This window comes from Mustela lutreola, chromosome 7 (genome assembly GCF_030435805.1).
Source record: "Mustela lutreola isolate mMusLut2 chromosome 7, mMusLut2.pri, whole genome shotgun sequence".
Lineage (NCBI taxonomy): Eukaryota > Metazoa > Chordata > Mammalia > Carnivora > Mustelidae > Mustela > Mustela lutreola.
In genome coordinates, this window is record NC_081296.1 from 64,973,747 (window position 1) to 65,262,104 (window position 288,358).

The 288,358-nt window shown below is 42.4% G+C and overlaps 2 protein-coding genes and 1 long non-coding RNA gene across 5 annotated transcripts; 2 read left to right on the forward strand and 1 right to left on the reverse strand.

Moving 5' to 3' along the window:
• Positions 1 to 374: 374 nt before the first annotated feature.
• FAM98B (family with sequence similarity 98 member B) lies at positions 375 to 36,826 on the forward strand. Its single transcript, XM_059181128.1, has 8 exons — positions 375 to 519; positions 7,582 to 7,727; positions 8,828 to 8,962; positions 15,741 to 15,919; positions 19,233 to 19,313; positions 19,882 to 19,998; positions 32,918 to 33,085; positions 35,676 to 36,826. Exons 1-8 carry the CDS (start codon positions 449 to 451, stop codon positions 36,084 to 36,086), a joined length of 1,308 nt encoding a protein of 435 aa, XP_059037111.1. The 5' UTR covers positions 375 to 448; the 3' UTR covers positions 36,087 to 36,826.
• A 2,509-nt stretch (positions 36,827 to 39,335) lies between these two features.
• On the reverse strand, positions 39,336 to 121,732 carry RASGRP1 (RAS guanyl releasing protein 1). Of its 3 annotated transcripts, none has more exons than XM_059181127.1 (17): positions 121,574 to 121,732; positions 116,604 to 116,788; positions 73,841 to 73,946; positions 68,331 to 68,393; positions 67,216 to 67,347; positions 65,103 to 65,256; positions 61,681 to 61,854; positions 60,485 to 60,601; positions 58,234 to 58,509; positions 56,625 to 56,705; positions 55,198 to 55,302; positions 54,326 to 54,435; positions 53,322 to 53,466; positions 52,545 to 52,581; positions 51,482 to 51,634; positions 49,706 to 50,091; positions 39,336 to 41,839 (listed from the first exon to the last, which is right to left on the reverse strand). In XM_059181127.1, exons 2-17 carry the CDS (start codon positions 116,677 to 116,679, stop codon positions 41,705 to 41,707), a joined length of 2,250 nt encoding a protein of 749 aa, XP_059037110.1. In that variant the 5' UTR covers positions 116,680 to 116,788; positions 121,574 to 121,732; the 3' UTR covers positions 39,336 to 41,704. The 3 variants fall into 3 exon arrangements, with proteins under 3 accessions (XP_059037110.1, XP_059037107.1, XP_059037109.1); XM_059181124.1 differs by lacking the exon at positions 121,574 to 121,732 and adding an exon at positions 121,302 to 121,565; XM_059181126.1 differs by lacking the exon at positions 121,574 to 121,732 and adding an exon at positions 118,518 to 118,542.
• A 119,035-nt stretch (positions 121,733 to 240,767) lies between these two features.
• Positions 240,768 to 244,823, forward strand: LOC131835308 (uncharacterized). The gene is made up of 2 exons (XR_009355124.1): positions 240,768 to 240,808; positions 244,655 to 244,823. It is a non-coding gene; the product is annotated as an uncharacterized LOC131835308 (long non-coding RNA).
• Positions 244,824 to 288,358: the final 43,535 nt, after the last annotated feature.

A 288,358-nucleotide genomic window follows, 5' to 3' on the forward strand; every position in this document is an offset into this window, starting at 1 on the left:
TTTCCTTTATTCTTTTTAAGTTGGAGCATTGCTGTGCACACTGATTTAAAAATAAGTGTCTCTGTATGGCCTTCTGTACCAATTTTAGCCCAAGATAACGAACGATTCCATTTTGGGACTTTCGTTATTCAAAGAGAGATCCGGAGCCTGATGGGTTGAGAACAACTTGGGTAGAATCACGGTGTTTGCTAGGATTGCGTTCAACACACACAAGAGACCCAGCACAAAGAAACCTTTTTATGACTAGAATTTCCTGTTATCTTAAACCCGTCTCACTGTCCTCTCAAGCGGCTTTCCTCACCGCCCGCGGAACGGCCGGAACGGCTACGCCCCCAGTCGGAGGCGCTCCTCGCCAGTCCCGACTGAGACTCCACCCGGAACCTTGGCGCCGTGACGCAGGTTTCCGGCGGGCTTCTTAGAGCGCCGAACGGCTTTGGGCCGAAGGACCATGAGAGGGCCGGAGTTGGGTCCCGAACCTACGATGGAGGGGGACGTTCTGGATACCCTGGAGGCGCTGGGGTGAGTATTCCCGGGGACGCCCCTTCCCCTGAAAACGTAAGCTCTCCCTCCGCCTGGCTGCTGTGGTCTCCTGCCCGTGGGCCTCCGCTGGGCTCCGGCATCTCGGTGGAGGCCTCCTTCCCCGCCGCGCTCCCGCCGGCGCCGACGGAGTTAAGAGGGAGGCGGGAGGGAAATCCGTTTGGGGGGTGGAGCAGGGCTGGAGAGCTGGGGCGCGTGGCCCCCTCTTCCAAACTCCTGGCCTCGAAATTCCGTAGCCGCAAGCTGCGGCGTTGGCGTGGAGCAGCAGGGCAGGCACCAGCCGGTCTGAGGAGCGTGTCCCTGCCCCACGGGTGCTATTTATGTTGACGTAGTTGTCCCGCCTGGGGCTGTGGGGTGCTAAACCCCGACTGTGGCTGGGGGCTGTTGTCTCCGGCCAGGTACAACCTGTGGCTTAATTAGGGCTGGGGAGCGAACCTCTTGCTTCCTTGACTGGAGCAAGTGTCCAAGTTGATTGTGGGTCCATTCATTCAACCGTTTCATCCGTTCGTTAATTGCATATTACTGTGGCATTAATAGGCATTAATTAATGCATATTTATGTGCTAGGCAGAGGAAAGAGACAGTTTGCAGATTACCAGTAGCTCCCATAGTTGTTGAGGGCTACAAAGAGTCTACCGGAATTTGCAATTCAGAATGCTAAGTGCCGTGAGAACTCCTGGAATGATGTTAAATACTTCGAAGCACTGGGATCAGTGCATGCAAAGTAGTCTCCCTTTCTCTGTTGTCATCCCAAACTATCTTGTGCTGTGTGTTTATTTAGCCTCTCTGGTACTGCCACCCTCCCCCCCCCATCCCCCACACTCCAGGAAATCAGGTGCCTTTATCTGTCTTGTTCCAGCAACCTCCTCGAGTGTGGTCTGGGAGAATAAAGAGCGGTTGAATAAATGGGTAAATGAAGAGAAGTTCAAAGAAGAGAGTGCATAGAGACAGATAGTTTAGGATCAAAAAATACACCTTACTTAAAGAGTTTGGAGCCATCTGCACAATAGTTTGCCTTGCCAAATGCTGGAATTTCTTGAGTGGGGAAGGCTGTGCCTTTGCACTTTACGGTTCTGTAGTGAAGTTTGAAAACCCCACCCCACCCCCCCTTTATTTTTTTCTCCACTTGCCTCTTCTATCAGTTGCTTCTTGTAGACCCCAGGATTATCTACTTTGTGATGTAACAAAGCCTTGCATTTAGTAGATAGGTCCAGGATAAATGTTTGTCAACTGAAAGAACTGAACCAGTGATCACTTAAGGGGCATTTTTATTCTGTAAAATCTCTTGGAAATTTTCACCTGACTTGCTTAAGGAGGTAAGCAAAACAAGTTAAAATACTTACTAGAAGTGAGTAGACCCCAAATAGTTTCAGATTCCAGGGCCTCCAGATAAAAATAGTATGATTCTGTAAGTAGTTTATGACAAAGAGAAAGTCAGTGCTTTTTTTCTCTTATTTCATTCGATTTATTTATTTATTTATTTTAGAGGGGGCTGGGTGGAGAAGCAGAGGGAGAGGGAGACAGAATACCCTGACAATACCCTGAGCACAGATCCTCATGAGGGGCTCAATCTCATGACCCCTAGATCAGGACCTGAGTCAAAACCAAGAGTCAGATGCTTAACCACCTATGCCACCCAAGTTCCCTGAATTTGTTTCTTTTGTAGGCATTTTGAAAAATGAACTTTGCTATAATCTTGACTTTTACCAAGGAAAATTAGTTTCAGATTATTCTATATGGAAATTAAAACAGTTTGCATACTTTAGAATTGATTTTTCCTGGAATAGCTGAGGACAAAATTTTGAAGTTGATTTTTCTTACAATGATAATGAAATGTGGAAAGTGGTATTTACTTACAATATGTGTTGTATTTGAACACTATTGTAAAATACCCATTTAGTTTGTGAATAATGCATTTTCTGTTGTGACTGGACATTTAGCCTGTTAGTGAAAGTTCTTTAGTTTATAAGGTAAAATTGGAAATTAAAGGGAGGAGTTAAAAGGGAAAATGTATGTGAAAGAAGAGTTCAGTGATACACGTGAAAACTGGGTGGAGATAACTTTATTTCCTCATCTGAGAGGAGGAGGCTAAAGCACATGATTTCCGAAGTCTTTTTTTAGTTCTGACCATCTATGATTTTGAGGAGGGGATCTCAGCCCTGGTTGTGCATCAGAATCATGTATGGAGCTTGTGAAATAAAAGGTTCCAGTCTGTTCTGTACGATATTGACTGGATCACGATCTTAAGGGGTACAGTACGGCATGCATATTTTAAAAAATCTTCACATCTTAGTTTCGAATCAGCATTATGGAAGGAAGTTTATTTCAGTTACTTATTGAACACAACTGTATGTTGAAAACTTCAGAATAGAATTGATCTCTGTCCCCGTGGAGCTTACAGTCCAGTGGAAAAACGGATGTGATCACACAAATACTATAAACCTTAATAAGCTCTTTAAAGGAAAAGAGCAGGGTGACATGACATGACAGGAGGCGGACAGGAGTAAACTAGGTGAGATTCATAGGAAAAGAGGACAAGGGTGTTCTTAAATTGGGAACAAAAGATGAAAGCTCTTGAAGTGGAAAGGAACTTGCTGTATTAGAATAACTGGAAGGAGGCCCATGCACCTGGAGAGCAGAGAGCAATGGCCAACATAGTGGAAGATCTGATTGAAAAGTTAGGGGAGGATGAAGGCACGAAGCAATTTTTAGGCTGTGTTGTGGATTTTGTTCTTTGTTTTAACAGCAGTGGGGTGTGTTTGAAGGATTTTAAATAAAAAAGGGAGAGATCAGATATCTCGTTTTAAAAGTTACTTCAATAAGGTAGAGGTGGAGAATTTAGTAGTCAGGGCAAGACTACTACAGCGGAGGTGGATATGGAAAAAAGTGCGCACTGTAGAACTTAGTGATTGATTGGATATAAGAGCTGAAGGGGGGGCGCCTGGGTGGCTCAGTGGGTTAAGCCGCTGCCTTCGGCTCAGGTCATATCTCGGGGTCCTGGGATCGAGTCCCATGTCTGGCTCTCTGCTCAGCAGGGAGCCTGCTTCTCTCTCTCTCTGCCTGCCTCTCTGTCTACTTGTGATCTCTCTGTCAAATAAATAAATAAATAAATCTTAAAAAAAAAAAAGGAGCTGAAGGGGATGACGGTATCAGGGATTCATTTCTTCAGTAAGTATTGAGACCCAAAATGAAGTGATACACCTTGGAATCTAATTTGGAAAGGGAAGAAAATGAAGATAGCAGGGAGGTAGGAAATACAGAGAATATGGAGTGACCAGTGGAATGGAGGTAGAAATGAGATCCAAGGAGAGATGAAGGTGAGTGGTCAAAAGAGCAAGCTAAAAGAATAGTAGGTTGTGGTCAGGGAGTGACCGGTTTGATTTAGTGATTTCGGGGGTGGAGTAGTTTTTCCAGTGATGGCAAGGTCTAAGGGGTGCCTCATTGACATCTCATGGCAAAGGTCTGAAAAGATGAATTCCAGGAATTGAGAGCTCAGGATATTGCATAGGGTATGCATACAGGCAAATAGCAGAAATGGGATTGGAGAGAAAAACAGCACAAGGAGTTTTGGGGAGTGTCCAAGCGATTAATAGGTGAAAACCACAAAAGGGAGAATGGCAAGTCTGACTGGCCTGCGCCAAAAGAGAGAAGGAGGTATTTATAAGATGGTGTGGGACCAATAATATGGATATTGTTTTGGGAAGCAAGGAGGGCAAAAACCCTACCATCTGTCTTTTAAGAACTTTCAGAAAGTAAAATCACCAAAGCTAGAGGTGGTAGGGATAATCTTTCTGACTATCAATCTTGAACAGTTGTTTGCAGATGAAACGCAGTGGAAGAGTTTGGGTCAGTAAGTGGAGAGCTGGATCAGAGACAAGCTAGTAGTGCATACAAATGACAGAGGGAAGGAAAGGGTCTCCTATTTTATATGTTGGCTGATGGAAATGGAAAAGAGAAAGTAAATTAGTCATCGCCTGTGTCTTTGTGGGGGTTTGCCAGTGGCCCTAATGGATTGAAGATTGGATCACCAGAGTTCGAAGCAACTCTGTTTCCCAAATAGGTGGCTCTGGGGGAGTCTAGGCCTAGGGGAGGTGTCCCCAGTGTTTGGAATAAGAGTAGCACTTTCCTACTTAAATAAAAATACCTTGAATGAACTAAGAACATAATCCCTATCTTATTAGATATGGCAGTTAAGTGAGGTGATATACATAAAGCACACAACACTGGCCTAGTGTAAAATCAGTTTTTGGTGTTAGTTACCATATAATTGTGATTATTATTAGATGTTTGGTTTTGTTAAATGCATTTTTTCTTCTTTTTATTTTTACCTGATTTGGTGAGCTTGAGGCCTTAAGATTTGTAGGGGTTTTTCCCCTTCTAAATTCAGTATTTTTTGTTGATTTGAAAAATTTTATTGAATTTTATAATCGGCATTTAAGTTAAAAATAACCTCACCAATGATAAGAATTCATTAAATTTATTCAAGAGTTTATGATTATTTCTTTACTGTAGAGATGAAAGTAAGTAGGGGGAAAGAAGATGTTTACTATTAAATCTCAGTAAGAGGCACTGTGAGATATGGAGGAAAGATAATGTATAGAAGAACCAGTCTTGCCTGTAGGAGCAGAGACAGTGATCTAGTCCCAGCTCTCTACTTGGCTGTGTCAACTGGCCAAGTTATTTCATTAACTTTCCTTATTAGCATAGACAGAAGTTTGAGTTCATATGGAGTGTTTGGGTTCAACTCTAAATTTAAATCCTAGTGTCATCACCTAGCTATTATCTTCTGATCCTAAAGCATTAAGATCATGCCGACTTCACAGCATTGCTCTGAAGACCAAGTGAATTACAAATAAATATAATTATCAGTATCTATGGCTATATCTCTATTTGTGCATGCCTGTTACTGTGCCTAGCCTGCTACTTAAGGCAGGTATCTTAACCTCATTAAGCCTTAATTTCTTACCTGCCAAATGAGGATTTGAAAATACTCACCCTTCATGAGCTATGACCAGAGAATTCAGAGAAAAAGAAATGCAAATGGTCTTTAAATATATGAAAAGATGTACGGCCTTGCTCTTAAGAGAAATGTCAATTAAAACTCTACTGAGATACCAGATGGTCAAAAATCTAAATGTTTGGCAACTTTGGTGAGTTACGGAGGAATGGGTACTCTTACACCTGATGGTACAATCACCGTAGAGGAGTATTTAATAATATCTAGCAAAGCTACATATTCATTTACCTTTTGACCCATCAGTCTTACCTCTAGAAATCTATCCCAGGTATAACCTGGTATAACCAAAAAGTTGCCAGTTTTTTTGGAAGAGCAAAACACTGCAAATAACCCAAATACTCCAGACATTGGAGTACTGTACACCTATAAAATAATTGAGTAGTGAGGCACCCGGGTGGCTCAGTGGGTTAAGCCTCTGCCTTCAGCTCAGGTCATGATCTCAGGGTCCTGGGATCTAGCCCTACATCTGCATCTGACTCTCTGCTTAGCAGGGAGTCTGCCTCCCCCTTTCTCTCTGCCTGCTGCTCTGCCTGCTTGTGATCTCTCTCTCTCTCTCTGTCCAATAAATAAAAAATAAAATAAATAAAAATTTTAAAAAAGTAATTGAGTTGTGTCTCTGCTGTTCTCTAGTATAGTTGACAATATGAATTTGAACCATGTGGTCCATTTGTATGTGGACCTTTTTCAGTAAGCTATGTACACTGTGAAACTATGGATGGTTTTCTTTACCATTCAAAGAAAGTATATAGTATGTATACAAAGTATGTGTTAATTGGCTGTTATACGAAAGAAGTATATAGCACGTATACAAAGTATGTGTTAATTGGCTGTTTATGTAATCAGTAAAGTTCCAGTCAGCTGTAGGGTAGTAGTAGGTAAGTGTTTCAGGAGTCAAAAGTTATATGCAGATTGGCAACTACATGGGGATTGATACCCCTCACCCCTCTGTTGTTCAGGGATTGGCTGTATATGTAAATGTATGTGTGTGTATTGTTTAAAGCAAGGAATAGAAGAGTGTATAGTAGACTACCTTTACCTAAAAAAAGAAGTATGTATATGTTTATATTTAAAAACAGAATGACAACCCCAAACTAATAAATATAGTTACCTATGGGGGTGGGGGAGAACAGAGTAGAGGGAACAACATTATGATTGCAAGCTACTTATAAAAAACATTAAAAAATTAAAGAAAAAAAAAGATTGAAAGCTTAATTTGAATGTACCTTGTTTTGTAAATTATACTTTGTAACAATGTAAATGTTTTACATAATTATAAAGCTAAATTAAATAAAATGAAGTCAAAACAGAGAGACAACAAATTGCTGAGTTGAAAGCAAAATGAAAGAAATGTTTATCAGTATATTGAGTAGGTAGTTTCATCACATGGAAAGGAATTTTTTTTTTTTTTTTGTAAGATTTTATTTGTCAGAGAGAGAGCACACACAAGCAGGGGGAGCAGCAGGCAGAGGGAGAAGCAGGCTCCCTGCTGAATGAGGAACCTGATGCTGTACTTGATCCCAGGACTCTGGGATCATGACCTGAGCCTAAGGCAAATGCTTAACTGACTGAGCCACTCAGGTGCCCCTCAGCTTTAATTTTTTAATTTAAAATTTGCATGTATTCTTTTTTCACTAAATTTTCTTTTTTCTAGTTTTTGTTAGTAGTATATGGTTATTAGATTCTGTTCTATTTGACTTTGTGTTAGTTGTAATATTTATGTTAAAATTGGTTGATAATTTTACTAAGGAATGATAAAATAAAGGGAAAAAAGCCAAATGTCAGTTAAATAGGGCAGAAAATGGCAAACTATGTCTATAACAGACCCAATAATAAAAATCACAGGCTTTGCTGACCATATTAACAACTCTGGAGTTGCATTGTGAAGGCAGCCAGAGACAGTCTGTGAATGGATATCTTTATTGGCGATGTTCTGCTAAAACTTTATTTACAAAAATAGGGAGCAGGCCTTGGTATAGATTACTATCAAGTTTTTTTTGTTTTTTAAACCTTTTATGTCTTCCTTTCTAGGTATAAGGGACCACTATTAGAAGAGCAAGCCCTTACCAAGGCAGCAGAGGGTGGACTGTCTTCGCCTGAATTTTCAGAGCTCTGTGTTTGGTTAGGCGCTCAAATAAAATCATTGTGCAACTTGGAAGAAAGTATCACTTCAGCTGGTATTGTCATTGTGTTTTATTTACTTTTGTATAATAGTAGAGTGAAATGATAGCTTATGATTTATAGTTTTGCCTGTGGTTCCTCTACAAAGAAAAAGCATTAATATTATGAAGGACTACAGTATATAATATTAAATATACTTAGATTAAATTATATATTAATTCAAAGTTGGCTCTTAAATTTATATAAGATTATAAACAATAACTGTTTACAGTCTTAACCTTAGTATTCTTTAGAAAAAGTAGAGTCTGAATTTGATTATTTACACAGTTTACTTTTTGAATACTGCTTATTTTAAATTAAGGTTTTGTTTTTGTTTCATTAAAGTAATTTGAGTTGCATTAGCAAGCCTGTAACTCAGGACATGAATTTACATAAGAATACCATAAAAAAACTGTGCTACCTCAAAAAAGTTTAATTCATTTACTGTCTTGGTAAATGGAGTCCTTGTGGGTCTTCAATTTGTAGAATTTCAATGAGAGAACTAAAATGAAAAATTTTTTATGATTGAGCATTTGATGGGGTACAAAATAGTCTTCTCTTCTGAAGCTATCTTTACTTTAAAATTTTCTTTTCTTGCCACATCCAATAGAATTCAAAGTAGCAAAGTAAAATTAGCTGAATTTAAAACATGTGGCACAAATTTCTACATAATTAGATTGTGAAAGAAAGATAAGCAATGAGGCTTAATTAGATGATTGCATTTGTTATCTGAGTCTGTAGAAATACAGTAGAAATAGATCATTTGCTCTGAAGCCAATTAATAATTTTAGCCATAGTAATGTTTTTAATATTTCAGTTACTGACATAAAATATTCCCAGTTTATCTGCTTTTGTGGAAAGTTTGTTGGAAAATACTCATCAGGGATTGAAGTACAAAAGTATATATCTCATGATTAGATACTTAAGTTCTTAAATTTAAGTGTTACTTTCTGTTGAAGTTGTTTGATTACCTGAGCATTGGGGTCACATGTGTAAGGATTTAATTTAAAGTTGAAAATTTATAATTGAATGTAAAATTGAAATCATTTGGAGGTAGATTTTACAGTGTCAGATTGTAAATATTTATTAAGTGTTTTATGATTTTTCTTCTTTAAAGGGAGAGATGATATAGAAAGCTTCCAGCTTGAGATAAGTGGGTTTTTAAAAGAAATGGCTTGCCCATATTCTGTACTCATATCAGGAGATATTAAGGACCGTTTAAAAAAGAAGGATGACTGTTTGAAGCTTTTATGTAAGTTACCTTTCTTTGAACATTTAAATTCATTTGTTTTTTGTGGTTTTTGTTATTTTCAGTATTTATGAAATTTCATTAGTGAAGCTTTAGAAATTTTGTTAGAAAGGTTTTAATCTGAAGCTGACTTAGAGATACTTATATAAATGTGGTATAAATTCTAAAGTGCAAAGATTTCAACTACTTACGATTGATTTGGCCAATATAGAATGCCCTGTTTGTGATTTATACATTATTTTAGTTATTTTTCTTTCATGTAATTCATCTCTGAACATGCATGACTAAATGATTAAAGTTGGTCATTTAGAATCCTATTTATTCTTAAAACTCTCTGAAACTAGGCAGCTAAGTAGATTATTTCATGTTGTTTGTAGTGATAGATATTGAATGACAGTTCAAAAATACTTATTGATCACCAATTACTGTACTAGAAACTGCTCTAGGCACGAGGGTTGTATCTGTTTTTTAAAAAATTGTGTTCTCTGGACATATGAATTCTAGTGAGTGTGGTGTAATTTTTTCAGGGGTGAGTTTGGAGTATTGATTACCCTACATGCAGATAGTTTCCATAAATAATATGTCTATTTCTATTGGGGTCCTTAAAAATTTTTTTTTTTTAAAATTAAGTTGAATTTCATGTTGTTTTGAAAGTTACACAGTGGCCATTTGAAAGAATTTTTCTAGCATCCCTATTACTGAAGATTTCTATTATTTTGGGTTTCACCATTTATAAAGTGATCCATGTGGTATATTCCTAATAGGCTCTAGTGTTAGTAATGTTTGTTTCATTGGTGCAGAAATCATAAATGTTGAGTGGTACTGATAGTAGTGTCAACATTTGAATTACCTTGTGTGTGTTGGGGGGATAAAAATTATGTGCCCTCTGCCCCATCTCTTGCACTGTTTCCCCATCTTCCATTTAGTATGAGTCACTGATTTAATGAACCATTGTTAATAATTGTAGGTTGTACAGTAACCCTTAGATATATTGGGACAGAAAGGAAGCTAAGAAACAACGGCCTAGAGGAACTTTTATGCTCTTTCAGTCAATGAGAACTGTGTACTCAATTGTGTTTCCCTTTTTGCATTATCTGCTAAAAATCTGAGCAATAATAGCAATACAGATTTATGGTACAAGTAAAAGTGAAGAGGAGATGGAAGAGAAATTGGTATAGCTTTTTCTGATTATGAAAATGCATGCCTGCAAGGTGGGGCAAAACAGGGAATTAGTGTTAAATGGGTATAGTATTTGTTGGAAGATAAAAATGTTCTGGAGTTGGATGGTGGTGATGGTTGCACAACAGTGTGAATGTATTTGATGCTGCTATGTGCTTGAAAATAGAATGGAAATTTTTTATGTTAAAAATTATATAATCATCCTAGAAATCTTACAAAGTAGAAAGAATTGTAAGGAAAAAAAGTCATTGATAATCTCACTCCCCAGAGAGAATCATTAATAACTTCTTGGTATATTTTCTTTTCCAGCTCTTTTCCTTTACACACATACATTTAAATAAGATTGGAGTCTATCATAGATACAGTTCCTTCTCTTTCTTCTTTTCATTTAATGTGTTATGAGCATTTTTTCATCACTTAAAATTTTTTTTGGAAAAAATAAATTGGCTACATAACATTCTATGCTATGGGCATAACATTTTTACATAATGGTATTTAGATTCTTTTCTGTTTTTAATTTGTTCGTATTTTTTAATTTGCTCATTCATATTTGTTGTTACTTTTACTTAGATATATTGTCATATTTTGCCTCAGAGATCTACCAGTTCACAGTCTTACCACCATCTCTTCCATCTTGAGTTCGACTGTCTTTAGAACATACTGACTAATAAGCCTCTTCATGTTTTTCTTTGGTGTGTTTGCAACATGTAAAAGATAAAAAGGTCCTTACTATGTGAAGAGCTTTTATAAATCAAGAAGAAAAAGATAAAAACTCAGTGGAAAAATATGTAAATTACAAAAGACATGAACTGGCACTCTACAGAAAAAAGTTTTTTAAAAATTGCTTCTGAGGGGCGCCTGGGTGGCTCAGTGGGTTAAGCGTCTGCCTTTGGCTTGGGTCATGATCTCAGGGTCCTGAGATTGAGCCCCTCATGGGGCTCTCTGCTCAGCAGGGAGCCTGCTCCCCCCACCCGGCTTGCTGCTCTGCCTACTTCTGATTTCTCTCTCTGTCAAGTACATAAATAAAATCTTCAAAAAAAAAAATTGCTTCTGAACATGAAAAGATGAAACAGTATTTCTCAGAGTTAAGGAGTTACAAAAGTAAAATGGCAGGATACCATTTTTCACTTAATAGGTGAGTAAATACCAAAAAAAAAGTCATCGTATTAGGCGGGAATAAGCATTCTCATATATGATAGGCATGAAAATGTGGGAGAATAACTGTATAACCTTTTAGAAGGACAAATTCTCAGTATCACTTTAAAATTCACCTACCTTTTTTTTTCACCTACCTTTTGACTTGGAAATTCCGTGACTAGGAATACATTCCTATTTCCCTAAGTGTACAAAGATATATAAAAATGATGTTTATTATGGCATTTTTCATGTAGTTAAATAGAAATGGCATATCCTGGGTGACTGGGTGGCTCAGTGGGTTTGGCCTCTGCCTTCATTTCAGGTTGTGATCTTGGGGTCTTGGGATCGAGTCCCGAGTTGGGCTCTCTGCTTGGTGGAGAGCCTGCTCTTCCCCCCCCGCCCCCCCCGCCTGCCTCTCTGCCTACTTGTGATCTCTCTCTCTCTCTCTCTGTGTCAAATTAAAAAAAAAAAAAAAAGAAAGAAAAGAAAAAAAAAAGAAACGGTATATCCTTCCAGTGATACCATTATATAGCCATTAGAATGAAAATATATCAAATGTACTGATATGGACTGATTTCTGTATTGGTAAATTAAAAAAAAATACAGAAATGTGCAGTATGCTCTTATTTGTATAAAAGAAAAGTGTGTAGATGGTAGATGTGCATTCTCCATATACATACACATATGCCTAAAAAGATACCCAGGAAATTAATATTGATTGCCTCTAGGGAGGGGAAATCGGAAGGTCTGGGGCGGGAAGAAGACTTTTTATTATATTGTTTGCCGTCTGAATGGATTAGCACTTTAAATATTAGACTGAACTCTTTTTTGTTTGTAGAATTACGTGAAACACGTTTCCCAGAACAAAGGCAGACTGGCTTAGGTTCTGTCCAAAATACAGATTTTTGAAGAACTGGTGATCTGTTTAAATGAAGTTTTGAAATCAGAAGGACTTTGGCATAATCCTCATAAACACGGCTTGATACATACTGGTCTTAACTTTTTGTGGGGTCTTTTGACTGTCACGTGTAAACTTTGTGTAAACTTTGCCTGCACATGAGAATCACCTTAGGTCTCATTAGCATATAGTAGCTCAATTCCTGCTTCAGATTTGCTGGTTCAGAATCTTTGAGTGTGGGACCCTGGCACCTCCACAGGCGTATCTCAGAGAATACTGTGAGTTGATTTCCAGACTACTACAATAAAGTGAGTATCACAGTGAAGCAAGTCAAATGAATTTTTTGGTTTTCTAGTGCATAAAAAAGTCCTATTTTCAATATACTATAGTTTATTAAGTGTGTAATAATAGCATTATGTCTAAAAAATGTACACAGCTTAATTAAAAATGCCTTATTACTAAAAAATACTAGGTGTCATTGAGCTTTCATTTTTAACTTATTTTTTATTATTTTTTAAGATTTTATTTATTTATTTGATGAAGAGGTCACAGGCAGGCAGAGAGAGGGGGGAAGACAGGCTCTCTGCTGAACAGAGAGCCTGATGCGGGGCTCGATCCCAGGACCCTGAGATCATGACCTGAGCCAAAGGCAGAGCCCCAACCCACTGAGCCACCCAGGTGCCCTGGTCATGGAGTTTTTAGTAGGTTGTAATCTTTCGCTGGTAGAGGGCCCTGCCTCTGTCCTAATGGCTGCTGGCTGTTCAGGGTGGTGGTTGCTATAGGTTAGTTGGCTGTGGCAGTTGTTTAAAATAAGACAGCAGTGAAGTTTGCCACATCATTCAACTCTTATAAACAATTTCTCTGTAGCATGTGATGCTGTTTGATAGCATTTCACCTACAGGAGCACTTCTTTCAAAACTGCAGTTTATCTCCCCAAACCCTATTGCTGCTTTATCAACTAAGTTGATGGAATATTATAAATCCTTTGTCGTCATTTCAACAGTCTTCACAATATTTCACAATGAGTAGGTTCCATCTCAAACCATTTTCTTATCCATAAAAAGCAACTCCTCATCTGTTGAGTTTGGCATGAGACTGTAGCAATTTGGTCACATCTTCAGCTCTACTTCTAGTTCTCTTGCTATTCCCACCACATCTGCAGTTACTTCCTCTACTGAAGTCTTAGACCCCTCGAAGGCATCCACAAGGGTTGGAGTCAGCTTCTTCCAAATTCTGTTAGTATTTTGATCTCTACCCATGAATCATGGATGTTCTTAATGGCATCTAGAATGGTGAATTCTCTTCAGAGGGATTTCACTTGACTTTGCCCAGATCCACCAGAGGATTCATGATCTATGGCAGTGATAGTCTTAGGGATTATATTTCTCAGATAATAAGACTTGAAAATAAAAATTACTCCTTGATCCATGGGCTGCAGAATGGCTATTGTGTTGGCAGGCACGAAAGCAACATTAATCTCATTGTAGAGTTCCGTGAGAGCCCTTGGGTGCGTTGTCAATGAGCAGTTCTGTTTTGAAAGGAATCTTTTTTTCTGAGTAGTGGGTCTCAGCAGTGGGTTTAAAATAGTCAATAAATCATGCTGTCACCCACGCTTTGTTGTTCCATTTACAGAGCACATGCAGAGTAGATGTAGTGTAGCAGAATTTTTAAGGGCCCCAGGATTTTTACAGTGGTGAATGAACATTAGCTTCAACTTGAAGTCCCCACCTGCATTAGCCCCTAACAAGAGGTCAGCCTGCCCTTTAAAGCTTGGAAGCTAGGCATTGGTTTGTCTCTGTAAGAAGTCTTGGATGGCCTCATCTTCCAATAGTAATTAGGCTGTTTAATCTGCACTGGAAATCTGTTGTTCAGTATAGCCACCTTCATTACTTAGCTGGCTCTTCTGGATAACTTGCTACAACTTCTGTATCACACTTGTTGCTTCACCTTGTACTTTCATGCTGTGGAGACAGCTTCTTAAACCTCATGAACCAACCTCTGCTAGCTTCAAATTTTCCTTCTGCAGATTCCTCACCTTTGTCAGCTTTCATAGAATTGAAGAGAGGTAGAGCCTTGCCCTGGATTAGATTGGTTTAAGGAATGATGTGGCTGGTCTGGTCTTTTACTCAGACCACTCAGACTTTCTCCATATCTGCAGTAAGGCTGTTTCACTTTCTTATTTGTGTGTTCCCTGGAATAGCTCTTTTATCCCCTTCAAGAATTACCAAAATATGACACGCAGACAGGATGTGAGCAAATGTTGGGAAAATGGCACTGATAGACTTGCTCGACACAGGCTTGCCACAGACCTTCCAATCTGTAAAAAATGGAATTGTCTGTGAAGTGTAGTGAAGTGAAATGCAATTAAATCAGGTATGTCTGTACTTTAGTTTTCTCAGATAGTTCTCAGCTGGGGTTGTGGAGTGTGTTTGTAGTGTGTATATAATTTTAAACAAAAACCAATCCGGTATTTTGACTACTACAGTGAAAGTTAATTCAAAACAAAACTGTAACCATGTATAAGAGTATTGAGTAATTTTCTTCTATATGGCTATTGAAAGGAGTAAATGAAATGATGGTAAAGGAACTTATGAACAGCCTGGGGTGGTCTATGCTGAAGGCCAGTCGTTATTCAGATTGCTCTGTCAGCTTATAGATCAGTTAAAGCTGTGCATTCTCCCCTGAGTTGAGCACTCTGTGCATATGAGAGAGCATATTTTTAGTTTTACCCATTCTACATTCTTACATTATTGATTTACTGGTGGGTCTCTCCTACTTGACTTTCAATTCTGCAGTAGGCATGATCTCTTTTTTAAAAAGTTTCCTCCTGCCCTCTTTATATTTGTTTTTGTGATAAGAACACTTAACGTAATGATATACCCCTTAGCAAATATTTTTTAAAGATTTAATTTATTTTCAGAGAGAGAGAAAGGAAATGCAGAAAGAGGGGCAAAGGGAGAGGAGGAGGGGGAGAAGCAGACTCCCTGCTAAGCAGGGAGTCTTACTCGGGGCTTGACCTCAAGTCCCTGAGATCACTGACCAAAATGTATCAGACTTTGCTTATGACTACTGTGCCATGGTCCCTCTGAGTTTAAAACCTTATTAAAACAGATCACCTGTTTCGTAAAAATTTGTTTGATAACTTCCAGTTTCCTTCCTGCCCCAGCCCCTGGCAACCACCATTCTATTCTCTGCTTTATGAGTTGGACTGTGTTAGGTTCCTGATAAAAGTGATATCACATTATATTTGTCCTTCTGTGTTTGGCTTATTTCACTTCACGTACTGTCCTCCAGGTTCATCCATGTGTTCACAAGTGGCTGGATTTCCTTTTTTTAAGGCTGAATATTCCATTTTGTGTATTATACTACATTTTCTTTATTCATCTACTGAAGGGTACTTAGGTTCTTTCCTTCTCTTGGCAATTGTGAACAGTACTGCAGAGGACATGGCAGTGTAAATCTCTTTGAGATGTTGATTTCAGTTCTTTTGTATATATACCTAGAAATGGGATTTTTAAGTGGTTCTTGTATATTTTAACATTATGTTTTTCCCTTTTTTCATTACAGTATTTTTAAGTACAGAGCTTCAAGCTTTAGAGATACTGCAGAACAAGAAACATAAAAATTCTCAGTTAGATAAAAACAGTGAAATTTATCAGGAAGTTCAAGCTATCTGTGATACTCTTGGTGTACCCAAGTCAGCAACTTCTGACATTCCGCTTATGCTAAACCAAGTGGAATCAAAGGTACTGTATTTGTTTTATTTTTCATTTCCCAAAAATGGAATTAAATGCTAACATGTAAATGTTGAATTAAAAATGAAAATATTTCCTTTAAGATACATTCTATTTCTGGAGAAGTGTATGTTCCTGTAAACCAAATCTTGGGTTTTGAATTAATATGCATGTGATTTAATTTACCTATAGCTAATATTCAGGAATCAGGATTTTTTTTTTTTTAAAGATTTTATGTATTTGACAGAGATCGCAAGTAGGCAGAGAGGCAGGCAGAGAGAGGGAGAGAGGAGGAAACGGGCTCCCTGCTGAGCAGAGAGCCCTATGTGGGGCTCGATCCCAGGACCCCGAGATCATGACCTGAGCGGAAGGCAGAGGCTTTAACTCACTGAGCCACCCAGGTGCCCGAGGAATCAGATCTTAATGAGTGAGGGCCCTTAGGCCTTTCCAGAGTTTTCTGTGCTAGAAATCACTTTGCAAGTTAAAGGATCCCTTTCCTAAATAAAGTTGTGTTGTAGTATAATGAAAGAAGTAGAGTAATCCTCCAAAGTCAAAGGCAAACTACATTTAAAAAAATACTGATGCAGAATTGTAACATGGTTGTCTTTCGCAGTGAGCAAGCAGTTTCTGGTGGATAGGTGTTTAGTAAGTGTTTGTTTTATAGAGAATGAGTGAATGAGTTACCTGATATAGTTAAAAACAACCACAAACTGTATACCTTAAACTTTTTGAAAATTTCTCTTCAGTTATTAAACTACCTGCCCTTCTTCCCTGTTGAGCCACATATTAGAGAGAATGCTACTCTTGCACACCAAATTCCAGCCTAGTTTCTAGGAGTCCTCTAGGGGAATAATATAGGATTTATTTTAAAGGAAAAGAACACTTGCACTCTCAAGAATAGGTACTAGGTAAACTCCAGTTTTAGACACACTGTTATACCAAATCCGTCAATAAAATAGCTTTGCTTTGATAATTTTTGAACTGAAAAAATAGATTTGTTTTCATTGAACATAAGATAATTTTGGTATCATTAAGATGAAAACCCCATTTTAAAAACTTTTTTCTTTTTGTGAAAACTGCAGACCAAAGAATAACACTGTGAATCACTCAAAAACATTGTTTTGGAATTAACAAGTTACTCTTCAATGTTTATTTTCTCTTTTATCTGGATTAAGAATGATACAGAATTGGCTAAAATGTCTAGGATAATTTCAGATTGAGACAAATTTCTAGGCTCTTTCTAATCTTCCCATACCTCTACATGTTGATCCCAAAGAGGCTTTTCCCTTTTATGGGTCTCAGTATTAAAAATACCCCAAACCTTTTGTTTCCCTACTTGAAGTAGGCGATAATACCTGTGTTCAGATGCTGGCAGGTTTATTTTAAGGTAGTTGTTACTTGGCCATTGTGGCCAAATATTTACTTGAAAAGACTTTTTTCTCCATTCGGTTCCTATCAAAAGCAAAAATTTCCTTATTATACATGTGATGTGTCCAGAATACTCTTTGTCACCATCAGGAAAGAAAATTATTATTTTCTAACTTGAAGCTGCTCAGATGTGAATCTAATGTAATTATAGTAATATAATGACAGACCTACAGCATTTACTGTTCTAAATGTTTATATATAATAACTCACTTATTTCTCACATTATAGATAATGAGGTAGTTACTATTATTCTCTGCAATAGCCATATGAGGAAAGATTTAATAAATGGGACAAGTGTGTTTCTGAGCAGTAGTGGTAGACCTGAGGTTTGAACACAGGCAGGTTCTGGAGTCTGTGCTCTTAACTCCCTCTCTATTTGGGTTTAATTCTGAAACTTACTAAAACTGTTGTCTGGTGTTGAAATCCTGAGAGTGGAGCTGAATGTGATTATGTGTAAGACGTTGTAAGTATGCATTCAGAATCCTACATGAGTGAGGAGTTACAAATCATACTTTTAGTAATACATGGAATGATTAAAGTTGGAGTTATATACAATATTTGGGAAATCTACAGAAATTGACTATCTTAAGAAAATAATTCTTGGGGTGCCTGGCTGACTCAGTCTTAAGCATCTGCCTTTGGCTTAGGTCATGATCCCAGGATCCTGGGATCGAGCCCCACATCAGGTTCCCTGCTCAGCAGGAAGCCTGCTTCTCCCTCTCCCAGTCCCCCTGCTTGTGTTCCCTCTCTCACTGTCTCTCTCTCCCCCTTGTCAATCAAATAAATAAATAAATAAAATCTTAAAAAATATAATTCTTAATGATATGTAAGAATTGGACCATTGTACAGGCATATTTGCTGTGAGGCTAAGAAAGCTTAAGCTTTGAAGCTCCTCATTTGCAGAAGTTCTTTCTAAGCTAATTTTTAAAAAAATAGCTTTCTGAAGATACAGTTTACATATCAAATTTACTCATTTAAAGTAGGTCAATTTTAGTATTTTTAAGTTATGTTTAGTGTATTTAGAGGCACAACCATCATCTGAATAGAATTTTAGAACATTTCCATCACCCTCAAAAAAACCTTATGCCCATTTACAGTCACTTGCCATTATCACCATGTTTCTGAACTAATTTTGTGTTCAAAATTTTTAACTCATTTTCTGAAGAGTGCCCCTAATATTAAATAAGCTTCATATTCCTCAAAAATCTCTTGATTATTTTCCCTAGTTACCTTATAACTAAGAAACCGAAGATAGACCATTTGGTTTTGAAGTTGTTTCTTTAGATAAAGTTACTTAAGATAGGAGCATGAGCCCAACTTAGGCTTTATTTTTCAGTCATTTCCTTAGGGATAAATTATTATTATGGGATGGGTGATTTGCTATAGTAAAAACAAATGTCTGATGTTTCGTTCACTAAAATAAAAGTGTTTCTTTGTAAAAGTAACCAAGTGTATATGTGGTCACTATAATTTGGAGGGATTGCTCTCCTAGGTTGTCTTGCTGAACTGTGAAACCAGAATGCTTAGAATTGTACCATGTGTAAGAGTGTGCATAAGAATGTGCCATTTCAAGAAGAAATTCTGAAAATTATTTCACATAAGACCATACAGATTCTCATAGTATAACCTTTCAGCAACTGCTTCTCTATTCATCTGTGTATATTATTTCTTACTCTGGAAGAGAACTGTGCTGTGGTTTGAATTAATATAATTAATGCATCTTTGAAAAAGATAATCTGCATTGTGATATTCTTTCTTGGTATGTGAAGGGGAATTTCAGTTACTTCACTTTAACATTTCACTTATTTTTTGGCATTCAAAACAACATTTTAAGAAGGAATAAGATTGTTTTAAATTGGAGATATACATTTTCACTATCTTCTATATTTACTTTTAGGTGAAAGATATACTCTCAAAAGTCCAGAAAAATCATGTAGGAAAACCACTGCTGAAAATTGACTTAAATCTGCAACAAGCGGTAAATTCCCTCCCTTTATTAGAGTAGTGAACATGGCTTAATTTTATTATTGGACACCTAATTTTACAGTAGGTAGCATGTGTTTATTATTTTGGAGAATTGATATCCTAGAGTAATAGGTCATAACATTTCTTCAGTCAGATTGTAAATTAGTTTTAATAATGCTTGGCCAAGAGTATGTATAGCATCCAGTGTGTTAGCATAATTGTTATTTGAAAAGGTTAGTAGCTCAGAGTCAACAAGGTAGAAATTTGGGGTATTTTCTTTCTTTATTGGTCGACCACTTAACAAGTAGATATTTTACTTAACATGCTTGAAGGTGAGGTAAAGTCTCCCAATGTAAGAGTTTAATTCTTATGTTTACTATCTTCTGATATCATAAATGTTCTATCAGATACTCTTTATTATGTAAACAATTTTACCATAAAGTCTCATGGGAACAGAAAGTAGTCACCAAGTACAGTATCTTTTGAATCAGTAGGACGTATTGAGTACAGTTTTTCAATTTTCTTTCTGGGCTATGCCAGAAAGAGTGTAAAGTTTATGATTTTTTTTCTGAATTCTTTAGGAACAACTGGAAAGAATCAATGATGCGCTGTCTTGTGAATATGAGTGTCGCCGGAGGATGCTAATGAAACGGTTAGATGTGACTGTGCAGTCCTTTGGTTGGTCTGATAGAGCAAAGGTAAGACTGTTTTCCCATTTGTGTCCTGTAGGTGGTACTCTGTGACAGCTCTTCAGGCTTTCTTGTCTCTTATTGTATAACTTGCCACATTTGCACTGACCATTCTGTATGAAGCACATGCCCAGGCCAACTGCTGGTCTTATATAATGATCCTAGTCTTTTGTAAATTCTGTCTGCAGATATCTTAATTTCTCTCCAAATCTCTCACATATATTTTAAACTCCTAGATGTGATTTATGCAATGATACTCATAAAGAAAAGGACATTATATGAGACAGTGACATAGAATGAGCAACTGGTCAAGAAAGCAGAATATTGGAATAAGTATAGGTAGTACAGATACCAGAACAAGTCTTCTTAAAAGTGTCTAAGGCTGTGAACTGTGTTCTAGTTGAAGAGGACATTGGAGGGCAGATAATGAATATATTCACATAGTCCTGGAATGCTGTCTCCCATCACTCCCATTTTATGCCGTTAATCTGTAGCCAGGCTTCATCTGGACGCTCTGCTCCACTCTGCATCATATTTTAGAAACTCTCCAAACAGTTAACTGGGACATTTATAGGGCTCTCCACATTTGCTTCTCCTGTTTCAGGGATTACTGTTTTGTGCTCCTCGATGTCCAGAGTCTGAAAATCATTGCTTTGTGTAGGTTGTCCACTTTGCTAGTTGTTTGAGGTAGGAGGGTAAATCTGGTGACTCTTATCATCATAACATCATCATCATTATTATTACATTTTTTGTATTGACTTGGCAGTTCCTCTGCCCCACGTTGTATCAGCTGGGGTCACTTACGGAGCTTTGTTAAGCTGGTGCTTGGAGTAGGCTGAAATATTCAAGGTGGTTGTCTCATATATCTGGCTTCTGTTGAGTGCTAGGGTGCATTTGTTATCTTCTTGGTTCTTATGTGATCTCTGTCTCCATGTGGTGTCTTGTACTGGTTTCCTATGGCTGCTGTAACAAATCAGCATACACTTAGTGGCTTAAATAATAAACTTTAATTCTCTTATAGTTCTGGACACCAGAAGTCCTAAAATGAAGGTGATAACCAGGTTAACTTCAGCAAGGTTAAGTTAGCATTCCTCCCAGATGCTTCAGGGGAGAATCTGTTTACTTTGTATTTCCTAGCTCCCAAATGCCACCTGTGTACCTTTCTCTTGACTTCATCCTCTTATCTTCAAAACCAGTAGTGTGAGATCTTCCATTCTTTCTCTCTGCTTCTTTTGTCACATCACCTTTTGTTTCTCTCTTTTAAGTATTCCTATGATTATAGTGGACCCACCTGGATAATGTAGGATAATCTCTCCATCTGGAAATCCTTGAGTTAATGACACCTATGTCTGCAAAGTAACATATTCACAGGTTCCAGGGATTAGGATATGGACATCTTTGGGTGTCATCTTCCTTCTACTGGATTTTGTTTTTTCTTGCGTTGTATTTTTTTTTTCTCTTAAAGATTCCATCCACTTATGTGACAAACAGAGATTATAAGTAGGCAGAGGCAGACAGAGAGGCGGGGGGGGGGGTGGAAGCAGGCTCCCCACTGAGAAGAGAGCCTGATGTGGGGCTCGATCCCAAAACCCTGGAATCATGACCGAGCTGAAGGCAGAGGCTGTAACCCACTGAGCCACCCAGGAGCCCCTGTGTTTCTTTATTATATGCTGCTGCTCCTTTTCTTTCTGAATATACTTTTAAAAATCAAATATTCTAATGAGTTCTCCATTTTCTGTATACTTTCCCTCCCAAAATACAGTATTATCCTGTTGCAATCATGGGCTTTTTGCATGGCTATCCTTGGTACTCCACTAATTCCTGGTTGCTGTGGCCACCTTTGTCATTGTTTATTCTCTCATTTTCCTATAGTAAGTCCATATATAACTTATAACAAAAGGTGCATGGGTGGTGATTTTTCTGAATCCTTGCATTCTGAAAATGATTATCCATCTGTCACATTTGATTGATAGTGTGAGTAAATATAAACATCTAGGTTGAAAATATTTTCCCCTAGGAATACTAAAGGCATCCCTTCATTGTTTCCTAGTGTTTGGTGCTGCTGGTGAGAAACCTGATGTCATCCTATGTCTTTTTGGATGACTTTTTATTTTTCTTTGGAAGCTCTTGGGCTCTTTTCTCTAGACTTGGAGTTCTGAATTTTCATAGTAAGCGTTCGTATGGGTCTTTTTCTATATTCTGCTAAATACTGTGGACCTTTGAACATGTAGATGCTTAGCCTTTATATATTTCTTCATTAATTTCTTCCCTTTTCTTTGTTTTCTCTTTCTGAAAATCTTCTTAGTCAGATTTTGGACATCAGATTCATTTGAATTGCTTTATTTTTTTCTCTCATTTTCCATCTCTTTTCCTTTTTTGATGCACTTTCTTAGAAATGTACTCAATTTTATTTTGTTCTTAGCATTGAATTTTTTTTTTAAAAGATTTTATTTATTTATTTGACAGACAGAGATCCTAAGTAGGCACAGAGGCAGGCAGAGAGAGAGGAATGGAAGCAGGCTCCGCTGAGCAGAGAGTCCATGTGGGTCTTGATCCCAGGAACCCAAGATTATGACCTGAGCCAAAGACAGAGGCTCAACCCAACTGAGCCACCCAGGTGCCCCTTAGCATTGAATTTTTGTTTCTGCCATTTTTGTTTAATTTCCAGGGAGTCTTTTTGGTTCTTGAGTTTTCCTTTTTTCATATTTTTTATTTGTTTTATGGATGTATTATCTTCTTAAAGATGAAAATGTTATTTATTTACTTATTTACAGATTTTATTTATTTATTTGACAGAGAGACAGCGAGAGAGGTGACATAAGCTGGAGTGGGAGTGGGAGAGGGAGAAGCAGGCTTCCCGCGGGGCTCGATCCCAGGACCGTGGGATCATGACCTGTGTTGAAGGGAGATGCTTAACGACTGAGCCACCCAGGCACCCCAAGATGAAAAATTTTAAAAAAGTTTTTGTCTCAAATTACCTGTTTCCTCCAGGGTAATTTTTTGTTTGTTTTTCTTAGTTTCTTTCTTTCTTTTTTTTAAAGATTTGACAGGCAGAGATCACAAGTAGGCAGAGAGGCAGGCAGAGAGAGAGGGGGAAGCAGGCTCCCTGTTGAGTAGAAAGCCCGATTCTGGGCTCGATCCCAGGACCCTGGGACCACGACCTGAGCTGAAGGCAGAGGCTTTAACCCATTTAGCCACCCAGGTGCCCCTCTTAGTTTCTTTCTTATGGTAGTTTTCTTCAAATGCAGGACAGTTCTTGGTTGTTCCTATTTAAGAGCAAGACACTGAAAAACTCTGTGTGTTTGCTTTTTAGATTTCATATATGTGAAATCACACATACATGTGATTTCACATTTATGTGATTTCACATATGTGTTATATATATTTCATGTAAGTGAAATCATAGTGTGTTTCTCTTGGAGTGGCTTAATTCACTTAGCATTATACCCTCTAGATCCATCCAGGTTGTTACAAATGACAAGACTTCTTTCTTTTATATAGCTGAATAATAATCCATTATTCGTGTATATGTGTGTGTATGTGTATATATATATATACACACACAGACAGCCTCCACACATCTTTTGTATCCATTAATCTGTCAGTGTCCACTGAGATGTTAGGTTGCTTCCATATCTTAGCTATTGTAAATAATGTTACAATGAACATAGGAGTGCATAATCTTTTCAAATTAGTGTTTTTGTTTTCTTTGGGTAAGTACCCAGAAGTGGTATTGCTGGATCAGTCCTATTTTAAATTTTTTAAGGACCCTGAATACTGTTTTTCACAGTGCCTACACAATTCATGTTTTGACCAATAGTACATGGGGGTTCCCTTTTCTCCATATGCTTGCCAACATTTTTTGTTTCTTGTGTTTTGATAATAGCTATTCTGACAGGTGTGAGGTGATATCTCATGGTGGTGATTTGTATTTCCCTGTTGATGAGTGATGTTGAGCATATTTTCATGTGTCTCTTGGCTGTCTGTATGTCTTTCAGGTCTTCTGCCCATTTTTTAATCTAAGTTTTTTTGATACTGAGTTGTATGAATACTTTATATCTTTATATCTAACATTTTTTGGATGTTAAACCTTTATTGGTAACATCATTATATATTAACATCTCATATTCAGTAGGTTGCTGTTTAGTTTTATTGGTTTTCCTTGCTGTGCATAAGCTTTCTTATTTAATGTTGTCTCATTTGTTTATTTTATTTTTTTTGCTTTTACTGTCTCTGCCTGAGGAGACAGATTAAAAAACAAACAACCAAAAAGCCTGCTAAAACTGATCCCAAAGAGCTTACTGTTTTCTTTTAGGAATTTTATAGGTTCAGTTTTTATTTTAGATCTTTAATCCATTTTGAGTTTATTTTTATGGATGATGTAGGAAGGTAGTCCAGGTTCATTCTTATGCATGTAGCTGTCCAGTTTTCCTAGCACCATTTATTGAAGAGACTGTCCTTTCCCCATTGTATATTCTTGCCTCTGTTGTTGTATGTTAATTGACCATATAAGCATGGGTTTATTTTTGGGCTTTCTACTATGCTACGGTGATCTATTTGTCTGGTTTTTGTGTTAGTACCATACCATTTTGATTTCTATAGCTTGTGTATAATTTATAATCAGGGAGTGTGATATGTCCAGCTTTGTTCTTTCTCACAATTGCTTTTCCTATTTGGTATCTTTTCTGGTTGCATATGAATTTTAGTATTATTTTAGTAGTAGTAGTCTGGTTCTGTGAAAAATGCCATTGGCGTTTTTATAGAGATTGCATTGAATCTCTAGATTGCTTTGAGTAGTGTGGACATTTAAAAAAATTATTTTTATTAACATATAATGTATTATTTGCCGCAGGGGTACAGGTCTGTTAATCGTCAGGCTTACACATTTCACAGCACTCAGCATAGCACATACCCTCCCCAATGGCCATAACCCAGCTGCCCTATCCCTACCCCCACCCTCACCCCCCAAGCAACCCTCAGTTTGTTTTGTGAGATTAGGAGTCTCTTATGGTTCATCTCCCTCCTGATCCCATCTTGCTTCATTTTTCCCTTCCCTACCCCCCACAACTCCCTGCCCTACCTCTAAAATTCCTCATATCAGAGAGATCATATGATAATTGTCTTTCTCTGACTTATTTCGCTCAGTGTAATACCCTCTAGTTCCATCCATGTCATTGCAGATGGCAAGAGTTCCTTTCTTTTGATGGCTGCATAATATTCTATTGTGTACGTATTGAATAGTATGGACATTTTAACAATACTAATTCTTCTAATCCTTGAGTATGTATGTCTTTCCATTTATTTATATTGTCTTCAGTTTCTTTCATCATTGTCTTATAATTTTCATTGTACAGATCTTTTCATTCCTTAGTAAATTTATTCCTAGGTTTTGTTTTGTTTTTATGCAGTTATAAATGGAATTATTTTCTTAATGACTCTTTCAGATAGTTATTAGTATATAGAATCACAACAGATTTCTGTGTATAAATTTTGTATCCTGCAACTTTACTGAATTCATTTATTAGTTTTAATAGGTTTTTTGGTGTAGTCCTTAGGGTTTTCTATATGCAGTCTCCTGTCATCTACACATAATGACAGTTTTGCTTCTTACTTTCAGTTTGGATGGCTTTTTATTCGCCTTGCCTAATACCTGTGGCTAGCACATCTAGTACAATGTTGAGAACAGTAGCAAGAATTAGGCATCCTTGTTCTGTTCCTGATCCTAGAGAAAAAACTTTTGAGCTTTTCACTGTTGAGTGTGATGTTTACAGTGGGTTTGTCATATATGGCTTTTATTATGTTGAAGTACATTACCCATTTTGTTGAGACTTTTTATCATTAATAAATGCTGAACTTTGTTAGATATTTTTTCTGCATCTATTGAGATGATAAATCATACAATTTTTTTTAAAAAAGGTTTTATTTATTTATTTGACAGAGAGAGCGAGAGCAGGAACACAAGCAGGGGGAGTGGGAGAGGGAGAGAAGCAGGCCCCCTGCGGAGCAGGGAGCCCGATGTGCTGGGCTCAATCCCAGGACCCCAGGATCATGACCCAAGCCGAAGGCAGACACTTAATGACTGAGCCACCCAGGCACCCCAGATCATACGATTTTTATCCTTCATGTCACTAATGTGGTATATCACATTTGATTTGCAGATGTTAAACCAACTTGTATCTGTAGAATAAATCCCACTTGATTATGTTTTTTTAATGTATTGTTGAATTCCTTTTGCGAATCATCTGTTGAGGACTTGATTCTATGTTTATTGGGGATATTGGCCTTTAATTTATTTTTGTTAGTGTCCTTGTCTGGTTTCAGGTGAACAGTGGCCTTTAAAAAGGAGTATGGAAGCATTCCGTCCTCTTCAATTTTATGGAATAGTTGGAGAAGGATATTAATTCTTCTTTAAGTGTTTGGTAGAACTTAACTGTGACACTCTCTGGTCCTGGACTTTTTTTTTTGTTGGGAGTTTTTTGATGACTGATTGAATTTCATTGCTAATAATCAGTGTATTCATATTTTCTGTTTCTTCATGGTTCAGTCTTGGAAGATTGTATATTTCTGGGAATTTATTAGTTTCTTTAAGTTGTCCAATTTATTGGCATGTAATTGTTCAATAATAGTCTGTTATGACACTTTGTATTTTGGTACTATTGATTATAACTTCTCTTTCATTTCTAATTCCATTTGGGCTCTTTCTTTTTTTCCTGGATGAGTCTGACTAAAGGTTTGTCAATTTTGTTTATCTTCAGAGAATCAATCAGTTCATTGTTTCTTTCTTTCTTTCTTTTTTTTTTTTTTTTAAGACTGTAGTGCATTTATTTCTGTTATGATCTATATTATTTCCTTTCTTCTGCTGGCTTTGGGCTTTGTTGTTGTTCTTTTTCTAGTTCCTTTAGGTGTAGCATATTTGAGGTTTCTTTTGTTTTTTCAGGTAAGCCTGTATTGCCATGGGCTTCCCTCTCAGAACAGCTTTTTTGCATCCCATAGATTTTGGAATGTTTCCATTTTCATCATCTCAGTATTTTAAAATTTTCTCTATGATTTCTTCATTGACTCTTTGGTTGTTTAATACATGTTGCTTGGTTTCCACATTTTGTTTTTTCCAGTTTTCTTCTTGTAATTGATTTCTAGTTTGGTGCAGTTGTGGCTAGAAGAGATGAATGGTATGATTTCAGTCTTAAATTTATTGATACTTGTTTTGTGACTTAACATCTGTTCTATCCTGAGGAATGTTCCACATACCTTGGAAAAGAATATGTATTCTGATTTTGTATGGAATGTTCTCTCTATATTTTTTAAGTCCATTTGGTTTAATTAATGTGTTTTTTAAGGCCAGTGTTTCCTTGTTGATTTTTCTGTTTGGATGATCTATTCATAGTTGTAAGTGAGATGTTGAAGTCCCCCACTATTACTGTATTGCTCTCAACTTCTTCTTTTATGTCTGTTAATTTGCTTTATATATCTAGGTGCTCCTGTGTTGGGTTCATAAATATTTACAAATGTTATGTCCTGTTGTTGGGTATCCCCCCCTTTTTGTTATGTAATACTCCGGTTTATCTTTCATTATGGTCTTTGTTTTTAAGATTTTTTATTTATGTATTTGAGAGAGAGAGAGCAGCAGAGGGAGAAGCAGGCTCCTTGCTGAGCAGGGAGCCCGATGTGGGGCTCAGTCCCAGGATCCCATGATCATGACCTGAGCTGAAGGCAGATGCTTACCTGGCTGAGCCAACCAGGTGTCCCTGTTCTTTGTTTTAAAGTCTGTTTTGTCTGATACAAGTGTGGGTGTCCAGCTTTCTTTCCTTTTCCATTTGAATGTAATACCTTTTTTTATTCCATTATTTTTAGTCCCTGTGTATCTTTAGATCTGAAGTAAGTCTCTTATAGGCAGCATATAAATGGATCTTGTTCTTTTATCTGTTCAGCCATCCTGTGTGTTTTGACTGGAGTTTATTTTATTAAAATTTTAAGTATTATTGATATGTGTATTGCCATTTTTGCCAGAATTGCCATTATGTTAATTGTTTTCCAGTTTTTTTTGTAGTTCTTCACTGTCTTTTCTTCTTGCTTTGCTTTCTTTCCTTGTAGTTTGACGCCCTTCTGTAGTCTTATGTTTAGCTTCTCTTTGCTTTATTTTTTGTGTATCATAGGTTTTGGTTTTGGTTATCATGAATTTTATATATAACAACCTATGTGTATAATGGTCTGTTTTAAGTTGATGGTCACTTGGAATGAGTTGATGAATGCATACTAAAAGCACTACATTTTTTATTTCCCATCCCCACCAACATTGTATGTTTTTGGCATCATACAGTATATCACTTTATTTTATGTATCCTTAACAAATTACTGTAGTTATAGTTGATTTTACTACTTTTGTCTTTTAGCCTTCATACTAGCTTTATAAATGGTTCATCCACTACCTTAATTATATAATTGCCTTTACCAGTGAGATTTTTTTCTTTTATATATTATTTCTAGTCATGGCTTTTCATTTCTGCTTAAAGAATCCTTTTAACATTTCTTATAAGATCTGTGTAGTGTTGATGAACTCTGTTAGCTTTAGTTTGTCTGGGAAATTCTTACCTCCCTGCTAATTCTGAATGATAACCCTGCTGGATATTCTTGGTTTTAAGTTTTCCTTTCAGCACATCGAATAGATCATGTCACTCCTTTCTGGTCTGCAAGAATTTTGCTGAAAAAAATCAGCTAATATACTTATGAATATACTTATGGGAGTTTCCTTGTATATAACTAGTTGTTTTTTCTCTTGTCTTTAAAGTTCTCTCCTTATCTTTAGCTTTTGATATTTTATTTATATGTTGTGGTATGGATCTCTTTGTTTGGGACTCGTATTGCTTCTTGGACCTGGATGTCCCTTTCGTTCCCAGGTTAGGGAAGTTTACAGCCATTATTGTTTCAAATAAGTTTTTGCCTCTCTTTTTTCTCTTTTCTCCTTCTGGGACCCCTATAATGCAAATATTGGTACATTTGATGCCTTGGAGTTCCCTTAAACAATCCTCATTTTATAAAAATTCTTTTTGCTTTTTGTGTTGTGAGCAGGTGATTTCCACTACCTTATCTTCCAGGTCACTCTCTGTTCTTCTCATTTAATATGGTTTTGATTCCCTCCTATCTTCTTTATTTCATTTATTGAGTGTTTCAGCTGTGATTGGTACAGTCTTACACTGTTGAAATTCTCCCTTCACCTGTTTTTCTCCTGAGTTGATGAGCATCTTTATGCCCATTACTTTGAATTGTTTCAGATAGATAACTTCTGTTTCATTAAGATCTTTTACTGGGTTTTGTTTTTTATTTCATATGGAATGTATTTCTCTGTTTCCTCATTTTGTCTGACTCTCTCTGTATGTATTAGGCAAATTGGCTGCCTCTCCCAGTCTTAAAGGACTTTGTGGCTTTGTGTAGATGATGTCCTGTGGGGTCCAGAAGTGCACTTCCTCCCGATCACCAGTGCCACCTGCTCAAGGGGCATTGTCTGTGTGAGCTGTGTATGGGACTCCATTATTTATGGGACTCTGCCTGTGAATGAGGCTCTCAGTGGAGCACTGCCAGCATTAGCACGTTAGATTGAGAGTTCCAAGATGGCGCCTGCAAGCATCAACACTAACAAAGTAGAATGTGATCTCAAAACTGTCACATAACAGTGTTTCCATCCCTAGAGTATATCTCAACAATTGCTTGCCTCTCTGTGCCTGCCAGACACCCCCAGGACTAGAGAGTGGACACGTTTACCCATGCTCTGGGTTCTTTTCCAACCTGTGTTTTATCTTTGGGTTCTGGGTTCAGTGAGCCCTTTAAAGAACAGATTTTCTCTTCTTTGTAGCTTAGTGGTTTTCCTGGTTGTAATCTCTTGTTTCCAAAGTCTAACTTTGTGGGGGGCTTATCTCTCTTGTGTCAGATATAATTCTTGGAGTGCCTCTGTTGAGCTCTTACCCTTCACTCCTCAGGGAGACATTGCATGTTTTTGAGATTCTTTCCCAACTGTGGATGGCTGTGCCTGGTGTGGGTTTTTTGGTTTTTTTTCCCCCTTGGTGAAAGGAGGTCTCCGCCACTCCTACTTCTCTTGATGCTGCCTCTTAGTTCCTCTTTGTGGAGGCTCTATTTATTCAGTTTTCAGAGCTTTTTCTGAGGGACTTACTCCTCATGTATCTGTGTATCTGTGTATTTGTTTTGACCAGGGGAGGATGTGAGTTTCGGGATCCTCTATGCCACTGTCTGAACCCTCCTCTGAGAAAAAAATTTTATCATGGTAATCGAATATCTATAAGGCAGAGTTGTAGACTGTCATTCATGTCTTTTCTCTCAATAAACATTTATTCAGCACCTCATATGTGTCAGGCATTATGATGTACCTGGCTCTGGATGAGCATTTCAATATCCTATATGATCAGGTATAGAACATTTTTGGAAGATCTCTGTATCCACGATACCTAATCAGCTTCTCAGATGGGGTAAGCCTGTTTGTGTTCTCCATGTGCACCAGGATAAATTCCAGAAATGTGTGAGTGTGTGTGTGTGTGTTGTGTCCATGTCACTGGAGTGACTGTTGTATGCAAGATACCCAGATACTCTAAGATACTCTTAAGAGCTATGAGTTAAAGAAGTAGATGACATGATTGGGGACCTCAAAAATGGAATAAAGTTCAGATCTTTGGGAGATACCAATTTTATTCACCTCTGGTAACTTTAAATGGAGTTGCTTTATGTATTTGGTTCTCCAGTTTAATATGATAGAATTTTCTTTTTTTAAAGATTATTTATTTGAGAGAGAGAGAAGGAGAGTGTGCCCGTGACTGAGTGTGCGTGGGATGGAAGAGCAGAGGCAGAGGGAGAAGCAGACTCCTTGCTGAGCTGGGAGCCTGATACAGGCCTTGATCCCAGGACCTGAGATCATGACCTGAGCCAAAGGCAGGCACTTAAGTGGCTGAGCCACCCAGGTACCCCTTAACCTGATAGAATTTTAATGGGAAAAAGGAATTTGAGAATATAAGGAAAATTGCGAAATGTAGTGCATTAAAGGTGTCTTAACATGCTAACTTAGGATGTTTTCACTATTGTCCTTAAATTTACCCAGAAATCCAAAATGGGTTTTGGTATGTTGTTTTAAAATTAAGAGGGACAGTTCATTCCAACACCATTTAAAACATTGTAGACGTGTTGACTCTTTCTTAGTCTTAAAGTTGGAGACTTTGAGAAAATATGCCTTTCGGCAATACCTTGATAATTATCTTCTCATCTTGGTCTTTTTTTCATCATGTTTAGGTCAAAAATTGTCTTTTTTGTTCTTTATTCCTTAGCCTGGATGATTTCTCAAAATTCTTCTTCTTAGGCTATTTTAGGTCAGTTTTGTCCTCTCAGTTGATCCTTTCCAATTAATTATATGAATACATGCAATTATACATGAGTTTTCTTGTTAAATTTAATATATCATTGTCATTTCACCCCATTTCATGTGTCTGAGATTGTTGAACAACTCATAAAATATTGTTTTACAGCATTCAAACTCTTTGTAGAATATTTTATCATATAAGTATACTGTATTGATACTGAGGTTTTCTTTAATTTTGTCTGACCTTCTAATGATATGCTCAGCAGTTAAATTTTTGTTCATGTCCATGATGTATTCTTAAAATGGAATTTCTTGATGAAACAGTATGTATAAATTTTAATGTTTTGATGCATACTCTATCTAGAATTGCCCTTTGGAAAGATTATATATGTTTATTAGTCTGATTTCTTCATTATTTTGCTAGTGTTGAGATAAGACTGAGTATAATTATATAGTTTACTTTTTTTCCACTGTATTCTGATCATTGTCCCATACCTCTAAAGGTTTTAATATTCTTTTTAAAGTTAATTTTTAGGAAGCGCCTGGGTGGCTCAGTCAGTTAAGCGTCGACTTCGGCTCAGGTCATGATCCTGGGGTCCTGAGATCGAGTCCCATGTCCAGCTCCCTGCTCAGCTGGGAGCCTGCTTTTCCCTCTTCCTCTGCCTGCCTCTCCTCCACTTGTGCGTGTGCTCTCTCACTGTCTGTCTCTCTCTCAAATAAATAGAAACTCTTTTAAAAAATTAATTTTTAATTTTTTTGCAATAAAACTTGCCATCTTAAAGTGCACAATTGGGTGGTTTTTGGTAAATTCACTATATTTTGGTAACCATTACTATTGTCTAATTACAAAACATTTCCATCACCCTAAAAAGAAACATGTACTCATTAGCAGTCATTCCCAATACTCCCTGTCTCCCTCCCCTGACAACTACCACTGTGATCTGCTTCTTTCTTTCTGGATTACCTATTCTGACAGTTCATGTAAGTGGAATCATACAGTATGTGGCATTTTATGTCTGATAGCTTAGCATAATGCTTTCAAGGTTTATCCATTGTTACTGAATGTAGCAGTACTTCCTTTCAGTATCCTGTTTATGACTGCATTATATTTTATCATATAATGATGCCATAATTTCTTATTTTAAACATTTTTTCCTGTATTAACTACTACTAGGAATATTAATGCATGTAACTTTTATTTGTAAATTGTAAGCTATATTCTTACGGTGGATTCAGGTTTTCTTTTTGTTTTTAAAAGCCTTGCTAATGTTTCCTTCTTAAAGGTCCTATATGTGCTTTTGGTTAAAGCTATTTTTAAGTATTTTTTTGTTAGCTAGTATTGATGGAATCTTTTTTGTGTGTTATTTTTTAATGACTTGTTATTGGTAATTATATATTATTTGGCATCTGTTGGTCTGTTTTTTCATACAAATGATGAGATTTAAATGTTTTATTCTTTTCTGTTTCTTCTTGCGTTATCTCTTTATTATTTCTTCTTTCTGAAGATGATGATTGCCATTGTTCTTTTATTGAAATGTTCTTTGGCTCTTTTTTCCTCTTTCTTTGGTTATTTAGGTAAAAACAGATGACATAGCAAGAATTTACCAGCCTAAGCGTTATGCTTTATCACCCAAGACAACGATTACACTGGCACATCTGCTTGCTGCTCGTGAAGATCTGTCCAAGATCATTAGAACAAGTAGTGGCTCCAGCCGAGAGAAGACGGCATGTGCCATTAATAAGGTTGGTTTTTCTTTCAGTATGGTGGAGAATGAATTTATATCTTCATTTGATGTTTTTACTGATTTCAATCCATTTTTCTCTTACACCCTGGTAAACTTCTAGAACAGAAAGTGGCAAAATTATTTCAGTTCATCCAGGCTTAGTTATGTTTTGCTTGTGCATGTTCATTTGAATCTCCATGTTCATAAATTGAACCACAGTTTTATTTGAATTAGAGTAATTAAGAATTGATTTTATCAGTAACTTTAGCAGGAATTATTTGCCTTCTTTTCAAGAATGTATTTATTTTTTGTCAGTAAAAATCTGCAGTAGTTGTTTCAGGTACTGACAGATTCCTTTTATCCTTGGTGTAAAGGAAGAGTACATGCTTTGGAGACCTATAGGTCTGGATTCATATTCCAGTTCTGTCATTTACATAGACCTTGGGTAGGTTAGTGAATCTTTTGGAGGTTCCATTTTCTGATGAGTATAAATCTATTTCTCCAGCATTGCTTTAAAACAAGCTCAAAGAGATTGAATTTTTTACAACAGCAGCGATGGCAGTAATCTAGATTTGTCAGTTTGATTGGCATGTGCTCTGTATTTAGAGCACTTTATGTATTTAGAGCAAAAAGAAGGGATTTGGGCAATTTTGAAACATTGTTACTCAGCAAAAAATAGTGTACTTGATAAAGTATATCTTGCTATTGGGGTGTTGGTATATAAAGTCGACTTGTTGATTATTGCTAAGTTAGTCACCAGTGTTTGTTCCTTCCTCTTCTATTTTAGATCAGCCTCCTCTGCCTTTTGAAACTATTCTGTCTTTAAATATGTTACTTAGTATCTTCTATCAGGTCATGGTCTAGTCTGATGGGATTAAGAGTTCTACTTTAAGTGACATTGCCCATCTCTTTTCCAAGTTTATAATTTGTAGTCTATTTGAAGGCAGTTTTATCAGTTCTTGGAGCAGTGTCCCCATGTGGTCACCAACATAGCACCTTGGTTTTGTGGAGAGACCAATAAAAATAACCACCAAGAAAAGCTGTTTTTTTTTGCATTTGGTAATTAGGACATATTATTGGTGACTTGAAGAGAATGTTTGCATTCTTCCAACATTGCCCCACAGTAAGGATGTTGTGCTTTTTGTCTTTAATTTATGACATAAATTACTAAAACATGGTTTTGATTAGAGGATCAATGGAAGTAGAATCAAACCGATTTGTAGGTCATTTTGGTTGAGGCAGTTACCGTTTTACCTTCTTTCCTGAAAGAGACAAGCAGGAAGCTAGTCTCCTAGCTTTCTTTGTTAGTACTGTCAGTCTGTATTTATGGGCATATAAAGTAGCCCCTTTCTACAGAAGGCTGGGGACTTAAAATCAAACTCTTCCTGGCTTATCCTTCAAGTATTGTGAAGCATGGTTAAAAGAGCCTATCGAGACTTTATTTTCTCTATGATAATATATAGTATCTAGTATCATCATTGAAAATTAGTGAGCTTAAGTTTCATAAGAAAGGAATAGTTCATTGAGAATCCCTGTATCTTTAGAGGGATACCTTGGATTATAGTCATACGCATCTCTAACATCTCATTAAATTCACATGTTACCATATATACTTAATACTTTTAGTATATGTGCTGCCGAAGTGAGCACAATACTTAATACTTTTAAAATAACATGTGTTTAGGTGTAGAGTTTTTTATTGGATAATCCATGACCAAATGAATGGCAGTGGAAAGTCCAGAGTTGTGTATAAATAGATACAAGGTTAATGAATATAGGGTATATAATTTATGTATATTGAAATTATTTTGCTAAAAATATTTTATTATGGTGGGTACTGCATTTGTTACAGAATTTGGAAACAAATTTGAGCAAGAGAAAATTAACAAGCCCTTAAGTTTCAGCAATATTCCCCAGATTTTTTTTAAAGATTTTATTTATTTATTTGACAGAGAGAGATGACAAACAGGCAGAGAGGCAGGCAGAGAGAGAGAAGGAAGCAGGCTCCCTGCTGAGCAGAGAGCCCAATGTGGGGCTCAATCCCAGGACCCTGAGATCATGACCTGAGCCAAAGGCAGTGGCTTAACCCACTGAGCCACCTAGGCGCCCCCTTTTTTTTTTTTTTTAAATATTTTATTTATTTATTTGACAGAGAGAGATGACAAACAGGCAGAGAGACAGGCAGAGAGAGAGGAGGACCCAGATTTTTTTTTAATTTTTAAAAAAATTTTATTTGTCAGAGAAAGCACAAGAGGGGGAGCAGCAGGCAGAGGGAGAAGCAGGCTCCTCACTGAACAAGGAGGCCGATATGGAATCAATCCCAGGACCCTGGGATCATGGCCTGAGCTGAAGGCAGATGCTTAACTGACTTGAGCCACCCAGGCTTCCCTTCCCTGGCTTGTTTAAAAGTAGTCCACACTGTGAGGAATTTGTCATACATTACATTTCTATTTTCAGTATTAATTCATGCTGCATGTCTGATGCTTTCATGTCCTTAAATATTTGGCTTCTGTTTCTTCATTAGAAAAAGTTCAATATCACTTGAATCCTTTATATAAATTGTAAGTTCTAAAATATTATAAACTGAAAGACAGTGTTTTTTCACACAGGTGTTGATGGGAAGGGTGCCTGACAGAGGAGGACGGCCAAATGAAATTGAACCACCACCCCCTGAAATGCCCCCTTGGCAAAAGAGACAAGATGGCGGCGGAAGGGGTGGTTGGGGTGGCGGAGGTGGTGGGGGTGGTCGAGGAGGTGGTGGGGGTGGAAGAGGTGGTTGGGGAGGTGGGGGAGGTGGGGGAGGTTGGGGAGGTGGTGGAGGAGGAGGTGGTGGAGGAGGAGGGTGGGGAGGAAGCGGGGGAGGGGGTGGTAGAGGAGGAGGTTTCCAAGGCAGAGGAGATTATGGGGGGAGGGGAGATTATGGTGGAAGAGGAGGGGGCTACGGTGGAAGAGGGGGCTATGGTGGAAGAGGTTATGGAGATCCATATGGAGGAGGTGGCGGTGGATATAGAAGATATTAAAATCTACCAAAATTAGATAGCAGTGCTTACTTCTTGGCAGAGACATTAGCTATAGTGTTGTAGATAACATACTTGAATGTCATTTTTGAAGTAAACACCATGTTAGATTCCCTATACCATTCTTGAATTGGGTTAATCTGTAAGAGTATTGTTTTATACTACCATTTGATCTCTTAGAGTGATGATTTTTTCCATATTCTGTACCCCTGAGCATGTCTTTTTAAAAAACAAAAAATGAGCAAAAATTATTTTTAAAAATGTAAATATTTATTACCATCATACTTGGAAAATGGAAAGTATTTTATTGTCATGATTGAATTTAGATTGTTACCTGTATTTTATTCAGGTTTGAAACATAAATTACCCAACTTGTAATGGAAAGGAATATAGACTATTGCCTCATCTGTATTCCTGTGGCTGTGTTTTGTATTTGATTATTATACTTTATGAAATAGGGAACGGGACTGATCTAATAGTTGTGTTCAATAGATAGCTGTCATGACTTGTTTGTTCTTTTATAGGCAGCAATTCTTCTGACCAGGGTTTCTGTTAAAGGTCCATTAACTGAAGCTTAAGCTTGCTTTTTGCTATGCATATTTGATTTATTTTCCAGGTGGATTTGAAGCCTGTGATTTTGTTTAAGAAAGCAAAGTTAAAGACTGAGGTCAGAATTACTCTAAAGGGATGAGGACAAGTAATAATTTTATACATGGTGGTGTAAAAAATATTCTTCATATAAACCCGTCTCTTCATCATTTGTGCCATCACCTTAGGTGTTTGAATATTAAAAGCAGGCTGAGCTACATTGTTCAAGATTAGGGCAGTAATTGCCAGTGTCAGTCCATCAGAGGTAGGATCTCGGCATCCCTTGGAAATTCTGATTCATAAGCTCAATTTGGGAAACAGAGTCAGGGAATGGTTACATGTGTTTTGGTGGTTAGAGCAGGTTTGGAGATCAAGAGTTGTGAATTTGAATCATGGCACTAACCCAGGGGTTACTGTGGGCTGAAATGACCATAGTTCTCAAGGATTGATTTGTCCTCATTTGTCAAATGAGGAATGGTGACACTTGCACTCTTCTCAGATCGTTTCATAAAGACTTGAGTTCAAGTACCATTTATTGAGGGCTTGTTGTGAAGTGGTCCAAGTAACACATTTTTCTCTTAGTATAGAGAGTTAGATAAGATAGTTACACACACTTTTTCATTCCCACTGTAAAATGTGTATCCCAGTGTGGGCTCTTGGTTGACCTGTGCATAACAACTTTTTGTGATCTAGCAAACTCAACAGATAGAAAGATGTTTACCAGTGGACACATGGTATTTGATATTTGGCAGTTTCATTGTTATTGTTTTGTTTTGCTTTATAAAGTAAACCCTGTAGTGAAATCTAAAATAATGTTAAAACTTTAGATATTGTGTATATACTGCAGTCTTTGCCGTGTATTTTTCAAGCTAACTCTTTAAAGGAATTTGTTCAGGATAGGAAAACAAACTTTAGATTATTTGTAACGTAGATTTTAAAAATGTGTTTATATTTAATGAAGATACTTAATTTAATTTGTGATAGTTGGGAAAAAAAGGATTCTTTTTAATAGCTATGAACTCTGAAAAATAAATAATTTTTAAAAGTATGTAATCAAAGACTACTGGAGTATAGTTGCTGATACAGAAGGGGTTTACAACTGCTTTCATCACTAAAGGTTTGTAGTAAACAATGGCAGAAACATTAATTTATCCATTTTTGTAAGATTTCCTTGTAACTTCATAGGAGTGCTGTTGAGTTACCCACTATACTCACTGTAAATCTTACCTGATTTATCATTCCTGGAATCCTATTGGAGCTGGAACCACTCCTATTTACATATTCCTATAAACTTCACTCAAATAAAAAACAGGGTGATCTAGACCCTAATATCTTATTCTTCCCTGGAAGGTAGGCTTTTCATGATACTCTTTTTTAAGAAGAATTTGTTTTGTAGAAGAGTGTGCTGAGAAGTATCTAGACTAGCAGTAGGCAGTTTGGGGCTTTGATATCAACAGCCATAATGTGAAAATGTTTTATAAATTGACTGCAGTACAAATGCAGAGTATGATGAATGGTACTTTACAGTTTCCTACAATCTAAACCTTTTTATGGGCCTCCTCTTCATTCCTTTTTGCCTAGATCTCAGTTTCATTTTTCCCCTATTACCTCATTCCCTGCCTTAGTCTAGCCTTTGGTATCTTAATAGCACCTACAGACATGACTTAACTGAGAAATTCTGGATTAAAGTAACTAACCTCTTACCTGGACCTTATAAAGAATATGTGTCCCCATCTATTTTACACATAGCTCTCAGTAGAAGAAGGGACCAGGTGTTTTCTTTGAACCTATGGCCTTGTGTTCTGTAGATCAGGGAAACCTTGGTTCACTAAAGAGAAAAAAACCTTTCAAACAAGAATGCTTAATTACCTATATTTATGTCAAGAGAAGGTATGATGACCCAAAAAAGGTATGATGACCAGGGAATCTTCTGAGCAATGAGATTATACCTTATAAGGAGCACAGGATAGATTAATTTGGGATGGAATCTGGGGATGGAAGAAAGGAGGCAGTTTACTCTCTCCTTCAGTGTCAGGTTGTCAGTGTGACTTAATTTGTATGAAGTGTTAGGAATTGCCAAAATGATAAATACACCCACATCTGAATGTACCAGAATGCATTCCATAGTGGAATTTGAATGATTGAATTTACCCTCTCTCCTCATTGGTCAGGTTTAACAAAAGTTGGCTGGGATTAAGAGGAAGTCATAGCTACCTCTTAATCACTCTAAGTAGTCATGAACACAAATGAATTGCTCTGGGTGGTCTACACTGGACTGAACTGTATTTCAGTGAACCAATTTCACGTACAACTTCAAAGTTCTAAACTTGCTAGTTTTCTTAGAACTGTTGAATTAAAGACGAAAGCCACAGAAAGACAACCTTACATTTGTCTCCATTCTTAAGTATTTATAGGCTTAATATTTGGAGATTGCTGTAAGTCCTTATGCAGTAAGAAAGGAAAAGGTTGAAAATTTCTATACTGTTACTTCATATTATAAGAAGGTTTAGAATAACTTAAATGAATAATTAGTTGCTTTGCTTTTCCTTCCAGGAAAACCCAGTTTGGTTAATAGAATAGGGAAGTGGTGTCAGCTTGGATTTTAGTAAAAATTCCAGAGAAGCTTCTACATATTCATGAACTAGAAGAAACACAAGACAGCTATTTGGTAGGGATCCTAATGTCTTTTATCATATAAATATTACACAAAGAAAGCTTACATTATGTATTAAAAAAAACCCTTTACAATCTGTACACTTGTTTTTTCCTTGCATTTCTTTTACATTATAATCCTTAGACAGAAATTCACAAATGGTCAGTAAAAAGGCAAGTCAGTTACCAAAGAAAATGAGAAGTGATGTTGCTGTTGACAAAACAAGATTTGTCCTTGTTTTGATGGATAAATGTAGCACAAACTTATTTCAAGTCAAGTCCTTATAAGACAGAAAAATGTGTATCCTAGGCTTGACAATTTTTTTCCAGATTATTTCTGTAGATACTACTAATCCCATGTAGCTAGTGCAAATATTAACTTACACGCTATTCGTCTTTTGCCCTTGCTGGACTGCAAAAAGTTGTGATAAAACTATTCCTTTCTGTTCATTTCAGTGGTAAATTCTGGAGTGCTTGAGACCCTCTAGCCGTATTAATTTAACTGATTAAGGGAGCTCTGACCTTTGGAATTCTAGAATTATAGATTATGTACACCTGAAGTGTATTTTGGATGGAGGGTAAGGAGAATGAAAACATTTGTGTCACATGTCTATGTTTATAAAGAAATTGTGCTGTACCACCTTTGGTCTGTATCAGAGGAAAAGAATAATAATGAAGAACATGAATTTTAGAGATTATCATAAATTCACATTTGCTACTTATATGGACAAAGTACATCTTAACTTGTATACCAGGTGATGGACCTACGCAGCCTGCTATGGGGATTTCTGAGTTTGGAATTAGGAAAGGGTAAATTTGTGTGTAAAGTAATTCTTTAAAACACTAACTGAAAGCTACTCACTAGTTTTGTCACTAAAGCTCAGTACAAGGAAGTATGCAAATGGAAACTGGTCTTTCATCAAAGAAACTTCTCAAATGATCTGACTCCTCCAAGGAAGTTACACTGTATATATACTTTGTATTCTGAATAAGATTTGGTGTTGCTGGCTTTAGGTTTCAACCTTTTAATTGTTGAGATTATGTTCTTGGCAGTTGGTCAGCTTGCATATGAATTTCAAGTCGGCTTGGTACCAAGTTTTCCAAGTATGGAAGGTAAGTTCCGCTTAAAAAGAAAATGATTATATGAACTTTTTAGAGAAATCAAGAGTGTGATAAATTTTATAGATCGGCAGTTTGTAAACAGTTGTCCAGACAACTAACTGAGCCCGTTTATCCTTAACCTTCATTAATAAAAAAACTCCTAGGACTCTTAATTGTAATTTTGCTTAACAGTACATTTTACATTGTGAGCAATTTATGTATCCTGTAACAAGCTAACTTTATATTTGTGGATTTGTGTAAATGACAAAGTTGTTTAATTCATTTCCATATTTTATAAAGGAAGAAACAAAATTCCAAGTCACATGCATGCTTGATATTATATACACGTAATATATACATATATACACGCTCTCAGGTCTTATTGAAGCCTCTCATCCAACTAGCTTATTTCTAAATAATATTAATAGTGAAGACAGTACAGCACAAAATCAGTTCAAAGTAGTTACTTCAAAGAAAAAAAGATAAAGATGGCACATGAAAAGTTAAACGGACTCTTTCAAAAAGCCATAAATTCCTAATTCTATCCAGTGTAGATATACAAGGACAAATACCATGTTAGCAATAAAAATAGCTACCTGGTCAGTCATGTATTAGGTGGTATTAGCTATGTTTCCAGGTTTTTAGTTTGCCTACTTATGACTGTGAGACTAAAACTGTGAGATATCCTCATGTGAGTATGAGCCTAGTGAGGAAGGAGTGGTAGAAGGCTAATTGATTAGATATCTGAGGTAGTGAAGTGGGAACCAGATTTGAAAAGAATGCTGGAATACAGAGGAAGTGAATCTCTTTTGGGAACGTGAGTATCTTCCCATTGTAAGCAAGCTTTGGATGGAACAAAATAAATCCTTCAGTTCAAAGAAAACCCACAGAAGGAAGCAAATTGATTTTCCAGGGATTTTAGTTCTGAGGAAGTAGTAGTAGCTACACAGGCCACATAGGAGAAACAACCTTGTCAGAAATCTTGGTCATGTATTTATCAAGCTATTGGTATTAGTGCCGGGGGTGGGGGGAAATGTTTATGGTGTGAATGGCAAAAATTCTGCATTCTTCAGCTTTCCTACCCATTGATTCACTGACTGAAGACAGTTTCACTCATTAGGAGTCTTCTAAGTAAAAAAAGGGTAACTTGCTTTTCTGTTTTAAAGTACCCTTTTTATATAACTGATTGATCTAAGGTTCCCCAGGTGTTTGTGTTACTCATTTTACTTAAGAGATCTCTGATACATTCCTCTACACATTGTGATCCTTCAGTTTCCGGGCTAAGAACAGTCACTGTGATCCATTTGAGCTAAGACATGATTTTTGCTTGCAAGTTGGAGGGTTTCTATTTTCTTCTGTGCATATTTCAGTTGGATCTTTAGAGCATCATTATCTGCTTTCAGGGTATTTATTTCCTAAAGGGAAGGAGATGAGGTATGTTAATAAAGCAGCAATGAATAGCAAATCAGTTGCAATATTGGAAGTACTACACTTGATTGGCATTTTCTGTTCACTGTGGCTGAGAATTAAAAACTATTTTCAAGACATTTATTTTGCTCTGAATAGAAAATAACAAGTTAAATATCAAGTGAGCATGTGCAAACAGCAGTTAGTTTTTGTTATCATATCAAAGATGGCTAGCAGGCAGAATAAACCATAAGAGGGGGATATAAAACCTTCGAATGCTATATAGCGAGAGACCTCAGTTCTGAGGTATGAAAACAGTGACTCAGAATACTGTCATGAATATTATAGTTCTTTTAGTCTTCAGTACCCCCCCAACAAGTCACTGAAAACTAATGGACTCCTTTGATAAAGAATTTTATCCTACCCCCTAAACTGGGATTTAATTATCTAATTTTCTGAGCAGTTGACTTACAGGCTATTGCGGTTTTTAAACTGAATTATGTCTAGCCTATGACATAGTATAAATTTAAGATATACAGCAGGTTTTAAACTGAATTATGTCTAACCTGTGACATAGTATAAATTTAAGATGTACAGCATGTTACTGTGGTATGTTGTAATACTGCCATTGTAAAGACAATACCTTTCATTGTTATATTATCCTTTTTAATAATTGGAATAATTAAGTTCTGGACTCAACAGGTTTGAGGATGATAATTCAGTATTATCTACATTCATTGTACCATGCATCATATCTTTCAGGCTTATTTACCACTTGTAAGTTGGTACCGTTAAACAACGTCTGTACTTCCTGTCCTTTCCCTGGTAACTACCATTTTATTTTTTATTTTCATTTTTTAAAGGTTTTATTTGAGAGAAAGAGAATGAGCGAGAGAGAACACAAACTGGGGGAAAGGGCAGAGACAGAGGGTGAAGCAGGACTCCATCCCAGGATTTGGGGATTGTGACTTGAGCTGACGGCAGAGGCTTAACCAACTGAGCCACCCAGGTGCCCTGTAACTACCATTTTAATCTGTTTTTGTAAGTTTGGCTTTTTAAAATTCCATATATAAGTGATGTCATACAGTATGTGTCTTGCTCTGCCTTGTTTCACTTAGCATAATGTGTTTGAGGTCTATTCATGTTGTTGCAAATTCCCTTCTCATGGCTGAATGATACTCCATTGTGTGTATGTATGTGTATATATACATTTTTGTTGTCCATTCATTGATGAGGTATAGACACTTGGGTTGTTTCCTTATTTTGGCTATTGTAAATAATGCTGCAGTGAACATGGGAGGGTATCTTTTTGAGTTAGTATTTTTATGTTCTTCAGCTAAATATCCAGAAGTGGAACTGCTGGATAATATGATAGCTCTGCTTTTAATATTTGAGGAACCTCCATGCTGTGTCCCATAGTGGCTGCACCAGTTTGCATTTTCACCAACAGGGCATAGGGTTTCCCTTTTCAGCACATCCTAGCAAGCACTTGCTCTCTTGTTTTCTTGATGCTAACGATTCTAACATGTGTGAGTTGATAGCTCATTGTGTTTTGATTTGCATTTCCTTGATTAGCGGTACCGAGCATCTTTTTTATATACCTGTTGGCCATTTGTATGTGTTCGTTAGAAAAATGTCTCTTTACTCTTCTGTCCATTTGTTGCCATTAAGTTGTATGAATTCTTTACATAATTTGGTTATAACCCTTAATCCGGTTTAGGGTTTGCAAAAATCTTCTCCCATTCTGTATATTTCTTTTTTGTTGTGTTAATTCTTTTGCTGTGCAAAAACTTTTAAGTTTGATTTAGTCTCTTGGTTGAAGAGACTATTCGTTCCACCTTGGGTGCCCTTGGTACCCTTATATTATCTCACTGTATAAGCAAGGTGTGATTCTGTACTCTCTATTCTTCCTTTGGCCATTGTGTTAGTTTTTGTCTGAGTACTGTACTGATTTTATTACCATAGCTTTGAGTATACTTTGAAATCAGGAAGTCTGATCTTTACCTGTGTTCTTTTGTGGTTCCACACAGATTTTAGGGTTGCTTTTTTCCTATTTCTATAAAAGAATGCCATTGGTATTTTAATAGAGATTGTATTAAATCTGTAGATGGCCTTGGGAAGTATGGACATTTTAACAATTCTTTGGGTCATGAACATGAGATATCTTTTCATTTGTTTCTTTCACTTCTTTGGTCAAATATATTCCCAGTATTTCATTGCTTTTGGTGCTATTGTGAATAGGATTGTTCTATTTCTTTTTCAGATATTTCATCCTTAGTGTGTAGAAATGCAGCTGATTTCTGTATGTTGATTTGGTAGCCTGCAGCTATACCTAAATTTTTGATTGGTTCAAACAGTGTTTTGGTTGTTTTGGCAATTTTATATATGCAGACTCATCATCTGTAGATACTTACACTTCTTTCCTGATTTGGATACTGTTTCTTTGTCTTGCTTAATCACTCTAGCTAAGATTTCTAGTAATGTGTTGAGTAAGAGTGATGATAGTAAGCCTCCTTAAGTCTAGTTTCTGATCTTGAGAAAAAGTTTTAACTTTTTTCCCACTAAGTATATTATTAGCTATGGGTTTGTCGTTTCGGGCCCTTATTATGTGGAAGTATGTTCCTTCTATATCCAATGTTTTTTTGTTCTTTTATTTTGAAAGGGTGTTGTATTTGGGGCACCTGGGTGGCTCAGTGGGTTAAGCCTCTGCCTTAGGCTCAGGTCATGATCTCAGGGTCCTGGGATCGAGCCCCGCATCGGGCTCTCTGCTTGGCAGGGAGTCTGCTTCCCTTCCTCTCTCTTTCTGCCTGCCTCTCCGCCCTTGTGATCTCTCTGTCAAATAAATAAAATCTTTAAAAAAAAAAAAAAGGTGTTGTATTTTGTCAAATGCCTTTTCTGCCTCTATTGTGATGATCATGTGATTTTTCTTTTGTTTTACTAATGTGATGTATTACATTCATTGAGTTATGTATATTTGTTTATGCTTGCATCCAAGGGATAAATCATACTTGGTCATGGTATATAATGAGGTTCCCTCATCATATATTGTATATCTTGGAAGTGTTCCTCCTCAATTTTTTGGAAGAGTTTGAGAAGGACTGGCGTTTATTCTTCTTTGACTGTTTGGGAGATTGCACCAGTGAAGCCCAATGTTGGTTGCATATATGTTACAACTGTTATATCTTGCTAATGTAATATGTTGATGTATCAAGCCTTTTACCATTATATAAAGACCTTGTTTTTCTCTTGTTAACATTTGTGGCTTTAAATCTGTTTGACTTAAGTGTGGCTATGCTCCATTTTCTTTGGACTTCTATTTGCTTGGAATATCCTCTTCTATCCCTTTACTTTGAGCCAGTGTGTGTCTTGAGAGTCGAAATGAGTTTCCTGTGGCAGCACAGAATTGGTCTTTTTTTAATCCATCCAGCCGCTCTGTGCCTTTTGACTGGTGAAACCAATCCTTTTTTTTTTTTTTTTTTTAGCATGATTACTGTTATGTAAGGACATACCACTGCCATCTTATTCATCTTACTTGCCTTCTGGTTGTTTTATATCTCCTTTTTCCCTCTGTTTCTGCTTACCCTTCTAAAGTGTGATTTTCCATAGTGAGTTGAGTCTCCTAAAAATTTTTACTTCAATTTAACTAACATATATTGTATTATTAGTTTTAGAGGTAGAATTTAGTGATTCATCAGTTGCATACAAGACCCAGTGCTCCTTACATCCAATGCTCTCAAGGCCCATCACTCACTCACTTCAACCCTCCTCGCCTCCAACAACTGTCCATTTGTCTCCTATAGTTAAGGGTCTCTAATGGTTTGCCTCCCTCTCTGTTTTCCTTAAATTCCACGTAGGAGTGAAATCATATGGTATTTGTCTTTTTCTGACTGACTTTGCTTAGCGTAGTATCTTCTAGTGCCATCTACTTCATTGCAAATGGCAAGATTTCATTCTTTTTGCTTTGTGATTATCATGCGGCTTACATGTAAAACATCTCATAATTAAAATAGTCCTTTTTATCTTGAAACTTTATAGGTGACCAAAGATAAAGTGCTGTCTCCACTCTTTTATTCCTTCCCATATATATATATATATATATATATTTATATTATATTTATTTATATTATTATTATAAATATTATTCCTTCCCATATATATAATATTTATATATATAAATATATATATATATATTTAAAGATTTTATTTATTTGACAGAGATCACAAGTAGGCAGAGAGGCAGGTGGGAGTGGGGGGGAGGCTCCCTGCTGAGCAGAGAGCCCGATGCGGGGCTCTATCCCAGGACCCTGGGATCATGACCTGAGCTGAAGGCAGAGGCTTTAACCCACTGACCCACCCAGGCGCCCCCCCTTTTATATTTTTGACATTATAATTTATCTTTTTATGCTGTGAATTCATTGAGAAATTATAGTAGCTATAGTTACCTTTTAATGTTCCTTTCCTAAGGCCTTTCTCCTACAATTAAGAGGTTGAATACCTCATTCTAATATAGCTAGCTTTCTGATTCTGCTTGTTTCTTATCATTGCTGGTGTATTGTGTACTTTCATTAGCGTTTATGTCACTATTTAGCATGTTTTCATTTCAGCTTGAAGAACTACTTTCAGCATTTCATGCAAGGCAGGTCTAGCAGTGGTGAGCGCTTTCAGTTTTTGTCTGAGAAAGCCTTTATTTCACATTCATATCTGAAAGGTGACTATTGGATGACGTACTCTGAGCTGGCAGTTTTAATACTTTGTCATTTCACTCTCTCATGGCCTATAGAATTTCTGCTGAGAAACCTGCTGAGAGTTAATGGGGTTCCTTCATAGTTTTCCTTTTTTTCCTCAATTTTTAAGATCCTTTCTCATTGGCTTTTGACAATTGCATTATAATCGGGTGGCACCTGGGTGGCTCAGTCGGTTGAGCATCTGCTTTCAGCTCAGATCATGATCCCAGGGTCCCTGGAGTTGAACCGTGCTTTGGGCTCCCTGCTCCTCAGGGAACCTGTTTCTCCCTCTGCCCTTCTGCACCATTCATGCTCTTTCTCGTTCTTTCGCTCAAATAAAATCTTAAAAAGTAACAATAACTGGGTGGTCCATTAGTTTCTTGGACTTGTGTATGCTCCAATTTCTTCTCCAGGTCTGGGAAATTCTAAGCTATTATTTCTCTAAATATGCTTTCTGCTCCTTTTTCCTTCTATATTTTTTCTATCATAATGATAGTTCTTATAGGGTTTCTTCACTTTTTAAAAATCCTTTGTTTTTTTTTGCCTCTTCACAGTCATTTCTAAGTTGCTAGTTCTTTCCTTGATCTGCCTTATTTCCTAAACTTTCTAGTACATTCTTTATCTCATTGAATTCTTCAGCTCTAGAATTTGGTTCTTTTTGACAAAGAACTCCTTCTGTTCATTAATTTTATTCCTTAGTTCACTGAATTACCTGAGTGTTTCTTGTAGCTTGCTGAATCTCTTCATAACAGCTATTTTGAATTTATCAGTTAGACCCCAATATTCCATGCCTTTGAGTTTGGTTGCTGAAATTCTTTTCTGTGATACGTGAGTTTCCATAGTGTCCCATGAAATGTGCCTCTGCCATCGTATTTGAAGTAGCATATACCTCTCTAAGTTGTTTACTTTGTTACCATTCAAGAGACTGGCAGTTGAAGTTCTTTCAGTTTTCATAGGGTGGCCACATAATATAGCTAAGTTTTGGGTTTCTTTTTACCTTAGCTGGCTCTGGTGCTGCACTTGGGAGTGTGCATTAAAAAAGCTGGTGTCTAGAGTGCTGGCGGCAGAGGTGGAGGGCTGCCCATAGCATGATAGGGGGATCCTCAAGTGGGGGTACTCCCAGAGGTCCATGGGCAAACCTGAAACCCCAAGGTGGGGGGGCAGTGGGGAGAGGAAGGATGTGTTCCTTTTGCCTTTTGTTATTCTTGTATCTGTTTCTTTCCCTTCCTTCCCCCATTCCTGGATGTCCCTCCTTAGAAACCTGAGTGCTGCTGGAGAGAAATGGGTCCCTCCAGCTGTAGCCTGTGCTGTCAGGGGGGCAGTCACTCACCACTTTTGCTTTTCCTGTCCTCTGTGAGGGAGGAAGCCAGTGCATTGCAGTGTCATCCTGGGGAGGGAGGCTGAGTCCTAAGATTCTCCTCGGCGTCTGCCCCCGAACTCTACGTGGTCTGGCTCCACTCCTATGGTGCCCCAGCTGGTGGGACCTCCCAAGCTTGTGTATCTTTCCAGCATGTCTGACCTGGTTTACACTTTCCAGAGTTGCTCTTGCCTGATCATGACAAGATAGGGTGGAGCAGGCTCCCCCCTCGTTTCTGGGCACAGGCAGGTATAGATCCCCTGGGTGTTCCATGAGGTCACTTTTTTTGGTTATGAATAACCAGTTTGTTGTAAATAAAAGGGGAGAGTAGAAAGATACAACTCCCCTTGCCATGATGATGTCTCCAGTCTATGAATCTGGTTTCTTACGTTATACCATATTGATTACTCCCTCCCTGCAGTGGTAAGCAGTTTCTGGGTAATAGGAGTTGTTTCTTAATGGAAATTATCTGGATTGCTATGTGCTAGGTAAATGCGTTCCATGATAACAGAGTAATTATTCAAGATCTGGGGCAAACCATAGAGAACATGGACTCCTGGCCTTGTATTTTACAGAGGACTAAGCCAGGCACAGTATCTCTGAGATTAGAATCACAAATCTGTGTCCCCAAGATGAGTTCTTATAAGTTGCCTGTGGCAGTTTCTACACCTGAAGAGAAAGGGCTTTGTGTAATCCACATTTTGTCACCTTCTGATTGACTTATTAAAGCAGGTCTTAAAAAAAAAAAACAAAAAACACTCAGCCAGAGAATACCTTTCATCAAGAAAATTTGTTCTTTTTTCCTATATTCCTCCTACTATTATGTTCTTTGTTCCAGGCACCAAACCAAGAGTTTCACATGTATTATCTCACTTGTTTCTTCAACTATTTCTGTATTTCAGTTTCTAGGAGTCTGACGGGGAAGGTACAACACTAAGAAAAACGCAGGGAATTCTGAGGCCATTTTGGGCAATTTCACTATGTAGTATGTTGAATTATTTAACGAATCCTAGCTAGGTGGTTGTTGGTTTTCTGTTTGTACTGCTAACACATTGCTAACCTTGACATTTTAGAAAAATCTATGATGAAGTGGATCTGAGCTTCCCTATCATTGGTAGGAAACCATCTGAGCCAGGACTCACCAAGAGCCCTGTACGCCAAACAAAAAGTACATTAGTAATTTTCCCTACAGAATTATTTGGGCAACTGCCTATTGTCCCCTTTCCTGTCCTCCTCTTTCATTATGCTCTTTTCTCTAACCTTGGAACCATATTCCCAAATTTGTGTTCTTCTTCTTTTCTTGATAAACTTTTTTATAATGCCTTTACGGGGCCCCTTATAATTAGGACATTGTAAGCTGCACAGAAGAAAAAGCAGCTTCTATAATTGTTTATAGATTATATACAGCTGTTTATATGCACTTGCCAGATACGGTCTAATGCATATAGAAGATTTGCACATTCTTCGATGTGTTTGAGTTTCATTTAGAAAAAAAGGTGTGGTGTCAGCACCGTAAAGCTGATCAGTAGAAACTAGTTTATTCCTCAAAGCATCTACTTTGAACAGACTTTGCGTCCCAGCACCAACACTTTGAAAGGGCAGTAGGGAGCCTGGTATATCTTGTTCTACTCATGTAATGTGAGACATGGCCTCCACTGGTTTGAAAGAAAGCCAGAAGCCTTTCTTTCCTTTTTTGGTCTTCTTAACCAACCTGATTGGAATTTTTAGCTTACATATTCTTCCCTGGTTTAACCCCATTTCTCTGAGTCTAAAAGAAAAGAAAAGGAAGGTACCTGTTCCAGCTCTTGGTAGGTTGGAGGTCTGAGATGACGGAGATCCTCCTTTGACTTTATGAGGGATTCTTTGTTTTCCCACTTGACGAAAGCCCGCTTTCTGATCAAGACGGGGCTGGGGCATGGAGATGTGGGACTTGGAAGCACATAGAGAGTATCCTGGGCTGTCTTCCTTGGAGAGGACAGCCTAAAGGAACTGGAGGGGGCCTCAGTGCCAAGCCAAGGCAGTGATTCTGTCTGGGTGGCCTTGTGGGCAACAGTTCTCTTTAGCCGAACAGAAATCTTCTGTGAGGACACTCCCATGAGCATGATGGTCCGATCTTTACTTTCCTCACTGTGTTCCACAGTCTCCCCATTAGGAAATGTGAAAGGTCCTTCCTCAGGAGCTGTAGAAAGATACATGACGTATTAGTACTCTATCTCAGAAAAGCAGACTCAGGATTGACCTGTTACTTTCAACTGAGACCCTTTTTGTTGCTATAGGAGTTCCATGGGTCCAAAGTGGATTCCTTTTCAGGCACCCTCTTCAGGGAGTGAAGGGGCCTGAAGTCCAGGGGCTTTTGCTGGTGAAGCCACGGCCACTGGTGCCAGGCTACATCTACCTTGAGGACAGGACATTTTTCTATATGCACAAAGGTTGCCTAGAAGATTTTGGTTTCTGTAGATTAGCTGAAGTGAGGCCCTGCTTCAGTGCTCTAGAGAGAAATGGTCCATGCAGGTTTGCTGTGGACATTGGAATGTGGTAGCTCTCAGCATTCAAATTTTGATCCTCATGCAGGTGGCCTCCAGGAGCTGGTACGAATTTTCTTTGGGATCTATTTGTACAGTCGACGTGGCTTAACTGTGAGAGTTAAAGTTCCAGCTTTGTGGAAATATGTCTTAAAATGTATTACCCTTAGTATGATACTAATTGGTAAAAGGAGAGAGAATCATTCTGGTTTTCTTCTTTCAACCAGCACCCTTGCCCAGGACCCAGCCTGAATATTGACCATTAGGAAAAATTTCTTAGAAAAGTAAAGAGTGGATATATTTGAGATGATTGGTAGGCTGTAAGGTAGACTACTGATCATCTAAATTTATTGTTTTACGAAGACTCAACAATAATTCTGGGCTGTTTGGAACACATTTATAAATAGGTTTTAGATTCTGTTTAGCCTTTTTCATTTAATGAGGATAAAAAGGTTTACCTTCCAGGATTGGGGAAAATGAAACAAAGTATTTTTTAAGAAACATGCATTTCTATTAAAATGTTACATATTTTTCATTACTAAACTTTATAGCCAAGATACTGGATTGGTGTAATCAAAATGGCTTCTGGACAACAAAAAGTTGTCCAAATGACAGTTATAATTTAAACCAGTAGTTCTAATACTAGAAACCTTATAAGGATCGTACTTAATTTTTCCACAGGGGAACATAAATTGACTTGAAGTATTTACCCAAATAAAGCTCAAAATTGTAATTATACTGTTTCAAGTATCAGAATATTTAAATTATTTACCCTAAAATAACAACCCTATATTTTTGGGGAGTGTTAGGGTGATTTTTTTCTTTTTTTTTAATTTCCCATTTTACAACCTGACCTTTGTGCTGCTCTCTGCCACATTTGTATTTTATGTGACAGAACTGTGGTCCCCAAAAGTGATATGTAATTCTTGAAATGTATCTGCGGTGGTTTTTACTAAGAGGGAGAAGGACAGAGGTAATCTTTGCTCCCCGAAAACTTTATCCTTCCCACTTCATTTTCCAAGATAAGTGTTCTCTGTGCCTACTTACCATGGAGCAGGTCTTTGGCTCCCAGTGGGTAAAGGTTAGATGTTGGCCCTCCACCAGGGCTGTTCTCTGTGGGGGCTGCTGGGTTCTTGGCTCGCTTCTTGCACTCAAACACCACCAGATCTTTGCATTGTTTGTGGCAGTTCATCCCGCAGTCTGTGGACAAGACATTCTGGTCAGGAAGTCTTTCGCTTTCTTCTCCAGACTCTCAAAACCATGTTTGTGAAGTGCTGTCTCCTGTCACACATGCCTGTCCTAGTCTGGAGTTGCCACCTCCTATTCCTTATGCACCTAGTAGTCTTCTCATCAGGAGTCTCAGAATCAGAAGCAGCACCCACTATCTTGGAGAGAAGTGGTTTCTTATTCATCCTACATACACTGCCTACTTTACAGAGACCCCCTGGAGGCTCGTAGCTCTTACATCTTACTCTTTCTTCCTCGCCATAAAAATCTCCTCTCCTTCACTCCTGAATTTTTCTAGTTATAAGGAAGGACAGTTAGGTCCAGAGGAATCTACTGATAAGAGAAAAGCTGAGGGGCACCTGGGTGGCTCAGTGGGTTAAATAAAGCCTCTGCTTTCGGCTCAGATCATGGTCCCAGGGTCCTGGGATCGAGCCCCGCATCGGGTTCCCCGCTCGGCGGGAAGCCTGCTTCCCACCCTCTCTGTCTCCCTGCCTGCTTGTAATCGCCCTCTTTCTGTCAAATAAATAAATGAAATCTTAAAAAAGAGAGAGAGAGAAAAGCTGACGAGGGCCTTTGGTAAATAACTTCTTTTCCCAAAGTACCTTTCTTTGGAGACCCACCATCCCTGTTTCCAGGACAGCCCACACAGAGAGAGGACCGTGCAAGGGTGGGGGAGCTTCATAACTGGTTGCTCAGCCATTCCTCTTCTCTGTGGTGGCAGTCACTTTCAGTGGGTGCTCTAGGGAAACCAGTTCGGGAATGAGGCTGGGAGCTGTGCTGAGAAGTTGTGGATTCAGTGGACAACTCCTCTGGTAAAAAATGCTTTATTAGGAGAGCCTCTGAGACCAGGGAAAACAACACAGTAGACAAAGCTGAGCCTTACCTTTACATCGATATCCTTGTTTGATCACTCCCCAGAGCTATGAGACAGACAAGATACGGTTAGAGTGTACCGACGACCATTCATCTGTCCAGTATGAGGCTACACAGTGGCATCCATTCTTTATTTTCCCTCATTGTGTTCTCTTCCTCAGGTGGGAAGGAAATCTCCTTTATCTTCCCCATCTTAACTCTCCTGACCTTAAATTGCAAATAGGAAGAGTTTGTGCTGATCAAAGTAAAAAATTCTCAAGAACTCATTAGCATGGACTTAAGAGGCCTTCCTGAGGCCTGAAGTAGATGAGTCAAAGAACTAACCACTTTCTCAGGACTCCAAACCAAGAACAAGCATGCAGAATCCTGGGGTCATGGACTGGGAGAGCCAGGGTGGGAGGTCAGAGAGGAGAGCCACATGACTTCTTAAAGCAGTTCCTTTTGAAGGGGAGTGGGCAGGGATGTCTCATACTTCTTTTCTCTTAGAATACCAACAGCATATGACTATAGTTACTTTAAAAAATATATCTGCAGTTCAACATTTCTTACCATTTGTCCCAGGCCCGTGGACCAAAGGAAGAAATCAGTTTGGGAGAAATGGTAGAGGAGTTCAAGTAAAAGCCATGCATTTGAGAATGAGCTTATTCCAGGTGTTTGCTTAGGCTCTAAGCTGGGATGGTTGATAGTTGATAAGGGTGGTAAGGTCTCTGCCTGGCTTAATCATTTAAATTGTCTCATACCCCCCCCCCCCCCAAGTTCAGCCTCAAGCATTCAAACAACTACTTACAAATCCAGCACAGTTGTCACAGAAAGTAGGTTTCAGGTAGGTGGTCTCTTGAAAGTTGTGAGGAAAGCCCAGGCCCAGTTTGGAATAGATTGAGCTGGCCCTCATGAAGTAGGCTGTGATTTCGTCTCTGCTGATGAGGCCTTCCCTGCCAGCAAGGGACAGACAAGGTGTAAGTAGGGTCTGGGGTAATGAGAGTGGCTTCTAGCCTTAGAAACTCATCTCTGTTTTTACCCTTCTTTGGTAGGTATAGTACGTAGTACTGGGGATTGTCTCCATGAGCCCTGCTTTTCCGTAGGTATGCGTAGATAGCATGTCATTAGGAGATAAGATGGCAAGAGTCATTTCTACAGAGGTGTTCCTTGGCTAAAGTAAGTTTTCCTAGCCAATTTGAACACTCAAAAAAGACATGGAAACTGTAAGGGAGAGAAGTGCCTTATGCTGTGGTTTCTGACTTTAGACCGTACCTGACACATAACTGGAGCCCACCAGCCATCCTTTGATCTTTTTTTTTTTTAAAGATTTTATTTATTTATTTGACAGAGAGAGATTACAAGTAGGCAGAGAGGCAGGCAGAGAGAGAGGAGGAAGCAGGCTCCCTGCCGAGCAGAGAGCCCGATGCGGGACTCGATCCCAGGACCCTGAGATCATGACCTGAGCCGAAGGCAGCGGCTTAACCCACTGAGCCACCCAGGCGCCCCCATCCTTTGATCTTACACAGAGATCCAATATAGAGCTTGTGTAACCTTCCGAAAAGTAATGGGCGCAGTATTAAATAATTGTTTCTCTTAATCTGTGGATCAAGCAAGAAGGAACACTAAAGGTTTTCTTAATTTATAGTTGACTATTCCTTAACTGACAGATTTTTGAAATCTTCAATTCTGACGCATTTAAAACACTTTTATTTTTCATGGTCTGTGGTGGTCCGAACCAACACCAGATAGCCATTCGTGTGGTGCTCGCTCCTCAGCACCAGGAGCCTCCTGTTCCCGTTCACAAACGCTCACCTATCTTTGTCCATCACACAGAAGGAAAAGGGAAAACTGGCAGCAATCTTTTCAAACTCTTCCTGAGAAATATATCCATCCTGGTCATGATCATAGTTCTTGAAGACGGACTGTGGGGAAAAAAGGAGTTTCTTTGGTGATTACCAAAGCAAAACCATTCATTTCTCTCTGGGGCTGGAATATCTGACAAAAGCCTCTCCTCAGCCTGAATGAGAGAACGAGGAGACGTGATCCCAAAACCGCAGAGAAGCACTGGGGCACATGGCAGGTCTGCCCTGGTCCCGTGTCTGCAGGGGCTGGGAGCTTACAGGGGCTGCTCTCCCTCTGCTCTGCCCCTCTTCCAGTGCTGCTGCCAAAAGCCCAGCGGAAGTGCTCCTTCCCCCTTAGTCCTACACTGCTCGTGGTGCTGTTACATACTGGCTCTCACTTTTCTGTTACTACCCAGGATTGGTCCACAAGGATGAATATAGAGACCCAAAAGGATGTACTCCCTCCTCAACAGGATTAGTGAAGACAATAGAGAGGCCCCACATTTTCAGTATGAGATTCTCCTTATTATCCTTACTCAAACCTTTTCTAATGCCTCTCTGTCTCACAAATCAACTGCCAGCCTTTAAATATATGCCCTCCTAACTAGGTCTTTAAGAGACAGCACACCTCCCCCCAACATGAGGCCCGAGTGTGTTTGCAAAATGTAACCTGTGAGCTGTCCTGCAGGCACAGTATGAGAAGCAGCTCCCCGTGCTCAGTAGGAACAGGTTTCAAGTTTCCCACCTTTGTGTTTCTGCCATTGTGCGTGTGCCTCCCCTACCCCCCATAAAGCTAAGCCAGGCTGTGCCTTGCTTTGTCTGCTGAAACATAGCTGTACTTACATCCACCATCCTCTGTACGTGTTTGCTTATGGTCTTTGGGTCCGGTTTGGGAGATACTCCAGAGGCCCAGTCCACTACTACTGGTGGTTTTGAGGGTGTTAGTGGCTGAAATGAAATATTCAGAGAAATCCCCATGACTAGAATGTAGTACAACGTACAGCTCCTTCCTTTCCCACTACCTCATGGCCGCACTGCGGACAACTGCCCGCTCTGTGCAGGGCACAGGGGCAAGCTGCTGAAAGCCCCCATGGAATTGAAATCTCCCAACTGTCATTGTGGCCAGTGCAAGTGTGCTTCACAGCTGACCAAGTGCCCCTCATATATATTCAAATATATATGTCTATTTGACATTGACAATTTTGAGGTAACTCAAAATTCTCCATTCCCTCTGCATTAAACCTTTTGTCAGAGCTATCAGCAAAAGTACAATGGCTCCTTTAAATTTTCTCTCTGTTCTCTACTTACTAACAGACATAGATGAGGAGAAAAATAGCTGAAACAAAGGCAGGATGACAGAAGGAGAGGTCTAAGACCTGGACAAGCTGCGATGGAATCCATTCTTAACATGAGACTTGCCCCTATAAAAATCTTTTCCAAACATCGGAGAATGTACCCTTTCCACTGAAATGCCCTCTAACGCCCTGAAAACAAACTGCCAACTATTTTCAGTGAAGAGCTTTCATTACAGTAGGAGCTAGAATGTGATTTTTCTGTGTAGAGGCAATGAAATCTGGCCACCTGAACAGAGAAATTGGATTACTTATGCACGGGTACCTCCCTGCTTGAGTACCACATGGTTGGGGGCTGAGAAGCGTCGCAGGAGACTGGAGGGTGGGGTGGTGGATACCCATCCTTCGGAAAGAAGGCTGAAATTCTCACCTGCCTGGAGGAGAGGCAGGCCAGACAACCTGTAAGGGTCCTACCAGGCAGCGCCTGGACTGCGGTTTTGAGGACTCCTCCGCACAAGAGGTCAAAGGCCCCAGCAGACTGCTCTTTCTGACCCAGATGAATATAGGATGATTGGTCATTCCTAGTTGGGATGTATATGCTTATCAACAAATCAGAGAAAAGAAACAACTGATCCGGGGTACTCTATAATAAATAGGAAGGAGAGGTCACTATGGCCAACGACTCTCCCTTCTCTATTTGGTAAATCACCAGCCACTCACTGGGATGTGCTTAGGGCACATGTGCGTTTACCATTCCCATATCTGTCTCATCCCTTCAGGCAGACGACAGGCTCACTATGGTCAGGAACTACTGAATCATATGTTGAAGCTCTGTTCCTAGCACAAGGTTGGGCACGTAGTGGAAACCTAATACTTATTAAACTGGATAAATATGTTCCTTAAGATGATGGCCTCGATGAGCAGCTTGTAAAGTACGTGTTACATGCAGTAATCTTAGCGTAAAAATGCACAACTCACTGGGGCTTTGTGGTTCCTTGGTTCCCGAGCATAGGAAAGCTCATAGATTTCATCTTCGGTATAGTAGAGATCTAAAGACAGCTGCAGGTCAAAGCAGAACACAGTTACTTGCTAGGATGCCGTTTGTCTGTCCCACGGCTGATGTGTTTCTTTACTCTTTTAGGCCATTCTAATAGCTTGTTTTTACAAGTCACAAAGTTTGGGGGGGGGTGTAACACTACTGTAATTGGGCTAGCATTAGCTCCTTGTTAAAATGTTTTTAAATTGTGGGGAAGTATCAAGATGTCCTCTTTTAAAATATAATATCTAAGCCTTTAGAGCTTAGGCAAAAGGCTCTATCTAGTCAGATGGTCCCACCTCACTTGTTCTCTAGAGCCGGACCCAGTTTAAGTGATAACAGGTATTAAATGATATTAAAAGTTAATCAGTTTCATGTATCTTAACACCATAAAATCTAGAAGGGAGAGTTCTTAAAAATAATCTTATTCTTGGGTGCCTGGGTGGCTCAGTGGGTTAAGCCTCTGCCTTCGGCTCAGGTCATGATCTCAGGGTCCTGGGATCGAGTCCCGCATCGGGATCTCTGCTCAGCGGGGAGCCTGTTTCCTCCCCTCTTTCCCTCTCTCTGCCTGCCTCTCTGTCTACTTGTGATCTCTCTCTCTGTCAAATAAATAAATAAATGATCTTAAAAAAATCATAATAATCTTAACCTAGAGCCTGTGGATGACTTCAAGAGGCCCAGAACTCATGTACATTTTTCTGGGAAGAATGTTAACAGTTTTCATCATGTGATTTTGTGATTCAAAAAAGTTAAGATCGGTATATCTTCACAGGTGACGTCTATGGCCAAGACCTGCCATGGTCACCTGGCCAACTGCCAAAAGGGCTAGGATGTGAACCGTGGAGCTCTTGGAATTATCCTATAAGGGAAGAAGAGGTTCTAATAATTATGCCACTCTATGAAAGTGCAGATTAAGAATTGTGTAATTTTAGAACTGAAAGAAGTTACAAGTTATCCCAGAGACTGATCTCTGATTTACAGAAAAGGTAACAGATTTAGAATTACATGCCCATAGTCACACAGCTGGTGAACTACAGAATTGTGGGTCTGGAAGGGACCTCATCTGATCTCACTGTGGACCCAAAGTGCAAATCCTGGTCCCTGTACCATAAATGTTCACGTATTCTTGCCTTGAATGCCTCCTTTTTTATTTTTTCCTCACTGCCTTACTCTTTTTTAAATGAGAATATGTGTACTCCAACTCTTACAAAGCCTAGGTCCTAATTTGCTATCAGCTCCTCCCAGAGAGTTAAGGATTGCTTTTGTAGAGGGGTGTGAAACAGTTTTAGAAGTCCTAAGGGCATACTGTTCATAAGCACAGCCTCTGGAGTTCCACTACTTGGGTCTGAATCCAGGTTCTGCTGCTTAATCATGTGGGGTACCCTGACCAATTAAACCTTTGTGCCCCAGTATCCCTATCCATAAAATGGTGACCATCATAGTATCTACTTCCGAGAGCTTTTATTAACTGAGCTAGTATCTGTGAGGCTGCAGGGAGTGGTGGGTGGCACACAGCTCATCCTTAGTATCTGCCTCCTATGGGAACCTCACCGTCAGCAGGTGCACCAAGTCCTTGTTGGCCTCCAAGGGTGGGGCCACCTCTTGCAGCTGGACCAGTTCACTGATATGATTGTAAAGGGCCAGCAGCTTGTGAACGTTGACCTTCCCATCTTCCAGATAGTCGGGCATGGCTTCGTACAGAGAGATGAGATCCTTGAGGTGCACCCCCAGAATGGGGATCTTAAATTGGGTGCACTCCCCATAGGCTCGCCGGTAGTTGTCATAGTTTCTACAGGAGGACAGCAGCTCGGTCATCTCACCCAGAACCTACAAAATAGAAGACACCCAAACCTGAGATGAAAACTAAAAAGGCACAAGAATATATAGTACATAGTAAATGACCCTCTGATCTCTATCCCCGAGCCATGCTGTTCCCTCCCTAGTATCTTCTGCACGCTTCCAGAGACACAAGTGAAGTGTGCCGTTGGAAGTGCTGACTACTGCAGACAGGGGGGAAGCTGTGGGGTTTCAGCGGTCCACACATGCTCTGCAGGCTTTATCTCAGGGATTCTCAGATGGGCCTAAGTCAGAGGAAGCCCATGCTACTCCATTCACAGACTGAAACCCTGCACCGGAGACCTATTCCCAGCAGAGGGCATGCAGGAAGACCAGGCAGAAGGCCTAGGGAGCTCTTCCCGAGAGCCCACGCCCTGCCCCAGCCCTGAAAGGGGCACGGCTGCTCACCAGCATGAATAGGGAGCAGCCAGCTCCGGGTGCTCCACAAACATGCCTGGTTCAAGTGAGCAAGCAGTTCGCAGAACCCCAGTCCTCATGCAAGACGAACAGCTTCCTCAGATGCAAAGATGGGGAGGCCAAGACTGTCCACCGATCATGTTAGAGCACAAAATAACTTCTAAATGCTGCTGGAGATTCTTGTGGCCTAACAAGTACCATTTCTCTTCAGTGACGGATTTGAGGCTTGGAGTGAGCTCCCCTCAATCACTGTGAGTGGTAAATGAATCCCCATTTACCTCTCAGCAAACAGTGCCCGTGAGCGTGAAGTATGGAAGGGGCTCCCAGGACGACAGACTAGCAGCAAAAATGAGATAGTTCTGCTCCCTTTGGGAGGTGAAATAAACTATTAGAGGAGAAGGAGGTTCTTGCTTTACTTCTGGCCTCACTAATGGGCTGTGCAGACTGCCCTGATGGTCAAGGAGCTTCAGACACGGAAGCACTGCTGTGGGGGCGCCACGCTGGAGAGAGCAGGCTCCATCTTGCCAGTGAGGTGACGCGAGGGCATGTTCATCTCCAGAACTGTCTCCCTCTGTCACTTCTGAGACATGGACAGTATTTTTGAAGGTTCCACTAAGTTTCACCAGAACTAGTAGGGACCTGGAAGGGGGATGGTAGGGAAGCATCCCCAGAACTCAGGATGGTGAGAGCAGGGGATGATGAATCCGAGACTTCCCAAGAGTAGGCTGAACAGCTGGGAATGACAGGACAATGGTACACAGACATGTCTCCCAAAGAAGAGCCTCTGTGCAGCACGGGAGGGCAGGTGGGGGACCTAGGGGGTTATGATTAGTAAGGGAGGGCTGGTAGGTCCTCATGTGAGATGAAAATGCTCAAAGAGCAGTTGTTAGCTAATCCATACCATACATAACTGCATTTCTATCTTCAGTGTATCTTAGTGGTTTGTATTCATAATAACAGCCCTATGTTATAAAAGACTAAAGCCTATTCTGTAAAATCTAAAGAACTGAGAAAAGTGCATAAGGCATTTAAGAGAAATATTCCTCAATAAAACACTAGTACAAAATGGCACCCGAAAAGCTCGTTTTGAACTCTGGGAAAATTCAACTGTCTGGAATGTCATTCTCCAAGAGATCTGGAGAGGTAAGTTTCTCATGTGTCACTTACATACAAACTGAACTATGGTCCACCCAACCACTCTTTTAGGAAACCATTTTGGAACAAGTTATGGGATCAAGGGAGTTGATATTAAAGACCATGACTCTGAATATTTGTGGGCGTACTGGAGAGAGGCACACATTTTTTCAACTGACCCAGAGGGACACGTGCAGTGACACTGAGGTCATACTGAATTACAGTCACTCTCAGACCTGGGATATTCCCATCCTGTGGGTTTTTGCAGGGGTTTGCCTCTCCAGTATTTTGCCTAGTTAGTTAACAAAGGGTAATATGGTTTAGAAATGCCTTCTGGTTGCCTCTTAATAAGTGTTGAGGCTGGTTCTGGGAAGGCTGCTAAGAGGGCCTGGGGGAAGGAAGCAGTGACACTGACCTTATTGATTTCATGCGGGACATGCGAACTTGTCTCCTTGAGCCTGGAGATTGAGCTGTGACAGAGTCCACCTATCACAGCCATCAGCGTATTGAAGTTCTGTAGCTGGTGGAGCTTCTGAGACACAGAAAAGAGATGAACGTAGTTAATGCACATCAGTTACACACCTCTCCGCTCTGCACTGCTAGTCTTCCTAATACTGGTCAAAGCCTAGCAGTCAGGTGTTGTCTATTTTCCCCTGTAGGCTTAACTTCAGACCGTATCTAGCAAGGTGGCACATCTCCTTCCTTTGTTGCACTAGTTCCGCGGGCCATCCTCTACATCACTGTTTCTAAGAACCACCCAGCATACTTGCTTAATGCCGATTTCTGGATCTAAGTGCAGCTATTCTGATTCCTGGTATGTGGGGCTGAACTTAGGTTAAATCCTCAGTTAATAACAGAGCAAGTGGCCCATGTACCAAACTTTGAGAAACACTGGTCTTGACCATCTAGAGGTAATAATATTCTATATTCTTCATCTCAAATAACCAGACTTTTATTTTTAAGGACAGAGACTTTGTCTTATTCTCTTATGTCATGCCAGTGCCTATGCAGGACAGTCACTGGGAGAGAGGAGCTAGAATTTCTGTTTTCCTCTCATTGGATGCTTAAACTCTGCCATGTTCATACGTTAAACGCAGCCATTCAACACAATATGGGCTCAAAGGGCTAAGACAACTGAGGTGGTCCAGACCCATTAAGACCTGGGAGACTGCCTTTGCCATGTGGGCCAGATTTGGGGAAACAATGTGGGCTGGGAAGCATCTTCTGAATATGTTAAAGGATCTAAACAGAAACTTGGGACACCTGGCTGGCTCTGTCAGAAGAGCGTGTGACTCGATCTTGGGGTCGAGAGTTTGAGTCCCATATTGGGGGTAGAAATTACTTTAAATTAAAAAATAGTAAAAATATTTCTTTAAAGATCTAAACAGATGTAAAAGTGTATCCCAACCCCTGAGATAATTAGCATGGTCCTCACCATATTGTTCTTATGTGGGAAATAGAAATGTCACCTTATCTAAATCTGGGACAGTTTACATCATATAAATTCCACTGTGGTTTGGGAGGGGAAAGCAGCTCTAACAGACAGACTGGCTGGCGGGGGGGCGGGGTCCTTTGCCTCATAGGGGTCAAATTCTTAATTTAGTCACTGACCTGAGCCACCTGGATGAACTTGATGAAGACTTCTGCCCGGAGCTGCGGGGTGGGGCGGCTGAGAACCATCAGTTGTACCCACTGGGAGATGCCGTTACACAGGGCAATGGACCGCTCCATGGTGGGATTCTCCTTCACACAGCTATTCACGAGGTAATTCTGATAGTCGGAGAACTAGGGAAAAAGAAACCCATCAGGACTGGCCCTCTGGTCATCTGGGAGATCCGAGAGGCACAACACTTCTGCTCTGCGGACGGTTCAGTTGATGCTATGGGGCTGAGGACTTTGTGGCCCCCCTCTTGCAAGTCTTCCACTTGGCTGATGAGAATGGTGGGAAGGAAATCTTTCTTATGCTACCCAAAGCATGGTTTCTCTACATCAAAAGCCATCAGGCCCAAGTGGATGTGTCCACACACTAGTTAATCCAAATACTGTATTCTCAGTCAATAATGATACTGGCCCTTCTACGGAATACAATATAGAAGAGAAATCTCAGTATAGACAGTTCCTGACTAGAATGGTTTGACTTAGGATTTTTTTTTTGGGGGGGGATTTTTAAATTGTACAATGTTGCAAAAGCCATATGCATTCGTAAGAAACCATACTTTGAATTTTGAATCTGGATCTTTTCCCAGACTAGCCATATGCAGTGCAAAACTCGTGATGCCGGGCAGCGAGCTGTGGCTCCCAGGCAGCCATGTGATCACAAGGATAAACAACTGATATGCCTACAACCATCCTGTACTCCTATAAACTTTTTCACTTTCAGTACAGTATTAGTAAATCACAGGAGATACTCAACATTTTATTACAGATAGGCTTTTCAACAGATGATTCTGCCCAACTGTACACTAATTTTTTTTTTAAGATTTATTTATTTGACACACAAGATCACAAGAAGGCAGAGAGGCAGGTGGGGTGGGGTGGGAAGCAGGCTTCCCGCTGAGCAGAGAGCTCGACGTGGGTCTTGATCTGAGGACCTCGAGATCATGACCTGAGCCAAAGGCAGAGGCTTAACCCACTGAGTCACCCAGGTGCCCCTAATGTTAGTGTTCTGAGTGCACTGAAGGTGGGCTAGGCTGAGCTGTGTATGATGCTGGCAGGTTGGAAGTGTTAAAGCGTCTTCAACTTGTGATATTTTCAACCTACAATGGGTTTATGGCCCAATAAACCCATCGTACATTGAGGAATATCTATACTAGTTTGAGTTCTGCCGCTGAAGTTAAAGGGAAAAAATCTTCCCTCTCTCGCTCTTCCCCCACCCCGTGTACCCGCACCTGTTTTCTTGAAAGTGGGATCATAAATTCTGCCCTAAGTCACGGAACTGTTATGAACATAATGTCTGAACATGTGAGGTGGCACTGACAGGATAATCAACCTCAAGTGACAACAAACCTGTTTGGATTCCCTTTGACTCACCAGCTGGAGCAAAGGCCGTGTGGTTAGCTATTGTGTAGTGACCAGAGTTTTCCAACTGGACAATGACTCTGACTAGGGCTGACCACGGTCAGCTCCTGTGAAAGGGGAGCTGTCTGGGCAGGTCACTGGCTAAGCAAGGATTACAGCCACCTCATCCCTCTCCCTGATGATTCCCTGTTCAAGTGGTACAACCAAGAGGGAGGAGCCATCTGATGGGGGGGGGGCTTTTGGTGCGGTTTCTCAGCTCTTTGGAGCTCTCTGCTTCTGAACCACCCGCCCCCTTTGAAATCAGACATGAGGGAGCCAGTGATTGCTGCTGGGTGGAAAAATATGAGCAAAAATGACTCAAGAAGGACACGTAAGCAATCTTCCTGGTTCCGAGGGAAAGCTCCCATGACTTTCTCCAGTGAATACATGGATATACCCCTCCCACTGTAAATAAAACATCAAAACCACTTAGTTTTTAGAATCAGTACTATAATACGGCCTGTAATTAACAGAAAATATAAAATGTCACTCTGTTCACAGCAGACAGAAATTTCCCTCCAACTACACTGAAGGAACATATTTGGGGAAACTGTTTAGAACCGTGTAGGAAAATGAAAAAATCCCCCACCCACCCACCCAAATCCTCTCCTAGGAGGGGATGATGCCGCCCAGAAGAAAGTTCAAATGGACGTTTTCATTGGCAAATAGAGCACGGCCTCCGGGGGGGGGGGGGGGGGGAAGCACTAGTGCCTAGTGCTCCGGGATCCTCACTCCCGCTTTTGCGGAGCTGAGCCTCCTGGAGGCTGCAGGAGCCGCCCTGCCTGCTGGGCCCCCACATGGCTCACACCGCTGTGTGCTCAAGGGCTCTTTTCAGTGTCCTACCCTGTGACGGGAGCAGCACTGCCAGATGGAAACTCCCCGGGGGGAGCTTCCTAATAGGGGCCTGTGGTTTTGTTTGGGAGTACTGTGTTGGGTGGGGGGGAAGTGGGGGAACCCTGGAGTGCTGGTGGGGATTAACGCTTCGTGGCTTGTTTCCACATGGGAGCTGGGGGCAGGGGGGTCAATGTCAAAGAGCCCAACCACTGTGAGAAACAGGATGACGTCAACATCATGGGAGAAAAGATAAACTCTGAAACTGGTTTGTCCTTCCACTTACAGATTGGAGCTGAGTGATCAGGAGGCATATGACTCCAGCCCCAGCTCTGACTGCGATGAGCTGAGTGACTTTGTTTAGGCCCCTTTCTGAGCAGCACCCATCCCCTCAACTGGGGAACCCAGCTCATTCCAAGAAACACATCCAACAGCTAGCTACGCTCTATTTTTAGAGATTTTTAGATAAAGCTGAAGCTTGTATGTACCTCTGGGAGGGGTGGGCCCTGAGTGGGCTAAGGGTGTCACTTCTCAGGTAAGCCCACTGGCCGGTGGGGGTCTGTTGATCTGACATGTTGACAAGTTCTTTTGGGTATCACATAGAGTTTTAAGGAGCAAGGTTTGGGGCAGCCTGGTTTAGATCTAGAATCATGGGTGATTGCTGGGCCCGGTCGGCACTACTTCACGAACTTAGGTATATTCTGGGCCAGACCATTAGCATCTACTTTATTTTAGGATTTCCCTGAGCCATTCAAAGCCTCTTCCAATAAAACTCTGAGAAGTCATATCCCTATTTTTTTTTTATAAGGAAAATTAAAAAAAAAAATCTGGAAGCTTAATGGTTATGAGGGTAAGGTGTGTCTGTGTGAGGGTGTGTATGCTGTATGCACACGTGTGTGTGTCTGTGTGCAGGGTGTCCCATGTGCCCACAGTACTGGCACGTGAGTGGTGGGGTGGCACGGAGGATGGGAGGAGAGCACAGCCCAGCTACAAAGAAAATTCTAGTGTACTCATTTTCCAGACTGCACTAAGTCTGATGAGAAAGTCGACCATCCCTAAGGGGAGATCCAGGGTAGACGGGCCACTGAATTTCTCTCATTTTCTGAAATAACCCAGGGAAGTTCTTCTGCTCCTTAAATACATACGGATATCCTCCGGAAAGACTTGAACTCCAGGTAGGTGAGGTGCTCCGACAGCTCCTCTGGTTCCAGATGGTCAAAGAGCAGGGAAACTTTACGTTTCTTGCTGGTATTTGATTTTATCCTTTGAGTCAGTTTCCGGGACCAGTCACGGGCATTGCTTTTGTAAGTAAACATGAAAGGGAGAAGATGGGGAAAAGTAAATCAAAATTACTTTTTTAATTCAAGTAAATTCATGCACATTTCCCACAAGGAGATACAAAGCACCATTAATTAGCTAACTTTCCTCGGCCCAAACAAAGCATTAAATGGTTTCCCCCAATCACTTTTTTTTTTTTTTTTTGGTCCTATGGCACCAAGTAGGAAAGCCTTGCTGGTTTTCAGTGAACCTTCTGAACACATCATGAAACTTGGGTAAAATGTTTTTACTTTAAGGCCATGGGAAAAACAGTCTCAGGCACGGGTCACAGTTTCCTTGCCTTTGGTCCTTGCTCTCCTTTGACTAGACCCTGGCATCTCTGCTCTCTCCGTGCCTTCTGTGGGTCCCTTCTTTCTTAGGAGGGTGATGGGGACTCTATCTCAAGGTGGCAGGGCAGCTTTCCTGCCAGGAGAGCACAGAGAACCAGAGAGATGAGAAGCCATGATGCAGGGAATCGTGTAGGAACATGCCATCACTCTGGGCAGACTTGGGGCACGTTCCTCAAATTTTCCCAGCCGAGGAAATGACCGAGGAAGGCTAGCTAACTCTAGAGTGCCCTCTGCCCCCACATTTTCTTAGAAACACATGACCCATGTGTTTCTTAGTTTCAATTTCCTTCACTAAGGAAGCAAAAGGAAGCAGCATTTTGAGAGGTAGCAGGGTACAGATCTGTTTCCCAAACTGGTATTGATGAGAAACTTGTCCCTTGACAAAGGGTTCTGTGGTCAAGTGAGTTTGGGAAAGGTTACAAATTCTGTAGCCTGTATATGTTATAACATGTTACAGAGTGAGACACCGAAGGGAAGATGAACTCATTATTTCTCAAGTATATTTGGTCGGACAATATCCCACTGACTGCTTCCTTAAGAATATACCACGGAAACCTGGCAATTCACAGACCTGTACCCCTGGGGATAAAAATACATGTTTATAAAAAAATAAAAAATTAAAAAAAAAAAAAAGAATATACCATGGAAAATCTTGGGAGACGACAGTCAGCTAGGGACACCCTAGGACAAGGAGATCAGGGTCTGAGAACTGTCCCGTGCCCCAGGTTCTACAGTTTTAAAATAAGAACACTGTTACTTTGAAATTTTCTTTTATATTTCAAGTTGCAAATTCTAAGCAGAGAAGTACAGGGGATCCAAACTGGCATCCACAGAGCAGTACCCAGGACGATTCAGTGTGATTCTGAAGTCATTTCTGTGGGGCTGTGGCTCCGTGCACGGAGGGCTGCCTGAGTCCAGCTTCTGCTCTGCCGCTGTGTGACCCCAGACGACCTTGCCAAGCCTTTGGTTTCCCAGATGTTGCATGACATGATCTCTAGGATATGCTTCAATCCTAGAATTCTATGTCCTAGGGATCTCTAGCATTGCAAAATAAAGCAGTCATGTTGCAAAAAACTTTAGCTGTGACCATTCTCTCTCAAAATTAGGAAAGGCCCTCATTTTTCCAGAGGGCACCAATATCATAGATAAGAAATCCAAGGAATAATCTGAACTATTCCCGCGAACCTTCCCATCTCTGCAAGTCTTAAGTGTCTCTTGTAGACATCGCCATAGATTAGAAACCCACCACTCAATCCATTTCTCAGCAGTCCCTTCCCCCAGGCTGTAGCTGCCAAGGAAGCTTCTAGGGGTGGTACTTTCAGTTTCTCATGATCTGGATACATTTTAGTCACTATCTCGCTACCTGATTTCTTCTTCACTGGGACTTTTTTTTTTTTTACCCACTCTTTGATATTAGTCACTCACAGCTTTATCACAGGGTGGGGTGGGGGGCGTGGGGTTGGGGGGAGCTTCTCTGCTTTTCTGTTAAACATCAGTCTTTTGCCTTTGGGGTTACAATCTGAGCCTGTCTGAGCAGCCCAGGAGACATGTAAGGGGGTCTGGAAAGAAGAGTCAAAACCTTGACACTCACATTTGAGTTGTGTCAATCAGGCGGCAGTGTGACTCCTCACCACTAGCCTTCACCAGTTCCTGAAACTCTTCCATAGTGTTTGTCAAGCTGGCATCCATTTTAAACATGATCCAGAATTCTGTTATCCAGTACCTATGGGCGGGGGGGGGAGCAGTTAAAACAACAACAACCACAACAATCCAAAACTGAAGCCAAGGACTCGTGCTTTTCGGTGGGTTCTTCCCACAAAGAGGAATCAGAAAAAGAGGCTGCTTTGTCCTTCTATGTGCCTGGGAATATGGAATGTAAATTCTATATACAGAATATAAGGGGGTGGGGTGATGGTGTGGGGGATGGAAGGAAAACCACCTGCTGAGAGTCCTCTGCCCCTCCACACACCATATGCTTTGACAGGATAGGCACAGCACAGCAGAAAAAGCCATGGCAAAGATTTAGGCACAATCGTGTGTATCAGAGATAATTACAAGGAGTATGGTTATAGACAAACCAAATGTCCAAAGATGGGGGAGTCAATCTGTAAATCACACTTTCTCATATCTTACAATATATTACCATGAAAAATAATGTCCACAAAAAAGCTTTTAATGACTAAAGAAGATTCCTAGGATATAAAATTAAGTGAAAAATACAGGATTCAAAAATGTCTTTTGATCTCAACTATGTTAAAAAAGAAAAATAAAACTGCTTAGAAAACTGACAAAGGAAATATTCCAAAATAGGTAGTGGGATATGGATAACTATTACTATAGTCAGACTCCTTACTGAATTTTCAAAATGCTCTAATATAAGCTGTGTTATTTTAATAATTAGGAATAAAACCGAAAGGACGAGGAAGTCCTTCCTTATCTCTGTATCTCTCCCTACGCCATTTGATACAAAAATGCTTTAAGACTGAATAAAATGTTGGTATCAAATATTAAGCTCGAGAACATGAGCCAAAACCATGTTCCAGTAAGGAATCTCCAGAAGGCTGCACTGCCCTTTCCAGTCCGTCCAGAGCTGTTCTATAGATGGTGCAGGAAAGGTGGGGAGCATGAGGAAAGAACTAGAATCCCATGCTTCAGGCTTTCGTTTCACCCTACTCCGCAAGTCCCAACTGTGCACAGAAACATTACCTTACAAAATAGCAGATCTTCAGGCAAAGCCCTGGGGAATTCTTCGCCAAGGCATCCTTATAGGTAGGCTATAGTTAAGGGAAGTAAAAGTTTTTGTCATAGAAACCAAACAACATCTCATCTTTGGAAGGATTTGCTAAAACATCCCGCGCCAATATTTTCTTATGTCTTGAAGAACAGATAAACAATTTGTACAGTGAATTAGAAGAGGAATGAATAAATATTCAGCTCTCCTGTCATGATAATTAAGAGCAGTAATGTGAAAAATGATAATCTATGCCTGGAGGAAGTCAGCAGATAGACCTGGGAAGTGATGGCAAGTGAGACAAAGCTATGTGAATAATCGAAAATGCAATCCAAGATCACGTTTACGGGTCTGTGGCACTCAGAATATTCCATGAGAATGTGGCCATCCTAAGAGTATGAAAGAACAGTAAGATCACATTGTGTTGAACTCTTTAGAGATCTGTGGAGAGGGTATTTCATTCATTTTACAAGCCAAAGAATTGCAAAATCCAGTCCGGTGGTACCCTGGGTGGGTCTACCATCTCTGGTCACTAGACTGAGGAAACAGGCTATGTGCACCATGACCCCCTGAGGCTGTACCCATTCTCCCTTCTAAACACTGTGCCATCAGAACTGCGGTACGGAGTTAAGTGAATTCCTGCAGGGCCCCTTCCAGGAGTCCAGTGAGCGGGCTAGCGGAGAGCTCAGGTAACGGGGTGGAATGGTCTTCCTTCAGAGGGGCATGTATATTTTAAACCTGGGAAAATGCAGAGGTAAACATAGCCAAGTCAAAGTTCACATCTTAGGATCTGTGCTTTTGATTAGGAAGGAATCTGAGCATTTGGGGATTTTATATCCCTGTAACGTTTAAGAGCATACTAGAATGAGAGTCTCGAAACTTCCCTTTAGAATATATAATTAAGTGCTTTAGACTTGTGGTTTTAAATTGAAATTTTGGAACTTCTAAGATGATGTTATCTGTCTATAACTTTAATAGTTATAAAAAACTATTTAGAATTCAGGAAGGCATCTGAAGTATTTAAAAATCATCCAAAATGTAAAATTCATAACTGTAGTTTACAACCATTGGAAGTATTTAGTTCATTAGCATTATTCAAATTAACCAAACATTTTTCAAGGTCCCTTAAAAATGCTTGGAGAAACATGCTAGATATAATAGAAAGAATTGTATTTGCAAACTAAACTTGAAGCCGGCCTAAAGAAGAGGTAGGGCTGTAAAATTTGTACTTTTAATAAAATCACTTTAATTTAAAAACTAAATTTCAATAGATTTAATGCCCATAATATCTATCCTCAAAAGCATCAAAACAAAACAAAACACAAAAACTCACATGCACAGCAACACAGAAAATAAACAAGTCCAGGCAACTGGCAAACCGGATGAAATAAAAGGCTCTGTTTGACGCCTGCCTTTCTTTGGGCATAAAAGCTAAAAGTGAAAACAAGGACTTTACATGTCTTTAGTCCATATCGCTGAGGAAGTGCGTGCCTTCAACACAAAGAGCTCCAAGCACAGGGCACCTTCTAGATAAATATGGCCCAGATTCTGTGTTTTTATTATTTGATGCGCTTGTTGACATTTTATTCTTCCTTTTTTCATGAAGAAGGGACAGAAAACGCACTTCTCTTTTATAACAGCCAAGTAGATCTATAAATCAACACAATGCCGTTTACCACAGAGCTTTTATTTGGTGGCTCCCTGCCAACGTCCATCCCTGCGGTGCTGGGCCGCAGAGGCGGCAGCGGCAGCTGAGTGCGGGCCCTGCCCACAGGCTCAGCGGCTCCGGGCTCGCTGAGCCTGTGGGCAGGGCCCGAGTGAATGGCTCAGTGCATGGAGCGCTCCTTGCGCAGGGCCCCGCAGGACGCTGGGCCGGAGGGCAGAGCACGCCCCTCATCAGAGCCCCTAAGCTACAACAAAGGGAGATCTAAAGTGAGGCCAGGCGCCCACTTTCTCACTTGGGGCGCTGAAGCAAACACCCAGCACGTGTAGGCCGGTATCAGAGGCTCCGGCATCTGCCTTGCAGGGGTTCATGTCACTGTTTGCTGGAAGATTCAGGCTCCACACATCTTCCTTCTCTCCACAGCCAGTATTCTGACTGTATGGTTCTGACTGTACTTTTCAGGCATTTGAGCCATTCATAGCATGTTTTAAAATCTTTTTAATTATGAAAAACCAGGAAGTATCAGGAAACCATGAGCTTACTTAACTAATAATTCTATTACTTCCAGGTCAGAAAACAGAGACCTTAAGCATGAAGAAAAAATTGTTCTGCTGTCAGTGTTTAACCCAGGTTTCAGTGACAGGCAGTCTCACTTCATATGCCCTTCTTAGAATCTTGCTCCCCGCCCCAGAACAAAGCCTAAATTTCTCACCTAAAAGTCCCAATACAGAAAGCATATCCAATGTTTTGCTCCCATAGTCACGCAACATTCATTATGTACTATTGTGAGATGGCCTTTGATCTAAGTTCTAGAGAAATAAATATAAATAAGCCCTAGTTCCTGATGCAGGGCCAGACAGACAGACTACTGTGGGAGACACGTTAACAGGTAAGTTACAGCGTTGGATTTTTAAATCTATGTTAAAAATATATTTACACTTTTTTCTTAGGTAACTTGTAATTAAATTTTTAGTACCTTTGTAACTTTCTACAATATGAACAGAACTCAAACTACAACAGCTAGACACAAAGTTGCTGTGGCGTACCTGAAATAGTCATCTATAGAGACCAGAGCACGGAGCACACTGCAAAACTTGGGTCGATCAATGTATTTAGCTAACAGAATAAAAATACTTGGCACTTTCTGCAACTGAAGATGAAAAGCTTTTCAAAGCAGATTACATCCAGACTAGAGATGTGAGAGACACTCACTTAGGCAATACAAAACGAAAGGCAAAGGAATTAGATTTTCAGAGCACTGTCTAAGCTCACTACACGTGTTTTTAGAAGAGAGAGGTGTGTGGAAGGCTGACAATGTCAGGAAAGACTTTACAGAGGGGTCTGGAAAGAGTCTGCTAGGCAGTGAGGGAGGAAGAGCTATTCCAGGCACAGGAATTGTAAGAGGACCCGTTCCATCTGGTGCACCAAGAAGTTCAATGTGGGGGAGACAGGCCCTCGGAGAGAGCTGCAGAGAGAGCTGGGCATCCCCCTGCTGTCTGCAGAGGCTCTGAAGCAATGGCCTTCATGATCTGCTTCTCGGGAAAGTGACTTCAGAGGTGGATAATGACTTCCCTGGGTGAGAGGTGGGGAGGGCAGCACACTGGTGAGAACGGCAGTCCGGACAGAGAGGGGCCTGGGAGAGAAGACAGAAGCCCACACTCAGGCCGCGGCAGGGAGACGGAGAGAAGAAAGCAGCTAAGAGTCATTTCTGGGGTAGAAGCCCAGGGATTGAGTAATGGACTCTGTAGGCGGTGAAAGACGGGAGGAGTCAAGGGTGCCTCTGAGGTTTCTGGTTTGGCTAAGTGGATGGGCAGGGACACCACCAATTGAAATTGAAAATGAAAATGCAGTTGTCAAAGCAGAATTAATAGGTAGTAATCGGGGAAGAAGATGAGAAAATGAATTAAGTTTTGGGCTTATTAAGACAGAAGTGTCTGCAGTACAAACTAGTCCAAGTATTTTTTATAAAGCGGTCTGGGCTAAAGAAAAACAGGCTTGAGACAAACTGAGGGTTGCAGAAGGGAGGGCGTGGGGGGATGGGGTAACCAGGTGATGGGCATTAAGGAGCGCGCGGGATCTGATGAGCACCGGGTGTGCTATGCAACTGATGAATCCCTGAACACGATACCAAAAACTAATCATGTACTATGTGTTCAGTCATGTACTAATCATATAAACTAATCAATAAATTAATAGAACTTAATTAAAAAAAAAGCAACCACACAAGAAACACAGACTTGAAAGGCCACAGCACAGAGGGACAGAGGTGGAAATCCTGGTGGGAAATCACCCAGGGAAGGAGGTAGAGTGAGAAGGACACCAGGACGCTGTCCCCCTGTTTGAGAGGGGCTCAGAGGAGGGGCTAGATGGAGGCCAGACAAAGGACTGGCCGCCCAAGAAGGGGAGGCCCTGGAGAGGTGGAGGGGTGTCCACAAAGCCCAGAGTCAATAGGGACAGGAAAGAGCCAAGGGGCTGAGCCACCAGAAGGCTAGTGGTGACATGAGAGGAAAGTCTGAGTGCCGGGGTGGGGCCCCAGCTGAGGGAAGGAGTGAGTGCGAGTCCAGAGACGGGAGATAGTGATGCAGACTATTTTAGGAGGTTTGTGCATCAAATTTCTAACCCTAACAGGGGAGGGAGGGCAGGGTGGAGAATTAGTTCCTAGGCTGGGGAGACCTGAATGTGTTTTAGATTGACGGGCAGGTATCATTGAAGGGGCAGAGGTCAAAGTGGAGAAGAGGGGACACAGGTGAAGGGTCAGACCCTGCGGGGCGCAGAAGGGAGCGGGGTCTGTGCAGGGTGGAGGCAGTCACGGGGCACAATTCAGTCCTTAGAGCAACAAGTTTCTCACTGAGGAGGTTTTAACTACTGTTAACTACTGACACTGTTTAGAACTGCTGGTACCTGGAGTTAACAGAAATCAACTGCCTCTGAGTCAGCCTTGTAACGGCTTGAAAATTCTCTGCAGACCAGACACCCACTTATTACCTGCAGCTCTTACTACACAGACCTCTGCCAACACTCCACCCTTGGAATCCTTTGATACAGCAAGTGAAGATTTGTAAGTAGGTTTAGAGAAGGACTCAGTCTCTTCCGGTGACTTTTATTTTTCTGTGTGCCATGAGGTGAAAAGGAAGGGTCCAGGGGAGGGGCAGAGAATGAGAAGAGCCACCAGGCGTGACTCAATGCCAAGGGCACGGGATGCAGGTGCTCCACGGTCTCCCCCCACCTGCAGTCCTTCCTCCAGGGCCGCTGCTTACAGCGTCCCCTGGGGACGAGAGGGAGAGAGCAGGCTCCTTCTCCATCCCACGGGATTCACACCCCGTAGGAAGGTTAAAATCCAGCAGGGTTTGCTTGGCCCCCAGCCAGCGCCTCTGCCTGAAGCATAAAAGCACCAGGGGCCGTGTCAGATGCTGTGGTGTCACAGACCCTTCTTCAGAGCCCGGGGAAAGGGGGCGGAATGGGGCAGCACAGCCAGCTCATCACTGCAGTCGTGGCCCCACCCATGTCAACCTGCACGGGATGAACAGGAATCTTGACTAACCTACGGGAAAGGGACTTTTACTCGCCAGACATACTGAAGGCCAGTGATTTCTTGGACGTCTTGCCCGAGCCGTCAGCACGGACGATACTGCCCCGCCCAGCTGCAGTGACGCACAGGTGTTGACACCCCCACACACAACCCCCGTACCTCCGAAAGGACATGTGAACCCACTGACCACTCTGAGTGGTTCCAACCACTCAGAACGAAAGCAAGTTTCAAACTTCGAGGTACTTCTGAATGAATCCCACTGGGCGATTGCCTGTCACTGTGCTGAAGGATATAGGGTGATGACCTTCTGGAGCAGTTCGGCAGAGGAAATGATAATTCGGTGCATGGTCAGCATGACTTGCAACAGCTGGTTACTCCGACACAGGTTTCCATCCGCATCTGAAAACACAAAAAGCGGCATCTGAGCATGGCCCCTGAGAGAAAGGAGTCCCCTGCTGACAACCTCCGTTACCGGAAGGCAGAGGGCTGGAGTGGGGGCCTCGCCACTCGCTCTACTGCCTTCTCCCGCTGCCTTGAGCACCACGAAACCCCCTTCTTTGCTTCTTACCCCCCTGCTGCATTAACCACCCCGCCAGAAAGATGGTAAGATCTTGGGAAAGGGATAAACATTGCACCATACACTCGAGTCTCTGTTGAAAGCAGAAACACATTCAAGTTTTATGCAGTCCAAAGCACATATAAGGTGGTGGGTGGGGGAGTCCTTTCCAGGGTCAGAGTGAAAAATATGTAGTCTTAAAGAGATTACAGTTAGGGGCACCTGGGTGGCTCAGTGGGTTAAAGCCTCTGCCTTCAGCTCAGGTCATGATCTCAGGGTCCTGGGATCGAGCCCCCACATCAGGCTCTCTATGCAGTGGGGAGCCTGCTTCCTCCTCTCTCTCTGCCTGCCTCTCTGCCTTCTTGTGATCTCTGTCAAACAAATAAATAAAATCTTAAAAAAAAAAAAAAAGAGAGATTACATTTAAACACCTGAACTTTGAAAAATTTACAAGAACAGGTGACCATAGGAATACATTTCTAGGGCTCTCTCATGGCCGTGGAAGGGATTCCTGCCATTGAGGGAAATCTAAGCTTTCCTAGTTTTATGGGCAAAATGCCTCCAGATGAAAATAAAGGAGGAAGACTAGAGGCAAATGTGACATTTGGAGATGATGGCTGGGTTCATTTCAAAGTTCACGCTTAGCTAGGTTTTCCTAATCCCAGCAGGTACCAAATGGTCAGATGCATTCTTTACACGGGCATTGGGTATACAGATTCCCTTTGCAGTGGCTTCCAAAATCTTTTCAACACTTAGACCATGAAGTGTTAGGGGCTGTGTTGCACGGATTGCTTCACCTTGCCAGCCAGCTTCCAGGTGGGCTCAGCCCTGGGGAAGCATCAGCAAGGGGCAGGAGGAGAGAGGCGTCCCAGTACTTCTCTCTTGTGCCCTCTCTGCTTTGGTACCACTTCCCTGACAGCAGCTCTAGGTCTTTTCAGTGAACGGCCTATCGTTCATGACACCAGCTCTCTCAGGGATCTAACCCTGTGGATCCCCACGGACCCCTGGCCCACGGGGGAGGGACAATGACATCTGGTTGGTGACAGTCTGGGTCCAGCATCCCTTAATTCCAGCCCCATCTCTGGATGTGGTTCCTTCACTCCGGTGCTTCTCCTTCAACCAAGCCGTGTGAACTCGATCCTCGGAGGGGAACTTGGATGATTCAAAGCATCAAAGGGGAGAATGGATGTGATCTGCTGTAGCACTTCAAAGCTCTTTAAAACACATTATGCAAAAGAGGCTGTCGTTTTCAGTCTTTCCAAGGGCACCGGACGATAAATGAAGGGCACCGTGTACTTGGGCTCCGGATTCGGAAGTCCTGGCTCACCCGAGATGATGACCTGAAGTCACAGTTCATGGGGAAATTGTGCATCGAGGGGCCAGATCACTCACCTTCCCCTCACCGAATCCACCAATTTCTGTGCGTGCTGTTCCTCCCCCTGCTTGCCCTCCCCTGTTTCCCCGGGAGGCCATTCTGAGGCCGTGGCTTCCACTGGGCACATAGTCTCCTTCTTTCTCGAGGATGCCGATACTGCCTCTGTCCACATTCTCTCCTGCGTCATCCACTTCCCTCTCTCTCTCCTGCTTTCCTCACCCATACCATTAAACACAGTGGAACATGGGGTGCCTGGGTGGCTCAGCAGGTTAAGCCTCTGCCTTCAGCTCAGGTCATGATTTCAGGATCACGGGAGCGAACCCCACATCAGGCTCTCTGCTCATCAGGGAGCCTGATTCCCCCTCTTTCTCTGCCTGCCTACTTGTGATCTCTCTCTCTCTCTCTGATAAATAAACAAAATCTTAAAAAAAAAATAAGAAAAATTAAAAAAAATAAAAATCATTAAAAAAAAAAATAAAAAACACAATGTAACAAAGCCGTAGGCTCTCACCAGCTCCAGGACTTCATTTCTCCAGATCAATTTCCCACCTTCTATTACATTTTCAACCATACCATTTTAACTTCTACCTCTGTTATCCCAGTGAACAGTTTATTTTCAAGGCCACCAACCAGCTCCACGTTGCCAAATCTAATAAGTTTATTTCACTGGCTTCGTCTGACTTCATGATTCAGGTTGCATTCAACCCAACCCAACCTAAGTTGACAATCCTCCTTCCTGGAACACTTTCTTCTCTTGGCTTCCATAACATCACACTGTCTCAGCTTCTCTCTCACACTCTTCTTCTGTCTCCTCTTCCTCTGCTGAGCATTTAAATGTCACCATGCTCTGTGGCTTAGGCCTCCTACTTCCTTTTTAAAAACAGTTTTAAAAATTTGAAACTTCTTAAATTTTAAATTAAAAAATTTAACTTTCTTTTCTAGGGTGAACTCATCTAGTTCTTCGGTGAAAACGCCATCTATTTGCTGATGACTGCCCAACTCCCATCTTTAGTCTGAGTACCAAATTAACATGTCCAACACCCTCCTTGGCAAAGCAACGCAGAGTTAATTTCCAACCTAACTCACCCCATCAAAGCCCCTGACCTCTCTCTCCCCCCAGTCCAGCGCTCCTCCATTCTTCCTCATCTCGGGAAATGGCACCACCAACCGTCCTCAGTTACCCACACAGAAAACCTAGAAGTCCTCCTTCATTTCTCAGTTGCCCTCACATCCAGTCCATCAGCGGGTCTTGATTCTACTTCCAAAATGAGCCCCGGACCAGTCCATTTCTCCCCATCCTTGCCACTGCACAGACTAGTTGTAACCAGCACCATGAGGCACGAACCCAAATGACCCCCCGCTTCCTCTCTTGTCCATCCTCCACACAGAAGCCAAGAGGCAGCCCGTAGGTCAGATCATGGGGTTCATACCCTTTAACAGATTCCATTCCACTTGTAATGAAACACAAACCCCTTGCTGTGGCCAGTGGCGTTCTGGCCCCTTCTAACCTCTCCCACGTTTCATACCACATTGCTCCTCTTCAGAGGGGAAATACCTCTGTTTCTACCTCAGAGCCTCCAAGTTTCTTCCTAACACACAGACTTGCGTTTGATATTTCCAGCACTATGGCCTTTCTTCCCTTGGCCTTGCACGTCATTCCAGTCTCAGCCCGGATGTCACACCCTCCGAGAGGTCTTCCTTAAACTGCTGACGTAGCCATTATCCTGTCTGAGAGTCTTCATAGCACTTACCAGGATTAGAAGTTATCTTTTCAATTTTTATTTTCTGAGTCTCCCCTAGAATACAAGCTGTGTGATGCCCCAGCCCTGTTTCTCCCACAGCCTTGTTTCCAGGGCCTAGAACAGGGAGCACACAGGGCAGGTATTCAATAAACATTTGTTGAGTAAATGAGTGAACTGTATCACAACGCTTTTCTTAGGTCTTTGGATATTGGATTTGCTTTTGCTCTTGTCATTACCTATTTCACTCGTGAAATAATATATGTATTTCTTTTCTTCTTGGCTGAAATTTACCAAAAAACCCTCGAGGTTACAACATGACATATCATTGTTATGAAGTATTCAGTTAGGATGGTTATAGTTTTGTTCATTTTTTTTTAAGATTTTTAAAAAAATTGTATTTGGGGGAGAGAGAGAGTATGTGTGTGAGCACATTAGCAACAGCGAGGGACAGAGGGAGAGGGAGAAGATGACTCCCTGCTGAGCAGGGAACCCGATGCAGGGCTGGACCCCAAGACCATGACCTGTGTTGAAGGCAGATGCTTAACTGACTGAGCCACCCAGGGGCCCTCATTTCATTAATCTTTTATGAATTCTTCTCAGCTTAGTGAGGCACAGTGGATATGTCAGGTGTTTCTCATTATAAGCATCTTTGCCACAAGCTTTTTCATCATATAAGTAACAGGCAAAACTAAGGCAATTTTGCTGTAAAAGGTAAAAAGCAAAAACAAAAAAACCCCAGTTGACAGTGTGGCTTCATCTTTCCATGCTGCTGTGCTCCCCATTTTTATAGGCGATGCCCAGCCCTCACAATGGTCCATACAGTGGTACCGAGTTTTGAGCTCACGTTTCCCACAGAACTTAGAATGTCCGTCACAGACACAGGACAATGTGCCAAGAACACACAGGAGTGGAGAAGGGCTTCACAATGCGGTCTGCAGCTCAGGTACAAATATGCCTCCTGGTATTTGGAAACTGGTACCTCTCTTAATGACAGAGGATATTTTATTATTATTTTTTTAAAGATTATTTTATTTATTTGACAGAGACACAGAGAGGGGGAACACAAGCAGGGGGAGTGGGAGAGGGAGAAGCAGGCTCCCCGCTGAGCAGACAGCCCAATGTGGGACTTGAGCCCACGACCCTGAGATCATGACCTGAACAGAAGGCAGACGCTTAACCAAATAAGCCACCCAGGTGCCCCTGATGGAGGATGTTTTAGCAAGGAGACAAATCCATAAGAAAAAAAAAAAAGCTATAGTATGAAAGACTTTGAAGACTGCTTTGCTATAGCACACAGAAACACTCAGTTATCTGCACAGTACTGCCATGGCACATGTTAAGGGCACTCAAATGTTTTGTATTGTGCAACAAAGTTGTTTTAATTTTGTTATTCAGTTTTCATGTTTTCTCATGTCCTTTTAAATGAATATCCCTGTGTGTGTGTGTGTGTATGTGTGTGTGTGAGAGAGAGAGAGAGAGATTTTTATCTTTTATGGCCAAATTGTTTTTCACCTGATTAGTTATGCAGCAAAAATGCTTGTGGGGAAAATGCTCACTGCACAGGTGTTGGTGCAGAAATCGCCTGGAACTGGTTAGCGCTGCGCCCTGTCTTCTGGCCCAATTTCTGTAACAGGGAGATCTTGCCATGGAAATTCCACATAACAAACCACCCCAAACCTCAATGACTTAAAACAGCACTCAATTATTTTTTCTCGAGTGAACTGGCTGGCGGGTCAGCTGAGAAAGGCTGGGCTTTGCTGGGGGCCTCTGTTACACGACCACACCCTGCCACCCCCACCCAGGACCAGCTGGCTGGTTGAGCTCTGTTCTTTCATGGTGATGGCGGGGCATGAAAGGGCAACTGGAAATACGAAGGACTCCTAAGCTTAGGCTTGGGAGTGGCATGCTGTCACTTCTGTCTCGTTCTGCTGGCCAAAGCAAGTCATACTGCTGAATCCCCGCAAAAGAGTGGGAACTTTAAAGTCACATGAAGAACATCACTGACACACAGAAGGTGAAAAATGGGGGACAGGTGTAACAACGTCATCAAATCTATCACAATTATGAGGAAGCTAACTTTTCATTTTTTAAGATTTTATTTATTTGAGAGAGAGAGAGAATGAGAGAGTACAAGAAAGCAAGGTGAGGGGGGGGGAAGGTGTGAGGGGCAGAGGGAGAAGCAGACTCCCTGCTGAGCAGGGAGCCTGATATGGGGTTCGATCCCAGGACCCCGGGATCATTATGTGAGCCAAAGGTAGATGCTTTACTGACTCAGCCACCCAGGTGCCCCATGGTGGGTGGCTAAATTTTCCAATTCAGCATCTGACAACATGGTTTCTATAATGCTCCTTTCCTCACCGAGGTAGTAGGGTCATATTCCAGGATACTATGGTAAAAAGCAGGGAAAATGAAGATCTTTGTGGGGTATGCATTAGACCATTCAGGGGAGCCGTAGACACAGTGACGGGCTTTTTCAGTACGCGCAGGCTTGCTATCTCCACCATTCTCTGTGGCTGCCTGGCATCTTTCCATGGATGCTCATGTGTTAGGGAAAAGGACTTAGAAGTGTCCTGGGTGAGATCAAAACCAGTGACATGTGGAAGGATTTGAGGAACTAAACAGGTTTATTCCAGAGTAAACTGAGGAGAGCTCTTAGGACTATCTTCACATGTCTGCAGTACCACCTATGGGAGAGGGTTTAGATTTGTTCTGTGGGGGAGGCTGAGAGGAACCAGGGGGCAGAACCAGGGAGGCGGAGGAGGAGAGAGGACTGAGCACCACACGGGGCAGAAACTTCTAACCACCAGGACTGCCAACAACGGGAGCGCTCTCACCACGGAGGTGCTCATGGGGAGGCTGCACCCACAACCGCAGAGCCATTACCCACTGAAGTCCTATTAATCCCAGGGGCTGCGCTAAGCTCCTTAATGTGTCATCTCTCATTCTTAAAATAACTGAGCAATGTTGGTGTGGCCCCACACTGCGAGCTGAGGAAATCAAAGTATAGAAAGATGAGGTAATGTGTTCTAGGTCAAAGAGACAAAGAGCGAGGATCCAGATCTGGCTCCAGGTCTGTCTGATTCCAGAACTCCAGCTCTCTCCACGAGACACAGCTGCCTGTCACGCGGCCATCAGTTAGGAGAGGGAATTCAAGTGCGAAGAGGGGGCTGAGGTAGACCAGCTTCAAGATCTCTTCCAGTGCTCAGGGCTGAGTCTAAGACATACTGCTGGGCTGCTGGATTAGAAGCAATGCATGCCTGGAAGAAGAGTTTTTATACTCTTGATGATTTCTGAAAAACTTCTGGATGCTTTGGCTGATACACACTGATCATTAAAGTTGCCCTTAAGATAAGAAGGGTGTTGTGCCTAAGATGCCAAACCATATTTGCTCTCCACTGTTACCCTGCACCCCCTCTTCCAGAGTTCCACAATGTTCCCCCACCGCGGCGTGGTAATCGTCACAGGCTCTCTGTGGGCGTGAAGGCTGGCAAATGGTAAGGCCAGGAGTGGGTGACTCACTCAGCAAAGCGAGGCAGGAATGGGGTGAGGGAAGGAGCATGTCTGCACCTACACTCAGACTTGTTTCTTGGCTCTCCTTTCCAGCCAGGAGGAATCCGGCACGTTCCCTTGCCCTCGCTCCGGCCGCCGTCCCTCCCCAGCGTGATGTTCAGCCTCTGTGCGACCGCATCAAGGGCGCCTTCCCTTCTTGACTTCATCTGATGAACAAGCGCTTCTTTTTTGAGAAGAAGAGCCTCCCTTTGAAAGTCAGATTTCTAAGTGGGTGGTCAAGAAGAATTTACCTTCCAGACTGCGGGATTTAATTTTGATATTTCGATATAATCGCTGTAAGCGGATTTAAATATTTCAATGAATAATTTCATTTTGTTTGCATCTTTAGGCTTTTCAAAATGCAGGGGATCATACTAAAAATTCTAATAAGTAAAATGTGCAATGCATAAGAAAGTGTGCATATTTTCTCAGTACCATCTGCTTCTCACACTTCAGGGGAGACTTCTTTAGGGGGCTGAAACCTCAGCGGGTTACAAAATGTCAGTCTTCTATACTCTATCACTAGACCTGGGGAGTAATATATGCTGTTGGGGAAGTATATTAGTTAAGGATCCATCAAACCTGAGGACCATTTGGTCCATAAAGCAAAAAGAAAAGCCATGTGGCTTCTAGACAGTCATTTATCTATGAACCAAAAAAAAAAGAAGAAGAAGAAGAAGAAGAAGAAGAAGAAGAAGAAAGAAAAAAAAAAACCATTTTCCATTAGGAAAATTGGGCTCCGTGGCAACAATAGCTACACTTTATGGAATCACAAAATCTCGGGGTGGAAAAGACATTTGACATTTTCTACCTCAACCTTCTAACTCAGGAAAGCAAGCGGCTATCTAGCATTTACTTGTACCTTTCCAGGGAAAGGATATGGCTCCCCAACTATTCTATGTAGTGGCTTTTCATTCCATTTCAACTAAAAACATTTTTTGATGCAATTAACCTCTACTGGTGACTAATCTACTCTGGGGGAGGCACTGTCTTAGGTCCTAAAGGAGAGCTGAGGAGAGCTACGGAAACCCCTCCTCATTAAGAAGCCCGCAATCTACTTAGGGAGTAAGACGCACACCCAAGACATAATCTACCAGGCAGTAAATGTTAAGAGCGAGCACACAGAAGAATGGCAAATTTCGGAGGAGGGAGAGACCCTATAGAGTCATGATGGCTCAGGAAGCATCTTGGTGTCTGTGGAAAAGTGACTCAGAACTTGAAGATTTAAGAGGTCATCTGGTTCAGCCCTTTGTCCCTCAATGGGTCTGCACACTCTCTTCTTCCTTTCTGTGGCTTTATCTTAAATAAGTTATTTGCCTCTGACAGCAATGAACTGCTCCCTAATGATTGGAATCCTATGAGAGCAAACTAGCAATTCGCTGCATTCCAGGTACCGCTTCTTGCTGACAAGAGATGGGGATGGCTTTCCTACAGCGAATGTCTGTCCGGGCATGAGGCACGAATGACTTGCAGCAGAATGGACATAAAATACGACCAACACCAGAGAAACTGCAGAACATAGTCTTTGCTTCTCCTTTGTTTTGGTTTCCAGGGACATCTCTTGATATGCGGAGAATTTTGAGTGTACAGGCAGAAGATCTGAAATTGGCATACCGCGAGCAGGCAAGCTGTCGGTCTTGGGGGTACAGCACCAAACAGCAGTTGTGTCAAAACAAGGGACCAGAAAAAATGGTAATGGGAACTCTAGGGTCAAAAGCATGGGGGGCAGAAGTGGATCTAGAGCCTCAAGCAGAGCAGAAATCGTGAGTGGAGGTCAGTGTCTCCAGAAATGAGAAGACAGGATCCAGGGAGAAGTTGACAGACACACAGAGAATCGTAAATGCGTAACACCGGATAAATGTTCTAAAGAAACAAAATCTACTTGACAGCAACAATAGAAATCCCGTTTGGAGAGGATACATAAATCAGCAAGCTGAAGGATACGTCAAGAGTTTGTTGCCGTTCCTTCTTTTGCTTTTTAGCACTAACAGCTGCCACCAGGGCAGGACGTCCACAGGAAGAGAGAAGGGGGTGCTCCGTACCCTGAACTCCCACAACTCCCAACCGCCTGCACAGCTGAGAACATGTGTCGGGTACCACCATGGTCTTGCTTTTGGTCCTTGGGCCCCCGAGCCAGCATGCTGGGGTGGGGGTGGGCAGGTGCAGGGCTTGGCAGCCCACCTGAGGTCGAAAAGGGTGGTCTTGTCCAGCAGCGGTGTTCCTTCCTACCAGGTGCTCCTGAACCCATGTTCACCCCCATCCTCGTCTCCCTCTGGACCTTGGTTAGTGATGGAAGGAACAGTTAATCCAGACCCAGAAGCTCTGCTGGTGGAGAAGGATGTCAAGGGTGAAGCTGCTCAGGAGCTACAACAGCAATTTGCCTGTGGTTCATGCTCTAAACCAGGGACAAAAATTTTAATGTAAGGTGAGAATTTGGGAAGAGGGACGCTCCCAGTTCTCTGTAAATCCAGCCTCGGCCTTATTCCCTTTGGGATAACCTGGCCCATCACAGCCAGGCCAAAGGTGCGGGGCCGGCCATGGGATCGTGAAGATGTAGGCAGAGTATCTGCTAACCCGTGGCCCAGCAGGGCGTCCGGGGGCCCTGAGGATCTCGGTGACAACTGGCTTTAATTATTTATTTGCAGTGGCTGGGGGACACCACGACATGGACAACACATAAGCCTCAATTTAACCATGACCTGCACCTGCAAACTTGACCAATAGGCCTCTAGAGGCAGAGTCCTCCCCAAGTGGGGAAGGGGCTGGCCAGGCTTACCTCTTCTCCCTACTCCCACCCAACCGCTGGGACAGGGACCGAGAGAAGCCTCTATCATAAAGGGGATTTGGTGCCATCAGGCCTGTCCAAGGAAGACACTTGGTGGGGAAAAGCCCCTGTGCCTCCTCCCTTCATTCTATCTACTCTCCATCCTGTTGGGGCAGGGTGGGGATATGGGGAGGGGCAGGCATTTTCAAGTGGCACAGCACCTAGACACTTCATGCGCTCGCGCACACACATACACACACATACACACACACAATGTGCACATGAGCAAACCATTCCTGAAGCCAGCGGACAGAGAACTGCGCTGGCCTCCGCAGATGACAACGCCTAATAGCAATACTTGGTTTTTACTGCACTTAGGTTCCACGAACAGAATCACTCGTGTTGAATGTGGGAGTTTCACAACAACCCTGTGCTGTGGCCGGGGCCGTGGGCTCAATGTTAAAGATGAAGAAACAAGGTGTCATGCCTTGGCCATGGTCACAGGGCTGGTGAGTGGAGGCTCCTGGGCAGGAATGGCTTTCTGACCCCTGCTCAGGGCTCTTCCTTGGCACAAGTGTCTCCTCAAGGAGTATGCGAATGGGTGAAGACTGGCTATACTGGGAAGAGCCCTGCCTTTCAGCCTTCCACAGTACAAGGCAAACCCCCTTACCCACAGCCCTACTTCTCTTTCTCTCCCCAAGAAGCTTTGTCCCTGTACGGACCAGCTCTCTCACTGCAGTTAGGGTACATTCTCTAAAAATCACCCCGGAGATCCTAACACTTAAACCTACCACTTTTCATGACATCCACACAAAGCAGCTATTACTGGCACCATTTAGCTAGGACAGCCAGAACCCAGAATGCCTGCGGAGCCAGTGGCTGTGTGGGTGGAAATGCTAAGGCCCTTGGGGAGCTCCCAGCCCTCCCGGGTTGGCCCACCTCCCCTCTCTGGCGCAGCAGGTGCTCTCTCTCTGTTCCCTTGGCCCAGCCAGCAGCAGGAACATTCCTCCCTGGGCATGGCTGTTCTTCCGATGCGTGAAGCTCTATGTAAAAGATGACCCAGATTTTTTGGATGAGTGACTGCAATCTATAAATGTCTAACCAAGTGCACGGACTGCCTAACGTGAAAAAGAGCTTTTAGCTGTGTTGTCTCTGCTGAGCAAGACGGCGGCCTTCCTTGGGGACCGCTGCCTCAGTCTGGGCCTGTCACGTCTGAAGAATCGGGGGCTGACAAGTCGTGAGAGAAGCTGTCCTCTTCAGTTCTGCAAATGAGACACAGTTGAGGTGGGAGTTGGGCTGTCACTAACAGGCCAGGGGAGGGAAAGCTGTGACCGGTGCCAGGCAGGCCCAGTGATCTGACTCTGGGATAACACCATGACCTCAGACTCTCAGAAGGTAGCATCCACTGAACGCCATGCGCGGCCGCTTCTCTGGCTCTATTCCCCGGGGAACAACTGGATTGTCTGCCTGGGGAGTTGGGCCACCACTTGATTCTTGGGTGAGCTGCCGTCAGCAGAGCCTACTTGGCTCCCACAGCGATCATTCCCTAGCACAGCACCACAGGAATCCACCCGGCAGAGGCCTGTCCCAGCTCCCTAGAGGACACACACGGCTGCCAGCAGGTGGCCGGGAGAGAGGCCAGCAAGGGGGGGGTGGACCCAATGAAAGAGAGATAGTGCCAACACAACAGGCAGGAAAATCTGGGGCAGCACTCTACTCCAGCTCACTGGAGCGCCTTCCTATCGCTTCATTCTTGTCTGTTAAATTTGGGGCCTCTTTTGCATGTTCGTTGACAGGCTGAAGAGGTACTGAGGAGCAACTTGGGGAACTTCCCACATACCGCACAGTGAAATAACATGAGGCCTCCCTGAGACGGACTGGGCAGCCCCACGATCAACCTTCTTCAAAAAGTTTTTCTCAATGTGTGACTCGATCCTAACAGACCTACTTGCCTTGGGCCCCTTGTTGCGGGACACGATGGGGATGAAGTAACCGGTCTGTGATGACATGAACAGCAGTACACCGAGTGTGGTCGTTCTCCAAGGACACGGTTCTCAGCTTAAAATTCTCTGCCATGAACAGTCCTGTATGAAACCATGGTCACCTCACCCTGTATGGCAAAGGTAACTCGGCGAACTCTTTCATCCTTGGATAGAAGTTACCCTGAAAGTCTCCCGTCGCCTTCCTTGGTTGTAGTTAGGATTAGATTATGTTTGATAAAGAACAAAAAAACGGCCTAGTGGCCTGTGAGGCGTTACAACTGTCAGTGAACTGTTCTTATTTCTCTGGCTGGATCTGGAACACCATTTTGTTTTTCTTTTTGCTTCTGCTGGTCTTCAGCTACTCCAGCTGGAACTATGATTCTTCATGAAATGCTATCATCACGACTCTGAGGGGCTGTCCACGGCAGGATGTCATGCTGCTCAGGCCAATGATGCTGGACTTGGCTTCCTCTCAAGGGTGGTCCCATTCCATGGCAGAGTTAACTGGGAGGCTTTCCAAACTTCCTCACCATCCTAGGTTTGAAGTGCCCCTGCCCCTCAGACCCTCAAGACAGGAGGACAGCTTAGAGTTTGGTGAGGTGCTAGAGAGAGGTCTGCATGAGGACCTGGGAAACAGTTCTGGTTCTAACAGACCCACACACCTAGATGATCTTGCTATCCAGACAGGACTCTCTTCCAGTCTGAAGGAGAGCAGCAGCCTCCCTCTACTCAGGAGCCAAGAGTGAAATAAGAATGTTCCAATGCACCCCAACTCACGAACCAGTGCTTGTCAGCATCTCACAGAAATAGCCCAGATCCAACACTGAAACTCACAATGTTGGTACCAACTGGAAGCTGGGTGAGCCAGGAGGGCTATTTGGTGCTGCTGGAGTAAGGCAGCATCTGATTAGAGGAAATGAACTATATTCAAAAGTTAGCCTGATGCTGTCTCTATCTTCTCGTTAACATACACAAAATGCTTCCTATGTATGAGAGAGGCCTTACGTGTATTAACTCTATGCAAAAGGTGGTATTATTGTCATCTGACAGATAAAGACACTGAGGCAGAAAGGGTCTAACTTCCCTGAGTTCAGGTAGGAAGTGGCAGACCTGGAGTTTGAACCCAGGCTGAAGGGGCCTGAGGTAGCTCATTTCTGAGCCTCAGCTTGCTCATTTGCATAATGAGAGCTTGGCAGTATCTTGCCCCCAGCAGCCCAGAAGAGAGCAATAATCAGGAGATCGGTTGAGATAAGGAAAGAGCTTTGATATCTTTTGGGGAGAACGAGGTCCTGAACTGAGTCCAAATCATGTGACATCTGGTTGACTTGTGGGTCCTGAAAACCTGGGCTGCCTGACAGTTGTCACGTAGGCACATGAAACCCTCGATCTGTTGTGGAGGTACCATGCGGGTGCATTTACCGGTGCCCTCTTGCCAACTATGGCCTCCTTGCATGCTAGCTCATTTGAGCCTCACCACAAATCCGGGGGACGGGTATTAGTTTAATTATTTTATAGTGTGGAAATGGACAGTAAGGTGATGGGATCAACCTCGAGTCACCCAGCCGAGGGGTAACAATATTGGGACTTGAGTTCTGGTCTTTTGACTTAAGCTCTGTCCTTTCCCCCACAGCCATGGCTGTTCATCCCGAGAGCTGGGAAGATCACTTCCCCTCGGCTCCTGAGGGCTGCGGGAGCCAGCTTCCCTGGTAAATGAGAACCCCGACATCAAAAACCACTGCCAGGGACTGAACCTCTGCGTGCCAGATGCAGGCGATGCCGTGTGACATCTGCTCTATCGCCTTGGCTCTGCGTGCTACCCGTGTCTCTGTTTCACACATGGAGAAACACTCAAGAGGGGTAAAACCACTCAATCGTGGTCCCCAAGCAAGGACATGGGATGAGGGGGAACTACTGTTCTGGTTATCCTTTTGACTCCAGGGTTTTCAGTCTATGATGGGTCTGCATTATCTTTTAAATGGGAATCCTCCAAAGGATAAGGAAAAGGGTTGGTTTCCTTTCTATTGGTTTCCTAATCTCTAGTGCCCTCCTATACCTGTTACACTGGGGCCACTTTCTCCCCCCAAATCGCAGTATAGAAGAACAGTCATTGACTAGCACTGATGACACGGAACAGTACGTGCACACTTACTATGAGGAAAGAGTAAAATGCTTTTCAAAGAAAGAAATAGCTAGGGATTTCTAGTCCCAGGACTTGGAAATATGAGAGGATGTAGGGAGGTGATGCTGAGGAAATTAACATAGTTTTTTAAAAAAAGGGGTAAAAAGAGTTGAGAAACTTAAGGACAAAGCACAAACTAAGATTTAGACTGTTCTTTCAATCTGCGTTAATGTCATTGGTGTTTAATTCCATTTACAGACCTAGACAGAGCAGCCCCTTGACACAGTGACAATAAGAGCTTCTCAGATAGCTTTAAGAATCCTTAATTTTAAGGTCATTGTGCAAGAGAACAATATGTTCTCCAGTGAGAAACCCAATCAAGATGGCAGAGTAGGAGGATCCTGAGCTTACCTCCTCCCAGAGGTGAGGCTACAATTACATGTAGAACAACCCTCTCTGAAAATGACCTGGAGCAGAACAGCTCTTTTACAGCTAACAATATCAAGAAAAAGTCATATAAAGAAAGGTAGGTGGGGCAGAGATGCAGTCTGGGTAGGACCTATACCTCCAGTGTGGCAGAGATGCACAATGAGAGGGCTATCACAGGCACTGATGTCCTCCCTGAGGAGTGAGGGGTTCAAGTCACATCGGATGCACCCCACCCTGGGGACCAGCACTAGGAAGAATAGCCACTAGAAAGTTTGGCTTTGAAAATCACCAGGGCTTACCACTGAAAAAACTTGAGAACTATAGGAAATCAAGACTCCACTCTTAAAGGCACCACATATAATCTTACTTGCTCCAAGACCCAGCACAGAGATGGAAGATGAGAAAGTGTCTGGGCCATATGTGAGGGAGATTTACTGGTTTTCAGGCATGTGCTGGAGAGGCAGGGATCTACAGGAAGTTTCTCTGGGAATGACATACTTGCAGGCACCACATCCCCCCCCCCCCCCCCCGCTTCTGCCTAACTGGCCCAACACTGGGTACTAGTTCAGACACTGTCTAACTTGTTAGCACTGCTCACCTAACTCCAGTGTTACCCTGCAGACCTGCACCACTCAACTCACCAATGTTGGCAGACACCCCTCCAAAGGGGCTCTTGCCCTACTACACCTGGAAGGCAGCCTTGGCTGAGACAGTGCCCTCTCAAAATGGCTCCTGTCACATCACACCCAGCAATTGGCCTTAGCCAGGACTGGCCCCTTCTACATAGGCCCAGTCCTTCAAGACTAGGAGACAGAGCTAACCTATCTAATACATAGAAACAAACACAGAGAGTTCAATAAAATGAGGAGATAGATATGTTCCAAATGAAAGAACAAGACAAAAACTCAGAAAAAATAACTAAAAGAATGGAGAAAAGCAATAATTCTGATTAAGTGTTCAAAGTAATGGTCACTGGGCACCTGGGTGGTTCAGTTGCTTGAGCAACTGCCTTTCGCTCAGATCATGATCTTGGAGTCCCAGGATTGAGTCCCGCATTGGCTCCCTGCTCAGCAGGGGTCTGCTTATCGTGCTGACCTTCCCCCTGTTATGCTCACTTTCTCTCATTCTCTCTCTCTCACAAATGAGTAAAATCTTAAAAAAAAAAAAAAAAAAAAAAAAAAAAAAAAAAAAAAAGCAGGACTTCCATTAAAAAAAAATAGTAATGGTCATAAAGATGCTTACTGAACTCCTCTTATTATGGTAAGAACTTCAAGAAAGAGAAAATATAAGATGGAACCAATAATACCCTAGAGAAAATCAAAAGCAGATTAGAGGATGCAGAAGAACAGATCAGTGATCTGGAAGACAGAGCAGTGGAAATCACCCAAACTGAAAGAAAAATAAGGATAGGTTATGGAACCTTTGGGACAACATCAAGTGTAGTAACATTTGTATTATAGAAGTCCCAGAAAGAAAAGAGAGAGAGAAAGAGGCAAAAAACTTATTTGAAAAAAATAATAGCTGAAAACTTCTTTAACTTAGAAAAGGAAATAGAGATATAGGCTAGGAACTTCAGAAAGCCCCAAACAAGATAAACACAAGGAGGTTCACATCAACACACATAATAATTAATGTCAAAAGATAAAGATAAAGAGAGAATCTTAAAAGCAGCAAAATAAAGGCAATTAGTTACATACAAGGGAAGAACATCCATAAGACTATCAGGTGATTTTTTTTTTTTAAAGCAGAAATTTTGCAGTGCAGAAGGGAGTCTCATGATATATTCAAAGTGCTAGGGAAAAAAAAAACTACAACCAAGAATACTCTACCCAGCAAGGCTATCTATTAAAAGCTGCAGGAGACAATTTCCCAGACAAACAAAAGCTAAAGTAGCTCATCACCACTAAACTGGTTTTATAAGTAATGTTAAAGAAAGCTCTTTAAGAAGAAAAGTAAGGCCATAAACAAGATAATAAAAGAAAAAATATCACTGGTAAAAGCAAACATACTAAAGGTAGTGGATCAACCACTTATAAAGCTAAATGTTAAAACAGTAACCACAATAATTGGTTATGTGATACACAAAATAAAAATGCAAAATATGATATCAAATACATGTAACATTTGGGGAAGGAGAGATAAAAATATAGTGCTTTTAGAATGTGTTTGAACTATGTGCTATGCACATAGGGTGTTTGTTATATACGAACTTCAGGGTAACCACAAACCAAAAAACCAAAATAGATATACCAAAAATAAAAAAGAAAGAAAGATAATAAGGAATCTAAAAATAACATTAAAGAAAGTCATCAAACTATAAGGGAAGAGACCAAGAAGAAAGGAATGGAGATGAACTACAAAAACAACCAGAAAAAAAATTAACAAGATACAAGTACGTATATATCAATAGTTACTTGAAATGCACTTGGTCTAAATGTTTCAACCAAAAGATACAGGGTAACTAAATGGATTAGAAAAATAAGACTCATCTACATGTTGCCCACAAGAGACTCACTGCAGATCTAAAGACACAGAGAAACTGAAAATGAGGGGATGGAAAAAGATATTCCACAAAAATGGGAACAAAAAGAAAGCTGGTGTAGCGATAATTAGATAAAACAAAAGAGACTTTAAAGCAAAGGCCATAGCAAGAGACAAAGAAAGGGCATTCCATAAAGAAAAAGGGATCAATCCAACAACAGGACATAACAACTATAAGTACCTATGCACCCAACATGGGAGCACATAGGTGTATAATGCATATATTAACAGATGTAAAGGGAGAAACTGACACCCCATTTACATCAATGGATAGATCATCCAGACAGAAAAACCAGTAAAGAAACAGAGGCCTTAGATGACACATTTGACCACATGGACTTAATAGACAGACACAGAACATCTCATCCAAAGGCAGCAGAACACACATTCTTTTTCACCTGCACATAGAACATGCTCCAGGAAGATCACATTAGGCCACAAAACAAGTTTCAATAAATACAAGAAGACTGAAATCATACCATGAATCTTTCCCAACCACAACAGCATGAAACTAGAAATCAAGAAAAAATGAAGAAGAAAACAGGAAAAAATTAACACAGGAGACTAAACAACATGCTACAAAACAACCAAGGCATCAGTGAAACAAAACAAAACAAAACAAAACAAGACAAAAAACCACATTGAGACAAATAAAAATGGAAACATGATGTTCCAAAATCCATGAGACAGAGAAACAGCAGTTCTAAGAGGGAAGTTTATCATGATACAGGCCTACCTCAAGAAGCAAGAAAAGTCTCAAAACAATCTAACCTTACACTTAAAGGCAAGAGAAAAAGAAGAACAAGGACCAAAGTTAGCAGAAAAGGAAATAACAAAAAATCAGAGCAGAGATAAATGAAACAGAGAATGTAAACAAAACAATATAAAAGATTAATGAAATTAAGAGCTGGTTCATCATAAACGTAAAACTGAAAAACCTTTAGCGAGATTGAAAGAGAGAGAGAGAGAAGGAGGAGGAGGAAAAGCAGCAGCGGCGGCAGGGGTAGGAAGGAGCAAGGGCTCAAATTTAAAAAGTGAGAGGTTATAATTGACACCACAGAAATCTGAAAGATGATAAAACAATACTATCAATGATTATATGCCAAATAATTGGACAACCTAGAAGGTATAAATTCCCAGAAACATATACTCTTCCAAGACTGCATCAGGAAGAAATAAAAAACCTGAATCGAGAGATTACTAGTAATGAAATGAAGCCATTATCAAAAAACGTCCAACAAAGAAAGAGTCAGGACTAGATGACTTCACAGGGGATTCTACCAAACATTCAAAGAAGAGCTAATACCTATCCTTCTCAAATTACTCTAAAAAACTGAAGGAAGAAGGAATACTTGCAAACTCATCCTATGAGACCAGCATCACCCTGATGCCAAACCTAAACAAAGACAATACAAAAAAGAACATCATAGGCCAATACCTCTGATAAAGATATACGCAGAAATACTCAACAAAATATTAACTAAATTTAACAATACATTAAAAAGACCCTACACCACAATCAAGTGTGATCTACTCCAGTTTTCAAGGATGGTTCAATATCTACAAATCAATGTACAGTATCATATTAGCAAAATAAATGATAAAAACCTTATCTCAATATATGCAGAAAAAACATTTCACAAAATTTAATATACATTTGTGATTAAAAACTCTGAACAACATGGGTATAGAGGGAACATACTGCAACGTAATAAAGGCCATATATGACAAACCCACAGCAAACATCAAAACAACAGTGAAGGGGCACCTGTGTGGCTCAGTGGAGTAGAGCCTCTGCCTTCGGCTCGGTCATGATCTCAGGGTCATGGGATCGAGCCCCGCATCAGGCTCTCTGCTCAGCGGGGAGCCTTCTTCCTCCCCTCTCTCTCTGCCTGCCTCTCTGCCTGCTTGTGGTCTCTCTCTCAGTCAATTAAATAAATAAAATCTTTAAAAAAAAAAAAAAGTGAAAAGCTGAAAGGCTTTCTCTAAGACCAGAAATAAGAGAAGGATGCGCCCCTTCACAACTTTTATTCCACATAGTACTAGAAGTCCTTGCTGCAGTAATCAGACAAGACAAAGAAAAGGCATCCAAATTGGTAAAGAGAAATAAAACTGTCACTATATGCAGATGACATGATACCATATATAGAAAACCCTAAACTCTCAACTAAAAAGCTATACAATTAATGAGATGAATTAATTAACAACTATTACAATTAATACATGGATTCAGTAAAGATTCAGGTTACAGTATAATATTCAGGAATCTATTATGTTTCTATATTCTAATAACAAACTATCAGAAAGAAATTAAGAAAACAATCTCCTTTACGACTGCATCAAAAAAGAAATATCAGGAATAAATTTAATGGAGGGGATGGAAGAGCTGCAGTCTGAAAACTGTAAGACAATGATGAAAGAAAGTGAGGATGACACAAATAAATGGAAAGATACACCATGTTCAAGGATTGGAAGAAACAGTATCATTCAAATGTCCACACCATGCAAAGGAATCCACGGATTCAATGCAATCCCTATAAAAACACCAATGACATTTTTTTTTAATTTGTTTATTTGACAGACAGAGATCACAAGTAGGTAGAGAGGCAGGCAGAGAGAGAGGGGGAAGCAGGCTCCCTGCTGAGCAGAGAGCCCGATGCGGGACTTGATCCCAGGACCCTGGGATCATGACCCAAGCTGAAGGCAGCAGCCCAACCCACTGAGCCACCCAGGCACCCCCAATGACATATTTCAAAGAACTAGAACAAATCATTTTAAATTTTGTATGGAACCACAGAAGATCCCAAACAGTCAAGAAATCTTGAGAAAGAAGAACAAAGTTGGAGGTATCACAACCCCAGATTTCAAGATACACTACAAAGCTATTGTTATCAAAACATTATGACAGTGGCACAGAAACAGACACCTAGAGCAAAGGAACAGAATAAAGAACCCAGAAATAAACCACGCTTATATGGTAAATTAATTTATGACAAAGGAGGCAAGAATTTACACTGGAGAAAAGAAAGACTCTTCAATAAATGGTGCTGGGAAAACTGGACAGCTATATGCAGGAGAATGAACCTGGACCACTTTCTGACACCATACATCAAAATCAACTCAAAATGGATTGAAGACCTAAATGGAAGATCTAACATCCTACAACTCCCAAAAGAAAACAGAGGCAGTAAACTCTTGGACATCAGTTTTAGCAATATTTCTTTTTGAATCGAGCAACTATCCAAAAAGGGCAAGGGCAACAAAAGCAAAAATAAATATTTGGGACTATATCAGACCAAAAAACTTTTTCACAGCAAAGGAAACCATCCTCAAAACAAAAAGGCAACCTAATGAATAGAAGAAAATATTTGAAAATGATATACCTGACAAGGTGTTAATATCCAAAATATATAAAATGCTCATACAATTTAACACCTCCCAAAAATTCTGATTAAAACAGGGGCAGAGGACATGAATAGATATTTTTCCAAAGAAGACATACAGATGGCCTACGAACACGTGACAATATGCTCAACATCACTCTTCGTCAGGGAAATGTTAATCAAAATCATGACTCACCCCTGTCAGAATGGACATTGTCAGAAAGATAAGAAGGGGCACCTGGGTGGCTCAGTTGGTTTAGCATGCAACTCCTCATGGAGTCTGTAGAGAAAAGGGAACACTCATGCCCTGTTGGTGGGAACTCAAACTGGTGCAGCCACTGTACAAAACAGTATGGAGGTTCCTCGAAAAATTAAAAATAGAAATACCATAAGATCTAGCAATTCCACTTCTGGTATTTATCTGAAGAAAAAAAACAGTACTTCAAAAAGATATATTCAACCCTGTCTTCACTGCAGCATTATTTACAGTAGGCAATGTATGGAAGCAACCTACTTGTCCACTTATCGATAGATGAATAGATAAAGAAGATGTGGTGTACATACACAGTGGAATATTTCTCAGCCAGAAAAAAGAATGCATCTTGGGGCACCTGGGTGGCTCAGTGGGCTAAGCCTCTGCCTTCAGCTCAGGTCATGATCTCAGGGTCCTGGGATGGAGCCCCACATCAGGCTCTCTGCTCGGCAGGGAGCCTGCTTCCCCCTCTCTCTGCCTGCCTCTCTGCCTACTTGTGATCTCTGTCTCTGTCAAATAAATAAATAAAATCATAAAGAAAAAAAAGAATGTATCTTGCCATTTGCCACAATATGGATAGAACTAGAGGGTGTTATGCTAAGTGGAATAAGCCAGAGAAAAACAAGTATGTTATGACTTCACTTATACGTAGAAACGAAAACAAAAAAACCCCAAAACAAAGGAACAAGCAAAAAAAAACCAGAAATAGACTCATAAATACTGAGAACAAACTCGAGGCTGCAGATAGGGGTGGTGAGAGGGATGAGTGAAACAAGTAAAAAGGGTTAAGAGGTATAATCTTCTAGTTATAAAATAAATAAATCACAGGGATGTAAAGTACAGCATAGAGAATATAATCATACTGTAATCACTTTTATGATGACAGACGGTAACTGGACCTGTGATCATTTTGTAATGTATATAGATGTCAAATCACTATGTAGTACACCTAAAACTAATGTAATATTGTATGTCAACTACACTCCAATAAAAAATAATTATAACAAAAGCTTCAGTGAGAAAAGCTTTAAATTAATGTTCAAAAAGCATTTTCTTTTTATTTTGATTAGGTCTTCCAAAACTTATTTACTGAAAATTTAAATATTCAGAGCTGAAAGTTAAAGGGAGATGCTTCAAGAGTTGATATCCTGAGTTTCTGTAGGCTCCAAAAGGTTGATTCCAAGATTTCTCTAATTTCTGTGTCTTATTCAACTGACCAACAACTCCCCAGTCAGCTCCTGGGATCCTGCTCTGAGCAAAGCAGATGGAAAAGCTAAGGGCAGAGTAACCAACCCCACACATACAGCCCAGAAATCCCACGCAACAACCCTGACTTACATTTGCATAACACTTCTCACTTGACAACATACTTTCAGGTGCATAATCTCACTTGACCATCACCATCCCCTTGGGAGGTGGGGATGGGCTGTATCCATCTTAGAGAAGAGAATGGCACAAGAGGGCGGATGTTGAGTCTGACCAACTGGCATCTGCTTCATATTGATGAGGGCCTGTGCCACAGAAGATAAATATTTCGGGTATCACTCCCGGATAGACAACCAGCCCATGGATAACACCAGCACCGAAGAGCAGAGGTGGAGTTTCAGACTTGGATGTTCTCATCATCAGTTCGGGGTTCTCTGTTTCAAGAGTGCTGTGCTAGGTACTGGGGGGGCGGATGGGGGGGCTTGCAGAGATAACCAGGATCCTGTCCCAGGAAGTATCCAGAAACGACCAGCTATAATACGGTACAGAATACAGTAGAGCCAGGGGGGTTGGTGTGAACAAAACAGTAAGACAGTGTGGAGAGGGAAAGCCAGGTTTGACTAGAAACAACCTCTTCATCTTCATGAACATCTGGCCTCTGAGATGGGCCTTGAGATTGGGCCTCCAGGAGGGCTCAGATTTTGACAGATGAAGATGGAGGTGAGCATATTCTGGGTTGCGGAAGAAACATTTTGCCGGAGATGAGAGAGGTCCGAATAGATCTGGGAAAAGATGTGAAGTCCAGTTTGGTTGAAACAGAAAGCTCTGGTGAGGCAGGGAGAGAAATGCGTAAATGTCCCTCAGGGTTGCACACACTGAGTTGGGGAGCTGCCCTTACCCTGACCTTTACCTTGAAATTCTGCCAGGGAGATGGTCTGCAGAAGGAGAAAAACAGTGTCCTCTCAACTCACATTCTGTCCCAATTGCCAGGCTATTGTACCTCACAACCTTGGCCTTAAGGGCTCTTTCCAAGGTAGATCATTTCTAAAGTACCTTGAACTTATTTTCATCTCCACTTCCATAGTCTCCTCTAACCGCAGAGCCCCCGAAGAGGAGACACAGCCACCCAGGGAAGCCTAGGAAGTGTGTGTGTGTGTGTGTGTTTGCGCGCACACACATGTGCACACGTGCCCTTGCTGTTACAGCAAGTGACGTCGGCGTAGCATGAAACCCTGTTTTTTGCTGAGCTCAGCTGATTTTGCTACTGGAGCAGCAGGGTTGTGTGTAGTCACTATTCCTCCTAGCTCACTTTGCTGGCATCAGCACTGTGACTCCCAACCTCTTTCCCTGTCCACGTGCTTCCCCGCCTGCTTAGAAGCTAAGGAACCAGGTGGAAGCCAACCATGATTACAAGGGAGCAAAGACTTTGGCGGTCCCCAGAACGGTCACGGCTAAACAAATTCAGACCCCTTCCCCCCAATGTATAAGAAGTTGGCAAGGAGGGGGGCTCTCAGTTGGCTTTCGCTTCACCTGCTTGGCTGAGTTTTATCACAGGAAGGTAGACATCATCACTTCATCTTTGCTCCCTCCTAAGGACCGCCTGGCACAGCTGCCCAAGCCACGCTCATGACTTAGGGAACATGACACCCTTTCGCCAGTCCAGACAGGTCTAGGGCTGAGCACGAAGGAGGTAAGCACTTCGATGCTTTCCCCACTTGGTGTGTTTTCTCCCTTTTGTTTCCATGTCTCTGCACACTGAGTGACTTATGGGAACCATAGGAAAGATGTACCTACGTTAAAAGGTGTTGGAGACTTCAATAGTTTTCAACTCATATTTGCATAATAACAGTCATCCTTAAGGGAGATAACATAATGAAGAAAAGTTTGCAATTTAGGGTAAAATTGAGGGCTTTGGTGGGCGAATCCCTTTTTTTTAGTGAGGAGGCCTTAATGTTAATGGAGAGTTTCAGGCAGGAGGTAGGGAAATCAGTGGTTTTCTCTATTAGAATGAAGACCTTTAGGCTTATCCAGAGCAAATGAATATATGAAACCTGATGAACTTTTCGAAACCTCCTGGGTAGCTTAAACACGAACAGAATAAAACGGATAACCTACCCCCAAATAGGCTCCTCATCTAAGGTCTGCCAACATCAAGATATCCATGGACGGGGCACAGAATTTATACTTTTTTATAAAAATCTCTTTGGGGTGCCTGAGTGGCTCAGTTGGTAAGCGTCTGACTCAGGTCATCTCATGGTGGTAAGATCGAGCCCCACACTGGGCTCTGTGCTGAGCGTGGAGCCCACTTAGGATTCTCTCGCCCCTCCCTGCTTGTACTCACTCTCTCTCTTTCTCCCCGCCACATTCTCCCACATCTCTTCAGAGATCTGATGACCAATCAAGTTTGAGAAGACTAATTGAAACCATTTAGCTCATTTCCTGCCCTGGGGTAGGTCTACAAGCTACTGAGGGACCCCATGAGGACACCGGCGGTTTCAGAAATCAGTGGCCCTTCAGTTGTCTTCAGGGCTAGACACAAGGGAAGTACTTAAAGAGGTGACTTGGTACCAACATTACCCATTCCCAGTGGGGCTGAGTTAGTTCTAATTTATAAAGCACAATCAGTAGCACACTAGATATCAATCTGGGGTGAGCCGGAGGCCCACCATCAAAGGTAACAAATCTGGGCCACAGAGTTTCCCACTGTAACTAGCAAAGTTCACCTCTGGATAGGGCCTGCACAGGCATATGCTGAGGTGACATTTTATCCCTGAGGCCAGAGAGGAGGGCCCTTCATACTCTCCAAAACAAAGATGTCCATTCCCCTGGGGCCTTCACGGGACCTTCTCTTCAGTGGTGTTTAGGGTGGTGGGTGGGCAGTCTTCTTCCCCTCTGCTCCTGGTATCCTAGGAAGTGTTCACTGGGGGTCTATCACCTTCCAGGCATTAATGAAGGGACACCAAAATCTCAACCCCAGGGATGACGCTGGTCTCCTTTGTTTAAACTGGGGGATTTTATCCAGGATAATAAAATACTTCTCTTTCTCACCACCCAACTCTTGGGCTTCTTACCACTAACAGCACTTCTGCCTGAGAGGACTCACAGGGAGACTGAACACTAGTTATTTATCATTTCAGCAACTCTGGCAAAATAATTGGAACAAACTCAAAAGAATGATTAAAACAAAATGTGTGGAGTTTCCTGGTGTATTTCAGGGAACCCCTCCTGTAGACTAGTGTGGTCTTCTGAATCCACTTTCAAGAAATCTGGCATTTTACCTCCTTAGTTCCTAGGTTTTCTGAAGGGCATTTCGTTAGCAGCCAGTTGGCAGATTAAACAGAGATGTCCTCTCCCACAGGGTCTTATTTATCTCCCTACCGCTGCCCAGTGAGTCCTTGCAAAGGACCTCTGGTTTTTGATTTACTAGACATTTCATCCTCAGATCTGGGCCCTCAGATATCAGATCACACACGACCACAGAGGATTAAACCAGATTAAACCAGAGGTGAACCCAAAGTTAGTCATTTTCACTGGTCATCTACTGCGGTCTTGACAGGTCTCGGTCTGCCTCCTAACAAGTTCTACTACAGGTGCATGGATTGTTAAAAGGACCTCTCCCCTCAAAGTTCCTATAGAAGGAAATTCTACAGTTTTCTTATAGCCTGTTTGGGTGTTGCTGTTTTGCTTTTTTTCTTCAGTAACTTTTTCTACTTTAACTGAAGTACAGTGAAAGGCACATATCTCACTGTATAGTTCAATGTCTTCTGACAGATACACCCATGTAACCCAGACTTCTCTCAAGATCTCGCATATTTCTATGACCCAGCAAATTCCCTAATCTTCCCAGTCAGCTCCTATGACCCCAGCCACCATGAAGGCACCACCCTCATTTTTTTCAAATCCCAGATTAGTTTTGCCTGTTTCAGAACTTCATATGATTGGAATCCTACAGTATGTATTTTTTGTGTGTAATGAAGCAAAATGTTTTAGAGGTTAACCTGTGTCAACTCTATCAGTGCTCCATTCCTTTTTATTGATGGGTAGGTATTTTGTTGAATAAGTAACATATTTTTCTTATTCTTTTTGATGTTGAACAATAATCTAGGTTGCTTCCAAGAGTGGATTTTTAGGTCTAAAGCTGCTGCGGACATTGTTGTATAGGTCAGATTGGGGATATAGGTTTTCCTTCCTCTTGCATCAATACCGAGGAGTGGACTTGATGGGTCATAGAGTAGATGCACCTTTAACTTTATAAAAAACTGCTGTCAGTTTTTCAAGGTGATTCTGTCATTTTATGACCCTTTCAGATGCTCCACCACCTCACCAGTTGCTCTTGGTGGTCTCCAGGTGTCGTTAGTTTTTCCAGTGGGTGTAGCGTGGTAACTTGGGGTTAAAATTCATATTTTCTAGTGATGCTGAGGATGTTTTACGTGTTTATTTGCATTTATAGGTCTTCCTTTGTAAGGTGGGAGTTCAACTAGTTCTTCCATGTCATTATAGTCATCTTTATTATTCAGTTGCAATGGTTCTTTTCTATTTGGTATATAAAATTATATACCAAATATACAAAAGTATATATAAATATATATATTTAATAAATATAAATATATGATATATAATCATATATAATATATAATATATATTTTATATTTTGACATAAAAATACAAAATATATGTATGAAATATATATTTATAAATATATAAATACATAAAAGTATATAGAATTATATACTTTTATATAATAAAAGTTCTTGTAAGGCATGTATTGCCAAGCATTTCTCTCCAATTTTGAGGTTTGTTCATTTCTTTCTTTCATGGTTTCCTTCAATGAGCCTAAGTCTTTTATTTTTATGAAGTCCAACTTACTACATACATTGTTTAGAGTAAGTCCTTTGCATTTTGTCTAAAAAAATACCTACCCCAAGTTTACAAAAGTATTCTTTTAATTTTCTTTTAGAAGCCTTATTGTTTTAGCTTTATATCCCAAGCTCATGTCAAATTATTTTTCATGTATGGTACCAAATGTAGGTATCAGTTTTTTGTTTTTTGTTTTTTTTCATGGATATCAGTTTGTTGTTCCCATTTGTTGAAGGGACATGCCTTTTCCATGGACGTGCTTTGGTGCTTTTGCTGATGACCAGTTAGTTGCCCATATATGTGGATTTCTGAATTCACTCTTTTTTTAAGATTTTATTTATTTGTCAGAGAGCAAGAGAGAGCACAAGCAGCAGGAGTGGCAGGCAGAGGGAGAAGCAGGCTCCCTGCTGAGCAAGGAGCCCGATGCAGGACTCATCCCCAGGATCTTGGGACCATGACTTTGAGCAGACACTTAACCGACTGAGCCACCCAGGTGCCCTAAATTCACTCTCCTGTTCCATGGCTATGTTTGTCTGTCCTTAACACAGTCTTGATTTTTATAGCTTTAAAGTTAATCTTGAAATCAGGCACTGTAAAATTTCCATCTTTATTCTTCTTTTTCAGGTTGTTTTCGCGGTCCCAGGTCCTTTCATCCCCCTATCAGCTCTAGTTGTGTCACCTGAAACTCTAGTTGTTTTTTTTTTTTTTTTAACTTTCACTCTTTTCTCTCTGAGATACTAACTTGCCTTCAAATTCAGATCTTTGTTTTTTCGGTATCCAATACAGTATTAAGCTCATTCAGTGGATTTTTCCTTTTGGTATTTCTTTTAGCATCTAGAATTTCCATTTGGTTCTTCTAATTGTTTCTATTTCTCTGTTAAGGTTACCCATCTGTTCACATTATTTTAAATCCTTCAACATATTTCTAATAGCGTCTGTAATTCCTTAAATACTAGTTCCAACATTTGCATCAACTTAGAGTTCATTTCTATTAAACTTTTTCTTCTGATTATGGGTCACATTTTCTGGCTTATTAAAAGGTCTGGTAATTTTATATTACACGCTGGGCACGGTGGATACAATACTGAGGATTTGGATCATGTTTCTTTACAGAGACATTTAATGATGGGAGTCTTAAATCGATCCTGTCAAGGCTTAGATTTAGGCTTTGTTAGCTCTTACTCCAGGGCTAAAGTACCTCAATGCCTACGTTGCCCTTATTTTTTATTTTTAAAGTTTTCATTTATCTATTTGAAAGAGAGGGAGCAAGAACAAGTGGCAGGGAGGGGGAGAGGGAGAAGCAGATTCCCTGCTGAGCAGGGAGCCCGACAAGGGACTCAATGCCACAACCCTGGGATTATGACCTGAACCGAAGGCAGAGTCTTAGCCAACTGAGCCACTCAGGCACCCCTGTTAAAATATTTTTTATGTTTCAGAGCGCCTGGGTGGCTCAGTGGGTTAAGCGTCTGCCTTCAGCTCAGGTCATGATCCCAGGGTCCTGGGATGGAGCCCAGCATCATGCTCTCTGCTTGATGAGCAGGGAGCCTGCTTCCCCCTCCCCCTCTGCCTGCCTCTCTGCCTACTTGTGATCTCTCTCTGTCAAATAAAAAAAAAATTTTTTTTGTTTCAACTGATTGTCCAAGGTGCTCTATCTTTCCGTTTTGGTTGGTTGGAACTGTAATATTTCCCAACCATGAAACTTCCTCTGACTCACAGATTTCCGTATCATGGATTTCCATCATATTCATACACAGTTTAGTATTGAGCTAAAGACTAAAGGAGATGCTTCCTCTCCAGGGCGCAACTCCTCCAGTGCCAACCACCCCAGAACCATAAAGTCTATTCCCTGCATTAGGCGAGATGCTCCTCTCTGGGCTCTGGTTCCCTGTACCACAATTTGTAAAGTGCCTGCAGGCAGAGAGCCAAGATGAATTTTGAGTTTACCTCTTATCTTTTGATTTTATTCACCACCACAAGTCTCTAATACCTAATAATGTTCTCTAATAACCCAAAGTACTTGCTTCACATCTCTTATCCAGTTTTTATAGAAAAAAGAGAATTCCAGTACCCAATATTTCATTATGGCCCAAACTAGAAGTTCTTATTTTGATGTTTAATACCTTTAGAAATGGGAAGCTGCAGTTCTTTGCTGAAATATAAATCCAATGTACTCTTTATCTGTCCTCTTGGAAGTAAATAACTCATTCTAACTCTTTTATGCTTAACAGTACTGGGACAAACATGCTTAGCACTATGAAGACAAAGAAAAGAGAAACAGTCCCTTATCTGTCTGTCCTCTTTTTAGCTGCTGCCACCTTTTATCCTCACAGGTTCTACTTCTACATTTCTGTATCATGTCTTAACTGTCTATCTCCTCTGTCCTCTCTTAGCATTCCATTCCTATCCCGAGACTCAGGGAGTAAGCCTGGATTTAATAACACTCTCTAGTCTAGTGTTCGATCACATTTTTTGGGTGCAACAGGCAGATACTGTTGTATGTGCCCAGAATAGCAGCCTTCCTTTGGGAAACATTACTTCCCCAACCTCACTCTTGTGATTTTAGTCAGGAACGCTCCATTCTTAAATTACTCCATCCTTGTGACCACAGTTCATTGGTTCAAACAGCAGCCACCCGCCTCAATTTCAACCACTCAAAGTTCTTCCCTGGCAATTTTTTTCACTGAACTTGAGGCAGGGGGGAAACACGAAATCTTTATTGATAAGATATCCAACTAACAGCCGTTAGTACTGTATTTGGGAGAATACAGAATGATGAACTGAGAAGCAGAGAGAAACAAGTCTGAGAGAGAAGACAGGGAGGAACGAAAGCAGAGAGACAGAGAAGTGCTAGTGTCACCTGATGCTGGCCTAGTCTCTGATTTCAGATGTTCCCAAGGCCTGCCCAGGCATCCTACACCCATCCCGCACTCTAGTTATAGGAAATGTCTGTATTCCTTCTAATAAATTCCATGAGATAGCTCATGTTGGATTTCTGTCATTGACCTAGTATTTTGAAAGATAAGAGAATTACTTTTTGTGGTCTTATTTACTCAATACATGTTAAATAGCTTAAATTAAATGACACAGTCATTCCAGCCAGGTATCTCCAACTTATATCTGTATAATGTGGTTTTGGATCCCTAGGCAGTTTGCATTACTCTGAGGGAATGATACACTAACATTCAAATCTACAGTAATAATTATTACTACTATTTTTGAGTATTACTATGTAATTGCACTTTGATAATATTTTATGTAAATGCATTCTACTAAGGCAACCATATTTATTTTCCAACCAAACTAAAACCTTCACAATTTTTCCCCATTATCATCCATTTTATAGATGAAAAAAATTATAGTAAAATAACTTGCCAAATAATTTGGTAAATGGTTGAGTCAGGAGTAGATTCTAAAGACCACGAAAGCACTATGTGGTTTCCCATGGCTCCCCTCTGTAATCTGCTCACTGCCCCCTGAAATCAGGCTACGCCACAAGCATGGCATTTTCCAGATCAAACCTGGGTGTGTGTGTGGTGAGGTGGGGTGGGGAAGAGAGTATTACATTCTCTCACTTACTTAACTCCAACTCCCACCTCTGATGGTGAGATTGAAGATTAAAGATTTCAGTTTTGTTTGTCTTTCTGGATACCAGATATTCAACATCTCTATGTTGAATAGGGAATGGGCTGAATGTGATGTGGAAAATCAAGTTTAGGACATGAATAAATTATTTCTTTGGTATGGAACCAAAGTATCCCATTCTTTTTTTTTTTTTTTTAAGATTTTATTTATCTGACAGAGAGGAAGAGATAGCCAGAGAGGGAACACAAGCAGGGGGAGTGGGGTGGGAGAGGGAGAAATGGGCTTCCCACAGAGTAGGGAGTCAGATGCAGGGCTCCATCCCAGGATGCTGGGATCATGACCCCACGACCTGAGCCAAAGGCAAATCCTAATGACTGAGCCACCCAGGCATCCCTCCCATTCTTAGTCTTTACTCTTTGCCTCCCTCTTTAACATATGCATAATATTCTATTTCATAATCCAAGAAAGTTAGAAAAAAACATTCCTTTGAATTTTCTGTAGTTCTTAATAATCTATTTTTCTTAGCTTTGAGGACACTTTTTAAGATCTTATGGAAAATTACTATTTTTGATTTTTAAAAAAGATTTTATTTTTAAGTAATCTCTGCACCCAGCACGGGGCTCAAACTCACAACCCTGAGATCAAGAGTCGCATGCTCTTTGGACTAACCCAGCCAGCGTCCCAATATCTTATGAAAACCTGTAGTGTATACCCCAGTGGGCAAAGCAACGTAGAGAGCATTTATGGACTTAACCCAGCTTCAGCAATGATCAGCACATTGCCAATTTTGGTCCCTGTGTACCACACTCACTTCTCTGTCTCATATTATTTTAAAACAAATCCCAAACATAGAATGTCATCAGTAAGTACTTCAGTATATACTTTTGAAAATAAGGATTCTTAAGAAAAATATACATTAAAATGCCTAAAACAAAATGAATATTAATTCCTTAATATCATGGAATACCCAGTCAGCATACCAATTTCCAAATACAAATAATTAATACTAATGTAATAGGAGTTTATGTATACATATACACAGTTTTTAGAAAAATATTCACTATTTTTTCTTTTAAAAATAGTGAATATTTCTTTATTTATTTGAAAATATTCACTCAGGGTCCTGGGATCGAGCCCTGCATCGGGCTCTCTGCTTAGCAGGGAGCCTGCTTCCTCCTCTCTCTCTACCTGCTTCTCTGCCTACCTGTGATCTCTCTGTCAAATAAAAAAAAAAAAAAAATTGAAAATATTCACTATGACTGAAGTGTCCCGTAAGTCTCTTTAGTCGAGAGGGTCCTCCTCCACCTTTCCTGGGATTTTGAGGGCACACTTTCTTAGTTAACTAAGGCTAAGTCCATCTCAAGTAGATATTGGTGGTTGCTGGGCAGGTAACAGCACTCAAAGCCATTGGGGACAGAGAGCATTGGGGAACCACAGGCATAGTAAGTGTGGGGAGCTTTTTCTTTGGGGCTTAAAGCAGAACCAGACAGTTGAACCCCAGGGTCACTCTCTGAGACCAAGCGCCCTGCTTCTCCTTGGCAAAAACGGAAGGGCGGGGCAGCTGGCAGCATGGGTACTCCAGCCGTGTTCTGGGAAGCAACACATAAGAAGCTGTGTGACCTCAACTACCTGGGAGTAGAAGTAAATGGTGAAACCACCAGAGCAGTTCTGGATGGAGTAAATCTGGAGCCCATGATGCTGATGAACTGAAAAAAGCCTCTGGCATTGAATAACTACGCCAAAGCCTCCAGAATGATTAACTGCTCATCGGTTTTTAAGGATGCTCTGTAGGCTGTACCCCATTCTAACACAATGGAACCATAAATGCTAAAACTAGAACATTTCTTGGCCTCTTCAATGCCCTTGGTGCCCTCTTAAAATGGGGTTGTTCACAAGATGACAAAAACAAGTCCCGGAAGGGGTTCAGAGAGAACGGTGAAGGAAAGCCAGACCTGGCTATCGTTGCTCCTCTACCCCAGAAATTCCCCGATGACTTCATCTCGGAGCACCTGCCTACTTTGGTTAGTCCATGCTCTCCTTCACTGTAAAACCAGTCATCTCTGCTTTTCCCTCCCCTGCCAAGAACAGTGCCTCTGGTTTCCACTTCTTTTGTCCACTTCAGTGAATCAGTGGTGTCCTCAATCCAAGCTCTGTCCCAACAGCTTGAAGATTTTGGAAATACCTCTGCAATCTCCCCAAGGCCTTTGACTATTCTCTGGAAAAAACCAAAGTACTCAACATGGCCTGCCACACCACCACCCACCACCTCTTTCCCTCTGCAGAACAGAGATGAACCAAATTGTAGCATCTTTGTTTCTTCTATGTATCTTTCCCAGTTTCTATGTCTTAAGATTCCTTCAGAAAGTTTATTAATAAATACAGATTTTCTCATTGTTTCTGAAAGTAAAGCTTCTTTTCAACAAAAGCCACCTGACTTTCTCTACACATTAAAATAAAACAAACACATCTTAAATTTTGAGTTAATGGAAGTATTTTTGTTTCCTTGTTTTGTTTTGTTTTAAGATTTTACTTATTTATTTGACAGAGAGCGAGAGAGATCACATGCAGGCAGAGAGAGGGGGGGAAGCAGGCTCTCTGCTCAGCAGGGCTTGATCCCAGGACTCTGAGACCATGCATGACCTGAGCCGAAGGCAGAGGCTTAACCCACTGAGCCACCTAGGTGCCCCTGTTCCCTTGTTTTATTACAACTATGGTCAGCCATGGTTATCATAATTAGCACTCAGCAGTAAAAAGAAATGAGTAGCTACTCTTCTTGTAATGCCATTCATTCCTCATTAGACCCATTTTAGTTGCCAGACAACCCTCACTTTTATGTCCCACATTTGAAGGGACTGTGCTGAAATCATTCCTTAAAAATCCATTTTAGGTTTGAACAGCAACTCTGTGTGCGAGCACAGCTCTACAAATACTAATACTGACTATAAGATTGTAACCGTTTAAAATGTGAATGGTAGAAAACAAAGAGTTAGTTACAGTGACTCTACCACGGAAAAGTTACCATGATTATCGCACATGTGAAAAACATGTGTAGAAGAGAATCCAGAGAGATACACCAAACAATGTTAGTAAGGCTTATCTTGCTCTTGGTGGTAGAATGGATGGCTACAATTTTCTTCTTTTTGCTACACTGTGTTTTCTAAATTTTCTACAGTGAGCTTAAATAAGTTTTAAAGTTATTAAAATTTAAAAAGTAAACATGAGGGCTGAGTTACAGTTAGAGCTTTGTAAACCTAAGAACTGATCAAACGGTGCAGATTAAGTGACAATTATGTCTAAGGTGTATTAATACAAACACCATGTTGTTCACAGTAAATACTCAGGAGTTAACTATTACTAAATAATATTGTAAAAGTCTATGTAAGTGGCAAATTGGATGCTGTGTACTTTTTTTTATTGCAGTAAAAAAAATAAGAACAGACTCACTCTATATTAATAACTTAGAAGAAATGGATTTAGATTTGGCTGGTTATGTACATCTCCACGGTGAGGGTACTTCAAAGAGATCAAAAGTACGTTCTTTAAATACATAAATAGGTAAAGGACTTTCTTCAAATTTACAGTCAATATCATGATCAAGAACACATGACAACTTCCCCCAGACACTGTCAATACCAGAAATCACTTCAACACCACCATAGTAAGGGGAAACTGAGGCTCTGAGTTACAAAGTGACTGTCCAAGCTCCCTAGTTTTAAGCCAATGACAGTCTCAGAAACAAAACTGGAGGCTTCTCTTTTTTCCCTCAGCAAAAACCTACCGACAAACTTTCACTGATCACCTGCAAGACTAGTATATGGAACTATTATCATACAATGGATTTATTCTGTTCAAAACTTTGATTAAATGACAATGCAACATTCACTAAAACTTTGTAATACGGAAAGGAAAAGATTTAAAAAATGAGGAACAACAAAAAAATGTAAAATTTCTAAACATTAAAATCCTAAAACTGACATAAAAAATGGAAATGGGTTGGAGGTGCGGGAAATGTCCATAGCAAATGGCATTCAAAGAGTTAAGAGCTTTATCATATAAAAAGCTTTCGCAAACCTCTAATAAAGAGAACATTAAATAACGAGGGATAAATAGGTAAAGGATATGAACAGTCCACACAGTTGGAAATACAGTTAGCAAACAAACTTATGAAAACATACTCAACAGAAGCTTGGATAGAGATATACACATATATCTCAGTAGTACCTGTTACCACATAGAGGGAAATGGAGGCAAATGATTGCATAGATGCAATCAGAAAGAGAGACAGCATATAACACATTTAGAACAGAGGTCAAAAAACTGAGACTGGGTTGGCCAAAAATAAGGGACAGTTTAATGACGGAGAATTTTTAGAGGATGTAAAGTTAAAAACAAAACAAAAGAAAACAAAAAAACTCAGATAGCTTCAACTCCAGAATGAGACTCTCTGAGTTTTTAAGTTCCACTGTGGCTTTAAGATAAATCTGCAACTTCACTGATGTTTCATTTCCTTATCTCTAAGGTAAATTGTTCCTTTGTGAAGTTGTTTTATAGGATACTTACAGAAAAGAAGACAAAAGATGACAAATAATTACTTCTCCTACTTAGGTGATACAAAGTAACCATTCCAGTTTTCAACTCTCCTTCCCACAGACACTTTGCTAAGAATCCTCTGCAGCTGGGAGGAGGTGGTGGGCTGGGAAAGGGTTAACAATGCCTCTTGGTTGGGGGGTGTGTGTTCATCAGGAGTAGCATTTGTTTATTTCCATGGTGTGAACAGAGCCCCCCCCCCCCCCCCGCATGGCATCCACACTGTGCCGATACAACAGGCAAAACCTCAAGAGCACAGAGAAGAGTAAAATGTGGTCGTACATTAGGAAATGGTGAGTCTAGGGACTTCTTGCCTTCATTTTTAATATAATTGTAAGCTGACATGCTTTAATTTTTAATGGAGGTTGTGTCTAACAACTGGCTTAAAAACTTCAGAAAATACAGCATTGCTTTTGTAGGTTAAGACTTTCGGGACTGCTCCAGTGCAGAATTGACTGTGGTGCCTGTGAGGCTGGCTGGCCCTGCTCCCGTTTGTGGTCTTTCCCTAACTGGGAGGTAGCCCAAACTACCTGCAGACCAAGGCTCACAGTCCAGCAGCTGGAACTGCTCCAGGCAGAAGAGGGCCTGGGGGTGGGCCCTCCAGAGGCCTCTGCCATCGGGACTGTTTCAGCCAACTGCTGAGGACAGTGTGTTTGCTTTCACACCATTTCCTACTGTGTTACGACCATGGACTTAAAAATCTTCATGTCAACATGTGGCCTTAAAAAAAATCGGTTGGATTTTTAAAAGTGGCACTTTTAAAAAAATATTATTTATTTATTTGTCAGAAAGAGAGAGAGTATAAGCAGGAGCAGCTGCAGGTAGAGGCAGAAGCAGGCTCCCCACTGAGCAGGGAGCCCAATGAGGGACTTAATCCCAGGACCCTGGGATCATGAGCTGAGCTGAAAGCAGATGCGTACCCGACCGAGCCACCCAGATGCCTCAGAAAAGTGGCACTTCTGGGAAGTACTTAGATGAAGCACCTCTCCTGCTTCCCAGCATTGCCACTACTTGCAGGCCTCCGACCTCTGGGGAACACGCACACAATAAGGAGCAAGGCCCTAAAGCACCCCAGTTAACTGGTCTGAGTGTGGCTGACAGGAGGAAATGAAGGCAAGGAATATTGCCTTGGAGTGCAAAGAATGAAAGTGTAGTTGTAACAGACACCCATGTTGTTAATTTCCACGGTCAAACAACTAACGGGCGGAAGTTTTGAAGGGAGTCTGCACACCTGAGAAGGGCCAACAAGTGTGCTAGAAAACAAGATTTCTCCAAATCAATTCATAGGTCACCTCCCTCAAATCCACTTAGTGACTGGGGCGCCTGGGTGGCTCAGTGGGTTAAGCCTCTGCCTTCAGCTGGGGTCATGATCTCAGGGTCCAGGGATCCAGACCCACATCCGGCTCTCTGCCTGCCTCTCTGCCTACTTGTGATCTCTCTATCAAATAAATAAATAAAATCTTAAAACAAACAAACAAACAAACAAAAAACACCAAACCACAGTGACTGTGCAGAGAATGAAAAATCTCTGGAGGTGACCTTCAAGAATTTGAATGAAACCCTCCCTCCCCCAAACAATTACTGCTCAAGTTCAAGTTGGAGAACCTCTAGTAGAGTAGAAAGAACAAGAGCCTCAGAGATAAGCCAACCAGAGTTCAGATGCCGGCAGCTCTCCCACTAATGAGGTGGGCCACTTTCCACAGGCTATGTAACAACCCCAAGCTTCAACACTCTAGTAATTAATAAAGCAAAATAATACTCACCTCATAGGGTCGCTGTGAAGATTCACAGGCCCAGCTCAGATAAAGGCCCAGCACCCCACACAGCCCACAGTTAGTGTTCAGCTACTGTCTGTCAGTCTCTCAGCAGTAACCCTTATCTCTCTGGATGGACTCACCGATTTAATGTGCTCAGAATTCCTGAGACACTGTCAACCTTATGCACTGACATTTTTCTATCACAGAGGGAGGGCTGCCACGGACACCACCACAGAGGAGAGCACAGATGAGAGTGAAGGGGACCTCCCACCTCCTCCTTTCTCAAGCCTCGCAATTACTGTACCTCACACCTGAGAGAGGGCAGACACGTCAGGCTGGGGCACTGGGTGCTGCCAGCCCATCAAAGATGCAGCAGAGGCACTCCTGGGAATCAATAGCATCTTGGTCACAGAACGCTAATGCGCTTCAAAGGGTTAACAACAGTCATGACTGGCAGCTTCTCTGAGGCCTCGACGCCTTACAACATGGGTGTCCCAAGGACCATTCTCAAAAGTGACACCCCAGCAACTGGGGGTCCCACTGAGGAGGCTATTGGGTTAGCTCTGGTCTTCCTCACAAAGGACCTGTCATCCATAACAGACAGGGCTTTGAGCCCCCCTCCCTTTTTTTAAATTTCTTTTCAGCATAGCAGTATTCATTGTTTTGTACTACACCCAGTGCTCATGCAATATATGCCCTCCCCAATACCCACCACCTGGTTCCCCCAACCTCCCGCACCCCCCCCGTCCCTTCAAAACCCTCAGGTTGTTTTTCAGTGTCCACAGTCTCTCATGGTTCACCTCCCCTTCCAATTTCCCTCAACTCCCTTCTCCTCTCTATCTCCCCATGTTCTCCATGTTATTTGTTATGCTCCACAAATAAGTGACACCATATAATTGACTCTCTCTGCTTGACTTATTTCACTCAGCATAATCTCTTCCAGTCCCGTCCATGTTGCTACAAAAGTTGGATATTCGTCCTTTCTGAAGGAGGCATAATATTCCATAGTGTATAGGACCCCATCTTCCTTATCCATTTGTCTGTTGAAGGGCATCTTGGTTCTTTCCACAGTTTGGCGACCGTGGCCATTGCTGCTATAAACATTGGGGTACAGATGGCCCTTCTTTTCACTACATCTGTATCTTTTGAGTAAATACCCAGTAGTGCAATTGCAGGGTCATAGGGAAGCTCTATTTTCAATTTCTTGAGGAATCTCCACACTGTTCTCCAAAGTGGCTGCACCAACTTGCATTCCCACCAACAGTGGAAGAGGGTTCCCCTTTCTCCACATCCTCTCCAACACACGTTTCCTGTCTTGCTAACTTTGGCCTTTCTAACTGGTGTAAGGTGGTATCTCAATGTGGTTTTAATTTGAATCTCCCTAATGAGCCCCTTTTTAGCACTTGGCTTTGTTTCTTGGAGCTGCCCGTTCTTGGGTGGAGTACCCCTCAAGATCATGGCCCTGGGCTTCTGGTCATGTGTCCTTGCTGCCTCTGGGCAGCTCACTTTGGTGCGCAGACTGTAAGTTACAGAGTGGTGAGGAATACCTCGCCTTCCCTTTGCCACAGAGGGAACTGTGTGTGGTCCCAACACACGTGTGTCTGCCTTCTTTGGCTCTGATTTTTAACAGTTTTTGCCCCTACTAAGTTGAGGTCTATAAAATGCTTTCAACACTTTAGTGTTCCATGGTGCAGAAAATATCCCTATTAGCTTAGGAGGTCTTTGTATAGCACTAGTGCAATGCGTATGGTGATTTTAATTAACACTTTGTTCAAGATAGAGTTTCAGGGGGACATATACACAGGGGGTCCAATGAATATTTCTCATATTGAATGGAGTTTAATTTTTCACCCGGAGGACTCCAGACCTGCAGAATGTGGGTACAGGGTTCAGGCCTATTCTGTGTCCCCTGTACGAAGGGAGGCCTCCCTAGGAGAAGGGTCTGAGCGCACCCCAGCTCAGGTCGCAAGTGGCTGGTGGGGACGGAGGAAAAAGCACACAGGCAGCATGTTTTCTCTCTGGACCTGGGGGCATGAGGCAAATTGCCACAATCCTCAGAGACTCAATTTATTTTCTCATTTGTCCAATGGAGACAATACCACCTGACCTGTCAATTTCAGAGTGGTTTTAAGTTTAAAAGAAAACCAATACATATGGAACTCCAAGAAAAATTAAACAACACTCTATAAATATAAGATATTAGCTAAGCTGCATTTCCCTTCACACTGACAGGTACGACAAAGACGCTGAACATCCTCCCACACCCCACCTGGGAGCAGGAGGGCTCCTTGCTGGGGGTCCCTTTCTGGGACATGTTTGCAGTTTTCTTTCTGATGCAGTTGAAAGCTGTCTTGCATTCAGAAGACAGCAAGGGAAGAGTTCTGTGAATTTGGACATGGGAAGCCTTCCGTTTGGCCCCAAATGCTGGCAGCCCTCTTAAAAAGTGAAAACATTAAAAACCAGATGATCTCATAGGTCTTTTCTACCCCTGAAACAGATGGTGTGAGTCACATATGTTTGACATAAATGTACCAGGTTGTGATGATTTGCCTCATTATGCTCAGCTGAAGAGTAGATTAACGAGCAATAATATGCCGAGAAGGTAAAGCATGACCTCTGATTACTACCAAAGGTGGGAGTGGCTTGTCTCATGGCTGTAGCAGTGAACTATGACTCAAGGCTCTGAGTTTCTCATCACAGGTCTGTGACCTTGTCTGTGACAATGGGAGGCTCGCTGGAGATCTTCAAGAATATCCTTAGTCTGGATGTGCCGGCCAGCCACCCTTTAAAGCACTACAGCAAGTCCCTCCTCTGAGAACAGTGTGGGTGGTAATTAATGATTGAGAGTACTAGAGAGGCGTCAGTAAAGATGCTAGATCCAAATGTCCATGATGCCTTAGACAGTTCTAAGACTATTATTTAGAGATGCTAGGAAAATGTAGATCCCACAGTTTCCAGGAGGTCTCTCTGTTGCTCTTCCCCTCCAAGTCAACCATCTACCTCATGTAACACTGTCCAGCAGACCTTCTGCCATGATGGAAATAGTTTCGATTTACTCCGTCCAGCAGTAGTTACCACTCCTGGCTATTGAGCACTTGAACTATGGCTAGTGAGGCTTACTGGGAAATGTTGAGAGGAACTACATTTTACATGTGATTTAGATTTAATTAACTGAAGTATATATGTGAATAGCCTCATCTGGCCAGTGGCTACCATACTGGACAGCACAGACCTAGCTAATCTAATCCTCCTCAAAGCACCTGCATGAAGATGAGGTTGAGAAAGCAGGGCAAAGTAAATTAACTAATTACTCTTTAGGTTCAAAACAGGCTTTTTTCCCCCCCAAGTTGGTGGGAGTAGCCAAAGCCAGAGTCTTAAGTGCGAGATTACCAAAAGACAAAAGTTTTGCCTCATTTCTGTACTATTTCCTTCTCTTTTCACTGGTTTTAAAATGAGAAGGCATCTAAACTCATTAACAAAAAGCTAGGCTAGATTTGCTTTATGCTACAGCAAAACTTTTCGGTACAAACCTGAGAAAATAACCAGTAAGATAAGGTTCAAGAGAAGCACGAGCCCTGCACTATTTTCAGATCACCTCTGAGGAGACCTGCAGAAGCACAAGCAGGCTTTTTGCCCTGGATTGTTCTTTGTCAAGGGCTGCTAGCCATCCATCCCCAGCTTGGCTCACCTCTGTAGTTCAAGATCTGCTCCCCTCCCCCACTACAGAGAGCCGGGACAACACAGCCCTCAAAAATCACTCTGTGTCTCCCGCTCCCTCCAGACAAGCTGTGGCTTTTCTTTTTCACCTATTTCATCAGACTTTCCTGATGCAGTCCCATGGCCAGGGAGCTGTGAGAACAGTGGCTGTTCTCCACACTGTGCCCTCACCCATGAAGTGAATTTCCTCAAACTCTCTGTGTATGAAGAATTCATCTTCCTGCATTCCTTAGCTGATCGTTGTTTTGCCTCATGTATCTATTTTTTCCTGAACAGTGCATCCCCCAGGTCTTCGAAGCTCTAATAAAGGGACAGGGGTCTGTCTGGTCCCTGTAATTCCCCTCATGGACTGCCCAGCCTGTGTCAGATGCAAGGGGTGGGGGGCGGCGGCTTAATCAATGCTTCCTGAGTGTGGATGAAAGACTATTGGACTCTATGGGATTTTTAAAGCTTTTGGATGTTAAGATACTTTTTTCTCAGTTTAACATATTCCAGAAAACAATGTATCTTTCACCCTTGTAGGATTTGTTGTGGAGTGGGGGGTGGATTAGGTTTGATTCTTTCCGGGAAGGACTTCAGAATTGGTCCTGGATTTCTCAGGCTGATGTCATGATTATTGGAAGGTTAGGAAAAGAGACTTGAACTCAGCCAGCAGTTGCCAAATTGGCACACAAGGAAGAAAGTTAGCATGATAAGTACTATTTCTCCATCCCTGGTCCCTATTTTCTCAACAATGAAATGGAGAAAGAAGAAAAATCCTTATTCTTGAAACAGTTCACAGTGCCCTACAACAGATAGACCTATGACTCCCAAGACCCTGTAAGGAGCTTCGCAGTTCATTCCACTGAGGAGCTGAAAGTAAAGTACACGAGGAACAACACTGCTCACAGCCATGTGCCCACCAGTCTCCTGACTGCTGGCTCCCTGCCTTGCCTGTGTATTTTCTAAAGCTATTTAAAAAGAGAAAACCAGGGATGCCTGGGTGGCTCAGTTGGTTGGACAACTGCCTTCGGATCAGGTCATGTTCCTGGAGTCCCGGGATCGAGTCCCGCCTCGGGCTCCCAGCTCCACAGGGAGTCTGCTTCTCTCTGACCTTCTCCTTGCTCATGCTCTCTCACTGTCTCTCTCTCAAATAAATAAATAAAATCTTAAAAAAAAAAAAAAAAAGAGAGAGAGAGAGAGAGAAAGAAAACCACTCACCCTGCTCCCAAAGTCATTCCTTACTGAAAGATTAGAGCATAAATAGAAAGTTAATTAAAATTTAAGACTAAACCAGTTATAATAAAAATGTTCCCTCTTTTCCAAGTTTTAAAAAAAGAAAACTCTACAACAATAAAGCAGTGCTTCTCAAAGTGGGTTCTTGGATCAGCTATACCAGCATCACCAGGGAACTTGTTAGAAATGCAAATTCTTGGGTGCCACCCCAGACCCACCAGAGCAGAAACTTTGGGGGTAGGCCCCAGCAATTTATTAAAAAAATAACACCTCCATGTGATTCTGCAGGAACATTTGAGAAGCAGTGCTTTAAATCAAGGTTGAAATCATCAAAACTACTCAATGTTGTAGTAGTGTATACTAAAAGAGTATCCCTAAAATGTTGTATCTTCCCTAATTCTATAAATAAGGTCTGACCAAGCAGCCAACATGTCCAGCCAATAACCCCTAGCTCTGAATTCTAACCCACATGCACTCTCCATGTCTTGCTGCCTGGGATCTGGTCACACCTCCCCTGCATCCCCAGGAGGCTCCCTGAGGGCCTCGGCTGGGAAGGCACTTGGGAGCTGAGCCACATGTCCACGTCCCCTTCAGGGTGGGAGAGACAGACTCAAAGGGGGCACGGAGAGGGGACAGTGATCTAGAAATCTATGAATTTCCCATCAATGGTAAGCATACCTTTTTTGGAGCAGAGCCCATACTTAGTACTTTCCCATCACTATTTCACAAATAACAACCCCAAAAGAGACAGTGCTTATAAAATTTTTTTTTAAATGGGCATCTTTGCAGATAATTGCTCGTGAGCTACACGAAGTGGTGCACCCTTCATGCTGAGGATGGTAATGACGGCGTGCAGTGTTCTAGACCATTCACAGTGAGCGTGTGTCTGTCTGCTTCTTCCCCAGATCCTTGACCTTCAATCACAACACTTACTGACCAGAATCTGCCAGTCACACCATTCTGGCTTCACCCTGTCCTTCCCTAGCCCGTCACAACCACCCTCCGATTATAAGGGGAATTATGAAACTTGACTGCCCCCATGACCCAAAGGCTTTCAAATTCCTCTTTGCTGACAGTGTTTGCTCACAGCCGAGGCTTTGCGTGCCCTAAAACACCAGGGCAGAAAAATGTCCCAGCACCGGAGGCACAGTAGCATTTTATGAGATTTCTCATCACGAGAAAAACCTCCGTCCTAAGAGAAATGGAAATGTAAACTCTCCTCAGTAACTTTTCTCACTTGAAATCACACCTCTCATCACGACCTATTACACCCACACAGTCACGTGCCAGCAGCACGGTGCACGGTCTCCACCATTTCAAAGGCTCAGAAGATATTTTTAAAGCCCAAATACAATCTAGGTTGCTCTTCTACAAAGCAACTTTTTAGGGAAGGACAAAGTAATACAGAGATTTTTATGCATGTGGGCAGTTAGCCAACTCACCGAATGACTGAATGCAGCTGTCGATGAGCTCGTCCAGGCTGGCTCCTTTGGCTAAATGTCCCAGAGACACCATCATTCGGAACTGGGTGATTTGGGCCGGGATGCGATGGGAGGGGACGGGGCTGCCGGCTGGCTTCGCCTCTAGTCTGGCTTTTGTGGCAGCTCTGCAGCCATGAGAAGGTTTCCTGGGGAAAAAGAGGAGGCAGTGAGAGCGAGCCGAGTAGCTGGGGGACAGACTACCCGGCAGCTCCAAGAACTGAAGGCAGATAGGACAGGAAAGGAGTCGAGATAAGACAATTAATCCTGAGAGCTGGGCTGATAGAAGACATACCCCTCCCACTTGGCAAAAGCACCCAATGGGACTGGTTGGCTGTTAAAGAGATAACTCCCCAGTGAGTAAGGAGGTGAGATTTCAGGGCTGCAACCTAAGGAGGTGAGATTTCAGGGCTGCAACCGGGGCCCTTCGTCGTGGGCTGCAACTGCTTTGGCCTGCTGGCTGCAGCTCCCAAAGGGGAGATGCTGAGGCGAGACCGTCTTGACAATCCTTTGAGCCTAGCCATAATTGATTTTAGCGGGGAGTCCCGCTGACTTGGTTCTGAAGAATTGCTTAATTCAGTCTCGTCTTCGGCTAACTTAATTCAACTTTAGAAATACCAGAGATGCTGCAGAAAGGCCAGGGGCCCCCAGAAATACCTCTGGCCTTTGGGGGAGAAGTCAAAGACTAAGGACCCGCCTGCAGAGGATTATGGTGGTGGTAGTTAGATTTAAAGCTAATCCTGCCTTTCTTACAAATCTTGGATTTGTTCTGTTTTTCATTGCTGATAATACAGGCAATCATTGAGTCATTTCTTACCACTAAATATTCTATTAAGTCCTTATTGATTAAAACATAAAACAAAAAACAAAAAAACAAAAAAACCCACAGAGCTAAAGGGAGCTTTACTCCAGAACTGAATGTAAAAGGAGAAGTCTGGATCTGGAAATGGCTTAGGAGTCCAACAGGGTACCCTCACCCTCTCTCACTTAGCTTTATCTTTTGTCATGACCTCATGAGAACAAGTCAAGTTGTTTGAAAAAGGGTATATGAAAGTTAACTAAGCATTTTACTTTCCTTCCCATTTAGACACACTCGCAGATACATATCTATAATCTTTTCAAGTTTAATAGTGATGGGTGTTGTTGCTAGTAACTTCTTCAAACATATAATTAATTCCGTGGTTTTGGTTATTTCATAGTTTACTAACAAAGAGGAGACGAAAAAATATGTACCTCAGATTCATAACTTCAGCTACTCACTCTATATTTTGATAAACACATAATGGCATCAACTAATAAGTGCTTATTCTATAAGTGAGACACTGTGATAGGCCAGAGGGGCAGGGGACCACAGTGGAAGAGTCGCCGGGAGGGGTCTCTGTAAACTGGAAAACGTACTCATTATGTTAGCTGTTGCTGTTGTCGTATAAAGGTGAATGAGGAGTTCCTTAATTCAAAAATCTAGTTGGAGAATCAGACCTAGTCCATGAAAAGACAACCCTATAAATCTTAAGTGTCCTGTGGGTGTCAAGCCTGAGAAGTGTGATGTTCTTAGAGGAGAGAACCAGTTCCAGGTGGAGTGGTGCAGGGAGCAGCTCCAAGAAGACTGAATATCATCCAGAAGGAGCCGAAATGCTCAGATCAAAATAAAATGCTGGGGCACATGTGGATTTCGGGAATCCAGCTAAGAGATCGTGTACTAAACTCTGGGCCACTCTCAGTCCACAGCTAGACTAGTGGAAGGAAGACCATGCCCTTTGAGCTCTGTTTCAAACTAGCTCCAGGATGCTGACTAGCAGTGCCCACAGGACTCTGCTTTTGACCTGGGGTGAGGCCACGGAAATTGCTTCAGCTACTGGCTTTTGAGAATATACTAACCCAAGGAAATGATTGCTGAAAGATCAAGTTGGTGCTACTGGATCTGATGTCTGACCATTACTGATTTTTATCTAGGCCCTGTGATAACCCCAGGATCAGATCAGTATCTGAAAACAAGAGAAAATAATGAACATAATCAATTGAGTACCTATGATATGGCAAGCACTGCACTGGGGATTTAAATGGTTTTCAAAGCTGATACCCCAGAAAGATCTTATCTCCATTTCATGAAGTTGAAACTGATTCTCAAAGCCGCTAAAGGACATAGTCAAGGTTGTACAACTCAACCCGTGCTTCATCTGGGCTCTGTACCTGGGGCCTCTCTGGTTTTATTTAATAAATATGTACTGTGCTTGGAAGCGTGTGCCCTTCGCTACACAAGAATCTGCAAGTAGACGGTCACAGAAGGGCTGGAAAATTCAAGACAAAAAAAATCCTCCAAAAGCAACGCTGCTACCCTAAAGGCTGGATCTCAGGTCTTATTCTTCCTGCAGGCCTCTGGAACAGTCCTCAGACACCAGAGCTAGGCAGACTCTTCATGGTCATTTCTATATGGGGAGGTCCAGGCTCCAAAAGCCAGTGCCACTGGCTGCTGGTGCAGAAGCTGGTAGAAGCCAGGCCTCCTGTGCCCCCAGGCCTTGCTCCGCAGTCAGGTTCCCTTCCCTTCCTGAAAGTACTAACAACTCTCTAAACCTGGAGCTGAGTGCCCAAAGGAAATGGTCAGGTTCTGCCTTCACTGCTTGCCTGTTTACCATAAAGACCTCCACCCAAGGCAAAGCGGGGAAAGATGACATAGTCCTTCTCAAGAGGAGTCCTTTTCTCTTAGGCCACCCCCATTACTTCTCCTCAGCCCCCCAAGAGGAGGCAACTGCTACTGGAGGCTGGGTCTCCACATCTGGCTTTTGCCCCTGGGGCTCCCAGGTGTTAACTCGAGTCTCTCAACTGTTGCATCCAGGAGAAATTCCATTTTGTCTCTCGGTTGGTGGTATCGACCACCACCAAGGACTCTGAAAACTGCCCCTGGCTCTAATTCTAGTCACGTCTCCTAATGTCAGCAGGAGGGGAAACCACTTTGGTTCCCAAGGTAATTCTCAGAGGTGAATGCATTTACAGGAACTTAAGAGGGACCAGGGGAGATTCAAGCAGAAAGGAGGAGTGTGAAGGGAGTATTCAGGGTGGGGGGAAGGGAAAGTGAGAGACCTAGTCTAGGAGTATTGAGGCCAGACAGACTCAGAGGCTCTGGGCCCGAAACACGACAGAGATGAGAGGCTACTAAAAACCAACTGCAACCAGAGAGGTCTGGGAAAATGGTGTTATCTGCGCCATAAACTAGGAAACTCTGCTCTTTTTGCTGGCAGTCTCCTGACCAGCTGCTTCCTGTCAAACCTGCAAACCCCGTTCTCTTCTGATGAAATGGCTATAGGTAAGGATGCATAAAATATTCCATTACAGGCATATCTAAGGGTATCAAACAATCCACAGAAAGAATAGTCTAAATCTCCAAAGTGTATTTTTAAAGGACTGGAGCCAAATGTTCCCATGTAAATTTAAAAAAAAAAAAAAAAAAAAAAAGGCCGAGAGAGAAACAGATAAACTTGTGTTTTCTGGGACCAGGAGCGGCCAAGGCCCAGTGGGGTTTGCCACAGGAGGCTGTCAAAACTCCTAAATGGTTCAGGTCAAATCCTCTCCAGGCACAGGTGCCTCCCTGGAGGGCACACACACTTTCGGGCTGAACTTTTTATGAAATCTAGCCAAGACAAGGAAGGGATGAAATGGAGGAAGAGAACACAGATTTCCCCAACTTTTTCTGCAGTAGAAGGTGGCTTTAATTGGCTTCTGGTGAGGACTCTTTCCAGTCCTGTCCTCTCCCTCAGCCCCTACAGTACAGACGCAATGTAATTTACCAAGGCCAACCCCCCTTCCCCCAAACTAGCTGAAGGAGCCCTGCTGTACCCTTGGGCCAACAAGGCTCCTACCCCCCTACTCCCCCTCCCCGTAGCGGGAGTGCAGAGAGGGCCAAAAGCCTTTGGCTGCATAAAGTCCAGAAGGTTAACCCTTCCTGCCGCTCCCGGGCCTGTCTGTGTGGGCTGGGCACAGCGCTGTCACACCGGAGTCCACGTGGAGGGTGCTGGGCAGAGCACCACTCCTAAGCTGCAGTCAGGCCCTCCCTGCTCTAGAGGGACACGCTCCAAGTTGCCTGGCCCCTCCAGGCCGCTTTCTCCTGCCAAGAGACTAGCACTATCACCCTTCCTTCATCTTCAAGATCCTCATAAGACATCTCTCTTGAATTGCAGTTGGGGGGAGGGGGGTACAGTTTCCACCCAGAAAGCTGTGTGTTTAGGGGGGCTCCCGCCGGCCTTTCCGGGCCCTGCCTGGGGTTCGCTGGGAGCCGGAAGAGGCCGCCAGGTGGCGCTGCCCGAGCCCCGCGCCCCGCGCCCGTAGCAGGTGCGGATTTTGCGTAAAGTCCGCAAGCGAGAGACCCAGGTGCCGGACGCCGGGGAGCCGGGGAAACCGGGGGAGGCGGGGGGGTGAGGGGTCGGTGCAACTCCGGAGCTCGCGGCGCGCATCACCCAGCTCCCTGCCCCATTTGCCCCGCGCGCCGCCCCGCCTGAACTTGAGCCGAGCCCCCGGCCTGCCGCCGCTCGCACCTCGGTCAGCAACTTCCCTTAGAAGGAGGCGCCCTCGTCGTCCTCCCACTTCCCACCCCCTCCCCGAGAGGGCTCAGGGGGCCGCCCGCCCCCCAAAAGGAAGGTGGCGCCGCCGACGGCCCGGACCCCTACTCACCTCGGGGCCTCTCTCGCCTTGCCCAGGGTGCCCATGGCCACGGCCGGCGCTCCCGCGGCCACCTCACCTAGCGCGCCAGGACGGGCTCGGCGGGGCGCGGCGCATCGCCGCCACCGCCGTCGCCGCCGCCCGTGGGGCCCCTCCGCCCCGGCCGCCCACCTGCCGCGCTCGGAGCCGGAGAGCCCGCCCGAGGCGCACCCGCAGGCACAAAGTTTCTGAGAGCGCGCCCTCTCGCCCTCCCGCGCGCGCGCACTCTCGCCCGCACCAACCACCTGACACGCGCTGATGCTATCGGCGGAGGAGCCGTGTGGCGCTCTTCGGCTGCTCTCCGAAACCCGCCCCCATCACTCGCGAGCGCCCCACCGCGCCGCCCGCCGCTCCCGGCCCCAGGCTGAAGTCTGAAGGGGAGGACGATTGGGGAGGCTTCGGGGGGCGCCGCGGAGGAGGCGTGAGTCCGAAGGCTAGGGCTTCGCGGAGCGGCTCTGGGGAGGAGGATCCTCCCCCCGCCCGCACTTCAGTCCCGCTTCGCCGGGACCCCTGGCCCCTTCGCAGGGCCCCCTGTATCTATCCGAGCACCGCCAGGGGCGGGGTAGGGAGCCAACTCCCAGGTGTGGCTCTGCCTCGGCCCGCGCCTTCCGCGCCTTCGTAGTAGCAATTTGCAGGACTTTGGCTGGAGATTGGCGCCCTGCACCCTGCGGGAGGCGGCGGGTGTGGAGGTGCGCGCCGGAGGTGTGATCCGTATCTGGCGGGAGACAGCTGCCTGGCGTCTGTGGGTGTGGGAGATGCGGGGAGCGGTGGGAAGAACCTTTCTGACAGCAGGCAGGGCCAGGAATGGTGCCCTAGCTCTGCTTGGCCCAAACACAGCGATGATAGCAGTAGCTGACTGACGGAGTGCATTGTGCTGAAGGACCTTCTATAAGTTGCCTCACTGAACCCATCCCCCCAAATCCGGAGAGGTCACTATTTTCGAGATGGGAAAAGGACGGTTTAGAGAATAACATGCCTCCTGTCACACAACCAGTAAACAGCAGAGAGAAATGTGACCTGGGCTGAGATCTGTCTGACTCCCTGTAATCGCTGCTGGGCTGTCCTAATAACACCTAATAACACACCCATTATCACTGTCACATGCCTTAATTCTGGCCACAATAATAGGTGTCTTCCCAGCCATAATGTTCTGGACCTTAAAGTCTCCCTCTGTGACTTCATTTCTATACGTCTTCATGTTTATATGCCACCTTCTAGAAAAAGAAACTTGCAAAGGTAGCTTACAAAGGTACACAACTTACCAAAAAAGTGTGTGAAATAAAGTGAAAAATAAATCTTATAAAATGGAGCCAGAAGTGAGTCATTTTTTTTAAATGCACCTAGAGTCCAATGCACTTGGCTACAAGTGGGACCAAAATTTGTCTCCCAGATTTCTAGCAGTCATGTTCAAAAGGGAGCTTTGTATAAAATTCATTTTCTGTCACATGCAAGATCAAAAAAAAAAAATTGTTCAAGAGAACATCAACTCTTCTTAATAGTAAGACCACTAAGAAATTTCTCCAGAGAATCCTCATGAACATTGGGTAATTGAACCAAGTTCTAGACACAGCCATATATATAGAAGGGGCCCATGGATATTTAATAGACATTAAATTATAGCACTTCTAGACTATACTGTACACGCATATGAATATATGTGAAATGGATGAACATACCCTTATGTAAATGCAAAATTATATGAAAGAATGTGTTCATATCTACATATACAGATAAGCAGTTGCACACAGGTAAGCAGTTGCAGACACCTGTACATCTGAGTCTATTCTGTATGTAAGTATAGAAATTATTCGTTATTCATTCAGTAATTGAGTTTTGTTGAGTTTTTCTAAAGAAAGAGGCCAACTTCTGCCTGGAAAGCATCTTTCTCTCTGGGTTCCTGAGAGCCCTGCATTCTGCATGCATCTAACTCTGTGTCTGGGCCCACCCTGAGCTTTTTGATGAGGCTTTCTAACTATTCCTACTTAAGCGATTTGTCTTTTCCAAACGTCTAAAAAAATCAGAAGTCGGCTCTATCTCTTTCTTCATCTTCTGCCATGTGGTTAGTCTTCTTGGTGTTGTCTGAGGCACCTCTGACCACAAGAACAAAGTTCTCCTTTTCTCTTGTTCTCTCTTCTGCTTCTCCTACCTCTCTGATGGGCAGTAGTCAGTGTCTCTGTAGTAGTTGAGAAGATTTGGGGACCATTGTCTTCCTCTGCATGCTTCTTGGGTGAGCTCACTCCTTGGGACTCTGTCATTCTTCCTCTTTTCAATCAGGACATCTTAACTGATGTCCATGGACCTTTTACTTGGCATTTTGGTGGGTATCTGTGAAGCTTCTGGACCATAAAACATCCGCTTTCATCAGATTTTCTAAATTATACATTACTCAGATTAGGTGTTTTTATTTTCTTCCATGACTTCGACAGGACCCATATGACTCTCCGTCTGAATATTCGACTTCAATATCTAATATCCACACCCACGTCTCCAACTGGTCACCTCCTTTGATTGTCTCAAAAGGCTTCCTTGCCATCTCTCCGGCCACATGGTGGTCTTGGCCCCCATTATCTCTGAATATGGACATGTGTCATAGACTTATAATTGGCTTCCCTAATTACAGGACATCCTCTTCTCTGATCCTGCTTTCATTTCACTTTCAGAATTACCTGATCATGGTATTTCTCTGCTTCCAAACTGCCAAGGAACCCCGTTGCCTACAGAATAAAGTGTGAACTTGTCAACATTGTGCCCCTTCAAAACTGGACCTCATCTGTGCAGCCTAGCCTCTGGCTGTGCCCTCCCAGGCACCTGACCTCTTAGGTTGCACCGCAGCACTCTTGCTATAGCTGTGCCCAGTGCCCTCGCAAGACTCGGTGCTTTTGCTTCTGCACTTCCTTCCTTTCACCTGGTAAACACACAAAGGCACAGTTTTACCCAAAGCCTGTCAAACTGACAAGTCACCCCAGAGAACACATACAGGGCTACCTCCCCAGTGCAGAGGGGTGCAAACCCAACTGCCTGCTTGTGCTCGGAGAACCTATCGCAGGCCATAGCTTCTACTCTGATGCTTAACATCTATTCTTCCATTTAAGATATATATTCACTGGTTGCCTACTTAGTGTCAGATGCTGTCCTTGGCACTGAACATCGGGTAGAGAACAAGATAGACAAGATCCTAGTTCACAGAAGCTTACATATCTATCAGGCAGATAGGAATCAAGTCAACAAATGAACAAAGACACCACGGTTTTACACTCTCGATTTCCAGGAGCTACCACTTCAGAGTCGGGTTAGCCCCCCGTGATGAAGACCCCATGAGGTGTTCCAGTTGAAGCCCCCACATGGACCTGTGAGGAGGCAGCTGCTACATTTAGGGGCACAGAGTTCTGGAGGAGAGTGACGAGAGATGGAGAGGGAAAGGAAGGAGCCAACGTGGAACCATCCTTTGCTCTCCTGCTGAGTGCTGCTCCTGTTTCTGAGACACGGAGAACTGGCCTCATTATTTTGCGACTATGTTGGCTGTCCCAAGCAACAGCACACTGAACACGGTAACTTCCTGCTGCTGCTCACCTTGGACCAAGGCTAGAGGGCTTGTCCACATAAGAAGCAGTGCCATTTTGCTCCGTGCCTGTAAGCTGGGGGCTTATGGTGGAAATCCTGCTGGTTTCTTTCTCCTTGTGTGTCCTCTCATGCATGCAGCAGCGTGCCTCCCTGGGAGCCTCTCTGGTTATGGGCCAGCTGTTCTGGACAGTATTCCGTCCCCTTGAGGCACCCCCAGAATTCTCCAAGGGATACTTTATGAATGTACTAGAATTATATTTTAAGATGGCTCATCCCAGATACAGACCTTAATTGCAAATATCCATTCTTAATTTCTGCTGCTTTGAAGGATGCTGCCTGGCTCTGTGAAGCCCTTCCCCCACAGTCAGATTTATTTATATCACACAACCGGTATTTTTTATTTTGGATTTTTTTTTTTTTTTTAGCTTCTAACACAACAAACAAACAAATCCCCACTGGCTTTTACTCTCCTCAGATGGGCACCCCTTGGAGGGGGTTTTGAACAGAGGAGGAACAGGATGGAACTTCTGCTTTAATGGGGTCACTCAGGTTGCTGAGTTCCAAAGTGACTCATGAGAGGGAAGGATGGAAGGTTCTCTGTGGAAGTGGCCTTCATAGTTTCCAACTCCTAGGTCCCTCAGGCCAGTGGCTTTCCAACCGCTTTGAATATTACCTCACAATGAGAAGTACGAAATTACATGTTTTACACTCTGTGACTCAGATGTACATTGACACTACATGTTGAGACTGAAACACAAGCTCTGTGAAACACAATCCTTTCAAATATATATTTTTTGAATGACATTAAGAAATGAATTCTGGTCAGGACCCACGAGATTGATCCAGGACAGGGTTGGGATCATAGTTTATGAACTATAGCTCCCAAGTCTACCTGTCATGATAACAATAGATCTTGATGAATACCTCTGGAAAAGGGAACTGGTTGGCTCTGCGCATGGGGGGGCTGGCATCTTCAAGTTCATTGTTTCTCCTTTCATAACTTTTATTTTTGTATTATGTGCAAGCATCTACTCAATAAATAGATCCTATTTTGAATCGTTCTGGCAGAGAGCTTACTTTCTGATTCTGACCCGCATGGCTTTGAAAAACCAGAGTCTGGGGCCAGTAAAGGTGAGTTACCAGTGAATCTATTTTGCTCAAATTCATTAAGAAAGAAAGAAAGAAAAAAAGAAAGGAAGGAAGGAAGGAAGAGAGAGAGAGAGAGAGAGAGAGAAAGAAAGAAAGAGAGAGAGAAAGAAAGAAAGACAGACGGGTGCCTGGGTGGCTCAGTGGGTTAAGACTCTGCCTTCAGCTCAGGTCATGATCCCAGGGTCCTGGGATAGAGTCCCACATCAGAGCAGGGGGCCTGCTTCCTCCTCTCTCTCTGCCTGCCTTTCTGCCTATTTGTGATCTCTGTCAAATAGATAAATAAAATCTTAAAAAAAAAAAAAAAAGAGAGAGAGAAAGAGAGAGAGAGAGAAAGTCAAACAATATGCTTTTCACAACTATTTGGGAGGCAGAATGGCACAGTAGTTAAAAGCAGGAGATCTGGAGTTCAACTGATATTGGATTTCAGCCCTCATGCTTCCTGATAATGTGACCGCGAGCAAGGTATCTTTTCTAAGCCTCAGTTTTCATGTCTGTAAAAATGGACGCAAGCAAAGCCTACCTCATGGGACCTTGCTAAGAATGATATGGCACGGTCTACGCCTAGCATGCAGTAGCCGCTGAGGACATACTGTTTGGAGTGATGATTCTGTGCCAAGTTGTGGGCATTCAAAGTTTTGAGAACCTAGTTAAGGACTAAGAGATCACACCGAAGGGACAGTACCATAGCTCTTGACTGATGGGGAGCCAGCTTCTCAGAGGAAGTGAGGTCTGGGTTAATATGCAAAAGGTAAGAGCAGAACAGAGAGCAAAGGGGAGAATGGGGGGAAGAGAAGAGAGGGTGGGGGAGGGGAGAGACGAGGCCCGGTGGGGAGGGGAGGGGTGGAGACTGAGGAGGGGAAAGTCTTTCAGAGAAAAGGAAGGTGGGGAAGCAAGGAGAAGGAACATGCGCTTTGCTGAACTACGACACTCAGGGACTGATTCTGCTTCCCCCCAACCCCACCCCTGCCAATGCATAAATAAGGTTTTCAAGTCTGACTTAATCATATTGCCTTGGCAGAATCTGAGAGGGTTCACACCTTGAAGAGTTCCCCATGAGCTCTTTAAATCCCCTCCACTTTGGATGTGATTCAATTAACACCACTCCTCAAGTCTGCCTTTGGGTGCTTGAAATGAACTGTTGAAAAAGGACCCAGTTAATTAGAATCCAACACTGGGCTCCTTTTCAAGTGGCTGGCATTGCAAACCCAAGGGCAATAACTTAAATGCTAAAACTAGTTTTGTAATGCAACCAATATCTTTAAAAACTCCAATTGTGCACCCAGCACCATACCCACATTAATGCTACTCAATAATTTAACATGTACAAAGACACATGGGTAAAAGCTGGGGAAAAAAACCGTTCATAGAAAGATTCAAATGGTTTGGACCCGTCAAAGGATGTGGTTTTCTGGGTACAAAAACTGTTTAATATGCACTCAAAAAGGTACTGTAATAAGTATGGTATAGAGACTAAAACTCTTGAATATTAATAGATGTATTTGCATATGAGCAGTGGAGAAAACCATTGTAAACTAATGGGGTGAGTGCTTTTCAAACTGGGATCGTCTACAGACACATAGTTAAGAATCTAAAAGAAAAATTTTTTCCCTTTAAAAAGGGACCATTCTTCCCTCCTATTTAGGAAATACTAAAGTAACTTATTTCACGCCCAATTTACAAGCAGTAGGTGGGGTTCGAACACCCAATCCCACTGCTCTGTGCCAAAGCTCAGTCTCCCACTACCCCACCACGTGGGGAGTGGCTTTTCGTTCAGTCTGATCCTTTGTAATCCTTTAACAGGCTTCTGTATTCCTCTGGTTTTGGAAGTAGGAAGTGAGATTCTATGGGCCCCCCTAAAAAGGGTGTTTCTTTGACCTTGTGGGTAACTGTGCTGTGTTTCACGAATAACAGAGTGACACCCAAGAGAACATCATGCCAATTAGAAATGCATTGACTAAAAAAGCCCAAAGCTTCAATTTGCTGCAAATATTGATTGACATTGATCGGCCTCCATGTCTAATTGGCAACTGACTCAAACCTTTTGGTCAAAGTAATTTCTCAGCATGCGTCCGAACGATCGCTAAAATTTACTGTAAAAGAAAACTGTCTTTTTTGTTTTATATTGCCTTTTTTCCCCTGCACCTTGCATCAAACTGGGGATCCTTTGAACAAAGCCTGTAGCCTGAGAAGTTTGTGTTGTGGCTTCATAAGTATGGATAGAGCCTCACTGCCAACCAAGCAAGTCAACTGGCTGTTCAGCTGAATTGATTTTAAGTTAATCAGTGAAAAGCACTGCCATATGTTGTGATAAATCCAGTCAGTGCCCACTTAGGTGTGATCTTTCGTGTTCCAGAAGTGAGGCTTTGTTCCTTGAGAAAGGTTACCACATGCTGCACCTTAATTTGGCCCAGGCAGGTGTGATCCTGCTGGAGTGTTACTGCTTTGACGTCATAAGTTTGTATTTGGGTGGGGGGCGATAGGGTGAAGAATCTGGGTTAGACTTATGATGGAAAGAGACAAGTTGTATATAATCAATGTTGGCAGTTGTCTAGAAAGTTCTGCTAAAAATCTGAGTAGTTGTGACTTTGGTCTGTTCCAGCCAGAGGGAGGTAATGGGTTGAGGAAGAGGTGGGGATGGATAGTAGTTGAGTTTGCCTCAGGACTTCCCCATAGTAGGGGCCATATTTTGATATTTGTGGGCCCCTTCCTCCATAAAAATGTATTTTATGGGGACTCCTGGTGGCTCAGTCAGTTAAGCGTCTGCCTTCAGCTCAGGTCATAATCCCAGGGTCCTGGGATGGAGTCCCACACTGGGCTCCCCACTCAGCGGGAAGTCTGCTCTCCTTCTCCCTCTGCCTCTCCCCCTGCTTGTGCTCTCTCTGTCTCTCTCTCTCAGATGAATAAATAAAATCTTTAAAAATATATTTTATGATTGTGTTAGCATAAAGATGAATATCGTCCAGGATGAATTTATTATTATGTATTCACTCATCAATTTTTTTCTCTTCTAATTTTGAAAGAAATTAAATTAAAACAATTTCATGGGCCTAAACAGTGGGCTCTAGGCACTGCACCTCCTGGATTCGCCGGCCCTGGGAGTTAGGCTGTCCTCATGAAAGACAGGGTGTTCTTTCTTGGGTCCTGGCAAGTAAGTGGCTTCTAGATGTTGAAAAATGTTGGCATAAAATAAGGGACAAAGTGAGCTTTAGGAGGAGCTCCCTCTGTCCCTTTTGGACATGCAAGAGGGAGGCACAGGAAAGATTACCTGGAGAACAGTAAGATGAGAGATGGGATGGAAAACCAAGGCTCGCCTGGAGAGGAGAGGTTAAACTAGGGGCTCTGAAGTGTCATTCAAGGTCAGAGGGTCCAGCCTAGAGGGACCAAAATAGTAGTACTTACTGACCAGCTGCCTTAGGGATTAAGCAATGCTTGTCCTATACCTTTAAGTACCTATTGCTTCCATGTGAGACTTGAACTTGGGGCTAATGTACCTGAGACCCAGCCAGAAAGGGCCTGCCAGCCCCCAAGGTACTGCTCTAGTAGGCTCTACCCTTGGGTACAATTGATAGGTGGCAAAACAATAAGCAGACAGAAAAGGGCCAACTTCCATGTCAAGCTACACTGATCTAGATCCTAGGATCATATAGAATGCTTTTTCCTTTTTTCTCTGCATTTTCAGTTTACCCTGAATCCCTAATGATGATTATATGAGCCAACATAGTGAGTACTTCCCACACGTCACTCATTGTGCCAAGAAATAAATAAACATTATTTTATTTCAACCTCACAAAAAAAATCTTTGTGATTTACCTTTGTTGTCCCCACTTTATAAATGGGGATTTAAGGCTCAGAAAGGTAGTGTGATTCACCCAGGGATGCATTGCTAGTGAAAGGAGAATCTGGGTTTCAAGTCAATATGATTCTGGAGTTTATCACCATGTGCTACATTGTCCACTCGCAATTAGATTTTGCACCCCAAAACAGTTGAGTTTGTTGGCAATTACTCATTATGAAATTCTGGGTAGGCAACCAGTGCTAACCATATTATTGAGGATCCCAGTGTTGGGATGTTGATGCTATCTTTCATCTGTCTTACCAACCACAAGTTATAAACCCGAGCATCACAGGGATCAAAATTTTGGTCTGTTACAGCCACTCCCTGACCCAGCTCAGGCTAGAACTGTCCCTAAAAAGATTTGGCCATTGGTGTGGGGACAGAGAGCCACTGATTTAAGCCTTCTTTGGGTCCTACCCCAAGGTTTCAATGTAAGTTATTTGAAAAAGGAAAGTCTAAGATTGTCAATGTGTTACAAATATGGTGGTTACCTTTATATATCAGTTCTCACTGTGACAGGTGACAGTGTGGTGACAGGTATCATAGCTCTAGAGTGTGTGTGTCTATACATGTGAATGGTTCCCAGATTGAGCCAATACATGGTTCCCACTACAGTCCGTTCTCCATGATTCTTTTTTTGGCGGGGGGGCTTTGATCTTCTCTTTAAGAAATGAGAGATTATTAGATCAAGTGATTCAAGCATTATTCCTTAGGGCTTTCTTGCTACAACCCCAGAGATTTGATTTGTTTATTTATGTGAAAAGAGTTTTAGCTGTCATCACACTTTCTTTTTTAAGTTCTCCCAACTGAGCTATTAATGGAATTGCATTCCAACATTAAAACCTACTCTCAACCAGTGTGAAATATAAATACAGATATTTGTCCTAGTCTGGTAAATTAGGAGTGAAGACTGATTTTGACTTTTCTGGGTGTTTGATTATTTTGTCCAGTTCCTCAAGTGCCCAGTGCAGACCATCCTTTCCTGGAACGTCCCAGAAACCCAGTGTTCTCAGCATTTTCCTACTTTATTGCCATACCCAGCCCACTCACAGCTTCTGATACAGACCCAGTCCTGAAGAAGAAGAGTCCCTCACTTGCCTTGCTCTCAACTCAGAGCAAATGACATGCCAGAAATGTCCTGTCTCAGCGGTGTGGCTTTTCTTCCACATCCTCGGCTTCTCTAGAAGACTCAGAGGTGATACAAACTGCCTTTTCTTGCTATTATTCTATTAGTGCCTTGCTTTTCCTTTCATTCTTTTAGGACCTTTGAGGACTACTTTTCATTTTATGTTCTACTTAATGCAATGTCTGGCATCTCTGCCAGCCCCGAGAGTAGATACCAAATCCTGTTCTTGCAAACACTGGAGAACACGAAGGAAGACACAGGTGATCAGCTGCTCAGGATGCCTATAGCACGGAACCTACAACAGGGGCTAGACGTAAGGAAGGCCCAGATCCTAGGATCATGTAGAATGCTTTTTACTTTTTTCTCTGCATTTTCAGTTTACCCTCGATCCCTAATGATGATTATATGAGCCAACATAGTGGAAGGAAGGACGGAGGTGCAGCCAGTAGGATGGCCCACCTACTTTCTAGCTTTTGCTATAAAGAATCATGTTGCGTCCAGGTTCCTGAAAAATAACTCAACTATATCCCATGCTACTTCAACCTCTGGGGAAAGGTTTTCCCTCTACTCAGACTTAGGTTGTTGCCCTTGTCACTTAGAGACAGGGGGTTGAACTGCCTGAGACGGACAATAGTCTTCCTATTTTTTATGCTAAATCTTTACTAAGGTCCTATACCCCAAACCTCCAAAAGGCTTCTGAGAGTCGAGAGTGACTTCTGACTCACAGGGTCAAGGCAGGTGCAACTTTACCTCACTGGTAAGTCTTTGTTGCATGACATGAATAGGGCAAAAGCTAAAGACAATTAGGCTTTCAAGAGATGGTCTGAAACAATCTTTGGGTCCCTGGTATTCAGGGTTTCATCCCTCACTGAACCAGGCTGCTCATTTTGTAGGGAGAAAGTTCATGGAACTGTGCTCCCTGGAAGCCAAGTGGACTTGGATTGGCAGGTCAGCCGTCACTTACAGAGAGCAAGTGCTCATTGCCTTGCATAAATTTGATCTGGAAGAGGAGGAAATAGATAACCCTTTCTTGTATTTTCTGCATTTATTCTCATCCGGTGTTTCATGAGGCCATGGCTATACTTATAAGCAAGTATCAAACCAAACAGAATCATTCCAAAAGAGAACAGAACTCAGGGAAATTGTTGCCAGTTTACCAGGCTTCTTCTTCCCTTTATTTATTTATTTATTTATTTATTTATTTATTTTTACTCCTTTTGAAAGCTATTGAAGTCTAGTTGTTTCTTAGGGAGGTCTAACTCTGATCCAGAGCCAGTGCTGATCTGGAGGACTCACGAGGGTCTTACCAACTGTAACACTGACCTTAGGAGGTGAATCCTGTTCTTGGCATGGCTGGGCCCAGCACTTTTAGACCTCCAAAGACCCTATGGACATTTAAAGATGCACTGGTCTATTGGGGGAGATTTAGGGTTATGGGAGTCCTCTGAAAACATGCTAGACTCAGTCTTCATGACTGGAGACTGTCTAACACAGAACAGTTCTAGACTTTCAGGGCTGAAGGGTGGGGAAGCCCAAACCCTCCAGAATTTTTCCTGGGATTTCAGTAGATGGGTGGTGCCTCTTGGTCCACAGAGGACTTTCCCTTTTGTGTCTTTATTACTCACAAGAGTCCTTCCCAAGGCACAGAGATAAGTGACTTGCTTTGGGCTGCAGGGTGACTCATTAACAACTTGAGAATTGCACCCTGCCTTCAAAGTCTAACTTGGTCTCCTGACCAAAACAATATTGAGTCTTTCTTCAAAAGATCAAGTCACATGGTAAAGCATTGGTCTTTGCCTTCGTTGATCTCATTACTGGTTTCTAGCAGGTACTATTTGAAAAGTTTGATTAGCCTTCATAATTGATCTCCATCACACAATTTTGTTTTTATATGCTCCTCCTCTGCTGCATTTTGGTTTCATGTAAAAAGACAGAAATCCATGTAATAAAAAGTAAAACGGCATATCAAGATTGTGTATATTCCTGGAAACTACCCCTGCTGTAGTCCTTGCTATGCGCTGCAACTGCTCTCACAGTTTATGGAAGCAAGCACTCAGCTCAATGGCTAAGAGCAATTTTAGTATTGACCTTGAATGTGTCAATTGTTTTCTCATGGGGACTTGTATGTATAAACTGGAAGCACACATTCCTATCATGGACATAAATGTCAAAAGTCTGTGGAATTTCATAGCTTGTTTTGCTGCGGGAAAAAAAATTCCCTAAGAACATTGATCAGAAATCTGAGGAATTTCCGGAGGGGCTAGATGGCCTCAGACGTTTACTTCTCTTCCCTCTCCTCTAAAGCTGCACCAGCCAAGACACTGTTAAACTAGTTCCCAAAGAGTTTATTGATATTGATTTTGATTTTGATTTGATTTGATATTGAGTTTTATAGAGTTTCCCACAGCATTTAAGTCAACGGCGTTAGGTTGCTAGTTCAGTTCTTTGTTTCTTTGCTTTGTACACTAGACAGGTCACTCCTGAAATCTTGGTCTTCCCAGAAATGCTGTAGTTAGTAGCACCTGTGATAACTTCCATCTCATGTAATCTTGACTGAACTCCATGCTCTTCAGTTAGTGACGTGGTATAGTTAAACACCATTAGTCCAGACTTAATCTTTTTTGAGATTAGTCATTCCAGGGTAGGAGATGAAGCTTACTATTTAAAAAAAAAATTTATATGAAGAAACTGTTTATTAAGCCTAAGTATATGATTGTAAGAACAAAGGGATCACTGCTAAGAAGAAAACTCTTTGAAGATCCAAATACTTTTTTAAAGGTTGTGGCTACTAATTACAGAGAAATTGAACAAAGTAGACTGAGCAACATTCTAAAAGAATTTTCAATTATTATGTCCTGTGAAGTTAAAAAATAAAAATAATACAAACTCCATATCCTTAAAGATGTTCTATAGATGAGACTTAAAAATATATATATATGGCATTGGCCTTCTTCACATTTGGTCCAAACTTGAGAAGTTTAACTAGGTGTCATAATGTTGTAAGGTTTGGAGGGACTGACTGAATCATGATTTCTGAGAGCAGTCTCAAGCTCTGGTTTTTGAGTGTGGTCCTCAAATGCATGAGTCTGTTCAGGGATGTATGTGTGTGTGTGTGTGTGTGTGTGTGTGTGTGTGTGTGTGTGTGGTGTGTGTGTCTGAGCATGTGCACCCATGCAGATGTGTGTGCTGTGATGACAGACGTTTAGTGCTGAAGGAGCGTAAGGGAGCAGACCCAGGGAAGAGAGTAAGGGCATTTGAGGTTACCTACAGAAAAGAGGAAAGAAAGCATCTTGGAAGTAGTTAAGTAAAAGAGAGACTTTGCAGCATCAAAAAACAGAGAGGGAAGTTGGAGGTCCATATAACTTCATCAGAAGTATTAAGATCTTTGACAGAATAAAATTGGAACACACAAAAAAAGAACTTCTGAGATAGATAGTTATTTCTACATTTGCATAGGGTTTATGTTTGGGGATAATAATGAGTTTTGAGGTTTGTGGCTTAGAGTAAGAGGCCTGTATTATATTCCTGACTCTAGCAATGAGGAAGAAAATCCAATTCGACCAGTTTTTAGGGAGAACAAAGACATGCAAAACTCCTTCAGGAGCTTTTTTCCTAGTTAGTAGAATCTTTCTTATTTTTCCTCCTTTCTTTGATGCTGGCAAATTGCCTCATTCCTCTGAGGCTGATTTTTAAAAAATTTATTTTTTTTATTATGTTCAGTTAGCCACTGTATAGTGCCTCATTAGTTTTTAATGTAGTGTTCAATGACTCATTAATTATGTACAACACCCAGTGATCATCACCCTTTTATTCCCTCCTCCTACCTCCTCCTCTTCTGAAACCTCCCTCTCTTCTCTTCTTTGTTTCCTGCAGTCCATAGTCTCTCTCATGGTTCCTCTTCCTCTCTGATTTCTCCCCTTTCAGATTTCCCTCCCTGACCCTATGGTCCTCCGTGCTATTGCTAATGTTCCACATATGAGTGAAACCATCTGATAATTGTCTTTTTCTGCCTGACTTACCTCACTTAGCATAATCCCCTCCAGTTCCATCCATGTTGATGCAAATGGTGAGTATTCATCCTTTCTGATGGCTGAGGAATATTCCATTGTGTATATGGACCACATCTTCTTTATCCATTCTTCTGTTGAAGGGCATCTTGGCTCTTTACACAGTTTGGAGATTGTGGCCATTGCCACTTTGCACATGGGGTATATATGACCCTTCTTTTCACTACATCAGTATCTTTGGGGGTATTTCTTTAGGGGTAGTGCAATTGCTGGGCTGAAGGGTAGCTCTATTCTTAACATCTTGAGGAAACTCCATACTGTTTTCCAGAGTGGCTGTACCAGCTTGCATTCCCACCAACAGTGTAAGAGGGTTTCCCCTTTCTCCACAATCTCACCAACATTTGTTGGTTCCTATTTTGTTAATTTTTGCCATTCTGACTGGTATAAGGTGGTATCTCATTGTGGTTTTGATTTGTATTTCCCTGAGGGCTAGTGATGTTGAGCATTTTTTCACGTGTCTGTTAGTGACTTGTATGTCTTCTTTGAAGAAGTGTCTATTCGTGTCTTCTGCCCATTTTTTGATGGGGTTATTTGCTTCTTGGGTGTTGAGTTTGAGAAGTTCTTTATAGATCTTGGATATCAGCCCTTAATTTATAAGTTACTTGCAAATATCTTCTCCCACTTCGTGGCTTGCCTCAACAGTTTTGTTGACTGTATTCTTTGCTGTGCAAAAGCTTTTCATCTTGATGAAGTCCCAAAAGTTCATTTTTGCTTTTGTTTCACTTGCCTTTGGAGGCATGTTTGAAAGAAGTTACTGTGGCCGGTGTCGAAGAGGTTAGTGCCTATGTTCTCCTCTAGGATTTTGATGGATTCCTTTCTCACTTGAGGTCTTTCACCCATCCTGAGTTTATCTTTGTGTGTGGTATAAAGGAATGGTCCAGTTTCATTCTTCTGTATGTAGCTGTCAATATTCCCAACACCACTTATTGAAGATACTGTCTTTTTTCTATTGGATATTTTTTCCTGATTTGTCAAATATTAGTTGACCATAGAGTTGAGTCTCTATTCTGTTCCATTGGTCTCTGTGTCGGTTTTTGTGCCAATACCATGCTGTCTTGGTGATCACAGTTCTAAGATTGATTTAAAATGACAGATGTGGACACCACATACCTGTCTTTATCTTACATTTACTACAGTGCTCTGAGCACAAAGGACATTATGCCAAAACAGATTATTTTTGTGACTGTCTAGGGTTCTTTGTCCATAGGGATGACCCCTTCCCACATTATTTGGATAGTTCTACTTCCAGATGTTATTTGGCATTTCATAGTTTCATAGCCCCTTCCAGCTATCAGTTAAGCCAGGCTGCCCACCTATCTCCTGCTGGTAGAGCAAAGGTGAGCCATCTGGGCAAGGCAGGGGCTCTGTTTCCATATCTCTGGAGCATGTGGCTGGGGACAGAGGTTTCAGAGAACTTTTCTCTTTCCAGGATGCCAGCATTTTGAGCCAAGCTAACACATAACAAAGTGATATCATTGGGCTTCCTCCAAAAAAAAGTAGCTTCCTCTCTCATTGGCTCCAAGGCCTGGAATTCCTATCAAAAGAGCTAAAGACATATGGCTACATGTCTGAATTGAAGTCTTCCAAAATATGGCTACTCAAGTTAGAGAGTAAATGGTAAATCTAGACCCGGCATCTTGATCTTTGGTCTTTACCTTTAGTGTTTTTCACTACTAACCAGGTTGCTTCCTTTATGAAATATTCTACCTTTAAAAAATATTTTAGCACAATTAGTTCAGTGGACTAACGGCCTTCAACAGATAAACAGTCTCTATTTAGAATACGGTCTAGAGCAGATGAGTGTGGATGTGTTTTTTCCAAGTTTCTATTATGAATTTCAGACATAGAAGTTGAAAGAAGAGTGTGTGGAACATCCATCTACCTTCCATCTAGTCTTAACATCTATTAACAGTTTGCCCTATTTGCTTGCTTTCTTTTAAAAAATAATTTGTAGTGGCACCTGGGTGGCTCAGTCAGTTAAGCATCTCCCTTGGGCTCAGGTCATGATCGCAGGGTTCTGGAATCAAGACCCACATCAGGCTGCCTGCTCAGTGGGGAGTCTGCTTCTTCCTCTGCCTCTGGCTATGCACCCCTTCCCCCTCATTGTGCTTTCTTTCTCTGCTCTCTCTTTGAAATAAATAAATAAAATCTTTAAAAATAAACAAATAAAAACTAAAAATAATTTGTAGATATCATGATTCTTTACCCCTAAATACATCAGCTTAAATCCCATAAGTATAAGAAGTTTCTCCTACATACCCATAATTTTCATTTATAACAACAATAATTCTATAATAATAACTAATAACTCGTCTATAGTCTCTTTTTTTCCCCAGTTGTCCAGTTCTTATTCAAACGTTTTCAGTTCCTCTAAGAATGTCTTTTCTCTAGAACTAGGATCCAGATTAGAATCACTTACTGACTTTGGTCATGTCACATTAATTTCTTTTAATTGAGAACTGTATTTAGAGTACAGTAGGTATTAGCCAGATATAGGTAGTAAGCAGTTAAAATGTGGGTAGTCCAAATTGAGGAGTATTTTATCTAAAAAAAGTTTTTTCAAGTCATCTCTACACCCAATGTGGGGCCTGAACTCACAACCCTCAGATCAAGAGTTGCTGTACCAACTGAGCCAGCTAGATGCCCCTGAGACCCGTACTTTAAGTCCAAAACATATATCAAATTCTGAAGGCTTAGTATAAAATACAGAACATAAAATATCTCATTAGTATGATTTTAATGTTGATAACATGTTGCAATAATATTTTGGCTATACTGAGTTAAATAAAATATGTTATAAAAATTGGTTTCAGCTATTTATTTCTCAAATGTGACCACCAGCAGATTAAAAATGACTTATGTGGTTAGCAGTGCATTTCTATTGGACAGAACCAGTTCTAGAATATACCTTGTTCCTTTCTTCTCTATGACATTGACTTAAATGTTTGACAGTTGTCTTTAGAATATAACAGATACATTTTGATGAGAAAGAAAAGGCTAGGAAAAACCTGCAGGAAGGGCTGTTTCTTGGGAGGCCTGGATGGATGCCCTGATGAGAGGAACACCAAAGAATCTGCTGAAAGAAGGTCCTGCAAACCTCCCTCCACATCATGCATTTGCTTGGTCTGGCTGGTGGGTTGACTTCTGCTCTATCTCCTTCACATAGATTCGTAAAGTGTCTGAGAATTTATTTTCATGTCATATTTTAATGTTTCTTTTTTTCCCTAGTGGATTTTTTTTTCTCCGTCTTTTTCCTTCTCCTTCCTGTGCTTGCTTACTTCTAAATTCATCCTCTCAGTTCATTTTGGGGGAAGCCAGGTGCCCTGGAGTGCTGTTTCAGCCATCTCTCAAGAGTTCCTGGACATTGTTGCCTGGGTAGATCAAGAGGTGTTAGAGATTGTCCAGACTGTATGGGGGATCATCCTTTAAGTCCTCCTTTCCCCTTCCCACAGGGCTGACGCCTGACCCTGGGGCCAGCTCCCTGCCAGGACAGTCAGGCAATGAGTCCTCCGACGTCTGTTTTGAAGACAATAACTTTTCATTTTTTATTACAAAAATTAAGTGTGATCATTTTAGCAAAGATATGAAATATAAATAAGGAGAAAAATTTCTTACTCTGCCCTGACCATAGACAATAGGACAGTTTGGCTGTTCCTGGCATGACAGCCATCATTTCCTATTGCTGCTGTTAACAGTCACTCCAAATTTAGTGACGTAAATTGACACAAATTTACAACCTCACCATGAGCAGGTCATGGTCTGAATTGAGTCTTATGGGCTAAAATCACATGTTGACATGTTCCTTCTGGAGGATGCAGGGGTAAATCCTTCCCAGCTTCTGGAAGCTGCCGGCGCTCCTTGGCTTGTGGTCATTTCTTCCACCTTCACAGCTCAGCACCCTGATCTTACTTCCATTGCACATCACCTTTTTCTGACTTTGTCCCTCTTGCCTCATTTTATGAGGACCCTTGAGACCACACTGCACCTACCAAGATAATCTCCCCTTCTCGAGATCTCTCATGTCCACCTGCAAAATCCCCTTTGCCATATAAGGTAGCAGACTGACAGAATTAGGTAGTAGATTCCAGGGATTAGGTCATGGACAATTTGGGGGATCCACCATTCTATCTAGACTATCACTTTCCCACTCAAAACACATTCTGTTGGGGATACCTGGGTGGCTCAGTTTGTTAAGCGTCTGGCTTCAGCTCAGGTCATGATCCCAGGGTCCTACGATCGAGTCTCACATCGGGGGGGTCCTTGCTCAGCAGGGTGCCTGCTTCTCCCTCTGCCTGCCACTCTCTTTCTCTGTCTCTGACAAATAAATAAATACACAAAAAAACCCACATTCTGTTGTTTGTCTGCGCTTATGTACATGCAAATGGTTATTGTTATAATAGGAGGAATAGTGAGATTTTTAAAAAAGATTTTATTTGTTTATTTGACAGAGAGATCACAAGTAGGCAGAGAGGCAGGCAGAGAGAGAGAGAGAGGGAAGCAGACTCCCTGATGAGCAGAGAGCCCGATGCGGGGCTCGATCCCGGAACCCTGAGATCATGACCCGAGCCGAAGGCAGAGGTTAACCCATTGAGCCACCCAACCGCCCTGGAATAGTGAGATTTTAATTTATTTGGTGGTCAGAGAGAAAAGAAAAGGGAGAAGGGGGAGAATGGAAGGTTCTGGAGGTCTACTCTAGGTCTGGCTTAGGTACTAGGCTTGAAACCTGCTGAGAGGCAACCACAATGAGATATGGATTTGAAAAAGTCTCTGTGCCTCTGGGCACATGCAGGCCTGCTTTGGGATCAGGAGAAAATGTGGCTCAGAGATACCTTTTTTATCGAGGATCCAACAGATGTCCTATGCACTGGGGATGGTAGAATGGGGGCAGCTGGATAGGACAGTGTGGTATGGACATGCTCATGCTTTTGCTGCCAGCGGTAGAGGTCGTGCATGAGAGAGAGCCGGTAGGTGAGAGAAGGGACAGGTGCATGCCACAGGTCAACTAGATGATCACAGGCACACTGATGCCCTATTTAGAGGCTTCCAGAAAGTTCTCCTATGACACAAATGGAGATGTCAGAGGCTGAACATGTGTGCATGTGTGTGTTCCAGTTAGCAATATATCATGAATACCTTTTCCATGTAAGTAATTTCCTTCTATGATATATGGGACTTGCCATATGTCATGGTACATATATGTACCATATATCATGGTACATTGGAGATGTACCAATATTTGTTTGACAACTACTTTCTTGCTGGGGTTCCCAATTTTCCATTTTAAACCATAGTAGGATGAACATTCTTGAAGCTTTCACAAACCCACAGTTACTTCCACGGGATAACTTACCTGAAAGTAGACTTGCTGGTTGTACAGGAATCATTCTGAGGCTTTTGAAGTATGAAGTACAGTTTTCTTACCTGCAAAGGGAAAGGATGAGATGAAATTGGTGGCTTTCAAGCTCTTTTCTTTTCTTTCCAGCTGATAGACTCTGCCAGCAGAAACTTCTGCAGCAACTGGGAAGTGAATCAATCAGAGGTGAGCGCACAGGCACTGTGGCAGAGTGAAGTTGGGCCCATCTGTTCCTGCCTCCCCACTAAAACTTCAGGTATCTGAGACACACAGTCTGCAAACCACAGGGCAAGGTGACCTCACATTCCTTTCCACTGACATCTCTGCTATCAGATGCTTTGATTGAACTGCCAGGAGTCTAGACCATGCTGAGATCACTGTCGCTGGGTCCCCGCCAGACCCCTCCCTCCACTAAGAGATGGTCCGTAGGTACTTGTTCATCTTAGATGGCAGCCAATGCACAACAGGCCAGAAGCCGGAGGGGTCCCGCAGGCCACACCTGCTGGAGGGAGATGACTGGGGAGCCTGGATGTGACAGACAAATTGGGGAAATTCCTGTGACTCAGAACTCGAGGAATGTAGATCGTATAGAATAGAAATATAATTTGAGATATAAGGGTGACCTCAGGATTATCAAATCCAACCTCCTATTTTTGCAGATGAGAGACATGGAACTGGAGAAGGTAAAGGTTTTGTCCCAAGGCACACGGCAGCTCAGTAGCACAATCCAGCATCCTGCAAACTACCTGAGCCCTCTTCTGTTTTTACTACATTTGAACATCCCTCCCTCCCCCTAAAGGGAAAAGCAGAGAAAGGGAGGAAGAAACTAACATTCAAAACACCAACTATGTGCCAAACAATCATCCATGTCTCCCTTAACTTGGTTCACCCTGCCTGGAGGGAGCACTGTGCCATCTTGCAGGGATCAGGGTGGGGTCTTTTCTTCACAACTTCGGTCCTGGCCCCAGAGGCACGCAGTGGTGAGCGATAACGCTGCAAATCTGAACTTTAACTCTGACATCAAAGACCAACCTTCTCCAACTTGGATCTATTTTTGCTAACCTAGAGAGGTACCTGTTGCCTAAATATCAGATTGCAGAGGAATTTGGGAAGTAATTTTAAGAACAGATAAAGTGGGCACCTGGGTGGCTCAGTGGGTTAAGTCTCTGCCTTGGCTCAGGTCATGGTCTCAGGGTCCTGGCATCGAGCCCCCACATCAGGCTCTCTGCTCAGCAGGGAGCCTGCTTCCCCCCCACCCCTGCCTGCTTCTCTGACTGCTTGTGATCTCTCTCTGTCAAATAAATAAATAAAATCTTATTAAAAAAAGAAAAAATAAAGTAAAAGATGATAAACAAGACCCGATAGTAGACAAAACTCCAAACAGGATCTAGACATAGAGATTTGATTCAAACACATCACCTTGAGAACGGAATAGGACCTGAAACCCTGCCCTGAACATGTCCTTGGAGATGCTTTCTTGGCATGAAAGTTGGTACTATAGGGAAAGGTGTAACATAAAGAAAAATCCTCTGCCTCAAATCAGATTCCTCTGGGAAAGAGCATCTAGTGTTTGACACTGTAGAGCCCTCTCTGAGGGGGAAACCCAAGGTACTCTTCATAAGAATGTGAGGCCTGCATCCAAATCTCCAGTCATTCAGAACATACAGGCCCCCAAATGGCAGGCATGGGATATAATCCCCGGGGAGATGAGGATATGTGCATATTTACCTTGAGTTTGAACTTGCACACCTGTTTTCATCCAGCTCACATCTATAGGAGATCGTACCATGATGGGGTATGGGGGTAGGGGACATTCCAGGTCTTGTCCACCCATGTCAAACTTGTCTTGAAAGTTTACAACGCTCTACACTGACATGAGTTACGAGAACATTGGGAAAACTCTTGGGTTTACTGATGGGATTTGGTTGCCCTTGCACCAAAGCTGTAAGGTTCAGGAAGTTCACTGGAATGTGATTCACGAGCCCAGGGTTTCGTAAATAAAACAGCCTTCAAAGTTTCTCCTGAAGTCAACGGTAGCTGGAGTCTCACTCTGCTTCCCCACTCCTTCGAGTGGATTCCAAAGCCATTTCCCTCGGCCCAAGTCATATAACAGTAGGGTTTTTTTGTTTTGTTTTTTTTTTTTTTTTAAGATTTTATTTATGTATTTGAGAGAGAGGGAGGGAGAGTGAAAGGGAGAAGGAGGCTCCCCACTGAGCAAGGGAGCCCGATGCAGGGCTTGATCCCAGGACCCCATGTCCTGAGCCAAAGGCCGATGCTTAACATACTGAGCCACCCAGCTGCCCCAAGAGTAGCTTTTTACTGCTGAGAACTACAAGCTGCTACCCCAGTCTGGCATGCTCTCCACTGTGTCCCCTCCTCCACTGCCACAAGGCCCAGACCCTGTTGCTTTCCCGACTGATGGCATCACCCTCTACTGTCTTCCCTGTGCTCAGCACGTTGGTTGGTTACTTCTTTCCTCTGTTATACCACCGAGATTGTCATTAGCTGCTGTACTGTAAGCTTTTCATGTGTGTGAATCTCATTGAATTCAAAATTTACATAGTTCTTGAGCTTAGGGAAGAGATGGGGTGATGAGTTTGACTACCATTCCAGTGCAGGAGATCTTAAAGAATGTAGGCATGAGAGCAGGACTGTGAAGTCAGACTGCCTGAGTCTAAATGCAGAATCTGTTGGGTCAAGTCAGTTAACTCAGCTGCACTCCAGTCTCCTCATCTGTAAAATGGGCATTCTAGTGGTGCCTACCTCACCCGACAGGGAATTCACGTAAAGTGCTGGCACATTTTTAGTCCTCAAAAATATCAGCTGCTATTTCATTCTTCTCACTTTCCAGGCACTGAGTGGCCATTTTCATCCACAATCTCATCTATTCATGGTAAGAATTTAATAGGGTGTCGTGGCAAACACGGTCGGTTACCAACAGCCCGAGCCGGCTCCCGCTTCCTCCTTGTCTGGGAAGTCTGGCTGTTGTTTAGGTTTGTCTTCCTACCACCGTGCCCTTGGAAAAGGTGGTTTAGCCCTCCGGCCAGGGCTGAAGGAACCGGTCGTGGCACCCATCACCTGTGCCTGGTTTGCAGGTGGTCATGTGACCCTGTTCCAGCCGGTGAGGTGCCAGTGAAGCTCTGGCTGTCCTCGCTGACGAAAGAAAGGTACTTAAAAAGAGACATCCCTCTTCCTTGCTGTGGACCTTGTGGTGTCTGGACGTTTGCCTGGAATTTCTAGAGCTGGAACGGAAGCCAGAACAGAGGGAAGAGGCCAGAGCCGAGCAAAGCTGAGGCAGGCCCTGGCTCCTGCCATAGCTACGCACTTGCATGACATGAGATGGGGCTTCCCTCATTATCAAAGTGCTCAGGTCATGCTTCTTGGGGGAACTGATGCCCAAAGAAAGCATCCTAACTAATATACACAAGTATTTGGCTCCCTGTCCTCCGGATGAGGAAATGGAACTCCAGTGAGATTTGCAGTATTTGCTCCCAGCCAGGCAGACAGCAGGTGACCGCGCAGAGTGGCGCTCACACGTGCCCTATGGCCTCCAGTGCCCGCCCGGGGTGTCGTGGGACAAAGCCGACTGTTTACTGAGCAGGCCGCACATCGGGAGACTCGTGCATGTCGAGACAGACGATGCAGTCTGTGTTGCCTCTGGGTCATCAAGGGGTTCTGCGACACAGAACACGGTGACACACCATGCTCCTGTGGTTTTCGTGGCTTTCCAACCCCGGATGTGTGCTGAGTCTCCTGGGTTCTCCTGAAAGCAAGAGGAACACCGATCTGAAGTGATTCTCATTTCTAGGGCATACTGCAACACACTCAGCTCTATCATAGTCATGCTCGCTATTTCCACGACAAACTTGGGTTTGGTAATTGCCACTTCCGGATGTCACCTTTTTTTTTTTTTTTTTTTAAAGGACAAGATTCATGCTGCAAGTGCCCAAGAAGAGGCTCATTTTCTTTCTGCAGCAGTTGTGCAGAATTGATCTCAACATTCGTCTCCTCCCTGAGAAAGTCCTCTTTCCCAGGTTCCAGAAGGAGAGCTTTTGGGGTGAGGTATGTAAGAACAAGATCCAGTCCCCTTGGGAGGTGGATGTCTCAAACTGTTCTTACCCCAGGTGCCCTGCTCTGTCTTAATAGATGCTCTCTGACTTTTGTCAGGGGGTGGGATATTAAAGCATGCCTTTAATCCTACTGGATGCCAACCAAGGGAAAAGTCACCAACAAGGACATAGCTCAAAGTCACAGAGGCATGATTGGGTCCCCTTTATGTCCTTAACTCATTCAGTCTGTGCCAGCCAATCCCAGTCCTCACTGAACCTGCACCTGGGCAGACTTCAAGGTCAGTGACCTCGACTCCAAACGAAGGAGTTTAAGCCAGTGGGCTCAGAATATAGCTGGATTGTTGCCTCTCCTTACCAACCCATGATAGCCAAATTAATTGTTCAACCCTCCTTCTATCTTAATTGTAGGAGAGAAACAAATAATCATAAAAGGTGTGATTATTCACTGAGTACTGAGCCCTTATTACATACCAGGCTTTCTTGAAGCTCTTTGCCTGCATTCTTATTTGAATTCACATAACCTGTGTTACTTCAACTGCCACAACTTGTATTAATTAGTATACGTCTTACAATAACCATAGGAGAAATACTATAATTATGCATGAGAAAACCGAGGCATAGGGAGGTTAAATGACTTACCCAGGGTTTCAAAGCTCAGAAGTGGCAAAGTCAGAATTTTTTTTTTAAGATTTATTTATTTATTAGAGAGAGGGAGTGCCCACACAGGTGGGAGGTATAGGCATGAGCAGAGAGAATCTCAAGCAGACTCCATGCTCTGTGTGGAGCTCACCGCGGGGCTTGATCTCACAACCTGGAGATCAGGACCTGAACCGAAACCAACAGTCAGATGCTTAACCGACTCCATGACCCAGCGCCCCACTGGTGAAATCAAAGTTTCAATCTTGGTATTCTAACCTACCACCCATGGACATGGATGGAACTGGAGGGTTTTGTGCTAAGTGAAATAAGTCAATCAGAGAAAGACAGTTATCATATGGTTTCACTCACATGTGGAACATAAGAAATAGCCCAGAGGGAAGGGGGGGGAAGGGAAGGGGGGTAACTGAATGGGAAGTAATCAGAGAGGGAGACAAACCATGAAAGACTCTTGACCCCAGGAAACAAACTGAGGTGGGGGGATAGGGTAATCTGGCGATGGATATTACGAGGCACGTGTTGTGATGAGCACTGGGTGTTATAGGCAACGAATGAGTCATTGAACATTACACCAAAAACTAATGATGTACTACTATATGTTGGCTAATTGAATTTAAATAAAAAAGAATAAATCTTGGTATTCTAGGTCAGGAATGCAGCTCTAATCACCACTCCCTAGTCCTTAATAGCCAAAATAATTCATACGAAGGAACAGATGGTTTGAAAATGGTAAACAGATGGTGAACAGCAAAACACTTTTATCAATCTAGTTTCATTTCTCCACCTTCACTGTGCCCGAGAGGCAGCAGGGCATGGTTGTATGGAGTGTTAGTTGGAGCCCAGTTCTGGCTCTGCTCTGGCTGGTTTTTAAGGTATGCAGAGGGTCAGCAACACATTCCCCTCTTTTTGATGTTTGCTGTCTGAATTAAAGTTTCAGTATAGGGAGGCCTGGGTGGCTCAGTTGTTAAGCATCTGCCTTCAGCTCAGGTCATGATCCCAGAGCCCTGGGATTGAGTCCTGCATCTGGCTCCCTGCTTTGCAGAGAGCCTGCTTCTCCCTCTCCCTCTGCCTGTTGCTCCCCCTTCTTGTGCTTTTTCTTTCTGTGTCAAATAAATAAATAAAATCTTTTAAAAATTTTCAGGGCTCCTGGGTGGCTCAGAGGGGTTGAATCCTCTGCCTTCAGCTCAGGTCATGATCCCAGGGTCCTGGGATTGAGCCTCACATCGCTCCCTCCCTAAGCAGGGAGCCTGCTTCCTCCTTTCTCGGTCTCTGCCTGCCTCTGTCTACTTGTGATCTCTGTCTGTCAAATAAATAATAAAGTCTTTAAAAAAAAATCTTTTAAAAATTAAAAAAAAATAAACTTTCAAGTACATACAAATCATCAACGGGTTCAGCATATTTAGGAATGGAGATTTGGGATTGGAGAATGGGATTCTGCATTGGAGAATAGGAATGAAGAATGGGATTCTGCATTTCTAATACGCTTTCCAGATCATTCTGATGCAGATAAGTCTTTGGACCATGATTGGAAACAGCTGATTCTTGGGCTTCCTTTCTGCTCATTGTTTAATGACACCAGGCTCCTTGTGGTGGTGGTGGTGGTGGTTCTGGTCTGCTTTTGTCATGGGAATTGGGCAATGGTGGTGGATTACTCACAGTTCACTTCACTACCTCTGAGCCTTTTTCCTCAGGTAAAAGTAGAATTAAAGGAGCTCAAAACTTGAGGGCATAGAATGGATGTTGGTGTGTACCCTGATTATTATATCATTATAGCCATTGCAGAGAAAAGTTGAAATTTTAAAGACCCTCCAATTCTTTTCTTTTTCAAGTTTCTTATCTGTTTTTTTTTTCCCTTCCTTCCTCTCTCTCTCCTTCTCTCCTTCCTTTCTGCGTTACTTCTTTCCTTCCTTCCTTCCTCCTTTCTTTGTTGGGGTAACATGACATTGTAAGGGCTGAGGGCAGGCTACCCCCAGAATGGCCGCTGTGGCATGTAGATTATTCTGGGCTGAAGGCAATCAAGACCCTGCAGCTCCAGAGAAATTTTGGCCCTTCCTTAACAATATGGAAACATATAAATTGGAGGTCTTTTCCAGAATCATGATTGTTACCACAGATAAATTTTACCTGAGTGACCCATCTGTATGGTCAGACGACACCTAATTACCCAACATCTGCTCTTCTCATTGCCTTGTGAACTGCAGACCCCTCCCCGCCTCTCCTTAGTTCAGGATGACATATATATCTTATTTTACCTGACTGTCTTTGGAATTTCCATGTCCATGTGGATTCCCCATACACACGGTATTCCATTTGATTTTCTCCTATGAATCTATCTCATATTACTTTGAGTCTTAGTCCAGCTAGAAGGACCTTGAAGGGGACAGGACATTCTGGCTCCCCAACAAGATCTACCCTCTCAACAAAACAAAATTTTTAAAATCTACCATATGATATTGTTATTTATAGACAATGTTGTACAAAAACCATCTCTGAAACTTCTTCATCTTGTGTCACTGAAACTTTATACCCATTGAACGGCAACCCCATTTCCCCTCCCCTCCCCCCTCTCCTGGCAACCAGCGTTTTACTCTCAGTTTCTGTGAGTCTGACTCTTTTAAATACCTCATTTAAGTGGAGTCATGCAGCATTTATCCTTCTAAACACTGGCTTCCTCTGCTTTGCCCAGAGTCCTCCAGGCTCATCAGAGTTGATGCATATGGCTGGATTTCCTCCTGAGGCTGAATAATATCCCGCTGCTCCTGGCACTGATTCCGTGGATGTGATACCAAAAGAACAAGCCACAAAAGCAAAAATAGACAAGTGAGACTCGATCAGCTAACGAATCGCCAATTCTCAAATCACTTCAGTTATGTGTGTTAGAACTCTCTCCTGTTCTCTGCACCCCTGCTTTGGCCATTCCCCTCTTTAAGATGATTTTGTCCAAGCTCCTCTGGTGTAGGGCTAGCGTACGTGAGGCATTCTTTCAGACACACCCCTCCCATCCTTTCTTTGGCCAGATGCTTCTCATTGGTACTTTCCTGCCAGCCTGGGGGCCAGGCTATCTTCACCCACAAATTAAACATGGCTGCTGCGGTCCTAGTCCCCATGCAAAGAACCTTTGAAATCTTCATTTACTTACTTTTAAAGCTGAGTCCTCTGGAGAAACAATGTGATCTGACATCTAGTCTAATTTTAGGGTCACGGCTGAGAACAGAGGAGTGAGAAAGGATTTTATGGTTGGCTATCACATTGTGGACTCTCTCCTATTAAAGAGTGATTTTATTTTTTAAAGATTTTATTTATTTATTTGACAAAGAGATAGAGAGCACAAGTAGGCTGAGCGGCAGGCAGAAGGGGAAGGAGAAGCAGGCTCTCCTCTGAGCAGGGAGGCCCATGTGGGGCTTGATCCCAGGCTCTGGGATCATGACCTGAGCTGAAGTCAGATGCTTATTCGACTAAGCCACCCAGGTGCCCCAGGGGGAAATTATTTTAAAAGTACAAGCATGACACTCCCACACAAATATAGAATGAACACACGTCAAAGGTTTTATTTAACTCACAGATATTGAGAGGCTAAGAAGATGTTAAAATTACGTCAAAGGCAAAGCTCAAGACGGTCATTTACATGGGCAACCAGAAATGCTGATTTTCACTTGCTCATAGATGCAAAAACAGCCTGCACCACAGGGTGGAAATCAATCGTAATTTCATGGGGCCAAATTCGTTTGCTTTTCATGGACAGAAATCATTTTCATCAAATCTCAGTTCTCCACAAGTTAAAAAGGTAAAGTTGTACAATCATTGAAGATCAAGAAAGGCAGAGACTTCCAATGAACCTGACCACCCTGGAAGGGTCCTCCAGACAGTATGTAGCATTCCATTGAATGCAGATACAATCATCTGGGCCGTTTCCAAGTTTTTTCCTCTTTTTTTTTTTTTTTTTTTTTTTCCTTGACCGGACTGTATGCTTCAGTCTGCAGGGGGCTAGATGGCCTTTGTCTGAGATCATGACAGGAAATACTTCACAGCACTACTATCCCCTCTGGCAACATTGTTCTGTAGCTGAAAATCAGCTCAAATGAGCATTAGGTTCTCCTAAAAAGCTGTGCAGGGCAACAGACTTGCTTTACCTTCTTGCTTCCTGCCGCCCCCTGAGAACTCTGCCTGACTGGGCCTGGTCAGACCTCGTGCTGATGGCGGGCACCCCAGATGACTTCTCTCTTGCCTTTCTCCACCACCTAGGAAGTACGTTCTCTGGGAGTCCTGTGAAGAGGGGAATGCTTGCTCCGTGTATCCTTACTTCTCCTGAGGGTTCATGGGTAAAGATGGAAAGCAAGGGAGGCGATGTTTAGAACTCAAGTTTTCTGATTACTAATGTGACTCCAAGTTTTAGAAGAGGAAGAACACTAGTGGAACTGCCAGAGGGCAAACCTAGTATTTGTGTGTGGTGTGTGTGTGTGTGTACGTATGTTGATAAAGACTGTCTCCTTAACCAAACTTTAGTCAGGTTCCTCTCAGCTAGGCCTCCCAGTCAGTCCTTGTCCTGTCTTGGGCCTGTGAGCCAGTTTAGCAAGAATCCCCCTAGCCTTGATGTCTCCTCTTAGCACTCCTCACCCACTGAGCCCTCACTCTGCTCTTTGGCTCTCAATTTCCACATGTCCTTGTTGTATCTGGAGTTGCGGATCCTGCCCCATGGCAATACTCCTACTGCAATAGTCTTGAATAAGCCAGAATTACTTTTTCTTTAACAGTGTGTGGACGTGTGTGTGTGTGTGTGTGTGTGTGTGTGTGAGTGAGAGAGAGAGAGAGTGAGAGAGAGAGAGAGAAAGAAGGAGAGGGAGAGAGAACCTTTTCTAGAGGGACTAACACCTTGCAGTGAGAACACCAGGACAGAGAGTCTGGGAAGGAAAAAGTAAACACCAGCTCTCCCACTCACTGTACTGGCTGGACAGGGGATTTAACTTTCCCTTCCTCGGTTTTCCAATCTGTAAAATGGATATAACAGTAACTATCTCATAGCATTGTTCTGTGAGTTTATTAATATGGATTTTATTTATACAGTGTAAGCAGGAACATTTATCAAGTACTTATGTGCATTTCACACGTGTTTTATTTTATTATTTTAAGGTGTTGTTCCTCACCTTTAAGAAAAGCACCACTTCTCACCTAGGTAGAGTGATATAAATAGCACAAAAGACCTCACAAGCTAAGAAGGGGAATCATGAGTAGGCGTGCTTTCTTCTGCCCTGCGTGGTTAAAATCCTCCAGGAAGAATGCTTCGCTCTGTAACGCCTAGAGAGTTAACTTGCTCCTGCTCAGAGCAAAAGGGAAAGCAAAGAGAGAGAAGCACCCTGGCCTTCCCAGAAGCGGGACTCCGAAGTGCTCCGCGTTGGCCATCCCGTTCTGACCAAATGATGGAGCAGGAAGGTCTCTGCTCCAGGGCCCAAGCTCCCAGAGGGGAGCTATGAGGAAGCACACAGTCTCACTGGGAAAGCTCTCCTTCGGGGTGTTGGGAGATAGTGTAGGTGGGGCAGATGGAGGTGGTAGCTGTGGGCCCCCACCTGTCTCCTAGAGAGCACTCAGGAAGGTACTAACCCATCATCACTCTTGAGAAACCCACTGTTTGTGGAGAGAGGCCTGAGGCCACTGAGGAAGTGATGCCCACAGCCTGTAGGCTGGAGGAGGGCCTGACCTCTGGGGCATGTGGTCCTAAGCCTCAAGACTGACTCCTGAGAGAACTGTCCTGATGATGAAGAAGAAACCTTAGACATGAGAAAGTCTTGCGTCAGCTAAATTTGGACTTTATTCCTTTCATCGGCCCTTGCCTGAAACAATAGTGTGATTGATCTATCGTTGGTTTGGAGGGTTATTTCTTTCTTGGCTTATTAAAAGACATCCTGTACATGGTTAGCTTACAAAGTGTCCACAGTGAAGCTGTGTTAAATCAATGGCTGGAAAGACAAATCTGGTCTCAGAGCATTAATTATGAAGAAGAAAACATGCAGGCACTGATGAGAAGGTCATGGAAAGTAGTTTGATAATGAAAGGGCTCGCTCTGTTTGTGCAGTGGATTTCAGTTGGTTGGTTAATTGACTCTCGAGAAAGGTTTTTGAAAGGCACGTAAGTTTCAGTCCCCTTTTCCTTAATGCTGCCAGTCATTATTCGGATCAACCACAGGGTGACCTTTCTACTTTACGTATACGAGGCTAGTCTCCGAGAAGCCAAAGTTTTCTCCCTCCAAATTAGAGAAAGTTCTCTTTGTGGAGAAAGCCACAAGATGAGAAAGAGAAGGGGAAATATCTTACTCCCCACACCACTGACATAGCTGTAGATACATGAAAACTGTGCAGGTAGAGAAGAAAAATGAAGAAACTCCTGGACTTTCTGTAGACCACCAGGAGGTTGGAGATGGAAACTCTATTTTTATATTAATTTCCCTCCTAAAACTTACTTCAAATTTTTGAAAGTTTCATTCTCCTTACATACTTCCTAATATGTCCAGAAATGTTCCTTGCAATTAGTGTTACTTCTAGAAATTACTTAGGGCCTAAGAAACTAGGAATTAGGTGAAATGAAATGAGGCATAATTTTTAGTTAATTTACTTATATCCCCGAATAATGTTTTTTAAAGATTTTATTTATTTATTTGACAGAGACAGAGATCACAAGTAGGTAGAGAGGCAGGCAGAGAGAGAGAGAGAGAGAGAGAGAGAGAAGGAAACAGGCTCCCTGCTGAGCAAAGAGTCCGATTCGGGACTTGATCCCAGGACTCTGAGTTCATGACCTGAGCCGAAGGCAGAGGCTTTAACCCACTGAGCCACTCAGGCGACCCCCCCGCCAAATAATTGTTTTTAACATAACCTAAAATATCTTCCAAAGAATATTTTTCCGTGAGATATTAACACATACACACAGAATTTTATGGTCAAAGGAGTTTGAGGAATACAGGGTTAATATGTTGTACATGTTTCTTTGGGGTAGGATGCTTGCTTGGAGTCTCAGAGGTGGCATATACATCAAGGGAGATTATCTGGTGAGCAGTAATTCCCAAAGCTTAATCTCGAAGTGTCATGGCACGTTAGTGATTTAAGGAGCACACTTTAAGAGACACTGACTAGGGGCACCTGGGTGGCTCAGTAGTTTAAGCCTCTGCCTTCAGCTCAGGTCATGCTCTCAGGGTCCTGGGATCAAGCCCCACATTGGGCTCTCTGCTCAGTGGGGAGCCTGCTTCCCTTCCTCTCTCTGCCTGCCTCTCTGCCTACTTGTGATCTCTCTCTCTCTGTCAAATTAAAAAAAAAAAAGAGAGAGAGAGAGAGAGAGACCGACTATTTTTCAATCAGTTAGTTGACTTCACCATCTGGAAGTTTCCTTCCACTATTTTCACCAGGGCACACTATAGAGCCACCATGGGGCAGAGAATCTGACACAAGTCAGGGACTGGGGTTCTGTCTTATATTTTTTTACTAGCAGTGGCAAGTAGTAGTGAGTTGCTGGGCCTCAATTCTATCATCCGTAAACCAGAGTAATAGTGGCCTTTGCTTGCAAAGCAATAGTTGGGAATATCAAAGGAGGAATCTGCAATAGCATCAGTGTAACTTGGTAGTTGTTCTGCTATCTGGGCTGGGAAATCCCTTATCTTCTCTATTTGGATGAGACTTCAGGGCAGCTCCACTTCTCTTTGTTCCTTATTTACTCTTTACCAAGTGAAAGAGAGTCTGAACTCCTATTTTGTGTAAAGCACTGCTTGAGTTGATTGTAGAAGAACTCTGCTAAGATTCATAGCAATCATCGGGAAATACTTAAAATCCCAAGATTGCTGGGGTGGCATTGTTAGGGATGTTGGGCAAGTGCATGCATCACTTTGGTTGTCTGGACAAGCTCAGTCTGATCGCCCTCTTCCCCTGTTACTCACAGTCATTAGTGAATTGTTTCCTTGTTAAATAAACCAGTGGAGGCAAACGTGACTTTCTGGGGGCAGATTTTGCTGCAGGGCATTTCTGGCTATCACTTCTGTGAGCTGAGTTTTCTTCCTATAAAACCTCATTTTGTGGGGCGCCTGGGTAGCTCAGTTGGTCAAGCATGCACTCCTGATAGCAGCTCTCGTCTTGATCTCCAAGTCATGAGTTTGGGCCCTGTGTTGGGCTCCAGGCTGGGCATGGAGCCTACTTTAAAACAAAACAAAACAAAACGGACCTGGTTTTTTAACTACCTTTCCAAAGAAAAAGGCTAGCATTGACTTAGTTCATTTTAGAGTAATAGCCCTGGACATCTTCAGACTGCGAATCACCTAACTTTGTTGTGTGGAAGAAGAAACAATGGGTCCAGAATAGAGTTATTTGCCCCAATACAGCAAACCAAGACGTCTCCCAGCAATGTGATCTTTACACCGTCAATTTGAAATTTCCTGATCTGTGCTAGTTGGGTAATCTGTAGAAGAAGACCCCTGCCATTACCTTTCCCCACAAGAGGAACTGGCCTGAAGCCATCTTTCTTCTTTTTCTTTTGCTAATAACTTCCTTGCCTCATCTTCTTCTGCTTATATAAACATTTCACTTTGTACAACTCCTCAGAGGGCCTTTCTAACCCCTAGAAGGTATGTATGCTGCTGGAGTCAACCATTTAATAAAGCATAGATCTTCAAATGTACTCAGTTGAATTTTTGGTTTCTTTCTTTTTTTTTTTTTTTAACCATTGTTTAAGGGTGTTATCAAACCCGCACTAGAAAAGGATTTGTTTCCAGGGACATTTAAGTTTGGCAACTGTTGACACAAATGTTCTTGAAAGGGGTGGGTCCGGCAAACAAACTACTTTGCAAGTCAAGGGCGTAGCATGCTGGAAGACCAGCACAGAAGTACCTGTAGTAGGGCTTGAATAATAATGCCATTCATAGCATCTACTGTGTGTTATGCAGTGTTCTCTGCAGCTGGCATAGATTATTTTCTTTAAATCTCATAACACCATGGGGGTGTACCATTGTTAACTTGATTCTACATGTGAGGACCAGGTTTACAGGGTTCTGGTTTCAAGGATAGTAAGAGATGTCCTAATATGGTGGACACATCAGGCAAATTGCCTGAACAACCTGAAGCTCCGGTGTGAGCCAACAGGTATCCATCCAAGAGCCAATCAGCCTTAGCTGATTGGACTAGCCATAGCTAATTGGATCCTTGAAGGATACCTGTCTCAAAGCCCACCAATTCATTGGCCAGTCACACTTTTTCAAATGAATGGGGAGTCTTAGAGATAAGAGTCTCTTTAAAAGCTTTGGAGAAGAGGCAGCAGCCATTTTGGGTCATATGTAAGTAGATGAGGAAGTAGAGGGAACTCTTGAACTGAGAAAGGCAGAGAAAAGAAAGAGCCATAGGATACTAAGAAATGGAGAAAAAAAAAAACACAACAAAAACAAACACTTCAACTCTGGGGTCCGATGGACGGGGGTTTGAATCTAGACTCTGTTAATTATGAAAGTGGGCCAATTACCTAACTTGCCTAGGACTCTATCTGTAAAGTAGAAATATTGTCTTTTCCTACTGTAAAGTAGGAATATTTCCTACTGTATACTTCCTACTGTAAAGTAGGAATATTTCCCTATCTGTAAAGTAGGAATATTGCTATTAGGTGAACTGCTTAGCACAATGCCTGGCACAGGATAAGCACTCACTACATGGTAGCTATTATCATTATTATTAATATTTCTGGTGGCTTTTCTGTTCTCCTGAGGTCTGACTTTCCTTAATTTCCATTCCTATAAGATTCCAGCATTGTATCCTTATCATAACCCTCCTTTTACTAGAGTGAGACTTGATGGGAATGCATGGGCTGTCATATGGTACAGAGATAACTTACCCTCTCCCCCGCTTTTTAAAAATAGACTTTATTTTTTAGAGCAGTTTTAGGTTCACAGCAAAATTGAGCAGAAGGCACAAGGATTTCTCATGTATTCCCTCCCCGCACACATGCAGAGCCTTCTCTATTATCAACATCCCCCCAAAATGGTACATTTGTTACCACATTTGTTAAAGCTTGATGAAGATATATTGACCTACCACCCAAAGTCCATAGCTTACATTAGGGTTCAGTCTTGGTGATGTATATTCTGTCGGTTTGGACAAATTAAGAGTAACATTTATCCACCATTATCATATCATATAGAGTGATTTCACTGCCCTAAATATCCTCTGCTCCATACATTCATCCCTCCCTCTCCACCAGCCCTGGCAACCACTGATCTTTTTATGGTCTCTGTGGTTTTGTCTTTTCCAGAATGTCATAAGTTATACTCATATGGTAGGTAGCCTTTTTGGATTGGCTTCTTTCACTTAGTAATATGCATTTAAGTGTCCTCTGTCTTTTCATGGCTTCATAGCTCATTTTTTAGCCTGACATAATACTCCATTGTCTGGATGTACCACAGCTGATTTATCCATTCACCTACTGAAAGGTACTTTGGTTGCTTTTAAGTTTGGGTGATTATGAATAGAGTTGATATTAAAATCCATGATCAGATTTTTGTATGGACATAAATTTTCAACTCACTCAAGTAGATACCAAGACATGTCATTATTGGATTGTATGGTAAGAGCATGTTTGGTTTTGTAAGAAACTGCCAAAGTGTCTTCCAAAGTGGCTGCACCATTTTGTATTCCCACCAGCAATGAATGAAAATTCCTGCTAATTTCCATCCTCACCAGCATTCAGTGGTGTCACTGCCCTGGATTTTGGCCACAACCCATCCCTTTTAAGACTAGTTCTTGAGAGAATGGTCTAGGGCACATGCAGGATTTGTTCTTCATAGAATCATAGCAAAAGGAAGACAATAGAAATAATTTACTCTCCCACCATTCCATTTCTTTCTTTCTTCATCAAGGGTGGCAGTTTAGCAAGAATGATTTATTTTCTTTTCACCGTGTACTTAATACCACACTGGTGTGTGTGTGTGTGTGTGTGTGTGTGTGTGTGTGTGTAGCCCTGTCTCTGGCCAGAAGAGCTGATGGGTTGGTAGAAAAAACAAAATAGCAAACTCAAAATAGTTGAAAGATTATATGATAGTATGTGTCAAGTATGACATGTTTCTTTACAGACCAATGGTTCTTAAATGAGGGCCTGTAGGAACATTAAAAAAAAAACAACAAACTAAACCAAAACCAAAACCAAAAGACAGATTTTTCTAGCCTAGCTTCCCAAATTTCAAATTCAGACAGCCTGAGGAGGGCAATAGTAAATATTTAAAAATCTCCTTAGAAACTTCTTTTTTGTTTTGTTTTGTTTCTTTGTCTTGTCCCTTTGGGATTGCCCCTAGAGGTCACAAGTATAGCTAGAATTTCTGGAGTCTGGGGTTCTCAACAATACTTGGATAGAGTGTTGAAAATTAGACTGGATCACAGAGGCTGTGAGGGAGAGAGAGAGACAAAAGGGGGAAACATTCCAGACTCGGGGGACAGGAGGAGCAAATGCAGGGAATTTGGGCTCTCTGTGACCTGTGGGGGGGGGGCAGGTAGAGGATGGAGGGTGAGATAGGGAGACGTATGAAACAGGAGTCGCATGTCCAAAAGGGAGAGCCACAAGGGCAGAGTGTCAGGCTAAAAATTTGCATGGACATTTGCAGATTCAGTATCGTCTTGGCCTATTTTTTAAGTTTTTTTTTTTTTTTTTTTTAAGCAGTCTCTTCTAAAGTAGGTAGAGCAGTGCTCCTGCCGCTCCTGGTAGCAAAGCTAGGTAACCTCTAGTTAGCTCTGAAGATGTCTCATTTCTATTCTTGGACTCCACTGTCATTGCTATAAAGCAAAACCCAGCTCCAAATGCAAGGAGAAGACCAATGGTTGTTGCTGAAGAGACACCTCATCTTTGCAAGGAAGTTCTGGATCTGTTGGTTGAGTTGAGATGCCTGGAATAGCCAGTTCTGTCCAATCTGAGCCAGCCTCATGCTCCGTGATGGCCTCCAGGAAGTTGGCAGCTCAGCTGACTCACAACTTGGTTTTGTGGTACCGACACTGTCTTTTACAAGAATTTATACAGGACAGAGGAGTCCTAGCCAGGAAGACTTCTAAGAAACTAGAAAGATTTTAAAAGAAAAAGTTGCCATGTGCCTTTGCCATACGTAACTCTGTGTTGAACCCAGGACTACGCCTCCCTTCCTCCCGGGAACAAACAGCCTGGGCATGGATCTGATGTGGAATTTGTCTTTCTGAGGGATTCCCTTCTTCCACAGCCTGGTCTCCAGTATTGCCTCCCTGGGACTGCTCTTCTCTGTGTCTACCCCAACTTTGGACATAGTCTGTCAACTTTTCCCTTGTTAGGTCTCCCCAGTCCTGTATCCTTTGAGATAAAACACAGGCATTTGACAAATAGAACCTATGCAGAGTAAATTCTATAAATATATAGAAAAAGTGACAGAAAATTCTATAGTGTTTTGGGCTCTGACAGCTCCATGAATCAAAATATTTAGGGCTCGGGGAAACTATTGTTAATTACTCTCGTTGGAGTTTCTGATGTCCACTCCCCTTCATGGCTATCTAAACATGGAGCTTCTAGAAACATCTTAACTCAGGCAGAGTTTCATGGTGGGAATTTCTTGCTTTGTGGTGAAGAGTGAGGGTAGAAATATGTTTTGGATGGAAGGTCCTTTCCAGGCCCTATTGTCCTTAGGGCACCCTCTAGGAGAAGACTGTTGTTGTCAATGAGTTTTCTGCACAGAATTTCCTAGCTCTATAGATTCGGACTCAGATATTCTTTACTCCCGTGATCTGCCGTATAGTTATTGTACTTCCCCCACCTCACATAAAGAAATACAACAAAACAGGAGTCCCATAACCTAGGACCTCAATAAGCCATATGTTCTTGTGAGAAGTGAGGGCAAGGACATTTGTTATGGGAGCGTATTTTTTCCTCCCTTTCTGCATGCACAGACTGGTGTCATTTGCTGGGGAAGCCTGGGTGGGGTGTGTGCTCAGGTGACTCATGGGGAGGGCCACACCCCTCTGGGGAGCATAAGCTCTCTCATGAAGTGAAAAAAAAAAGTCCCCAATATTAGACTTTCAGGTCACTCACAGGCCTTGTTTTGAATAAATTGTGTCATCGAATGGGTTGAATCCACATCAGGGAAATAGGTCAGTCCTCTCCAGCAGTATTTGTGGCTGCTATTTAGAAGTGTGCTGGGCTTCCATGTTCAGTAGTTGAGAATCTCACTGTGCCTATTTTCTGGGCTGTACCTGCAAGCAGCCCAACACAGACCAGGACCTCAGTGAGGGAGATTCTATGGGGTGCCGCCATTGTTCCTGGTTTCCTTCAAGTGCCATGAAGGCAAAGATTCACCTGTCTTGTTCACCATGGTGTCCTCAGTGTTGGCTCAATAAGCCCATGTTGGATGCATAAATTGATTGCTTTCGATGGTTGGAGGATGGTGCTGGAGGTATGAGCTAAGTAGGATATGGTATGAATTGACTTAGAGATAGGAATTGGCTAAGACATGGGTGCTGTCCTGCAGAGTTTCTAGGCTACTATATAAGGCAAAGAGTTGGGGGAGAAAGCAACACAAAATATGATAATTGGTTGGTGTAAGGGTCCTAAGGGAGCTCTAAGGAGGGAGTTAATTGTGCTGGGGGGGGCATGCTGTGGATCAGGACTTCGCAGAGGAGGCAAACACAGAGGGGGCATGTGAAAGCTTGAGAAATGTGAAAGACTGAGAAACATTAGCCAGTTAGAAAGAATTCAAGCTTCACCAAAGGAGTAAAGAATGAGCTGGATCTTGAAGGATGGTGAAGGGGATGGAGAGTAATGGGGGAGAATGACACAAGCACAATTGCTATTGCTGAGGAACTCGCTGTCTAAAGGGGTTTGTGAAGGGGTTTGGCCAGCAGGCATTACAGAATGTTACAGTGGGACCACTCCTGCCTCTGTTTTGTCTGAGGCACCAACACAAGAGTTATTACCTGCCAACGACCATGTAAAACAAAGCCCACCACCTCCATACCCTCTGCAGAAGTAACTCTGAGGACATGCTTCCTGTCTGTCAGCCCCTTGGTCAGATCAAGATCAGTGCAGGGCAGGAAGGCATTTCCTGTGGACTAGACAAAAGCTACTTGGGAAATACATGAGGTGGAGCTAGCTTGGGTTGCATCCAGCAAGAACTGCTGTCCTATCTCAAGAGACAGGAAAAACCCTACAGTAAAGAGCCAGAGGCACATTGCACAATGCTCAGGGGATGAGGAAGTTGGAAGAGGCCACCAAGAGTGGAAGTGCATTGCCCAGGTCAAAAGGGCCCGCAGGACAGATGAGACCCAAGAAGAACTAGAAAAGCACTTCTTAAGAGAAAGAGTTCTCCTACCCAGGGACACCAGCCTGAGCCATGTGCCGGGCTCAGGGAGCACAGAGCCATTGTCAAGTAAGTATGTTCCTATCCCCTCCCCTCTCCCCTCTCCCTTCCTCCTTTAGGTCTGACAGCGAGGGAGTGGACAAGATTGTGGTAGAAGAGGAGAGCGGAAGTGTCAAGCCTCCTTCCCCACTGTAGGTGTCCAGCCTGAGGCTGGCCCTTGGAGAAAGGATTCAATACTAAGTTGAGTTCAGCCTCTGGATCATTACACGGGTTTAGACATCACTGGGACCAAAATGGGAATGTCCTTGTGACTTAAAGTGACTCCAGTACTATGCTATTACTTAGAAGTGAATCAAAAAGCCCAAACACCTGCCAAGGTTTCTACCCAAGAGATTAACCCACTGAAAAAAACCAGTATGGGACATTGGGAGACAAAAACAGTTCTGAGTACATCACGAGTCATACTTATTCAACACGCCTATTACACATATAAACAGCACTTGACATGCAGCAGGTGTTTTTACGGAGTAATGACAATAAGGTTATGGCGATGATACCAGAACTCCCTATGTGGAGAGACAGAAGTTATACGAGCACTGAAAGTCAAACCTAGAAGTTGTGGTTTGGGGTTGCTATGAAGTATTTAGGATTGTTAACTATTTGGCCTTACAGGGTGACATCAGGGTCCACATGACATTCTGAATGGGGTAGAGGGTCCAGGGAGCCAAAGCCCATAGATGATGTCCCTTTGTGGACAACAGCTAACAATGATTCCTGCTCTTCTGTCTCCTTACAAAATGAGGCGAGTTGTTTTCAATGTTTCCACACGTGAGGATGCAACCCTACCTTCGGATTGGCCCCCAGGCGCCCAGGATGTAACTGATAGAAGGTAGAGAATGAGCCCTTCTTTGCGGTTTCCTCATGGGGGGCTATGGTGGAATGGCCCATCCATTCATTCAGCTCCACTTGGAGAGTGTTTGCCTTTCTCCCGCAGAGGCTGGAACTAAACAAACAAAACCATGACATTCTCAAGTCCCTGGAAGCCTGGCTTCCTGAGGTGATTCAAGTTTGACCCACCAGTGGCGCTCACGTGCCCTTTGCTGCATCTGAGGACCAACAAGCACATGGAGGCATGTGGCCTTTCCAGCATCTTTTATGACTTTCATGGGTGGTGAGAGGCAGTGTGGGACGTTCACTGGTATCCCGGCAGGTGTGGCATGATCCAGAGCTGGTGTCCCTGGAAGATTCCAGAATCCAGCAGCTTCCTTATTGTTGCAGCCTCAGTGTAGTGCTGGCAGAGGTAGCGTCCCAGTTGTAGAAGAGAGAAGCAGTGCCCAGGCTGGGCTGGGTCGGGTCTGTAGCGTGCCTCAGGAGTGCGTCCTCAGAGCTCGACCTATGGTCTGTTTCTCTCGCCCGATCAATGAGTCTAGGAGTCGCTTAATACCCGGAGTAAAGCCCTTCCTGCCTAAATGAGTTAGAAAGGATTCTGTCCTCTACCGCTTAACCCCAATGGATGTAGTGTGGTAGGTTAAAAAAACAAACAAACAAAAAAAATAAATAAAAAAAAAAAACAGAAAACAAAATGAGTATGTTTGAGAAGCTCAACACAGGGAAGGATAAATGCGAGAGAGAACTGTCTTATCTGGGAGTGGTGGGTGACATTCAGCCGTCGTTCCTTCCTTCATCCCATATTGAGTAAGGGCTTCCCTGGGCCAGATAACCAGCAGCAGGAGCCAATCACGGGGGAAAAGACTAATGGGATCCTGTACTCTTGGTGCTTAAGGTCTAGTAGCTCATTCCTCGTTTTCTCTCTCCGGCTGACAGCGTTGCCTTGCCCTTCCTTCCATTTAGTGATCGGACAGCTGAGTGGCTTGCTCAAGTGAAGAATGTGGTTCCTAGGGAGCTAAGAACAAACTCCAGGACCAAAGCTTTACCCTCAACCCAGGTCAGTCACAAATGCTAGGGACTGAGTGTTCCCTGCCAGACACTGGTAATTAACCAACAAAAACAACCTATGATTAATGTTAAGATCAGAACAAGTTCCAAACTACCAGCAGAGTCAATTCCCCTCTAACTTCTTTTTTTCCAGGATGACGCATGTGTGCGGCGGCCCTGGGGATGTGTTGTTGCCGAGATCTTTCTTGCCGCAAGAGCTGGCGGTGAGGCCCGCTGTCAGCAGCAGGGTCCCTGGGGATCCGGCCCAGCTTTGGGACGGATGGAGCACTGCCCAGGCCATCCTAGCCAAGACCGAGCTCACCGAGGCCCAGGAGCCCAGGGTTTCATCTCTCCCACCAGTCGTGGCACCTGGACTTCTCACCCCATCCTCCTTTCTGACCTTTGCCGTTCATAGGGGTCCGGCCTCTGTCATAGTCGGAGGCCTTTCCCTACCCACTCCTGCTTCCTCTCCTCTTTCCCTTTCACGGGGCTTATCTCTGGCAAATCTCTCAGATCCCTAACTTGGTCTCGGTGTCTGCTTCCTGGAGGACCCAACCAGTTCACTGTGCACCGATCCTTTTTCTTTTGAGAAGTTACCCACTTGCTTCTTACTTAAGAGACTTCTCATTTGCTTTTGGCTTTCTTTTTCTTTTTTTTTTCCTCGATAAAAACTCCCAAATCTGAGGTTCTAGTTTATTTGATCGAGGCCCACTTCAGTTTCGGTAATAAAGGAGGTGATGAGGGACCCTGGCAAGTAATCTGTGTAAAACAAACAAATCAGGAATGATATCAGTAGCTGGCATTTAGCTCAAGAATGTCCCTGAGCCTGGCACAGCCTGGGACAGCCCTTGGCTGTCTTTCATGGAGCTGGATTGTCCCGGCAGACACAGGTGTGTGGCTGCCCCTGCCACACATGCTACCATAGTTTTTGGCACCATGAAATCAGTGACTGCGTGAGAATGCCCATCCCAACACCTGTACCATTCACCTGCATCTTCTTCAAGGCCTAACTCATCTCTCTTTTTTGTGAAGATTTTTCTGCTCTGTCTGGGAGCTTCTCTCAGTACCTTTGGTGTGCCGGTGGTGGGGTGGACACAGTTGCCACAGTGCGTGGCAATTACTGAACACGGGACTCCTCCCTCGCTGGGGTGTGAGTCGGGGCGGGATGATGTCCATCTCAGATATTTTATTATTCTCCTTGGAGGTGTGGAACTAACATTTTGTAGGAGCCCAGTAAGTGCCGAGTGAGTAGTAGGTGCAGGCCTGTCTGGAACAAGGCAATGAACTAGACACTTCTGAGGAGGCTCTTCAGCCCGTGAGTCCAGTTCTAGCTTTTGGCCTGAGGCATTCTTGGGCATCTGGTCGGTTCAGTAAATTTTGGCTGTTTTCCCCCAGCAGGTGAAAAGCAAGGAGCAGAAGGGAGGAGTTCAACCCTGGTTCCTCACTAGACTTTGGTTTCCTTATCTCTGAAAGAGGAGATTGGCCAGATAATCTGCTGGGGTTTTCTAGCTCCAGGTTTGTGCATGTGAGGACATGTGGCTGTGTCATCCACTGGCCACCTTCTTCCTTGTGGCTAACTGAAGACAGATTCTCCCCTCACTGCTGCCTGAACATCTCCCAGAACTACTTACTCAGGTTCGGTGCAGAGAGAGGCTCTTCTGCCTGCAGGCATGGGCTCAGACTTGAAGGAACCCAGAGAGGAGAGATAAACATCTATCAGGCACCTATAACAGCTGATGCTTTCACGGATGTGACCTAATTTTTTATTTCTCTCTACGACAACTCTGCGAGGTTAATATTATGATTTCTAATTTTAAAGATGAGGAAATGAGACTGGCTCAGTTGGTTAAGAGGCTGCTTTCAGCTCAGGTCATGATCTCGGGGTCCTGGGATAGAACCCTGTATCTGGAACCCTGTCTGCTTCTCCCTCTCCCTCTGCTCCTCTGCCTGCTTGTGCTCTCTATCAAATAAACAAATAAAATCTCATAAAAAGAAAAAGAAGTAAATGAGACTCACCAGGCAAAAACAAAAAACAAAAAGAAAAAACCCAAGTGCCATAGGTCACATAGCTAATGAGCTAATAGAGGTGAGATTTAAAGCCACGTGTCCAGATCTCCCCTGCAGAAGGAAGGCATGAGTAAAGGGACAGAACTCAAGAGCATCGAGAGTGTTTGGGAATCAGGAAACAGTGCAGACAGAGGGTGGAAAGCAGAGAGCATTTAAAGGGAGAGGGGTGAGACATGGCTGGCGTGGTAGACTGGATGTGCCCATCTGCCAATGACCATGGACTTGATAAAGTGTGTGCTCTAGGGAACCATGGACAGTTTTGAGTACAGATAGACATACTCAGAATCATATATCACAAAGGTTAATCTGGCTGTGGAGTAAAATAGGGAGTGAATGGGGAAAGTCTATGGGAACAGCCTTCCTCCATGTGAAGCCGCCCGACAATCAGTGCCTTCTCTCAGAGCACTGTGCTCCGCACTGACACATACAGAGATGAAATAGACCTGAGTCCTGCCTTCATGGAACTTACTATCTCAGAAGAGATGACATAAAGACGGTGAGAACAGAGGGTCTTAGAGATGGAAGTGCTAAGAGGTATATTTGTATCCCTGCCTCATAAAGTTCTCCCTTGGATAAAACCCACTGGTTTTAAAGGGGTCAGAAATGAGTTTTTGGATATCCCATGTACCGCAAATTGGGTCTGAATGTTTGCTTCTCAATATAAAAACAAATTGTCACTCCCCACCTTTTCTCCTTCTAAGCCTCCAGTCTCCTTCACACGGGTGAGTCAAGGTGTTAGAGACCGCCGCAGGGCTTCACCTGCTCAGGTCCGGGTCGGGACCACAGTCTCGAGGCAGGGAGGCCAGAGCTTGCTTTGCTCCCAACTCCTCCTGGAATTAAGGATCCTCTTATTAGCTCCCCCTCTTCTCCACCGAGTCCAGGATGTCTATTAGCTCACCAGGGTCCTCAAATCTCTCTGCCTTGGGAGATGTGGAGCAGCTCCTGCTTCTGTAGTCTTTGGCGTAATGTGTTACCTGTGTGTTACTTTGCAGGTGCTCTGTACATTACAGACTGATCTGCACCTTCCACTGCCCACTAAGTGCTTATGTATCAGTTCTTGGATATTTCAATTACAGTTTCAGGAGGGACATTCCTAGCTTTTAAAGCAAATTAAATTTAAAGCAATTAAACTATAATTGAAATATCCAAGAACTGATATGTAATTTGAAATGAACATGCAGGCAAGAGAGGAACCAACACATTATTATTTTTTCACCCCCCGCCCCTTTCTTTTGGCTTCTCCTTTTGTGTGTTCAAGCCTCTCCTCTGTGCCCAGGATTGTGTTGCAAGAGATGGAGCATGGGGATATGTTATTTATGTATTTTCCAAAAATTCATAGAATGCTCTATGCCAGGTGTTTTCCGGAGACCCTCATGTTTTGGATTCCAGCTCCTCAGCAAAGAGCTGCCGCTAGTTAGGTTCATGCCTGTCTTGTTAATCCTGACTGCTTGAAGATCATGCTTCCATTTGTTTTTAGATGTTTCTCTCTCTTCCTGACAACCACCTGCACCCCACACAGCAGCCAGCAGGGAGAAAAGCCCATGGAATGAGAGCACAGAAAGTGAGAGGAATCCTAAACGAGAACCAAACCACAGCTCTTTACAAGGTTCCCCGCCCTTGTCATCGACTTTCCCTTTTTGCAAACTACTCAGGAACCTGCAGTAACCTTCATGCTAATACCGATAGTAGGAGCTTATCATCACTACCTAGGTTTGTGCCATTAAATATTTAGAGTTCCACCCAGCTCAAGGTGCTGTGTCACACTTACACCTGGAGGCAGTTGCTCCAGAGCTGCAAAATCACAATGTAATAAGGTCAAGCTGGAGGAAGAAAAGCTTTGAGAATCCAAAGAGCCCCATTCTGCCACCTGGCCTTAGTCTGTTGATGATTTAAGAGAGGCTTGGAGAAATGAGTTTGTGCTTCTAATCTCAGCACTTCTAATCTTCTCTCATCACTGTTTCCTTATTTTCCTTCCTTCCTTCCTATCTTCCTTCTTTCCTTATTAACTAATTTATTTATTTATTCAAGCTTATTTATTTATTTATTTATTTATTTGACAGAGGGAGAGAGAGAAAGAGAGATCGCAAGTAGGCAGAGAGGCAGGTAGGGGGGTGGGGCAGGAAGGGGGAAGTAGGCTCCCTACTGAGCAGAGAGCCCAGGTCCCTGGGATCATGACCTGAGCCGAAGGCAGAGGTTTAATCTACTGAGGCACCCAGGCACCCCCTTCCTTCCTTAGTTAACCATCCTTCTCCCTCCCTTCTCTCTTTCTCTCTTCCTTCTGCTTCTCAGCCCAGCTGACCATAACTCCATTGCCTTAGTTTGTAAGTAATAGCTTCTAGAACATAATGCACACCCAAAAAAAGCATGATTGTTATTCCCAGCTCTCAGAGAAATAAGAAAGAGAAAGTCATTCTTTGCCTTTATTGATGAACTACTAGGGAAATGGAGTCCCTTGTCTCTTAGCAATTTGTAGAAAAGTGGTCATTAGGGTTGAGACCCCAAAATGCTATTCTCCTTAGCTCTAAACTTTAAAAGAGGTTTTGGGGAAACCAATGAAGGTGGGAATGAATTACATGTTGCTAGATCTTCTGTTCTCCTAGCCTGTCTCCTTGTCATGTAGTTTACCTAGGCTATGTGTTATAACTTTTACCCAACAGAGTTGAAAGAAATTAGCTCATGGTGACCAAAGGTTATTTACTAAGTTCTTACTGGACTGGCAGGTAGCAAGTATGCATCGAGTGCTTTCTTTTGAAGGGGCCAGTGATGTACAAAGTTACACTTCTTGCAACATTCTCAGGGGCAGAGGTTACTGATGATGATGGCATTTTAGAAACAAGATTTGGAGAGAGGGCTTGACAAGCAGTTGTTTCCTATTTTGAGACTTAGATGAAAATCCAGACACACACACACACACACACACACACAGTTTTGTTATATATTAAATGAATCACCTTTATTGCAGAGAATAGTATATAAAAATTGGGGTGATCTCAGAAAATTAAACATGTAAGGTCATGCTTGTGGCGTGCAAATCAGAAGCTGCAAACTGTAAAGGATTTAAAAGTATGATCTTAGAAACAGTAAATGCAAACTTTGTCCCTTAGTGCTGTCACAACCCAGGAGTAGCTATGGGATTGGGGTGGGTTATCAGCTAAGGCATCTGTGGACATTCTGGATTCAAACTGGAAGAAAGGAATCGTCTAGCAGCTTCTTTCTGTTTAATCTCAGAAGACTAGAGGAGATGCTCTTGCTGAAATATGCAAAACATGAGTAAAGATAAATAAATTAGTCAGCTGGTGTCATCAACTGCTACCCAAATTCACTGTGGTATGACTCTCGCCTTCTGCTCATTCTGACCAATTTGGGTTTAGGTCAAGACCCTGGAAGATTAAGGAAGGAAATGAAGTATGCCACAGTAACCACATTTCTAGGTGCAAAAGGATATGTAGGAAAATTTTATCCTAATCCTCATTACTTTAACCCAATAAAAGGAAAAAAGACATGCAGGGCAATATTCTACTCTGTGAAGGCCTAAATTAAGATGTATTTCTTTGAGTGGACACAGGGGCTGTGAGGATATTTGACTGCCTTTTCCCCATGGTAGCAGGATAGAGAGGCCAAGAATATTCCACATGGCCCTTCAGTACTCCAGTCTTCTCATAAAAATGCAAATCAAATTGTGTCACCTTCTGTATCAAACTGTCCTGTGGTTTTCCATTTTCTTGTTATTCTTGCCCTGGTCCAGTCCTTGGATTCCTACTTTGGTCTACACAGCCCTGTAAAGCCCTATGAAGTCCTGGCTCCCACACAGCCCCCCAACCTCATCTCAGGCTACCTCCCCCTTATCGACTGCAGTCCAGGCACAATGGCTTTCTTTCTGTCCCTTGAGCATGTAGAGCGTGCCCCTGCCTCAGGGCCTTTGTACTTGCATCCTTAGTCACTCTGACCTCAGCTTTTTGAATGGCTCCTTCATCTCATCCTTTGGATCTTAGTTCACTGACATCTCCTCCATGACCTTGTTTAACCTCTTAAATTAACTTAGGAAACCCTCACAATTATATAACCCTATTTTATTCTTTTCATAGTCCTTATCACTTTGTAGAATTACTATGCTTATTTAACAGTTTACTAGTTTATTGACTGTTTCCCAGATGTAGGTTCCTGGCACATAGTAGGTCCAGAATAGTTGGGTAGGTTGGTGAATGATGACAACCTGCCCACTACCCCATCCCCACAGCACTGACATGCTTCATGGATGGGACATAGCTTTCCTTTTGTAAAAGGAGTCCAAGTGCCTGGTTACTACAGAGAAAGAGCTAGCCTAGGACCTACACCAGAGCACTTTTCAAGCTCTTGGAGTTTAGGGACAGCTCATTTATGGCATCTGATATTACCCAAGAGGGGCAGTATGATAGTCTCCAAAGATAGCCACCACCAATGTCTTTCCTCCCTGTGTAGGCATGCCACTTGACCCCTCAAGAGGTGCAAACCATTTCCTCTTCCCTTGAATCTAACCACGCTTGTGATTTGTTTTGACTAACAAATAGAAAGCAGCAGAGTGATGTTCTAGATCCTCTGAGCCCAATCCTTATTAGAATTGGGAACATCTGTTTCCTCCTTTCTGGAAGCCAGCTGCCATGGAAGAAGTCCCAAACCCTGAGAACACTGTGCTTTGAGGAAGCCCATGCTATCCATGTAGAGAAACCCAGGGAGGAGCACTGGGGCATGGAATATATGAATGAAACCTTGAATCTTCCAGTCCAGCCCATTAATTCAGCCTAGGGACCGTCCCTAGCCCATGTCCCCTGAAGCAGAAGAACCTACCAACTGAGCCAAGTCAACCTACAGCATCATGAGTATTTCAAGACAGCACATTTGGGGCTGGTTTGTTGTGCCACAGGCAGCTGATGTCAGGCTGTTGTTGCTATGAAATTTTATACAACCAAATCCCGAGGCCTGAAGACACTTTGAGATTCTCAAGCTTTAATCTGCCAAAAAAAAAAAAAAAAAAAAAATCATCAGGGCATACTGTTAAAAGTCAGTTTCTGATTCTGTAGGTCAAGAATGGGGTCGAGATTCTGTATTTCTCAGAAGCTTCTAAGTCATGTGTATACTGATGACACAGCACATGGAGTGCTCTCAGAAGGGCAGGCTAGTCCCCAGGCTCCAGAAAGTTCCAAATGAAATCGTCGTAGAAAACCCATGTGTATTTGAGGAAAGACTAGTTTACCGAAAAGGTTCTGGTCACGTACATTTGGGAGACACTCCCTGCTAGATTCTACCACTAGCGATTCACAACATAGATTTGCTGACAGAAAGCTCCTAGAGTTCCTCCAGCCAGGAAACTTGTTTGGCTCTGATTAGCGCAGAGTGGTTCCTGGATCTGTTTTGTGATATCTATTAACGTCTTCAAGATCTGATGTTCTGTGGATCGTTCCTGGAGAACCACAAAACCACCGTGCATGTGTGTTTTTTAATTGACTTAGCAGACTTCTCACTGTCCCTCAATAATAAATCCTATGTCACAGATTTTCCTAACCCAGATGTTTGGATCTAACCTAACACTCTGATTCTTGCTGAAGTGTAAGAAGTCCTTCTTCGTTTCTCACAGAGCCAGAGGACAAGCATCTCCTCATCGTCCAGCCCGCTCTGTACTTGAACGTCTGCCTTCCTTCTCCAGGTCTTTGATCTTCCACTTCTTCCCATTTTTCTTCCTGTTTCCCAGAACTCCATTTTCTTTTTCCAGCTCTGTCGCTTAACCAGCTCTGTGACCTTGGAAGACTGTTTGGATATCTCGAAGTAACAACCCCCGGGTGCAAGGTGGTGGTACTCTTAGTATTTGGGTGAGTTTTAAATGCATCAATCTATGTGGAATGCTTAGCGTAAGGCCTGCAGTCCTAATCACTCAAATGTCAGCTTTTGTTGTCACCGGTCTGGGTCTCAGCTCTGTCCTGGAACTCCAGCTCTCCAGCATTAGGGAGGGTCATGTCCCACTGAGCTGGGGAGAAGGGGAGAGAAAGGGGAGGGGGGGCGTGCGGCAGATCGAGACTCCTCTAATTCCACTGCCTGATTTGAGCTGCTATTCTTAGCCACCTTCACACCAAATCTCCACCCCCCTCCCCCCGGTACTGCTGAGCAACTTCAGAAAGTCCAGGCTAAAGTTAGAATCCAAATCTGTGTCTCTGGAAGTCCACCCACTCCTCATCTCTGGGAGCTGTTCTTTGAGGCCGACACTGGCACTTTAAGGGTTATCTGCTATTTTTACATTTTTGTTGTCTCTTTGTCGAAACAAATCAGGGATTGTCTCCCAGAAGCCAGACTCAACACTGGTAGGTTTCCCACTGCAACGTGGCTCTATACAACTTCACCTCTACCGTCTGCCCTTTATTCCAGAGGCTACCTGTAAATGTGGCTGAATTCCTTGCCACTCTTGTTCCCCAGGAGCTTAGGAGAGAGCAGGCAGCTTCTCATCCATATTAAAAAGCTGTGGCACTTTTCTTTTCACTGGCTCCTCTCCCCTGCCATTTGCAGACCCCACTAATAGCATCACACTGTGAGGCTCTGCTCCTATAAAGGGCGCACAGAGTAATGCAAGCTGTCCCCACTTCTCTCTTCCGTGGCCTTAAAAGGAAGGAGCCCTGGTCACAAGACCAGCTTCCTTTTCCATGCCATGGGAGAAAAATCTGCTGGATTTTGTTTGCTTTCAAGCGTCATATGGTTTCTTCGTGTGTGCCGATCTGATGCCGTTGTTATCGTGTTTCTTTTTTTTTTTTTTTTTTTTTTTTTTTAAAGATTTTATTTATTTATTTGACAGAGAGAAATCACAAGTAGTCGGAGAGGCAGGCAGAGAGAGAGAGACGGAAGCAGGCTCCCTGCTGAGCAGAGAGCCCGATGCGGGACTCGATCCCAGGACCCTGAGATCATGACCTGAGCCGAAGGCAGCGGCTCAACCCACTGAGCCACCCAGGCGCCCTGTTATCGTGTTTCTTGTGGGCACCCACAGATGTCCTTCACTCGGGCTACAACCGAAAGCCAGAGCAGAGGGCTGAGGGCAGCAGGACTTCGGCCGAACGCAACAATTCAGCTTCTCCGTGCAAGAGACGTTAAAGCTCCCATTTCCATCTAACTCCTAAATGGAGGGGGACCCATGCCGATAGCTAGCAAAGATGTAACGTGACAGATGATCCAGGCACTGGGCTAACAAAACATCGGAGCTGTAATCTCATCTGTGGGAGCATCTGTATTCCCTTTTGATGGCAGCTACCTGAGGGGTCTCAGGAGAAGGGAGGGGACATAACTTGCCTGGGGAGCACCTGCGTCTCATGCCTGTCCACTCCACACAGCAAGGAGGGTGCTGTCGCTCCCATCTGAAAATATTTGGGAGGGAAGTCATTCCACAGCTAAGTCTGACCAATCTTATGGGGGTTTCAAGACCCTGAGACAGGAAGCTTTAGCCTGAAGTTTCTGACTATTTGCATCTGAGAGAAATCTGTGCTGGAACTCAAACCAGTGTTCTTCTCTCATTAGCTTCCCACAGATAGGATCCAGAGAAGTTGCAACTTGAAACTGCAGCGCACATATGGTGCCCGTCTTAGGACCGTTGTGGATCCAAAGAAAGTTTTCTTTTTTTTTTTTTTTTAAGATTTTATTTATTTATTTGAGAGAGAGCGAGCGAGCGAGCGAGAGAGAGAGAACAGGAGAAGGGGTGAAGACCAGAGGTAGAAGCAGACTCCCTGGGAGGCAGATGGTTAACTGACTGAGCCACCAAGACGCCCCTACAGAGAACGTTTTTATTACCATTCTCATTACAATATTTATTCTGCTTCTGATACTAATTATAAAGGATAAAGTGGCCATGCCTTTGGTTTCAAGGTGTTTTTGTCCTGCATTTTTTTTTAAGGGCCTTGCTCCTCAGAGTGTGCCCCAAGGACCAGTAGCAGAGCACCTGATAGCTTGTTATAAATGCGGACTCTTGGGCCTTCTGGGTGGCTCAGTCCTTAAGCGTCTGCCTTCGGCTCAGGTCATGGTCCCAGGGTCCTGGGATCGAGCCCCGCATTGGGCTCCCTGCTCAGTGGGAAGCCTGCTTCTCTTTCTCCCACTCCTCCTGCTTGTGTTCCCTCTCTCACTGTCTCTGTGAAATAAACAAAATCTTTTTTTTCTTTTTTTTTAATTAATTAATTTATTTTCAGCATAACAGTATTCATTATTTTTTCACCACACCCAGTGCTCCATGCAATCCGTGCCCTCTATAATACCCACCACCTGGTACCCTAACCTCCCACCCCCCCGCCCCTTCAAACCCCTCAGATTGTTTTTCAGAGTCCACAGTCTCTCATGATTCACCTCCCCTTCCAATTTCCCTCAACTCCCTTCTCCTCTCTAACACCCCTTGTCCTCCATGCTATTTGTTATGCTCCACAAATAAGTGAAACCATATGATAATTGACTCTTTCTGCTTGACTTATTTCACTCAGCATAATCTCTTCCAGTACCGTCCATGTTGCTACAAAAGTGGGGTATTCATCCTTTCTGATGGAGGCATAATACTCCATAGTGTATATGAACCACATTTTCCTTATCCATTCGTCCATTGAAGGACATCTTGGTTCTTTCATAGTTTGGTGACCGTGGCCATTGCTGCTATAAACACTGGGGTACAGATGGCTCTTCTTTTCATGACATCTGTATCTTTGGGGTAAATACCCAGGAGTGCAATTGCAGGGTCATAGGGAAGTTCTATTTTTAATTTCTTGAGGAAACTCCACACTGCTGTCCAAAGAGGGTGCACCAACTTGCATTCCCACCAACAGTGTAAGAGGGTTCCCCTTTCTCCACATCCCCTCCAACACATGTTGTTTCCTGTCTCATTAATTTTGGCCATTCTAACTGGTGTAAGGTGATATCTCAAAGTAGTTTTAATTTGAATCTCCCTGAGGACTAGTGATGATGAACATTTTTCATGTGTCTGATAGCCATTTGTATGTCTTGATTGGAGAAGTGTCTGTTCATATCTTCTGCCCATTTTTTGATATGATTGCCTGTTTTGTGTGTGTTGAGTTTGAGGAGTTCATTATAGATCCTGGATATCAACCTTTTGTCTGTACTGTTATTTGCAAATATCTTCTCCCATTCCGTGGGTTGCCTCTTTGTTTTTTTTGACTGTTTCCTTTGCTGTGCAGAAGCTTTTGATTTTGATGAAGTCCCAAAAGTTTATTTTTGCTTTTGTTTCCTTTGCCTTTGGAGACATATCTTGAAAGAAGTTGCTGTGGCTGATATCGAAGAGATTACTGCCTATGTTCTCCTCTAGGATTCTGATGGATTCCTGTCTCACGTTCAGGTCTTTATCCATTTCGAGTTTATCTTTGTGTACGGTGTAAGAGAATGGTCGAGTTTCATTCTTCTACATATAGCTGCCCAGTTTTCCCAGCATCATTTATTGAAGAGACTGTCTTTTTTCCACTGTATATTTTTTCCTGTTTTGTCAAAGATTAATTGACCATAGAGTTGAGGGTCCATATCTGGGCTCTCTACTCTGTTCCACTGGTCTATGTGTCTGTTTTTATGCCAGTACCATGCTGTCTTGGTGATCACAGCTTTGTAGTAAAGCTTGAAATCAGGTAACGTGATGCCCCCAGTTTTATTTTTGTTTTTCAACATTTCCTTAGCGATTTGGAGTCTCTTCTGATTCCATACAAATTTTTGGATTATTTGCTCCAGCTCTTTGTAGAATACCGGTGGAATTTTGATCGGAATGGCATTAAAAGAATAGATTGCTCTAGGCAGTATAGACATTTTAACAATGTTTATTCTTCCGATCCAAGAGCATGGAATGGTCTTCCATCTTTTTGTGTCTTCTTCAATTTCTTTCATGAGTGTTCTGTATTTCCTCAAGTACAGATCCTTCACCTCTTTGGTTGGGTTTATTCCCAGGTATCTTATGGTTCTTGGTGCTATAGTAAATGGAATCGATTCTCTAATTTCCCTTTCTGTATTTTCATTGTTAGTGTATGAGAAAGCCACTGATTTCTGCACATTGACTTTGTATCCTGCCACGTTGCTGAATTGCTGTATGAGTTCTAGTAGTTTGGGGGTGGAGTCTTTTGGGTTTTCCATATAAAGAATCATGTCATCTGTGAATAGAGAGAGTTTCACTTCTTCATTGACAATTTGGATACCTTTTATTTCTCTTTGTTGTCCGATTGCTGTTGCTAGGACTTCTAATACTATGTTGAACAAGAGTGGTGAAAGTGGGCATCCTTGTCTTGTTCCTGATCTCAACAGGAAGGCTGCAAGCTTTTTCCCATTGAGGATGATATTTGCTGTGGGTCTTTCATAGATAGATTTGATGAGGTTCAGGAATGTTCCCTCTATCCCTAAACTTTGAAGCATTTTAATCAGGAACGGATGCTGGATTTTGTCAAATGCTTTTTCTGCATCAATTGAGAGGACCATGTGGTTCTTCTCTATTCTCATATTAATTTGTTGTATCACATTGATTGATTTGTGAATGTTGAACCATCCTTGTAGCCCAGGGATGAATCCCACCTGGTCATGGTGGATAATCTTTTTAATGTGCTGTTGGATCCTGTTTGCTAGGATCTTATTGAGAATCTTAGCATCCATATTCATCAGTGATATTGGTCTGAAATTCTCCTTTTTGGTAGGGTCTTTGCCTGGTTTGGGGATCAGGGTAATGCTGGCTTCATAGAAAGAGTCTGGAAGTTTTCCTTCTGCTTCAGTTTTTTGAAACAGCTTCAGGAGAATAGGTGTTATTTCTTTGAAAGTTTGGTAGAATTCCCCAGGGAATCCATCAGGTCCTGGGCTCTTGTTTTTTGGGAGGTTTTGATCACTGCTTCAATCTCGTTACTAGATATCTGTCTATTCAGGTTGTCGATTTCTTCCTGGTTCAATTTTGGGAGTTTATAGTTTTCCAGGAATGCATCCATTTCATCTAGGTTGCTAAGCTTATTGGCATATAACTGTTGATAATAACTTCTGATGATTCTTTCTACTTCCTTGGTGTTAGTTGTGATTTCTCCCTTTTCATTCATAATTAAATGCAGACTCTCAGGCCTCATCCCAGATTTATGGAATCAGAGGCTGTATTTTAACAGCATCCCAAGCTTCTCTGTGTACATCAGACATTTGGGAGGCACTGTCTTCTGGAACTAAAAGCTTGAGGGTGGGGGACAGATGTCTAAGTCTAAGACAATTGCTCACCAGGCTGGTTGCACCTTAGAATCACCTGGGGAACTCTAGAACGTATTACAGACTGGGTCCCATTGCTTCCGATGCTGCATTCATTTATCTAGGGCGGAAATATGCGAAAAAGTTTTGTGGGTGCCATCAGGGCTTAGCTCCATGGCCCAAAGGAAAGCCAAGTCCTGGCTACGTAGCGTTGGACGAGCTGTCATAAGTATGTGGATCTGTACAAGGACGAGGACTCTCTAAATCTGCATGGACGTAAACCAGGCTCAAGGAAGGACATTAGAATAAACATCATAGTACACAATAAAGCCCTAGCCTGTGTAGATTGAGTGATTCTCTTTTTTTTTTTTTTTTTTTTTTTGAGAAAGCAATGAAAAGGGAGCCATGGGAACTAGGTTCAGAGAGAGTCAAGATTTAGAAAAAATGCACCACTGTTATTCGGACTCATTGGAGGGAGTGTTTATGGACAACATCTAATATCCTTCATTCAATGTTTGAGCATGTTTAGGGCATGTGCCTGTTTTATGGCTGCTGGAGTTAGCAAATAAAAAATACAGGATACTCTCTCGAGTTTGAATTTCAGACGAATAAAAATAATTGTTCAGTGTACCTTTCTAGTATGCAATATTTGGGACATACCTTTAAAAAATCGTTCACTGTTTATCTTAAATTACCTTAACTGGGGGGGTCCTGTGCTTTATCTGGCAACCCTCACCTGTTTAAAATAGTGAACCTCAATCAATGCTTCCAGACACAATGGTATATTCAAAAAAGAGGCCCTTGATGCACTGTGAGAGTGAGTGGCTGTGTGTGGGTGTGAAAGGTATTGAAGGGGCAGGGATGCTCGCTGTTGGGAATGAGAAGGGAGGGGGAAAAAACATCATTAATGGTAAAGAGAATGAGAAGAATTATTCCCAGTATGTCAGGAAAAAGTTCACCTATAAGTTAAAGACTGAAAACACTGAAGAAGGCTTCATGAAGGAAAATTTTTTTTCTATGATAAATTGATTTTTGTTTTGTGTAGACAATTATAGAAGGGATATATGCTTATAAAAATTTCCAACTGTGCATACAGGTATAAAATAGAAAACACATGTATTACAACCTTTCATTGTCATCCCTAGAAGTTATTGCTCTTGACTTTCACTTGTGTATACTTCTAGAAATTCTGTAAATTTAACATGTATATATAAGATTTTTTTGAATTTCTTTTTTTTTTTTAAGATTTATTAGAGAGAGAAAGAGTGTGTGCATGCAGGCAAGGGAGAGGGAGAGAAGCAGACTCCCCTTTGAGCAGGGAGTCCTATGCGGGACTTGATTTCAGGACCCCAGAGTCAGCTCACGACCTGAGCTGAAGGCAGACACAACCGACTGAGCCACCGAGGTGCCTTCAATTTCAATTTTTAAAAGCTTTTACATACTTCTGCAAGTTGCTCTTACTTTTACTTAACAGTATGCTTAGGTATCTTTTCCCATATATGCATGTAGATGTGCCGACCTAATTTTTTAACAACTGTATTATAATTTATTTACTTGTAGGTCTATTTTCATTGATCATTTATTTAAGGGACACTGAAAGGTACTTTCTCTGTGCAGAGCTTCCTCTGTGTGGGGCCATAAATGGTTGTTTCTCATCATTCATATTGAATTTACCTTTGATACCTGAACTGGGTATCAGTCCAAATAGCATGCCCTCCAGGGAGCCTTCCTGTTCCCTGCAGCAAAAGAAGTTTTGTGCATACCCAAACTCTCAGTCTTCCTAAGCAGTTACCCTGTGTGGTTTCTTCAGTGGTGATTATTTCCATCTGAAACGATCTTGCATGTTGGTTTCTTCCATGCTTGATTGCTTCCTATCTGTCCTACCCTACTGCCATTTAAGCCTGCGGGCAGGAACACTGTTTAGTTGATGGCTGTCTCCCCAGCACTGAGAATATCACAAAACACACAGTGGGTATGCAAAACATATCTGTTAATGGGTGAATGATCACATGATGGACTTGAACATACGGTGGTATATATCAAGATAGACAAGGCATGATCAGGGAGCCCATGATTTCTTGAATGGGGCCAGCAAGTGGAAATCACTTTAATTTAAGGCATGCTGTTTTAAGAGAGGGATACTGTTCATGCTATGGGGAGCCCATGCAAGCACAATTCACACTGAGAGGGCAGAAAGCAAAGGTGTCCCTGACTGGTGGAGACTGTGGGCATGGTTGCCCAAGGCAGAGAACCTGTCTAGACGGAGTCTGGAGATGGTGGCTGCCCAGCATGTTTGGGAAGTGGTACCTTGGCCACCACCAAAGGAGCTCAGAATGCATTTGCAAAGGCACCATGGGTTGTGGAGGGATTTGAAGGCTGTACTGAAGAACTTTGATTTTTTTTCCCCTCTAAGCCCTGAGATACCATGAGAGGTTTTTAAGGTGGAGAGTGGTGGGTTAATTACCTATCCTGAGAAGACACTATTGTCAGCAATGGAAATAATTGTTGGAGGAAGGGGACATAGGGGTCCGGAAGAGGTATTAACAGACGAGAGAGATCTGCAGGTGTGGCCTTTCCTGATGGAGAATTAGTTACTTTGATGTTTTCCCTCAAGATCAGGAATTTGCAAAGGAGGGCCTGAGGGCCAAATCTGGTCCACCCCTATTTTTGTCAGTGAAGTTTTATTTGGAAACAGCCACACCCATTCTTTTACATATTGTCTGTGGAGGCTTCTGGTGTAGTAGTAGCTGAGACCCAATGGCCTGAAAAGCCAAACAGATTTCCTTCCTTACTCTTTCCAGACAAATTTCGCTGGTTCCCGGTCAAGATTAACAACATCTATATATCCTAGGACTTGGGCGCTCAGATCAGTGGTATGGTAAAAGAGAGCAAGCTCTGTCCCAATCCTCTGAGAACCGAGAGTCACACTTTCCCCATCAACCAGGGCAGCTGTTTGCCTTGAGCTTTGTCCTAAATTCCAGCGGAGTTAGGAGCCGTGAATGGCCGAAGCCAGGATACACAGCTCTAGAAGGCTGATTGGGAAGGAGATTGTCATCCCTGGGCAGCTACCACATAGCTCAACTTCCTCAAGAACGGACCTCTGCCTTTGCAGAGCCCACACAGGACGGCTGCGCTCAGGGCCCTATCTCCTTGCCTTCGGAGCTGCTTGGCACCCTATCTCCAGTCTCCAGTTGGACTTCCTCCAAGCACAAGTCAGAGTTTCCTGATCTTCCTTAGCATAAAGTAGAGCGGCCATGCCACGACCCCCTTTCAGAATGCTGAGGGACTTTACATTCACGCGCACATGGAGACTTATCTCAAAGAGCCTGAGTGGGGAACCTCACACTTGGCAGACAGCATGTTACCAGCAGCCCTGTTGCTAGGATACTTGTCATCTGATTGATGTTTCCAAGATCCTGGTTGAAATCCCTTTGTTTCCTGAGTCTTAAGGCTAAGTCTTCAAGTTTGTATGTTTTAAATGGAGTCTGCGGTTGTTGTCTAAAGAAATGAGTTGACATTTTCAACAAGCTGAAAATGCCCCAAAACATCATCTCTGTGTTAGTAATAGTGACGCAGACTTTCCATTTTGGTGAATGGCCCTACCGTTCCTCACTTCAAGATGCTGGGTGAAGGGGAGTTTCCTTGCTGACTTTTCTCACCTTGCTTTTTCTTTTGACCTACCCACTTAACAATCAGTTTTTGCATAGAAATAGCTCCTACTTCTTTCTAGAGTGGAGAGTTTGTTTGGAGGTTTTTTACTGGGATCTCACCAGCTGCTCAGGGGAAAGCTAATTTCCTTTTGAAAATTGCCATTCTGAAGGCTGCACATATTTGATTGCATCGCCAATAGGAACTGAAGGACATGTATCTTCATGCTGAGTGATATACCAGCAAGCTAAATAAAAGTGATCCTACTCTTGCAACCAAAAATAGATAACATTGATGGGAACTGACCCTACTGTGACATGCACAAAATTAACTTTCAGGCTCTCTGAGCCATTATCCTTCAACCAGAGGCCTGGATGACTGCCAGTCAAGAGAGGCAAGCCATATGTATTAAGGCTCTTTGAATAGAAGAAAGAAGCGGTAGTTTCAGATAAGTTTCACATTGAAAGTGACAAGGGCAGATGCTTCAGTTTATAGGCAATGATTTGCAAATGAGCTATTTCTTACCCTGGCAACTCTAGGTGGTGTGCTTCAGGCCATGGAGCTTAGGGGCAGTGATTCTCAACTGGGATGATTTTGCATACCCTCCCCCCAACAAGGGAGTGTGTGGCAATGTTTAGAGATATTTTTGATTGTCTCTACTGGAAATGGGGATGTTACTGTCATTTAAAGAGGCTGGGGATGCTGCTCAACATTGTACAGCACACAGGACAGCACCACATAACAAAGAATATTAATAGGGCCAAGGTTGAGAAACCCTGTCCTAGGAATTCAGTTCTTTTACCATGGTTGATGATTGGCCTGCAGACAGATAACGCTACATGCGTGCTTGTAGTAAAGTGTCTGCAGTGAGACCCATGAAGCCCACTCAGTAAGTCTCACTGGGAAGCAGAGGTGGGACGAGGGAGTCTGCAGTGAGTTGGGGTTGGTGGGGGTGGGGGGGGGGTTGGTTTCCATGCCCAGGTGTGTGGAACAAAAAGTTTGGTCTGGGGACAAGTGGAGGAGAGTTTGATAGACAGTAAGGGAGCAGTGGAACGCTTGGGTTGGGGGCAGGTGAAGAATTTCTTGCGAGTGCACACATGGCTTTGTGTGTTCTGGCCTCTGTGCCCACTTGTGCTCCAAGTGTGATGCTCCATGAAGCACCCCCTCCTCCGTGGAGGGAGAAGGATTTCCACCACTCCTGGTGCTCCCCTGCTCACCTCTTCTTCCAACTCTCCCTACTAGATGGACCTACAGGAAAGCAGTAACAGGCTGTCTCCTGGAGATCCCTGGGCAGCTCTCAGCCAGTGAAGAGTATTTAGGGAGTGAGCTCCTGGAGAGGGACAAAGTCATTCTCCAAAATGATCCAGCTTTGCTAAAACTGTTCCGGGAAAAACCAGGAGCCAGATGGGATTGCTTATCATCAATATCATTACTTAATATTGGCTTAGGGATTCTAGTGAGTGCAATGGTGTTTTAAAAAATGAAATAGTTTGTATAAACTTCGGAAAATAAGAGAAAATAACCCCTCTTGCTGGATCTGCAGTTGTATTCTTGGAAAATTAGTGTCTGGAAAAAAAAATACTAGGAGGAATAAAAGGATTGTGTAGGTGGCTATGTATAAGATAAGCACATACAAATCATGAGATTTTCCCCATATTACCATAAGCACCTAAAATAAACATGCAGAAAACAATCCATTCTCAGTAGCAGTAACAATTATAAGAGATTTACAAAGGCATACTTTATTCTTGGAGAGGAAGATGTAGAATTATAAATACATTTTCCTAAGCCTAATATAAAAATTAAATCAAGCTTTAATGAGAATCTCAATAGATTTTCCCTTGGAATCAGATAAAATAATCTTAAATATCACATTGCAAAGTGAATGTCCAAAAATAGCTTAAAAATGAGACTAGAAAGGAGGATTTTCTAGAGTTGGATTTGTACTCCAAGATATCAGAACAATTTGTAATTGTATAAATATGATGTTGTCTTAGGCATAGAGAAAGAGACAAGCCTAACCAAATAAGGAAACCAGAAAACAATCGAAATACACGTGAGGAATTAATATGCTTCAAAAGTGACAGAGTGGGGAAATGATGAATTTTTACGTAAATGGTGCTGGTACAACTGTTTCTTCATCTGGATAGAGATAAAATTAGACTCGATCTTATACCATGTTCAAAAATCAAATAAATTTCAAATGGATTAAAGATGCACATGCCAAAAAAAAAAAAAAAAACCCTACCACAAAAAATGCAATAAAACCTAAGAAACCCCATGAATAATTGAGCCTTAGGATACTTTCTTAACTAAAAGCAGACGCTATGAAAGAATATATAAATGTATACATATGTATACAAAAATACCAGTGAATTCAGAGACCATGAGTGATGTCCAGAAACAAATGATAAATATGGAATAACAGCTCCAATGCAGAAGACAGAGCAAGATTTTCTCTGTAATATTTGAAGAGCTCTTATAAATAAATCCATAAGACACAAATCATCCAACAGCAACAATAACAACTATAAAATGGCAAAGGAAAGGGAAAAGCAATTTACTACAGAAAAATAAAAATGGTGACAAACGTGGGAAGAGGTGCTCACTCTCAGTCAGGGAAATGTACCAGTAACAAAAAGCCATCTCTTTAATCTCACCGGACTGGGAACAGTCTCTCAGAGCCAAAATATCTATTTCCTCCGAGCCAGCAATCCCCTTTCTGGGTATATTTCCCACAGAAGTAAACACGGAATATGAAGCTCTACTTGTAGCTCTTCCTGCAGCCTTGTTTGTACGGCTAGAATAATTGGGAGACAAGTAAGGGCCAGTTCAGAAGGAAAGAATACAAAAAGTATGGGCCCATCACACCATCACATATTGCTCAACTTTAGAAAGAAAAATTTAGGGACTCCTGGGTGGCTCAGTTGGGTAAGCGGCTGGGCTGCCTTCGGCTCAGGTCATCATATCAGGGTCCTGGGATCGAGTCTGGTCCTATCAGGCTTCCTGCCTGGGGAGTCTGCTTCTCCCTCTCTCTCTGATCTCTTATGCTCTTGCTCTTTTTCAAACAAATAAATAAAAACTTCAAAAAAAAAAATTAAACATTTTCAAAAAAAGAATTTGACTTGGAGGGATTTTTGTGACACACTGTTGACTGAGAAATGCATGATGTTAGAAAGTTTGTGTAATAGAATTTCCATTATTGTCCAATAAGTCATGACCCATTCTCAGTAGATGTACTAGTGTGCAAGTCACCATGGAGAAAAAGACACAGAAGGATTCCTACTAGATTTAGCACCTCATGAGGAGGATGTGGGGAAGAGAAGGCCAGAAAAGGGAGAAAAAAAAAAAAAAAAAGGAAGGAAAGACTGCAACATACCCTCACTCACATATCTGTGACATGATTTAATTTATAATTTAAAAAATACAATGTTATATTTATGTGCATATTTATTTTTGTATGTGTTACCAGTGTAACTGGTAAAAGAAGAAGTTAACACAAACTGAGATTTTCAAAGACATGCTAATGCTACCTTGAGTCTATATAGCTGTTTTCTCGCAAAGAATTCTTAATGCTTTTATGTATACCATTATTTTTCTTCCTCAGGACATCCTGGGGGGTGTGACCTTTAAATGTCGAAGCCCATAGGGCTCTCTGCGTACCTCCTCCCTCCCCCCATGATGGATATCTACAGGGAGACACTGGGAGCAGCCAGATGCCATTCTTTGTGGGGGAGCTGGGCTCTGTTGCCTGGGCTCTGTTGCCTGGGCTCTGCTGCCCTGCGGGGGTTTCTCTAGGCTGCTCTGTAATGTGCCTTCTCCCCGAGATATAGCTCACTCTCATACGGGAAAAGGAAACTTCAAGGTTTTACCAGAGTTTGGAACACAATCAAGGCACCAGGGAAGAGAGGAAAATCAATCAATCAAGGAAAAGCCTAACAAATGGTTTACCAGGGACTATCATAGCTAGATCACTAAGTGATCTAGTTCTAGTAGGGAGTGAACTCACGGTTCAATACAGCAAAATCATGGGGCTCTTCCCTCAGAGGCTGCGGGGATGGGCGGGGAGGTGGGGGGGGTGCGGGTCAGGGGAGACATGGGAGAACAAAATCTTGGTTTTACCACCGTGGAAAATTATTTAACTTTTCTGAGCTTGAATACCAAATCCTTCCCCAAATAACTCTTAGACGTGCTAGATTATTGCAAGGTCATAATGAGGGCTGACTATAAAAGCATCCAACACTGTCTGGCACCTAGGAGGAGATCAACCAGCAGATGGTAGGAAACCCGTGGCTGGAAAGCCTGTGGGGATTTGGCCCTGAGTTCTCTCCGTTTCTCCTCCCCTCCCTCTCAAGCTTTCTCCAAACTTTTTCTGAGTTGCTGTCACACCAAATACCGGGTCTTGGCACTCTCACAGTCTAATGTAGGAGTCGGAGAGGAATGAGAGGAATACAAATACTCTGCCGTGAGCTAAGGGCTTTTATTTTATTTATTTATTTAATTTTTTTATTTATTTATTTTGGCTAAGGACTTTTAATCGAGAGACGATGTACCAAGTGCTGTGGGGACGTAGGAGGGTGATGGCGCAGGTGTGCAGGAGACAGGAAAGGTTTACAGACAGTGCTGTTGCAGAGCTCAGCCTCTTGCTGGGGGTGGGGAGAGGGAGAAGAGTGTGATGGGTACGATGTACCAGTGTGAAATAAGCTCATGGACAGGAGGACAGATATGTTAAAAAAAAAAAAAAAAAAAGGCCAAAAGATGAAAAACATTGCTATTTATGGCTTCCATTTTTGGTAAAAACCAACAGGATTTGACAAAGAATTTTGTGCAACTGCTTTTTACCCGGACTTGCTACAATGATTTAGACCCTGTAGAAGAGAGGTGTAGCAAAAGGATGGCAGCTTATAGGGACAACTAAATAACATCTTTTAAGTCAGAACTGAGGCAGGCAACCTTCTGGATGGCCCCCAGTGATCCCTGCCTTCTGGTTTCCAAGCCTTCATGTAGCCCCCCTCTCACACTCTGCCAGGGTTGGTCTGGGGGATCAATAGAATATGAAAGATCACTTCTGAATGGAGGTGATCACATTCAGTGGCTCCGTCTTGGGCTCTCTCCTTCTTGGGTCGCTTACTCAGCAGGGACACTCAGGCAGCCTTGGGAGTCCACATGGAGGAGATCAGGTCTGCCCACAAGCATGGGGTGAGCTTGAGAGTGCCTCTGTCAGCCATCGAGCCTCAGATAACCGCAGCTCTGGCTGACAGCTTGATTGGAACCTCATCAGAGACAACGAGCCAGAACCACCCAGCTAAGCTGCTTTTGGATTCCTGATCCACAGAAGCTTCCAGATAATAAATATTTTCTGTTTTAAGAAAATGTATTATGCAGCAATAGATATTCATTCCTTATTCTTTGTCCCCCCCTTTTTTTGCATCAGTGCCCTTTGCTATATAATAATGCAGTTTCTCCCGCTAGAGGTAGAATATATTTCCCTACTCCACTGACATTAAACTGGGTCGTGTAACTTGCTCTGGCTAAGGAAATGTGGACAAATATGACAATATGTCTGTTCTTAGCCATCTAGGCCTTAAGATGTAGCATATGTTTCTGCCCAACTTTCTGGGAGCTTCCATATTCCTCCATAAAGAGGAGCTGGCAGCTACTGCTCTGGTAGCTGATGCCCTTTGAGCCTGGGCCCCATAAAGGGCACACATTAACAGAGCCACTCCCGCCAATTTGCAAACCTGGGAGCCTGAGAACAAATTATTGTTTCAAGCCACGAAGTTTAGGGAGATTGTGACACAGAATTAATGTGGCAATAAATGATTGGTACTGTCTCCTTAGACATGTCAGCAGAATAGGCACATGAAGATTGGGAATGATGGATGAGGTCGGAAATTCAGGTCATGGCTACCTTGAGAAGAGCCTCGAGAACCGAGTTACGGAGTTCAGATTTTATTCTGTGGGTCCTCCAGAACAATTCATTTTTGGAAGAACACTTCGGTGACTGTGCTGAGCACGGGTTAAGGAAGGCAAGACTACAGACCAAAGTCGAGGCAGGAAACTTTGTAAGAGCCCGTATGAGAGGTGGTAAGGGCCTGCATTAGGGCACCGGTAGTGACAGTGAAAGGAGAAGATCAATTTAAACTTGAGCTTATCTCCTGAAACAACTTCTCTGTTTACCAAGGGAATGTATAAAGAGAGAAAGTCTCCCCCTGCAGACTTATACCTGCCTTAAGCCAGGAAGCCCACTGATGGGAAGAGTTGGATTAATTTGATTAAATTTCCAGGCAGCTCTTGTTCTTCCCTCCTCTTGGATCTTTGGGAAAACTTCGAGTTACTCCACACGATGTTGGGCAAATCCATTGTCCAAATGCCTACCAGGGTACAACTAGCCTAAAGTGGGTGTCCCACCCTGCTTTCAAGAAAACATTCCCTTTGCATAGACGTGGATAATTTCTCTTTCTTTCTTTGACCCCACTCCAGCTGTTTTCTCCAAAGTTAGGGGAATATGGATTAGCTGTGGGTTTCTTTGCTAAAAGAACTCTCAGATGATGTTCAGACGTTGCCTATAGAAAACGTGGTTGAAATAAAGCAAAGGCTTCTTGAGAAATCTTTTCAGTTTCTACCATGAGGTATGAATTAAAATGAGTATTACAAGTAGGACAGGTTTGGAAGACTTTCCTCCTCACTCTGAAGTCACAAGTTGGGCCAGCAAAATTTGGATCCATCTGGCCTTGTCTCTACTTTAACGTATTAGCTGGGAGGAGTCATGTTATTGCCAAAGGGTGATTATCATGCCTACATGTTGGAACAGAGGTGTGTTTTTTGCACGTGGGAGTATGTTCAACAAAGCCCAATAGATAACTTATTAATGTGAAGTAGTCATAGAATGAGATTGGTGTAGTCCACATCTGTCTGGCAGAATTACACAGTCCATATTCTTAACAGTGAAGATGGAATTTGAGAAACCTGTAAATGGATCAGGGATTTCCAAGTGTGAGAGACTTAGAGCCAGGAGAGACAGGATCATATCACTTTGGTCAACTTGTGATGTAGTGAAGGGCAGTTCACACTTTCCATGTCTCAGTTTTATCAAATTTCACTATAGAAATTTCCCTCTTGGTCTGTTGAGAGAATTAATCAGCATTTGCAAAGAATTTACAAAGACCTTTGATAACTGGACAAGCAGCTAGAGGGTGTAACAGAATAGCCCTTTCCTCCAAGGGAGGGGAGTACGGATTGCTGTGGGCTTCTTTGTTAAATGATCTCTGAAGCTGGGAATTAAAGACCTCAAGAACAGTGTTTTTGGTATGATCTGCAGTGGCAGCTTTTATAGCTGGTAGTAAGATTCAGAGCTTCTAGCATCCAGGAGACTGATATGACTTGTAGAGAAGTTAGAGTTAAGTGTGAGGTTGAGTACAAAGACCCATTCTGAAACCACAACCACCTGTTACCTTGAATATCACAGCGAAGATGGCTTCACAGTAATCTTTTTTGGAAACAGTGCCGTTAAGTCAACAAGGGCCACAGATACCAGTGATGGCAATGACCCCATGAGTCCCAGGCACATTGGCCTCAAAGATAAGGAATCAGGGTCTGTCAGTGCCAATATGTGGTTGTTCTGAGAACTAAACACAAAACTTGTCCTCACAAACTGCAGTTAGACTTTAGGACTTGTGTGGATTAAAAAAGAAAAAAAAAACAACAAACCAAAAAAACACAGGTGCCTGGCTGGTTCGGTTGGTGTGACTCTTGATCTCCGGGTTGTGAGTTCAAGCCCCACATGGGGTGTGGAGTCTACTCAGAAAAAAAAAAAAAAAAAAAATTCTGTTGTGTTTTTGTCTAGCTCCAGGGGCTCTATCAGGGGACTTTTTATGGTATGTGAAAACAGGAAAGGTTCCCTGAGGATTCTCACTTTGGGGAAGAGGATTGAGGGCAAAGAGGTGAAGTGACTCCCCCAGGTCATACAGCTATTTGGTTGGGATCAAGGTGGAGCCTGACACAAGTTAGGTCTCCTAATTTCCAATCTATTAATTATTCTTAAATTTTGCCACTTTTGTTCCTGCTTCTTGAAATTGATCATATCCCACTCCGACTCCCAGAAGCAAGCACCTGCCTCTTTCAAATGAAGTAGTAGATTAAACGGCTTCTGATTTCCCTGCTCCGGCCTAAGGAGCTTCTTGGAGTTCTGCCTGCCTCCAAGCATAGTGCTTGCCCATCAGCTTGGGCTTCTCCTGTACCAACCTCACCGGACCTGACCTTTCTCCTCCATATATGTTCCCTTCCCCCCAACCTACCTGAGCAGCAGAAAAATCTTTCATACCTACATTTTATGTTACACTTCTCAAGGAATATTTGAATTTTACTAGCTCCTTTTAATATAAGAACCCAAGGGGTGATTCATGGTAGCAAGTACGTACTTAGGGAATCCAATTGGGGAATTCAGTTAGGACAAATTGATTTCCTGTGCTCTTGAAAACCGTACCTTGTAGCTGGCCTCTTACCCTGCCAAAGCAGACAGCTACACTTGGACCTACTACTTTGTCTTAAACAAAAAAGGTGACTCAGTTTGGAGGATGTTTTCATATGAAGTAAATTAGTAGTATTACAGGGGCACCTGGGTGGCTCAGTGGGTTGAGCCTCTGCCTTTGGCTTGGGTCATGATCCCAGGGTCCTGGGACCAAGCTACGTACGCACTGGGCTCTCTGCTCAGTGGGGAGACTGCTTCCCTCTCTCTCTCCGTCTGCCTCTCTGCCTAGTTGTGATCTGTCTGTCAAATAAATAAACAAACTTAAAAAAAAATTAGTAGTATTATAGTTGTAACCCATTCTGTGAGTTACTAAGCAAAGAAGTTGAGATAGGGATGGGCAACCATTAACATGATGGCCAAATGGTAGTTAGCCTATTGCAAAATGTAAAGGAATTTTAAAAATCCTACCACCTACTTTGCAAACGTCTGTTAGTTAAATGGGGTATGATAACCTCTCTGCAATATAATTACACGTTACTTTTACATGTCATCACACCAGAGAATAATAATGGGACACTTTCTAATATTATCCTTTGTGACCTTACACAAGTAAATTCCTTCCCTTATCCCTCAGTCTCTTTATTTGTAAATAGGGCTAATGCCACTTTATCACATCTAAAAAATCAGGCCCTTTGAACTTAACCACCCTATATTTCCTTAAATCAACTGTATCAGTTACCTGATGTCACACTAAGGTTGTGTAACAACCAACCACAAAAATTTCAAGGACATATAATGTTGATTTTCTCAAAGGTTAGGGTAACCAGTGTGACTACTGTGAGACAGACTTGAGTCAAACTATTTGTTCATTACTCAGTCTCCCATAAAATCTTACTCTGACTAGTGGACACAGTGGTGCTCTGGATCTCCAGGAAATTAGGGAATGTCCACTAATCCCTAAAAAGTATGATTAGTGTTCCTTCTCCAGTGTATAGTTGCACTGATAAATGGCCATAGGTACCTTTGGGGAAAGTTAGGAAGATTTACAATATAAATTGTGCATGTGGCAGGGTTCTTATTCAAGGGGTCAAGGGGACCCCTCTTTATTCAAGGGATTCTGGGTCTGTGAGCTGGCTCAAGTCTAGGAGTTGGTTGTTAGATTTCTGTTGATGTAATCTGACAAAAACATTCAATTCTTTTGTTACTTATTCTACCTCTTCATGACTCATGCTTTGTACCTTGCTCTCTTGGATCTTTTGGGACTCGAGTCTAATTATAAGAGCAGTAAGAGGTGGTAGCATTTGGTTGGAAGGAAGATCAGCAACTCCCTGCAAGGCAAAATATCTCTGGGGTTCTTCACGCAAAAGGACCCTAACCTCCATAGACAGGGAATGATGGGCTGCTTTTCCTGACAAAGGAGGCTTAGTAGAGTTCAAGGGTTCAAGTTGCCCATCTTCATTGGAATATACCCATAAAACCCCATCCTGATTCTCAAGGTCTCACTCTGCCCAATAATACTCTAATATGGGAATCTGTGTGACTGGGAAGTCAATTTGCATCACAATTCAGCCACCTGCAAGAGTGGCTTTTGGAATCTTGGCCCTAGGGCTGTAGGAGATAAAGGATTCTATTAGGGAAGTCACATATTTTGGGCCCCTTATGCAGATATTGAGCTGGGAATTTGCCCTGATTTCATCATTTTCTTTCTCTAAGTCTTCCAGAACATTTAGAAACAACCAACCAAACCACTCCCAAAAACAAATTTGATATTAGTCAAGGTTCAATCAGAGAAGCGGAAACCACTATGAGCAATTCTAGATCATTATATCATAATAAGGAATTTTTTACAGAAATCTGACCTTCTGCAATTGCGGAAGTTTATGTGTCATTGTCGCAGTTGTATTGGTATGTCGTATACATGTTATTTACATATGTGTTTTACATATACACATATATACATGCATGTATATATACATATGTAAGTGTATAGAGGATGTAGAAAATACATAAGATGTAAATGCATAGAAAACATGTACAAATATGTGGCTGTATACATAAATACACAAACGCACAACTATGTAGAAAATCTGTGGCTTCTGGAAAAAGAGCAGACCAAGAGAACCCGAAACTCTCCCACTATAAATTCTGAGGAAAGCTAAATAAAATGTTTAAAAATTCTTTGAGGGGCGCCAGAGTGGCTCAGTGGGTTAAGCCTCTGGCTTTGGCTCAGGTCATGATCCCAGGGTCCTGGGATTGAGCCCCACATTGGGCTCTCTGCTCAGCAGGGAGCCTGCTTCCCCCTCTCTCTGCCTGCCTCTGCCTACTTGTGATCTCTCTCTCTCTGTCAAATAAATAAATAAATAAATAAATCTTTAAAGAAATAAAAATTAAAAAATAAAAATTCTTTGAAATTTATATCTGAGCCTATAAGAAAAAAAAGGGAGGGGGGAAATCCCTAGATTCCAGAAATAAAGAGAGAATTGAAAACCAAATCAGTAAGCTTAGAAATGGACATTGGCTGTCCTTGGGGTGCAGATTATGGGTTCCTGCAACCAGGGCCTTGGGTTTTAGGACTAGTGCATGTGAAATGAGCTAGAGTTTACATGGTACAGAGAGTGAACTTGATCTATCTGAAAAAGCCAAGACATTCAGAGGCTGAGACTGTAATCTCAGTGAAAGGACAAAAAGGAAAAAAAAAATCTACTCTAAAAGGAAACTTTTCTGTTTCTATATGGTTCTTGGTGAAAAAAAAAAAAAAAAACTCTGACCTGAGAAAATGAAACTACAGACATATGCCTTGCATAGGCATGATATCCAAATTTATATTCCCCACATGGTCCAGGAATTCAAAATGCATAATAACTGATGTAAAACTTAGTGATAAATTGTCAAGCAGTGATATAAATAATAACAGCGCCAAAAAAAATGATGACTACTGTAGGGATGTAATTTCAAGGTGGAATTAAAGTAGATGGTAATGATGATATGTAGGAGAGTTTACTGACTTAAAAGTTCTAGTGTCTTCTATCATGTTTGGAGAAGTTAGAAATATTGGTTAAATTTAGATTTTGTTGATTAATCATGTATGTAAAATTTTAAGAGTAATTCTCAAAATACAGAAATTAAAAAAACCGCAAACACAGTAGAAAGCAAAGAGGAAGTAGAAAATATAGTAAGTCCAGAAGAATTTAGGAAAAGCAAAAGTAGCAATGATATGGGTCATCAGGAAGCATAATATAAAATTATAGAAATAGACCCAGCCAAATAGATCAGGAATCGTGATAATGTAAATGGGCTAAATTCATAAGTTCAAATACAGAGGCTCAGATTATATGTAAAACCCCCCACGATTCAGGGGCGCCTGGGTGGCTCAGTGGGTTAAGCCTCTGCCTTCAGCTCAGGTCATGATCCCAGAGTCCTGGGATCCAGCTCTACATCGGGATCTCTGCTCGGCAGGGAGCCTGCTTCCCTTGTGATCTCTGTCTGTCAAATAAATAAATAAAATCTTTGAAGAAAACAACAACAACTACAAGAAAAACAAACCCCACGATTCTATAACCTAGATATATGATGGCTTCAAAGTACATAACTACAGTGTCATAAAAAGTTGAAAATAAAATACCAGTGAAAGTGACACCATGAAAACACTAATACCAAGAAAGCCTAATATCAAATAAAGCAGACTTTAAAAACACCCCCCTCAACACACACACATTATTAGAAATGATGGTTATTAAAAGCAATTTCTAAAAAAGAACAATTTTTGAGAAAGGTATTGCAACACAGTGTCAAAGTATATAAACCTTAAATTGACGAACTCCAAAGAGTAACTGATAAATCAGCAATCACACAGTAGGAAATTTTATCACATATATTGCTTAGAATTTGATAACTCAAGAAGATAAAAAACAAGTTAGGACATAGGAATTCTGATTAATACAGTTAGTATAGTAGATCTGATGGACTTTTATAAAACCCTATATCCATCAATTAGAAAATATATGTTGATTTTAAGGGCAATTGTAGCATTTACAAAAGTTGATTATTTGGAGTGCATTGATTAGGGTTGGATCTCGGGGATCAGTTGTTTTAAAGCTCCCTAAGAGATTCCACCAAGTGCTCATCACAGTAAGTGTACTCTTATTTCCCCTTCACCTATTTCACCCATCCCCCACCCACCTCCTCTCTGGCAATCACGTTTGTTCTTTATATTTAAGAGTGTTTTTTTTTGTCTCTTTTTGTCTTTGTTCATTTGTTTTGATTCTTAAATTCCAGATATGAGTGAAATTATATGGTATTTATCTTTCTCGGAGTATTTCACTTAGCATTATACCCTCTAGATCCATCTACATTGTTACAAATGGCAAGATTTCATTCTTTTCTTATGACTGAGTAATATTGTATTGTGTATATATACACCACATCTTTATCCATTCCTCTGTTGTTGAACACTTGGGTTGTTTCCATATTTTGATTATAGTAAATAATGCTGCAATAAAAATAGGGGTAAATATCTTTTCAAATTAGTTTCAAAATAGTTTCTGTTCACTATATTGTGCATCTGAAACGAAGATACCACTGTACATTAATTATATTGGAATTTTAAAAATAAACGAATGAAAATTCTGGAAAAAAAAATGAATGCACTGGGGTCCCTGGATGGCTCAGTAGGTTACACAAATGGCTTCAGCTCAGGTCATGATCTCAGGGTCCTGGGATTGAGCCCTATGTTGGGCTCTGTGTTCAGTGGAGAGTTTGGCTATCCCTCTGCCCCTCTCACCACTCATGTTCTCTCTCTCTTTCTCAAACAAATGAATAAAATCTGGAAAAAAAAAAAAGGAATGCACTATTTTTTCATATATTGATAATGGGTACATCTCGTGAAGCTAATGTTAAGGAAAAAATCTAGTTATAAAAGGATCACATACTAGGTTTATGTCATTTGAAAACAGAACAATGGTTCTGTTATTTCTAAAAAATAGCAAATATAGCAAAGTATCAAGATGTTTAAATCTGATCATAGGTGTGTGGATAGCTGTTACATGATTTTTGTACTTTTGTATATTTGAAATGTTTCATATTTTAAAAATTGAACTAAAATAAATTTACAGATGAATTAGATTTATGTCCACGGGTAACTCAAAGTCAGGCTATTGACCAAGGAAGAAGTGGTAACAGGCCTTTTTTTTCATAGTATTTTATAGAATGACATTATCTTGGTGATTCTACAATGAAGCTAGATCTTTCAGACTCAAAATTTTGATTTGATAGTAAATCAATTCACAGTGAAAAAAGCATTCAGCGACCTCAATATTCCTGGTGTTGGACACCTTCTCAGGCTTATACAATGTTGGAATAAAAGTCCTAAGGGAAGTTTGTTCAATGCATACCAGATCGGACTAAGTAGAATTGTTTAAACAATGATTTTGTTTAACAGCATCAGGCTCTGATAACACCAGAGGCAGCCGTCTCATAATTAGGTTGACCTTGGCAATGTGATTGGAAATTCTCTAAGTCCGTTTGCAAAGTTTGTCTCTCCTCTGGAGAGAGCTGGATGGGCAGAGTCTACATTTGACTTTGTGAATGTCATTTTTAAGGTATTCAAGACTGAACAATACTTCCCCATTCCTTCCACTTCCAAGTATCTTTAGATTGATTGATAGAGGTTCTAGTCTGCAAAGACTTGAGACATTCTGTCTCCTTATGGTAACTTTCCATTTCTTAGCTTTAATCAAATTTGGGTTGGTTTCATAATTTTGCTCCAATTTTGAAGTTTCCAAAGAACTTCAGGGATAACGTTGGACTGTATGTCCCAAAGGATGACACAGTGACCACAGCACTTTCCTGCTTAAAATATTTCTATGCCTCCCTCTTTCAGGTTAAGGCTCAGGCTCCCTACAATGGCAGGACATGGTTCCTGCCCATAGCTAGTCTTCTCCTCTGCCCTTTCTGTTCTAGCACAATACACTCAGCAATGTTGCACCAATGCCCTGCTTCCTGTTTCCCATCCACTGAGCTGTTTCTCTCCTCTGCCTTGATTCCACCTGCCTAGAGCGCTAACCCATTCCCTGCTCTCTTCACTTGCTAGATGCTGGCTACTGTGCACTACTCACTTGGGTGTTACCTTCACTAGAGGCCTCTGCTACCCTCCATACCTCCCATCTTGAACTCAGCACCCTACTCCTGGACCCCATAGCCTCTTTTGCAGACTTCAGTCTTGGCACTCAGCACACAGTGTTTGAAAATTTCTGTTTATGTCTGTCTATCCAACTGGATTGGTTGCTCCAACAAAAGCAAGAACCATGTCATTTTAGTTGTCTGTCTTGTAACGTCTTTAATGCTGGTCACTGACTGTCTCTAGTTCTCTGCTTCATGGTAGGATCGTACTTATGCTCCTTCTGGAGCCATGTGACTGGTTCTGGCCAATGACTGATGTGTGAAAGTGATTTCTGTAAGTCCTGGGCCAGAAAAGTGAATTGTAAATGGGAAACCTTCTAGAATACTCTGGCTTCTCTTAGCTGACTGGCAATATACTTGTACTGACTGCTCTGTCAACCTAGTCCCAGAGTGAGGATGATGAAGATGGTGAACAGATAGATCCCTAGACAACCTATGGGGCACATTTATTATGAATATAAAATAAACTTTCTCTTTTTTAAACCACTATGATGTGGGCTTGTGTGATATCACAATATGAGCAACTCCATCCCAACTGATACATATCCCCAGCGTTTGGCATGGCACTGGCACCTGTAGGTGCTTAATAAATGTTTACTGAAAAAAAAAAAAAAAAAAAACTCAACTACTCCAGGAGACAATTTAATCAGAGTGTTTGTGAAAGTACCAGGCATCTGGTAGGCACTTATTAAATATTAACTGGATCTAAGGAAGACATCTATATTTTGGGTTTCTTTTTAAATAGTTACTTCAATTGTATGTGAGAATAAGTGTCTGCTGGAATAAAAATTAATTACTAAGTTAGAAACAGTCATCAGGAAGAAAAAGAATATCATTTATAGCCAAAGATGAAAAGTGCTTAGGGAACACATTTCCCTAAGTAGAATATGTAATATCCCAAATTAAACAAGCATCCTATTAAAAAAGAGTCAGCATTTGATATTCTGTCCTAGGTCTCTTGTACTCTTGGCACGCTGTATAATTTGTTTTATAATTATTCATTTAGCTTTTCACTGCCCTTTCCAGATTCTACAGATTTTTCTGAGGCAGAAAAAGACACATTTATTATCAGCAGTGGGAGATGGGAGGGACAAGGGGGTAAAGCATGGGAAATGTTTATTTTGAATAATTTTCTTGGCTTCTCTCATTGTTGCTGCTTGCAAGAGCAGCATGGCAGCTGAAACTGGATTCTTGATAGCCGAACAAGTAAAATTAATAAATAAGCAGCCACTAATGTTTACGGAGAATGTGATAATGTTCTAAGAATTCACAGAGTGCAAAAGAGAAATAAAACTCCCACAAGAAACTTAGAAAGTGCCTAGATAAACTTTGCATGAGAAGCCACTTGCAAAGGTACAGGGATCTTTATTGATTTGTGCTGGTCAAAGATCAGTTGTCTGTGTTAGCAGGTGTGAACATGTATTTTCCTTCTGTGAAAAGGAGAGTGCTTGTATATGTTAACTAGTAATCTTCACACTGCTTTTCTCTTCCAGGAAGAAGGGCTGCAAGTTCCTGGGAAAATAAGAATGGTGCTCCAAATCTCAGACAGTTTGCAGAAAAAGAAAGGAAGATGGTTTTTGAGCATATGAAAATGTTTAAGGCCTTACTTTTAATAACAGAAATACATACAAAACCTCACTGGGATACAATATTCTTACCTAACAGATTGACATAAATGTAAAAGATTGACAATATATTTTGTTGGTGAGGCTGTGGTGAAAGAGGCAATCTAATACATTGCTAGGGGAATGCAAGATAGTATAGATCCCATGGATGGGAATTGGACTTATTCAGTAAAATTACATATGCATTTGCCCTTTGATTCAGTAATCCAACCTGTGGGAATTTATCCAATAATATGTTGGAAAAGTAAAAAAAAAAAAAGCCTTTAATATATGACTATACACTATAGAATTTTTTATAATAGTAAAAGATTAGAAAATATTGAATAAACAATGGAAAGCTCTTCCAGTGGAATACTATGCAGTTATAAACAGGAAGGTAATCTCTATATACTGCTAAGAGTTATCAGCTCAGTAAGATATTTAGTAAAAAAAAAAAAAAATTAGATGGCAAGGTATAATAGTATTCTAACATTTATCTAAGAAAGTGTGATATGAGTATATGTGCATATACTTGCTGATAATTAAAGAACCATAAAATAAAATAATTACTTAAAGGAATAAGAAGGAGAAGGCTGAAGAGGATAGGGACAAAGTTAGACTTTTCTGAATGTACTTTGTTTCATAGATATAACATTGGTACAATGTAAATGTCTTATCTAGTGGTAAAAAATTAAATCAAAATTAAAGAAGCAATTCCTTGAAATAAAAAACAAGTTATTTAAACTTGTTATGTGACTAGATTATAGCCCTAGTGTGAGGATAAAAACAACTGCAAAAAAACCCCAAAACAACAAACAAACAACTTAATGATGGCATGGTCTGTCATGAAATGGCAGTTTCCCGAAATGGTTACATATATTATAGTATAAAACAAATAAATGATTATGTTAGAGAGATTAGAAACTGAGATTTGCCACGTAAGAGAAGAAAGGATACACAATCACAGAAGCAAAGACTTGTAATCCTAAAGTTGAATTCACAATAGGAGTATGAATTTATGATACATTAAAAAAATACTTTTTGCCTGGTTCTATCAACCCAATAGCAGTAAACATCCCTGTGTCCAGACTATGGCATCTAAAGGACATTTTACAGTAAAAAGAACCAGGGATCTTTGGAGAAGTGGATGTTCCAGATCTAAAGGCAGAAAACGGGCAAGAGGAACCTAGATATCTTGTCATATTAGGTCGCAGGGAAGTTACCAAAGACTATTAGGCTTGTGTCAAACTTTCTTAGGAGCCAACTAATGCTAATCGGTCATCTTTGGGGGATGCCAAAGGACCAATGCAGTGCCCTGAATAATTCACGGTAGAAGGAGAAAGTCAAGCATTTATCTTTCCTTTCACGTGACAACTCCTCTCAGGGTAAACAAGTAGTTAATGAGAAGAATTTTTTTCTTTACAGGAGTATTACAGCTGATAAGGAAGAACAACAGAATCGGGATAGCACTATTTTACAACTCCTAATTGAAATAATAGATCTAGGTATCAACCGTCAATAGCTCCTAATAGCACTAAGAGACAGCCAGCCAGTGGATGCACACAAGTGAAGTATTCTCGTAAAAAGATTAAATCTGAATCGATTAAATCGATTAAATCTGAGTTGAATAGGCAAAACTGAAACAAAGCAGTGAGAATACAGTCAGCCAAATCCAGAAGGTGAGACTCCAAGGTCAAATAAACCAGTTTATTCAACAAATACATTTTTTTTAAAAGACCATATATAGATGAAAATAGCCCTAAGGTCACTATCAAACGGACGCTACTGCACTCTGTTTAGAACCTAATTTCGAGGGCGCCTGGGTGGCTCAGTGGGTTAAGCCGCTGCCTTCGTCTCGGGTCATGATCTCAGGGTCCTGGGATCGAGTCCCGCATCGGGCTCTCTGCTCAGCGGGGAGCCTGTTTCCCTCTCTCTCTCTCTGCCTGCCTCTCCATCTACTTGTGATTTCTCTCTGTCAAATAAATAAATAAAATCTTTAAAAAAAAAAAAAAAAAATAGAACCTAATTTCGATGAATCAAAATGAACAGCAATAAAAATTATGTACAAATCTAGTCTTCAAATTTTCCTGGTCATCTTATGAAAGGGAACATGGTCTGGATATTTGGTGATTTTAAAGAACTGTTCATTTTTGGAGGTAAAACACTGACATTATGGTTAATTTTAAACCTTAGTCCCTAAGGTTTTTGGAAGTTTATACTGAAGTCTTTGTGGATAAAGTGGTATGATGTCTGTGATTTCCTTCAGAATAGTCCTAAGTATGAGTATGTTGGAGGGGCAGGGGAAGACTGGCAGTGGATGGAGTTATAGGTAAAATAAGAGGGACAATGAGTTCATGCTGTTGTTGCTGAGTGTTTCTGTGTGGTTTGTTATGTTGAGTATTTCTGGATTGTAGTTGCTCAAGACAAGGCCTGGCAGAGCGTAAGCACTCAGAGGATGAGTCTCTGAGGGGATCTGGGGCATGGACATTCTGGAGTTCTGGGAGACAGGGTAGAGTAAGTTCCTTTGTGGATCCTAGATAGTCCATGTGTGGAAAAACGAAAGGAGACTTTTTTTTTCCCCTAAATCATAGCAGCAGACTATCCACATTATTCTGTACCTTACTTTTTATCATTTAATAACATCTCTTGGTAATTGTTCCATATCAGTGCCCAGAGAGCTTCCTCATTCTGTTTTTTTTTTTTTTTTCTTGTAACTGTTCTGTTTTCCACTAATGGTTATGCCATATTATATTTAACCCACTCTTTACTGATATCTGTTCCCATTTGTTTTTTCGTTTTGAGTGCAGTATTTAAGAACTCATTCCCTTAGGACGCAGGAAGGGTTTTATTTCCCACAAGGGGCTCCGTGGCTCCAGTAACTTGCTCAGCTGTCAGAAACAAATCAAGACACTCTTGTGACAGTTGCAACCCCCCACCCCCACCCCACCATCGCAGGAGTGCACGCAGCGACTCTCACACAATAACAATTAAATCAACTTATTTTTGAATAAGCACCTTAAGGGACACACCCCTCAAGTGTGGGTTTAGTTTGGTTTGCCTGGGGAGTGTGTCGAGTGGGTGGGGCAGGATGGTGAGTTCTTTTTTATTGTTGTTTGTTATGTTTGAATTTAGACCTTCTTCACTAGCTGGGGCCAGAGTCTTCAAGCTTCCAACAGGAGTTTCTAGAGCCCCTGAACCTTCAGAGAATGATAGCAAAGCTCCTGGCGGGTGTCAGAGAGTCAAAGGAAGTGCTTTTACATGGGGCTGCTTGGAAATGGGGCAAGTAGCTAGGTTAAAAAAAAAGTGCAAAAGCAGAAAATGGCCCAGGGTATTTTTAAACCTCTTACAAATAGGAGCAAAGCCCAAATTTAACACCGGCTCGTTGTTTAATGTGGCTTTCTCTTTCACCCACCTTCTCTTCAAAGGGATAGTTTTTTCCTCTCTCTGCTGCAATATGTATGGGCTCAGGTAGTAACTACTGAACTCCAAGGGGCAGAGCAAGTGAACACTTGTGAGAACTTTGCTCAGAAAGCAAAGGAAGCTGAAGTTAAAACCATACCTCCTTCCCCTCCAGGTGACAAAGATAACCTTCCCCCATCTGGCCTCAACGCTCTGGCTGTAACCACGCTGAAGCGAAGGGCAAGAAAGAGAAAGCAGAACTGGGGGTCCTGCCCACCTGCCCAGTTTGCTTACTCCTCTGTCTCCTGGCCTCTCCAGTTCTCCATCCCCCACCCTCACACCCCCCCCCCACCCCACCCCGCCGCCAGAGTGGGCCCAGCACGGAGAACTGCCAGGGGAACTTGCAGCACCAGCTGTCTCTGTCTGAAGTACTTCTCCAAGTCCCTTGAACATGTCTTCTCTTCTCTCAAAGTAGCTCTCAGAAAGGGTGTGATAAAAATGCATTCGCATTACGGTATAGAAAGACACCGTAGAGGCATCTACGCTATAGATAATTAATGAGCTTTTATGTGCCATTCCTTCCGGGAATACTCTTACCCTTAAGACAAATGACTCTGTGGGGCATGGCAGGCATCTGAGATTCATGAATGGGAGATGGTGTGGGAGAGGATCTTCTGCCTCTAAAATCGTACGAATGGCTACCTACACGCGTACGCAGAAACATAGCAGTGTACAGCCCGAAACACAGCAGTCTACAGCCCTAAACACATTTAAAGCATGCATAAACCCTCCCTATTAAGTGACCTGTATTCCTACACTCCCGTGCAGAAAGGCAAAGGACCCTTGATCCGAATGAAAATGGCGCAGAGATGCCAAGACCAGGGCCCAGGCCAAGGAGCCCATCCAACTACGGCCGGCTGGCTCGCTGTAGCCTCCTGGTCTTGAGGTTTATATAGTATGAAGTTCCCTCAAGGAGCTTAGGTCAGAAGCTTGGTGATACTCTCAACATAAAAACATTCATCCATTTCATTATTCACTTATTCACATTCAACATTTTGGTGGCCCAAAGCATAGGATCTGAAACTCTGCCCTGTGTTGGCCTCTGTGTTCTGGGACCCTCTGTCTGGAACAGAAGCCATGCAGGGTATACTCAGACTTGTCCTGCTGATTAATTCATAAAATCGATAACTCCCTGGCTTTAATCTCTGAAACGAAGTAACTTCAAGGGCTGGAGTGAGAAGGTACTCAGACTGAAAATATAAGCAAAGCAGCATGCAGATGAGAAGGGCCAGCAGATTTCAAGTAAGTAAGTAATCCTCCTGTGCGTTCTCCTCTGCCCTTGTCTGGGAGCCACTTTCTTGCAGCCTGGCGTTCTTTGCTGTCAAAACCCCAACCTTAAAACTATTGGCTTGGTGATTAGACTCTGGGTTTTGGGGTCAGGAAGTGAGGTCGGGGAGGGGGGTGGAGTTTTTCTGTGGCTGTCTGAGCAACCTTAGAAGAACTCTTTGATCTATGCAGGCTTCAGAAATGATAACCACCTCCAGTGGGCCTTTGGTAGGTGATAGGCCATGGTGGGGGTAACTTTCTACCTATCTTTGAAGAATGTGGGACTGGGTCAGCGAATTGAAATTCAGAGGGGCTGCTCTGAAAGGGGGCCAAGCACCAAAGGCCAGATAAGTATCTGAGGGTCACAACAGAGGGGCGGGGTTCACGCCTTCACAAGCTAGCTCCTCCCTAGGTTCTGACAGATTCTGGAAGTGTGCTCTAGTGACCTGACTTTAAACCATCCAGGATCCTTGAAATTCTCACTGTGAAGATCAAGAGACCATGAAATCTTCAGGAGAAATCTGTAGACAGATGTTAGAATGATGTCACTGAGTGTCAAGGTTGTCCAGGAGGAGTTTTTTACTCTCTAGCCATTCTGACATAGGGAAATGCATCCAAGAGATTTCTATTTTCTGAGACCCATCTAAGGAAAACAGTAGATCAAGTCAAATCTCTTCATAAGAAGGTGGGAATAAAAGCCCCTCTTTTCTAAAACCCGATGGTATGCTGACAGGCACTCTTCCCACCCACACAAGAAGCCCATCGTTAAAACGCAAATAAACACAAGGGCCTGTAATTTCCTTGTTTCAGGAGAAGATTATGGTGATGTCTCCTGATGTCTCTGAGTGATAGAGTCAGCATGCAAATAGGAATAATGTCTAAGCAGGATAATCTGGGCAGTACTTCTGAGAAAAGGACACACAGGGAAACAGGAAACCTTCCTTCCAAGGAGGAAGAGCTGGGGAAGGGCCCATCAGCAGGACTGAGAGAGCCTCTGAGCCTCAGAGAGGAGAACCACGCAGTAGAATTCCTAGAGAGGAGCTCTTCAGGACTTGGTGAAGCAGGGGAAATACTCCTTTCAATCCCTAGCCAAGGAGGGTTTTCTAAGGAAAAAACTTGCTCCTCTAGACACTAAAGGGAGTTGACAGCATAGTCTACATGGGACTGGAAGATAGATCAGGATTTGAATAAAGAAACTGCAACCCTAAAGATAAGGTTCCAGACAGCTCCATTCAACAGAAATACAATGTGAGCTACGTATACAAGTTTAAATCATCTAGGGGCCACATTTAAAGAAGGAAGAAGTAGGTAAAATTAATTTTATGAATGTATTTTTACTTAGCTCAATATATCCAAAATATTACCATGAACACATAACCACTATAAGTAATGCTTGAGATATTTTACACTAATTTTAATGTTGAGTTAATTAAAATTAGTTCAAATAGAAAATTTGGCTCCTCATACATTTCAAGTACTCAACAGCCCACGTGACTAGTGGCTACCATGTTGGACAGTGCAAGTCTAGAAAAAGGGCCCTCAAATTATGGAACAGAAGCACTTTAAATTTGGATCCAGAAAATGGAATTAGATGAAAATCTATGTTTTTCCTGAACTTCAGAGTTTATTTTCTCTTGTGAAATTTAGTTGTGTATGGTTGAACAACCATAGGTAGAACTGTGGTGTCCAAGGTGGAGAGACTGTCCTTGAGGTGACTCTAAGAATGTAGGAAAGGGTCAGAAACGTAGTTGTCTTTACTAGTTGGGATAGACTAAATGCTGGTGGCTTTACCCAACAAAAGCTGGGTATGCATCCAACCTGGGCTGGTGAAAGAGGGATTTGGAGGGATGTAGAGATGCTCTGCAGACTGGCTCCTGATCTAATCTGGCAGAGCGATTGCTGTCTGGAAAACTGGTGGTCACCACAGTTGAGGAGAAAAGTGCTCTGAACAGGCTCACAACTAAATGATGGACCCAGAATTGACGTGAGTTGCTTCCCCTCATTGGCTAGAACCAGTGTCATGGTTACACCCAATCCCCAAATCACCAGGAAATGCAATTCTGCAATGTACCCAAAAGTCAAGCAGAGAGGTGGACAACTTGGTGAACAGGACTTGTGACTATCTTTTTGACCTTGGCTTGTTGTGAAGTAAACTCAGATTATACCCAGGGATAGGAGCTCGATGTTGAGCTCTGTGGAGGGGAAGGTCCAGAAAGACACATTTTCAGGCAGCGGAGGTTCAAATAGGAGACAAGGGAGCAGTTTTTTTTTTTTTTTCTTTTTCTTACCTCTGATAAGAAATCAGAGATTCAGCTTCTTAATTGCTCTGGGACAAGAGCAACAGTTTCTGCTCAGATACGAGATATGGTCAAGAAGCAAAAGTAAACACAAAGGCATTGCCTGTGTTTGGAGAGCAAATTCTTCCCAAGCACTAAACAATAAAAAAATAACCAAGCTCAGATATATTTTCAAAGGTAGTGTGCTGACATTAATTAGGGGAAAGGAGGTCATTTAAAATGGAAAATATTGCTTTGTTTATTTTTGAATCACAGAATCATCATCTTTGCAGCAGGAAGTCTTTTTTAAAAAATTATTTTTGTTACATATAATGTATTATTTGCCCCAGAGGTACACGTCTGTGAATCGTCAGGCTTACACCCTTCACAGCACTCACCATATCACATACTCTCCCCAATGTCCATAACCCAACCACCCTCTCCCTACCCCTCACCCCCCAGCAGCCCTCAGTTTGTTTTGTGAGATTAAGAGTCTCTTATAGTTTGTCTTCCTCCTGATCCCATCTCGTTTCATTTTTAACTTCCCTACCCCACAAGCCAAGCCCCCTGCCTTGCCTCTCAAATTCCTCATATGAGAGAGATCATATCATAATTGTCTTTCTCTGATAGACTTATTTCACTCAGCATAATACCCTCTTGTTCCATCCACGTCGTTGCAAATGGCAAGATTTCATTTCTTTTGATGGTGCAGCAGGATGTCTTAACCTCATTTTACAGATTAGAAAATCAGGTAAAAGAGTTAGATGCATTGCATGAGATTGGTACATTGTAAGTCATTGGCCTGGTTGGCATTTAATTCCCTGATTAATGATTTTTTTTTATCTTGGTGACATAATTTACATATTGGCATTATTGGCGGGTCCTCATTATTTCCTTCTTTTCTCTTCATTTCTAGCTCTGTCTTCACGTCTCAGTAGATAGAGATAGATGTGAGCTTTATGAGTTCAAGGACAAAAAAATTCTCCTATTTAATTAATATTTCTCTTTGTGGGCAAAAAAAATAAAGCTTGGGACCAGTTTTGGACCTGATTTTATGGTCTCTCTCTACCACCACCTCCACCCCCCATTCATATGTCAAAGCCCTAACCCCCAATGTAGCTATAACTGGAGATGGGGCCTTTAAAGAGATAATTAAGGTCAAATGGGGTTATAAGGGTGGGACCCTAATCCTGTAGGACTAGTGTAGTCCTAAAAGGAAGAACTCTCAGTACACACAGAGGAACAGCCATATTTAAGTCTCTAGTGTTTTGTTATGACAACCCACGCTGACTAATACAGAGTCCATCCCATAATTCTCTCTTCTAGTGATACAGAATGTCTTACTAGGGTAGAGTGAATAGGATATTTCACTGATGTGTTCAGTTGCAACCTGAATTCAACCAGGCCTACATTTGTGGTTGGCACCCTACTGGGTGCTAAAGGGAACAGGAAGCATAAGACACTGTCTTCCAGAAGTGTAGAGGTAGAGACACAGAGATCACCACAAGACAAATTCCTGTGGTCTAAAAAACAATACTGTGAGTCCAGGAAAATGAATTCTGACTGGGAAGTGGAAAAGCTTCCATAGAGGAGATAGCAGTGGTTGGGTCGGCCTTCTTCCCTCAACACTCCCATCTCAAATTGTCCTTTTAATTTGGTTTATTTTTACAGCATCCACATGTACATACCATTTCTTAGTGAAATCAGTAAGAGAGTGTTTATTAAAGAGAAAGAAACTAGCATTTATTGAGCACCACCTATGTATAAAGCCCTTCCAGATTTTATTTCATAGAAACCTACAATAGCTCAATTTTGTATTTTTAAAAAAGATTTATTTATTTGAGAGAGAGAAAGAGCATGAGCAGGGCAGGGGAAGAGGGAGTGGGGGTTAAGCAGACTCCCTCTCGGGGCTGGAGCCCATGATGGGCAGAGCAGTCCATTTCGCAACCTTGAGATTGTGACCTGAGCTGAAATCAAGAGTCAGATGCTTAGCAGATTTTGTGGGGTTTTTGCCCACTTTGCCACTGACAAAACAGACTTAAGGTGACTTGTCTGAAAAGGATGAGCTTATTAGTGATAGAGCTTGGATTTGAACCCACATCTGTCTGACACCAAAACCCCCAGCATATTGTCCCTATAAAGTAAAAATGTTGCTGCTAAATATGTCATAGATATTTCTCAAAGATCAGTTAATCGGTGGACTTGACATTTCATTTTACCTATAGGTTTATTTATCTTCTTAAATTTAGATGTTCTTGCCACTGTTCTTTTCCACTGATGTATCCTAGGTGCCTTTATTAGTGCCTGACACATAGTACTAAATACTTGTTAAATAAATAATCGTTTTTAGTTCTTTAAAAAAAGATGTAAAATATAGCTTTTGGAACCATAAATAGATACCAGTTCAACTGATCCCTTTACTTGATTGAAACGTAAGGAGGTAGGATTTTTGAAGATCAAGTTTGGTGCAGAGGTTCTTTCAGGCTGATGAAAGTTTTCGAACTTCTGAAATTTGGGGAGCCAGAGATTTGAGGAGATAACCAACAGGCACCCAGCAAAGCTAGCCTAAAGATCAAGACAGATCTCTGGGGCTATTTTTTTTTTTTTAAGATTTATTTATTTATTTTAGACAGAGAGAGCATAGGGAGAGGGGCAGAGAGAGTCTTAGGCAGACTCCGTGCTGAGCTAGAGCCCCAAGTAAGGCTGGATCTCACCACACTGAGATCATGACCTGAGCCAAAATCCAGAGCCCCCCCACCTAACCAACTGAGAGCCACCCAGATGCCCCTGTGGGGCTGTCTTTATAGGACGGTATGGAAGGACAGAGTTGAGGGAGAATTGTAGGGCGAGGCTGGAATTCAAAGTCTAGTTATTCTGACTTCCTGTTAATAGGAGGCAGGTATGTTCCAAACCAAACTATTGTGCTTTCATTCCCCTGCAGTATCAGCCCCTGATCCGTCATACCTTCTACCTCCCATTCTTTTCTTTATGCCCCTGTTGACACTTTTTTCCCCTTTTCTGGACTTAACTTCTATATGTGGCCCCGTTCTTCAAATCTGATTTCTGTGAAACTCTCCCTGACTTTGGCTCCAGATGATTTATCTCCTGAGTTTCCACCACTTCACTATTTTTTTTTTTAAAGATTTTATTTATTTATTTGTTAGAGTGAGCACAAGCAGGCAGAGTGGCAGGCAGAGGCAGAGAGAGAAGCAGGCTCCTCGCTGGATGAGGAGCCCACTGTGGGACTCGATGCCAGAACTCTGGGATCATGACCTGAGGTGAAGGCAGTGAGCAGCTTAACCGACTGAGCCACCCAGGCGTCCCTCCACCACTTCACTATTAATCCAGTGATCTTTGCTTTTCTGATTGCACATCTCTACCAATAGAGTGTTTCTGAATGTATCTTCTGATAAGGTCCACTTACTTTTTCTTTAAACTATATACATGCAACTGCTCTAAAACATTTTACAGAAATGAAAGAAATTTTAAAAGATGAGCTAAAAATGAAATAAACAATATTTTAAAATATTATGCTCATTGTTATGTCTTCATGTTCTCATCAACTTATATCTCCAGGGGAAATATTCCTTTAGGGGTAGGGCTCATAATTAACGATACTAGATGTAAATTGACACTTCAAATACTTCTTTTTTTATAATTTCAAAAATTTGTTGACACCCGGCCAGATCTGAAAAATCATCCTTAAGTTTATCTCCTATTGAAGCTGATGAAGAGCTTGTACCAGAAGAGATGCAAGTGTCAGCCCTGCCATCTTCTTGTAGTTAATTTGTGCTAAAGTTATTTTCAACCCATGGAAATTAACAAAAAGAAAATTTCATGGCATTTGTTCATTTCGTGGGAATTCTATTTTCCAGTCTTTACTCACCAGTTGATAAATCCATTCAAGCAGGGACACAGAAGTCCATTGGTCACAATTATTGGAAAGCAGAGCAGCCACTGTCAACTCTTCCTCCTTGTGAGAATTCCATTCTTCCCTCATTACCATGACTATCTGGCATAGGGTCTAGGCGAAGATCCTAGGGTCACCCCTCTTTTGCAGTATATGCATTCTCTATTGGAGAACCGTGGCCCTCTCTACATTCCAAAGCACCTGACTTCTCATTGGCTTGAATTCCTCTGTTCCTGTGTCCTGCCTCTCTTTAATTTCTCAAATTGTTAGTAACTCCTTGGAGTTTGTGATGACCATGTTGTCCATCTCTGCTGATGGACTGGTGACCCTGCACTAATTCTTTCCTTCTTTATCTGTGTCACCTTTTTCATGAAGATTGAGTCAAGGGGAAACTAGGGTTCTAAGATTATTCAAGAGGCTAGCATTTCCACTGTGATATATGTGAACAAACCACAAGAATCAAGTCAAGTCCCTACACCAACGTCTATTGTTTCTCTCTGAATTCTTCAATTTATATCTTTTTTCAAGGAAGGTGCTTCCCCTTAAAAGCCTGGCAAGATCTTCACTTTATAGCTTTTAATTAGAATGCTCTATTCTTATACTCTGTCAATCTCCCCTTCTCCCCCACTACTTCTCGCTCTTTCTGGAGTACAGAATTAACTTACCTGAGGCAGTTTATGAAAAACAAAACAAAACAAAAACCAAAAAACCACAAAACAACCTGGGAAATTACATTTTGTTTAACTTCCCTCCCGAAATTAGTGAGTCAGAAATCACATTTTCTATGTAATCTATTTATAAGTAGCTCTTCTTGGCCTGAGTCTCAGCATTGGTGCCTAACTGAGTGCTTTCATATCTGGTGTTGTGACTGAGGGCAGACTCACCTAACCTTATCGCTATGTGCAATAAACACCATAGACAGTGACTGACAGCAGCTAAAAGACCTCTCACCATGGTGACATGGGGTCTTCTCTTGGCTCTTTCTACTCATCATGGCAGATAAGTCACTTCACTTGTATTTCAACATAGACAAAATTCCTACTCACTTCATTAGCTTGTTTGGAGGATTGTTCAGAAATGGTATAGTAAACATACTTTGACAAAGTGTAAGATATACATTTGTATACAAGTATACATTGGTCCCAAACCATAAAATGTAATATACCAAGACTGAACCCTAATGGAAATCGCAGTCTTTGGGTGAGAATCATCCATTGTAACACCTGTATCAGTCGGGTGGTGGATGCCAAAAATGGGGAGACTGTGCATGTGTGGGGGAGGGATTTGTGGGGTATCTCTGTACTTTTTCAATTTTGTGGTGCACCAAAATTGTTCTCAAAAATCAAGTTTATTTTTAAAAAGTATAAGGTATGATACAAATGCAGGATGTCATAACACATTTTTTTATCTTCTGCAAATATTTTCCATTCTTCTGCTCTTATAACCCTGGGCAATAGGCAGTACTTAAGTTTCTTCCCGGGAAGAAGTGGGATGAAGAGGAAATTGTTTCTTTTTAAATCAGTGCTTAGAAATGATTTAATGCACAGGAATATCCGTGGTGGCAGAGAGTAGCATTTTAGACTGCATTGAGGACGATATGGGTCAGAGTGGAGAGGGGAGCTCCCTTGATCTTTGTTTTCTCGTTTATTCTTTACCCATTAGCCCCTTCTTTCACCATTCCCATGTGCTCACTTACACAGCATACTGGCAGCTTGGGCTAAGGAAATGGCTCTATATCATACTATGTATGTACATGATTCTTTATTGGATGGTTAGTTTGGCAGCATTTCTTTAAAAATACCGAGATAAATAAGAAATATTCCCGGTCTACATGGAGTCCCAGTTCATGACTTTTGTAGCCCTTTAAATATAATACTAGATTATTTTCTCCTCAATGCTAGATTTCTGCAGAAGTCAAGTTATCAGGTTGAATGTTATAGTCCAGGTGTGGCTTGTAGCATGTATAAAGGAGTTAACTGTATCCAGAGACCTTGGGAAATAAAGCTTCTTGTAAATTTCCCCAGTTGTCATTCACTCTTCTCCTTTCATGTTGCCCACATCAACCTAGCTAAGCACCTTCCCCAAGAATTCCCCATTGCATCACTAAGTCAGGAAGCTATTAGCATGTACACTCTCCTAAGACAGGTGATGTCCCTCTGGGTTGAGGCTATGAAGTGGGTGGTAGGGCTGCTTGATTTGTACTTTTTAGTAGGAAATCATTTATATCCACAGAGTTGTAAAGTACGGCATGTGTATTTTCAAAAAACTTGCTTAGTACTGAAGCAAGGGTCATTTTATCAAGGAGGGGCAGCTTCTTTTATCATGGAGAAATTAAGGCATAGATGGAGTAAACGATTATCCATCGTCTGAAACTCCTAAGTTGTAGAGGTAAGGCTAACATTCTCCCGCAGAGACTACTGAGTAGTAACAGTCTGCTTCTCATCATGTGTTGCCTGTATATTTTATGCTATGTCATCCACGTCATCTCATATCATGCCATGTCAAGCTAGTTAATTTCTTGTCATTTTTAATATTCACAAGTATTTATAGAGCACCGTTTTATGCAAGGCAGTGTTTTAAGGAAGAGATGGACGTAGTATGTTCCTTTTGTCCAAAGAACTTACAATCTTTTGTTTGTGTTTCTATTAATGCTACCAACTCTGATGCGCCTTCAGCAAAGGCACCCACTCCTGATGGCACAGCTGGGGATACTGACACGCTGGAGAACCCAAAGCTCAGCAGCAAACATCATGGTGAGTGTCCTATGGCAATGGGGCCAGCAGTGACAGCAAGTGTCTGGAAATGATAGCATCAGCAAAGAACCATAGACAGCATGCCTTCCTTGTATTATCTGAGCCTGGATCTCATCCTTTCTGTCAGTTCTCTGACATACACAATATCTTTCCAAAAATTTATTATTCTAAGTTAGCACTAGCTTCTGTTGAGTGTACCCAAGAACCCTGATGTATTTTTCCATATATACTATATATGTACATATATAATTGTATATAACACACACATACTCATATGTGTTTAGCAATATATATGTAAAAATATGATACTCCAAAGAATGATTCTAATATAACTACGTAAAGCCCAGATTTCCATGGCCACTCACACAGAATGCTATCCAAGGGCCACCATTCCATGTTGCTGCCCCTGGTCTTTAGCACTGTCCTTGTCCTCTGTCCCCACCTGATCTCAGAGTCTTACATCCTCACACTCAGTGTAGACTCAGTTTACAGGGTCAAAATGGAGAGAGAAATGCTACTGAAGGCAGCAACTCATACTACACGAGCTCTGTCCCTCTTTTGGAAGCAAAGCATTGCTGATTTAAATTGTTCTAAAATGGAGCCAGTGGGTAGAGATCCATTATAGCTATTACCAGATATATCTGCCTAGAACATGTCTATTTTGCAAAGAGTTCCAGGGCCATTCTGAAAGGAAAGAGTTTTTAGTCAGCTGGGGAAAGATTTTGACAAGAGACTGTCTTAGAAAACCACATAATGGGGTAGAAAGGTAGTGCTTGCTAGAGACAAATCAGAGTGCATTATCCATAACAGAAAATGGCTCCAGACTTGAAGTCCAAAAATTCTGGAATTTTCTATGAACCTTAGATTCATCCACTGACACCTACAGGTCTTGGAATAGGCACCATTAATTTTATGTCCCATACAAGGCTTGTTTACACATCCAGAACTTTTGACTAAATCAATAGGCAAAACTGATTTTAACTGAAGTTTCTACAGAATCTTGTTACACTCTATATTAGGAGGGGTTCTCACTCATGGCTGCACATCAGAAACACTAATGGAGCTTTTCTTTTCTTTTTTCTTTTTTTTTTTTAAGATTTTATTTATTTGACAGTGAGAGAGACAGCAAGAGAGGGAACACAGCAGAGGGAGAAGCAGGCTTCCCACTGAGCTGGGAGCCCGATGTGGGGCTTGATCCCAAGACCCTGGGATCATGAGCTGAGTCAAAGGCAGATGCTTAATGACTCAACTACCCAGGTGCCCCTGAAGGAGCTTTTCTAAATACCGATGCCCAGATTTAGAGATTCTGATATAATTGGTATTAGTTGGGTGGAGGGAGACTTTTTTTTTTTTAAGATTTCCCTAGGAAACTCTAATGTGAGGCCAGATTGGATACCATTGATATATGAGAATGAAAACATTAACAACAACAAATCATTGTTTCGGTCAAACCTTAAGGCAAGGAGGAAGAAAAGAAGAGATCTTAGAAATTTAAAACTCAGAACAACCTTTCAAAGTAGTGTCTTCATAAATCATGACTCTCTTATAATGGGCATGGCAAGAGCCAGTAGCTAAAATCACTGATCTCCTCCATTCTACGGATAAGAAAAATCTTTGCTTTCTTGTACTTCCCAAAGTGTCCAGTATGGAGCTGTGCTCAGAGAGCTACTTAGCTAACATCAATATTTTGCATTTTCTCCTTCATAGATCCCTTTGCTTCTAGCATTCTTTTCTATTCACTTACAGAACCCACTCACCTGTTTTTTCCTCAGTGGGTTTTATCTGTGTGCAGACAGACAGCTTAGGGCAAATGAATTGAAATCAGATAGCTTTAGGAAGCCCTGGAGATCTTCAGATGTGTTGAATTTAGAGCTATAGTTCTCGTCCCTCAAGGAACCCACCATAACAGCAACGTCGGCCGGTACATCTAGACAGCTGTTTGGGGTTTTTTTTTTGTTTTTGTTTTTTTTTTTTTTTGGTTTCGGTTTTGGTTTGGTTTTTTGTTTTGGTTTGGTTTTTGCTTTTTCTCTTCTATTTTTAGTAGGGGGTGGGCGTTGAGATGGATGCCAGAGCTCTGGACAAATGCTTATAGCCCCATGGTTTGCCTGAATATGTATGCACACATGCGAACGTTTCAAATGTTCATGAATTCCCATCAAGAACAAAACTATTAAAATTGCAACGCTCTCCATTGACACCTCCAGCTGAAGAGCAATTTTATGGCATAATTATAATGCATTGCATAATTTGGAAAAGCTTTTGTTCTCATTGTGATTATCTTCGGAGAGCTCCTTTTTCACCTCCCCCTTTCCACACTGACTGAAGTAAGAATATCCGACCCTCAAAGGCTGTTTTTCCTTCACAGAATAAAAGTGACGCTTTAAGATGAAGTGCACAAGAAGTGATGGGTGGGAGAGAAATTTGGGTACGTGACTCACCTCTTTCTTGCGAAGGCAATTATGACTGTTCTTAGCAACTTTTTCTCCTAGGATTTCACTGGGGTAGAGGGGAAAGGGGCCTGTGGAAAAGAATCGTAGGTATCAAAAACCCCTGAAAGAGGGGCGCCTGGGTGGCTCAGTGGGTTAAGCCGCTGCCTTCGGCTCAGGTCATGATCTCAGGGTCCTGGGATCAAGCCCCGCATCGGGCTCTCTGCTCGGCAGGGAGCCTGCTTCCTCCTCTCTCTGACTCCCTCTCTGCCTACTTGTGATCTCTGTCTGTCAAGTAAATAAATAAAAATTAAAAAAAAAAAAAAAAAAAAAAAAAACCCCTGAAAGAGGTTAAGGTTTACTAGTTTGTTCAATTTTCTCACTTTTAAAATGATGAAACTAGTCCAGATGACCCTTGAGATTAACTCCTAAATACTAGGATTCTATTTATTCTGTTCTACTCTGATTCTGTTTATTTAATTCTATTCTGTTCTGTATTCTGGGAATGTAATATAGGAGAGAGCTAAGGAAAAAACCAGAAACCAAACATCAGATCAACTCTTTATAGACATCCAGAAAATGGAGCGTTCTGGTTCACTTTGGATTTGCGTTTTCATGGGATAAAGGATTTTATAATGGTCATCTTTCCAAGTCCCCCCGAAATGCTGCTGACTTTGCTCTAGATAAGAGTGTCCGATTTTACTATTGGGCCATAAGCAAGACCCCTTCAAAGGGAAATAAGAGTAAATGAGAGTAAAGGCTTCAAAATATACGGTCAATCTTGAGGCACTCTATATTGGGACTTGTTTAGCAGGAATAATATAAAAAGAACACCTGAAGCTTCTCTCTTTCTTACTAAGTACAGATTTTTGAAGGAGTTAGTTTGTTGTTTTTGTTTTTCCCCTGCCAACTGTACCTAGCGTACCGAGAAGGTCATCATAGGGATGGTAAAAACATGAAAGGTACTTGGAACCTCAGGGCCTACCACTGCCTGTTATAAATCATCAAGACAATACCCACACGCAGTGAGGCATGAGCTGGTACGGCCAAATCCAAAACGATAACCGCCAATTTTTATTTGATTCCTTTCTTCACTTAGTCCCCTTCTTATAATGATTGATAATTTTAGCTGTCCTGGTACTTACCTCGATAATTAAATCATATGCTAGTGGTTTTATTTCCTGATTTCTTCACTTTGGACAGTATTTGTTTCTTCTTTCTATGAAGGGTAAGCATCGGATGGTTCCTACTGTCTCCCCATTCCCATTCCCTATGCCTTTTCTGATTTTGGTTACTAATGCTATCGATTTTTATGTTCTTCTCTTTTTTACTTTTGGGACTTAAATCCTGTGACTTTTCCTCTTATTTCATGTTCTATAAAGCCATGGACTTCTTAAATGTCCCCACTCTATCAAATTGTCTGGCCAGGGCGCCTGGGTGGCTCGGTGGGTTAAGCCGCTGCCTTCGGCTCAGGTCATGATCTCGGGGTCCTGGGATTGAGTCCCGCATCGGGCTCTCTGCTCGGCAGGGAGCCTGCTTCCTCCTCTCTCTCTCTCTACCTGCCTCTCTGCCTACTTGTGATCTCTCTCTGTCAAATAAATAAATAAATAAAATCTTAAAAAAAAAAAAATTGTCTGGCCAGTCCCTCCATGGGGTCTACTGGCTCACTCTTCTGCTGTTAATCCTCACCCACCACTTCCTCCAACACACTGTTTAAAATGTTCTCATCCTCGACCTTAACTCAAATGTAAGTGGTGGCCATTCTTTAATGGTTCTTAGTCCACGCATGCACAACACTAATATTACTTGTTATGTACGGACTTGAATATATCCTTTATGATGCATGCTGGTCCTAACTTACTACCTATCCCTATCAACTAACAGAGGTCAGACACGGTCGTCATTTCTTGTCTGTCCACAGAAGTCCACGCAGACAGAGCTTTGCACCAAAGTGTGCTCAGTACATGCTGCTTGATTAAAATAACTAAAGAGACACATTCCCATCCCCCAAATCACTGTTGACAATTTCAAGTGTCAGTCCTAAGTCACAGTTTGGGAAGAAAATGAGATTCTTTCCAGCCTAGGAGAGCACTTCTGTTCACCTTGAGGGAGTGTTAATTAACCGATTTCCAGTGTCTCTACCATCTCTTGAGAGCTAACACCTTCCTCGGCAGTCAACCAAATAGGCTGGCATTAAGCTTTGCAGAGATTAAATAAAGGTCAGGTATTTTCCACACATTGCTTTTTGGATGTGGACTTGTTTTTTTGTGCTGTCCATCCATTACAAGTTCAGATGGCTCTTTTTTTTTTTTTAAATAATTTTTTAAAAAAAGATTTTATTTATTTATTTGATAGAGATCACAAGTAGGCAGAGAGGCAGGCAGAGAGAGAGGGGAGGAAGCAGGCTCCCTGCAGAGCAGAGTCTGATGCCAAGTTCGATTCCAGGACCCTGAGATCATGACCTGAGCCGACGGCAGAGGCTTTAACTCCCTGAGCCACCCAGGCACCCCCGGATGGTTCTTGATTCCTGATCCATTTTTCATTCTGGGTAGATGAAAGTGAGGGGCACAGATCGGAGGGGATATGGTCAGAGGAGAGGGCAAACGACTGTCTAATCCTGCTGTGGTTCTCTCCTTGCCATGGTAAGATGGGTGGAGCCGGGGGGAGGGTACTGGACACCCTGGAAGATTAGGGATCTCCTGGGATGTAGCACAGACATACAAAGGCTATTAATCTCTCTATTAATTAGCTCTTACCTTTTGATAAGGTTTGTTCTGAAGAATTGAAAGTACTACAGAGCCTCCAATGCCTTTTTAAAATCATCAAATCCAGATTAAATTAAATTCTATATAATCCCAAGTCTTTGAACAGTGGCAGTATCTGTGGTTAGTGGAAAGCATTCCATTTCCTGAATGTGGTGGATCATAAACTTTACTTATAAACTCTGAAAGGTGTTTCTTCTCCGCCTTATTCTTGTGACTTCCTCTTTGCAGGTTAGCAGTGGGACGAAGGCCCACCGCTGCTCTGTGGTGACCCCAGCTCAGCACGCTTACAAATGAGGCCTTGCTCTGGTGCACCCTTCGATCATATCCGCAGTTTAAATGGGGGGGGGGGGGGCTGTGAGCATGGGCAAGCTGCTCACAGAGAAGTTGACCCTTCATGGTAATACAGGAGACCCTTGCTTGCCCTCCCCACTTTACCTGAAGGCAGTTACCAAGCCCTGAATGGAATTTTATGGGGTGAATAGATGTGGGCTCTATATACAATTTTAAAGTTTCTAGGAGGGGGTTAGTTAAAGCAGGGGCCTGTCTAGGGCTCAGCCGGTGTGACCACAACTATGGGAAGGGCCCCAAGTGGTTCTCTCCATCCAAGAGGGGCTTCCAAAAACACCCGCAGTATTTTTCCAGAGTCCACAATTGCCTATTCAAGAACATTTTCTGCTAAGTGTCAGAGAAAGCGTTATGTGGGAGGCAACATGGTACAGCCTTACTATTGCCTCAGGAAAGCCAAGCACAATCTCTCTTAATGATGAAGAGCCCATCCCCAGCTATGGCTGAGGAAGAGTTTCTAACACATTATAATACAGAATCACAGAGATGGAAATTGGTATTTATTGGCTTCTAATTTGCTGTCTGTCTTAATATTTATTTGAAATACAAACACGACAGAGGAAGAGCACTATAGCCCTCACAAGGATGAGGCCATTTTCCTCAGAGCAGGCGGTCTTTCCTCCGGGCTGCTGTGAAAGGGGTCACAGGGAGGGCGTTAAAAGAGATCAATGCCTTTGGCTCTGTGCTTTCTTTTCCCACAGTGATTGCCCAGAATGCCTTAAAAATAATCCCATCTTTTCACATGGAGTGGATTTGCAGGTCTGGAGTCCTTAAAGCCAATTTTCATTTTTAATCTGGTTTGAGCCCATCTCATTAATCAGTCAAGGCCTCCTTTTCACACTTGCCTTGGGACACAAAGGGAACCGATTATGAGCTGTTAATTAGCTATTAGGGGACTGGGAAACTTCCAATGGGTCATTATTCACACTGTTTGAGGCTAATACTTATTTAATTAGAACTATTCCGTCCTGTCATAAATCCCTATTTAAAATAAATTTAGCTCAAAACGTCAGCTCAGCTTAAAAAGAAACGGGTGGCTAATTCAAATTCTGACTTTTTATGGGGCAGACACTCAAACAATTGCTGTCCTGCCAAGCCAAGCACAGTGACCAGGAATCAATCAGAACTCACACTCAGGGGACGTAATGTGTACATGTGAAGATGGAGAGGCCATCTTGGCTTGGTGAGGCCAAGAACGTTGGCTCCCCTTGGTTGTGGAACACTCCCCTGTATGTTTTCTTCAGTGTTTTGAAAACTTTGATAAGAACACAAGATCTGCTTATGGTAGAGAAGGAGGGAGAGGGAGGGGGTAGAATGGCACCATCCTTCCTCACAGACATTCCTATGCTACGCAAACACAGCTTCCTATAAAGTCACGCATTCTGAGAACCAGGATTGGTTGAGGCACTTGAGGAGTGGTGTCCCGACTAATGAAGTTTCTAGATAAACAGGGGTTTGGAAGAAAGTCTTTTGTTTCCATTACTGAAGTTTGTGAAAAAAGAGCTTCTCTATTTTCCTCCCGTTTCAGTCATCTATGGCTGTATAGCAAACCACGACACAACTCAGCCGCTTAAAACAACAAGCCTTTATTTGTGAGTCATGAATTTGGTAGGGTTCAGCTGGGGGTTTCTTTAGATCTATATGGTGTCTGAGGGGATTCACTTGGCTGTATTTGAAAAGGCTTTCCCTCATGTCTGGCACCTCAGTGCTGCTCCAGAGGGGGGTCTCTCTCTCTCTCACTCTCATTATGGTGGGCTCGGGCTTCTTCATAGCATGGCAGTGGCGGGGGATGGGGGTGTGCTGGGCTCTGAGAGACAGTATCCCATGTGGCATGTTGGGAGCTGCAAATCTCTTAAGGTCCAGGATGAAAGTCACCCAGTATGACTCCACTGCGTTTTGTTGCTCAAAAGTCCCCATGGACAGCCCAGACTCAAGAGAAGGGGGAACTGACCCAGTCTCTCAATGACCTCCCAATGACAAAGAATGTGGAGCCTCTTTAATGCACCTCACGAAACCTGCCACCTTCAAACCCCAACTCCTGTTTGTTGACTGAAGACTATGTGGGGTCTCTTGATCATCATTCAAGATGCGAATGGTGTGTGCAGTCATGTGGTGTAGGAGATGTGACAGACCTCAGCTTCAGTTAAAGTTGCTTTCGGCTGTGAAGAACCAAAAACTTCAATCTGTTAAGGTAGTATGAAAACGTGTTTGCTTCTTAGTAGGAAGTCCTGAGATGGGGGCTCGCTTGGGTTGGTTGATCCAGGACCTTACTGAGGTCATGACTCTCATTCCTCTTCTGTGACATTTGCAGTACTGGCTTTGTTCTAACTCCTCTTCTTACGGCAGGAAGGCTGCCCATGGTAATTGTGGCTGCTTGGTTCCTTGTTCACATTCAGTGGGTGAGACAGTCACTATCTGTGGTTCTTTCTTAAGAGAAAGACAGTTTTCAGAAGATACCCGTCACAGCTCTTCTCGTGTCTTATTAGCCAGAGTTGGGTCACATGCCCACTTGTGAACCAATCACTAACGAAAGGAACTGGGTTATTCCTTCCAGTCTGTCCCATCGCTGACCTGAGGAGGGGGGGTGGTGCTTCCCTAAGAGACGTGAGCTAACACGGAATGGAAAGTGAAGTTGGGGTTTTATTAGGAAGGTGTTGAGATTTTTGGATAGGCAGCCAAGAATGTCACTGCATTGCTTGAAAAATAAATCCATGGCATATTTATTTTTTAAGATAGAAAATGCTTTTTTTTTTTTTTTAATTGTGGATTAAGTTTAGGGAGAAATTATTGTAGGATGGGCAATGTTAGGAGACACACTTAGTTAGAATTCTGTTTCTGTATTGAGAAATCTAAGTCTTGGTTTTCTCTCCCTAAAGTCTAGATAAGAGGCCATGCTTCTCAGGGCTGGGATTTCAAAGTGATAATGTATGCAGGATGCCAGCAGACAGAGTAAATAGCCCTATGCTGGAGAGTGGTGGCATGGTGCATCCCTCTGAGGGGAGAGTGGACATTTCTGGAGTGCTAAGGATAGAGGGAATGTGGAGCAAAGCAGCTCTTCAAGGCAGAATACATACCTGTAAGCTCAAAATGTGAGCTTTTGCAGCTAGAACCACCTGGAGAGGGGAGAGATGGTGGCACAGAGCTGGGGCAGATTTTCTTTTGGGCACTTCATCTCCCACAGCATGTTTTTTAGAAGTGAAATCAGGTGACAAAGAGCACCAAGGCAGCTAGAAAGGGAAAATCATAAAAGAACAGGCTACAGCTTGGGGACATGAGGTGTACAGCATGCTTATTGGGGAAGGGGATATGGGAGAGTGGGCGCACCTCTTTGGCTTTAACAGATGGCTGGTTGGGTCATTAGCTGATGGTCTCACCTCCTTCGTGCTTCCTGCCTGGGTCACAGCTCAGCTAAAGACCCAGTGGGATATGCTAGGCCAGTCCAGGTTCTGGGCCCACTCACCCCACCCAAAGGATGACTGTAGAGCTCTCTGTCTCCCTTACCAATAAAACGTGGTGGTTGTTTCCCCTTCTCTTGCATATGCTCCTCTCAGTGCTGGCAGGGCCTTTCTGCTCTACAAATGCATTTCAAAATTAAAGGAAAAGATTCTCAGGGAGGAGACGTTTCTATCTAGGTATCGTTCAATCAGGACGGTTTTTCTCATGCTTGTTATCTCCAGCCAACATGTCAATGTATTTGATGCCTGAAGATGTAAAATTACAAGGTAAGATCTTCTTCAAAGGTGAAAGACAAGCCCCAGATGTTTCCAAGAGCAGTTAAGAGCCACAAAGTGCTTTGAAAAATCTCCTCTAACTTTGTTTGATTCTATCCCAGGCAAACTAGCAAAATAACGTAAAATAAACATTCACTTTAAAGAGTAGACTTCAATGTGGCACAAAACTTCAGGTTTCCAATATTTGAGACAATTTTTGTTGTATTTGGGGTGATGTTAAACCTGGAAAGAATGCCAGACGCATGTATTCACAGACCAAGTCAATTCCAGCCCTTTTTGTCTTATACCCGCTTCCTGCCGATACAGTTCCATTTCCGGATCCTGTTTGGCTCCTTGCCAAAGGTACATTATGCACCCATTGGGAAATGTGGGCTCTGGCTCTAGCTCTCATTAACAGGGAGGCCCTGGAGAAGCCCCTTGCCCTGGGTGCTCAGATGGTCTCTGATTCTGCTCTCAGAGACCTTCTGAAAAGCCCTGGGAAAGCCCAAATTGCTTTAGCTATTTTGCATGACCATCTGAACCTTCATTGAGCCCTTTCCTGCCTCTTAGCTCCCCTGAGGGGTGTGGCTGGGGCAGAGTCTCATGCAAATGTCGCGGGAGGAAGGAGCCAGTACAAGAATCTAATCTGTCTTTGCTGAGAGAGCCACCTTTGACCCAGCCTCCTTGGAATGAGGCACTGGAAGTGGGTTGTCTCAGGGAATATTGCTCCTAAAGACCACATTTGTCAACTGTCCAGACTGAAAAGTAAATGAGGTTTTTGTTGAGTCAGTATCACGGATCTCTGAAAGAGATTTTGGCATGCTTCCAAGGCAATATAGAAAATGAGGTCACAGGGACACACCTGGCCATTGACAAACTGCAGAAGGTGGGGTCAGGGAGGGAAGGGGTGAGATTCACTGGCTGGCTTCTCTGAGACCATGGCTTTGGAAAAGCGAGAGGCAGTTCCAGGCATTGTAGAGATACTGATGGACTGGAGCTTCAAAGTAGGTGGGAGAGGGAGCACCCAAAGAACAAGATACGGGGACAGAGAAGGTGCTCATTGAAAGAGACTGTAGACAGGGATAAGAGGGCAGCTCTGGGTCTGCTGGATAATGACCCAGTTATTTTCTCTGCTTATTTTTTTCTTCTGAGGACAGTTGCCTGGGATAGAGACTGCATCCAGGTCTCCAAGGCAGGTGGTGAGACTTCCTGTAACTCCACGCTGGAAGATGGAGGAGGACAAGGGTGTGCAGATGTAGACAGACTCAGGAGACGTTTGGCTACCTGAAGGACAGCCACCTTTTCTTATAAATGATGCCTCTCTTCTCATTACTTCCTCTCTCTATTTATCTAACTCATAGCTCACAAAAGAGTTGCAGAGCTCTGGTTTTTATTTTTAGTTTCAAGGGGGACCTTGAAGGAAGCTCAGGCAAACCCTTTGGTGGCCTTGGCCCTTGTGGATGATATGTTCCTGTTTGTGAGGGGTGAAGACCTCCTACTGCTTGGAGCTAGCCAGCAGGATCTTTGGGGGCCAAGGCGGGGAAGGACTCTTTCTTGTGGAGAATGCTTTGAAAATAAGAACACAAAATCCACCCTGGGTCCTGAATATTTGGGCTTAGTTTTCATGGCTGCAGCTTGTTCTGAGATACTCGGACTGAAACCCACATGAACTTGTTGTCAATGTACCATACATGCTATACCAAACCACACAGACCAACTAGAATACAGTGTAGGGAGATCCCAGCTTTGTCTGAATAAAAAAACCACAAATCATAGGAAGATGTCCTCTCCTACCTCATGGGGGATTTCCTTTAATAGCGTCCATGATATATGGGTAGTAGTTTCCTTTTGAACAGTCTCCGTGATGAGAAACTCAAGGAAAGGACACTTCGGGGTACCCCAATGACCTCTTGTTGAATGATGTTCCTCTTTATACAGAGCTGAAGAGTGCCTCCCAGTAATTTCCACCCACAGGTTCTAATTCTGGAACCACAGGCACAAAATCTATTTCCTCTTTCAGATGACAGCCCTCTAATATTGTGTGACCGCTTTCTTGCCCCTCATTCTCTTTTCTGTTCTTTCTTGGGTCTAAATGTCTAGGTCTGGGTTCTCTCAGCTGTTCCGCACTGACTTCCAGACCCTTCTTCTGGAGACACCCTGGGCTGTCAGCGTCCCTTGTCCTGGACAAATAAGTATTACAGACGGGCTTGCCCTAGCATAGAGGCCGAGGGGCTGTGATCTTGCCTGAGCCCAGCACGGAACTGCTGTTCCAGCTCATTGACCCCAGAGGATGATGTTCAGTGAAAGATGACACAAATGATTACAGACTGTAGGATTCCTTGGACGTGGAGTCCAAGAATAAGCCAAAGAGATCCGCAGTGAACATCAGAAAGTGGTTCCTCTGGCCAGAGGGGAAAGGGTGACTTCACTGAAAAGGGGCACAAAGGAACTCTCCGGGGTGTTGGCAAGGTTCCTTGTTTTGTTTGCGTTAGTAGTTCGTGGGTGTACAGTTGTCAAAACTCATTAAACTCATCACGGATCTGTGTGCTTTACAGTAAGTTGTACTTCAAGATAAAGAAAACACATATTTCTCATATGGGAAAACCACCTTTCTTTCCCCTTGAATTCGCTTGTCACTTGTGCAGCTTGAGGTATTGATAAGGTAAGGAAAGTGCCACGAATGTGTGTCAAGAGCAGTTGTTGGTTTTTCTATTGTGAGTCCATTAAATGTGTGTAAATTTGCCTCCTCCACCATGTGATCCTGCTCTTGTCTATTGAAAGAGAAAAAAAAAAAAAAAAAAAAAACCAACAACCCCAAGCACAGGTAATATTTTTATGCCAATTATCTTCATGAAAACTAATTGCTCATTGGTATTTTCTTAAAATGTAAGGATTATAAGTGATTCACACAATATCTCTATGGAGCTGAAATAAGACATGTGCTCTTACCATGGGGCAAACAGTACCTTCAAACAAATGGGAATTAAATAAAAGCTAATGGAAATTGCCTAGTTTTTTTTTTTTTTTTTAATAGATACTACAGGGCAAAGAGTAGGTCTTTTTAAAAAACAGATATTCTGAGACTTTTCCTTCTACAATTTCCAATGCTCAGAATTTGCACATTAGCTTAACCCACCAAAGCAGCAGAAAGAATGCTCTCTTCAGTGAGTCATTGGGAATGTTTCCAAAGTTATCCAAAATTGGATACAAAGAAGCCAAGGAAGCCCCATAACCCCAGTCTTACCATGAAGAAAGTGTCAGACAAATTTCTACAGAGAAGCACCTAGGATATATCTGCTCAGTACTCCTCAAAACTGCCAAGGTCATCAAAACCAAGGGAAGTCTAAGAAACGGCCACAGTCAAGACATGACAACTGAATGTGGGGTGGTACGCTGGATGGGATTCTGGAACCGAGCAAAGCCATTAGGGAAAAACTAAGAAGACCTGAATAAAACATGAACTTCAGTTAATAATAATGTACAAATACTGCTTCATTAATTATAACAAATGCGCCATGCTAGTGTTAGAGGTTAATAATAGGAGACACTGAATGAAAGGTATATGGGAACGCTTCGGTGCTATTTTCTCAAGTTTTCTGTAAATCCAAAATAAAGTCTAGGGGCACCTGGGTGGCTCAGTGGGTTAAGCATCTGCCTTCGGCTCAGGTCCTGATCTCAGGGTCCTGGGATCGAGCCTACTCAGTGGAGAACCTGCTTCTCCATCTCCTTTGTGCTCCCTCTCAAATAAAAAAATAAAATCTTAAAAAAAATTAAGTCTAAAAAAATAGGTTACTGATTGGTTTGCATAGCATGGAAAGAAGTCCAGAAGGTCATATACCAAAATATTTTCAGAAAAATGAAGTGTTCAGAGGTTACATATCTTCATGATTAGAGTAAAGACTTTTTAAATAAATGGAAAAAAGAAGCCATGGAAGAAAGTACCCACGACCTGAACACTTTGCATACTTTGGGTCTGGGCGTGGGCAGTGTTAGCCCCAATCATGTGCTCTGACTACACATGGTCTACTGTCTGAGGATTATGAGACTGACTTTTGATCCCCAAATCAAATGGTCCGCATTATGGCCAACATTTGGTAATATCAGTCTTTTTTGTAATAGCTATGTTAGTGGGTCAGAAATGGTTTCTCACCGTGATCTTAATTTGTATTTTTCTTTTTAAAGAATTTATTTATTATTTGCCAGAAAGAGAGAGAGAGCGAGCACGCACAAGCAGGGGGAGTGGCAGGCAGAGAGAGAGAAGCAGGCTCCCTGTTGAACAGGGAGCCCAATGTGGGACTTGATGCTTAACTGACTGAGCCACCCAGGCGGCCCTTAGTTTGTATTTTTCTGAGATGACAACTAACATCAACAGTTTTTCTCATATTCCTGCCATTTGAAGATTGGTCAAAAAGGGGCGCCATCACTGTACTTCTCAGGGATGCTGGCCTGCCCTCTGCTCGTGTACTTATGGCTTTCCTGTGGAATGTAATCCCTGGGTGGGGATGGTAGCCCAGAGAAGAGTATCTACTCAGCACACCCACCTGTCTGAATCTTTCAATCCTTTCTTCCAGCATCTGCTATGTAATTCTGACCTGTCGCGGTCCCTTGTAAGGAGCCATTGCTTTGTCCATCCTAGGAAACAGCCTAGTAGCAAGTATGTCCCATTTCTGGGGGGTCTTGCCAGGGTGTTAAAATCTGTACTTCAGTAAACGTCCTTCTGTTCAGTGCTATGTCCTGGCCTCCTTGATCAAGTACCTTCAGGATCCAGTCCCGCGCAGGTCCCGGCTAGGAGGTCTAGCGCAGGATATTTGCTGCTACTGTAAGCTGCAACTCCACCCCAGGATCAGGAGGAGAGGGAGAGGCCTCTGCATCGTCTCTAAACAAGGGAGTGGTCCTAGTTCTTCATGGGAGAGGTGGAGCATTTCTTTAGGCTCTGAGAGTTTAAAGGAATCTGGAAATTAGAGAGCTTGGAGGAAATCCACCCAGACAATTAATCTCAGGAGTCAGGATTCAATTTCCCCAGTCGAATTTCGGACTCTGGCACAACATCCATCCTTGATTGGGGTTTTCACCTTCCCTGAAGTTTGGGCTCCCCTTACAGTGCAGGCCTGGGTCTCCACATTCTGTACGTTTTATAATCTACGTTTCTCATTGATATTTTATGGTGAGTTTTCTCTGACAGTGACTATAAATCAATTTTGTCATTTTAGTGGCTGCAGAGAAAGGCTTCCTTGAAGGAGAGGCTGGATGGGGTTCGTCCAAGAAGGAAGACTCTGGAACCACACTGTCTGGCAGCCGTGTTAGCTCTGTATGCACCGGCTTGCAGGGGTGGGATGAGTTGGGGAGGCTCTGAGTCCTTCAGTCTGATGCTGATGGCATTGGAGTACCTGTCTTTTGGGAAGATTAGAAGAGCTACCATGTGTAGAGTGTTAAGATAAGAGCTTGGCATTTAGGAAGTGCTAGGTAGACGGTGTTAGTGCTTTGTATGAAACACCACCATTTATTTAACCTAAGTCTCCACTTTTTGCTATTTTCTCTGATAAATAATGTTGTGATGAATGCCCTTCTACCTGGGGGAAATCTAGGATATTTATTTGCCTAGTTTCCTCAGATAAATTTCTACAATTGAAGTGCTATGTAAAAGGGCAAGTGCATTTCAAAATCTTTTAATATTTTGTTGCCAGAAAGACCCATCAGAATGCTGGTCCAACTTTTCAGAGCACACTATTGTATGAGAACTCCCATTTCCCCCAGCACAGATCTGATCATTCTTGTGAAGCTTTGCCAGTCTGCCAAGTAGAAATAAGGCTTTGGCTTTGTATTTATTTAATAACTAGAAATGTTGACTTTTTTCATAGCTTCATTTGTCAATTCTACTTCTTTGGACCAACTGGCTACTTAGGGCCTTTGCCTGTTTTTCTAGGAGGGGTTACTTTTTCCTTATGGATTCGAAACAACTCTTTGTATATGAAGACTATATCCTGTATATTTTATAAGTATTAAATATAAAACTGGCTTATGAAGCTTCAATTAAATATTGAAGTTTGAGCTAAGCATGAAATCTATGATATGAAAGAGATAACTGCTTTCCCGAAACCCTATTTTAAGTGAATCTAGGTAAAGGGTAAGTCGGTGTTCTTTCTACTGTTCTTTCATTTTTGTGTGTTAGTGTGAAGTCATATCAAAATAGAAGTTCCAAAAATATATATAACCCAAAAGGAAGCTGCCTTGTGGGTGACTGGGGCCTGGCCAGCCCAGCCAGAAAACACCTGACTATTCTCTTCGACTATGCATGTGTGCTGCAGCTAGAGATTTTGTGGCTGCCTCTGTGGCTAGCCTGAGACAAGTCTATGAGTTGCCTCTGCCCAGACGAGCCGCCTAGCACTCTGCCTACCCCTGGCCCAAACCCAGACCTGCTGGAACAATCATACCATCCTGGTATGTTATCATGAGCTCAGTATCCTGCTGGAAATGGTTACCTTAGCTAGCTTCTTTGGTTATGGAGACTCCCTGTCCTCCCATTGGTTTTAGGAGGCCTGGCGGGGACCATGGAGCTTGCTTTTGTGTTCTCCATTCTCCCAAGACCTTGCTTCTTGTGCAAAGGCCCACGTACTCCGAGCTAAAAGACTCATTCCTAGCCTAACTCTGTAACTAGAAAGTTAAGCCTTAGACTAGCATACTTACGAGGTTATGCCACAGAAACAAATTAAGGCCCAAATCCCTGTGGCTTAATTCAATAAAGATGTCTGCTACCTAGCCTCCATGAGCCGTGGAGGTCATGGAGCATGAGGATTAGTGATGGCTGTGCTCCACACAGTCACTCAGGGATATGGGCTAATGGGGGTCAGTCACGTCACTAGCTGTTACAGCAAAGGAAGAGAGAAGCGTGGAGAAATCATACTCACTTTTCTCTGATTTGGCTCTGAAGTGTCACATGGGATTCCCCCTCACAGCCCATTGCCCCGCACTAGTCACAGGGCCCCACCTAACGGTTAGGTGGCTGGAGCATGTGGAGAAGCCCACAGACTGTGGGGTAAGCTTTGCTGTCTCTGCCTGCTCCCAGCCCGAGTCTGAACACTGCCTCCCAGTATTGTAATTTAATTATTTATAATATTTTGGTTAGTGTCCGTCATCTTGCTAGACATGGACCTTTTGAAGGCTTGGGACTCTCTTTTTTGGTCCACTACTGGATTCTTAATGCCTTAGTAAGGCTTCAGGCATAAAGTACACCAACAGAACTGTGACCTTTGATGCCATCTGGTGGTCATGTCCATGTATTGCAGAGCACTGTCTCAAATTCTGTAGTGTCTAAGCTCTCAAACTTCCATTGTTTTGGGGAGTGTGCGAGTGGGTTTGTGGGGAGGTGGAACAGAATGTTTGAAAATGAGAGATGCTTCAAAATTTCAGTAGACAAACACCCTAGAGTAAGAATGTCTGCATGTCATAGGGTAACTGTCCTCTCATTTCTGTCTTCCCCCACCCCCCAAGTCTTCCCCCTTTCCCAGTGTGACTTGTGTCAGAGCTTCTGAGGTAGCCTGGGTTTTCATAGTTGTCAGGAGACAAAAGGATTTCAATTTTATACCAAACAGAATTTAAAAATCTCCCCGTAACTGATTTATTGGTCTACCTGAACTCTGGCCTGCCCACCCTCAGCATCGGGGACAGAAAACAGATGACATTAGCGACCTTCCCCTTCCCATCCCCCCACCCCCCCACCCCCACTGCCAGTCCATCAGTCTTTCAGAATCCACGTTGAAGTGGTTGCTGTCAAAGCTGAAAACATTCAAGGTAAAGAACAGGTTCAGGAGGTTTCCAAACAATGATCTGGCTCCAAACTTGGAGATTTCTGAGAAGTGCCGGGGCCAGCTGTGCTGTGTCAGATGAAAGCTAATAACCCCAGGGGCGGACAGAGGGTTTTAAAGAGCAAAGCTTAATTGGAGGTAAGAGTCGGAGGCAAGGCAAATTGGAGAACAGTAATGGAAGGAGTGCATTAGCGAGATTTCGGCGCTGTCATCTTGCACCCAGAGACTCTGGGCTCTTCCATGTAAGTGGCCCCTTGCTCTCCAGAATCCATTATCTCCCCGGGATGCCCCGGGAGGCACTCAGTGAGATGGAAACGCGGTGCCCTGTTACTGGCCCCACGCGGTGCCCTGTTACTGGCTCCGGGGAGGAGGAACCTAAGGCAAACACCATTTCCCAGAATACAAGAAATGAAACAAAACGTAGTTAAGCAACAAAGAAAGCAGGAGAGGGAACCTCAGCCCTCTCCACAACAGGCTGAGAAGTTTGCTTTGCTTTGGGAAGAACTAATGCAACAAAGGGCAATAAGCTGACGAATAGAGAATTATAAATACGTATTCCTTGCCAATACCATTTCTGGAAGCAATCAAGAAAAACGATGAGAGAAAGCTCACTGAGGCAGCAGCCTTTTTGGAACTGAGGAGGACAACCTGGAATTTTTAATCAATAAAAACTCACATTTCTGGGGCAGTTGGTAGGGCCAGGCTGTAGGAAGAGTGCTAAACAATGGTTTATTCCTCAATTCTCACAGGCACTCTGTGTTGCTATGATGTTGCTGTGACCCCTATTTCAGAGGGCAGTAGTGGGCTCAGAAAGGTTCTATTACTTGCCTGAAGTCATGTAACTAGGAGAACTGGGACCAGGACTCCACTCTAGGCCTGCTGTCCCTGGAGTCCTGGCCTTCGTGACGGGTCCATACAGTGTTCATTCTGTCCTTCCTGCACCCTGAATCCTAGCTCCTAGATCTTGGCATCATTAGAGTTCCTAGCGACTCATTTTGTCCCTTGATGCCACCTTTCCTGCACCCCTCCATTCTTCCTTGCCTAGTTAGTGATAAAGAGCCACAATCAACATCATCAAAACCTATTTATTTTGCAGTGCCTGGAACTAGAGACATAGCCACATGTGAAAGAGGGACCCCACTGTTCCCAGAAGTGATGTATTTGGCCAACCTAGGTTTTGCAAGGCTGGTTCTTCTGTCTCTTCATTGCCAGTCCTCCCACTCTTTCCCCTCCCCCACCAACCACTTTTCTTGGCCTTATTCGCACTTCAAAACTCAGAGCTTGAAGGCACCCAGAGAGATCTACCAGAGGCCCCAGAGCCACCCTTTCCTGTAAGAAGGTTCTTAGAATTCTTCAAAGGATAAACCCAGCATTGCAGGGTTACAGGGTATCACTCTGACACCAAATCAGAGTTTAGTATCTTCTTCAGCGAAATGCTTTAAACTTGTTCAAAGTCAGTGTTTTGAAGGTCAGTTCATGTTTGCTCTGACCTGGGCAGGGATAGTGCAAAAGGTAATTCAGGTGAGAAAGGTCTGCTGGGCTCAGAGCTCGCTTTCTTGCTATGTGAATGAATGTTTGCACCAACGCACATGAAAAGATGGAGGGTGGTAGAAACCTCTCTGAGGAACAATGGGGGAGCGTGCCCAGAGCCCAGGCTGCAGAAGCAGGCGCAGAACAAGGCCGCAGGGTGGTGGATGGGGCTCGGGGGTGGTTGTATTTTTTAGCACAGGGTAAGTGTGCCCGAGGATGGCAGTGATCTTGGAGTCAGCATAGGGTCACAGTAAGGGACAGGGTTTAGGACCAGGAATTGGAAGATGAGGGCATAAGCTTTTGCTCTGTCAGTGACAGTCCAGGATTCTAAGTGTGTCTCTGCCTTGGTTTCTCTATTGGTACAATGGTGGGGGGAGGGGGAGGGGGATAGTGCTGCTGTCCTGTCTCATGGGTTCTGTTAATTAATGGAATAAATCAAAAGTAGTAAATTATCTGGAAATATTCTGGTCAAACTTTTTTTTTTTTTTAAGATTTTATTCATTCATTTGACAGAGATCACAAGTAGGCAGAGAGGCAGGCAGAGAGAGAGGGGGAAGCAGGCTCCCTGCTGAGCAGAGAGCCCGATGTGGGGCTCGATCCCAGGATTCTGGGATCATGACCCGAGCTGAAGGCAGAGGCTTTAACCCACTGAGCCACCCAGGCGCCCCTCTTTTTTTTTTTTTTTTTTTAATTTTATTTATTTGGGAGAGAGAAAGAGAGAGAGAGGTAGAAGCAGATTCCCTGTTGACCAGGGAGCCCAACATGGGGCTCGATCCCAGGACCCTGAGATCATGACCTGAGCTGAAGGCAGACACTTAATCAACTGAGCCATCCAGGCACCCCTGTCAATGGCCTTAATACTAAGTAGATCACATTAAAACCTGCTTAAAAATCTGTGGCTCACAGAAGAGAGTCACATTTCAGCGTGACATACAAGTTTCTTCACCAGCTAACTGCAAGGCCATATTTCTTCACCCCTCTCCCTGCCCTATGTGCCCACCACACCCACCTGTCTGCAGGTCACGACCAAAGACACTTCCTCACACTCCTGTCCAGACGGTTCCCTCTGCCTCTGATGCCCTCACTTCCCTTGTTTGCTCTGGAGCTGGCCATTGGCCTTACGCCCCTTCTCTCCCTGAGGCCCCAAATCTCCCTTTGTAAGCCAAATGCCTCTCTACAAATTACTCAGCTCATCTGAGCAGCGGTTTACTCATCTCCCAGCTGTGGGTAATAACAATTCTGAGGTGAATGTGAGGGAGCACAGTTGTTATCCCAGACATGACTACCGTTATGACCCGGATGAGGGGCCTGAGAGAAAGGAGTGGGGGTGCTGGGTCTGTTCAAAGTGCATCGAAACTTCGCTGGTCCGAACAAGAGACGACAGAGGAGATGGTCAAAAGACAAGGCCTTTTAAAAAACACATTCACTCTCCTTGATGGTAGAAGCTGCCCATGTTTCTGAGGTAATCTCCAGACTAGCTGAGGTGAGGCCCAAGGGGAGAAAGTTTCTGTGGCATCTGGCACAGGACTAGACACACGGAGCTCCTTGAACAGGAGTTATGACTTCTATTTTGGTTTAACTGTTCTTTTGTCATGCTCCCCTGGTCCACTACGGTTAACTTACCATGTCACTTACTTCTGAGACGTTGAGAACCTTCTTTGCACCTCAGGGCTCCTCACTGGTCAGTCGGGAAGGAGGACAGTGCTGACGTGTAGTGGTGACCCGAGGTGATATATAAAAGCCCGCTGAGTGCTCAGCACCCGGAGTGGAGGACTGTTAAAGGTCATTTTCTGGGAGGCAATCCAGCAATGTGGTCAGAGTGAATGGGTCTGATAAACATCAGGTCAAAGCAAGGACATTTGGGAAGAACGAATACGTTGAGACTTCCTTGAGTGAGGATCTCAGGAACCCTAGCCAGTGATTCTTGCATATCCGCAGGCGCGGATTTAGGGCACTTGCTTACCTCCTGGGTTTGGCTAGATTTGTGGAGAAACCAGAGGCCTTCAAATATAAGGACAATTGAACATTTTATTATTTTTATTTTTTTTTTAAAGATTTTATTTGTTTATTTGACAGAGAGAGATCACAAGTAGGCAGAGAGAGGGGGGGGGGGAAGCAGGCTCCCTGAAGAGCCAGATGTGGGGCTTAATCCCAGGACCCTGAGATCATGACCCAGGCCAAAGGTAGAGGTTTAACCTACTGAGCCACCCAGGTGCCCCAGAATTGAACATTTTAAATGTCATAAGCTCTAGCACAGGTGAGAGGTCGTGCTAGCCTTCCCTATGGCTATGAAATTGCTTATGGATGAGACTTTGGAAAGATGCCTTTTCCAAAGACCTACAGTTAGTCCGGGTGAAAAGTATTGGTTATAAAGAAGAGATATTAGGCGTCGTGTTGGCACCTCTCTATTCAAAGCATGCATGTGGAGTAGGGGAACGCACTGAGGCCTGAGGGGGGAAAGGCATTCCTCAGCCAAGGTCACCTGGGTTCTCGGCCCCTGGCCGTTCACCACCATTCCCCAAGTCTGCCTTTCTAGTTCTCTCATTTTCCACCACTTCCCTCGAGAGACAACCCTGGGAAGATGATTGACCTGGGAGGATGAAAGATACTGAGGGGGCAGGAGAGAGAAAGTTGGGCCAGGCCAACAGGCTGGGAAGATGGGGAAAAGACAGAGGGGAAGGTCTTCCTTCTTACAGGAAGTTGCGGCTTTCGGAGTTATGGAGGGTGAGGCTGGAGCAATGCCAACTGGCGGTCCATTTCTTTTGGTCTCCATCTTGCTTACCTTTCTATCTCTCATAGTTCAGCCCAGTTCAGCATCCCTAAAGATATAAGGAATCAGAAAGAGTTCTTCAACTCAATTTCTTCCCCCAAAAAGCTCTCCTAGGTAGGATCCGACCTGATCTTCAAGGGAGGAAGCAAAGAACCAGAGAGCAAGGAGCCTGATGTGGGACTTGATCCCATGACGCCGGGATCATGACCCGAGCCGAAGGCAGCTGCTTAACCAACTGAGCCACCCAGGCGTCCCAAGAGTTTGGGACCTTTTAAAAGTAGGGCAATGTGCCATGACACCACGCTGGTCTTAGCCCAAGGTGGGAAAGTACTAGGGTGTGGGATGGTGGTGATGCGGAACCAACAAGGGAGGTGGGAAGTCCGTTACTGCCAAAGTCATACAAGAGAAAGTGTTAGTTAGCATTTCCTGTTCTAGAAGCAGTGTACTCTTCATGGAAGCAAGGACACACTTTCACAGGGCTTCTGTGGGGAGAACATGACTGGGATACACATGACGATTCAGGCTTGGGAAATAGGGCAGAAAATGCAAACTCAGTGGCCTTACAGTATGGTACCATCTAGATGACCTTCTGTTTTGAACTTTGAAGCTCACAACCCCAGTGCTAGGAAAAGTCACCCCAATGTGAGGATCTGAGTCCTTCAGGCAGTGGCTTCAACACCCATCAAAGTGTAAAAAGCATCTTTAACTCATGTGAATGTGCATGTGATTCTGTCAGGGGAGAAGTTTGGAGCCTGAGAAAATAGCAGGCGTCAAGTCGATGTGTTCTGAAGTAGAGAATAGCAGATTAGTAATTGCAGACCAAAAAGCTCTTCTCTCCGGAGCCTGAAGGCGAATGCAGGCATTGTTCTTCCCTCAGGCACCCTTGTCACCTAGCGCGAGTGCTTCAGAGCGTTTATACCTATTACGGTATGATCATCACAGCATGTGACAAAGCCTCAAAATTATACCTTTTATAATCTTGTTATAAAGATTTTGTGCCACAAAGTCTTATGCCGTGTGTTAACTTAAGGCAATTAACTTTATCAGGAAGAAAAGACAGACCAGCCTTGACTTTTTTCTTTCTAGATGCTGAAAGTGCCGGATGAGATGGTCTGGTAGCATCGCCCACAAGCGCCCCCTTCAGGCAGCTCCTCCATACTGCTGTGGCAGAAACTGTTGCCATAAGCAGAAATACAGCCGCTTGTGGGATCTGGTATAAGACCTTTCAAGAAACACTTGTGTTTCTGGTGATTGCTTTTTACTGCAGATTTGATTATTTTATTATGACCAAATAGTAAGGGGATCTTGTCTGGAGCTTATAATTTCTGACAGGTTTCCTCCTTGCTATCAACTTGTTTTGTGTCACTCGGGGTGGCTGACAATGACTTAGTCCTAAAGAGGGGGTACAGGAAGGCTAGACCAAAGGATGCTATGTTCATGATGGTATACTCCCCTCACCCTCCAAGGTGCCCCTGCCAGCACATTTTAGGCGGTAGAAAAAGAAAGTGACAACTCCCACTGGCATTTGGGGTTGTTTAGTGTGAGTGGCCAATAGCCATTTAAACGAGGGGGCATTGAGCACCCCCTTCTTGGTAGCTGTTCCTGCCACCAGAAGTCTGGTTGGACAGAATGAGGTGATATAATGTGGACGGAGCTGAAGGATATTAGTTATTAGGGCGTGGCATCCAGATGTAGGATTCTAGAGCTGAGGACAGTCAAATGCTCTCCCCACTTCCTCCCGTCTCAAGTCTGGCCTCCAGCACAGAGCCTGGGATGCTCCTGGCCAAACGCTAGCCTGTGCTTGTCAGACTGGGCTGATGATTTCTGTGTGATCTGTCACCTTCACCCTCTGTGCCCTGGCTTTGGAAGCACACACCCAACCAGAGGGGTTGCTGCTCAGGTATGGCGGGTGCCCGTCAGCTCAGGGAGGCCCAGGGCTGGAAGGAACAGTGGGGACAGGCCCATCGGGAGGTGGCTCCCCCTGGGGCTCTGCTGGGTCTGCAGCCTCCAGGCTGAGGGCGGACTCCGTGCTGACTCACTGTGATTGTGGTTGAGAAAAACCCAGCAGACTGGTGGCTTCCATGAGCTCGGGAGCTGCAAAATATAGGTCAGGGAGCTTCAGCAAGAAAGGTCTTTAGTTGAGTGAGAAAAATCAACATTTTTTCTGACCATCTCTCTTTTATAATGTGACGTTACAAGGGGCTCAAGAGGACACTGAGCATTTCCATCTCTGGTCTCCTTGGTCAGGGGGAGGGGCCTGAAGCCAGGTCAGAAAACAGGGTAAAAGGGGGCGAAGCATCTGTCTCCAGTCCTCTCTGCAATGTTGCTTTTGTTGTCTCTCTGCTGTGGATGAACCTTGGATCCAGCAGAACTCGATGGACCCTCTCCAGAGATCTCCAGCAACTTCTAGACCAGGTTGTAGTCTGCATAACTCAGGGATGAGGGTAGAGCAGTCAAGGGGTTAGTAGGGTGTATGGGGCTTGGGGACAATCCACACTGTATTTTCTATCAATGGCACCCCTTGGAGAACTACGAAGGAGCCTGAAGACACAAGTTTCCGTGTGCAGCCCCAAGTGTGAAGCCTCAAGTTAGGCTTCTACCGTGGCCTAACTTCCCTAGAATTAGCGCCTATCATTTAGTCAGCACCTGGCACTCTCCCTAGCCCCTTAAGGCACTAGATAAATACCTGTGGACTAGATAATGGTGTGGTCAACAGAATAATGCCCACCCCTCCAGGATGTTCATGTCCCAATTCCCAGAACCTCTGAATATGTGACTTCACATGGCAAAAGGGATTTGGGGCGTAGGATTAACATTATGATCTTGAAATGAAGAGGTTATCCTGGGTTATCTGGATAGGTCCATTCTAATCGCATGTCCTTAAAAGCAGACCACCCCCAGGGGGCAGTTGGAGAGAGGAATATGACTACGGAAGAAGAGTCAGAGAGCTAGGAGTCTGAGGAGGATTTCATGCCCTGCTGATGGTTCTGGGATGTGAGGGGCTACAAACCAAGACCAGAGAGAGCCCTTAAGAGCTAAGGTCATGTCCAGTCAACATCGAGCAAGGAAATGGGGACCTCAGTCCTCCACAGAACTGCTGACAGCTGAGTGAGCAAAGAAATGGCTTCCCCCTGAGAATTTCCACAAAGGAACAGAGCCCTGCTGATGCCTTGATGTTAGTCCAGGGAGACTCCTGACCCTACAGCATGAAGACGGAGACATTGTGGAGGCCGAGAAAATCAAGGTCATCCCACCTCAGGTTTAGCCTTAGCATAAGTACAGCCATCTTAGCTCTGGCAGCCATCTCAGACCCCCATGCTGCCCAAGGGCTGAACTTTCCCCCACCCTGCTTTTGTAACCCCCACCCTGTTTTGGTTCCCAGAAGCCCCACCCTGCTTTAGTTCCAGAGACACCCACCCTGCTTTGGTTCCAGGAATCCCTATTAACAGGAACCCATAAATATCCCAGCCTTAACTAAGCTCGGGGTCCAAATCCCTACTCCACTGAGTTGGGTATACTTGGGCCCAAGCTTAAGCTTGTCGAATAAACCCTCGTGTGATTGCATCGGTGCTTGGCTCCTTGGTGGTCTCTCAGACGCGAAAACTCGGGCACAGCAACATAACATATTTGGGGTAAGTATGGTAATTTGTTATGGGAGCCACAGAATACTAATACACATGGCTACAAAGCGGAATGTATTTTATAACTGAATGTAATTTTCTTACCTCCAACACACCTCATTTCTGTGGTGGCTGTTGGTGGTAAAGTCCTTTTTCCTACTTGGCCATGTCCTAGGGGCAGGGGAGCAGGGAGGGCATCCTTCCTTCTGGTGCTCTATGCTTCCTGGTACATGTGGGTTTACTTTTTTGCTGCTATCTGCTACTGGCATCCCCACCCAGGTGGCCCCTTGGCCAGATGTTGCTAAAGGCTGCCCTCTTCATGAAGCACATAGGGCCCTCTACTGCTTCCCATCATCTCTGCTGCTCAGGGAGGCCCCTCACCCCAGGCAGGCGGTCCACCTCCACCCCTCATACCCCTCTTCTCTCCTCCGAGGGGCTGGCAAGCATCCTTCTGGGGCTGTCAAGTTGTGTCACATTCCAGCTAATGTCTTCAGACCACACTGGGTCCAAGGAAATGTGTGGACCTCCTCCATGACAACACATGATGTTGGGGAAGCCTGGAAGTGGTTTCCAGCCCCTCCCACGTGACTCTGCCTTGCCGACTCCCCACCTTCTTTCTCTCCAGGACCCAGTGGCAGAGGCATCTATGAAGGTTGCTACTTAGGGAATGCCATCTGAGTGACAACAGACACTGCCCCCTCTCCTTGGATCTCCGGGAGTACTTGGTACTTGCCTATTTTCTTCCTCCCCAACACTCCATGTGGGAAAGGCCTGAGGGTTGGTATCGGTGGCGGTGATGGGGATGGTGGTGCAGAAGCTACCTGCCCCTTCTTATGAGCTCTCCTTCTAAACTTCTCTCTGCTTCTTCTCCTTAGTCTCTTTGACAGCTCACACCGAGCAAGGGCGGGGGGGGGGGGGGGGAACACGCAAAGAAGCCAGTCCTGTTCCCTGAGACTGTAATCCCTAGTGGTGATTAACTCGCAGCAGGTATAGCACTCTCTGAAGCTCCAGTGTGGCCTAGACTCGAGTGCCCTTGTTCTGAGCAGTCTTTGGAGGGTTGGTAGCCAAGAGAGAATAAAGAAGAATTCCTTTGATTCCCCAGATTCTCTGTGTGCAACAATTAAGACCCCACCACAGGCTTAAGAGTGGATGTCGTGTTTTAAGAACCAAGTCATCAGCAGGACAGCTGGGCTCTTGGCTTCGGTATCCTTGGGCCCATCCAAGGTGTCAGTGACCTTCTTGGTCACACAGGTTCCATTTACCCCAGCACCTGCTTCCTGCGGGCCTCAGAGGCCTTATTCTAGGTCAGAAGGAATTTGTGGCATCAGAAGATCGAGTTCTGATAGAAGATAGTCGATGCTTTCAGCCCCTGCTCCCTGGCGCAGTCCCTGCCGCAAGGACCCCGGAGAAATTCTCCTCTGGCTGGTGGAGCTGTCACTCTTAGGAGAGATCAGCAAGGACAAAACAGGGAGGCCCGTCCCCAGGCTGCTGTCTTTCCTCAGGGTTCAACAAAGGAGGACATTTGGTGGGGAGGGACCCTGAGCCTCAGAAGCACGGTATAACAAGTGCAGACTGTGTCCCGGACACTGTACCAAGGCTCCCCATGAGCATGATCTCTCTCTTCCCACAGCAGGTCAAGGAGGGAGATGCTCTCCTTATTCCCAGGGGAGGGTGAACAGATTCCTCGGGAATCAGCGCGCGGTCATGGCAAAAGTCAGAGTACTGGGTTTCAACCCCCAACCTCTTACTTTGTGGGTTTTAGAGAACATACTTACCTTGAACCTCAGGTATCTTATCTATAAAATGGAGATAAGGCTATCTAATCATAAAGTTATGAGGATTAATTGAAATGAAATCCATAAAGTTCCTTGTATGAAAAAGGTGATTAACATATGTGCTCTGACCCCACCTCTCAAAGGCAGAGCAAAACTTTGGCCCAGTACTCCTACAACCCTGTGGTCGAGGGCAGTTTCAACCAAAAACATTTGGGCAGGCCCCATCCAGTGTTGTCCAAAGCCTGGAAACCTCCTTCCTCCCAGAAGAATTCAAGAATGTCACCAGGGGCTCTATTCTGCCAGCAACACCGCCTCTTCTTTTGTCCCCCAGCCCTGCCCCAAGGGGCCAGGCTTCAGTTGTCGGAGGCCAACAGGAGAATCTGTTGTCCTCCAACACCATCTGTCTCTGGTCCTACATACCTTTTTTACTGATTTGTTGGATATGGTTAATTAAGATTTTTGCTAACTTTCAGTAAAATAGTATCTGCTAGCATTCCTTTCCATAACTCCATTTTCTTCAGGGCTGATTTGGGACCTTCATTTTGCCTCTGAGAGGCCTACTTAGCTTCACCCCAGGGTTCATCCTGCCTTCCCCAGACTTCTTAAAATGACAGCACCTGCCATTGTCAAGCTGATGGTCCTGAGAGTGAATCTGCCACCTAGTGGTCATTGGAGGTGTCACCGCCTTTTCAGGAGAGCATGTTCTCGCCTCTCTCTCTCTCTCTTTTTAAATATTTTTCATTTATTTGTTTGACAGAGAACACAAGTAGGTAGAGAAGCAGGCAGAGAGAGGGAGAAGCAGGCTCCTTGCTGAGCAGAGAGCCCAATTCGAGGCTTGATCCCAGGACCCTGGGATCATGACCTGAGCTAAAGGCAGAAGATTAACTCTCTGAGCCACCCGGGCGCCCCTTTAGGAGCTCTTTTGTTAATAGTACCTGAAAATAATTCAGTGATGGTTTTCTTTTCATAAAACTTAGAAGCTCTGAAATGAATCAGATCAAACCATGTATGTGCATCAAAACCTTATTGGAAGGAGACTGAGTGTGTAAGGATATTTTCAATTTAGGATGAATAGTGAAGCAAAAATCAGATTGGTGCGTACCAGAGTGCCAAAGTAGGACACTACATTTTTCCTTTGACAACTCTTAAATCCAAATGAAGTCCTACACAGACAAAACAAGCAAACCAACCGACAAACCACTGAAACCAAACAAATGAACAAAAAATGGAACGGCTGGTTTCATTATCCAACACATACGGGTGGACTGTGGTTAGATTCAAAAGTTTAATGGAGCAGTTCATCACAATACACTGTGGTGATTTAAATTCGCTAGAGAATGCGGTAGGAACCACAGGAGGATGTGCTAATGTTATACAGCAATGAAATACCCCTCATCAAGGGGGTTGATGTCATCAAGGAAGATTAGATTTGGTCAGGCAGTAGGGATAGAAGTTAGGGACAAGGTCAGTGTCAGCAAACTAGAAGTGTGTCTGACAAATATAATACAGTCTGAAGCCTTGTGCCCACAATGCATTTAGTGACCACCTATTTTAGGTACTTACTGACTACCTATTTTATTCAAAGTAGATACAAAAAGGTATGAGACATTGAGAGAAATTTAAGAAGATACAGGGGCATGTTGTAAAGATGACAGTTTCCTTCCAGGTAAGTCTGGAGATGCCAAGGGCATCCAATAAAAATACTACCAGGTTTATTTTTCTTTTGTAGAAAAAAACAAGATACTTCTAAGATTCATTTAGAAATACAAAGGGCCAAGGACAGCCAAGACATTCTTGAAAAACAAGAAAAAAAAGGTAGAAGACTTCTACCACCAGATATCAAGACCTATTTATTTATTTATATTTTAATTTTAGATCTTTTATTTAATTTTCAAATTAAAAGATTATTTTTAAATTAATTAATTTATAGGTTTTTTTTTTTTTATTTGACAGACAGAGATCACAAGTGGGCAGACAAGATTTTTTTTTTTTTAAGATCTTATTTATTTAATTGACAGAGGTCGCAAGTAGGCAGAGAGGCAGGCAGAGAGAGAGGGGGGAAGCAGGCTCCTTACTGAGCAGAGAGCCCCATACAGGGCTTGATCCCAGGATCCTGGAATCAGGACTTGAGCCGAAGGCAGAGGCTTAACCCACTGAGCCACTCAGGCACCCCAGCAGATAAGACTTTTAATAAAGCCTGGGAGGTTCAGTTGGTTAAACGCATGCTTTTGGCTTAGCTCATGATCCCAGAATCCTGGGATCAAGCCCCACAGCAGGCTCCCTTCTTGTGTGGAGCCTGTTTTTACCTCTCCTCCTCACTCTTCCTCTTTCTTTCTCTCTCTCAAATAAATAAATAAATTCTTTAAAAGAATAAAGCTGAAAGAATTAATTGTGGGAAAACTGTTAGTATCTACTTAAAGTTAATATATCACACACCCTCTGACCCAGCAATTCCACTCTCCTGTATGTGTCCAACCAAAATGCATATGTATTTAACAGAAATTAATATTACCCTGTTCAAAGCAAAACGATTCATAATAGCTCTAAACTGTCACCATTCAAATGCCCATCAACACTGTGGGGTCTTTGTGCAATCGAAGTCTATATAGCAATGAGAATGAATGAGACAGAATTACATACGACAGTATGGATGCACATCATAAGCATGTTACAGAAAGAAGCCAGACTCAAAAGAATACATATTGTACCACCCACATTAATACAAAAATGGCACAAACCAATGGTAATTCACTGCATTACAAGCTCCCTACATGACACAAGTAAGGCATTTATCCTGGCACAAAATTTAAGGGGTTGCCAAAAACCTCGGTAGTTGAGGAAAATAAGGTTTTAATGTAATTTTTTAAAAAATCAAACAATGCAAAAAAATCATAGCGAACAAATGATCAGTTTTCAGTAAAGACAGGAGCTGACTCTGCACTTGCACAACTGACTGTATTAGCCCCATATTCATCCTGGCTCCATCAGATCCTATCTGACATAAATAGGAAGTTTGCATATTGCTATCCATTTTTTTTTTTTTTTTTTTTTTAAGATTAAGTAGGCAGAGAGGCGGCAGGCAGAGAGAGAGGAGGAAGCAGGCTCCCTGCTGAGCAGATAGCCTGATACGGAGCTCAATCCCAGGACCCTGAGATCATGACTTGAGTAGAAGGCAGAGGCTTAACCCACTGAGCCACCCAGGCGCCCCTGCTGTCCATACTTTTATCCTCTGCCAGCACCATGGCTGTGCCTTGGCTAGCTGCCTGGAGGAGAGCTGTCCCCCACCCTGACACATGGGGGAGAGCCCAGCCACGACGAACAGAATTGCCTCTACAATTCAAGTTGTCATGAAGTCTTGATTTTGTATGCCACTGAAGTTGTGTGGTTGCTTGTTATATAGCAATAACCAATGAATATGCTAAACTATGTAGTCAAACTATGAAAACATAGTTTCCAAGAGTAGAGGTTGCTCTTGGAAAGTGCATAATGACCTGAAGGAGGCAGGAAATGGGTTTCTTAGTTGTGGGCAAGTTCTGTTTCTTGATCTGGGTGCTAATTACACAGCTGTGTTCCCTTTGTGGAAATTCATTGCATTGTGTGTTCATAGTCTGCATGGTTTCTCTATATTTTTATTACACCCAAATACAAAATTTTATAAAGATGGAACACTTCACCCCTACCCATTTTTCAAGGACAACTTGGCTGGGGTAAGACACACACACACACACACACACACACACACACACACACAGAGTTATATCAGGAACTGAAATAAAAATCCAGAATAAATTGGGTTGAACCAATATCCAGAAAATCTATGAAATTATTATATTTTAAACTCTATTCATTGTTCTGAGAAATCACTTAGTCTTAATTGGACCAGGAATTTTGAACTACACTAGGTCTGGACAAAATCAAAGCATACGAATATTCTTCAAACAAGTATTTCTTTCTTTCTTTCCTTTTTTTTTTTTTTTAAAGATTTTATTTATTTATTTAACAGAGATCACAAGTAGGCAGACAAGCAGGAAGATAGAGAAAGGGGGAAGCAGGGTCCCTGCTGAGTAGAAAGCCTGATTTGGGGCTTGATTCCCAGGGCCCTGGGATCATGACCTGAGCCGAAGGCAGAGGTTTAACCCACTGAGCCACCCAGGTGCCCCTAAACCAGTACTTCATTTGCCATGAGTTTTTGCTAAATTTATCTTTACATTTAGTTTTAAAGTTGGCCTCAATTCAGAGAAAAGAATTTATTATTATGGTCATTTTTTTTTTCTCCAAACAAATGTTTACTGCTAACATGTGGAAGATAAAAAACATGGCTTCTCTATGTATAGAAATTATATATACTTATCATCCAGCATCAATACTTCAAGGAACAATTTATTATCTACCAGCCACCTATCTGTCTTTCTGATAGGAAGATTGTCTGTCATTCTTGATGGAAAGAAGTTAAACATCTAATTAGAAATGTGGTTTCTATGGTTTCCCTGGAAATTTCTCTCCCTTTCTAGCTGGTTAGGATAGACTCTGAAGTGTGTGGGGGCATGATCCTGTCATCAATTCGATGTCAAAGAGGAAGTACCTCTGCTTTAAGATCAAGATAAAAGGGGTAGGGCACCTGGGTGGCTCAGTAGATTGAGCATCTGCCTTCTGCCTAGGTCATCCTCCCTGAGTCCTGGGATGGAGACCCGCTTCAGGCTTCCTGTTCAGTGGAGAGCCTGCTTTTCTCTCTGATCCCCCTACTTGTGCTCTCTCTCTCTCTTGCTCTCGCTCTATCTCGAAAAAGTAAATAAAATCTTTTTTAAAAAAAAGACAGATAAAAGGGGGAAAGTATGTAAGTAATAGTGCTTGGGATTTCCTCTTGCATTTCTCAAAGGAATAATTTCAATTTGCTTTTAAAGAAGAGATATAAACATCTATGCTCTGATTCTGAAGAAAATAAGTGTCTACCTAGTGCCAACTTTGATACCTGGTCCAGATGCTTCCCACGCACCTGGTCCTGAGAGCCCTGTGCCCCACTTTCTGCGGCAGTTGCGTGTGAGACACGGTGCCAAGAGCTTTCACTTACATGAACTAATTTAATCTTTGAAACTCCCCCATGGGGACACACTTCTATTATTTCCTTTTTACAAATGAAGACACTCAAGTACAGAGATGTGGCATCCCTTGCTTAAAGCCACACGGCAAGAAACCAGCCAAGCTCACAATCCAACCCAGCTGTCTTGCTCTGGAGACCGGGCTCTTAATTACCAAAACCTGCTTGCAAACGCTCCCAGGAGCTCCCACTTTCTCTTTTCCTTTTTCTTTTCTTCTGTGCTCACAATTTCAAAGGAGCCATAATAAATCCTTTAAAATGCATATTTCTTTTATAAACTGAGCTACCTCTCCATGTTTTAGATCTGGTATAAATCTACAATCATATATACATCAACTTTACCTGATGTGGGGGGGTGGCATGTACCCATATGATGGATTTATAATAAATGAGAGCATTCTGCAGTAGGGACTTAAAATGATCTTTGACGAGTAAGGACTTCAGAGGTTTGTTTTATTGTATGTTGTCCTGTTCTGATAAGCTCACACATGAAACCTGTGTGGTGGTGTTTACTCACTCAGGGTTTCATAAACCTATGTCTCGTTAGTTACAAATGAAGGCCCTCTGGGATAGGAATCAGCTGACCGTCTCCAAAGCTGTGGTTCCCAGCATATAGGGGAAAAACAATAGGTGCTCAGGGTCCGCGTTTGTCGGTTGGTGGCACAACATTATGTTACATTACAAAAGTAAATGTCTTCTATCTTCTAGCTTGGCAGAGATAATGAAAACGGTATTCGGTGAAACTGCCTCGTGGTACACAGGTAGGTTACTCCGATGTTTTCACTGACAAGAAGACAACTACAGGATTTCTGGCCATAACAACTCATGATCTGTTTTGCCCCTGTGGATTTCCCAGGCGTGGAAGACGTCCCTCTCCTCCCATCTTCCCCACCAGCATGAGGAAATGCAGAATCATAGACGGTTCTAGCAGAAGATTCAACAGAACCCACAGAGCTCCTGTGACTGTCACAACACGTTGGCTTTCAAAGCCCATGGTTTCCACTCTCTAATTTAACGTTTCTTCCAGGGCCGCCCCCGGGACCTTCCTGATCTATGTACACACCTTCCTTTCATTGTCAGTATGTTGAGCTGTGAGATTTCAGATGGATGGTGGGGAAGCTAGAGGTTTCCCCAAGTCTCATAATCCCTGCTCTGCCTCGTGCCCAGATGAGACAATGTTTCTGAGGAGACTGTCCTGGGTTCGTGCTCCTCACTGTCATGGCTAATGACGCACAGCCCGAAAGATTTTTTTTTTTTTTTTTTAAAGATTTTATTTATTTATTTGACAGACAAAGATCACACATAGGCAGAGAGGCAGGCAGAGAGAGAGAGAGGAGGAAGCAGGCTTCCCACAGAGCAGAGAGCCCGATGCGGGGCTCGATCCCAGGAACCTGGGATCATGATCTGAGCCGAAGGCAGAGGCTTAACCCACTGAGCCACCCAGGCGCCCTAGCCCGAAAGTTCTTGAGGGTACTATCACGGGTGACAGCTTCTGCTAAGGCTACTGTTGGGGTCCTTTATCAAAGGAACGAGTCTGAGACAAAGTGAAAGTTATGCAAAGCCTTATCCTATGCCAAGCATTAGAAGTCAGACTGACAGGCCAGGGCCGCCTCCAAAGAGAGCGACCCCTTCCCGATCTTACAGGCTGGTTTTATAGGGCATAACCGCAGACCCAAGGTGCGTGGCTTCTATTGTTAAGGTGTTTACTCCCAGAATAGATACCTGGAACCATACCAGGAACTACTGGGGCATTTATTCCCGGAAAGAAGTCCGTGGATGTAAACAACAATATGACTACCTAGGCAATATGGAGTGGCTCTGGCTAAGCAGGCCCTAATAGTTAAACAGGTTTTAACATTAAATTGGCCTAACAGCCACCTGTTATCTTCTTTGAATCTGATCATTAGGAACTGTGATTCCTGTCTTTTAAAACAAAGTGCCTGTTCTCATCAACACTGCCAGGGCAACGCATTCTTGCCCCTTAACTAAATGAGTCATCGACCTCTTTGCAACATTCAACCAACATTGATGAGCTTTCCAAAGTCCTGTTCTACATGTGTCTGGGCGCACAAAGGTGAGAGAGCAGATCTGTCCTCTGAGGCATCAGACTGTTGGACTGGGAGCTGGGACATACATCATCCAGTCAACTCTAATACTGTGACACGTGGGCTCTGATCGGGACAGGAGAATGGGTGAAGCGGGAAGCGTGGCATAGAGTAATTTCAACAAGGGGACAGAGGTGGACCTTTCTTGGGAAGGACCAAGAAGGACTTTGAAGGAAACGTGCCTCCTTTCTCTCACCCTCTTAGCGCTGGCCTTCACTCATTCATTCCAGATTTGCTATGAGAAATTTGCCGCAATTACATCACAGGTATCCTCAAGCTCCTGGCCTTGCCTTCTAGCCCAGCACCACAGTTAATGCTCCAGGCATCCACACAGTGTTTGAGCCAGAAGGGGTCTCGCCTTTGGAGACTCTGTAAATTTCTGACAGGCCTTTGTGCACCCCCCTTGGTCATCTTCCAGCACCTCTTCCTGAATTCAGACTTTCATCAACATTACAATGATACGGACTCACAATTCATATGGAAAGGTTATGGGAAGAACGTAGCCATGGATTATGTACAGACCGGGTTATTTCTTCACTCAAAAATGGTCTACCTAGAGAATTGTCATTCTGAACTCTAGATCTGACATATTACCGATGTCTGTATTGATTAGGTCCCTAGCCTTCAATGGAACAGAATAGAGAGCCCAGAAATAGACCCTCAACTCTATGGTCAACTAATCTTCGACAAAGCAGGAAAGAATGTCCAATGGAAAAAAGACAGCCTTTTCAATAAATGGTGCTGGGAAAATTGGACAGCCACATGCAGAAAAATTAAATTGGACCATTTCCTTACACCACACACAAAAATAGACTCAAAATGGATGAAGGACCTCAATGTACGAAAGGAATCCATCAAAATCCTTGAGGAGAACACGGGCAGCAACCTCTTCGACCTCTGCCGCAGCAACATCTTCCTAGGAACAACGCAAAAGGCAAGGGAAGCAAGGGAAAAAATGAACTACTGGGATTTCATCAAGATCAAAAGCTTTTGCACAGCAAAGGAAACAGTTAACAAAATCAAAAGACAACTGACAGAATGGGAGAAGATATTTGCAAACGACATATCAGATAAAGGACTAGTGTCCAGAATCTATAAAGAACTTAGCAAACTCAACACCCAAAGAACAAATAATCCAATCAAGAAATGGGCAGAAGACATGAACAGACATTTCTGCAAAGAAGACATCCAGATGGCCAACAGACACATGAAAAAGTGCTCCATATCACTTGGCATCAGGGAAATACAAATCAAAACCACAATGAGATATCACCTCACACCAGTCAGAATGGCTAAAATCAACAAGTCAGGAAATGACAGATGCTGGCGAGGATGCGGAGAAAGGGGAACCCTCCTACACTGTTGGTGGGAATGCAAGCTGGTGCAGCCACTCTGGAAAACAGCATGGAGGTTCCTCAAAATGTTGAAAATAGAACTGCCCTATGACCCAACAATTGCACTATTGGGTATTTACCCTAAAGATACAAATGTAGTGATCCAAAGGGACACATGCACCCGAATGTTTATAGCAGCAATGTCCACAATAGCCAAACTATGGAAAGAACCTAGATGTCCATCAACAGATGAATGGATCAAGAAGATGTGGTATATATACACAATGGAATACTATGCAGCCATCAAAAGAAATGAAATCTTGCCATTTGCAACAACATGGATGGAACTAGAGCGTATCATGCTTAGCGAAATAAGTCAAGCAGAGAAAGACAACTATCATATGATCTCCCTGATATGAGGAAGTGGTGATGCAACATGGAGGCTTAAGTGGGTAGAAGAATAAATGAAACAAGATGGGATTGGGAGGGAGACAAACCATAAGTGACTCTTAATCTCACAAAACAAACTGAGGGTTGCCGGGGGGAGGGGGTTGGGGAGAAGGGGGTGGGATTATGGACATTGGGGAGGGTATGTGATTTGGTGAGTGCTGTGAAGTGTGTAAACCTGGTGATTCACAGACCTGGGGATAAAAATATATGTATATAAAAAATATATGTTTATAAAAAATAAAAAAAAATAAAAAAAAAAAAATAAAAAAAAAAAATGGTCTACCTAAAAGAAAATCTGTTAACTATAAGCAAGCATTTGTAGTAAAAAATTGTTTACCTTTGAGGATCTGGAGCTGAAGCCACGTCTCTTGTAAGCCCCGCAGTACTGACAATGCAAGGATTTGGGGTCTGTTTTCCATTTTCAATAAGATACAGCTGTGATCCCCACGTGGGCTCCAGTCGTGAGTTCGTGGACTGGTAACACTTAGAATCACCTGGGGAGCATTTTGAACCTGCAGTTTCCTGGGTTCCAGCCCTAGAGATTCTGTTACAGCCAATCTGGGGATGGGGCCTGGAAATCTGTTTTTAATAAGTTCTCCAAGGGATTCTTCGTAAGCCAGCTTCAGAAATGACTGCTTCAGGGACTATTGGATTGGCAGGTGACATTTCCTGGGGATTAGTGACATGTATTAAAACTCTTGCATCATTTCCGTTTCAGGGACATCCTTACCCGCATGATCTGCTCTGATTTAGGGGAGAAGAGACATGGTTTGTTGTGCAGGATGGAGAGTGGTCACTGTGTGCCAGCTGGGTGGCCTTGCTTTGTTTCCATCTGAGAGGATATTTCCTGTATTGCACACCGTCATGAAGAAAAATTAGGATCCATCCTTCTTGTCTGTTTCATTGAGTTTCATGCGGACGACTCGCTGATGACCTATGAGTCCTCATTTACTGCACATATAATGTGCACTCTTCAGTGACACTAGAAAAAGATTTCACCTTGTTGCCATCCTCACACATTGCACTTTTCACTTGTCCTTATTCCTTTTTTTTTTTTTTTTTTTTTTTTTTTAAGCTTGGGATCATAATCAGTGCTGTAGCCTCCTGGAAGTTTTCTCAAGTTGTTACAGAGGCTTTGTTTTCACTTCCCCTTTTAAACACCTGTCTGTTCTTGCCAGTTTTTAGTGTCCCTGCTTTTACACCACATTGGTGGATTTTAATATTAGGACTAATCAATGTCCTGGGCATTTCTGGGAAGGCCACCCTCACACGTTTATATCTGAGGGATGGGTCACTGACAGCATGGCTGGCTTGGCACGCTTTAGGGGCCTGAAGTTCATCAGAAGTGTTCAGCTCTTCCCAGTTGCTTTTCTCTCTCAGTGCAATACACCATATGGGACCAGGAGATGGTGCTGTGGGTCAACTTTTACTCCACATCCTGCAATGCTGGCGGTTTTCCAAGAAGCCAGGTGAAACGTCAAGAGCTAAAGCTTTCATTCCTTTTCTTTTTCTTTTTCTTTCTCTTCCTTCCTTTCTTTTTTTAAAGACTTATTTATTTATTTATTTATTTGATAGACAGAGATCACAAGTAGGCAGAGAGGCAGGCAGAGAGAGAGGGGGAAGCAGGCTCCCTACCGAGCAGAGAGCCTAATACGAAGCTTGATTCCAGGACCCTGGGATCATGACCTGAGCTGAAGACAGAGGCTTTAACCCACTGAGCCACCCCAGGCGACCATTCCGTTTCTATTGGGGCTAATAAACAGCTCGAATCTGCAAGCGAGACGAAATCTTGAAAACTGAAAAAAAAAAATTATTAGCTAGGGATGCAAAATGACGAAGGGCTGACTTTGAATTCCACTTTTAAAGTCACCAGATCTGAACTTCATACTGAACTTGAACTTGGAGGAGGTCATGAGAGAAGTGTTTACTGGTAACTTCCGGTTGTTAAGAAAGAGGTCAGGAAAAAACTTCTGAGGAAGCCTGGAGACCAGTCTGGGACTTCCTGCTGCTCCAGGACCAGCAGAGATAAGTGAATTCCATATAAATGGAGTTCTAAAGAATACATGTATGTTATGCTGTTCTTGTTTTTTTTTTTTTTTTTTTTTTTTTAATTTTTTATTTATTTTTTTTTTTTTTAAAGATTTTATTTATTTACTTGAGAGAGAGACAGTGAGAGAGAGCATGAACGAGGAGAAGGTCAGAGAGAGAAGCAGACTCCCCATGGAGCTGGGAGTCCAATGTGGGACTCGATCCCGGGACTCCAGGATCATGACCTGAGCCGAAGGCAGTCGTCCAACCAACTGAGCCACCCAGGCGTCCCGCTGTTCTTGGTTTAACCATGGAAATGTAAGGCAAAAGTTGCTATGTACAAAATTAGCATAAGGAAAACATCTGATGCCAAGGGCCATAGGATTTTGCCTAACCCCTTTGTAACCACTGATGCAGCTGGCTCACTTTCCTAGGCATTCTGAAATAATGCTAACAGACTGCTTAATTTTCCTCTTGTATGTTTATAACTTCTTCTGGTATTTGTAGTTAGAGTGTGGACTGCTGGAATGGATTTTCTTTTTCTATTTGCATATAAATAACATGGCCATGACCCTGTAAATTTCCCACAGGCCCTTTTAGAAATGGGGTGTTGTTATCCCAGAGTGTTGGGGGGGTCCCCTGCCTCATCCCCAAGAATGTCTAAGCCGATTAGCTCAGATGGTTTGAGCATGGCTCTGAGACATCCAAGGTCACAGTAACAATCTGTGGCAAGATCAGTCAAGTCCGAGAAGAGAGAGCCTGTGTATTCCAGGCACCAAGAGGAATGCACTTTCACCCAGGCAAAACGGGAGTTATTGGTAACATGGAAAATATAATGAGCGTAACTCAATGCTCCTTGATGCTGAACAGAACAGGCACTCCATGATGTCAGCTCCAACAGCAGTGCCAGTTTTGTCTTTACAGAGCAACCACCTTCCCGAGCATAACATTGTATGAACCTATGGTTCCTGACTCAGTTTTTTCTATGGGACTCCTAATTTTTTTTTTTTTTTTTTTTTTTTTACTCGTCACACACAACGATTAGGAAGAAATGAGAAGGTAACTAGGCTTGCTGAGATAATGGAAAGAGTTTAATCCTGAGTGGATGATGCTCCCACTGGAGGGCCCCCATCAGCTGCAAAATGTTAGGGAAGCTGTGCAAAACAGGGTTTTCATATTTTTTGGGCCTGCTTTCTCCTGGGTCTCCCTATTAGCTTCTGCGATCCAGATGTGTACTTGAGATTTATAGTTGTTTACTTGGGAAGCAAAATCTCATATGAAACAGGAAAGGGCTTTTTCATTTAAAGAATAAATATTTTTGTTCTAGATGAAGAAGAAAGTGCCTCCCTGAACTGGATTTCTGCTGCTGGCTAGTTGACTGTCTGGTACATAATAATACCATACATTCACTGACCAAGGGATGGGCTCTGTACTAACATAGTGTAAGCATCACTTCTTTTAAGCCTCACAAACCTTGTGAATTTAGTGCTGTTCAAAGCTGCATTTTTGAAGATGAGAAAATAGGCTCAGAAAGATGAAATAAGTTTGCTGGGATTCTCTGGGTAGTAAAAGGCAGAGCCATGATCTGAGCCCAGGCTATGTAATTCCAAGGTTCTTAAAACACCATCCTATCCTATTCTACCTATATCTTATCCAAAACAACCTAATTTCAATCTGATTTATTATTTTTTTTTCCTAAACAAGACTACATACTTATAATTCTGTCCATGGGAAGTAATTCTGTCCGTCTGAACAGTTTCTGTGTTCAGATATGCCTCCATGCTTCTCTTCAACAGCCAACTGGTAGGTCGTGAGCTCAGGAATCACAGGGTCAGTGGCCCGGCTTTTTAGTCAGTCCTATGTGTGCGTTGAACATCTCTTCTTGGAATGTGAGGCTATCTTTCCTCTATTTTTTTTTTCTCTGTTGAGAAAATTCTCTGTTCCTCTACTTTTTCCTCTCTTGGAGGAAAGATAGACTCATTTGTTCCTCTATTGTTTTCAACTTGGGCCTGTGTCAAAAATTCTAGACAACAGGAAAAGACCCACTCAATATCCTGTTACAGTGGAATACTACACTCTTCTTAGTGCTGAGCAAAATGAAAACCCTATAGTTCATGGGAAATACCCTCCTGAAAGGGCATTTAGGGATTTGTTGTTACTTGAGCATGTTCTCTGGGGTTTCATCCTTTCTGAGTCTCCCCCTTATCTCTTGAAACACATCCACTATTCTTGCAAAGGAAAATTCTTCTACATTAATTACCAAGAGGATAATTTTTTCTCCATATCATTATGCACGTAGCTTCAAAGCACAACATAAATAAACACAAAATTCGTTTTAAATGTTTAACTTGGGAACGTAGTCTGAGAATGTTTGAATCTACCTCCACTCCCTTTCATTTAGAGATTCATGGAAATTTCCTTGCAGAGAACTTCTTGTCCTGGAGTATTTGCCTTGGGAGGCAATGTGATGCTTTGCTAGAGGGACTTGGATAAAGGGAATGTCAGTGTAGACCGGTGACTTAGGGAAGGTTCCACAGAGGTTGCACTTCAGTTGGACCTTGAAGAAAGTACAGGTTTGAAGGAAGGACTTGTAAGGAAGGGGGAGAGGTGGAGTGGGATGTATCACATGGAGAAAAACAAAGTCAGATGAGCCAAGATTAAGTGCTGGAATTGAGCCTGTTGGTATAGACCAGGAAACCTGATAGAAGTATAAGGTAACTGGTCTGTATGCAGTGGGGATAGGGACATAGTTTAAATAGGTGAGGAATGCAAAATTAATGGAGGATATTATGGAATTGGCAGGATACCAATGACAGTATTTTAGTGTGGGCTTCTCTTTACAAACCATCTATGGCAAACCTCACATCTCACCGGTGAAACAATGGAGATTCAGGGTGGTGAGGCAACTTTCCCAGGGTCTCAGAGGGTCTCTGTGGCAGACGAGTCATCAGTGCCTGCTCCTCCTTACATTCCTGCCCCCGTGTTTGGTCCGCTCATGAACATGAAGCCATTGTAGGAAGTAAAGAAGCTCTGCCATGACAATGTGCCGCTCCGCTGGATGTACCGAACAGGGAGACACTAGGAAATAGGAAGGAAACCGTTACTATATTAAAAGCTTGAGGTGTATGGTGTGCCCTTGGTTGCTGAGAGAGGGACAAAGGAGATAATCAGATACATTAAAGGGGAAGTTGGTAGGACTCTGTATAGGGCCCAGAGAAGGAGAACATGGGCTGAGTGCCAACTGCAAATTTGGGGTTCTTGTGGAAAAGGGAGGGGGGTTAAAAGGGAACATTGTGAGTTTGAATAGGGAAATGTCTGGTGAGCAGACTGGGTGTGAGACAACTAGAAACAGTCACTCATTTATTCATCCACGGGGTATTTACTGAATACCCACTATGAGCTACTATGGTCGGCACTGGGGATACACTGGTGAGTGAGCAAGACGCACACGGGTGGGGACCTTCTAGAGCTTTGTTCATGTTTCCTACTAGAGGAACATGGCCCTAGGTGGGAGGCACACTTGCGGAGCCATCAACAGCTGTGGTGTTGGGTGCGTGCCCCCTCATAGGCACCGAGTACAGAGTGATCTGCACAGGGCTGAGGACAGAGCCTGAGGACCCCTGACTGTAGCAGGAAAGATGCCATCATGACCACTAGGTTATGAGTTTTAAACAAATTGTCCTAAGAGTTTAAAAACCATTTTTTTCCCTCTCATTTCTTTTTATTGAAATCAAGAATTTGAGCTCATCTCCACCAAATAATTCTCTAACATTCAAGTGAATAGAGTGAATGATTAAACAGGCTGTCAGTGGGGCAAATGTGTCCACTGACCCAAGATAAAAGGTGACGGACTCTAATTATATTTTGAAAATTCCCCTGGTCCACTGAGCTGGCGCCAGCACCTTTTGTTGGTTTAATTTGCTAGGATTCTTCAAGCTGGGCCCTCACTCCGCTAGGTGGTGTTAAGTGCTAAATAAACCCTCTCCCTCTTTTTGTTTTTTTTCTTCCTACTTTTAACCTAAGCTTGGACTGGCCTTTGGGTACTTTAGGAACTTCTAACCAATGGGATCCTAAAGGACATAACTGTTAAGGGCAGGCCTGGGAACATCCCACCGTCTCTGGGTTAAATAGCAGAGAGAGCTGTCAGAGGTAAGAGAAAATCTTATTTAATGCTCATAAATGCTAAAATTAGCATTGAATTTAAATTTAAATTAAATATTTAAAACTTAAATTTAAATTTAAAACGTGGAAGAAACTCATAGAAGCAATCACATTATGTATCTTAGATGTGAAAGTTCAATGGTTAAAAGGAAATCTTTAATAAAAGAACATAGAGAAATTGTCTTAATGACCAAATTCTTAGTAGTCTTTTCCAGAAATGTCTTCTTAGGGTATACCATGTATTGAGGAGAACCATAGAAGTTTGCCCTTGGATGACTCATGAGCTGAAGAAATGTTTACGTTCTTCAAGGGCAGGAGGGAGCTGTGCTCTGTACCCTAACTTGTTCTGCAACTTTCCATTCTTCTCTCTCCTGTGTGATTATACGTATACTATCTACTCCTGTGTGATATACATATACTATTTTTCCCTTCTGTCTGGGAAATGTCTGGAACATTAGCACCCCCTTGTTCTCTCTCTTTCATTGTATATTTCTCTTTTCTTTTCCTTACTTTTCTTTCCCAGGACATAGAGTGCCTCAGAATTTTGCTTCTATCTGCTCTGGTCCATTATGATTTTACCTTAAAGTTTAACTCTCGAGATGGCATTGCTTCCTTTATGTTGTAGTTCTTGTTGGAAATGGGAAAAAAGTGTCTCATTCTGTCCCCTGTGTCTACACAATAATGTTGGTGTTTTGAACATCAAGGATCGTCCACTCCACACACTATGGTTTTAAAGTCAGAGCTGCATGTCTCAATCTTTTTTGAGGTGCACTGCAAGTAATTCACCAATTAATAATCTTAACACCCAGGTGTGTGAATTCTTGAAAAGTGAAATCAGAGAGGATTGCAAGTTATCCCTGTAATCAATAATCGTCACCCTTTGCATTCCCATGTTTTCTTGAATAGAAGAGAAAGCCACAAAATAGCAGAAGTAATCAGAAATGAGGATACCCCACAGTCGGTCTGGGTACCTACAAGGCAGTGTGTTCGCATGTGTGTTTATTTATTATTTTTAGACATGGGAGGTAGGAAAGGCATCATGGAGCTATTTGGAAAAAATATCCGTATTTTGTTCAATAATGAATTTAAGCACCTTGAGCTCCATAGCCCTTCCCCTCATGAATATTGAAGTTATTTTGAGTGACACAGAATTTAAGGGAATTTTTCTACTGAAGTATTGTTAAGTCAAAACGCATTGACTGAACATGATTCACAATTAACTAGACAACTCTAACTTCATTACACACACTTTGCTGTTCAGAGGCTTGCTCAGACATTTGGCTTTGCCCATCCATGGCCAACACAAACTGCTTTCCTTTCTGTCTCTCTGTCTTCTTGTTTTTTTTTGCTCTCCTTTTCTCTTAAACCTCCTCATGTACTTCCTCACCAGACCCTATCTTTCCTCTTCTCTGAACAGAAAGTCTGTCTTCCTACGGTGTGGCTCTGTGCCAGAAATAATGGAAGTCATGGAAAATTTTCTTGTGGTTAGAGGTGAAGCCAATAGCAAGGGAGCTTGTCTCTCGCTCTCCTCCCCTCCAGACACCCTTCTCCACAGGTAGGCATTCAGGCTGGGGTCAGGGAGCGCAGGAATTGTGGCCAGAAAAGTCAAGACCATCTTACCGCCTCTTGCTGCCTGCTGTGTCCCCAGAAATAGCAACTAAAAGCACTTTCTGGAGCTCCTGAAAGAATGGGAGAGCAGCAAGCGAACACAGGTCTTCCTTAGGGAGAGCTACTGGACACAAAGGAGAGGCCCCCAAACTGGCTGAGGGCCCCCCTCCTGGAACCCTGGAACACACAGGAACCCAAGAAAGTAAATACCTCCATGCCTTCTGGGTCAATCTGGCCGTGTTAAAATCCTGCCCCTGTGTGTGTTTGGGTTAGTCTGTTAGAGAATTTCCAGGACCCTTGAAATGTCTGTGGGTAACCTGGAATTTCCTGAGACCTGGCTGCCGAGATCACTGGCCAGCTTCAGGGATGCATGCCTTCGGTGAGTGACAAAGACATTTGTGTATAAGTGGGTCACCGGAAATCCTTGGGAATTCTCGAGTCCCAAATTCCCTATCGTGCACAAAAATAATGACTATAAAATTTCTAGGGTATGGCAGAGAAAGCGTAAATCTCAATCGAGACAGAGATATGTGGGCAGATACCATTTGTTTTTGGTTCACTCTAAAAGCCAGCTTTTTAGAATTCACTGGTACAGAAGGCCCTGTGACTTATAAGATTAAATATTATTATTATTTTTTAATTTCTCTATGAGGTTGAAAGGTAAAGGTCTTCTGGGGTTCACTGGAGTTCTCAGGGTCTCCTGGGCTAAGCTAAAAACTATGGTTGAACATTTGATGTTCTGAATAGAGATTTAATTGACCTAACAAATGCTAGACCTAAATTTCCCCCAAGGGAAACCTTGAAATAGTCACCCAGGCTCTTCTTCTGGGATGGATCAGAAAAGTCACTCTTACTTAAGCCACAATTCAGGAGTCCACTTTCATACACAGAGATGCCTTGAGGGTTACCACCTTTCCTTTATTTAGCATTAGCACATTCCTTTCTCACAGATCATTCTGTCATTTTTGATTCACTTAAGAAATATTTATTCACTAAATACATGCCAGGCCCTTAATTAGCTATGGAGGAAATAATGGCAAGCAAGGTTGTCCCGTGTCCCTGCCCCTCACAAATATAAAGTCACTGTAAAGCAGAGAGTCCCTCTGATGCCACAGCTTTGGGCACAGGCTCCAAAGCCTGGGTGGTATTGTTCTTACCCATCACTCCCTCTAGACATTGTGTCTTAGCCTTGGTGAATTATCCCCAACCTTGGTTCCAGACCCTCCATTTTTGGCTTTTCTGAGAGAGATGTTCAGGCAGGGCAAAGAACCTGGTTCTGAAATTAGGATGTGTTGCTCTAGGCAACACTCCTTTGATAACCCTTTGGTGATGTTCTCCTAATGGTAATAGTTTCTGGAAAGTCTGCATGACTTACGTTTCTTCCTAGAAGCAAAATAAATATGTAAATGCTATCACCGCACTCTTACAAGTCCCAGATTTTCATTTTCCTTCCAATCTCAGCAATTCAGTCTATCAGAGATCCTGTGCCAGGGATGGTTACTGTCTGGTCAATGAAGCAACAAAAACAAACATGGGAGCATCTGGTGGGGGGGCCATGTGAGGATGCAGGAGTCAATGGGAGGCATTCCTGTGGGCTGAGATAACCAGAGACTGTTCTTGAAAGGGAAGGCCTGGGATTCCGAGAATGAAAGAGAGATGACATGCGATCGATGGAGAGTATTTTCATTAGAGGAAAAGTACGTGTACAGGTACAGAAGAGGAAGTATTCGTGGCACGTGATGTGGTAAGGAGACTGATTCACCTGGAGCACTGACTTTTGCCTGAATGGCAATCCAGAGACTCTGTCTAGAGATACCACTTAGAGATCTCTAGGGCTCAGAGAACTTGTTTTGGGGAGAAAGTAACTCACGTGGCCCTTTGCCTATTCCTGCCACCATGATAAAGCAATCAAGGGTGGAAATTAGGAGAAAATAGCTCATTTCCCCATCCTTTGCTTAAAGCATCAATTTTCCATGGGCAATTTTATAAATTAAGAATTTTCCTGTGCTAAAGAATTGGTGAGTTTCTTTGGTAAACAGCAGATCTCTAACTTGAGGGAAATATTCATAAACTCATGTGCTTAGAGAAGTCACACTCAATCTCCCCAGTGTTCCATGGCATTGTTCCTGGATCGGAATGGAAAAGCAGAGCTCCCCTCATGGCCACAGCCACATGTGACATGTCTCCAAGGAAAAAGGCCCCAAACTGCCAAGAACTTAGGTCAAGAAAGACCATAAAATTACATTTCCCTTTCAAGGTGAGGCAGTAGGTACAAAGCTGTTCTGTCTGGGCTTTTGCAGCTGCTTATGCACAGGGTGGATTGTGGATCTGATTCGTAAGCGAGCATTGCTGGAAACCTGTTCTATGTATCCACAGCAATATGTATGCATCATGGTATCATTGTGGATGAAGCTGGTCCGTGAGAGCATCCTGTGTGAGAACAACTGCATCATGGAGTAAATACTGGGCTCAAATACCACCACAGTCTAAGAGTTTTCCAGAGAAATCTTTCAACATATGCCATCCTGAACATTAGACAGTGCTGTATTTGTGCTGCCTGAGGTTTTCTCTTTCCCACACATGCAGAGGTAGTCCTCTCTGGTAAAATGCAGTTAATCCTTAAGGTTCTGGAATCTCTAGATTCATTTTTCCTCCAGGCAGGGAAAGAGAAGAGCAAACAAATGGAGTGAACCCCGTAGAGCATTTTCAATCGAGTTCCAACCTCCAAAAGAAGTCACAGAACCTTCATCTCACTGTGACCTCCTCTCTCTTCCCCTTCCATTTCTTCCCAAACCTCTATGTCATTACTTCCCAAAGCAAATCTTCTTTTAAAAACTGCTCAAATCATGCTCCCTAGGACATCTTGTGAACATTCTGGCCTCCACACATTCATGCCCGTCATTCCCCCAGCCTAGAGATCTGTTCCATTCTCTTTGCTTACCTAAATCAAATCCAGCCTTCCAGACACTTCTTGACTATCTCTTCCTCAGAGGAACTTCCCTTGGCACCATGGTCTAGTTGAAAACCTCCTATTAAGAGTGCCTGGGTGGCTCAGTAGGTTAAGCCTCTGCCATCAGCTCAGGTCATGATCCTGGGGTCCTGGGATCGAGCCCCACATTGGGCTCTCTGCTCAGCGGGGAGCCTGCTTCCCCCCTCTCTCTGTCTGCCTGTCTCCTTGTGATCTCTCTCTGTCAAATAAATAAAAATCTTTTTTTAAAAAAAGAAAGCCTCCTATTAGCTGTCATAGTTTCACTGAGTAACATTAATAACTGTAGAACTATGTGTGATATGCTTCTTTGTGTAATTGTTATCCGTGAGCTACCTCCCGAACTAACCCAAAAGCTGATAGAGAGGATAGACCATGGATCATTCACTTTTTATGCCCTAATGTCCAAATTCCTTTGTGTTTAATTTTTAGGTACCCATTGGTTCTCCAAATCAATGTGGAGTGAACTCAAGACATACTTCATTTGTGATTCAGAGCTCATGCAGAGAACACCTGAGTCTAAACTGATCCTGCCACTGATTGGTGTGGTGATCAATGCAAACAAGGGAAGAGAAGGAGGAAGCATATCCCCAGCTGGGGGTGAGGGATAGAGGCCATCACAGGCTGCTGTGGGCATGGCCAGTCAGCACTGATCTGAGGTCTGTCCAGTTCTAGCTTGTTAAGTTTTGGCAACAAACATTGGGTCAGGATGACCAAATCTGTTTCAATGTAAACTTGTTGCAGCCTCTGCAAATACTCCTCCGGGTATCTCTCACTCTTCACACTCCATGCCATCCATAAGGGACTCGATCACTTCCTTGTTTGCAGTATCTTATGATGTCGTAACTCAAAATTTACTTATTGTATTAAGATATAATTAACATGCTACGAAGTTCATCTTTCTCATATGTACAATTAAGTGGTTTTTTTAAAGCATATTCACAAAGTGGTGCAGCCACTACTGCTACTTATAAGACAAGTTTCATTACCCACAAAGGAAACTTCCTATCCATTACCAGTCATGCCTTATCCTTCCCTTCTCTCAATTTCTGCAAGCTGCTAATGTACTTTCTGTCCCTACTGAGTTGCCTTTTCTGGACATTTCATTCATTAATTCATTCATTTATTATTTAAGATTTTTATTTATTAGAGAGCATAGAAGTGGGGGAGGGATAGAGGTTAGGGCGATGGGCACAGGGAGAGGGAGAAACAGACTCTGTGCTGAGCAGGCAGCCTGACCTGGGGCTCAATCCTAGGACTCTGAGATCTGAGATCGGGACCTGAGCCAAAGTCAGATGCTTAACTGACAGACACCCAGGTGCTCCTGGACATTTCATTTAAATAGAATCCTATATACATGCACCCCAATGTTTATAGCAGCAATGTCCATGATAGCTAAACTATGGAAAGGGCCCAGATGTCCACTGACAGAAGAATGGATAAAGAAAATGTGATGTGTGTACACACACACACACACACACACACACACAAATATTATGCAGCCATCAAAAATGAAAAATGAATTCTTGCCATTTGTAATGCCATGGATGGAACTAGAGGGTATTATGGTAAGTGAAATAAGCCAATAAGAGAAACATAATTATCATATGATCTCACTGACATGTGGACTTTAAGAAATAAGGCAGAGGATCACAAGGGAAGAGAGGAAAAAAATGAAACAAGAAGAAACCAGAGAGGGAGGACAAACCATAAGAGACTCTTAATCTTTGGAAACAAACAGGGTCGTTGAAGGGGAGGGGGGATGGGGTGGCTTGATGATAGACATTGGGGAGGGTATGTGCTGTGGTGAGTGCTATGTATTGTGTAAGACTGATGAATCACCGACCTGTACCCCTGAAACAAATAATACATTATATGTTAATTATAAATAAATAAATAAACAAACAAAATCTTACAATCTTTTACATCTCAAGGTTTATTATATTGTAACATGAATCAGGACTTCATTCCTCTTCATAATTATTATTATTATTATTTTTTTAAGATTTTTTATTTATTTATTTTTTTATTTATTTGTCAGAGAGAGGGAGAGCGAGCGAACACAGGCAGACAGAATGGCAGACAGAGGCAGAGGGAGAAGCAGGCTCCCTGCCGAGCAAGGAGCCCGATGTGGGACTTGATCCCAGGACGCTGGGATCATGACCTGAGCCAAAGGCAGCTGCTTAACCAACTGAGCCATCCAGGCGTCCACATAATTATTATTTTTTAGAGGGAAAGCAAGTGAGAGAGTGCATGTACAAGTTGGGGAGGAGGGGCAAAGAGAGAGGGAAAGAATGAATCCTAGGCAGGCTCCACACCCAGTGCAGAGCCCAGTGAAGGGCTTGATCTCGCCACCCTGAGATCATGACCTGTGCTGAAATCAAGAATCGGACGCTTAACCGACTGAGCCAACAAGACGACCCTCCTCTTCATAACTGAATAATATTCCATTGATGAATCTCTCACATTTTTAATCCATCTAGTAGTTGATGGACACATGAACTGTTTCTACATTTTTGGCTAATAATGTAGTAATGCTACTACAAAAGCCATACAAGTTATTTTGTGGACACACATTTTAAATTCTCTCTCTCGGGGCGCCTGGGTGGCTCAGAGGGTTAAGGCCTCTGCCTTCAGCTCAGGTCATGATCTCAGGGTCCTGAGATCGAGCCCCGCATCGGGCTCTCTGCTCAGCAGGGAGCCTGCTTCCCTTCCTCTCTCTCTGCCTGCCTCTCTGCCTACTTGTGATCTCTGTCTGTCAAATAAATAAATAAAAAAAAAATAAATTCTCTCTCTCTTTTTTTTAAGATTATTTATTTATTTATTTGACAGACAGAGGCCACAAGTAGGCAGAGAGGCAGTCAGAGACAGAGAGAGAGGGAAGCAGGCTGCCTGCTGAGCAGAGAGCCTGACACAGGGCTCGATCCCAGGGTCCTGGGATCATGACCTGAGCTGAAGGCAGAGGTTTTAACCCACTGAGCCACCCAGGTGCCCCACATTTTAAATTCTCTTGGCTGTATATGTGGGAGCGGAGTTGCTGAGCCAGGAGTTAAGGCTATGTTCGCTCTTTGAGGACATGTCCCAAGGTGACTGGACCATTTCACATTCCCAAAAGCCATGTAGAAGGGTTTCTAGTTCTCCATATTCTCACCTGTACTTCTTTTTGTCTGTCTTTGTTTTTGACAGCTATCCTATGGTATGTGTGGAGTCGTGTTTCACTGCGGTTCTGATTGGCATTTTCCCAATACATTGAGGGTTTCTTTGTACGATTGTTGATCATCTGTATATTTTCTTTGGAGAGATGTTTATTTAAAATATTTTTATTATTGAGTTGCAAGAGTTCTCTCTCTACATTCTCAACACTAACTTTTCATTGCATATTTATCACCACACGGACCTCTTACTGCAGTACAATCCTCAGCACGCTTTCTGTACTGCTTTTTAACGTAACTTTTTTATAAGTAAAGATTTTGTATATTTATTTGACAGAGAGAGAGAGAGAGATCACAAGTAGGCAGAGCGGCAGGCAGAGAGAGACAGGGAAGCAGGCTCCCGACTGAGTGGAGAGCCCGATGTGGGGCTCAATCCCAGGACCCTGGAAACAGGACCTGAGCTGAAGGCAGATGCTTAACGCCTGAGCCACCCAGGCTCCCCAACTTAATGGTTTTTGTCTTGCTTGACAATAACAGTTTCCTCACAGCATTTTCTCCTATAATAATGCTCTTGCCTGGGTATGATCTCTCTATCTGTGTAACAAAAAGAAGGATGCAGGGCACTGTAGAGAGAGAAAAGAGTCATTTCCTAGTTGAAGCTATGTTAGTTTCTCTTGGTGCATAACAAATTTCTTCAAGTGTAGAGGCTTAACACAGCACACATTTATTATGGCAGTTTCCAGGGATGAGGAGCTCGGGCATGACTAAGCTGTGTCCTCTGCCTAGAGTGGCAAAGACTGTAATCAGCTGTGTTATACTTTCATCAGAGGCTCACTCAACTAGAGCAGGATCCACTTCTACACTTCCTTATCCTGGAATGAGGGATGGCAGAATTTATTTCTTTGCATCTGGAGAACTCGTAGCCTTCAAGGCCAGAGTCTTGTAATGATGCTTTCGTCTGAGCGAGGGCCCCAGTGTCATTTTAGGGGCCTTCCCCTGATTGAGTCAGGCCCACCCAGGTACTCTCCTTTTTGATGAACTCAAAGCAACTGGCTTGGGAGCTGAATTATATCTGCAAAGTTCCTTCAATTTTCTATATTCTATCAGCTAGAAGGAAGTCCCACATCCCATCCACATTTATTTCTATCAGACAGGCCATACTTAGTGGGACATGAAGAAGCTGAAGTGGGTTTTCAGCCACGATGTAGTCAGCTGCAGTTGTCCTAACACGGAACTTCCACATCAGACATGCCCGTCCAAGCTCTGCAGGGTCAAAGGCTGTTCCCTACCCATTCCCTCGAAAACACAAACCGAGCTTTAAGCTTTAGGCTTCCCTTCACTGTTGAGAGCAACTCCCTCTCTATTTCTCTTCATTCCCACATCATTTGCTGTGTTTTCCCTTGTTCAGACCCTGTTGTTTTGCCTCTTGTTTCTTGGCCCCTCGGAATTGACAACAGATTTGGGCTTCCTGAGATAAGCCCTCACCTTCTCTCCCCGCTCCAGACTCAACTCAACCCAGTTCAGACCAGCCAAGCTGCTGCCTGGCAATGGGTTTCCCAGGATTATCATGAAAGGGTAGGGGTGAGAGGCAGGAAGCTGAGCTGCCTGACTCCACACTCCTCTGGCCTCTGAACCCAGAGTCCCCTACTGATGCTGTGCCTTAGAAGCGAGTCCTACATCCAGGCTCCACAAACCACTCAAAAACTCTGCCTCCATCTCTCTTCACCGCATCCTGGACCACCAGGCCCCACCCTGCTCCCCATGACCCCTCTCTGGGGGATGCCAAATCCCAGTCATTAACGAGCACCCCAGGTGATTCTCCTCTGCTGCCCTGTTGGGAATTCCTGTGATTAAAGGAAGATGGAAAGAGATCTGAAAACCAAACCCCAACATCATATTAAGTGGTTTCCTGTCGCAATGAGAGGTGTGTTCTTCAATTATGCAGGGTTAAATATGCCATTTCAGTTTATATTTTTGGACTAATTCCTCTGGGTCATAACACCGGGAGAACAGAAGTTACCAGGAATCTGCACTTTCTTTAGTGATTTTGGTCAGCAGTCATGAGACCTTCATTGCTGGTCTTGCTTTTCAAACTGATGAGCTACTCCGAACAAGATGACAAACTTACAGGGAAAGGAGGCCATTGCCAGGGACCTCCGACTCTGCTATAATAGGAAAGGAGTGGAGGGCTCTGGTTTTCTTCAGAATTCCTTAGGCTGAAGGCCCCATCAATAGAGAGCACTTCAGTGGGGTCTCAGGAAGGACTTTCCAAAAGAGAGCAATTTCCAAAGTTATAAACATGCTGGCTGTTTTGGAAAATGTGAGGATCTCTGGTCATCATCAGTTTGTAATTGTTGAAGTTTTACAAGTGGGGCTAAAAGGGAGAATTTTGGTAACAAATTTCTCAAAGCAAAATAACAAAGACAAAATTATCCCAAATTTATTATTCCGCATGACATAAATAGGACATGTTTGTTCTATGATGGAAATATTTTTTCACTCCTTTTCTTTTAAATAACAGTCTGAAGAAAACATAGGCAGTAAGCTCCTTGACATCACTCTTGGATTTTTTTTTTTTTTTTTTTTTTTGATCTGACTCCAAAGGCAATGGCAACGAAAGCAAAAATAAATGAATGGTACTACATCAAACTAAAACACTTCTGCACACGGTGAAAGAAACCATCTATAAAATACAAAGGCAATTTTCTGAATGGGAGAAGAATATTTGCAAATCATATATCTGATAAGGGGCTAATATCTAAAATACATAAAGAACTCATAACCTAATAGCAAAAGCCAAACAATCTGGTTAAAAAATGGGCAGAGGATCTGAGCAGACATTTTTCCAAAAAAGACAGACAGATGGCCAACGGACACATGAAAAGATGCTCAACATCACTCATCATGAAGGAAATGCCAACAAAACCACGAGTTATCTCACACCTGTCAGAGTAGCTATTTTAAAAAGACAAGAGATAAGTGTTGGAGAGATTGTAGAGAAACAGGAATACTTTTGCACTGTTGGTGGGAATGTTAATTGGTGCAACCACTGTGGAAAACAGGATGGACCTTCTTCAGAAAATCAAAAATAGAACTACCATTCGATGCCACAATTGCACTTATGGATACTCACCCAGAGAAAGTAAAATGCTAATTTGAAAAGATATATGCATCCCTATGTTCTTTGCAGCATTATTTACAATAGGCAAGATATGGAAACAGCATATGTGTCCACCAATGGATGGATGGATAAAGAAGATGTGGTGTATATAAACATGGAATATTTGGCGATAAAAAGGAGAAAATCTTGTCATTTGGGACAACATAAATAGACCTCAAGGTCATTAGGCTAAGTGAAATAAGTCAGAGAAAGTAAATACTGTTTGACTTCACTCATATGTGGAATCTAATAAAAACCTCAAAGAAACAAACAAGCAAGCAAGCAAACCAAACAAAACTTATGGAGAACTGATTGGTGGCTATCCAAGGGGAAGGGGGTTGGGGGGTGGTGAAAGGGATAAAGAGGGTTAGTTGTATGGTGAAGGACGGTAACCAGACTTATTGTGGTGATTACTTGTAGTGTATGCAAATATTGAATCACTATGTTGTACACCTGAAACTAACACAATGATATATGCCAATTTTACCTCAAGTAAAAAGAAAAAAAAAGAATAGATATTCTTTGATAGAGGAAATCTATTTTATAAAAAGAAGAAAAAGGTAATAAAAATAAAAGTGAAAAAAAGAATTAAAGTCTGGAAAAGTCACTCCAAAGCCGATGCCTGGAGGTTGTTGGAGTGCTACCTGCTTACTTCTGACACACATCTCACAGCACCAAGACGTGCACTTCCCCCGCGCTGACCCCAAGGGGGATCAGAATGGGCCACGCAGGTGTCAGGTGAGGAGGTCACTTCACACCTGTACGTAGGCCTCCTGTAAGGGCCCCCCACCTTCCCAGCCCCCTCCCTCCCTGCCTGTGCACACCATCCTGGTCTTTGCAACTGACAGCAATCATTTCATAGCCAAGTGTTTCTATTCTTAATGTGCTTCAGAATTTTTCTGCCCCATGAATATCTGGTTTGTGGATCATTTTGGCCTCAGACGTATCCATTTGCACTTTCCCGTGATGATCTGTATTTTGTCCCTGGCCTTTTCCATTTTTCTCATTCCTTTAGGTTATCCTTTTGCTTACGCGGAGGTCTGTCACATTTCTCCATTCCGCATCATCTGCGAAGTTCATCTTCAAGCCCTTGCTCGCTCCCTGAGGTCGTTAATAAAGACAGGTCTGAGCGAGACAGGAGGAAAGGCCAGCTTCCCAAGCCACGCTGGAGACCACCCTCCCGAGCCAGCCCAGTGTCCTGCAGGCTGTTTACTTCTACCCAGCACATTTTTCCATCCACATGACAGGATGGGCAGCCAAGATGATCTGCCTTCATTTATGCCATGTCTCAGGACCCTTTATTAGCTGCCAAACTTTGGATTTCATGGATGGAACATCTGTTCCTGTCAGTTTTTATGCTGGGGTTACACACAAAAGGAAAGTGCTGGCCTTCGCCTCAAGCACCACATGAGAGGAACTGTTGTCAATTTAGTGTGTGTGTGGAAACACAACTGTCCTTCTCCGCAGGCTGTGGGAAATCACTCTCCCTTCTATACCCTCAAAGTGTTCTGAGGCCTCGCTTCACTCTTCTCTTTATTATTGTACACAGGACAAGCAACCTGCCCCCAGGAGTGTCAGCAGGGGCCCGAGCCATTCAGTGCTTCCAAAATTATTTGGAAATTGGTCTGCAGCATTTTCCTCTGCCCCTGAGAGCCTGAATTCTCACTTGGTGCAAATTTGAGCTCTGCTGATCAAGGCAGGACTTTGCCAACTGGCAAAGCCTAATTCCGTGGAGGTCTTGGAAAGCAGGAAAGGGGTTGAAATCAGGATACTCCAAAAAGGGATGCAAATTAGATTTTACAATGATATTTGAGGACAGGAGGAGCCCGAGGGAGAGTTCTTTACCTGAACTGGCTCCTGATGCTAACCAGCTCTGTGGACTTGGCCGGTTGTTTGTTCTGTCTGAGCCAGTTTTCTCAGATCTAGGATGAGAGACTGGAACTAGACAGTGCAAGGCCACTTGCAACTACAGATCTGTGATTCTATCTGCAGAGTGCAGAAAAGAGCATGCCCTTCCTAAGCTGCTCTCACTGACAGAACAGGGAATGACTGCAGGGCTGAGAGCCGGGCCCCCTAAGAACTGTAGAGCTCCCTTTAAGATCTCAAAGGGCTGTTTGAATCATCTTTACTCTGGCCTTTTTTTTTAGCATCATGAAGAAGATAGGCTCAAAGTCAGAATTGACGCCAAACCGAGAAGCATACAGAATTTGGTTTTGATCTTACACATCAGCTTTTGAAAGTACTTCCTCACGTAGTTCCCACACTCCTCCTGGGCAAGGGGGTGGGAGGTCCATCCTCTGATCCAATCCTAAGCACTTCATTCAGGAGCTCATAAAGGACACACAATGTCACCTCCCAAAGATACTCTCATTAATTCAAATACTTACAGAAGGACTCCTTAAAGTAGCATTGTATCCATTCATTGTTGAAATACAGAGCACCTACTAAGTGTCAGGCACAGGGATAAAAACTGGGCACAGGAAGATGAGTGACATATAGCTTCTAGCCTGATAGAGGTCACTCTTCAGCAGGGAGTCAGGGAAGTGACAGATCACTGCAATGTATCTACAAAAGAGATCTGGGGGAGTGCTCCATGGGACGCATGTGTCGCTTATAGTACAATCAGGAATACCATTTAGACTGAAGAGTTATAATGCTAGCTAATATGCCCACAGAAATGCATGAGCTAAGCCCATGACAGGCAACCCAGCACACAGGGTCATTCCAGCTAAAGAGAAAGTATGGCTATTAAGCCCCCTTATGTCACCCTGAGACTGGCCACACATTACTTAGGTAAGAGTTCACCCCAAAGAATTAAGTGATTCCTGACACAAAATCAACAACAGTTTGTATTTCTTCTTTAGATGGCTGATGAAGAGGGTTTTTATTTTTTTCCAAACCATGCTTTTTCCTTCCTTCCTTCCTTCCTTCCTTCTTGCTTCTCTCCCTCATTTCCTTCCTTCCTCCCTCCCTCCTTCCCTTCCTTTTTCCCTTCCCTCCTTCCTCTGTAAGTGGCTTTCCAGTAGAACTAGTTATTAGGGGAATCTTAACATAATAAAAGTATTAGCATTCTAGGTATTTATTCTGTGGGGGAACCACTTGCCCCATCCCTTATAAGACTTTTGCCCTTGGGAATCCATTGGCCTAAGCTTTCTTCGGGTAATTTCAGTGCATGTCACTGTAAAGTCCATAAAACATCATCCATGGAGCCAATCCCAGGAGATTGGATAACAGGTAAGATTGTTTTATAATAAACTTCTTCTTCCCTCCAGGTCTGCCACAGTGGCTCAGCGTCCTACTGACTTTAAAACTACACCCTGTTATGATTGATGAGTTTCTACTATAGAATATTACTTGGCTATACCATTAGCCCCAGGCCAAAGTTCTGCCAGGCAGTTAGGTTCAGGAAATAAACACATGTTGGATTTATGTTGATTGGTAATCAAGATGTTCTCTTCCCTGCACTCATTGCTAAAGGTGTTGGATCTCTCATAATTTGAGTTCACTCCTTAGCTCTATCATTTAACATATATTACAAAAATAATCATAATCTAAAACTCCCTGAAATTTTTCTCCAAAGTAACTGAAGTCTTGTGGCTTGAGTGGAGCCCAAGAAGCTAGTCCTCTACCAGGTTGTGCCCTCCACTCTACAACCACCTTCATGTTCCATCTAGAGGTGTAGTCAGACCTTTGAGACAAACCAAGCACTTGGCTCATGACCGACATTCTTCCACAGCTACATCATCCAGAAAAATGACTTGTATTTTGTAAGGAAATTCACCATTGTGCATTTCATCTGGCCCAATATTTATTATCCCCAGTCAAAAATGAAAAAGCCAAATCAATTGATTGCTTAGCTGATCAATAACTCCACAACTTGAAGTGTTAAATGCATGTCTGATCAGTACTCACCCACTCCCAGCAATAACTGTTGAGAGAGAAGAGGAAAAGGGACTCTCATAGATTTACACCGTTTTAAAGAGAATCCCAATCAAGAATCTGGCCTGAATCGCATACTTAAGGATGAAACAATACAAGAGGGTCCTCTAGAACCAAGAAAATTACAAGTATCCCCCCCTTACCTCCTCCACTCAATGTTGAATTTGAGATCCCAGCTAGTATAAGTCAAGGAAAAAAAGGAAAAAGCAAAAGATATGGAAAGGAAAAATCAATGTTTCATTATCAGCAGATACGATTTCCTACATAGAAAATTCATGAGATTCTGCAGACAAAAATATTTACATGAACAGAGAACAACAAGTTTGCAAGCTAAGAATCAATACCAAAAAAAAAAATCATTGACATTTTTCTACTCCAGGGACCAAAAAAGGGATATTTTAGTTTTTGAAAAAAATTAGAAAGTATAATTTTAGATAAAGATCTTGTGCACAACAGCAACAAAAATTATAAGGCAAACAGGAATATATTAACAAAAGATGGACAAAACTTTTTGGAAAGTATTATAAAACATTTTACAAATAAGGAAAGAAGATCTGAATAAAGAGATATGCTGGACACATGGTAGGGAAGTTTCAATATCATTATAATAATTCTGCTCAAATGTACGTATAAATTCAGTGCCATTCCAAATACCATCTTGATGCTTTTTTTGTGTAGGAGTGAACAAAAAGATTGTAAAACTCACATGAGTGAGTGAAGGGTCAAGTATAGTCCAGACAATTTTGAAGAAAAGGAATAAAAACAGTTCTTACCATACTAGCTATTAATAACTGCCCTAAAGCTACAAAAGTTAAGGTAGGGCTAGCCCAGCATACCAATGGAATGGACCCCCATCTATACAGAAACTTTGTGAATGAGAGTAGTGGCAATACCAGTCAATGGAGAAAGGATAAGATAGTTAACGAATTATCCAATGACAGTTAGCTATTCATGTAGAATAAGTAAATTAAAATCAGTTTTCTAGGCAAAACTAAATCTCAAATGGATTAAAAGCCTGGCTACTGAAGCAAAGCAATGCTGCAAAACTTTTGTGAGAATATGTGGCATATGTTTATAATATTGGTGTAAGGAAGGTTTTCTTGGACAAGGAACAAAAGTTACCAAACACTAAAAACATTATAAATTTAGCTACAAAAAGCTGAAAAACTTCTGGGTGAAAAACCCAAACATAACAATTAGAAGATAAGCAATAAATTAGGAGAGGATATTTCTAACTCTTAAAAGAATTAAAATAAGAATTAGTATCCAGAATACATAAAGATATCTTTCAGATCAGTAACAAACACACACACATACACACAAAACATGGGCAAAGGTTAAGAACAGTAAATTTACAAAGAAATCTGAATAGCCAATAAATATATGAAAACATCAAGAAAATATTATTTCATACCCATTGATTGGAAAAAATTTAAAAGTCTTATAACACACATGCTGGCAAGGATATGGGAAAACAATATGTCATTTAGTACTGCTGAGAGTGTAAATATCTACATGCACTTTGGAGAGCAATTTCACATTATCTAGAAAAATTGAATTTAAACATACCTATCCACCAAGTAATTTTGCTTCTAAGTAATTACCCTAGGGAAACTCTCACACATGTGCTCAGGGAGAGTTCTACACAGTTGGTCATTGCAATGTTATTTTTTTTTTTTAAATATTTTTATTTATTTGTTAGAGAGAGAGAGAGATACAGAGCGCAAGCACAGGCACAGAGTGGCAGGCTAGAGGCAGAGGGAGAAGCAGGCTCCCTGCCGAGCAAGGAGCCCGATGTGGGACTCGATCCCAGGACGCTGGGATCATGACCTGAGCCGAAGGCAGCCGCTTAACCAACTGAGCCACCCAGGCGTCCCGCAATGTTATTTTTAATAGCAGAATGTTGGAAACCATCTAAAAGGCCATCAATAGGGAATGGATAAACTGTGGTATATTCATACACTGGAATACTAAGCCACTGTTAAAATGAATGAATGAATAATTCCATAGGTGGTAATGTGACTAAATTTGGAAAATATAAAGTTCAGCAAAAATGAGGAAATTTATAGTATATTATGTATGTACACTTTAAAAATTAAAAAATAGTACTATATATTGAGAATATATACTAATTTAAAGATAGTGGAAATGGGGCTCTATTATCTTTTTAAAGAATCAATCTGAATCAAATATAGCAAAATGCTAACATCTATTAGGTCTAGATGGTAGATGTATGAAAATTTGTAGTTCTTTTGTGTTTTATGTGTGATGAACTTAAAAATATTGAAAAGGAAAATATTAAGTATTAAATCAAGGGATAAATCAATAGGTGAAATAAATTAATAATGACTGGGCATCCCAGTCATTGGGACATTTTACACAAAGAGTGGGTAGAATATTATAGGTGAGAGCACCATTAGCAAGTATCTAATTTTACTCCATACCGGACACATGTGAAAATTGAGACCTAGAGAAAATAAGTGATTTCAAAACTATGCAAGTAGCCAGAGTGGAGCCTAGGCCTTCTAACTTGCAGACCAGGACTCCCTTCCACTGCCCCACATATACCTCATTGCCACCTTCATTAGAAGATACAAAGAATCAGGTCTCAGGAATAGTATAGAGAACCAATAGTGGGACCATCCTCAATAACCCAAGGGTCATCCCCCAAAGGTCCCTCAATGTAAAGAATAACATTTATAAACTCTCTGAGAAAACCAAACAGCTGCTTATTTATGTCATGGCCTCACCTCAAACCCTAGGACAACCTCTGCCAACTGTCAATTTCTGGCAAACACCATGAAAGAAAAATACCCAAGGAAGAAAGTTGTCTAGGGCTGCAAGAACCCTGATTATTATCTTGTTGTAGAAGATGGTGTCACTCGTCTAATTTATCTTTCTAAAGTTGAGGAAGCCTCAGGACCTTAACATGTCAATAACACCCAACATCTCCCCTCAAACTCCATGCATTCTGGTTTCTTGATTAATCTTTGAATGCCCTGATGCAGATAACTGGTAGAGTCTGAAGAGAGTGAGTTTCTCCATTTATTCTTTTCTTTTCTTTTCTTTTCCTTTTTTATTATGTTCAGTTAGCCACTGTACGGTGCATCACTAGTTTTTGATGTAGAGTTCAATGATTCATTGAAAACACAAAAGACTCCACTCTAAAATTACTAGAACTCATACAGCAATTCAGCAAAGTGGCAGGATACAAAATCAGTGCACAGAAATCCGTTGCTTTTCTATACACTAACAATGTAACTGTAGAAAGAGAAATAAAAGAATCGATTACATTCATAATAGTAAGAAAAGTCGTAAGACACCTAGGAATAAACCTAACCAAAGAGGTAAAGGATCTATACTCTACGAACTATAGAAAATTTATGAAAGAAATTGAGGAAAACACAAAAATATTAAAAGAATAAACATTGTTAAAATGTCTATCCTGCCCAGAGCAATTGACATTTTCAAAGCCATGCCTATTAAAGTATCATTGGCATTTTTCAAAGAGCTGGAACAAACAATCCTAAAATTTGTATGGAACCAGAGAAGACCCTGAATTGCCAAGGGAATGATGAAAAAGAAAAACAAAGCTGGGGGTGTCACGTTGCCTGACTTCAAGCTATATACAAAGCTGTGATCACCGAGACAGCATGGTATTGGCACAAAAACAGGTACATAGAGCAATGGAACAGAATAGAGACTCCAGAAATGAATCCTCAAATCTATGGTCAACTAATCTTTGACAAATCAGGAAAAAATACCCAATGGAAAAAAGACAATCTCTGTAATAAGTGGTGCTGGGAAAATAGGACAGCTACATATAGGAAAATGAAACTGGACCATTCCCTTATACTATACACAAAGATAAACTCACAATGGATGAAGGACGTCAATGTGAGACAAGAATCCATGAAAATTCTAGAGGAGAATGTAGGCAATAACCTCTTCAACATCAGTCACAGTAACTGCTTTCAAGACACATCTCCAAATGCAAGTGAAACAAAAGCAAAAATGACCTCCTCGAGATAAAAAGCTTTACACAGCAAAGGAAACAGTCAACAAAATTAATGGGCAGCCCACAGAAAGGGTGAAGATATTTGCAAATGACATTACAGATAAAGGACTGGTATCCAAGATTTATAAAGAACTTCTCAAACTCAATATTCATAAAACAAATAACCCAGTCAAAAAATGGGCAGAAGACATGAACAGACACTTCTCCAAAGAAGACATACAAATGGCTAACAGACACATGAAAAAGTGCTCAATATCACTAGCCATCAGGGAATTACAAATCAAAACCACAATGAGATACCACCTCATACCAGTTAAAATGTCAAAAATTAACAAAACAGGAAACAACAAATGTGGGCAAGGATGTGGAGAAAAGGGAACCCTCTTACATTATTGGTGGGAATGCTAAGCTGGTACAGCTACTAAGGAGAACAATACGGAGCTTCCTGAAGATGTTACGAATACAGCTACCCTACAACCCAGCAATTGTACTACTAGGTATTTACCCCAAAGACAGATGTAGTGAAAAAAGGGGCACATACACTCCAATGTACCCCATTTAGTCTTATCCTTGTCTCCTCATCTACCTTATTCATGCTTATCCATGGCTTCCTTCATAAAGAGATTTGAATATAGATTTTCCAACGTCTTTTCTAGCACTAGGTACTTTACTGTAATTAACAACATAGCTAATTTCTTAGATGCTTATTAGGCACTAGACATTGCTCTACGCACTTTTGGATTATTACTTCATTTAATCCTCCCCAAAATACCTGTGAGGTGGATACAATAACTACCATCCTTTTAAAGACAAGGGTCACAGTCAGAGGACTTAAGAACATTTTCCAAGGTCATACTAATAAGGTCATGGAAGAGGATTCAAACATAGGCCTTTTGGTTCCTATACCTAAACCATCACACACAACACAATTTTCACTTTATTCTTTGAGTACCTACTCATTTCACCATTGAGTATGATGTTAACTGTAGGATTGTCATATATAACTTTTATTACGTTGAGGTACATTCTTTCTATACCTAATTTGTTAAAAGGTTTTTTTTTTTAATGAAAAAATGCTGCATTTTTCCGAAGACTTTCTCCAATCCCTATAATGTACTTCCAGCCATATTTTTAAGGGGAAACCCTGTTAGAGAGAAAACACATGGAGATTCACATCCAGTCAAGTTTCTATGTTCCCTTTCTTTCTCTTTTATCTTTCATAGATGTAGTCCAATCTGTTTTGTCTATTTTTTTCCTTCATCTAATCCTAAAATCCAGGGCTACAAGGATCCGAGATCATCACTTCTTTTAGTGACTCAAAATTCACATTATTAGAGAATTCAAGACAAGAGTCTCCTTGCATCCCCCTACTCCTAGCCAGTGCCAGTTCCATCAGTTCAATCCAGGCTTTCTGTTTTCTGGAGTTTTAATGGATTGTTTAGAAAGGATCAAGGCAGCATTCTCTGCTGTTTGACTATCATGGCCCATGGGCCTGGGACCAACATTTTCGCTTATGCCTTTGTCTTTTCCTTACATCTCATGCTTTTGTTGGCTCATTGGCTGACAAAAGGTCCCCAACTCTTTATCTCCTTTAAAGAAGACCTAGTAATGTTCCTTTTGGGTGTCATGTTGTAATTGGATCTTATTTTTGGATCTAATTTTAAAGTTCATTCATTCATTCCCCTTCAACAATTAATGGCCATTTTCTAATATATTTGATTAACCTGTTATATAGATATAATATGGCAGTGATTGGAAACTTCATGATTTGGATGTTAGCTGAAGTAAGTGCTATACATTCACTTTCTTATTAATTATGGGTATGTCATAATTAATGACCCATACATAATTAATAATGGGTATGTCAAAACTATGTTGAGTATGTCAAATAACAGAATCAAAACTTAAAAAAAGATAAGCTATGGTGTTAGACTAAAACTGGTAGAATGAATAGAATACAGATAAATGGAATTCTACATTTAGATACCCCCCCCCCCCCAAAATTGGTTAAGGACAAGATAGAGGTATATGGCTTAAAAGCAGACTTTGGTGTTTATTTATCACAAACTGTGAATGAACTCTAAGTGTGATGCAGCTGCTAAAACCAAGGTATTTTAGGCTCTTTTAATACTAGTGTGATATCAAGGTTAGTTCTAGTTGCTCACACCACATCTATATTATCCCAGCTTGGGTCTTTTTAAAGTGGATATGGATAAACAAGGACTCATGTAAGGACAGTGAATCACTTAAATGGAAATTTTAGATAGGAGAAAAGATTAGCTCTTCAATAGCTTAATTTAAATACTGGTATTATTGTCATGTAGACTTGCTTTGTATTTGTATATGCCTAGAAGGCAAAATGACCCAAATCATACAGAGGTATAATTTGGAACCATATAACTGGAGGCATTTTCATGATTAGAGCTGTTGAATAAGGTGGGCTGCTCTCATGAAAGAATTACCCCTCCTTAGAGGTGTCCAAACACAGGCTGGTTGTCTTGCTGTGAAAAATATTGTGACAAAGTGGAAGATTATAGGCGATGACCATAGCATTGCTTCAACTCAGAGATGCTCAGATTGTGAGTAATTTTGCAGCTTCACCTCTGTGCTGTAAGAGGCAGTGAAATAAGGAAAAAAGGATCATGAGACTGTTCTTAGCCCTTAGGAACTAGCAAACCCAATGGAGACTATAAAAGAGAAGAGAGGAGCAATGATTCTCACTTTTTTTTCTTTTTTTTTCTTTTTTAAGTAGCTGAATCCTCCTTCCCTCCCATCTTTAAAAAATGAAATGCTATATAGAACCCAATTTTGAAAATAAATAAAGAATTAATTTGAGTGGTCAGGACTGGGGGCAGCCACTGACTTGGAGTCCCACCTACTGAGGTGCCTTACCCTCAAAGAGATTTCTGTGGTATCTTTCTGGAACCAGAGCTCCCTGGAAGTCAGTCTGAAACCACTAAGGGGAGGCTTGAGAGAAATCTCTTGGGTTTGAGAAGAAGGAGGAAACCGGAAAATTCTGGGAAAACAATGTCCAGTCTCTTTAGCCCCATTAAATATACTATGTCCACATAATAAATCTGGAAATAATAGAAAAAAATGCCAAGGAACTTTCCCAGCTCAATTCTCTTCTACCTATTGGAATGTGCCTCATTTATTGCATCCCCTTATTTCTCTGTTTTGGCTCTATGTCTTAGATCCTCCTCCGCTGCCCCCTGCTTCTTCAGATCTAATGACCTAGTTTTTGATTTGCTGGTTATATGCAGTTGGGTTCACTCTTCATCCAGTCCCCATTTGGCAGGGAGAGGAACAGTGGCAAATTGTAGAATCTACATGAGCAGAAGACCTAAGTGTTGGTTGGGGTCTGTTAGCTAAAATGGGAGGTCTGGCTACCCTACCATAACCTGCCTGTGTAATCCCCAAGTAGGGGATTCTCAAAGAACCATGCCAGAAGCTGTGGCAGGAAACTCTATGTTTCCTCCTTTCTGGTCCTCTCTACCCAGGCATAGGAAATAGGTTTGGTCATGGGGGATGGGGAGATAGAGACAGAAAGGTACATCAGCATACACTCTCTATAGCAGTCAGATCCAATGCATTCAATTTGGATTTAAAGAGTTTAATAAAAGTGTGAGCAGGATTTAGGGAAAGCAACCAGAGATGGTGGTAGTAATACCTCTGTATCTGAAGGAGCAAGGAAAGGACTAGTTGTTGGAACCAAGACAGAAAGAACTCTATGTATAAGGCTGCCCAGCAGGAGCTGTGGCCTTCAGGAGTGGGAGCAGCCAAATGGCAGCAACCAAGCTCCGTCAAAAGGGGAGCTGGAGAATTAATACTCTGACTTCACTTTCCTCCTCCTCCTACTCTCTTGCTAGAGCCTTCCATTGTCCCTGAACCAATAGGAATTTAGATATCAGAGGAACCCCTTGAGGGAATTCCCCTGCGTCTGTATTAGGGTAAGAAGCCTGCTGGGTTTATAGCAGGGGTAGGAAGTGAATCTGAAGGGGCAAAAGGAAGAAGATATTTAGCACACCAGACTTCAAAATCCTGGCAAGCTTTGTGTTTCAGCTATGTGGAGAACATCACATCCATACCACCTCAACTTTATTCACAGCCCATTGCAATTACGTGTTTTACTGATGATCCTACAATGTTGGTAGATAAAGAACTCTCTACAAAGCATTTGCCTTTATGGTGGGCACGCTCATTCTTACTGAAGTTAATGCTGAGCATTTTCCAAATCATTTTCCTTTTTTGGAAAGTAAAGCCAAAGAACTACTTAAGGATATCTTTTTCTATCTCCAGTTTGCCATTTGCCTCCTCTGGTCTTCTAAGCAGACACTTCAGGATACGGGATATAAGATGACTGGGACCCCAACACTGGGAAGAAACATCCTGCTTTAGAATTGACCATGAAAAGTGATAAGCAAATAACAATAGGCCCAGACTTCAATTGTCTCACATGTGGATAAAATCCATTTAATTTTTCAAGTTGGGAAGCGGAGGTATATGATTTTAACATGGTTTCTAGCTTAGCATCCTCAAGGAGTGTGATACATCTAAGAAATCATTGAAAAATAAATTGTCCATTAATTTGTAAACATTCTCACAAACATAGAGTTTGTAAATGAATTACCCTCTCTAGAGGTAAATTGCATTACAGGAAACTCAAAAATGTAAGCTACCTCAATGGATGGATATGAGGCATCAGTTTCCTTTTCAACTGAACCACTAATTATTGAGTGTCTATTTCAGGAGATTGCTCTGGTTATCAATTGTTAAATAACAAATCTCCTTAAAACTCACTGGCTAATATAGCAATTTTTTATTATATTTTACGTTACCATATGTTTATTTGGCTCACCTGGGAAGTCCTTTTGCTGGGGGGTGGGAGTGGTGTCTCTCATGTGATTGCAATCAGATGGTGGCCAGCAGCGGAATCATCTTCAGGCTCAACAGGACTGGTTATCCAAGATGGCCTATGGCTGGCAGTTGATCTTGGTCAGTATCTAGAAGCTCAGCTAGGACTGTTAACTTGATTTTTCTACAATTAGTCTTTCCATATCCTTGGGCTCCTCACAATATGGAGCCTGGATACTACCAGTGAGTATCTCAAAAGATGCGATGAATCTGCAAAGCTTCTTATAATTAGTCTCAGAATTCATGTAGTGTTAGGAAGATTGAGTTATTCAGTATTTTAAAAAAAAATAGGAAGGGTGTTGTAAGACACTAAGTACAATGTACTCCCATGAACAACATTTCAAAGGTATGTTATAGCATGAAATATGTAGGGAACTGCAATATTAATAATACCTAAATATTATTAGAGTCTAAAATTTGCAGGAGGATGTGGCAGGAGATGGGCTGGAAAGCCAATAATAGACAGGCACCCAAGAATTTTGTACATTTTCTAATGCTTTGCTAAGAAGTATGACCTTATGGATTTGGGGAGCCTTTGAGTTTTAAAGCAGAGGTGTGATTGGTCATAGCAGACTTTCAGACATATACCTTTATGCATGCAGTGTGGTGAGTGGATTTGGAGGATGCAACACTCTAAGACTTGAGATAGGGAGACCTGTTAGGACTTCACTGTACTCCAGGTCAGAGGCTGATGGTGTAAACAAAGATGGTAATTGAGAGGATGCAAGAAAGGGGATAGAATTAGAAATATCTAAAGCAAAATTGGAAGCACTGGAAGCACTGAGTGACTATTTGAATTTTGGGAGCTAAGTTTTAAGTTGTATGTTGTACGTTTTAATTCCCAGATTTCTATGCAGGGCCTGAGGGCCTTAATTTCTCAATGAAGTAGTTGGTGAGACTATTGGAGATATTCTAAGATTGTTCCTGATTTTATGAAAAGTTTAATCTTCAGAGAGTAGAATCACATTGAGTCTTGAACAGAAAAGTGTGTGTGTTTGGAGTGTGGGGGGGTGGCTTCTAAGAATAATGACAGTAAAAAGACAGAAGAAAACATGATTATCCAATTAAGTCAGAAAAGGAGTATAAAGAAGCAAAGAAAAAAAATCCCTGTAACAAAAAGACAAAATACAATCATACAAACAAGTATAAATAAATTCGTTTTAACCAATGTGAATGGCTTAAAGACATTTTTTATTTATTTTTTATTTTTTAAAGATTTTATTTATTTATTTGACAGAGATCACAAGTAGGCAGAGAGGCGGGCAGAGAGAGAGAGGAGGAAGCAGGCTCTCCGCTGAGCAGAGAGCCCGATGCGGGACTCGATCCCAGGACCCCTGAGATCATGACCTGAGCCGAAGGCAGCGGCTTAACCCACTGAGCCACCCAGGCGCCCCTTAAAGACATTTTTTTAAAAGGCAGAAGGGCACCTGAGTGGCTCAGTCAGTTAAGCATCTCCTGATTTTAGCTCAGGTCATGATCTCAGGGTTGTGACATTGAGCCCCATGCTGGGCTCCACATTGGGTGTGGAGCCTGCTTGGGATTCTCTCTCTCCCTTTGTCCCTCCCACCACCATCTGCCACTCAAAAAAAAAAAAAGGACAGAGATTCTGATTGGGTGAAAATATATTTCAACCATATAAATATATGTGAATATGTTCACATATATTTGTGTGTGTGTACATATACACATATATGTGTATATAGTAGGAAAGGAGGTAGTAGGCAAATATTAATTAAAATAAAATAGGTTTAACTACATTAATATCATCAGTATTGGATCAATGTCAGAATAGATGCAAGATAAAAACTGCTATTAGATATAATGTCATTATATGATGATATAGAAACAACTCATTAGGAAGATATTATTATTATTATTATTTAAAGATTTATTTATTTATTTGAGAGAGGGAGAGAGAGAGCATGTGTGTGCACATGAGTATGAGAGGGTGGGGCAGAGGGAGAGGGAAAGAGAAACTGAAGTGGACTACACGCTGAGCACAGAGCCAGTGAGGGGCTCCATCCCAAGGACCCTGAGACCACGACCTAAGCCAAAACCAAGAGTCAAACATTTAACCCACTATGCCACTTAGACACCCTCATTAGGAAGATTTTATGTTTTGAATTTGCACACATCAAACATATATAAATCCCACAATGACACAATTGGAGACAGAAATTTAGAAATATATAATCAAAGTAGTTTTAACACATTTAGCTGAAATTAATACACTAACTAAATGGTAAGTTCTTAAGAAGCAGAAAAATTTGAAGAACATAATCAACAAGCTGTATTTGTGAGGTTAGGAGAGGTGATGCCTCAGTACTATTTTAAGCACTAGATTTTAATGACTCAATAGTCACCATTTATTTCACACTCAAACTTCCGTCCAAAAGAGTCTGGAGAGAGACTATGTCTCTCTACAGTGGCTAATGGAGGCTTATGATCTTTTAGCTCTACCATCTGTAACAAGTAGCTACTTATTTCACTGCAGAAGGGGGGGAAAAGACCAGAAAATTACTCATGGCTTTTCACTGCTTCAGCCTGAAAGAGAGTCTTGGAGCTTCCATTCACTAGACCTAGCTCTATGACTCTTTATAAATTAATAGATGCCGATTTTAAAAACTGTATATGTATATAGTACATACACGTATACATAATATATTTATATAGAGATATAGACATAATATATAAAATATACATATATTTTAAAAAGACCCCATTTGAAACAGCCATAAAACCTAAGCATGTACTAGGGAAATTTTGGAAGCCAATTAAATGTGAATCAATAGACAATAATTACAGATTTGTATAGTCACATACCTGACAATACAACAGTTAAGATGAAAGAATTGACTCTACTTCTGTGAACACGGGAGAAACAGTGATCTGGAAAATCTTTTGAGTAAAAAAGGTCAGGTTTCATAATATCTGTATTATGATACTATTTTCATAAGTTAAAAAATGCACAAAATAATGCTACTTATTCAAATGGATATATACAAATGCTGTGAAAATAAAATAATGTGGGTAGAAAAGATACTACACCAACTTCAGGCTGGAGGTTATCTCTTGAGAGGGAGAAATAATAGATTGAGAATTAAAAGATTCAACAGTAGTATCTTATTTCTTTAAAAAAAGGTCTGAAGCAAATTATATGAAGTGATAAATGTTTCTAAATCTGGATAGTAGGTAGCTGTCTTTTTTTAGCCTCCAGTGTTGAATTTATTGTATCATTAAGTAATTAAAATTTTTTAAAAATCTGACGAAACATATATAAAGTACTTTACCAGCACTTTGAGGAAGGCAGACCATGGGTAACAGCAGAGAAATGTTGTACCTTCTAAATGGACGGGCGCTGGAAGACACAGCCTTGTTGCTTACCAAGGCTTTTCCAGACTTCTTGTGGCTGCTTTATTCTAGGTGCAGAGATGACCTGGCTGCCACAGCCCTCAGCTGCTTTTAATCATCAGGGTGATGGGTTCTGCCCGTTTATCCAAAACACATGAAGAAATGCAAGTAGCTACATTTTCTTTTGAGACCTTATAAAATAAGAAAAATATTTTCTGAGTCATTTAGGAACTATTAAATCATGATTGGTAGAACTGAAGTGTTGATTATTGAATTGTAATTTTTTCAAAAGTTAACATGCCTTAGTCACTCCCAGAACAGCTCTGTGTTCTTACTACTCGAGTTTACTGTAATGTCTGCCACCTTGTTTCAAGGGACTTGAATGGTTTCCATGTTTGCTTTTGTTTCAATTATTGTCCTGAGGATCTGCAAATTACGCTAATTGGAAGGAATCTGGGAGAAAGCCCTCCTTCTAAATCTGAGAAGAAAATTTTTCTAAGCTAATGCACTGATGCTATTGACTGGGGACTTAGTTATTACGACCTTTTTGGCAAGACAGTTAGACAACTGAGGATTTCCATTTCCAGAAACCAAACTTTCAGAGACACTTTCATGTTTGCACAAAGCTACATGTAGAGGAGAAAATGTTCCTTGTAATACCGTAGGGAACATCCTTGAATATGTAGCTGGTCCTATGCTCAAGAATACAGTAGTAAGAACTTGGAACTAGGGCAAATATGCATCAATAAGGGAATGAATGAACACATGATGGCTCATCTTTGCTATGTAATAAAATGGTGGTTAAAAATAATAAGGTTAGATCTCTGTATAGAGATATGAGTTGAACTTTTAACTTTTCTCAATATATTGAGAAAAATAAAGTTATGGAGGAATACATACGACAGGATCCCATTAACATTAAAAATTCCAAACCCATACATGTGCAAATATAAGGCATATACATACGTAAATTTATAGAAAATTTATAACCGGAACTGTTCACAATGGTTGCTTTTGGGAAAAGAGTTTTAGATGGTGAGATATGTTTAAATATATACATAAATAAATATGTTTCATATATTCAAATATAATTCCAACTGTATTATATTTCTATTCACATATTTTAGTGTTTAAGCACTGCTTAGATTCTCATTCCAAGTATATTAAATACAAATTCTACTATATTTGAGACTCACTATTATCATATTGCCTTAGGAAATAAATTATAAAAAGTAATGAAGACATTTTTTCTATTATCAGGAAAATATTTTTTAATAAAGGAAAATATGCATATTTACTGTGGAAAATTTTAAAATACAGGAAAGTACAGAGAATGAAGATCACGCATAATCTTATCCTAATGTGTCGATGTTTTCCCTTCTCTTATGGATATGGTTGAGCTCATACCATAGATTCAATTTTTATTCTGATTCCTTTCTACTTAACACATATTCATCTATGTCATCAAAGCTCCTCAAAAAACAGAATTAAGTAGATTCTCCATCATTAAGTTAACATTCCACACTCGTTTCAGATTTGGTTAACCACCACAAAATCTGCTTCTTAATGAGATTCTCAGACCACTATTGTGAAATTAGAGACCGTTTAGAGACCATTTGATGATGTGGCCAGCGTGAGTCAAAAAGGATCAAAGGGAAAGATGGAAATCTAGGACCTCAAGGATACACCAATGTGAACCAAAGCTCTTGCTGGGAAAGCAACAGCCCGAGCATAGATGAAATTCTTCCTTTTTCCTCTTTTACATGATGGTGCTGAACAAGTTATCCATGACTGACATAACCTGAGTCTGCTTCTGAAGAAACCTTCTATTTTTACATGCCAGGAAAAGTAATGATCCAGCAAGGAGGTCCCATCCTTAGTTCTAGCCGGTAAGCAGGATAGACATTCCAAAGAAAAAGGAGCCAGATGGAAAAAACCCCGAGACCCTAACATTCACATTTATTTGGTATGAGAAGAAATGTAGGGAGTCCTGTGGCATAAGACAAATACTGAAGGACCATTTGCAGGTGTGAAAAGTGAAACATTTTCCAAAGGTTCATTAAATCGTACAGCTTCCCTTGGAGAGGGTCTCCATGGTAAAGCTAGCTTTCCTTTTTTCAGGTCTCTAAGCAGAAGAAGGAGCTGCAGAGGCCCTGGCTGAGACCACCCAGGCTGCAGTGGGAGCATGGGGTTTCTAGCAGAGGCCCCTGTTCCTCCTGCCCACCGGCCAAGACACAGGAATTCCTTCCCCAGCCTCCACTAGCAAGGGCCCGAGGTTTCTCTTTTTGTTGGACTCACCGCATATTGAAACAGCAAAGGCAATGGAAGCCTGCAATTCTTTACGAATGGTCTGAATGGAAACCACAAGGCCTGGAAATTCAAGGGCTTTGGCAAAAATGCACTTTGTTTTTCTGGTCCCTAAACTGATCCAGCCAATGCCTCGGGTGACAAACAGTGAATAGCGCTGGGTACGGCATGTGCTGTAATTAGGTTGGTGGATTGGATTGGGGCTTCTGTGGGATGAGGCCCACCCCCTCTGCTGTTCTTGCAGTTATTTTGTGGTTTTATCACACAAGCTAGGGGCTCCTCAGGATCCCTGGTGAGGCTGATTTTATTAGAAGAAAAATAAGTTCATCACTACTTCTCACTAACACATGTTTGAGATGTTTTCCTTCTCTGATCAACGACATTTGCCAAGCCACACACTCTGTGCTAAACAGAGCTGACCTGACTCTGGGGGATTTTCCTGGATCATTCCTACCTTACTTACTGAAATGCCTATGGAGAAGCTCATTTGACCCATAACTCATCCTTTTGTGTGTTCATTCCTTTCTTCCTTCCTTCAACACCAACTTATTAAGTACCTGTTATGAGTATAGTTTTCTTGAGACACTCTGCTTGGTAATGCAATGAAGAGTAAAAACAGATCTAGCCCTGCTCCGATGAAGCTGTATTAAAAAGTAGGATAAGTGCTCTGATGGAAATATGCCACCACATGAGAACGTGTGATGTGATGACTGGAATCCCAACGGTCCCATGAATGACCCTGGGCAGGTAGGCATCACAGAGTTTGTCTGTGGCTAGAAAGGGAAGCCCGGAATCTGAGCTGCGTGGCACGGATTCCTTTCCTTGTGGTCTTCAGGAGTGGTGGGGATAGTTTGCCATAGCGTATAGTTCTGGTTGATCGGGTCAGATACATTCAGTAGATGGGGTGGACTTTCGTTGGGAAGGTGGCAGCAATCATCACCATTGTTGTAAATGTTGCCAAGTACAAAGTGCTCACTTGTGCCAGAAGACAGTATCAGACTCAAGTGTTTATTGATTAAACTGGGCTATAATACCCAGTTTATATATATATATATATATATATATATATATATATATATATATATATATGTAAATATGCAAGTGGAACAGCCAGATGAAGAGGTATATAAGACAAGGTCTGGAAGGGTCCCAAGCACAGAAACTTCTGTCCCTGTGGAGTTTGGGGTGTGCTATGCTCCTGGTACATAGATGCATTCCTCAACCTGGAAATTCTCCAAAACCTTTCCTTTAGGATTTTTATGCAGCTTCCATTATGTAGGCACAATTGATGAAAAATCATTGGCCATTGGTGACTAACTCAATTTCCAGTCCCTCTCTCTTTGCTGGAGGTCGGGAGTGGATGGGAGTATGTATGTCAAAATTCCAACCCTCTAATCACACATTTGTTTGGTTCCTCTGGTACCAAATCCTCAAGCAGCCCCCACCCTGAAGCTATCCAGGGGCCCTTCAAAAGTCACCTCATTAGAAACAAAGCAAGTTACCTCATTAGCATGAATGTGAGTATATTTGAAAAGGATTTATTATAGATAACAAAGATGCTCCTTTTAGCCTCATCTCTCAGGAAATTATAAGGGTTTTAGGACCTGTGTACCAGGAGTCAGAAACAAAGGTCAAATACATATTTCTTACTAAATCAAATATCACAAACCTCTCATTTTATGTTACAACTGAGCCTTTATCCCTAGAGGGATGTCCACATATTCGTTAGGAAGAAGGCTGAGTTCGGCAATAGCTTGGACACCCTCTCCCTTCCTATCCTCACTTTACCATCCAGCTTAGTAAGCTTTAAAGTCTTAGGATCTGGGGCCAGGGAAACCCTGAGGGCAGATGATTTGGTGATAAAAGTTCAGGAGGAGAAGCAGGAATTGAGTCTTTTCATCTATCCCTAGCACAGCAGAGATGCTGGCAGAGGACACACACAAGCACATGTCAAGCAGATGGAGTGGGCACGTGATTGAGAGTTGTGTGGAAAGTAAAATGACCATGCTCCAGTTTGTCCATGTGGATAAGGAGGAACAGGTTCTTCACTCAAAACAAGTTCTCTTTTGTGTTAAGGATAATGGAGAATCCTAGCCTCCTCTTGGTTTCAAATGCCCTTAGGAAAAGTAGCTTGAAGCCTGAGCAATCTGGCCAAGCCATAATATTCAGAGAGACCCACAGTACTTCCCAGTTTGGTCTGAGTTCCCTGGGAGCGCAAGAAACCAGGCAGCCTAGAATTGGGGCTGAGATCAATTTGTCATTTTTGTCCTGTGTTGTTTGACATCACAATCCTCAAATTCAACCTACATTACTTCCATTGTTTTCAAATCCCTTCTGTGCTTATTCCTTGATTTTTCTAATGCTGGACTCCTTGAGGAATTACATTGTCTCCTTGAGGAATTACATTGTCCAGTTATTTTAGTTCTAACTTCCAATTCTTTCCATTCAGCTCACAGTACAAGGTTCTGTGGTTATATATTCTGTAAGCTGTAAAAAGCAAAGTTTAATTCACTCATTGGGCATAGCCTACCACCAAAGGAAAGCCAGTCCCTCCCAGCCCCCCAACCTGAGGAGCACATACACTCTGTTTGGCTGCTTCCCTCTTCAAGCCTCCCAAAGATCAACATGGCTGTCAGCTTAGACTTTGTGTACATATATTTTTGCTAGACCCCGGGTGCTGGAAGCCACCACCTTCTGGAAGTGAATTCCAGAGGTAGAAGACCTCTGCTTAGCTTCTGGAGAAGTACATTACACCCTCCTCAGCTTCATTTTCTTGAAAACATGATAAAGGGAGGATAAATATGCCAGTGGAAAATGAAGGCAAAACAGTCTGTGGGCTACTCGGTGGTTCTGAGGGGAACCACCTGAGAGGCTCATGCTTACACCACACAGCTTGGCTGGCAGGACCCCAGTGTGGGGTCCAGTGGGGAAGCCTTCTCAGGCTTGGAGGGATGAAGGGCACTGTACTTTGGCTCTGTGGTTCTGGTGCATGCATTCAGACTCTGGGTGGGGGCACAAGTGGGTAGATGTGCATATGGCACTGAGGTTTGTACCTCCCCTAGTCATTAGCTACATTACCTACAGCTTTAAGTCCTCAGGTTGTTGGTAGGATAATGACTAACTCATCTAGGGTATCAATGTATGGCTTAAGACTTGAATCAGAGCTTGTTTTAGGTAAATTAGGGTGGGGGCTATATGTGCTTTCTCCAAAGGCAAATGCTTCTTCTCCAAACTGGAGATTGAGGGGTTTATGTGGGACTTTTGACTAAATCCAGTCAAATAGGTTTTTTTAGGCATTAAAACTCATGCACCCCAACATTCATAGCAGCAATGTCCACAATAGCACAATGTTCCACAACTATGAAAAGAGTCCAGAAGAGTCCACTGCTGGATGAATAGATAAAGAAGATGCCATACACACACACACACACACACACACACACACACACACACATATACATACACACACACACATGCACATACATATATAAATAAAATATGGAATATTATTCAGCCATCAAAAAGAATGAAACCCAGTAGTGCAATTGCAGGGTCATAGAGAAGCTCTATTTTTAATTTCTTGAGGAATCTCCACACTGTTTTCCAAAGTGGTTGCACCAACTTGCATTCCCACCAACAGTGTAAGATGGTTCCCCTTTCTGCACATCCTCTCCAACACATGTTGTTTCCTGTCTTGCTAATTTTGGCCATTCTAACTGGTGTGAGGTGGTATCTCAATGTGGTTTTAATTTCAATCTCCCTGATGGCTAGTGATGATGAACATTTTTTCATGTGTCTGAGAGCCATTTGTTGGGTATTTACCCTAAAGATACAGATGTAGTGAAAAGAAGGGCCATCTGTACCCCAATGTTTATAGCAGCAATGTCCACAGTCGCCAAACTATGGAAAGAACCAAGATGCCCTTCAACAGATGAATGGATAAGGAAGATGTGGTCCCTATTCACTATGGAGTATTATTCCTCCATCAGAAAAAATGAATACCCAACTTTTGTAGCAACATGGACGGGACTGGAAGAGATTATGCTGAGTGAAATAAGTCAAGCAGAGAGAGTCAATTACCACATGGTTTTACTTATTTGTGGAGCATAACAAATAGCATGGAGGACAAGGGGAGATGGAGAGGAGAAGGGAGTTGAGGGAAATTGGAAGGGGAGGTGAACCATGAGAGACTATGGACTCTGAAAGCAATCTGAGGGTTTTGAAGGGGTGGGGGGTTGGAGGTTGGGGGAACCAGGTGGTGGGTATTAGAGCGGGCACCGATTGCATGGAGCACTGGGTGTGGTGCAAAAACAATGAATACTGTTACGCTGAAAAGAAAAAAAAAAAAAAAAGAATGAAACCTTGCCATTTCCAGCGATGTGGATGGAACTAGAGAGTATTATGTTAAGTGAAATAAGTCAGTCAGAGAATGATAAATAGTGTATGGTTTCACTCATATGTAGAATTTAAGAAACAAAACATGTGAACATAGGGGAAAGAAAGGAAAAATAAAACAATATGAAAATAGGGAGGCAAACCATAAGAGAGATGCTTAATTCTAGGAAACAAACAGGGTTGGTTGAAGGGGAGTTAGGGGATGGCCCTAACTGGGTGGTGGGCATTAAAGGGAGCACTTGATGTAATGAGGACTGGGTATTATATGCAATTGACAAATCACTGGATTCTACCCCTGAAACTAATAATACAGTAATATGTATTATTATTATTATTACTAAATAATTTTTTAACAAAAAGAAGCCATGTCACATCACAGTGCTTTTTAGGAGGCAGCATGATTTAGCATTCAGAGCTTTGTTTCACATGTGGACTCTGCTACTGTCTGGGAAATCTCAAGCCAGATGCGCGATCCCCCCATTGCCCTCTCTCCGTCTACAATATGGAGGGAAGGGGAACCTTATCTGTGCCTTGAATTCCCTCACAAGAATGAGTCTCAGTGGGAGGCAGTGCCAGACACCTGGAGATCTTCACCTCCCAGACACAGATTCTCCTGCTCATTACCTTCGGTGACCCTGCTGGACAACATGGTACCCACCTACCCAGAAGACTTAGGGTAGGTTCAATCCAGCAGCAAAGTTGCTATATTTTCTTGCTGTTGAGAACTGTGTTGCTAAAAGTTATGCAAACTTCCTTTCTTTCCCTTTGGCTGCCTGAACTTCCTGGTTTGCATGGGGCTACAAGGTTTCTGGGAAGCAGGACTTTCAGCACTAAAACCAGGATAGTCCTGGGCACACCAAGAAGGCTGGTCACCCTACTGGTAGAAATTACATGGCAGAATCCTCTTGCTTCTGTTACTAAACCTCAATTTATTTGAGGGGCTTTTGTTATAGAGATAAAGAGAGGAAGATCTGAGTTACCAACTGTATTTTAATTTTCCACTTCCCAAGGTCTAATTTGGATAGAAATCTCACTGCCCAGTTTACTTTTCAGTAAATGAGTGGCTTCATGGGGGTATGGTTAGGATTCTTTATGAAAGACCCTCATGAAAGTCCTCACTGGGGACTTAGGCATCCTGATCAGGGACATTCCTTTGGTCTTATTATTCCCATAATGATTTGTTCTCCCTTCCAGCACCCTGCCCTCCCACTACACTATTATTTGTGCCATCACTTTAATGGCCTGAGAGCTCAGCACATCCAGCAGCCCATTCAATGTGCTGTGTACCCTTGGCCACCAAACACGAGGATGTAAAAGAAGGAAGGCTTACATAACTCTAGCAGTGGAGCCAAAACTGGTGAAAGCTACAGCTTCTATCAATCGTTGATCAAAGACATGAATAGGTAGAGACTTAAGAGGCTTAGACTTGATATGAATGGATTTCCTCTGGCCCCTAGTAATTGACAAGCTTTTAGAAAAGCATTAAGAGTTGCCAATGCTAGGCAGAAGCAGAAATGAAGAAATGAGTTTGGAAAAGCTTGCTTTCTCTTAGTGATAAATATTCAATAATTCATTATTTCGTTAAATGCCACTCTTCTCCACCCCCCCCCTTTTTTTTTTTTTGCATGTTTACTGTACAGAGGACTAGGCAAAGCCTAGAACAGGATAGTGAACATAATTTTATCTCTGCTGCCATGGTCTTAGTGTTTAGCTACTCCAAGTTGATAATCTGTATGTGTGAAGATTAAGTAAAATACACTGAAATCTATTTAGAAACTTAAAAAAACCTGCCCTGACATTGGGGCCACTCCTTTGAGACTCTGCAGCCTGTTACTGAAGGCTGCTCTACTCATTTCTTTCTAGATGAGACAGTTGATGTACCCCCAATTATCAGTGGCACCTCTCAGTGCCAATCCACTGGGAAGTTGATAACTGATACCATGTTGGTGGTGTTTGTTCTTTTTGTAGCTGTTTTTGTAAAGAGTAGATGCCTTCCTCTCTCACATCTCACAACTGGAGACCCACTCACCTTCCTCCAGTCAAGAGGAAAATGAGCAACAGCAGCTGGCAATAAAATGAGTTTCCCGAATACAAGAATACGAACCACAGAGAGGATAACTTGGAAAACTATTTCCTGAAATGAAAGACAAAACCACAGAACATTTTAACAGTCACCAAAATTCACAGACTTAACACAATCCACATAAGAACTTAATTAGGACACATGCTTGTGTATTTATAGAAACAGAAAGTATGACAGAAAAACAGAATTGGGCAGATTAAGAATGCATTTAGAAACTGTTTCAAAGAAGAACTAGAAAGGCACGCTTGCTGCCTGAGGTTTTAATATTGGAAGAACTCCTGATATTGGCATAGTTAAAAAAAAAAAAAAAAAACTCGCTATACCTGCTTACCTTGACTCCTGAGGTTGGAGTGACAGGAGACAAATTAGGCTGGGCAGGAGGTGTGGCTGGACTTGGAGAAATGAGTGACTCGCAGAAATGGATTAATTCATGTCATATGCCACCAGTTATACTAGCAAATGGGTTAGTTCTAAGATCTGAGATCTTACTATGGCTTTTAAACGGCCAAATGACCCGTTCTTTTCTCTGCCCTCCTTCTTAATTTTTCATAGTGCTGGAAGAATTAATGGTGAGACCATTCAGACCTACTGAATTTAGGAGCAGGGGGAAATGACCCTGTGGCTAGAACGCCATTCAGTTAGAGACACAGGGGCCCTTCAGAAGTCAGAAACTGGAATTCAGTCTTACATATAGATTATTCAATCCGAATGTCAGCTGGGTGTGGCATGACTATCCCAACTGAGAATTTCCCCATGCTTCATGATTTATCTGCTTCTTGTCCTACCTCTGTCTTCAACACTGTGGGTGTTGCAGGAATGTGACTATAGTAGCAAGTCATCAGAAAAACTCTTTTCAGTGATCTTTACATAGTGAAGTGCTCTTCTGGTTATTAGCTCAAGGGCTCAGGATAACAAGTCTATTCTTAGAGCCAGCTTTGCTCCTCTGGAAGTCAGGAGATAGGGTTCTAGTTCCCATCCTGAATATACCTAGTGGTGTGACTTTCCTCCCCATAGAACATGGAGTTGAATTGCACTGAGAATCTATAAGATTCCTCCCAGATCTGACTTTCTATAAACTTTGCACATTTATATTCCTATCTGGAAATATACATGCCCCTCTATGAGCTGGTTATTGGACAATGACAGGGATTATCCGGAGCAAATTGGAGTTGAGCTCTGGTTCAGTATCTCTAAGTAGAATTGTTCCTGAGCTTGTGTGACTTTTCCATGAGGTGCCCAGTTGTCTTTCCCAGGGAGCCAGCCAAGGCGCCAGATGGAGGCAGTTACGGGAAAGGAGATGATGCAGATGTTAACAATGCAATTAAAATCATGTTTTGACAAACCCATTCTAAGGCAAAAACAAGGAAGGATGGGAGGTAAGTGTTTGGGCTAAGTGGTTTTGATCCTTATGATGGAATTAGGTCTCACAATATCCTGAAAAAATCAAGTGGAAGATATACTCAGTAGGTCTCTCCAACTGGAAGTAGACTTTTAGCTCCTAACCTCTTTGACAGAAGGTTTACTCATATGTGAGATGAAAAGACTTCTTAATCGTCCTCAGTGCTGGCCATCATATACCCAGTGATATCTTGTAACACTAGACTTTACTTTGGCTATTTATCGAATGGCTTAATATGGATTTCTTTCTTTTTCTTTCTTTCTTTCTTTCTTTCTTTCTTTCTTTCTTTCTTTCCTTCCTTCCTTCCTTCCTTCCTTCCTTCCTTCCTTCCTTCAGAACATAGGTGAATACTGGCTATACAGTTTTGTCGATTTGCTTTTTTTTCCTAATGAAAATTCTCCTGGCCAGTGTTATCTTCTTGAAAATTTGTATTGCAGGTTAAGGTTAGCCTGACTAACTTTCCCTTGTGGTTGCTCAGCTCATCTCACCTTAAATCATTCATCCTCACAATGCTATTTTTTTTATAAATAAAAATTTATAAATTTTATAATTTAACAAATTTTATAAATTTATAATTTTATTCTTTTAGATTTCCAAAGTTGTGAAGATAGTACAGAGTTTCCGTACACCCCAGACCCAGCCTGCACTACTATTAATGTCCTACGTTAGTCTGGGACATTTGTCACAGTTTTAATGGCCCAGGATCAGTATGTCATTATTAAGTATAGCCAACAGGTCATGCAGGCATTCTTGGCTTTTACCTTATGCCCTTTGTCTGTTCTGGGGTCCCACCCAGGATATTATACCACATTTACTTGTCTGGTCTCCATAGACTCCTCTTGGCTGTGGCAGTTTCTCAGACTTTCTTTGCTTTTGATGACCTTGACAATTTCAAGAAGTACTGGTAATGTGGATTAATGA

Excerpts from the sequence above, each read along its gene's own strand:
- FAM98B (XM_059181128.1), top strand. The coding sequence starts at position 449 with ATGAGAGGGCCGGAGTTGGGTCCCGAACCTACGATGGAGGGGGACGTT. Across the intron at positions 520-7,581 it reads GATACCCTGGAGGCGCTGGG|GTATAAGGGACCACTATTAG; the intron begins GTGAGTATTCCC and ends CTTCCTTTCTAG. Across the intron at positions 19,314-19,881 it reads ACTTAAATCTGCAACAAGCG|GAACAACTGGAAAGAATCAA; the intron begins GTAAATTCCCTC and ends TGAATTCTTTAG.
- RASGRP1 (XM_059181124.1), bottom strand. The coding sequence starts at position 121,336 with ATGGGCACCCTGGGCAAGGCGAGAGAGGCCCCGAG. Across the intron at positions 68,394-73,840 it reads CTCCAGAAGGTCATCACCCT|CTATAAGGATGCCTTGGCGA; the intron begins ATATCCTTCAGC and ends ACTATAGCCTAC. Across the intron at positions 56,706-58,233 it reads ACTTGGTGCACCTGCTGACG|CTGTCTTTAGATCTCTACTA; the intron begins GTGAGGTTCCCA and ends TTTGACCTGCAG.